At 39.2% G+C, this 288,358-nt stretch overlaps 1 protein-coding gene, 1 long non-coding RNA gene and 1 pseudogene across 17 annotated transcripts; 2 read left to right on the top strand and 1 right to left on the bottom strand.

The window, feature by feature from the left end:
* The first annotated feature begins 27,198 nt into the window (after positions 1–27,198).
* On the top strand, positions 27,199–27,697 carry LOC107127295 (large ribosomal subunit protein uL11-like; annotated as a pseudogene).
* Positions 27,698–54,271: 26,574 nt separating this feature from the next.
* Positions 54,272–250,813, bottom strand: MPPED2 (metallophosphoesterase domain containing 2). 16 transcript variants are annotated; one of them, XM_065528358.1, is made up of 8 exons: positions 250,472–250,813; positions 244,660–244,908; positions 230,774–230,796; positions 199,942–200,123; positions 158,896–159,121; positions 80,739–80,854; positions 77,469–77,582; positions 73,440–74,805 (listed from the first exon to the last, which is right to left on the bottom strand). In XM_065528358.1, exons 4-8 carry the CDS (start codon positions 200,027–200,029, stop codon positions 74,687–74,689), a joined length of 663 nt encoding a protein of 220 aa, XP_065384430.1. In that variant the 5' UTR covers positions 200,030–200,123; positions 230,774–230,796; positions 244,660–244,908; positions 250,472–250,813; the 3' UTR covers positions 73,440–74,686. The 16 variants fall into 16 exon arrangements, with proteins under 16 accessions (XP_073870110.1, XP_065384430.1, XP_073870114.1 ...); XM_074014013.1 differs by lacking the exon at positions 230,774–230,796 and adding an exon at positions 168,340–168,437; XM_074014014.1 differs by lacking the exons at positions 230,774–230,796; positions 250,472–250,813 and adding exons at positions 168,340–168,437; positions 248,888–249,196.
* On the top strand, positions 248,505–249,383 carry LOC141408466 (uncharacterized). The gene is made up of 2 exons (XR_012423358.1): positions 248,505–248,620; positions 249,015–249,383. It is a non-coding gene; the product is annotated as an uncharacterized lncRNA (long non-coding RNA).
* Positions 250,814–288,358: the final 37,545 nt, after the last annotated feature.

Raw genomic sequence — 288,358 nt, 5'->3', positions numbered from 1 at the left:
TGTTAAATAGTGTTGTGGGTGGTTGTGTTCAAGAAAAAACCAGAACAGCTCACTCTTTGAGAAGAGCTATGACTGCCGTGAAAAATCAGATCCCACTGGCCTCATATACCCCTTCCACCTCCAAAAGGTGATTACACGTTGAGTCACAATGTAGAAAACTGATGTCTTATCTGGACTGGATTTTGGTAGAGGTTTTCTACCTCCATGATGGTTTGCCCTGCTTATAGCTTAACATTCTTGTGCAAAATTCAGGACACTGCCTTAGTTTTTGCTGACATCTGGTATCTTCATGAAGAAAACTGCCCTCAGCTATTACTACTTTCCCTTAATCTGTTAACTTATAAATTTAACTGTGAACATGTAATTACATAATAGCCTGCTTAAGTGGATGTTTTTCAAAATCAAATGGTTTCTCTATCATTCTTAGGTCTTGCCCAGCAGCAGTCAACCATATTGGGTGTTAATTTTCAAGAACGTGAGTGAGGATACAGAAATATACACAGGCAATTCTGAGTCTCTCTTCACTTATTTTTATAAAGTAGAGGTACTTGAGAAGTAATGCTCTTATCTATTTTTTTAAAATCACGAAACACAACTGAACACTTAGTTCAAAAGGTAATAGACTTCAGCAAAGTGTATGTCCCAATGTGTATTTTTAATGGTATAGTTGTGAGGATTTACTAATCTGGTCAAGACAATTTAACTTTTAGAAAAATACAGGAAATTTATTAGATAAAGCAGATTATTAATTGTGATAGCAATAAAACACCTTCAAATACAAAGGGTATTTAAATTTGAAAGTATTACAGTTCTATGAAATGCCACAACTAAAATGTGATTTTTTCCTCCTTGAAACTACAAGGGAACGATTTCTTGGTTAAACATCCAATGATTAGAAACTGCATTTCATGTCATTACAAGCAAACAAACGTTTTATTTTTTAAAGAGTTGCTGGCCAGGCACAGTGGCTCACACCTGTAATCCCAGCACTTTGGGAGACCGAGGCGGGTGGATACGAGGTCAGGAGTTAGAGACCAGCCTGGCCAACATAGTGAAACCCCATCTCTACTAAAAATGCAAAAATTAGCTGGGCATGGTGGCGCACGCCTTGTAGCCCCAGCTACTCGGGAGGCTGGGGCATGAGAATAGCTTGAACCCGGGAGGTGGTGGTTGTGGTGAGCAGAGATCGCGCCACCACACTCCATCCTGGACACAGAGCGAGACTCCATCTTAAAAAAAAAAAAAAAGTTACCATAGTCTACCTATCCTGTGGTTTTGAAATAATACACTTACTAAAACTAATGTTTGCAAACATGGCTAAACTTAACAGATTGGCTAAATTTCCCTTTGTTAACAAGCAGTCAGTTACGCTGAAGAATTTGAAAAATGCAAATTGTTTTTTGTTATACTCTGGCACCCCAAATTTATTATTTGGGCTTGAAGGTAGTGTAATAGTTATATTGAAAATTAAATTGGTTATTTTGTCGCATAAAGTAACCAATAGTAGCAGTACTGGTACCATGTAAATGGAGACTACAAGATTCTGGATGAAATACAAATTGAATTTTGGCATTAAGAGAGGTATTCGGGATTGCTTAGTGAATTGTGGTATATTGAGGTTTTTTTAAAATGCCAGCAAACATGTAGCCATTTATGACTTAGTGAATGAGACTATGCAAAGAAAATTTCTGCATAAAATACGGGCCCTACAGTTTGGTGTATGAAAATAAATTAATTATTCCAAAATAGCTCATGACATCTCTAAATTGGATGATAGACTTTCCTATAGAAAATATTGAAAGGAAACATTTTCCGATTTTTTCAGTAAAAGTTTCCAACTCATCCCCAAAAGCTATTATTGAAAAAACATGCTTATTTTCTTCCTTGTATCTTTTTATGTCAAAGAACTACACATAGATTTTAGGGTCAGTGCTCAACTACAAATTCTTGGCAAACCAAGCCTCACACTGTGTGACATGCCAACAACCCATGTTGAGAGGCTCCTTACACCTCTTGATTGATGATGGATGGATGGATGGATGGATGGATGGATGGATGGATGGATCAATATATCAATTGACAGGCAGGCAGGCAGACAATTCAGTTGGTTCCCTTTCTCTGGAAAACTTTGACTAATACAGTAACCTAATTTATTTCTATTTCAACTTGCTTCTCAGGTCCTGGCTCTAAAAATCAAAGAAATTATAAACTGTTAGATGGTTTGCTGTGTCTGGCCTTAGATGAGTCAATGAAATATATAGTCAGTCATTTTTTACTCCTTTCTCTTGTTCATATTATCAAATTCATTTGGTCACTGCTTGGAAAATTCTTGAATCTGCTTTTAGTTTTTGTTTTTATTTTTGTTTCCACATCAGTTAAAGTTTGGTAGTGTTTTACATGCCCAGTATCACTTTCCCTTCTGGAATTAGCACTCTGCCGTTTGCCTTTGAGAAACCACCCTTGTACTCAGCCTGTGTGGTTCAGATACAGTTGGCCTTACTTTGTGGTTGTAGGGTGGGTTTATCACAAGTCCTGGCCTTTGAGAATGTAGCATCTCACTAGTCTTAATAAATGTTAGACATATGACTGGCCAGGTCAATCAAAGCCAATCAACTTCAGTCCTACTGAGACTAGAGAAAAAGTGATGCTTTTTTTCAATTAGGGTTGCTACGTTTACAGGTTTAAGACCGGGCCTACTGGTGGCTAACCTTGGCACTAAATGAGAATCTGCCTTAGAATGAAAACAACATAAATGGAAGTGGAAGCCAGAGACCAAGACAGATAGAATTTGGGTATCTCGATCCCAAATTATGTCTGAAGTCAAACCTGGACTTTTCAGTTAGTGAGTCAATCATTTTCTCTTTTTGCACACGATTGACCGTTAAGTAATACAAGGTAGTGACTAGATGGAAAGTTAGCTCTACTCATTTGAGGATAAAAGGTCAAGGGTAGAATGGCCTGTTTGAAACTCATGCCCTTGGGAACTTATATCTTTTTCTTTTTCTTTTTCTTTTTTTTTTTTGAGACAGAGTCTCACTCTGTCGCCCAGGCTGGAGTACAGTGGCACGATCTCGGCTCAGTGCAAGCTCCACCTCCCGGGTTCACACCATTCTCCTGCCTCAGCCTCCTGAGTAGGTGGGACTACAGGTGCCCGCCACCACGCCCAGCTAATTTTTTTTATTTTTTTATTTTTTAGTAGAAATGGGGTTTCACCGTATTAGCCAGGATGATCTTGATCTCCTGACCTTGTGATCCACCCACCTCAGCCTCCCAAAATGCTGAGATTACAGGAGTGAGCCACCGCACCCGGCCAGGAGCTTTTATATCTTTTAAGGAGAGCAAACAGCTGTGACTTACCCCCACATCTTCATTTCTGCCCTGCAGAATCTTCTCATACCATTCTCATGGACCTTAATCTCCTTTAGACAAACGTAGCATGGCCTATGGTAATTTACCATGAGGGTCTGACATTCTGTAATAACAATAAGGCATTTGTAATTAAGTTACCAATTTGGGGTATTTATATTTGTGTTACTTGCTTTTAAAGTGCTTAGCATGTTTGAAAATTGTACCTTGGACTTCCCACCCTCCAGAACCGTAAGAATTAAATTTCTGTTGTTTATAAGCTACGCAGAGAATACTTGAATAATTTTCTCTGTCATCCTATGTTTCTTAACTAGAACTCAATCCTAGGTCAAATGAATAGAAATTTTTAATAGCCGTATCTGAATTAAATAACTTGTCAGGCAGTTAAAGGCATATCATTGACTTAAATTGTGGTTTATAACACAGTGCTAGCAAAATGAAGTTTAAGTATCAACAGCTCCTGTTCTTCTTCCCTTTCACCCTTACAGGACCCTCAGTTCTGTGGTATGAAAGAGGGGAATGTGAAACTGGTTCCTGCCAAACAAAAGGGAACTCAGCACACACCTCAACATTTTCTATATGTCATTTCCAGAAACAATGATGCCCAAAAAAATCAAATGCATAATGACTTTCTGATACTTGACTATATTTTATAAAGCTAGATATTCTTAATCATTTGTGATACAGGGATATTTAAATGCTTTCATCTTTTTTGTATTTTAGTATACTGACATATTTTTAAACTTTTTTTCAGTTTTGAAATTACATAAAACAAAATGTAGAGTATATTTGGTTTGGATTTCGTAGGTTCACCTATTTCTGAGGTTCCTGCTTCAGAACATCTTTATGGTGATATCATTGACTTTCTTGAAAAAATATACAGTTCTAAAATTGGATAAATTTGGATAAATAATTTTTATCATTTCACAGATGAGGAAACTGAGGGCTAAAGAATTTAGATAACTTGCCTAAGGTCACATAGCTTATCAATGGAAGAAAAGGGAATCAAAATAGATTGTTTGATGCCAAAGTGCCAATGCTGGTGGATATTTTTCTATTCTTCTTTCACCATTCATCTTATGCATGTGAAATTCTTTCTGTTCAGGATTCATTGAAGCTATGTGATTCTGATGACTTAGGTATTATTGCAGTTTGGTTACTTAAGGTTTGTCCTGGAAGTAAAGATTTTGCCCACTTCCATCCCCACCACTCAGTCAGCTCCATAAACATGGGTGGAATATGTTGCTCAGCCAATTTTAACGTGTCTTTCTCTTCTCATTCTGAGAATTCACAGTGAAGAAGAAGGTGTACACTTAGTGACAACAACAGCTATTTATTGTGATTGGATACATAATCAAATTGTACTTTTGTTCTAACTTTTAAAAAGCCTTTGTATCAGTTCCACCATAAAGACACACCACATGCATGTGTATGTTCATTGCAGTGCTACTCACATTAGCAAAGACATGGAATAAATCTAGATGTCCATCAACAGTGTACTGGACAAAGAAGATGTGGGACATATACACCATGGAATACTCTGCAGCCATAAAAACAACAAAATCATGCCCTTTGCAGCAACATGGATACAGCTGGTGGCCATTATCCTAACTGAATTAACAGAGGAACAGAAAAGCAAATACCACATGTTCTAACTTATAAGTGGGAGCTAAACATTGAGTACACATGGACACAAAGAGGGGAACAATAGACACCAGAACCTACTTGGGGTGGAGGGTGGGAGAAGGATGAGGATCAAAAAACTACCTATCAGGTACTGTTATAGGTTAACTATCTGGGTGGCAAAAAATTTGTATACCAAACCCCAGCAACATACAATTTACCCATATAACAAACCTGCACATGTATCCTGTGAGCCTAAAATAAAAGTTGGAAAGAAAAAATTAAAAAAAAAAAAAAAAAAGGCTTTTGTATCCATCTTCAATGAATGATACCCGTGTGTCCAGAAGAGGGCGATATTTTACTACAAACTTCCAATGAAGTCCTCAACCACTTTGAAAACAGTATACATTTAGAAAATGAGTATCATAAGGTACAGTTGGAGGAGTGCCATTTGTTCAAGTGCTTTGGGGGTAAAATGTTTCTTCTAAATAATACGGGAAGAAGAGCAAAATTTCCTCCTTACCCACGTCATTCTTATATAGATTGTTCTTTCAATTGGAAATCAAATATTCTACTAAAATACAGTTAAAATGGAATATTCCAAAACTAGTCCATACTTCAATTATAAGTACTTATAATCCAGAGGAAAGAACATGGGTCCAGGTGTCAGGTGAACCTGAGTCTGAATGCTGTCTCCACTACTTGCTGGCTTTGGGACTTCAGACAAGTTACTTGTTTTCCAGAGGCCTCCATTCCCTTGCATATAAAATGTGGAGAGCAATACCTACATTACAGAGATGTATAAACATTAAATGTGTCAGGTTAAGAGCCCAATGCAGGCCAGGAGTGGTGGCTCACACCTGTAATTCCAGCACTTTGGGAGGCCAAGGAAGGTGGATCACCTGAGGTAAGGAATTTGAGACCAGCCTGGTCAACATGGCAAAACCCCGTCTCTACTAAAAATACAAAAATTAGCCAGGTGTGCTGGTGGGTGCCTGTAATCCCAGCTACTCGGGAGGCTGAGGCACAAGAAGCACTTGAACCGGGAAGCGGAGGTTGCAGTGAGTAGAGAGTCCGCCACTGCACTTCAGCCTGGGTGAGAGAACAAGACTGTCTCAAAAACAAACAAACAAACAAAAAAGAGCCCAAGGGAGAGACTCAATAAATGGCAATTTCTTATTCAATAGAAATAGAATTGCCAGATAAAATACAGGACATCCAGTTACATTCGAATTTTAGATAAGGAACAAAAATAATGTTTTAGTAATACTTGGAACACACCTATGGCTATTTCATGATATATACTTAAAGGTATTTGTTCACCTGAAATCCAGTATTAATTGTGTGTCCTGTGTTTTTATTTGCTAAATGTAACAATGTTAAACAGAAAACTCTTTGGCACAGAGGGGAAAACCAAAATAAAAATGGCTAGAGACTTTTAAAAACTTAGGATGTATTAGTAAAGGGCTTGACATTTCTAGTAGCTAGGAAAATTAATATATTCAATATTCTAAATTTTTGAATAAGCAGCCAATCTAAGCAAAGTTATTTAAAATTTTTCTTTAAGTAGAGCCTCAGTCATTTCCATTCCTTATTGCATTAAACACAGTGCTTTGTACATAATACACATTCAATAAATTTTGTTGAGTAAAATATTTTAAAATATGGAGAAAAATAAAGTCATACTTTAAGAAAAACAAAAGCATAAAGCAGGAGGTGAAACTGGCAGTGCAGTCTAATTTGTGTGTTTCTACTTTCTCCCCTTCCCCTTGCCCCAGTAAAAGAAGGTATGCCCCTCCTTTTTTTTTTTTTTTTTTTTGATGGAATTTCACTCTTGTTGCACAGGCTGGAGTGCAATGGCGCGATCTTGGCTCACTGCAGCCTCCATCTCCCAGGTTCGAGCGATTATCCTGCCTCAGTCTCTCAAGTAGCTGGGATTACTTTAGTAGAGATGGGGTTTCACCATGTTGGCCAGACTGGACTCGAACTCCTGACCTCAGGTGATCTTCAGGCCTTGGGCTCCCAAAATGCTGGGATTACAGGCTTGAGCCACCTCCTTTCTTTCTCAGTAAGAAAAATGAGTTTAACCAAGTAAGAATAAGGTTTGGGAATGAAAGAAGGGAAGAAGAAATAAAAGGAAGTGTTTTGCGGTTTTTAATTTCCTGATCAGTGGGTTGGAAGTGTGCCACAGAAGGAGGGCCACACCTTGGGGTCTCAGGAAGCGCAGTATCCATAGCTCAGGCCCCACCAGGTGACAACCTTAGGGGCTAAAGCAGGTGTTGTCCTGTGTGGCAGCCAGCAGTGAGCTCGCAGAACAACACAGCTGTCTCTACTCTGCTCATCCCTGCCTTCTGTGGGAAATCCTCACTAGGCTGAGCCCAGGACAGCACCAAGGGGAGGAAATAGCTGCAAGTCCTCTCACCTGGCTGGAGTTGCCTTTGGTCTGGACACTCATACCCCAGGTCCTTCTGGGTCAGCTCCCAACAAATGCAGTGTATCAGTTCCATTGACCTAGTCACGCCATGGAGGTCATTGTGACCGAACAACCAGAAAATGTAAATGATGACACTTCTTGTGGAAAAGAAATCACCTTTAAATGACAAACACACCTGCCATTGGTGTCAAAAGTAGCGATTTTGTACAATGATGTTCACATTTATAACAGCAGAATTTGGAAACTGCTTAATTTTTTAACATGAGAAAAACAATTGAATAACTAATGGTATATCATTATATATATTTTATATTATATTATGTATCAATATAATATAACCAAATACGTTTTTGGTGAATTTTTAAAGTAATGGGGCAACATTCATAGCAATGCTAATTATTTTTAAGGCAGATTATAAAATAAGATAAAGAGAACAATTCCAAATTTGTTAAAAAGCAGGAAGACACCCAAAGTGAGAGAGATTCTAAAATAATAATAGAAGTTATCTTTGACTTCATATGATTTTTCATTTTCTCCATCAAGTGTTCTGTAATTTTCAAATTTCCTATACTGAACATGATTACTCTTATAATCATGAAAATATATATAACATTATTAAAAGGTAGTGGAAGTTGTTCGTGCTAATGATTTGTATCTCTTTCTTCTCATATAGCAGATAAGCCATGACTTTTGTGGTCAAATGTTGCAGGACCTTGGATGAGTATCTTAACTCTTACCCTCACTTACTGCATCCTTAAAATGGGAATAATTTAGGGGTTGAGAGGAGCTTCACGCAGATGATGTGATGATTAAGCGAGGTGATATATGTAAAACTTTGTTTAGCCAGTGCTTCATACAGTTTAATTCAATAAACTGTAATTATAATTAAAGAGCAGAATATATGTGTGGTTACCTAATTCTAGTCCTCGCTTCCTCAAGATTTTTCCCCCATTCCTTCCCCTCTTCTTTGCTTCCTTGCTTCCTTCCTCCTTTGCTTTCTTCCTTTAGGTCAGAAATAATTGACATCGGCAATTTCATAAGATTTGACTTTGCTTCTTATTTCACCTCCCATCTCAAAATTTGGGGGCAAAGAAATGTAAAAGGAAGTGCTTTGCTGTTTTTTATTTCCTGTTCAGTGGGTTGGAAGTGTGCCACAGAAGGAGGGCCTCACCTTGGGGTCTAAGGAAGTGCAGTATCCACAGCTCAGGCCCCACCAGGTGACAATGATAGGTGCTAAGGCAGGTGCTACTGGGAAATGCATTTCAAAGGATAAAAAGACAAAGGAATTGAAACAGGAAAGCATGATACTCCAGACGTGGGAGGAAAGGATAGTCCACTTGTCTATCAGAGACAGAGGTTCTCTGATATCTGAGTACCAAGGAAGGATGGGCCCACACAGAGCCTTGGGTTCTGATGCATCACAGAGAAGCCCAAGGAATAGCCCAAGTACCCAGAAGACCTGGGCGGAAGTGGACTGGGTTGTCCAACTCAACCCTCCACCACTGAGACCTGGAGGGCAAGAGGAAAGAAAATGAATTTGAGCCACAGCATCAGGAATTTCTGTTAAATGCTTCATTTGAAACTCTTTAATAGTATTCTTGACAGACAGAAACTCTAGAGGGAAAGTAATCTCAGCACAATCCCTTCAGAATAAAACGGAAAATGAAGAGCCTCTGTGATGATCTATGCCAAGGCCACCTGAACACATTCTGGCCATGACTTAGTTTACCAAATGCACCTCATGCGGCCTGCTGCCCTGCCTGCTACCACAGCTCCTGCTCACATGGCCCAAAGAGCCAGCTACTATTTATCGTGTCTGCCAGGCCCCATCAAAGGAAACCCCGCCATAATTTTCTGAAAAACAGGGTTTAAAATGGCTCAAAATATAAACAAATGAACCATGAGGTGTTTTAAATCTAGAATGGGGTAAAACGTTGTTTTGTTTTTATACTAATAAGTATGTGCCAGGTACCAGGCTCAGTTGTAATCCTTAAACAGACTTATCAGCGAGGTGCAACAATTACTCCTACATTTTGCAGACAAATGGAAGCACCCCGGGGTAGTTTTGTTTTGTTTACTCCTTTGTCTTCAGTACCTGTGAAACTGGTTGACATTTAGTAGCTGCTCAGGAAGTATCTCTTGAATCAATGAATGAAGTTAAGTAATATAAATAAACCACACCCAGGTTTACGCATATATGCACGTACCCATATTTATGCAGGAATATGCAGGCCACGTCTAGGCTGGCCTAACTCCAAAGCTTGAGTTCTTAATCACTATCTCCAGTAACCTCTTTACCACTGACTATGTGAGTCTAGGAAGGAAGACAAGGCCTTGCTGGTGTGGGCACTTTCCTGAATGACACAGAGATAATATGTCCTTAAAAATAACTGGATGTGGAGTGCTTTCCCCAGGGTCAGTGTTTAGGCATCACTAATAATCCAGTTGTTTTCTGCATTAGGAATGTGTTTACATATCAGCTATGAAAGCTGAAGACTTCTTTATAATATGATTCTCCAGGCTTTCTGTTATACAGAATGATAAATTACAGGCTAGTACTCACCAAGTCTCTAGATACAGGCAAATGTATTTCTAGTATCACTTTAGCAATTGCTTGAGGGTTTTGAAAGTCTCTTGAAAACAGGCCGTTGAAGAAGTTTGCCCTAAGAAATTCTTAAGATTAGGGCTTGAGAAGTTAAATGCAATTTCTGTACCTTTTAGGGGCTATCTATTCGAAGGTGAACAGATTGAGCTTGCATTTCTCCGTGTGATTAACATCAAGCGCCCTGTGTTGGTTGAAAAGGTTCATTAGCAGGAAAAGAACTTAAAAGGCAGGATGGACAACTTCAATTTAGATAATTGTTGGATGTGATGGAGTGCTCTGCAAATGGGTCTGCACGGGGCTGGGGCAGAGAGGAGCACCATCCACTAAGCACTGTAAAGGGCTCTCAGAAGCCACAGGCAGCAAATGTTTGAGTGGAGGAAGCATGACATATGGGATCAGAGGCTCTGAGTTTCAGTCCCAGCTCCATCACTTACTAGCTAGGTGACTTGAGGCAAAATCACTGTCTCTTTGAGGTTAGTACATCATCTGTAAAAGTGACAAGCATCGTGCCTAACTTTCAGGTTGTTCTGGGGATCCAGGGAGATAGCTGAGGTGCCTTGCAAATGCTCTGTACAAGGGTTGGAATGATTGTCATCATCATCATGGCAATGGTTATTACCAAATGATGTTTAAGAGGTTTCAAACATGACCAAGTACATCAATCCTGGGTTATTTTAGGATCTGAAATTAACATAAGTTTGAATGCTTCTTTTAGAACAAGTATACAAAATTATAAATTGCTGCCTTGAAAGGAGCTTCATTGGCTTCCCAGTAAATACTCCTCTGCCTCCACAAAAAGAGGTATAATCATGGTCAATAGCATGGACTCAGGGAGGCACCCTACCCAGGATTCAATCCTAGGTTAGCTGTGTGACCTTTGGCAAGTTACCAAACCTCTCTGTGCTTCTGTTTTTCATTTGGAAAAAGGTTGTCATGAGGATTAAATAACTTAAAATATGTTATTTTTAAGGGCTGGCGCAGAGTAAGAAATATATGTGTTTATCATCACCATTTAAAAAAAATCTCCTTTCAAGGATCTTTTCATCTGGAAGAATGAAATATAACAAGTGCAACCACGACTTAAGACAGAATGTGGTGAGTGCTATAAAGAAGTACAAGCCATGAGTTCTGGGAATCAAAAAAAAAAGAAGTCACATTTACTTGGGGGGAACCAGGAAATGCTTTGCAAAGGATGAACAAAGAAGTTTTCAAAAAGCAGCTCAGTCTAGGTAGAAAAAAAAATAGCCCAAGCACAGGCTCAAAGGTGAGACTTGGTTTGGCATATCTGGGGACAACAAAAGTCTATATTTATGGACTTAGAAAGCAGGAGAGGAACCTGGAAAGGCAGATTGGGGCCATAGCGTGAAGGACCGTGGGTGCCTATTTAAGGAGTTGGCAGGCAGCGGAGAGAGGACATTTGGCTTTCGAGCAGGACAAAGTCAGGATTAGCACATGTGGGCTGGAGGAAAATTAGCCCGGCAGCATCAGCAGGAGGGACGGGTGGGTTCAGTGCCACCTACTCATCCTGGCAGAAGGGGACAAAGATGACTGGAGTTCCTCCACATTAACAACCCGAACAATTTGGAACATGCCGCCAACAACATTAGGCAGGGCAATCATTTCTCTGAAGTCTGAAGAAAGAACTGTCGCTTTGTAGCTTTTCCTTTTTTTCCCCTATTCATATTGGTGTCAGAGTTTAATTTCCCATTTCATCTCATCAATATAAAATGTGGGGAGGGTATGCCTCTGAGAATGGAGCTGTCACCCACCCATCCCAGTCCACTGCCTGGCACTGATGGGCTCTGAGCAAAGGGCTGACAAAGGCTTATCTGGCACGGCCTTATCTTTTCTCCCAATGAAAACTTCTTCCATCTTCTCTCATTTGGACTAACATTTTGCAAAACTTCTTTTGCTACCACATTTTGGAGTATATTTCTTTTGAGAAATGAACTGCTTTTGTGCAGGCACCTTGCATTTTAGCTTTCTCCCCAGACAGGTGCGGCTGCTGCGTACAGCACACTGCACAACCTAAACAACTGTATGTGGCATCCAGTGACCTAGTCAGGGCCTTATTGCAGAGGACAACATTTGGCATCTGCTCCAAGGCGTTCCTACTCCTCTGGGAAAGGCAGTTGCTATGTGTCCCCATGAGGATTCTGCCTCCTTGGTTCCAGTTGGTCCAGAAGTGGGTATCTGACTTCAGCCAAACCAATCAGCATCCTTCCCTGGAACATTCAAAACTAAAACAATAGAGAATCAGCACCTCCTGGTTGGTAGAAACAACAGGATTTGAATGGTGGGAGCACACATAAGCCAGGTTCCCAGCACAGGGAAGAAGAAAGTCTACATAACAGAAAAGGAAGCTCTGCCATGAGAAAAGTGAAGTTCTGGTTTGATTTGAGTTCCTTTTCCCTGAGGACGATCTCCCACCTTGTTCTACTCTAGGTTAAGTGTGATGCCCTTTTAGAAATTTCCTTCTTCTTTTGCCTAAACTATTTCAAGTTGGATTTCTATCCATTTTGAACAAAGAGACCTGACTCATATACTTATGCTCTCACCCCTTGCTCATCAATCAAAGTTTACTCAACCTGTCTCCTTTCTTTTCAGTGTTCCAAGGGGTGAAGAGAAAATTTTACTGCTTCTAACATAGAGAATAATGTATTAACCCTTAATAATCACAGTAAGCACTTATATATTGCTTTTCCATTTTCAAAATGATTTTTCAATCAGTATTTCAGTTGATCCAGATAAAGATGCAGAGGAAAGGAGAGCAGATAGTATCTTCCTCCATTTATGGAATAGAAAAGTTAGGTCCAGATAAATTAAGTGACTTGCCCAAGTTCATTATTTTTTGCCAGAGCCTGAATTTCAAACCCTTTCTCTTGCTTCCAAATCCTGTGTGCTTTTCCCAACACCTTCTTGCTTTAGGAAGTAACTCCAGGCTTAGACTTTTGGATATTGGTGAAGGCCAGTGAGGAAAATGATGTGGTCAAGGGGACCTTCAGAGGATCCTCAGAACGTTGGTGAAGCAGCTGTCTACTCTGCCTGCAAGGAAGGGGATACTCCTGTGGCTTATGTTCAATGGGACCAAGGAAATAACACAGGGCCAGAACTAGGATGAGGCAAGTGAAGTGCCAAGGGCAAATGATTCAAGGAGATGCTTATTTTCAGGGTCGTACTATGGCCTGCCCTGCCCCATAACGTCATTAAGGCCATAACTGCAAAATTCAGGCTCTAGAAGTGTGTGAGATTCTTCCTGAAATAAACACACATCTTCTAGGCTGATTTAGTCATACGAAGAATGTGGGATGGAAGAATCAGAAGACCAGAAACAGGCGCTGGTGGTCATCTTTACCACGCCTAGCATCTAGACACCATTGCCCAACCTCTTTGCTCAGTGCCTGCCTGTATGATGGATTCACTTGACTAACCATGCTCTCAAAAAACATATTTTTTCACTCACTCCGACACACAAATGTCCTTAAAAGTAGACTCTGAAGTAAAAGAAAATTACAATCACATTCTGTTGGAAACTTAGTGAAAGCAAAAGAAATGCTTTAAAAAAATCAATATTTTTGACCCTAAAGTAGATCCTAGAGATAATCTATTTCAACTTGGATTTCTGTCACTTCTGACCAAAGGGTCCCAATTACTATACCCATGCTCCTAGGCTGCTTTCATCAATCAAAACTTACTTGTCCTGTTTTCCTTCCTTTCAGTGTCTGAAGGTTTATCAGATCAGAAAATTGAAGCTGATAGAACTTAAGTGGCTTTCTCAAGGTCATCCAGCTGGTTAATGAAAGGTCCTGGGTTAGAATTCAGGTCTACTGAGGCACAGTGCTCATTCCACTACACTGTGAGTCCTACACTGAGTCCTGGACTGAAACAGTTATTTCCCAGCTTTAATACCAATCATTTCATGTATGTACAGTACTTAGAAATTTTCTGAGGGCTTTGCATTTATTATTTCATTTCTAACTCACAGACATTTTGTGAGTAAATTATACCTGTGAGCAAGATAAGAAAATTGAGGCACAGAAAGGTCATATGACTTATCTGAGGAAACATACTGAGGTAAAGACATAGCGGTTGTCATCCTCCACCACTGTTTATGTTTTTTCCTACCTATGTGACAAGCCAAACATATCTATAATTATTTGTTTAATATTTGTTCTCTTCTACCCTATATTAATTGTTTATTGCCATCTAATAAATTACCCCAAAACTGAGCAACTTGAAATAACAAGCACTTATTACCTCACAATTTCTGTGAGTCAGGAATCCAGCTGCCACTTAGCCGGGTGCCTCTGGCTGAAGGTCTCTCATGAGGTAATAGTTAGGTGTCAGCTGGGGCTGTGGGCTCATCTGAAGGCTCAACTGAAAGATGATTCACTTCTAAACTGTTGGCAAGATTCAGCTCCTCATGGGTTATTGGGCCAAAGACCTCAATTCTTAACTGGTGACTGGCCAGAGATCTCTCTGTTACCACAAGGCTTCTCCACAGGGCAGCTCACAACATGGTAGCTGGTCTCCCTCAGGGTGAACATGTGAGAAAGCAAAACATGGAAGCCCAAAGCAGAAGCCACAGTACTTTGTGTAACCTAATCTTGGAAGTGACATGCCATTACTTTTGTTGTGTTCTGTGTATTAGAAGCAAGTCAAAAGGTCTAGCCCACAACCAAAAGGGAAGAATTGACAAGTGTGATATCAGGAGACAGAAATCATTAGAGCCATTTTAGAGACTGCCTAACACATGCTCCAAATGAAAATTACACCTTCAAGATGCCCAGGGTAAAATAGAGGTAAGTTTATGATTTTTCTGTTTTTAAGGAAAAATATTTTTATATTAAGCATAAAGGATTATGCATCCAAAAATCATAGCTGGATGCTTTTTTGATATTTCGAAGCCATTGTGCAAGGTGGACACATATCCCAAAGGAATAGATCTGTGATTCTGCCATCCATCTCTCCCTCTCCTCAGAGCATGCTAATTTCATAGTTTGATTTTTTTTTTTCCATCTAAAGTGAAAGTCTTGCCTTCCAGACAACACCAGTGAATGACACTGCCTGCATGTCAGAAATTGCAACTGACATTTCAATTTTGCTTAATTTTTTTTCTTTCTTTGATAGTATTATGGTGAAAATTTACATTTGAATAAAAAGCAAATAGTGCATGTCAGAGTAAGCATCAGGGAATGTCAAATTGTTTTTTTCCAATTACAACTCTATTTCAAATAGGGTAATGCAATTAAAGGATAATTACTAGAAGCACAAAGCCAAGGTTACGATCAGAAATGGTTACCCTTTCACTTTAAGTCCTGTCTTGCTAAATAAAATATTCCTGAGGGGCAAGTTACTGTTTGAAAATAAAATATACTCAGCCAGGACCACCCAAACACTTGGCAATGTTGACCTAAACACCTATTTGTGCATAAATACAAGTGTTTAAAAGAGATGAAAGGACACTAAAGGTAAGTTGCATTTTCCTTGGCTTTATTACTCTGATTAATAATGTGATAAATTAGCTGTAGGATGCAATATTAATTAACAGTATATTAGTTGCATTTTATTGCCAATAACATAACAAGCTCTGAAATAGTACTCAGACTAAACTGCTGACACGGGCTTTTCTGTAAACTGAGCTGTAGTTTGATTTCTCATTTGTCCAAGTGAAGCATCAGCAACTGAGTAAAACCAATTACCTCAAAGCCCACCAAGCCCTCGGCAGCAACTTAGTGCATCTAAGCTTTGCCCAAATGTTATTACTTTCAAATTAGAGCCTGGTCTGAAATGGGCTGTCGAAGAATTTCTACTGCTGAAAATAATTCAATATGGCAGTCCAGTTGTGGAACACTTTTCAGGGCCAAATGGAAAGCAAGACTCCTTCCAATTTTGACACATTGCGAATCCATGGCTGTCCAATTCTGGAAGGCAAGCCTGACAGTACAGAAGTCAGATATGAAAAGGGAGGCATTTTCCTGCCTCCTTAAGTAAAAAGGTTGTAGGAAAATCTCCAGGTTGTAATGTTTATTTTTGAGATGAAGTCCTGGGATGGAGGTGGGGGACACTTTAGGAAAAAGGACACAAGGTCAAGGATGAAAACAAATAAGACACTTACCTAATGGGAGTTATCTCACTTCACTATGTAAAGAGAAACTACAGCACAAGAGTTCATCAAGTAAAGAGAGATGTTGTTGAGTGAACACTTGGTCAAAGGGATTAAAAGAAGTAGGGCAGAAGAAATACCTGTTCATATTTAATCATTTGTCTCCCCCATAGACCTTCACTTACTATACTCTTTCTTTCTTTCTCTCTTGCTCTCTTTCTCTCTCTCGCTCTCTCTCACACACACACGCACACACACACACACAGAGTCACTTTTGATCCCCTTATCTTGTTTAATATCTTTCATGGAACTTATTACTGTCCAAAATTAAATTTCAGACAGTTTATCCATTCATTTATTTCTCTGTTCCTGTATCCCCACCAAACTCTACACTCCATGAGGTCAGGAGGTGTGTCTGTGTGCTGCCGAATAGTGCCTGGCATGTAACAGGCACAAAATTAGTTTAATCAAAGAATGAACCCATTCACTGAACTTACATTTACCAAATGGCCAATGTCTAAGTGCAAAGGATTCAAAGGCGATGATAATCATAACTACCATTCACTGGAGCCCTCAATGAGCTAAAAGCTTTACATACAGTATTTTATTTGAATCCCTCAACAACCCTTTGAAGCATGTGTTTCTATTTTCTTTTTCTTTCTTTCTTTCTTTCTTTCTTTTCTTTCTTTTCTTTCTTTCTTTCTTTCTTTCTTTCTTCTTTCTTTCTTTCTTTCTTTCTTTCTTTTTTCTTTCTTTTTTTGCAAATGAGGACATAGAGGCTCACAGAGACTGACTTAATACCACCAAGCTAGAAAGAGGTGAAACTATAAGTTAAACCAGTTTGTCTGGCTCTGACTCCAGGCATTGTCATATTCAAAGATTAATAAGAGACAAACATCCTCCCTGAGAACCTGAAAGGCTCACGCTTTGGATTTGAAGCATCATTGTCTTCGAGGGTCCTCCTAATCTTTTGTGGTTGGAGAAAGAATCTGGCAATAAATCCTGGAGAACTGGAGATGGGACATTTGCCATCTTGGGGCCTTCAGGAATGTCCTTGTTCATGGCAGGATCCAGAATGCCATGCTACTTTGCCTTTGGTGAGGTCAGATTCTGCTGTAGAGGTTTGCCAGGGCAGCATATATTCTCATATCCTTGGTTCCAGGTCCATATATGAGCCCAGCAGCTGTCAGGGATCCTATTTACTTTTAATAAATCTAATGAATGAATGATAAATAAGTAATGATTCTTCTGCCTCAGAAAATCCAGCAAGGGCAGGACCCAGCCAGGTGCGTGGGAAGCTAAACTCTTTTCCAGCCTTCACAACCGAATTTTAAACAGCCAATACCAAACTCCAAAGTCAGTTCAGACTCACAAAGTTTCTGTGTATTTTAGGGGTCACAAAATTACCCCTCTCTCTGGTCTCTTGGGATAAAAGAAAGTTCCTCCGCCTATTCATTCCATGAATTTAAAAAAAAAAAAAAAAAGATTAAAAAAGGTCTCCTCGGTTACAATGCCATTCATATCCTCTGACCAGAAAGAGTTAGAGAAAAACTTCAGGATTGATCTGAGGGACACAGAGCCCAGGTTCCATTAAAGTGTATTAATGCCAAGGTCTGTGCAATTAGTGAAAAGTCAATTCCCATTACTAGTTAACACTATTGAATATCTGCTTTCTTTAATAAAAAGCCATGTCCAGTACAAAGAGAATAAATCAATAGGTTGGCTGCATTTAGATCTATTCTGCCTTCTTCTAAAATGCACAGAGAAACTCCCTGTCAGAGCTCCACTGTCTGTCTGCCAAGCTCAGTCTGTAAACTGGCAGCTGGCCCTGCCTTCTTTGCCTGGAATCTTTCATTAGCACTTTCTCGCTTTAGCTCTCATTTCTCTCATCAGGAAAATTAAGTTTTATCCCATGCCTAAAAATCTTCTCTTAGAGCTTAATCTCGATCTGCCTCTGAATTGTACTGGTTCAGAAAAACCAGCTGCAAAGCCACTGTGGCCATACATCTAAACCTCAGCCTTCACCAAGCATCAGTTCTTCCTCACGCCACGAGAGTAGGGTACACAAAATTTCTAACAAGGGGCCAAAGAATTCCAAGAGCCTGAAAGACTTTTCCCCTCCAGAGATACCCTTTGCATTCTTTTATATATGGTAATCTTCCTTGCTGCCAATTTTGGAAGTAGCTGGAATGTTCCAGATTCTTAATCGTGAAAAGCAAAAGAAGGATATACCTGTCCTGTGAAGTCTGCAAGCCCTCTCCATTCTGAACACCACATGTGGAAGGATGCATTCACCTCCTGTCCATGGAGGCTGCCTTTCTGTAGCTAAGCCCATCTATTTATCTTCTTTGGTGTGGGCCACTAAAATGAGAAAGCTGTTTAGACACTACCTTCATTATAATGCTGGGTTTATTAAAGACTACAAGGGTACTTTGAATCCCACTGTACATGTAAGTTACTCTTAAGTTGGAAAATTGTGTTTCTGTGAAAGCGCATTACTGTACCTTAAATTATTTCATTTACCAGAATGCTCAGTCTTTGATGGGAAAAGGAGGATTGATATAATTTTGCTTTAGTTCAGGTTTACTATGCAGAATTATTTGATATTCTTTTTTAATCCTTTGGTCCTTATTCCGTACCCTCTCTCCCTTCCCAGAGTGTGTGTTTGGTGGGGTGGGTAGGTTTGGTGGTGATATTGGTTTGGGTCATGGTTTCAGTAGATGAATAGATTTGGAATTGCATTCTTTTCAGGACTCAGCAAATCGGTGTGGATCATTCTGGGTTTTTTAATTGGTTCAAGTCTACTATTTCTCCACTTAAGCAGGTAGAAATATCTAATGAAACAAGTGCTGCTAGAACCACATCTGTTTATTCCTGTTGCTGGGATCCTTTCGTGCCACTTTCCATGGCCCCATTTCTGGTCCAGAGGCCTGGTCTGCCATTAGAGAGAATCACAAACCCGGCCCTACACTGTGAAGCCAATGAATGATCCCTAGTACTGTCATGGATGTTTCTTGAAGCCATTGGAGTCATCCACAGTGGTCAGAGAACTCAGGGAGGGAATCTCTTGCACTGCTTCCCAGAGCAGCTGTGGGGTGACAGTAACAGGCAAACAGGGAAAATGCACACCATCCTAATACAAAGGTGGAAAGTGTTCAGTTGTGAAGAGGCAGTTGTGTTTACACAAACAGCCAGTTTTTCCTCACCTTCAAAGTTACAGAGTTGGATAAGACAGGCTCACTAAGTGAAAAAGAAAAATTTAAGTCATCAGACAGGCTATCCACAAGTGCTCCAATGGCATGGATGGTTCTGCCAAAGGCACTAACTGATGAACAGGTGACTGGGTGAGGAGACCGCAGATCTTTGTTATCCCAAGCAGAAGAAGCCTCCCCACTTGACCAGAGGCAGTGATTGAATTCCCATTTGGGGATCCCACAAAGAAATGGACTGACATTGTCAAGCAATTAATCCAAGGTGAAGTACGATAAAAAAAAATTGGGAAATGAATATGTGCAGTCCCAAGCAATCTGGCCGTGTGACGTTGATGCAGGAAAATTGCCTTTGAAGAGGTTGGCAATTGTCTTTGGTCCTTTAGCAAATCCTTCAGATAACTCTGAAATGAATATAAGGAGCAGAATTGGATTAAACAATTTTATATTTTACTTTCACAAAGTATAAAAAAGGTTTAAAATTTTGAAATTCACAGAATCACCTCAAATGTTGCAAACCTTCTGAAGCACCGAGGAGCTAATCCGTCTTGTCTTTAAGACTGGTCTCAGGGATTTTTTCCACTCTGTAGGAGCTCCTGAGAACTGACTTTTGCAAAAGAGTCAATTTTCCAAGCCAGAGCTGGCAGAAGAGTTGCTCCGTAAAATGAGAACAGAATGGAATGCACTCTCACCTTTGAGTTCAAGTGCATGTTGAGATTTTTATCTGAAATGAATTCTGATTAATATCACCTTGGACTAAAGGAGAAAAACATTCAAGCATGTGTTTATACTTGTTGACATGAATAAAAGATACACCTTAAATCTGAGTCATAATACTGGAATAAAAGATGATTATGAAATGCATACCACTGATCTAGCCTCACCAAGAAAGTCAACGTTCAAATTCCCTAAGAGACAGAGAAATTTGTTTCAATAACTTGTCCAATCACTCTTTAGCCATAAGACCAAACTATGGCCCTTGCCCACACCACTTTGTTCTTTTGAGTTATTGTCTGTTTCTCACTCTAATTATTTACTTCCCAATCATATGTGAGGAGAAAAAGAAATGGACATACCTTCCAGCAATGCTTTAAAAGCTTCATTATTGGTACAGAGAGAGGACAGCAGATTGAATTCCATGTTCTGAGGAAAACATTGCATCCATGACGATGTCACACACATACGAGAGCATGAAGCACATCCAGGTAATCAGATGGTGACGCAGAGTCCTGCAATCAGCTCTCCTTATTGACCCTGAAGCCTTGCCTTCAGCCAAGTTAGACCTTTCAGTGGAAATAAGATGGAATTATTTCAAAATAAGATGGAAATAATTTGGAAGTTGGCTGGGTAAGCCCTGTTGACATGGAAAAGCAGGTTTTTCCCATTTTTCTACTCTCAACTCTATACCTCCTAGATAGACACTCTTACATTTCCCACTTCATTTTCCACAATTTCTTATCAAAGATGACTTTAAAGTGTACAAAACAATGATATCTAATGGCTTCCCCTCTCACTTAGAGTAAAAGCAAACTCTCTATAATCCCTCATCACCAGGCCACCAGCCAACCACTCACCCAATGTCATAATTCCTTCTCCAGCCTCCTCCAGGCACACTGGTTTACCTGTGAGTCCTTGAACATTCTGGGCACATTTCTGTTTCAGGGCCGTTGCACTTGTTCTTCTCTCCATCTGGACTGCCCTTGCTTCAGTGCCTACATGGCAAAATCAAGTCTTAATTGTCCGTCTTCAATAGAGACTTCCAGACCATCCTCTCTAAAATTTTAACCTCTCCCACCTGTCAAACAATTTCTGTCCTCTTTCCTAACATATCATATAATTCAGTTTTCCAATATCATTTATTGCCTATCTCTCCACTCGAATGTATGCTCCAATGGGACAGTATTTTATACACTGCTGTATCCTTCGTGCCTGGAACAATTCCTGCTATGTAGTAATGACCCAATAAATACTAACTGAATGAGTGCATACATAAATGAATGAGTATCAGTGATTCACCAAACCCACCTCTCCTTCATTCACACAAAAGCCAGGTCATTTCACAGGGCACTGGAAGGATTGCCACCATGATCTTAATTGCAAATAGTTACTAGCTGTTAGCAGACTCCAAGCATTGTATGAAACACCTTACATACACTATCTTATTTTATCTTCCCAACCAACTCCTGAGCTGAGTGTAATCATCCCCAGTTTACAATGAATAAATGATAAGCCAGAGAGATCAAGTAGCCTGCCCACATTGGCTTACTAGTATGTGATGGAGCCCAAATGAAAGTTAAAGTTTGTGTAACACATGAGGTCTTAACCAGGGATGATTTTGCCCCCAAGGGTATATGTGGCAATGTCTGGAGACATTTTTTGTTGTCATAACTGAGGGTTGCTACTGAATTCTAGTGGATAGATAGCAGGGATACTGCTAAACATTCCTAGAATACGTATGACAGCCTCCCATAACAAAGAATTATCCTGCCCAAAAGGTCAATCGTGCTGAGGTTGAAAAACTCTGGTCTAACTCCATAAACTGTTTTTAGTCACATTGCAGTTTTGCTCGATTAGCTGCTACTGGCAGTGCAAACGGCATCAACCCTTTTATAAAGCAATATGACAATATTTCTTGAGAGGGTTGCATGTTTTCATACCTTTTGACTCTGCAATCCAACTTCTGTAAATCTAGCCTAAGGAAATAATCTGAAATGTGGAAAATGCCCCCAAATATTTATCATGACATTATTTGTAATAGCAAAAAATTAGAAACCAGTTAATGTCTGGTAATAAAGGGATCATTAAGTAAATTCTGGAATATCCACTTGCTGGAACATTAAGCAGCCATTAAAATGATATTTATTAAGAGTTCATAATAACATGAGAAAATGCTTACATAGAAATGTTAAATTTTAAAAATTGTTTTCAAAAGTATGTAAGTAGTATGACCATTAAACAACTGACAAAAATTATGCATATAAAATAAGTGAAGCAGAAATACATTAAAATATTAATAGTATGGTAGCACTAAGGCTGGTTAATTTCTTTTATTTTTCAGTGCAGTACTTCCAAAACAATAATATCATAATAATGTCAAAATATAGCAACAATGTATTCATTTTATACTGGCGAAAATATCATTTAAGAGATTTTTTTTTTCCTCTTAAAAAAGAAAGGAAAAAGAAAAAGATGGGGCGTGGTGGAGTTCGAGGTTACAGTGCGCTATGATCACACCATTGCACTACAGCCTGGGCAACAGAGCAAAACCCCTGTCTCTGAAAAAAAGAATAATAAATACAGCAACTGTGGTGGTGGATTTGCCTCTTATATGGATTAATTAGCTGTTTATTTCATGTTTATTATTCCTCCTAAGTAACTGTCTTTGTTAGAGGAAGTGAGAAATGCTTAGTTATGTAGTAGTAGCTGGAACTAGCTCCATCTTTGCCAGTTTATAGCTATCAAAAACATGTTACTCACTCATCTTAAGTGTTTTCCTAATATTTGAAAAAGGTTTGATTCTGTTAGGGCAAAGAATCCTCACACTTATAACCAGGACTGCCATCAATGCAGTTGGGGTTTGGGACCCAGAGGGAAACGTGAAAGGTGGGTGCCATGGTCAACCTCCTTCACATGGGCGTCCAAAACAGGGAGCCACGAGTCTAGGACTAAGAGTGTGGGCTCTGGACTCCAACAGGCCTTGGAGCGAATCACAGGTACACCCCTACCACCGTGTCTTTGAGTGAGTTCTTAACCCCTTTGTATCCTCTTTGAACTCAAAGTCTGTGTTTAAAACCGCTGTGAAATGCTTTTAATGCTTGAAAGACTCCTTGCTCTTTGCACACTGTGACCTGGGACCGTTGACTTGCAGGAACCTGCCCCTACAACTAGCTTAGTCCTTGGTGTTCATCCTTCACCCACTTTCCAGATGTTTTTATCTCAACAAGAATTGAGGCTTAGCCCACAAAAGTTATGACACTAACTCTGAAAACGTCATCCGAGATGCCCTATCTTTGGACTTGGTTTTAATTTAAACCTGCCTTCACCCTCTGGACTAATAGAGATAAGGTTGACTTTCTGGTCAGCTGTGGACTGCAGCCTAGAATGAGGAAGGAACACAAAAAGCAGCCGCAGAGACAGCATCTTCACTCATTCAGACACTATTTGGGCAATGAAAGAACAGAGAACTCAGTTATTTAATTAACCCTCCGAGTCTCTGGAATGTAAACATTTTCTTTTGTAAAGCTCTGAGACCTCTCGTTTCCAACCGGCAGGGCTTTATTTCTGCCTCTCCTTCTGTTTTTCTGCTCTTGACCCTCCTGTAACACATTGTTGGATGACTTGTTTGCACAGAGGGACAGGATTATTTCCCACCCCCCTCCCAAATTCTTGAGGCGTTAGAAATTTTCTCCCTTATCAATTTTCCGCGGACTGACCCTCTATTCCCTAATGGTGCTGGATTGGCACACACCGCAGACATGGACTCTGAAACAAAAGGAAAAGCAAGAAGATAGAGATGCACACGGCCAGCCTCCCTGTCTATTCCCAGTGTGTCCCACTGACAATGCTGTGTGGAAGGGAAATTGTTCTATCAGCGACTGTGTTAGATTCGTGACCCCACCACAACCTTGAGTTGGCCTTTAGTTGTCGCTGATGGGAACTGAAGAACAGCGCCTGTCGACATGATTGCTACTCTCCAATGAATCAGAACATACAGGGCGAGGAGCAGCACATTAAAGTAGCAACAGAAATATATCACTGTACTTTTATATAGATGTATTGCTTTTGCCCAGGCATATAAATGATTGGGCCAGCCACTTATTTTTTTTTCAAGGACTATAAATTAAAAATAAGCTAAGGGTTTTAAAATTATGTTCTTTTTAAAAAACCAAGGTAGCTATTTTAAGGCAACAGTCAAATATTTAAAGATCATCTTATGTGGATATTTCAGCGACTGTCATTGGGAGGAAAATCAGCCCTTGCCACCTGCACTCCAGTTACTTAACACATGGGCACTGATTTATCATGGGTTGTCATTTGCTAATTGATCTTTTTTTTAAAAGTAAATGTTCCCCATGTTTACTTCTCTGCCTGCTTACTGAAGAAAGTATAGTTCACAAATTTAAGTTGTGATTTAAATAGACAGTAAATATATTTGCCAGCCTAGAACAAGATGCTGGAAGAGTCAAAGTGTTCAGAGAAAACTGAGAGCAGGGATCAATGATTCTTAAATTGGGAGGTGATAGGGCTCCATTGAGAATAGGCTGGAGCTGATGGAAACTTTCTCCAGGAGCACACACATGCATGCTTGCACTTCGCAGCAAAATTTTTCCTTTTGCTTCAAGGACTCAGAAACTCTCTGAAGCCCCTCCCTGGAGCCCCTGTTTTTGAGGTTATCTTGTAAAACTATAAATTTGGGACGCACTAGGATGCAGTGATCAGCTGTGATGTATGTCTTAAGTAACTGCCTACTAATAACAGGTCAAATATAGCTGCTTGCAAATGATTTGCTTTTGGAAGTATACACATCTGAGAATATTAAAAGATTTACCAATAACAGTGTCACTCTCACTTAGTCACCATAACCAATAAGACCTGTGTGGTCTAGCCCCTACCTACCTCCCTGATATTACCTCTCACCACTTTTCTCCTTACTCTACAAGCTTTAGTCACATGGCCTCCTTTCTGATTTTCAGCCCACTGAGTTATTTCCTGCCTTGGAGTATTTGCAGTGCTGGGCAATATTCTAGGCACAGACTGAACAAGACCACAAGATCTGTCTTTTGTGGATCTTATATTCTGCGGAGGGAAACAGGCAATAGATGATCAAATCCCTAAGTTTGATCATTTCAAGTGTTTTGAAGCAATTAAAATGGAGTGAGGAGGAGCTAGAGTGTGACTGATGCATGGCCAGGTAAGGCCTCTTTGGGAAGATTGTAGCTGAGATTTTAACTGAGATGGAGAAGTGCGAAATAGCTGCAAGTCAAAGGGAAATATTTGCGGGCAAATCCAGTAGCAAGTGCAGATACCCTGAGGCCAGAAAGAACTTGGTGAGTTGAAAGGTCAGCAAGTAGGTCATTTGACATCTGATATGCTCTCTCAGGGAGAAACTTAAATTATCCATGCTGCTGCCCAAATGATTGATATGCTGTGAGCAGTGATGGTGACTACAAATTGTTTTATTTCCCTGCAATAATTTTGACTTTTTGTCAAATACTTGATATGCAAATTGAAGTCATTTAAGACCTAATTAGAGATGGGGGCACCAGGAAGTCCAGAGAGGTTAGGTAGTTTACCCAGGGTCACACAGCTTATCATTAAATTAGTTTAGTGGACAGACCAAAGGAAAGCCCTGGCCTCTGCATTTGCAGGGTGGTATCCTTGCAACACTCTGCCTCCCTATTATTTTCATGTAATTTAACAAAGGTCATTGTGTCTTGAAAACTAGTCTGGTGTCTGGTTCCATATGCTGTTGTGGTCCAGAGACACACTATCATTACACAGTTTTCAGCTTTTATAAACGTTTATTAAATATCTAGCTCAGGATTCCTGATTTCTCCAGAGGTTCTTGAAGCCAGTGGTGAGCTAAATATCTCTCACCTCTAAAGAAAACTAAGCATCACTGTCTCCTCTGGGCTGAACACTGAGATCTGTGAGACTCTAATGAGTTCTGGGTCCTCACCTTCCTCTGGTGGGGCCTGTGGTTAGGACAGATAGACTCCCAGCTTTGGATGCCCATGTCAAGAAGGCTAACAATGGCCCCCTCATATCACCTTCCATGTGTCCCACTGGCTCCCAAACAACAAGTGAACTGACAACAGTCTTGATTTTGACTAAGTGGGGGAAGTATTTGATCTGATGGAACCAATGTTTCTAAAATATTAGAAAAAAAATTGGAGATGAGTGAGTGAAATATTTTCAGTAGCTATAAATTGGCAAAGACTGAGCTAATTCCAGCCACTACTACATAACTAATCAACACTGTACTAGAACTGAACACTGTTGTTAAAAAATTCCAAGAAAGAGTGTGGCCTGGATTGATATCAAAATACCCTTTTAGTTAAAAAGTTCAGAAAAATGAACTCAGCCACTTCTGCACTACCTCTGATAAAATCTAAGTTCACAGTCATCTCTTTTGACATCTGAAATCTATCTTCTCTCCAGCTAGTCTCGCTCTCTTTTCTTATACTGCTGGTGAGAATATAAATTAGTCATTCCTTCAGAAGCATGATTTGGCTAGTAGGTGTCAAGAAACTACAAACTGTATAGTCATTGACTAAACAATTATATTTTTGAGATTTGATCATAAGGAAACAGAGATACTTGTAAGATTTATATTGCAAGATTTATATGACAAGATAGTCACAGCAGCATCATATATGATAGTGAAATATTGCAAATTATCAAAAAGAGATTGGAATCTCCCAAAATGTGTTCTGCAGAAACAAATTTCATAACATGCCCTGGGGACACACACACACACACATACACACACACACACACACACACAAAGGATTGTATGATCAAATAAATTTAGGACATACGTACTATATCTATATTTTGAGAAATTACAAAGCATATTAGCAAGAATCTTCTCAGAATTCTTGCAAAGAAAGAAATCTATTATTTAACCTCATTTAACTCAGTGCTTCTCAAATTCCTTTGGTCACTGAACCCCTTTATTACATAATGCTTCTTAATATACTACAGAAAAGAGGCTCTGCAAAATATACTTCAAGAAATATTGAGTTAAATAAATTTACGTATCTGCTTTCAGCTTTTGTCTCGGAGGAGGCCAAGGTGCAGCTTTCTTCGGTTGTCCTGAATCCAGGTTCATCCGACACCAGCGGCCTCCACCATGCCACCGAAGTTCGACCCCAGCAAGATTAAAGTCGTATACCTGAGATACACCAGGGGTAAAGTTGGTGCCACATCTGGGCTGACCCCCAAGATTGGCCAACCCAGGTCTGTGTCCAAAAAAACTTGGTAATGACATTGCCAAGGCAATAGGTGACTGGAAGGGTCTGAGGATTACAGTGAAACTGACCATTCAGTACAGACAGACCCAGAATGAGGTGGCACCTTCTGCCACTGCCATGATCATAAAAGTCCTCAAGGAACCACCAAGAGATAGAAAAAAACAGAAAAACATTAAACACAGTGGAAATATCACTTTTGATGAGATTGTCAACATTGCTTGGCAGATGCGGCACTGATCTTTAGCCAGATAACTCTCTGGAACCATTAAAGAGATCTTGGGGACTGTTGAGTCTGTGGGCTGTGATATTGATGGCCACCACCCTCATGACGTCATAGATGATGTCAACAGTGGTGCGGTGGAATGCCAAGCTGGTTAAGAAGCACTCAAAAAAAATATTTCAATAAAGGATCATTTCACAATTAAAATAAATAAATAAATAAATAAATTTACATATCTGTATATGGAATGCTTTGCTGCTGCTTAAAACAATATTAAAGAATATTGATTCTATGGCATAAGTGCTGGTGATAGTAAGTGGGAAAAAAAGCAGGTTACATAAGAATGAATATTTTGTTAGCATAATTTTGGAAAAGAATGTATGTGTGTTATTATGCCAAAATAAGAACAGATTTGATCTTGTGGAGATGGAATTATTGATGTTTTTTAACAAAAAGTTTGTGCTGCTAAATTTACCCAATTGGCTATAATTAATAAACATTACTTTTATAAGGAAAAATGCTGTATATTTTTAACTTTTTATCTTAAAATAATTTTAGAGTTGCAGAAAGGGTACACAAAACAGTAGTTTTCATATGCCTTTTCCTCAGGTTCCCCTTGTATTAACATCTTGCAAAAACACAGTACAATAATTGAAAGCAAATAATTAGCATTTTATATGGTTTGACTGTGTCCCCAACTAAATCTCATATTGAATTGTAGTTCCCATAATCCACACATGCTGTGGGAGGGAGCCAGTGAGAAGTGATTGGATTGTGGGGGCAGTTTCCCCCATGCTGTTCTCATGATAGTAAGTGAGTTCCATTAAATCTGATGGTTTTATAAGTGTCTGGCATTTCTCTTGCTTGTACTTGTGCTTCCTGCTGCCTTGTTAAGAAGATCCCTTTCTTCCCCTTTGCCTTCCACCATGACTGTAAGTTTCCTGAGGCCTCCCCAGTCATGCTGAAGTGTGAGTTAATTAAACCTCTTTAATTAAATTGCCCAGTCTTGGGTATTTCCTTATAGCAATGTGAGAATGGACTAATACATTATTGATGGGATATTCATTTGAATTTCACCAGTTTTCCCACTAATGTCTTTTTTTCTGGTTCAGGATCCAGTCCAGTGTTCCACATTGTACGTAGTCATATCTCCTTAGTCTCCTACAATCTGTGGCAGTTTCTGTTTTTCCTTTTCTTTAATAGCCTAGACACTTTTGAAGAGCTCTGACTAGTTATTTGTAGAATGTGCCTCAATTTGAATTTGTCTGATATGTTCTCAGGTTACATTCATGCATTTTAAAATGTCACAGAACTCATGGTGTGTTCTTCTAGGTGCATCATATCTGGATTACATGATGTCAATATATTTTATTACTGGTCTTATTAACTTTGATCACTTAATAAATGTCCCATGGGAAGATATTTTGAAGCTATTCCTGTTTCTCATCACACTTTTTGTAACCTACTAATTTTGGTATCCATTAATAATTCTTGTCTACCAAAGTTATCACTGTTCTATTTGCCTAATGGTGATTTTCTGTTTTCATCATTCTTTCCACATTGATCGATTGGAAATCTACTGTAAGAAATATTTATTTATTCAAATATTTTATGGGTGTGAACTAATGATTGTTTATTTTATTCATGAGTTTTGATTTTTTTTTTCCTTAAACCATCCCAGATTTGGCCATCAAAACCCCTTCAAGTTCATTCCTGCTTCCTTGTAACATGTCCCCATCCTTTTTTTGAGCACTTCTTTCCTTTCTGGCACACAAGATATTACAAGCCATCTTGTACTTTCCCTTTCTCAACCCTGTAATCAAATATTTATCCAAGGAGTTCTGGTTCCTTTTATTGGAAAAACCAATATCTAGGCACTAAGTGTGCTCTTTGCTACTAGGGTATCATTGTTCTAGGCCTTCTCAGTGGATAGAGCTAGAAAATAGACAATGTGTACTCACACACATTCACACGGAAGCATCTTTGTTTTTATCTTTTTATATATTTTATCTCTTTATTTTATATCTATTTTTATGGATATTTTATACTATCTATTCATCTATCTTTTACCTATCTATCTGTCAGGGTTTTTCAGAGAAACAATCAATAGGAAATATGTATCTATATATAGAATCAGTAGCAAAGATATATCTATATATAGAATCAGTAGGAATTATATATCTATTATAGATATAAATAATATATAGATATAGATAATATATATAAATTTTATAATATATAATAAATCTATATATCTACATATATCTATCTAGATAGATATATTTAGATAGATATCTAGATAGATAGATATATGTTATATCATATAACATTTAACATATATCTATAATATATATCTATGTTATATAGTTATAACATATATCTATAGATAGTTATAACATATATCTAGATAGATATATGTTATATATAGGTATCTATATAGAGAGATATATAGGTAGCTATATCTATATAGATTTAGATCATTTAGATAATAGATATTTATATATATATAAGATATATAATTTAGATAATATATACAGAATCAGTAGGAATTGTATATCTATATATAGATATAAACAATATATAGATGTAGATAATATATACAAATTTTATAATATATATCTACATATATCTATCTATATTTTATAATATATATCTACATATACCTATATAATAAATCTATATAGATATATGTAGATATAGAGTTATTATATATTATAAAAATATAATATATAATAAATAATATAATATATAGATACCTATATATAATATATATCTATCTATATAGATACCTTATAGATACCTATATAGATAGATATATATTATATATAGGTATCTATATCTATATAGATTTAGATAATTGTGTGAACCAATTCCTTATAACAAATATGTATATATAATACAATAAAACTCTCTCTATATCTATACATATATAGAGAGATTTATTATATGGAATCGGCTCACACAATCATGGAGACTAAGAAGGTCTACAACCTGTTGTCTGTAGGAAAACCAGTGGTGTAGTTCTAATCTGAGTCCCAAAGCCTAACAGCCAGAAGAACCAATGATACAAGTCCAAGTGCAGGAGAAGACTGATGTCCTGGTCAGGCAAAGAGAGCTAATTCTCCCTTCTGCTACCATTTGGTCTATTCAAGCCTCCAAAAGATTGAATGAGGCCCACCTACATTGGGGAGTGCAATCTGTGTTACTTAGTGCACCAATTCAAATGTAATGTCATCCAGAAACATTTACAAATGTATAATAAATAAATTTTAATCAAGTATCTGGGCACCCTGTGGTCCTGTCAAGCTGACACACAAAATTAACCATTACTCTATGTATCTATCTATCTATCTATCTATCTATCTATCTATCTATCTATCTATCTGTCTAATCTGTCTACCTGGTCTATATAAACCATGATTTTATGCTGATTCCTCTAATTTCAATTAAACTGCAGTGTTCTTTCTAGCCCTCTCCATTGTCTTCCTTGTAACCCTTTCTCTGATAGTGAGGAACCTGGTATTCATTATCCACAATATATTTGCTTATTTGTTCAATCCTGGAGCACACATGAAGAGATTCAGGATTGCTAGCCTTTATCTCTGTGGGGAAAAAAAAAAAAAAAAAAAAAAAAAAAAAAAACACTTAATTTACCAATTTGAATACAATATTTGTGTAGAATTCATTTCATTTGTAGCCTTATAATATACAGTCAAAACATGGTTTGACAAAGTTACTTAGGTTAGTTCTTTTCTTCTCCTCTCCTTTGGCATAGTTGTATTATTAATTTGTCATATATTGGAATCACGTTTATTGTTTGTATTTCATTGGGAATCTCCTCACATCTTGGTTGATTTTAAATTTTTAAATTTGTTCTGGAGATATGCTAAATATACTAAGAGTCAGAGCTAGACACTAAAAATGATATACTCGGAGAAGAGTCATTTTCCATCATCCTTGCTACCCCATACCCAGTGCCCCATTCTTTTGACCCTGTTCCCATCGACCCTTTCAGTAACTATTGCCAGTAGTGTCTAGTTTATCCTTCCTGTATTTCTTTTTCACAACTTAGCAGATCCCAATATGTTTTCTGATATCTCTGTCTTTCTTTAAAAACATGAAGGTTAGCATGCTATAAATACACTTTATGCTTTGTTTTTTTAATGTAACAGGATATATAAAAATTACTCTGTTTTTTTACAGTTACATGGTACTCTACTGAGTGAATGAGCCATAGTTTATTCAACCAAACCACTCTCCTATCTGAGCATTTTTCTTCCTAATATTTTGCAATTACAACCAATGCTAAAATGAATAACCTTTCATTTATGTATTTACATATTACTGAACATATATTTTCAGTGTAGATTTCTAGAACTGGAATTCCTGGGTCAAAAGTAAGTGTGTATGTAGTTTTGTCAAGCATTGCCAAATTATCACCAAGAACGGTTGTGCCAGTTTGCATCCTCATCAGCAATGCAGGAGAATGCTTGTTTCTCTACAGTCTTGCCAACAGAATATGTTGTCTGCTTGTTAATTTTCACCGATCTAATAGGTGAGAAAAGGTATGTAAGTTAAGTATTGGTTTAATTTGCATTTATCTAATAATGATTGGTGGTCTGAACTTTTTTTGTATATCTAAGGGCCATTTTCTATATTTTTGTGTGAACGGTCTGTTCATGTCTTTTTTTTTTTTTCATTTTCTTAGCATATTTTTTGTCCTTTATCCCTCAATTTTCAAGAGTTCTTTATGTAATAAGTAGATCAATTTTTGTCTGTGTTATATGTCGCAAATATTTCATCCCTAGTTTTGGTTATCTTTTGGTCTTTTTAATATGGTGTTTTTTGTCCTGCAAACTTTTTCTTTATTTTTATGTGATCAAATTGACTAAACTTTTATTTTGCTTATAAATTTTATGCATATTTTTAAACATGTGCCTGTCCCATCCCTGAAAGTCTTAGGCATTACTGCAGCACAAAAGAGAGGAAGAGCTTACTTTAGGAGATTTTAAACCAGAGAGAGTAGGGAAGTGGAAAACCCGAGCACTCTGAAGTCAGGTGGATTCCATTCCCACCTAGTTTCAGTGTCTTCTTTTGAGCTGTGGGACCTCTGGAAAAGTATTTAACCTCCCGGAGCCTGGTTTTTCTCATCTGTAAAATGAGATAAAACCTACCTTGCACTGCTATGAGGATTTGAAATGCTTGTTTCAATACATGGCACTAAGGAGACATGTTATTATTATTATTATATTCATAATATATCAAATGCCAAGTGATAATTTAATGAAAACCTCGATAGGTGTCTGATTTTTTTTCTCAACATTATCTCATCAAGGCACCACCACTTCCATAAGAACAAAGAGTCTGAGAGATTTTCACCCATTCACCTGTATGTTCACCACAATTGTTCTTTTTGCCCTCTGAAATACTTTGTCTTTTGAAATACTATCGTGTCTCTGTTCTATAATGAATTCAGAGAAAAGTTATGAGGATAAAGGAGTTAACATCCATAAGGCACGCTGAGCTGGCAGATAAGAGCATCAAAATGATTTCCAGAAAGAATTCTAATTAACTCAATTTATTATCACCTTATCTTTTCCAAAGCCCCTTCTTGCCTCCAGCCTCAAGTTGAAAGTTTTGTGGTCATTCCCCAAAGGACACATACTCCTTCGAACCAGGAATCAGTTGGCACTGGTTATTGTCAGTACCCCAAAGGTACTCACTAGAATTCCTGTTGCCAAATGTGTTCTTCCCTTAACAGGCAATTCCTTTTTAGTTTCCCTATGAAACTAAACAGAAGCCCCTAGGGAAGTCTGATGTCACCTTTGATTTCAACACCATTCAAAGCAAACACAACCAAGACTATTTCCTTAATCTTTTGGCAGCTACTTCTTCTAAATTATCTGAACATGATGAAGTTCCCATCTACCAATAAGTTAATCAGGTGGGTGTGTGCCTTGATAGAGTACAGATGTCTTGCAGGACAGAAAGAATATCTAAGGGTCCATGGATCGGAATAGATTTTTTTTTTATAGTTAACTGATGTTTGTTTTTCTCATTGCTTTATCCCCAATGGAGTGATTTGGAAATAGTTGTTTTTCTACCTTTTGCAATTCCTCAGAGCTTCAGGGCACATGCAACGGATGGGGAGGAAAAAGACAGGAAGGGAAAAAGGAAAACAGCTAATTTGGATTGCAATTCTACTATAATCTATGCACTACACTAGCTACTTAGAGAATGTATTATTATTATTATTATTATTGTTATAGGCATAGTCTTCCTCTGTCACACAGGCTGGAGTGCAGTGGCATGATCATAGTTCAGGGTAATCTTAAACTCCTGGGCTCCAGTGATCCTCCCACCTCAGCCTCCCAATGAGCTGGGACTACAGGTACATGCACTACCATGCCTGGCTAATTTTTAAATTTTTTGTAGAGATGGGGATCTCTCTATTTCCCCAGGGTGGTCCCAAACTCCTGGCCTCAAGTGATCCTCCTGCCTTACCCTCCCAAAGTGTTGAGATTACAGGCCGGAACCCCAGAGATGTATTATTTTAGTGGCTCTCAGTCAAAGGGATGCCACCCCCAAATGGCATTTTGAAAATTTGTGGAACCACCTTTTTGTTGTCATAAAAATTGAACAGTACTGCTGCCATTTATGAGGTGGTATATTATATAATAAAAATAAATATTTTGATTTTTGTCCCCTGTTTCTGGCACATGGCTTCTAAAACTCTTAATCTCCCGAGTGATAATTATCTTTTGTATGCTCATGAGATGTTTCTTGGTGTGAAGGGCCAGGGCTAGATAGCTTCAGGATAGGATCTGGTCACCACAAAGACCAAGCCATGATGAGAGGGTTGGAACTTTCAGCTTACTCCCACCCCTCTGCACCAGCCCTCTCTAACCTCTGGAAAGAGAGAGAAGCTAAGAGATTTCAGTTCAGTCACCAATAGTCAGTGGTTTAATCAATCATGCCTCTGTTATAAAACCTCCAAGAAAGTCTCTAAACAACAGGGTTTGGAGAGCTTCCTGGTTGGTGGCCACATCAATGTGCCAGGAGGGAGGTGTGCCAGGCCAGAGAGGGCATGAAAGCTCTGCCCCTCCCTCTCTCCCACCGCAAACTTTGCCTTACACATCTCTTCCATTTAGCCGTTTCTGAATGTATCCTTTATAACAAACTTGTAATAGTAAGTATAGCACTTTCCTGACCTCTATGAGTTGTTACAGTGAATTTTGAAGGGTGGCAACCCCTATATTTGTAGTTGGTTGAATAGACATCTGGGTAGCTTGGGCACCCCATTTGCAGCTGGCATCTGAAGTGGGACTGTTTTGTGGGACTACGTCCTTAACCTGTGGTATCTGTACTAATCCCAGATAGTGTCAGAATTGAATTGAATTGTTGGACACTCAGTTGGTGTTGGAAAAAACTATACAAGTGGGAACCAAAAATGCATTATGTTCTATAACCTGCAATGGCTGAAACAGTTGTGCATGAGGAAGAATTATCCTTCATGCTACCTGAATTTCAAAGGGCCCATTGGAACAGCTATGAAGGTAAAAACTTGTTTGCGACTATCTAGGCCTAGAACTTGCATTCATTTTACTTACAAAGTATTTTTTGCCTAGTTTTTACATTCATGGTTTTTACATACATATAACTTTCCAGGAATGCAATATGATGTAAGCTGAAGGAAGACCGCACTTTATTTTGTGCTCTGTGACACTTGAGTATTAGTACTATATGCCCATACTGGTCTCCATTTGTACCTGTCATATATATGGTGAAAAATGTAGGTGCAAAATCACATCACTTAGTTATATTATCTAGTGTAGTTGTGCCTCAGCATTTAAAATTTATTTCGTTATAAATTTCTTTTATATCTTTATGTCATACATGGGCACTATATAGATTTTTTATTATGTGTGTATGTAGGTTCCATAATTTATGAATTTTCTCTCAAGATAGCAAAGGAGGTATTTGCAAAACAATTGCAATAGAATTATTATAGCATTTGTTCCAAAAGGGTTGAGACTCACTGCATTCTTTTATCAACTGAACACAATTTTGAGAAGATCTCTTATTAGCCCCATCTTGTAGGTGCAGGAACTCTAGCTCAAATGGTTAACTCTCTTGCCCAAAGCCACACAGCCAGTAAGTGGCAAAGCCAGGAGTCAAACTGTTTCTGTTTCCAAAGCGCTGAACTTGGTGAAAATAAGAGGATAAAAGACAGAGGGATGAATTAAGGCATAAGGAGAGAGGAAGAAAGGGGAGAAAGGGAAAAAAGAGGAACAGTATGAGAAAAAAGATACAAATCAATTTTTGTCTCAATTGTTAAACTCTACAGAGTATTTTAAATATATGTAAAAAGTTCTCATTAATAATGTTGTATGATGTCTGCTATGTACAGGGTATATTAAAAATGTTGAGGATACAAAAATAATTTTTTAAGAATATGACATAATCCTATCCCTGAGACATTTGAAGCTGAGTTGGGATGGTAAAATACATTCTTTTTAAAATAAATAAATGAATAAACAATATGACCCAAGATATATTAAGTGCAAAAGGAGAGAGGTAACATCATCTATTCATCTAAATGTATCTAGTTTCTAGATAGCCTTTCCCTTCTCATGCCATAGACAAGAAACAGGAAGCTAAATGGTTATATGCTCAATGGAAATGTTATGTGACTAGCACACACATTTTTCCCTCCTAAGTAATATTGATTCTTGAAACCATGGTTGATTCTGGCTTATAAGATACAATTTAACACCAGTTTTGCATTCCATAGTTAAAGCCTTGAGGATGCAAGGACTTTTACTGGAAGAAGATACAACAGCCCCAAAAGTGTGGATCAGTCAATTTGCCAGTAAATGCATATCATGCTTTCTGCCATGTCCAAATGTCGTGGCTATTACAGGGCACGTGACTGGTTCGCTTCCTGATCCTATGCAAAGCTATTGGTTTTATCACTCCTCACCAGCCCCCAGGACTTATTGTAAGGGGAACTGGAGTCTCTTTGTCCAAGTGGATTGTTTTTTGTTTCAGGGACTCACAGGCAGAGGCAGATTTCTGTGAAGTCAATGAAGCTTAAGATTAAGGACCTCTTATTTACACAGGTCCCTCCTAAGACCTAGGGAGAGGGCCAACAATAAGTTCACATGGTCACCCGTTTTAATAGCATTTCAAAAGTAAGATATTGTCACTACAACTGGTTAAGGCTATTGTCTCTTTCCACTTGGGTTCCCCCTCCCTCACATGCCCTTTTGTTTCAGAGGGCAATGGAGCAGCCATGGGTATTTTCAGCTCCAGCTAGGGAGAACTTGAGATGAAGATACATATAGTTTGAGTGTAGTTTGATTGTAGTAGGATATATTTTTGTGGTTTACATTCACTTCTGTACACAGTTAAGTAGGTTTAGCTGTCCTGGGGTAAAAATGTCTTCCAGGAATATTTCTTTCCTTGACTGTGCTGGCTCACCCATCGTCAACTGTGTCATGAAGATACAAGACCAGAAGCTGTGTGCGTTACCAGTGTCATATAGTACCTGACATCAGATGTTTATGACTAGTGTAGAGAAGCAAGGTGTGAAATGTTTAGAGCCAGAAGTTGGTCTATGGAAAATTCTTCCAAATCTTAGAGCTCAAATTTAAAAGAAACATGTAGAGGCTTGCCCGAATTTGACAACAATCCTAAAAATGTATTGATATTACCCATCACAACTGATGTAGCTAAAAAACCTTTTCTAACCTACCAAAAGTAAAAAAACAAATTCTGATGATAAAGACAAGATTGAATTATCTTTTTATTTTTGCTTTAGAAAATAATATTACAAAATGATTGTTAAATAAGAATTGATTCAAAAAATGTAGGAAATAAACATAATAAAGAGATTTGTTGGGCAATTAATAATATTATCATGTTATTTTTCTGACTTTTGTGACATCTGGATTATTGTTAGCTTTTTAAAATCTATACTTCATTATGTTTTTCGATTTAAAATAAAATTACTTTTGCACCTAACTTTGTAAGTACTTTTATATTAGTTTTCTTAAAGAGAACCTCAAATTGTATAAATGTCAGCTCTCATAAAACTTGAATTCATCCCTGTTCGTGAGGCCTGGGTTAGCTATTTTCAAAGTGCTGTTAGGCAAAGATGGTTAGATTTGTTTTATACAGTAGCAGAAGGCTAGAACTTTAATGATGGGAGTTACAGGAGGACAGATTTCAGGTCACTTTAAAAATATATTTTTATATTCAGAGGCTTCCGAAGATGCAGAGGGAAGCTATAAGAAGCGATGAGCTCCATGACAGTGGAGCTACTTAAGTAGAGACTGCACAGTCATTACACATGGCCATCGTCTCCTAGGCTCAAGCTTAGAAGACTGGGTGTTAATGAGCTTTCAGAGATACCACGCTGCAGAATCTCTGCTTCTACCTGTCTGTCGTACTCTCGTGCTCTTCCTTATGTCTCCAACTTTGTTCTCACAGTAGAATCTTGGGGAGGGTGCTGAGAGAGATGGGAATAATGAGAGCAGAAAACAAGAAACAACAATCTTTTTAGGAAGAGGAACTGAGGGCTCAGAAGTGAGATTAATAACATCGCATGTTCAGCAGTTGAGAGAGTATCCACAGCAGACAGCTTCCAGAAACACCTCTACAAGCTTCTCAAAGACCTAATCACGTCCTGAGGGAAAGGCTCAGCGACTCACTAACGGTGGAGGCAGTTGCTTTGACATTAACCTTTTCAAAGGGTCACTTCCACACCGTGAGCCCAACATGCCACCCAGAAAATGTAACTGAACATCAGTTTTGCTTTTCCTCTTGCTTAACTGTTTTAAATGTCCTTGAACTGCATTTTTCCACCAGGCTTAATTTTATGGATTGTGGATTACATTTACTGCTCAGCACTTCTTGCTCAACCCTGGACAATCCCAGACCTACTGAGTTGTTAACTCACATGGTCAGCATTAATGTCTGAGACTAGTTATAGCAAATGACTGTAGCATAGCGCGATTAACACCTGGCCTTACAGCGTCCCAATGAAATCAGCACTTTGGTTCTTCTTTCGCACCCAGAAAAAAACCCAGGAGGAATGCGAGAGTAATGACTTGGGTTAACTGTGCTTGTCTTCCAAAGAGTTCAAATTTCTATCCCAGTCTTACTACCTCCCTTGTCTTGGAAAATTGTATTTGAAAGCTGTAGAATGGCTAGTTTCCCCATCTTACAGGCATGTTGTAGAATTCCACAGAAAGATTGTAACTTCTTCAAAATCACACAGAAAGTCATTATGTTATCCTGCTTCTTGTTTTGTCTTGTTATGTTTTTTTTTTTTCACTAGCCCAAGTCACTTGGCTATAATAATTCCAAAAAGTGGTTGTAGAAAATACAAATGGTTTTTGAATCATAAGAATCATAAAGCTGAAAAGGACCCTAAGAGATATTTATTGTTTGCACCTTTATGTTTCGAACATCTTCTCAGATAAAGTTGACTACAACTTGCTGCATGTATGACCACCTTCAAGCCACCTTATCTACTAATGGAAATGAAAAACCCACTCATGTCAGATGAATGAATCCAAGAAAGTAGAGTATGGTGAGTACAGCTAGTGTCTGAAACTCACTAAAATCATTACTAAAATATTCCCAGTTTGGTATTAATAACTTTACCAACTTTTCTGTTTTTTTTTTTTTTTTTTTAATTTTTTCAACCCCATTTGGTATAGATTGTTGCACTGTGAAAGTCTGTCATGTGCTAGGATGCTCAGGTTAAGAATGTCGGCAGTTCTATTTAGGAGGAGGGGTAGCTGCAGCTGCTGAGGGTGGGGGGAAAATTGTGAATGTCCTCTCTTGATTCACTCAACCATCCCTCCCATTGCTCCCGTGAAGGGGAGGTTGACAAATTCCTGATATCAAAACCAGCTGTCAGAACAACATAGGGTAATAGCTGTCCTTGTCAAATGTACCAATTAATTCACCTGACTGTCAATGCTGGGATAATTGATAGACTCCACAATCTGGCTGAGGAATGAAAGTTGAAGGAATTACTAAGTCCATTTCACCTCTGAACAGGTCTTGCAGTAGAACTGGGGCTGTCAGAGTTGGACTATATCAATAAACCTTTACCAAAACTGAAGCTTGATTTTTAAAAGTATGTGTGTAGGCAAGGGGTGGGAGTTTCTTCAATCAAGTGTATCAGTTACTATGAGACCAGTTCCCAAGAATATTACCAGACAATGCTCAGAGGAAAGCACGGCAGATAAACATTCTACTTGTTTATTCTGAAGTTTGTCTGCAAGCAGACCAGAATCGACGCCTCATTGTTTGAGGATATTAGTTAAGACTGCAATAACCTGGAACTTCCTGTACTACTTACTCAGCTAAACGTGGAAAACAGAAGTTTAGATTATCAGGAGGCTAGGCAAATGATTTGGTAGGAAATATTCCTTATTCCTATATCAGGATAATCCAGAGACTATCATGAAAGAGTACTCATGGCTAAAGATCTTCATTAAGATATGCTGATATAATCTAAAATATCGTGAATTCCAGGATAAGGGTCACAATTAGACAGGGAGGAACAGGGCAGTTAAAATCCTGATTGGTTCCCCAGGAAAACAAAGGGTCATTTCTAAGGAAGTCAGGCTAAGACAAGAAGGAACAAGTAGGTACAACAGTATAGACAAGTAAGATGTCAAATATAAGGATCATAAAATCAATATCTATGAACAGGGTTGAACTCTGGTCTCTGCATTCTAACTTTGTTGCTTGTTTCTTTTACTGATTTATACTATTTGCTGAGCATAAAGGTAATAGTAATAAAAAATACAATTTATTGAGCACTTGCTGCGTCCAAGCACTTTGCTTCAATTCTATATACATTATCTCATTTAATCGTAACAACTTTATGAGGCAGCTATGACAGCATAAACATTTCTAATGTTCATAGACTTCTAGCCCAACAAAGAGACATCTGTAATAGCCACCTCAACTTTCCTTGTATTCCTCCCTTTCGAAGGAGAAGGATTCTTTCTTGCTGGGAGAGAGGCCAAACATTGAGATAATTAATAAGATGCTGATAGAAGAGAGGGGTAAAGAGTGGAAGAATGACATGGAGATGGTGGTGGAGGATGGGTTTAGTTTTTCATAGTATTTGAGGAGAGAGTCTTTGGAGCAGCTGCAGGGAGTAAATTAAGTGGATGGGAAAGTGCAAAGGTTGATTTAATATTGCTGTAAACCAAGTATTAAATCCTCTATAAAGTCTGCAGGATTCCAGCAAAGAACAGAATATCTTTTCAACAACTTTTGGGCTGTTGAAATCAGTGCTTATGATATGTGACGTTACTCTAAGGCAAAGCTACATGATCTCTGAGTTCATTCGAATTAGGTATAAATATTATCTATTTAAAGACAATGATATCCAAACCCAGAGAAATTATATAATTCACCTAAAGCTTTCAGTACATCTGTGGAACTATGATTTAGCAACAGGGAAAAAACTACCCATTTTTACATTCCTACCCAAGCCATTCTGGAACAATCTCATACTCCAGGATGTTCTTTGGTCAATTATACAAATATCCTTCAGAATCTCAACTCAGAATTGAACTGCTTTTCTCTCAGTAATAATACTTTCAAACATTGAGTGCTTACTACGTGACAAGCTGTGCCAAACCCTTGACTTGCATCTTCTCACTTAATCTTCACGTAATGCCCAGGTAGATATGATTACCTCCAATACACAGAAGAGAAAGCTGAGGCCACAGGAGATGAAGTAAATTCCCTAATGTTGCACAGCTAGCACAGAGCTGAATCAGAGCTTAAACCCAGCTCTGTTTATATATTTTCATTTTTATTTTTTATTGTACTTTAAGTTCTAGGGTACATGTGCACAACCTGCAGGTTTGTTACATATGTATACATGTGCCATGTTGGTGTGCTGCACCCATTAACTCGTCATTTACATTAGGTATATCTCCTAATGCTATCCTTCCCCCCTCCCCCATCCCCACAACAGGCCCAAGTGTGTGATGTTCCCCTTCCTGTGTCCAAGTGATCTCATTGTTCAGTTCCCACCTATGAGTGAGAACATGCAGTATTTGGTTTTCTGTTCTTGCGATGGTTTGCTGAGAATGACATGAACTCATCCTTTTTATGGCTGCATAGTATTCCATGGTGTATATGTGCCACTTTTTCTTAATCCAGTCTGTCACTGATGGACATTTGGGCTGATTCCAAGTCTTTGCTATTGTGAATAGTGCTGCAGTAAACATATGTGTGCATGTGTCTTTATAGCAGCATGATTTATAATCCTTTGGGTATATACCCAGTAATGGGATGGCTGGGTCAAATGGTATTTCTAGTTCTAGATCCTTGAGGAATCGCCACACTGTTTTCCACAATGGTTGAACTAGTTTACAGTCCCATCAACAGTGTAAAAGTGTTCCTATTTCTCCACATCCTCTCCAGCACCTGTTGTTTCCTGATTTTTTAATGATTGCCATTCTAACTGGTGTGAGATGGTATCTCATTGTGGTTTTGATTTGCATTTCTCTGATGGCAAGTGATAATGAGCATTTTTTCATGTGTCTGTTGTCTGTATGTCTTCTTTTGAGAAGTGTCTGTTCATATCCTTTGCACACTTTTTGATGGGGATGTTTGTTTTTTTCTTGTAAATTTGTTTGAGTTCTTTGTAGGTTCAGGATATTAGCCCTTTGTCAGATGAGTAGATTGCAAAAATTTTCTCCCATTCTGTAGGTTGCCTGTTCACTCTGATGGTAGTTGCTTTTGCTGTGCAGAAGCTCTTTAGTTTAATGAGATCCCATTTGTCAATTTTGGCTTTTGTTGCTGTTGCTTTTGGTGTTTTAGATGTGAAGTCCTTGCCCATGCCTATGTCCTGAATGGTATTACCTAGGTTTTCTTCTAGGGTTTTTATGGTTTTAGGTCTCACATTTAAGTCTCTAATCCATCTTGAATTAATTTTCATATAAGGAGTAAGGAAAGGATACAGTTTTAGCTTTCTACTTATGGCTAGCCAATTTTCCCAGCACCATTTATTAAATAGGGAATCCTTTCCCCATTTCTTGTTTTTGTCAGGTTTGTCAAAGATCAGATGGCTGTAGATGTGTGGTATGATTTCTGAGGGCTCTGTTCTATTCCATTGGTCTGCATCTCTGTTTTGGTACCAGTACCATGCTGTTTTGGTTACTGTAGCCTTGTAGTATAGTTGGAAGTCAGGTAGTGTGATGCCTCCAACTTTGTTCTTTTGGCTTAGGATTGTCTTGCCAATGCGTGCTCTTTTTTGGTTGCACATGAACTTTAAAGCAGTTTTTTTCCAATTATGTGAAGAAAGTCATTGGTAGCTTAATGGGGATGGCACTGAATCTATAAATTACCTTGGGCAGTATGGCCATTTTCACAATATTGATTCTTCCTATCCATGAGCATGCTATGTTCTTCCATTTGTTTGTGTCCTCTTTTATTTCACTGAGCAGTGGTCTGTAGTTCTCCTTGAAGAGGTCCTTTACATCCCTTGTAAGTTGGATTCCTAGATATTTTATTCTCTTTGAAGCTATTGTGAATGAGAGTTCATTCATGATTTGGTTCTCTGTTTGTCTGTTATTGGTGTATAAGAATGCTTGTGATTTTTGCACATTGATTTTGTATCCTGAGACTTTGCTGAAGTTGCTTATCAGCTTAAGGAGATTTTGGGCTGAGATGATGGGGTTTTTTAAATACACAATGATGTCATCTGCAAACAGGGACAATTTGACTTCTTTTCCTAACTGAATATACTTGATTTCTTTCTCTTGCCTGATTGCCCTAGCCAGAACTTCCAACACTAAGTTGAATAGGAGTGGTGAGAGAGGGCATCCCTGTCTTGTGCCAGTTTTCAAAGGGAATGCTTCCAGTTTTTGCCCATTCAGTATGATATTGGCTGTGGGTTTCTCATAAATAGCTGTTATTATTTTGAGATACGTTCCATCAATACCGAATTTATTGAGAGTTTCTAGCATGAAGGACTGTTGAATTTTGTCAAAGGCCTTTTCTGCATCTATTGTGATAATCATGTGGTTTTTGTCTTTGGTTCTGTTTATATGCTGGATTACATTTATTGATTTGCATATGTTGAACCAGCCTTGCATCCCAGGGATGAAGCCCACTTGATCATGGTGGATAAGCTTTTTGATGTGCTGCTGGATTCGGTTTGCCAGTATTTTATTGAGGATTTGTGCATCGATGTTCATCAGGGATATTGGTCTAAAATTCTCTTTTTTTGTTGTGTCTCTGCCAGACTTTGGTATCAGGATGATGTTGGCCTCATTAAATGAGTTAGGGAGGATTCCCTCTTTTTCTATTGATTGGAATAGTTTCAGAAGGAATGGTACCAGCTCCTCCTTGTACCTTTGGTAGAATTTGGCTGTGAATCCATCTGGTCCTGGACTTTTTTTGGTTGGTAGGCTATTAATTATTGCCTCAATTTCAGAGCCTGCTATTGGTCTATTCAGGGATTCAACTTCTTCCTGGTTTAGTCTTGGGAGAGTGTAAGTGTCCAGGAATTTATCCATTTCTTCTAGGTTTTCTAGTTTATTTGCATAGGGGTGTTTTTAGTGTTCTCTGATGGTAGTTTGTATATCTGTGGGGTCGTAGTGATATCCCCTTTATCATTTTTTATTGCGTCTATTTGATTCTTCCCTCTTTTCTTCTTTATTAGTCTTGCTAGCGGTCTATCAATTTTGTTGATCTTTTCAAAAAACCAGCTCCTGGATTCAATGATTTTTTTGGAGGGATTTTTGGTGTCTCTATCTTCTTCAGTTCTGCTCTGATCTTAGTTATTTCTTGCCTTCTGCTAACTTTTGAATGTGTTTGCTCTTGCTTCTCTAGTTCTTTTAATTGTGATGTTAGGGTGTCAATTTTAGATCTTTCCTGCTTTCTCTTGTGGGCATTTAGTGCTATAAATTTCCCTCTACACACTGCTTTAAATGTGTCCCAGAGAGTCTGGTATGTTGTATCTTTGTTCTCATTGGTTTCAAAGAACATCTTTATTTCTGCCTTCATTTCGTTATGTACCCAGTAGTCATTCAGGAGCAGGTTGTTCAGTTTCCATGTAGTTGAGCGGTTTTGATTTAGTTTCTTAGTCCTGAGTTCTAGTTTGATTGCACTGTGGTCTGAGAGACAGTTTGTTATAATTTCTGTTCTTGTACATTTGCTGAGGAGTGCTTTACTTCCAACTATGTGGTCAATTTTGGAATAAGTGGGATGTGGTGCTGAGAAGATTGTATATTCTGTTGATTTGGTGTGGAGAGTTCTGTAGATGTCTATTAGGTCCACTTGGTGCAGAGTTGAGTTCAATTCCTGGATATACTTGTTACCTTTCTGTCCCGTTGATCTGTCTAATGTTGACAGTGGGGTGTTAAAGTCTCCCATTATTATTGTGTGGGAGTCTAAGTCTCTTTGTAAGTCTCTAAGGACTTGCTTTATGAATCTGGGTGCTCCTGTATTGGGTGCCAATATATTTAGGATAGTTAGCTCTTCTTGATGAATTGATCCCTTTACTATTATGTAATGGCCTTCTTTGTCTCTTTTGATGTTTGTTTGTTTAAAGTCTGTTTTATCAGAGACTAGGATTGCAACCCAGCTCAGTTTAACTTCAACCCTCTGCCTCCCATTTATTCTTTAGGGTCAGTTTCTTTTGCTCCAAGCAAATGCAAATTGTTGGGAGGAAAACATCTTGAATTTTGTTCATAAGCACCGTAAGCATTCTTCTCACCTCTGCCTGTTTTTTGTTGTTGCTGTTGTTATTGTTGTTTTTTGTTTTTTCTGGTTGTTTGGGTTGTCTGTTGGTCTAAAATGGGCACACCATTTGAATAACCTGTGTACTCAGAGGAGAGAAACATAGAGCAAAAGAGAGAGCAGTGAATGCCAGGCAGGCTGGGGCGCAGGGGGTCCAGCGGTTGGATTAGCTTCCTCCCAGCCGCCTGATTGATAAGCTGGGATTTGTCTAGGCAGGCAGTCTTCAATTTGGATTTGTCAGGATCAGGAAGATTTGTTTTCTTCTGTAGTAATGTGAGGCTCAGGGTGAGTTCAGTGTAAGATTTATTCACCTTGACTATGATCTTTAAAATCATGACCATGTTTCTTAAGTCACCCATCTGAGAAAACACAAGCATAGATTTTTGTAACATTTTCCAAGGGAAATAGCTTCTCATGAAAAGATAACTTTTTTTTTCTTTTTATACTTCACCTTGAGTGAAGTTATTTATTTATTTAAATTCATTAATTTTTTCAGATACAAGATCTTATTCTCTCACCAAGACTGGAGTGCAGTGGCACAATAATAACTCATGGTAACCATCAACTATCATTATCAAGCAATGCTCTTGCCTCAGCCTCCCAAGTAGCTTGAACTAAAGGCATGTACCACCACTCCTGGCAATTTAAAAAAAAATTTTTTTTTGTAGAGAGGATCTCTCTCTGTGTTGCCCAGGCTGGTCTTGAACTCCTGGCCTCAAGCAATCCCCCTGCCTCAGCCTCCCAAAGCACTGGGATTACAGGTATGAGCCACTGTGCCTGGCCTGAAGTTATTTAATAATAATAGTTTTTAAAAGATACAAAGAAAAGAAGAAAGAGAAAAGGGAGATCCTATCCTGATTTTTGTCCCAAGGATCATGACTACGCTATTTCCTAATTAGATTGACGTTCTTGTATGAATGAAAAATAGATGTTTGGTATCCAATAAAGTCATCTTTCTCTTCTTCCCCAATACCTCAATTCAAGAGGTTTTCATTTCATTTCATTTCATTTTTACTTTGGCCAGCTGAAGCTGTCATGTTCGGGAGCTAAATGTGTTGTCCTGCGTGGGTATCACATCCATCAATTAATGTTTCTGCCTTCTGTGCTAAAGGAATTATCTCCAAGTTCATCTTGATGAATTTTTCTCTCTACCTCATTACCCAAGCTGGATACAGCAGACTTTTCATGTTTAATGGCTGCCATCTTACACACATTCTGATTCTTTTGAACACACACATGCCTATTTATGGAGGCCCATGAACATTCCATTGACTATTTTTTTTTTTTTGCATTAGAAACACTTAAATTACAATAGCAATACAAGTCCCTTATAAAATGAAATAAAACATTGTATGTGTTTTTTTAAGAGAGAGCCCTTGAAGAGATGTTCAATACATAATCAAGAGTGAAGTCATACTATATATATGTGTACTGTACTACATACTCCTGCAATTTGATTTTTTCACTTAATTTTTTTTTTGAATCGGTGTAATGGCAAAACCGCAGTTACTTTTGCACAAATGATACATAGTAAATCAGAACATGAGTAACTGACAGTTTTCTTTATAAATTTTACTACTTAATAAACCTTTACATCTTTAGAGTGCATTTAACTTTTAAACATATTTACATTTAATTTTCTAATTATTCCTCAGATGGACTTATGAGGTTTTATTAAACGACACCCTCAGTCACCAAGATTCTGAGGTAAATTTCTTATAAATTTGCATGTTTACTTGCTCAGTTTCTAACTATACCAATTGAATGTGGATTTTATGAGGGCAAAGGATTTTGTCTGTCTATGCCATGCCTATTTTTCCCAGTGTAGAGTTTGTTATCAATAAATATTTCTGTATAAATAAACAATAATTTATTCTATATAACTCTATTTTCTGTATAATCAACAGTTTAAGTTTTAAAAATCTAAATGAGTTTATTGTTGAGATATATAAAAGGCTTCCTTGCCTTTTAAAATAGAGCATATTGTCCATAATCTATTTCTTTGAGGTACAAGATTAATACTTGGTTGTGTATTTTACTACCATGATTTTAGGAACAAGACATTTCAGTTTCTTTGCCCTTGCCCTAACGGACCTAGACATTCATTTAATCCTATTTGAATCCTCCAGTTTTCTGCCTTAAAAAAAAGTGACAATTGATGACATCAATTTTATTTTAGCAAACATCTACATTGAGTGCCTATTACATGCTAGATATCATGCTGATTACAAAAAACAAAGACAGTCCCAATACACAGAGACATGTGATCTAATTTCCTTGATGTTAGTGCACAAGAATCTTTCTCACTTTAAATCTGCTTTTACTCTGTAATGTTATGTAGTAAGAACAGGAATCAATATCCAAGTTTATTAGCAACATGTGTAAAGTATGACAAAGAAGGTATGGAGAGAGGATTTTTCCTATTAGTACCATTAGGAAATTTTAAAATGTGGATCGAATAATATCTAGTTTGGTCTTTGAGGAGGATTTTTTTTAATTGCATTTGATTCTCAACCATGTTTACGATACCCAAGTTTTTTTATTTTTATTTTTATTTTTTTTTAGACAGACTTGTTCGGTTGCCAGACTGGAGTTCAGTGGCACGACCTCGGCTCACTGCAACCTCTGGTTCAAGCAATTCTCCTGCCTCAGTCTCCCTAGTAGCTGGGACTAAAGGTACACACCACCACGCCCAGCTAATTTTTGTATTTTTAGTAGAGACGGGTTTCACCATGTTGGCTAGGATGGTCTCGATCTCCTGACCTTGCGATCCACCCGCCTCAGCCTCCCAAAGTGCTGGGAGGCGTGAGCCACCGTGCCTGGCCAGGATACCCTAGTTCTTTTTAAAGGAAGTATCACTCTATGTCCATACGACAAAATGAAACTGGACTTGAAAGAATAAATCTCTTGTTCTAGTTTGCATGGCTAGTTAGAAGCAGAACCAAAACTAAATCTCACCTTTCTTGATTGCTAATTCCATATGCTTTCCACCAGACCACAAAATAACAAGAATTTGTCACAACATGACAAGCCATACCAGTGTGCCCCTTATGTGTCTGTGTATAATACTCCTAAAAGTTTTATAACATAGAGGATGACAGTCACTTATTTCCCTTTCTACTAAGCAAGTGCCCAAAGTGAATTTGTTAAAGTCAAATCCTTTAAAAGCAAAGAATTGAGACAAAGTTTTGTAACGTGTGTGTAAAGGACAGGAACTTAGGGAAAACAGCAACAGACATGGAAGCCAATTCAAAGGATAATCAGGTGTCATCTCTTGCTTTTCTCAAATTGTAAGCTTTTACAGATTCCCAAAGTACTAGTTTAGGTGAAGCAAACCCCCTAAGCAGGTAGGGAATGTAATCAATGTCAATATGGTTTTACTTCAATGTGAACTTGTCCTCAACACATGCTTTTTCTGGTCTTGTTTATGTTGCTTTCTAGGGGCTGGGTCTTTGTAGCTTCAGTTTCCTGTTGGCTTGGCTTTCCAAATTTTCATGATGGGTGGGAGGTGGCATTTGTGTTGTCTGCTGCTGTGAGGGATCTTCATGCAAGTGCACTGTTACTGAACACAGTCACCAGATGGGCTTTTCCAACATATCAATCCAATCATGTCATTTGCCACCCGCCCCAAAACCTTCCACTGTCTTCTTATTGTAATTATAATGAAAACTTAACTCTCATCAAGGCCTGCAAGGATGTTATGAGTTAGCACCTGCCTCATCTCCTATCTTTCTCCTTACCTCCTCTATTCTCTGGCCATACTGGCCTTTTTTCTACCTTCTTATACAAAAAGCTCTGTACCTGCTATTTTCTCTGCCTGAATACTTTTCTCCCAGGTCTTCATGTGACTGCCTCATCCACATCACTTAGACCTTTACTTACTGGGTTTCTTATCAGAAAGTTTCCCTGTAGTCACCCTCCTTAATGTCACTCACCCACTCCACCCTGCCCTGCCAGCTAACTTCTATCCCATTACGTGATTATTTTCTTCATAGGGTTTATCAAAATTTGAGGTTTTTTAAACTTATTTTCATTTTTTCTTCTTTCTTTGTCAATAGAAGATGAGTTGTAGAGGGGCAAGGACCCCTTCTTATTCATTGCTTCTGTTAGTTCATTTGCATTGCTATAAAGGAATATCTGAGACTGGGAAATTTATAATTAAAAGGGAAGCAGAGGATAAAAGTTTGGAAAATTCACAAACTGGTTGTGTGGTGGAGAAGGAAAGAACGTTTTCAGGAGAGAAATATGAGTGGGCTGTGGAGCACCCACTTGCTAGACAGATTAGCACGGCTGAAGGGGAGCCAAGTGCTAATAACCAAGACAATGGGAAAAAGGCCTTGAAGGCATTTCAGAGATTTTCAAGACCACCCCTCCCATCACAGGCCCAGAGGCTTAGGAGAAAAGAATGGTTTGGGGGGTGACACTCAGGACCCCACTACTCTGCACATCCTTGGGACACTGCTTCCTGCATCCTGGCAGCTCCAATTCCAGTCTTGGCTCAAGGTATAGATTAGGTTGCTGCTTCAGAGGGTATAAGCTGTAAGCCTTGGGAGCTTCCATCAGGTGTTAGGCTTCCAGAACTGTGATTTAAATAAACCTCTTTTCTTTATAAAATACCCAGTCTCAGGGATTCCTTTATGGCAGCAAAAACATACTAACACATTGCTGCTTTCCCAGCACCTAGCACAGTGTTGGGGTTCAGAATTTGGAACCCAAATAAATGAATGAACAGAACTCAGATCAGATGAACTTCAGTAACTCTTGTCACTGCTGGTCCTGCCCTTGAATTCATTCACAACAGTCAATTCATTCACAACAGTCTGATTATGCCAGATGCATAGTCCATGATTCTTGCCTTCACTCATATTAGTAGGATTATTATATAGGTCACACATAATAACAATAACAAAAGCAATAGTAGTAGTAGTAATAATAGCCAACACTTATTAAGCCCCTGCCAAATGTTGGGCACTGCACTTGCCTTATAAATGCCTAACTTTCACCACAGTCCTGCAAAGTAAGCAATACAATCCATGGCTTGCAGATCAGAAAACAAGGCCACATAACTGATAGTGATGGAAGCAGATCTGAACCCAGGAGCATCTAACTGCACAGAGTGCATGTATATAAGCACAGCTGGATTTCAAAGCCACTATTATCTCAATATTACAATTAATTACTCTGAACATCTAAGCCACACTCTCTCTTTAGTGAAAGACACACAGACACAGTAAAAAACAAACTTGTACAGAGACCTCTGCTGTCAACAGGCACACAACATCTCCATGGCTGAAATGTGAACTCTGAATAATTCTATGACTAAGTTTTCCTAAAATCCACAAGCAGATGCTGTGTACTTGTCAGAATCTTCGAAAATTCCATTTTCAGAATGTTTCATTTATTTGAAACATTTATTATGTTTCAGGGATATTCCCAGTCCCCCATATTCCTTTCAGCATGCTTATCAATATAAATTCCTACTCTGAACAGTTAGTCTTTCAGAGGCTGAAGATAAAGGAGGCTTTCAGGGAGGGATAGGAAAGGAGAGTGGCCTCAGTGCTGCTGACCACACGGGATTGGAGAGACACCGTCACATGCTCTGCTCCCATCAGAAAAGGAACTGAGCCATGGGAATCAGGGAGCATGTGGGGGTGGTCCCCAAAACACTCAAGGGTTAATGAATTTCATTTTGGGAGAAATATGTGGGAGCTTGGTAAGCATGCCAGCTTCTTTGAGGTTCTGTGGTGCATGATTCCATCTTCTTTTTTTGTTTATAGTGAACAGTCCCAGCAAAGCCCAGTTTGCAACAGAAATTCCCCCCCGCCCCCGCCAGGCCTCCACTCCACTGCATTCCACACTGTGACAGTGACAACCCTAATAGCAAGTAAATACCTAGACCTGGCCCTTTTAGAGTTCAAGAGTGGAGACCAGCAGGGGAGGGGCAGCCACATCGTGTCCTTGGCAGATGCCTGACGATGATGCTGGCTTTGTGGGAGGAAGGTGGGAGCTGGGGTGTGCCCAGCTGGAAGCCGCCCGTAATTTAACACTCGCAGATGGAGACTGAGGGTGATATGATACCCCCAGCTGTCTACCACTGCCGCCTTCAAGGCCCCCCTCGGCTGCCTGGGACTTGGGATGCTTTGGGAAGGGCCTGGTGCGGGTGGGGGCGGCCTAATAAAGCAGCTGGTCTATTAGAAGATAAGCTTTGTGGAGAATCACACAATCATCCTGAATCCCCCTAATCCCAAACTTTATTGCTCTAGATAATAAGCTTTGGTGGCGACGCTCCATTGAAATATGGAATTGTCTTCAGGCTGGAGGCACCTGCTGTGTCACTCAGCTCCAGGCCGGCAACTGCCACACACAATTCAGGGGCAGGTGCACAGTGCCCGCCTTGGCTCCCGGAGGGAAGGGGGACAGTTAAGGGGGCCAGACGCTCTCCCACAGAGGGCTCCAAACATTCTGTGCTGGGAAGGCCTGCCTTAGGCCTGAGAAATGTTCTCTCTGTGGTTTTGGCATGAAGCTGTTTTGATGACTTGGGAGAGAAGGAGCAGGAGGGACTGTTTGTTGGTAGGGGATGCCGAGGCTTAGAGAAGGGATCGGCTCTGTCTGCAGACCTGGGATCGGGGAGGTCATCAGTGACTGATCTGTCTTTCCTTTTCTCCTACAACACCTTATTGCAGTGGCCTCTTATGCACTGACTCCACCTCCCCAGTCTGTTTCCTCTTCCAGCACAGCCCTTCTCCACTGCCTTGCCTATTGTCCACCAGGTGAGCTTCCCTGTCCCCTTCTCCTCATGCCCTTCTTTGTCCTCACCAAGGAGGGGCATCTTCCTTCCTTCCTGTGTGTCTCTCTAGTTCTTGATTCATGCCAGGATTGTAACTCACACGATGCTAATTCATCAGATCATCAATCAATTGTGCCTATGGCAGTTTCCTCTAGACTAGGACATTTTTGAAGACAGAGAACATATTTTTGTCCTCAGTGCCTTGGAGATGCTCACAGGGTTTACCAAAGGGGAGAGATAGAAAGCAAGAGGGAGATAGAGAGATGAACACGACCTACATTACTCAGTTTTCTCTCTGACGGTGTCTTGATTACCTTCCCATTCTCATAAACAACCCCTCAGCACCTCTCTGGAGGATGGACTGTGCTAGATTAAGTTCAGAGCAATCTTGGCTTTTAACAAGGCACCTCCACCAAGCAGTTGCCTTGCAAAAGTGATTCATGAGTTTAGTGGCCTCTAGCAATGAAGGCTGACCTCTTCCTCCAACAGAGTCTTTTGACCGCTTAGACTAAATTCGGGAGCCTTGACTGAGGTTGGGTATATTCCCAGCTACACGAGATAGGATATGAGGTAGAACATAGTGTGTGTGGTCACCCACAGAACCAAACTAAGAGCTCCACTCAGGCAAAAGTGGCCAACCCTTATATTTGAAAATGATGCCCTGGGGATTGTCTATTCACTGAGGGTTAATGTGAAATAGGAATTCTTTGTGGTCCTCCTGCTAGACTGCTATGCCAGTTTTTGCTTCTATGTTTTCATAAAATATGTACCAGTGGTTATGATTCTGATAGGCAGAAATTCAGGGACTCCCTGCTTCCTTTCCTCAGGTGGGATTTAGGTTTAAAATAATTCTCGATTAACCAATGAAAAATTTAATAATCCTGAATGGCTTCATTGATATATCCTATCATACACTGTGCCACCACAATCCTCTGCTTCTCTAGAAAATATATTGTTACTTTTCTACAGCCACTCTGCCCAATTTGGTTGCCTTGACTCTGGATCAAGGAGTCTCTGAGAGGCTGAGGCAGGTGTTAGCCTTTTCAGAAACTGAAAAGGCTAGATAGGGGTAGATAGGGAGCCCTTAGTTTTTTGGAACCTCACAGCTAATGTTCTCCCTAAAGACCAGATAACATAACACAGCAATAATCTGGGGCATCAGAGTACAAGTTAATGGCCAAATACACAGAGTTCCCAAGCCCGTCAACACACAAAATACCCACAGCTACTGAATATCTTCATGGGCCCCAGATCACCTGCCTTTTAGGAAAAAGCCTCTTATACTATCTATTCAAGAATAACGGTCCACATTAAATATATTTAGTATATAAGTGTTGAAATGCAGGCATCTAATTGGCATTTATTACATTTCACAGACATTCAATTATTTATTAATTTGGATTCTCAGCTTTCTTTTAAAATATGCCAGAAATATGAATTTCTAACTTCCCACTTGAGTTCAAATAACACATTCAACAACATTTTTTGAGCACTGGCATGTAGAAGATAGTGATTGACTCCCCTCTAACAGTTTCTTTGTCTAATTTTGGGGTCTTTGCCAGAAGCCACAAAAATAGTAAGCCTCCTCTCTCTTGAAATGTCAAATGCGTTTTTATCTTTATTGACTGTTCTCACCGGTCTGTCTCTTTAAGGAAAAGTTACAATACTTTTTCTAGGCCTCAAATGTCGACAGCCTAATAGTCTGGGTGTCCACCTATGTTGGCCAAAGTATAAAAAGCCCTGAAACCATCCTTTGGTCCCTGGAGGAGTTTATGGTAATGGAGGCAGGACTCTGGAGAATATATCACTGCCATTGATTGCACTGTGGCAGGTGCTGAAGTATGTCAACCAAGAGTGCACCCTTACACTGCTCTGAACTTCAAAGAAAGACTGTTTCAGTTAGCCTCTGCTGTGTAACAAAGTACACAAAACCTAGTGGCTTAAAACAACAACTTATTGTTAATATCTTTTAGGATTCTCTGGTTTGACTCCAAAGTTGCTGTGCCAGTTTTGCCTGGCAGCTGCATTCAGCTGCAAGGTCAGCTGGGCCCAAAGGTTGAGATGGCTGCCGCTCTCACGTGTTTGGCAGTGGTGCTACCTGTTGGCTAAGGCGCCTCACTTCTCTTCCATGGGGCCTCTTATCTTCTAGTCAATGAGATCAGTTTCTTTGTAGGGTGGTCTCAGGGCAGCATTCAAAGAGGGTGGAAGTGAACTGATCAAAGCAAGTCACACCACCAGCCCAGATTCAAAGGCGTGGAGAAACAGACCGTAGCTCCGGACAGGAGAAGTGGCAAACTTACAGCGCACAGGGTCCTGGATCCTGGAATGGAAGAAATTTGCAATCATTAAACAATGTACCACAACCAGGCCACAGATGGATTGCAGATCCCAGAAGTGAGAGATGGAACTGTCTAGGGGCTTCAAATAAGCTAGGGAATTGATTCTGAACTGCAGGCCCAGTGGCTGTGGGCCCCACTCCCTTTATAAAGTAGCTTCCCTCTGGAGGGAAGCTCAGCAGCTTTTTTGCTGAATGGCCTAAAAGACAAAGGCTAACTGCTCTTTGGTGTGGTCATTTCAGCCTTTGTCTTGCATCGCTTATACACTCTGTACTTTGGAAGTGATTGTAGACCAGCCCTCAGGTTCCTCATTGAGGAAATTTGGGACAGGCACCTAACTTTATCAGTTGGCGGGGCAGGCAGGAGAAGCCATGATCTCTGAATGAAACAGTTGGTAGGACAGTCGGCTCTCAAATAAAAATGTCTGGGTTCAGATCCTGGCTCTACCACATATTGTCTGTGATATATGAATAAGAATTCTCTAAGCCTCAATTTTCTTTTCTGTAAAATGGAATGATTGTATATGTTTCTAAATGTTTAATCGTATGTGTATATGTGTGGATTCAATAAGATCATGTAATTTTGCTTCAGTGTCTGGCATTTATTAGGTCTTAACTATTAGTTTTCATTATTTTCCAATCAACATAGAAGTCAAACTGGAAAGTGTTGTTTGAAATGAATTTCATAATATATATTTATAGAATCTAAAATCAATAAAAAATTAAAAAATTCAACCTCCCCAGTTACCTTCACATCTAAAACCCCAACATTAGGCTTTAAATTAATGTGATTCAGGAAGTCACATGAAAAGGGTCTGCGTTTTCTAGTCACATCAACCTGGACGCTAATCCTGGCTCTGCCAGTTACTAAGTGTGTAACCCAGAGCAAATTATCTCTCTAAGCCTCAGTTTCCTCATCTGCAATGGAACATATAATAGTAGTACATATAACTACTTTGAAGAAGTGGATGTGAGAATTAAGGTAATTATGTAAAGCACCTGGTGTGCGGTAGGTATTCAAACTATACTATTTCTCTTCCTTCCACTTTGAATTTCTAACTTCCCACTTGAGTTCAAATAACACATTCAACAACATTTTTTGAGCACTGGCATGTAGAAGATAGTGATTGACTCCCCTCTAATGGTTTCTTTGTTTGATTTTGGGGTCTTTGCCAGAAGCCACAAAAAGAATAAGCCTCCTCTCTCTTGAAATGTCAAATGCGGTTTTGTCCTTATTGACTGTTCTCACAGGTCTGTCTCTTTAAGGAAAAGGCCCTGAACAGGCTGCTCACCCCATTAATACTAAAGGCTGTGAGTTTTTCAGTTCCACTGAACTCTGTGTGACCTTCGCAGACAATAATTACTTTAACATAGGGTTAGGCAACAGCAACAAACTTGTCTAAAAATAAGCCAGGGCTTAAAATACAACTTAACCTGGGAGATTTAAGTAGGTAAAGAAGATGGCTTCTCTCCGGAATTGCTTCTTGATTAATCACCCCATCTGAGGTCATTGGAAAAATGACAGTTTTCAAACAGGGCTTTAAATGTCTCCTGCTCTACTTTTCTACCCTGGCAGGAAGCCAGTCCCTGCAAGCCACTGGTTCTTAAAGGGGACGGGTTCCCTTGGATTTCCCTGAGCTGGAGCTCAGGAGCGTGAGATAGTAATGGACAGACAGATGGGAGGGAGTGTTAATGCTCCCCATTTAAGGTTCGTTCACCTCCAAGGTAGACTCAAAGAGCAGTCACTGAGCCAGGAGGAAGGAAGCAGCAATATCTGAGCAAGAAGTGCCTATTTTAAACTGTGCTCAGGGTTTAAGGCAGTGTGTCCACTAGCTTCTTTCCAAATACTTTATCCCATATCTTGCCTTCTATGCTTGGGTCCTGGCATTTTGTCAAGTTGGTTGTAGTCTTCCCTCTGTTCCTCTTGCTGGCTTCTTCCCATCCTAGGGTTCTTCTCAACCACCACTTCCCTGAACATTCACTCCTTGTATTTGGGAACCTTCAATTTGTGCCCAATCTGGAGATCACCTCCCATCGACAGTTGTTTCTCTTTCTCCAATTAACTATGAGTCATGTGGGTCAGAGTCTTGCCTCTCCACCACACCTGCTGGGCACTCAGGACATCATTGGAAGCCCACAGCCAGTGTCCTACCTCTGTGTCCTTCCTAATAGAACCTTCCTATCTCTGCTCTCACTATATCCTGGACACAATCCTAAAGACCAAAGTCTTTAGGTGACTTTGGCTTTATCATCCAGGCCTAAAGCATGCCTCCAACTCAGGATTTTCAGACCAGAGTTCATCTTGGCCTTGGGTAAGAGATTTTTCCATAGAAAAGTCCCTTCCCTTCATCTCAAACCAAATCAGCTCTGTCCAGGGATGGTTTGGCATAACCTCCTGCAATTTCCTATCCTGCTTACCGGAGTATGTATACCATCTAAGGTAGTATATAGTTATTATTTATTGTAATGTAACCTCCGAGGAGTTTTTGTTATGTTTAGAACTTCATCCTCTGTGCCTAAAACAATGTGGACACATAGGTAGTGCTCAATAAACATTTGTCCAATAAATAATAAATGAATAAATTATATTTAAAGAGTCCCAGAGTTCTGGGGTGTTATGCCTTGTTTATCATAAGTTAGAATGGCTTCTTGGTGGGATCGTTTTTTAAAATATGTTTAATTTTATCCTGTTTTTAAAGTTAACATACAGTTAATTTGACTTGTTTTTGGTGTGCAGTTCTGAGTTTTAACACAGTATAGATTTGTGTAACCACTACTACAATCGGGATACAAAACAATTTTATCAGCCCCCAAAACTCCCCTGTGTTGTTCCTTTGAAGTCATGCTTTGCCCCCATCCTAACCCCTAGCAACCACTAATCAGTATAATTTTGTTTTCTTGAGAATATCGTACAAGTGGAACATACCTTTTGAGACTGTCTTCTTTCACTCAGCATAATGTCTTTGCAATTCATCCAGGCTGTTGTGTGTACTAATAGTTTACTCCTTTTTATTACCAAGTAGTATTCCACTTTATGGATGTGTAACAGTTTGCTTATCCCTTCACCTGCTGAAGGATATTTGGGTTGTTTCAGTTTTTGGTGATTATAAGTAGAGATACTATAAGCATTTGTATGCAGGTTTTTGAGTGAACATGAGTCATCATCTCTCTAGGGTAAATATTCAGAAGTGAGATTGCTAGATCACCTGTAAATGTATCTTTAAATTCATGAGAAACTGCTAAGCTGTGTTCCAGGAGGCTGTACCATTTTTCATTTCTATAAGTAATGCATGGGGATTCCAGTTGCTCTGCATCCTTGATATTATCAGGCTTTTTTTAAATGGCCATTTTAATAGGGATGTAATGTTATCTTGTTGTGGTTTTAATTTGCATTTTCTTAATAGCTAATAAGGTCGAAAATCTTTTCTTATGCTTATTTGCCATCCATAAATCCTCTTTGGTAATGTATTTATTGGTAATGTATTTATTCAACTTTTTACCCATTTTTAATTTGGTTGAATTTTAAGACTTCTTTATATATTCTAGCTACAAGATCTTTGTTCGATATGTAATGCGCAAATATTTTCTCCCACTCTGTAACTTGTATTTTTATTTTTCAAAAAGCATATTTGACAGAGCAAGTTTTAAATTCCAATGAAGTTCAACTTACAATTTTTTTCTATCATGTATTATTGGTGTCATATATAAGAACTCTACATCATTCCAAGTTATGAATATTTTCTCCTGTTTTCTAGATTCATGCTTTACATTTAGATAGATAATCCCTTTTGAGACAACTTACTTTTTTCTACATGTGTAGTTAAATTGTTCAACGCCGTTTCTTTAAAAGACGAGACTTGCTTTGAATTGTCTTTGCACCTTTTTCAAAAATCAATTCGTCATACTTGTGTGGCTCTATTTCTGGAATTTCTATTCTACTCCACTGTAGTATGTGTCTATCCTTTCAACAGTACCATAGTATCTTGATTAATGTGTATTTATCATAATTGTTCAAGTAGCATGAAGCCTCCAACTTTGTTTCTGAATCATTTTCTAACCACTATCATCCTGTGCTACAAAAGTAGGAGAATGTGAAGAGAAAAAAAATGAGCTTTTGTTGAGTACTGTCTATGTGATAGCTAATGGACCACGGGGATTTACAGTATCATTTAGATTTTAAAACAATGTATTCCAGGTCAGTACTATTTTCTCATTTTTGAAGACAAGAGAATTGAACCCCAGAGAATAACATACCCAAGCCTACTTAGTTAATATAAGCCAGAGTTAGGGCTCAATCCTAGGTCAGGTCAGGCTGACCCTCAAGTTCACACCCTTCCTACTGCACAATGGTTCATGTCAACTCTTCTGGATTCTGGAGGTATGGAAGAGACCTAAGAATACCTTGGATGCTCTGCGTGGATTCAATTTTTCAAAAATCATTTATATTAGAAAGAAGCCTCTTATGAGTTCCCAAAGGATATTTTGTTCCCATGGTTGAGATGCAAACATATTCCTATTTATACAGTCTGAACAGCCTGCTTAGTTTGGCCTCTTAAAAAAAACAGTGGTGAGTTAATAATCTAAGAGTAGATTGTCACACTGGCTACAGGAAGATAAATAATCAAGGATTATAAGTCTTTAATTTAATATAACTTATTCTCATTAATTAAATGCCAATTACCTGCTTGTCTTTCCTGGGAACTGGCCTTTGCAATCAATCTTTTCAGAAACGTTGTACATACACGTTCATGGAGGTATTAATATCACTCTCAAGATTTACAAGCACTGGACTCTTTGGCTTAAACCATCCTCAAACACTCTACACTGTAACCGCAGATAATCGTCATAAATTTCCTGATCTTTGACCTAAACGGTTCTTAAATTTCCATTCCCTAACGGGCTTGAGGAGATCGTATTTATCATACGGAGATGCTTGCTTTTAAGGATCAACACATTCCAGCAAGGCTCTGGATTTCAGATCTCTGATCCATCCTCCTACCTTGCGCTTTTGCTTCTCACAACAGATGAGAATCCTTGGGGACTAAGAAAGGAACACTGTCCTCTGATTCCCCTGTGCAGGGACATAAAGCAAAATCATTCATTCATGGACAATGTAACCTTGCAAAATATCTGGAGCAACTTGACCCCTCAGAAGCCTTTTGAATGCCCCACCTGCACTGATTTAAGCATTCAACGGCAGCAAATATCCACTGCTAAAAATATTCCCACTCCAGCCTTTACCAGCTGCCTGTATATACCTGCAGTTTTTCGTAAATTTCTTATCCTCTAGACTGCTTATTCCTTATGCTTAGACATAACAATACCTTTTATGGTTGCTATACATTTAAGTCTTGAAAGTTGTTAATAGTTTGTGTTGCAGAACTGGTCTGGAATATGTGCCTTCTAATTCCGTATTTCAGCTCAACGAAACAAGGAGACAGGGAAGGAAACCAAATTTAATGAAGGAAAACCCAGGTTTACTTGCAAGCTCAGAGACACACCTTCCTACATATGATCAGCTTCCACTCTTTCTTTCCTATAATTTCAATTTAGGTGCCTGAATAGAATTATCTCCATTTCAACCATGAGTTTGAATGCTCTTTTTTCAGTTCATTTTAAAAACTTAAAATAGTAATGCACACACATGCAAAGTGTAGAAAAATAGAAAGGGAAAGTAAAATTCTTCTATTTCTTGTCCCAATCCTGGGGCAACTACTTTAGCAGCAATTAAAATTTACACGGTATGTTTATGCCTCAATTTCTGGATATATCAAATTAGGTAGTAACTAGTGATTCCCTGCAAAGAAAAACAAGACCACTAATATGCTCAATTTTCTATCTCTCTTCTTTATTCCTATATGTCACCCCTAATTTTTGTTACATATATTGTTATTCTCACATTTTAAAGGCTTATATTCTGTTCTATAATTCAAGTTTTAGTGCTTTGTATGTAAATTGTAATATTAAAAACCAACAATATTGTGAGTTGTGATTAAGAAAATATTTACTATAAAATAATGTGATTAAATTAAGAAAAGTATAGAAGTTAAACTCTTAAAAGAGAAATTTCTAAGTTTCTCAAATGGATTCTCTTCCATTTCTACCTTCTTTTCCATTTTCTGAGTCATACTTATCAGACATGATTTCTTGTATGCTAGTTTGCTCTTCACTTTGGATCTTGTTATAAGTTTCCTGGAGCATCTCCTCTAGTAACTTTCATATGGAGTACACAGGTGGTAAGCATACTGTAGTTCTTACATATTCAATAATGTATTTATTTTGCTCTTACATTTGGTTGATATTCTTTGACTTCATAATCATTAGGACTCAATTACCTAATTTTGATGACAAAAACTATAATATTGTCTTAACTGTTTCACTGACTGCAGTAAGTTCATGGGATTGTTGTGAGATTCAAGGAAGATAAGTCATAAAACAATCACTGACATTCATAAAAGATCTATATAAATGCTTGATAGTGGTAGTAGCTCACATATCAGGTACCTTGCTAAGCTCTTTACATTCGTTTTCTCTCTGATTTCTTTCAACAATCCTATAATATCAGTACACTTCTCACTCCCATTTTAATGATGAGGAAACAGAGGCTCAAAGAGATTAATTAGTTGATCAACAAACACCTCACTAACTAGTGGGCAGTAGAGTCTTGTCCTGCTGTTTGATCCAAATCCCATGTTAAAAATATGATACTAAAAATGAAAGCACCACCACCATTATCATCAACTCATGTTCATTTTTTCAACCATGTACCCCGTGAACTGACTTAACCATGTAATTAAAAAATCAGTCTATTATGGGTCTTTAATGTAGACCAAACATCTTGCAAGATCTCTTGGATGGAGATTTGTTACTAAGTCATTATCCTTGCAGATAAACATGGTACTAATGATTCCTATCAGTACCTCAAGGGCTATGAATTATCACAGCTTTTTTTTTCTTCCATAGCAGAGTTAGATTTGCCTCAATTCACTCATTTTCTTTCAACCAATCTCCACAGTCATGCTAATGAATTATTAAGTGATAGGGCCGAAATTGTTTGGGACTGTGGATAAGAATAATGAATAATGTTTATGTGATTAACCCTCAAAACTTGTCCTCATTAACACACCACTCTCACCCAAACTCTACCTACCCCACTCATTCCCATAAAGGGGTAGCTTTAGGTCTTACATGACTGGGGCTACAGTTAATTAGATTGGGGTGAACACATGATCTGGGGGTACCATTCATTCACTAGAAGAAAGCTGATCAGATGATTTTTTTACTAAGCTGATCAGATGGTCAGATGACTTTTTACTAAGAATCAGATAGAAAGTCCATTAACAACTACTGAGATTACATGAGGCTGTAAAGGTGCCTGAAGATTCTTGGTTCTTTCCCTCCCTGGGCTTCTTGTTTCTTGAAATTTATTATGTCCGTATCCTATAACAAACCTCTCTTTTATTGATCAAATTGGAGTAACTTTTAGTTCCTTGCAATCAAACATCACCCAGCCAAGAGAAAGCTTTTAAAATTTCCTTAATATAAGAAAAAAATCCTTTGGAAACACAAATATGCCAAGGTCCATCCACTAAGGAGCATAAAATAGTATGTATCGGACTTGAAAGAGTTAACTTGCCAACCAAAGACTAAAGACTTGACTTCCTTCTCTTCAGTTGGGCCCAGGTTAATTCTGGTTGATTATAACGGTTATAAATGGTTTTATATTTGAGAGGCATGGGACACACGTGATGAATGTGAGGACGACCATATGTCTTATAAAGAGCTAATTGTGAAAGATGCTCCACCAGTGACACACACAAGTCTGATATAGTCTGGTGGCCAGCTCTTCTACAACAATTTCATTAAACCAATCACCCTTACACAAAAACATAATGTGACAAAACAGATATTGTCCTCTTTGACCTTGGCAGGATATGGAAACATTAAAAAAAGATCCGATACTTTTTTTTAATAAACAACATTGTGAAGACCTAATCACTTGGCATACTAAATTCAAGCACAGGACTTATAAGCCAACCATTTTCTCATTAACACTGCTGTTAATTTTTCATGCTGCATCCAATTTTCTCCATGTCTCAGACAAACCACTTACTCTAATTTATTAGCCTAAGAATTGCCGAATTACAAAGGTAAGAAAACAAATATATGTTTTTCTTTTCCTCCAGAATTAAGACTCCCATCACAGAGAAATGGAATTCTTGATTCGAGAAATCATTTCTTCTAATCCTTTAAATTGGTATTTTATCAATTCTCTGCCCTCTGGAATGTTGGCAGGCATCACACAGAGTAGAACGTAATGCACTGTTTTGTGTCTTTGGAAAAATCATTTTGCATTTATCTTCAGAATTATTTTATCCTTTCATGAACAGATTAACATATTTACTTGTGTGTAAATGGACAATGGGTGAAGATTAGAGAGGTTTCATTTGCAGTGAAGACCTCACTCGTGTAGAGTCTCAGTAGATAAATTCATAGAAATATGTTGAATTACCAGCTAAAGTTTATAAACTGTGGATACAAATTTATGGTTAATAAACTCTAACCTTTAAGATGTTGCTTTAAACAGAATAGATAAAAAATACTGGGAGAAAAAATTTGTATTACAAGGATATGTACATATTTAAACCTTTTAACATGCTTGTATCCATATATACTTTTTTTTTTAGTACCAGCCTGACAACAAAGACAGACCTAAACCTTAACACTGTATTAGAGAAACATTCAAAGTCTTAAGTTTGTAGTAATATCTTTCACTGTAATAAGAGATAAGTATTTGTGGAGGGTTTATTTATTTATTTTTAATTTTTTTTAGATGCAAGAAAGATTTTATGGCAGTCGAAAGATCAGGGTTATACAGCATATTATTTTTTAATTTCTTAGCGATAGGATCTTGCTCTGTCATCCAGGCTAGAGTAGAGTGGCACAATCACAATTCACCGTAATCTCAAGCTCCTGCATCAGCCTCCTGATCAGCCTCCTGAGTAGCTAGGACTACAGGTGCAAGCCACCACAGCCAGCTAATAAAAAAAAAAAAAAAAAAATATATATATATATATATATATATATATATATTTAGAGATGGCGGTTTTGCTATGTTGCCCAGGCTGGTCTTGAACTCCTGGCCTCAAGCAATCCTCCCACTCCTGCCTCCCAAAGCTTTGGGATTACAAATGTGAACCACTGCACCTGGTGCTATGGAGAGTATTTTAAGTGCCTTAATGGAATGAAAAGGAAAATACCCTAAAACTGTAGGAAAGTCTGGGAAGTGTCCAAAGCTTTAGGATGATCAAGGTCCTAGTCCTTCTTCATATTTGGGTGTCCATTCCAATATTACTTTGCAGATGTCAATGTTAATATTAGCCAGACATGTCCTAAATCTTTCAAGACTAGAGCATGCAACTCATTAACCTGTCATGAGACATCATCCAAAGAGTGAAAAGTTTAAAAGGACTGGAACTTTAATTCCCAAAATTCAACATTACCCAGACTTCTCTGGCTTATAGACATGTACTCCAAACTACACCATTCAAGATCAATTACTCACCATTTATTTATTTTTCCAATAAAATATATTTATCATCATTCTTTTTTTTTTTTTTTTTTTCCCGAGATAGCATCTTGCTCCGTCACCCAGCCAGGAGTGCAATGGCACAATCATGGATCACTGCAGCCTTGACCTACCAGGTTCAAGCAATCTTCTTGCTTCAGCCTCCTGAGTAGCTGGGACCACAGGTGCACGCCACGACTCTCAGCTAATCTTTCTGATTTTTAGTAGAGACAAGGTCTTGCCAGGTTGCCCAGGCTGGTGATCCTGAGCTCAAGTGATCTTCCTGCCTCAGCTTCCCACCATGCTGGGATTACAGGTGTGAGCCACTGTGCCCGGCTAAACATTCTTAAATGAATTTACTGATACCTTTTTTCCTGTTTATACATATCATGGCCCCCAAAAACTGTTATAAAAACAGTGTGGTTTTGAAAAATCAGTAGAGAAGGTCGTGACTGTGTATTATAGGAGAGCAGGTGGAGAAAACAGAACAGCACCACTGATTTTTATTCCCATCTCTTGGAAAGAAACAGGCTCATTTGCCCTGGTGCTATGGTTAAGGCTAGTAGTTAAGGCTTTGGTTGGATTCTCTCTTTGGCCTACCTCTGGACTGAATCTTATGCTAAGTAAAGTGCCCTGCACAGGAGGGCCTTATGATACCATTTACCTGTTGCATGGCTGTGAAGGTACAGATGTCCAGTGCTGACCTCAATGTAACTTCCTTTAAGTGCAAGTCAATGGACACTAAAAGCACCTGAAATGATATGTACGGGGTGTGCCATCGCACTTCTAAGCCTCATCCCTAGAATAGGGCTAAAACTGAGTATTTTTACCTTTCTGTGGGTAGCAAAAGCATTTTCTTACAAACTAAAGGAACTATATCCATAGATTCAACTGAAAGAAGGTCAACTGTAATTTTTCAAAATTTTCTGGTGAAAGGGAACTACAATTTTTTTTTTTTTTTTTTTCCTGAGACAGAGTCTCGCTCTGTCGCTCAGGCTGGAGTGCAGTGGCGCGATCTCGGCTCACTGCCAGCTCCGCCTCCCGGGTTCACACCATTCTCCTGCCTCAGCCTCTTGAGTAGCTGGGACTACAGGTGCCTGCCAACATATCCAGCTAATTTTTTTTTTAAAGTAGAGACAGGGTTCCGCTGTGTTAGCCAGGATGGTCTCGATCTCCTGACCTCGTGATCCACCGCCCTAGGCCTCCCAAAGTGCTGGGATTACAGGTGTGAGCCACCACTCCTGGCCTATGTAAGATTTTTAAAAGGGCTAATGTTGTACACCTCCTTTCAGAATTGCCTCTAGGTCAGCACAATAATTAATTGGGGGTTATGAAAGGAGAATGTCTCTACTGAATTGCTTTTAACATTGGTCCAAAGTGGTGGTGATGAAGGGGTTTTTAAAATAGCTTTGAGAATGCTGAGCTTTAAAAACAGTAGGTGATGTCCTCAGCATCCCAGCCAAGCTATTCACTGCAAATACTACGAACAACCGCAGCGCTACTGGCATGGATGTAAATATTCATATCAATAAATGGGATACTGCTGAATCCACAAGTATAGCCAGAATAACCTGCATATTGTCACTTCACTGGAGATACATGATTTATTTCTTGAGAAAAGTCTTCTTCGAGAGTAACATCCTCACAAAACTCTCTTATGTGCCATTGTGTTGGAAAAGCCCATCACAGACAGATTGTGATGAGGAGTCCGCCCCTCCTGGTCCCCCATTAAAGCCAGCAGACCTCGTATTAATAAAACAACGAGGCTACTCACCTGTCCTGACATCGGAGAAGACCAATCTATTAATTTATAATCTTGAGAAAGATAGTGATCAAAAGATGTACAGAAGTCTTGCATATTGACCTGGGAAATCTAAAGGTTCATTCAGTTTTGGGTCAGGACAAGTTTCTCCTTCCTATTCCTATTCTCCCACCCCCATCTTAGGTTTTTATTAAGTAAACTTCTTTGAGTAATCTCTGAACTCAAATACGGGGTTATACTTGGATGCTGTACTCATGGATATCTCACTTCTTTGGGAAAATGACCTATTAAATAAAAATGTGAGAAGTACAATGCCAATTTACCATAGTTTCTGAATCTCAGAACACAGATTCCATTCATAAGAAGTGAAATCAACATATTGCTTCCACTGCAGCTTACAATTAGCTCTGGATTTTTAATTTTGGTTATTCAGTCCATTAGAAAACAAGGTAGGAGGTTATTATCCTTTGTACACCTTATTTCAATTTTGCTGGGACTCAGAAATATAGCAGTCACAGGAAAGAATTAACATATGAGACATAGCATCATTGAGGTAGATACACAAAGACATTCACCAAAAATACTTTAATGCAGAAACAATGTGTGATGAGTACTGTTATTTTTCTTGTTCCTACAGAATTGACTTCAACAAATTTTCTCAGGTGAAACCTTCCAAATTACATTTTTCAGCTGTTTGAAGCAAGAACTAAGAAGGTAAATATAGTATTTCAAACCTCATCAAAATTTATTAATGCTACAGAGAGGAATACTGTGTTTAATGTCCAAGGATCTCTATGCCATTTGATGCTTCAAACCTTTTATCTTCATTATCACCATTGTTTTTTTTTTGTTTTTTTTGTTGTTGTTGTTGAGACGAAGTCTCACGCTGTTGCCCAGGCTGGAGTGCAGTGGCGCAATCTCGGCTCACTGCAAGCTCCGCCTCCCGGGTTCCCGCCATTCTCCTGCCTCAGCCTCCTGAGTAGCTGGGACTACAGGCGCCCGCCACCGCGCCCGGCTAATTTTTTGTATTTTTAGTAGAGACGGGGTTTCACTGTGGTCTCGATCTCCTGACCTTGTGATCCGCCCGCCTCGGCCTCCCAAAGTGCTGGGATTACAGGCTTGAGCCACCGCGCCCGGCCATCACCATTGTTTAATGAGACAAAAGCTACGTGGAGTGGCCCCTTCTGTTAATTGAGACAGTAGTAGATCCTACTTAAAGATGCCATGCTTTGGCTTCTCTCAAGGAATCTTTAGCAGGTAAGAATTATCTTGATGTTCCTATTTATTTTCCATTTCTGATCCACTACTATGCAAAACTCAGAGGAAGAAGGGGTTATATGTCTTCAGCATGGGGAGATGGAGTTCAAGGAAGTGAGATGAATTGAAAAAGGAAAAGAAAATGCACTCAGATATGTAACACCCTTTCTCTTCCTGTTATGAGTTCCAGAGAGCTCATGAGGGACTCTCATTGCTTGTTCAAATGCCCACTCATAGCCAAAGGCCAAAGCCCTGGTTTTCATTTCCCATCATCCAACCCTAGTAGCCATACCCAGAAGAATACAAGGTCTTGCATCCAGGAGTTATATACCACCATGGAGACCTGGCCTAGCTTCCCAGGAAACATTGGTCAGGAAGATACCATTGTAGCCCAGACCAAAGTCACACTTCAATACAAGTTGAGAGATGTATAAAGAAATAAGCTATCAGGGCAGTATTTCTCCAGAGAGCTATTTTGGATTCCACATAAGCGTAACTGGTGGCCTTGGATAAATCATTCCTCTCATTTATGTGCTGAATGGGAGAAAACAAGTCAACAACTGATGCATGCAAAAGCATTTGGAGGTGATGGATAGAGACATTATGGTGCATTTCGTCAACGGCATGCCATTAGAGAAAACCATTTCATAGAGTAAATTAAAAAACAAACCAGCTACGTGACAAACTTGGAATTGCCACTGGCCATGCTGGGTTTTCTCCTTCAAGAATGAAGCTACATGGGACTGACACTGACATTAGCGTGCAGACACCCTTTCCTAGGCTGTCTGTGCTTGTCTGAGTTTTATGCCCCACCTCACACGTCCCCATACCTATGGCCACTCATGTAACTGGAGAAACCTGTGTATTCCAGACCTCAACTTTCTTTTATTGTTGTCTTAACTTTTATATTTTTCATTACCATTTACCTTCATGTGTCAATATCTTGTTTTCTTCACCTAGTTATAAAGACTCTTTCATGGTAAATACTGGGTCTTACAAATGAAGCTTACCAGCACAGCACCTGGCTTATGGTGTTCAGTAAATATTTGTTGATTTCATCTGTGATTGATTTTGCCTATCTTTCTCGCATACCCGGCTGTTATTTGCCAAATAGTGATTAATTCATTAAGAGGGAGTTTCTCTGGACCTACATGCTGGGAATGCGGATAGAAGGCATCGTCTCTGACCTTGGGGTCTCTATGCAGACAAGCAACAATCAGAACATGGCACAGCTGGACGTATGTGTGGGAGGTTATGGCAGCACCAAAGGGGGGTGTTCTGGGTCAAGGTAGGTTGGAGGATCCAGAAAAGGCTTCCAGAAAATAGGAGTCCCTTTCAGGATTATGCAGTTGCTACCTAAACATGACAGTCCATTTGTGCAAAAGCATTTGGTGAGCCCATGCAAACAGGGAGCATTTGAGTTCCAAGTCATTTGTGATTTCAGGATCTCCAACTGAAAAGCTCAACCTATTCCCAAAGTCATCAACTAAGGTCAGGACAGAAATGGGCTATGAAATCACAGGCCCTTTCCCTGTGGCAAGCAGGCGCTGAGAGTGTTCAGATGTACCTCATGGTAACTGTGGCTTCATAAAAATCTAAGCTGATTGATGGGAGGAGGCTCTCTGTGTTCATGTGTTTAGTCTATCCGTGCTTTTAGTTCCACTGTGGCTGTGCTTCCTAATGGAAATGCATTTCTCTCTCTCACCATTACCCAGATATAGATGCTGTCAGATATGAAAGAGCCTTTTTAGCTCAAGATTTTTGTCTTGTAAGGCATCCTTAATTCAGGAAGGAAATGAGGAGGAGTTGACAAAAACCCACCACAAATATTTTGTCAGATAGTTCAGAGACAGAGAAAGTTAAAGAACTCATTTTCTGTATAGTTTCTTACACAGTCCAGTTCAAGGCATTAGCTTTCTCTCATGAAGGGCTGTGGTCATCAGAAAATAATATAAACTTTTGTTTTTGCCCTCTGCTCCTGCCTTTTTTTCTTTTTCTTTAGGAAATTACAATTGACAGAATAAAAATCCTCTACCCAGGGTCCTGTCGATATTACCATATCAATTCTGACAAATCCACTGCAAAATGGGAATGACTCCTTTTCTACAAGTGTGGAATCTGAGGCTGAGAGAAGTAAAAGAGCACATCCAAGGCTACCCAGCATGTCTGATTCCAAAGCTGGGTGCTCTTACCAACACCCAACAGCTTCCAGACCTGACACACACATGTATGTCGAAACGCATGTCAAAGAGCCATCATGTTCTGAGGTAGAAAAGGTAGAAATTGAGCACCCATCTCTCTTGTAGAAGGAGGAATTGGAAGCCTATCGGAATTGTTGTGGGTGGACGGGTTGAAGAAAAGGAAAATGAATCCTCATGGGAACATTAATGGGAAACCTCAGATTCTGAGGTTTCTTTCAAATAATCTTGTTCTCTCTTCATAGATTGGCAGCTTGTCCTGTGCTACAAAATCACACTATGTCAGGCCAAAACTGATCTCTCCATCTTTGATTATTTCTGAATGTCAAGCTGAAAAATCAGTTCATGCTCAAAATGGAATGTCCAAATGCCAAAGTGGAGCATTATCTTTGAATTGCTCTGTGACCATGGTGATGCCAATGACCCTCTCTGAACCTCTCCTATCTCCAGAGGCTGACTTTATAGGGGCACCAGGGAAGACTGGAGCTTCTCAGGGAGTTTTCTGAATCAGTGTTTTTCTCTCCCATGGAAGAGCAAAGTAGGAGGAGGAAGGTAGAGGGGACATTTAGAAAAGGAAGGGAAAAGTAGCTCTAAACTTCTGGAAGAGTGATGCTAGAAGGCCAACACAACCTGCCATTTAATGCAAGATAGGAGAAAACAAAACAAACAAACAAACAAACAAAGTTTTGTGCTAAGAATCTGACATCCAGAAGTGGTCCTGGAGCCTTCTGTGAAACAACACATTAAGACTGTCCCATCCTGGAACCTTCCCCACAGGCAACTGATCCTACCCCATACCTAGCAGTGTTTCCAAATGCTCAGCTCATGGCCAAATCCTCAAAACAAAGGAGATCTTAATTCACTTTTGTTTAATAATTACACAAAAAGCATCTTAAAACTTTCAGGAAAGTGGGAATAGGGTATGAAAAGAGACTAGGAAGCAAAATAGTATCTGGATGTTGACTCTGCCAAAGCTGCACATCCTTGCTGGATGAGCATGGGGAATGGGGCATTATTCTGAGACACAGCAAGTGTTTTATCTGCAATTGACAAATCCCAAATCCTCCCAGCTTCCGTTTCTCCCTACTTAAGACCTAGGTCACGGTATTTATTTACTTAAATGATGGAGATGAAGGCAGGCTTAAGGCTGGCCACCTGTCAGAATAACAGTGACCTGTTTCTAAAGGGATTTCAGCAACCTCCCAACATAAGACAAAAGGGGATTGTGTGAAAAACAGATAGAAAAGAATTCACTAATTGCAGTAAAAGGGGATGGTGAGGTGGAGTGGAAAGATTGCAAGGGCAGAGAGATGCTGTGAGAAATAAGCAGATCTGTGGGTGCCCTTCCAAGAAACTTGAAAGAGGAGAAACCCCCTCCTCTTGGGAGATTAGAAGTGATTTTGCAAAGAACGATAGCCAAACTGGGAAGTCAGGCTCCCTTATCTGTCTCTCACTAATGTCCTTGGGCTTCTTCCCATCCTTACGAAGAGAGGCTTGTTACAGTTCCTAAGCAATGCAAACAAACTTTCTCAGAAACAATACCACTGCTGCTTTGTAGGTTGGAGAGTCAACAGACAGAACCCTACCTGGAGGCCAGGAACGGTGGCTCAGGCCAGTAATCCCAGAAATTTGGGAGGCCGAGGCAGGCGGGTCACCAGAGCTCAGGAGCTGGAGACTGGCCTGGGCAACATGGGGAAACCCTGACTCTACAAAAAATACAAAATTAGCTGGGCGCGGTGGCACAGGCCTGTAGTCCCAGCTACTCAGGAGGCTGAGGTAGGAGAATTGCTTGAACCTGGGAGGCGGAGGTTGCAGTGAGCTGGGATTGCACCACTGCACTCCAGCCTGGGCAACAGAGTGAGACGCTGTCAAAAAAAAAAAAAAAAAAAGTACAGAATCCTGCCTGAGGAATCTAAAGACAAAGCATGGGTGACCTTATTTAACAAACACATGTGCAACACTTACTAGATATCAGACAGTCATCTCCAACTATGAATTCATATGGCAGTTAGAACAACTTTCTCCTCCTCATCACCCCCATTTTACAGAGAAAGTGAGTACCCAGGCGAAGAAATAAGCACGAGTCCGAGGTGGGGCCAGTATGTGGGCAGGGATGCTGTCCCAAGGGTCTGTGCCTTTATCCACCGTGCTGTGCTGGGCCTCGGCGGAGAGGATGTGGTGCCATTGCGGTTGTCATAGAGCCACATTGCAGGGTGTTTCAGGGAGCTACTACTTGAGGGATAGGATATATCCCCAGGCTTGTGCCAGTCTCTCTCTCACTCTCTCTCTCCTTTTTCTTTCTTTTTTTTAAGACAGAGTTTTGCTCGTCGCCCAGGCTGGAGTGCAATGGCACTCTCTCGGCGCTCACTGCAACCTCCACCTCCCGGGTTCAAGTGATTCTCCTACCTCAGCCTCATGAGTAGCTGGGATGACAGGCACATGCCACCACACCCAGCTAATTTTTGTATTTTTAGTAGAGTCAGGGTTTCACCATGTTGGCCAGGATGGTCTCAATCTCTTGACCTTGTGATCCACCCACCTCGGCTTCCCAAGTGCTGGGATTACAGGTGTGAGCCACCGTGCCCAGCCACCAGTCTTGTATCAGCTCTCAGAGGGCATCAACTTATCCAGTCCAGACGCAGAATGATTAAAAGGGCATGGGCTACGTACAGATCTGCTTTTGAACCTTCCATTTTTCCTAGGGAAAGTTATTTAATTTTGGTACATCTTACTTTCCTATCTGTAAAGTGGGGCTTATGTGACCTTACCCAGGATTCTGTGAAGATTAGAAACAAAATACACAACCTGCTCAACAGAGTGCCTGGTGATGGAAGGATAGGAAGTGCCCAATTTATAAGAGCTGTTTTGAATATTTCCTTGTTGTAAGGCCCAGCGTAGAAAGCTCTGGGCATCTGGACAGTGATTACGAATGCTTCAGAGGCAATTCGTGCATATGAAATGGTGGACTGGCTGAAGAAAGCTTTATCCACAAACGAGTCTGCCTTCTAGATTTAGTACACTGGGTAGCTTCCTGCCTCCACAAAATGGAAAGCAATTTTAGTAAGTGCTTAGCTCAATTAGTTTGTGTCCAGACGAACTCTCAAGGGCTGTGCATACACACTTGTCATCATGATTACCCACCTATGTCTGGGAGGCTTGTTTTTCCAGAAGCCACAGGCCTGAGTCTCACTAACCAGATGAAATTGCCGTTCAGTAGCTTACCTCTCACTCCAACCCCCTAGGATGTGGCTTTACGTGAACACCCTCTTCTACTGATGTAGAAGGTCAAGGAAGGGTGGTCCATTTGTCATAGTACCTCTTTTGGTCCATGTTAGCTGTGACGGTCATGAGCTCCCTCTAGGAAGCCCATGGGAAGCTCAAGCATCTGCTCTGCAAGCTTGACCCAAATGTCCACCACAGCCTATGGTGACATCCAAGATACTTAATAACTATTAATAACTACAACAGACCAAGATGGTTACATGTGAATCTGAGCGGGAATTCTGGCCTAGAACATTCTCTCAAATTCTGCTGGTACCGAAATCAAGAATTCCTTTCAGAAATTGCACCAAAGGATCCACAATGGGTAGAAAGGAAGAAACATATATCCAGAATATAATCCAACGAGCCCTGACACATAAGACTTTGGGGGTGCACTGCAGATCCAAGATTATGCTGTTTTGCTTCAGTGGTTCTTCCGTGTGATGTTTTTTATTTTATCTGTTTTTCGCCACCCTTCTGCCTATCCCCTCTTGGTTGCCACAGCATTTTGTGGGTGGGCATCACTAAAAACACCAGTAAGAAGGAGATGGTGACTGCTCTTGGGGAAGATGAGAATGTGTAGTGATTACTGTGTCATAGACTGTTTCCCTAAACTCACTATCACAAACTTGCCCAAAATACATCCACAGCCTTAACTGCAGTCTCTCTGTTCCTGTAGAAATTACAACAGCCAAAGATGAAATCTAAGGCAAGAGAGATGACAGCATGATGGAAGGAAAGAGTGCACTGAGTGCCTTATCGATCTATCTGCCAGCCTGTGAATGGTGGGTAATAAAAATTTATTGAAAATTAGGGGAAAAAATCACTTACTCTAATTCTTCTGAAAGGCATTACTGATGCTACATATGAATAAATCCCTCCTTCCTCAGGACGAAACTACCATCCTCCACCAGCCAACCCTCCAAACAGCACGAATTTAAAAATCTTGCAATTTTATTTGCATATAAAGGCCGCTAGATATAGAATATCACAATAAATTTAAAGAAACAACTGCTTTCCTAAATTTCATTAACAAGGTAACGTAAAATAGAATAAAGCTCAACAGCATTTACAATGGGAAAACAGAAATGACTATTAGCGACAATATTTTGTGCTAGCGAAGATTGCATCGACACACAGTGCAAAATGGGAGAGGGGAGAGGAAGTAAGAAGACAATTCGGGGTATTTAAATAGAAAGGACAACTAAGCCTTATTTTAGTTAGCTTCCATTGCATCCATTTAAGTCTATACACGCCTGTAACTGTACCTAGATTTAACTCAAGCTCTTTAAGACCTTGAGTTCTGAGAAAATATGTCAGTTCCTTCCGACTTCTGATGTGCTGCTATACAGCATCCCTTTGCAGTTGTACTGTCCTTGGCAATATTAAACTCCTAACGTAGTCATAATACACAAAAAATACTTATATATATAAACCCATATTGAAAAGGAGTCTGCATGTTCATTTTTTTAACCGTATGAGATACCTGCTCTTGACAGATTCCATTTCTGTATTTTTAAAGCTAAAATAATTTAAAAGAAACAAACAAACAAGAGACCTTGTATAACCACAATAGGAATCTCACTAGCTAAACCATCCTTTAAATGACAGCCATTTTCTTCTCAATGCAGCTTTCTTTATAGTGAGTGTGAAAAGACATCTTTTCCATGCCTGCTTCTGTTGAGAAGATTGCTATAAATCGGGACCACATCTGCAAAAAAGAAGCATTACCAAGAAAACAACAACAACAAAACATCGAAAATTAAAATATTTCAAACAATACTCTTAAACAGTTGTGCAAATCTCTGTTGGTTTTTAAAACACTGCCTACCTGTTTCTTATTTTTTTCTTTCAGCTTAAAGCATATTAAAATAAGACTTTTATCACTTTTTAAAAGAAAGCTTGGCTGTCCTTTGGCGAACACTAACAATTTACAATGGCATGGCCTTTGAGAAAACAGAAGTCATTTTACAAATTCACAATGTTCCTCTGATTTCAAATGGATGCCCCATTTAAAATAAAATAAAATAAAGAAGAAGCACAACCTCTAGCATCATTTGTGTTCCAACAATTTACAAAAAGAACTCACAGGGTTTGGAAATAAGTAAGAGAATGTAAGTTTATAATTAGAAAAATGGCAGTTTATAGACCTTCCCTCACATTCCAATAGGGCATTTAGAGCTTCAGGAACCCTGTGGGTTTGGAAGGTCAAATATAATTGGAGGGTTGGTCGGTTGAAAGCTGACTGTACACGTCGAGGCATTGATGTATGTTGTGTAACCGTCGGTCATGATGCCATAACCTGTGGGGAGAGAGTGTCACATTTACTGTAATATATACAAATGAGAGTGACGGAATGTAGGGCTGTCAGGCAAGGAAAACAAAAAAATTTTGTCAGTGGGCAGTGAGATGAAATTCAGTTGAGCCTCCTCAGATATAATGACTTTCAGAAGCTACTGCCCAATTTTACTCTATTTTCTTTAAACGGGAGAATCTTCTTCAACTAAGAGCTATTATTTTTTTCTTTATTTCCATGCTAAACTTGTTGAAGAAGGGCTGTGATTTCTTTACCAGGGAGAATAAAGAAAAACTTTTTTTCCTCCTTTTAAAATAGGATTTTCATTTCAAAGCCTTGTGTTAATGGTTGAGTTCTAGGGAATAAAATGAGTGATAGAAGGATTACTCCTCAGGGACAAACACAGCCAAATTCCAAGTGTGATATGGGGTAGGTGAGGGGGAAAGGATACTGCATTGAGAGTTAAGAAATGTAGACACTTAATTTAATTATTTATGAAATAATCTCTTAACTGCCTTTACGAAAGTTAACCATACATGATTTTTGAATTGTGTGGCCTTAATACAATTCCATTTCATTCAAAAGTGTCCACTAATCGCATGCCCAAGTGATGTGTAGAAACATCACCCTAGGTCACTGTTTCCTAAGCCTACCTGGATACTAGATCAAGCAAAAACACTTCCCATATGCAATATAAACCTTTTGTGATTTATTGGGAGAAAGCTGTTTCCCTAGGTGTTTGGTATATATGTTCCCTTGATAATTTTTACTATGTTAAAATGGTTAGCATGTTTGCAAGTTTGCACATTTCCCTTAATACCTTATATTTGCCTTATAGCCTCTTCAACTAAGATTGTAATTCTATGTGGGTATCAGGCTCTTGTGGCGCATAAAAATATAGCTGTGAAAAAAATAAAATTACCAAGATATATAGAAGTAACTGAAAAGGCTTTTTTCCACATTTGCTAAAATTTCTCCAAGTAAGCCTGTGGAGAACTTAATGAGGGTCAATGGAAAAATCCCTTAAGAAAAGAAAAGAGGCATTTAAAATCTGCGCTGTTTAGTTCTGGGGTCATAAAGTCTTGTTATCTCTCTCCATCAAGAGGTTGGTATTTGCCCTCTTCCTGCCCTCTTCAGCTGTCTTAAGTGAATAAAAGTGAGACAAGTTTATTTGAATATGATCTCCTCCCTTTTAGGCAAGTTTATTATTTTGGGGCTTTGGTGGAATTCCCCAATTGTCTGGCTAGTTTAAAGGTAATTAATGATTTTTTTTAAGGATAAAATGCAAACTCAGAGGCATGCTGCAGGAATTCAGATCTGTTTTCAGAATAACAGTCCCCCAGAAATGCTGCTTAGTTTACATATGAGGCCCCACCTCCCTAGTCTCCCCTTCAGGCACTCCCCCATCACTGGTGTTCCCTCCATCATACCTTAGGGCAGTATCCTCCTTTACAGGGAGCACAGCTCAAAGCCAGGGCAGGCTGACATCCACTCTCTGGGAGCTGCACCCTGCTTTCCACCCACTTGGCTGCACTTGGAGCAAGCTGAATTTTCTCTGCACTTGGAGCAAGCTGAATTTTCTCTGGCCTCAGTAGGATGATTTTCAATATGCTCTTTATTACCCACCTAACCAGGAAGCCACTGGATTTGTGGGCTTTGAAAAAGCCAACTTTGCTTTTTGCTTCCTCAGGCACACAGCCTTAAACACCTCAACTTGACTGCAGATTCATAAATAACTCCAGAGAGCTGCCATAAGCAGGAGCTGGAGAGAATATAGCGGCTGCCCACGTAAACACGGCCATTGCACACAAGCGTGTGGAACTCGGAAAGTCGGCTAGGGACAGAAACCCTTAGGCTTGCTGAAAGAAGGCTTTGTGTCTGTCCCAAAGCCCAGTTACCCATGATTTGAAAAAGGTGGGTTGGAGAAAACCCAGATCCCTTGAAGGTTCCTGTGAGGCTTTTGGTTCTGTGAACCTGACTCAGCTTACCTTGAAAGGCAGAAAAATGGCAACTGGACCAGTTCCCATTTAAGACAGATTTAATTATTCTGCTTAACCTCAGCCTGAGCTAATAGCTCTGTTGACTTCTGAGAAGTCTGAAATAGTTTTCTGAGGTTAGTAAGGAAAAGTCTACCTGCAAATGTGAAGGTTCCCGCCACTTCTGTTACATACCTTTCACTGCATGTCCCAAGCTATTTTTCAGAGAATGCCTTGTCTTCCTGGGTCTTTGTGTTAATTCCGTATGAAACACAGTATTTATAGGTAGGAGGGGACTATACAGGCTTAAAATATCTTCTAATATCCAGACCTTTTCTTCTAACTCTCTTAAGGAGAAAATGACTCCTTGTGTACCTCAGAGTTGCTCTAAAGCAGTGGTTATCAAACATTCCTCATTAAAGCCCTGAGATTCCAGAAGCTGCCAGGGGGAATGCTGGGTTTGCAGTAAAGTAGACCAGACGTGCTTCCTACTTTCCACTCTGCTTACAAGAGAGAAGGTCCACATAAAATATTTATCAGCTTTATATGCAGATATTTCTCATAAGACTTCATCTTATAAGAGGGTCCCGCTGCTAAAAAGTTTGAAAACAACTACTCCAGTTATTCCTAGTTGTAGACTGAGATCATGGATAGAGACATAACATGTTTTGAATTCTTTTCCGCTGTTCTTACCTTCATGGATTCCACCAAACACATGGAGCTTGGGCCGGACTCGCCTCTGAACCGTGTTTAACAGCTCCACACAGCCCACTCTTTGAAGCTCCTTTGGAACCCAGTCTCGAAAACCTAAGGGCAAAATGCAATCAATACACTTAATTTTCTTTCTTCAGGTAAGGTTTCATTTAGACTTTCAGGAAGCCATAACTCACAGAAGGTTTATTACATTATCTGTAATCCTAGCCCCTCCATTAAAGCTCACAATGGCTTTTAAGAAACTTTTCACTCGTCACTTTGTCTTCTTTAGATTCTTGAAATTTTTTTTTTGGTTTCCATTTTTTTTTTCTTCCTGTTAATTAACATTTTTTTTTTTCTGTGAGAGATTTGATTTATTCAGCCATGGGTTTCAAATCTTCTTCATGAGCTCAATGACATTTATTCCCGGCAGTCCCATAATATCTCTTTCTCCGTCAATTCAGTTACTTTCTCTTTTTTATTATAGCTTTCTTATAGCAGTTTACTTCTAAGATGATTCAAAGAAGAAGGTCTGGGAGGGGCTGCCTGTAAACGGATCACAAGATACCCAGCTCTCTTTAGATACACTAAGTCTTACCTCTTGTGGTTCCCGATGACCAAAGCTTTGGAAAGCCAGGTTGTCGCTGTGGTCCTGTCCTCTCCAGCGACAGGCAAAAATGTGACCTCACAGTGGCATCCAGCAAGCTGGGGCTAATTGACTACTTTTAAAGTAAAAGCCACTTAGTTCTACACTTAATGCAGAAAATCCATAAAAACTGACATCAATTATAGCAAAAGGCAGCTATCTGGATGATTATGGCCTGGAATGGAATCCATACGCCTCAGCAGGATAGGGCATAAAGAAGGCAGGTAGGATGAAAGGCTAAATTGTAATCTCTGGAAATCCATTCCACAGCGCCATTAGGTTATTTCTATTATTTAGAAATAACTGGGGAGTAAGGAACAGCTTTCTGCTTTGTCGGGCCAAACTGCACACATGAACGTTCAGTGTCTCTGTAAAGACACATTTGCGGGGGTTTAAGGAGTGACCAGAGAGTCTGAGAATAGATGGAAGTGAGGTCGCTAGCAAAAATTTATTCAGCATTTTCAAAACTTTTTAAATGGTGGGGCAGAATCCTTAAGCTACATTGACTGGCATATTACCTCATGCATGTGTTTTTCAAACATCTGAGAAAACATCTTACTCATACCGTAATAGTGAAGTCCCACAGCAGTGTGGTGCCCCTCACCAGTAGGAAGACATTCAAAGCCAATCTTTCCACTCCCCTCTCCAATGTCACGTTTCCACAAGAATCCCGATAGCTGTATCAACTAAGGTTCAATAATACCTTATGAAAACTTTGCCTGACCTTTTATTTGGGAACTCCTTGATGTAGCTGTCACTATTCTCTACTCACAGCCACTCTCTCATTGACTCCACCTCTACCATAAAGAGAGGGATGCTAGCTTCCCTATTAAGAGTTCCTGGGATGTCTGAAATCCTTGGAGTCTACAGTTCAGACTTACTCCTATTGCCATTTGCTTTTATACCAAAATCAATGACTTGATAAGTTTGTTCTGTTCAAAGTTATATTTCAAATAATACCCCAGTCATGTAAATGTTTCTCTGCTGAAGATGGCCAAGTCCCTTGAAATAAACAACCAAAGGGAAATCATGCCTGCACCCAATTAGGCTGCTCAGACAAAAAGATGAAGGTAGCTGAAAAGATAACTCTGTAGGGTGCTCTCACTGGGTAACTCATGCTGATCAGAATATTTACCTAGCAATTTAATGATGTAGCTACTCTAACGGTTGTAAAATAGGGAACTTAATTAATTATGACTTGATAAAGGTTGTTGACAAGTGTAATATTTTAAAACATGGGTTAGAGTGGTCTGGGGATGATGAAAAAGCATGGGAATGGTGATTCTGAAGTGTTAAAAAAGTGAGGAACTGCTGATCCTGTGCAAATCTGTACAATTCCCATGTATGCAAGAGAGCTGGCTCTTCTTCTCTTACTTCCCCCATTACTAAAATGTGCCACTATGGCCTCCGCTGTGGTGCTCACTTCCACTGTTTCTTTGTGAAGCATGGGCCACTTCCTTTGCGAGAGAAGGAGAGAAGCACCAAGTGCCTTGGAGGAGAAAATATCTGCAAAGGTTAAACCTGCATTAGGAAATGAAGGTTAGTTTTTTTCTTTTTCTTTTTAGGGATGACAGAGGAGGGGAGTAACATGGATAAAAACCCCAAACCACATGAAAATTTGTGGAAATTATTTATATTTGTAGAAAGTGTTTTTCCCCTCTCTCCAAACCAACATGATTAAGAAACTCTTTAAGCACTGTACGCTGAAAAATGTGTCAAAAGGGTAGATTTCATGTGATATGTGTGTATGTGTGTGTGTTTAGCCACAATTTTAAAAAGAAAGAAAAAATTGAACACTCTTCTATTAGAAGTGGAACACCTGAATTTCTTGAGCACACCTTAGTTGTTTAGAAAGGGTCCTGGAGCAATGAGTAGTGAGTAGATGTGGAATCAGGGTGGTAGTCCTTGTTGAAGAATGTTCTGTAGCTAAACCAACAGATAACAAGTTCGAGAAAAATTAGAAGATAATAAGTCAAATGATCATTCTCTGACCCGTAATGTGGCTCACTAGTGGGTAGGCTTTGAAGCACACAGACAATATAAATCTGGATGCGGGCTCCATGTGCCTGTAGGATAAGTATCCTTAAGTAACTTTCAGCGTAAGTTCTTACTGAAATACCTCAGCTTAAAAAAAAAGGATTCTTTTCTAAAATTATCAGCTCAAATGTTAAACTTTAAAGGTCTCCCAGGTTCCAGCATTATATGGAAAAGGAAAATGAGCTCCTTTGAACAAAAATTTCCATCATTTCATTGCCATTCAAAAGCCCTGTGATTGGGAGGTCTGTATCTTCCTTCCTTTCTCCACCCCACCCCCTTACTCCAAAGTGAATACAGTTCTTAAAATAAATTATCAAGCTCAAAAGACTGTGGTGCACCATACTCATTTGATTTTTCCCTGACTTGACTAAATCAAAAAATTTAATTTCAAGAACACCTGTAAGCCCAGCAGAACTGCTGAGTTTAATTATCATACTGAGTTTCTTTAAAGACATTGACTTTTCTTTTCGTATTCACTTTTTTTTTTTTTTTTTTGGAGGAAAATGATTATGTCCCTGAAGCATTATTCATTATGCCTGGAAAAAAAAGGCATCTGGATGACAAAGGACAACCTTTGCTTCACTTACCTAGAGGAGGTCCATGTGTCATGAGTATGTCAATGCCCTCAGGGATGAGGTTCCACTTGTCCAGCAGAGACTGACCTCTGGGTAGGTTAAAGCCCCATCCATTAAACCACGGGGTCCTTTGGGGGAGATAATGCACATGGTATCAGGCCAGCAGAGCCACGGCTCCGCTCTGCAATATTTCTCTCTCGCACATTCCCCCACGGTTTGCATTGCTCTCTTTTCTCTTTTTGATGGTTGGCCCTGGCAGCAGGATGCTTTTTTGTTGACTGCTTCAAAACCAATCCATTTGAAAGCAAGCGTGGAGCCTACGAATTGTTGCACTAGAAAGGGGCACAGGAGCCTTTACAGTGGAGACTTTCCCAGCAGGCCTCTATCAAAATCTTGACAATGCTTTGTCTTCCCCCAAATCTCAGTGCTTCCTAAGATACCCAGCCCTGATCCAAAGCATTTCCACCCTTCCTGTAGTGCCTCACAGCTAAGAAATTCTGCAGTACTCCTTCTCCCTCGCAATCACTGTGGAACTACTTTTTCAGAAAGATTCTCACTAAGTCCTTGGAGAAAAGGATGAGGGCTCTGATACAGACACCTCTGTCCATTAAGATGGTTTGCATACCCTGGAGTGAGATTTCCAAAAAAAATGGGGGCTCTGAAAAGTGAGAAGGAACACAGTAAACAGAAAGTAAATGTAGAACTTTTCTCCTGCCACCAAAAGGAAGATTTGGGGACATCCCTGGTCACTCTGGAATCTACTCTCCTGACAATGGCGTGAGCTTTTTCCAATCCCAGGAACTTCTGCTTCAGGAATGAGTTTTTGAGATTGATGTTCCAATGTAGAAGGAAATGAGTCTTTGTCCATCCACTGAGCATTTCTGATTGGTGCTGACAATGTCTCTACCATTTAAAATACAGGTAATACGAGACTGATCAATTTCTCTCTGCAAACACTACAGGCTAAATCACATTAGAACTAAGTAGTTCCCAGTGTCATCCTATTCCAAAACGTCTAGATCTTATCAGTGTTCTTTAAAACTGTTCTATTTTGTTCTGTGGGTAAATTCTAATTTGCTAAGGCATACATGTAACAAACAAGTTGGTCAATTTTCTGGCCAAGCCCAACTTACCCTTTCAGCTTAAGCCGCCCCTTCCATGCCAAATGAAAGAGGAAAACCTGTGTATAAGGTGACCCTAACCTTGTCAGTCACAGCTAATCAAACGGAGTGCACCCTTATTTAAAGCCAGTCACTGGCCAGACTAATCAGATTCTTTCAAGAATTTGAACTTAGAAACACTGACACAGCATTCATTTGGTGGTGGACACATATAGTCAAGACCAGAGGGAGAAGAATGGTCATCGAAAGCCATACAAAAATCTGTGGTACATGTGCAAACCTCAGTTCATGCTGATATGGTGGAGAAAGTTCCAGAGAGGAGACTGTGTAGCCCTAGCCAGAAAAGGAGAAACCAGGAAAGTATCAGACTTGCTTCCTAACCACTTTCCAAGTCCTTAAGAACATGCCCAGGGTGCTTGTTCATAACAGAAATAAGAATATGAGAAGAAGAAGAATTATTATAGCTATTGTTTTATTTAATGCTTTTTCTGTGTCAAGGTACCACTCTAAGCACTTTATTTGTATTAACTCATTTAAGCCTCGCAGCAAACTCACAAGGTGGGCACTATTATCATCTCTATTTTACAATGAGGAAACTGAGGCACAGAGAGGTTAGGTAAACACAATTAACAACTTGGATATAAACCCAGGCAGTCTGGTTCCAAAACCAATGTTTACCACCATGCAATTCCTCTTCTTATATACTATCTGAATTAATTTTCTCCTTGCTCTGGGTGAGACTCTTTTGTACTCTTTCAAGTTTGGGTATCTTGTTGCTTGAAGCCTAATGAGCTCTGAACTGGAATAATGTATCAATTTCATGGTTCTGAAATCCAGTAATAACATGGTGGAGTGGACACCTATTGCTTTTGCCTGTTCAGATCTTTCCTCCGTCTTTTGGTGACAACATCTGAGTTCGTTTGGAGAACCACTCCCTTTCCCACTCAGTACATGTGCTTCTGGTAAAATTGATTCCATCGCTGCTCTAGACTGAGTCTCAGGGATGTACATATGACCCAAGTTGTGTCAATGAGAGTCACCCTCAGGCTTTGGCTGGTGCTATCTAAGAAGAGGTCATGGTTTTTTCTCTTTGGGATCCTGAGTCTTAAGACTTATATGAGCCTAGAATTGCCAGGGAGCTATTTTATCTGTCCTATAGATAGCCCTTGCTTGAGAAACCACCACAAGAAACCCCAGACAAAAAAAGAGAGGGCTCTAATGATGTTGTTGAACATGTGGATCCAGCTTTACCCAAAGCCAACTGAACTTTTCCTTCTACAAGCCAATAAAATCTTGTTCTTTTTATTAACTTTAGTTAGATCCAGTTTCTTGAAACTTAAGAAGTCCTAATACATACAATTATTGTATGTACTTGGGGTAAGCAATAATGTCTCCTCCACTCCAAGATGTCCACATCCTAATACCTGGAACCTGTGAATATTACTGTACATGGCAAAGGGAAATTAAGGTCACTGATGGAATTCAGCCGACCTGAAAATAGTAAGATTATCCTGGATTATCTAGGTCAGCCCAATGTAACCCCAAGGGTCCCTAAAAGTGGAAAAGGGAGGTGGAAAAGAAGATCAGAGTGATGCAATGTGAAAAGGACTCAACCTGCTATTGATGGCTTTGAACACAGAAGAAGGAGACTAGGAGACAAGGAATGTGGGCAACTTGTAGAAGCTGGAAAAGTTAAGAAAAACCCAGATCTTCCTATAGACCCTCCAAAAAATGCAGCCCTGCTGACACCTGGATTTTAGTCCAGTGAGACCCATGTCAGACTTCTGACCAATGTATTTGTAAGATAAAATACGTGTTGTTAGAAGCCACTAAAGTTGCTATGACTTGATAGAGCAGAAATAGAGGGTTGATACAGTACCTACAACATCTGAGCTGGCTATAAAATGCAGGCACTGGGAGTGGCCCTGGGCCTCAGCTGACATATGGCACATGGTCAGTCAACACAGCCCCGCCCCAGCCGCACTGCCTTGCTCAGTTAGATGCAGTGCTTTTAGAGAGGAGAAGGTAGTGCTCTCTTTCCTACCTCAATTTACTTGGGAGGCATCTGGCATTGGAAGCCTGGGGATAATGCCAGGTAGACCCTTTTAGAGTTCAACAAATCGGTCTTTCTCTCTTGTCCTTTAAGATTCTTCACCTTCAGGTTCTTAAACATTTTTATTAGTGTCTAAAATAGAGCTTTTCTCATTCGGGATGCCCATCCTTTCCCTTCATTTTACAGTGACCCTCTTCTAAGGTTTGTCTTAAAAGTAAAAACAAAACAAAAAGGCAACTTCGAAATCCAATGAAAACTCAGTGAACATTTTGGACAAAGAGAGGCAGAGAAAAACAAGCAAAAGCATCTGTTTTGCTAGATTTTGAAAACAAGTTTCTGGGCCTATGGTTCTCATCTGGACATCTGATAAAGAAGGATTTTAACAAGTCTCAAACACACTCAGGTAGTTGGTACAACGAGGGGATCTGATTTTGCTGTCAGCAAGGACAGTCAACCTTTGATCCCACGGGACACCCAGGGGCTTCCAGAGGCAAAGGAACAGGGCTTAAATTTTTCAGTCTTTCCGGTTTTCCCTTGCAGAATTTTCTCTTAAAACCCCAAAGCCATATTCCCCCAGGAAATCCTCAGTTTTATAAGTGCTCTGTAAAAGATAAGACAAACCTATAGCCTATATTTACAGAGACCCCAAATTTCATTTGGTTAATGTTAAGCTGTGACAAAATCCAGAAGTTTCCAAGTTAAGGGTGAACTTTAACAATGTCTGTCTTTTATTTCAACTCAGATCCTTAGGTGTATGAGAAGAAGAACAGTTATATTCCGAGAAAAAAGAAAAAAAAAGAAAAAAAAAACATTTATCATGGCCTTGATGTGCTTTTACATAGAGCTTTTACATAAGTTATTGGATTTAGTTCTTCACAGCAATTTTTAAGGTAGGTATTATCAACTCTATTTTTAGTTAAAAACTTGAACATCAGGGATATCAAGTAACTTGTCCATATTCCCAGGACCAGTAAGTAGTAGAGCCAAGATCTGAACCTGGATCTGCTGGCTCCAAAGCTTGAGTTCTTCCCTTGCACAATGCTGACCAAAACCTACTAGCCAAATTTCAGTTTTTGCTCTCACATAGGTAAAGTAAAAATAAGGCTGTTTCATACAGTATCTTAGTCTGTGTACTGTACAACTCCAAGAGGTGCCATGGAATTGTGCAACTGCGGTGGCCTTTGGTAAAACATAGTATGATATGGCTGTTCTGGGGGCTATCCAGTCCTCTAAATCCTCTAGGTAAGGTGTTTCCACAAGACAGTGGCAGGCAGTGGGAAAACCAGGCCACTGATGGATTCCAGAATTATCTCAGCGTGGCATAACAAATGGGGCATACAGAAGTGGGGAGATGTGTGTGCTAATTCTCATGCTATTAATTCACTGGCTCACCTGAACCTTAGGTTAGCAAAAGCTCCTCACTGGTTCAGTTTCCTCACCTGAGAAATGAATGAGTGAATGGACTCAATTACTGGATTTCAAGATTGCTTTTAGGTTGTAGAAATCTTATGCAGAAATGCAATGCACAAAGCGGGCAAATGCAAAGGTGGGGACTGCGAAGAAGAAACTTGGAGCCTGCTCACTCACTCAGCTCCCTCCTCCTTTCCAACCTGCACCTCTGAGCACAGCTGGCCAAACCTGCCACTTGATGATCTTTCCATGATCTAAAAATCCTAATATTTTATAGTCCTGTGCAGATTATCCATGTTCTGAGTAATTGCAGTGAATTGCTCTCAGTGAATGACCTAAACTGCTTGTGAGGGACCAAGTCTAGTGTGAGAGAAATATCTATACAGAGCAGAACACTGAATGTGTCAGTGCCAATGAATAATGCTTTATCCAGTTGAGTTTCAACCTGAAACATGAAACCCCAGCAGTGAGCCCATCAGGGGTTCACTGGAAAATACGTGCACAGCCAACCTCCAGAGCCCCACAATGGGTTTTGTTGTGTAGCAATAGGGGGCGAGGGGGGAAAGGAGGAGGGGAGAATCCAAGGGAACAATGTCTATTGCTTCAGCCAAAGGACTTAATAATTAGCTGTGACTAACAAATACCACATGGGAACCAACTTGTAAGAAAATGTCCCACAAAGCACCCTATTGCCAGTGGGCCAATTTGAGCCTGCAACCTCTTCCCTTCTAGGGAGAGATTCGAAAACTAGAAGGAAGGGGAGCAACTCCATCTGCCTGAAGCCACTGGACCAAAGACTCAGATGGATGGAAGCTGGGGATGCTTTCAAGGCACCCTCCCCCTTGCTCTTGAAATTGCAAGCACTTCGCCTCCCTGGGCTGAAATTCCAGGGGCAGGGGCTAAGGGAGTTAACATAGGCAGAACTTACTCCAAACAATGTCAATACAAAACAGGTTTTCTTTATGGAAGCAAGTTGGGACAAAATCGCTGCAAAGGTCATCTGTGTTTGCAGTACACAGTACGGTGGTGCAGGCAGAAAGGAGCTGCCAAGCCATAAATCCAGGGAGGCTTGGACAGGTGAATAGCTATTTACTCCCCCAGAAACTTCAGTGGGGGCTGGGTGCGTCCTAGGAAAGCAGGATTTGGAAACAGGACGTTGGTGCCTGTTATCCTCAGGTGGGCTACTCAGCGTCACAGCCCTGGTGTTACAAATCAACGTCCACAAATTTTCAATGCACAGACAGGTCCTGAGCTGGCTGCATCACAAAGACTTGGGTTCTTATTATTATGGTCTCCTGGGCACCTTCTGCAGGGATTACAGCTTGGAAGCCTTGGGGCAGCTCTACTCGGATTTGGCACAGAAGCTGTGAAGGGGAAAGTGCAAAGATCACATAGCACCCAGACTTCAGGAGCTGGCAGGCTGGCTGTGCCACTTAGCGTAACGAGGACCTGCAGGCTCTTAAAAAGTTAGCCATTCTTATTCTGAAGGCAGTGGTTAAGAGCATGGATTATGGAGTCAAACAGACCCACGTTCAAGTTCCAGACTGGCCAATTATTGGCTTCTCTGGACTTCAGTTTTTACAAATAAAAACAGAATGTTTGCCTATGTGGATAAAATGAGTGAACTTTTGTAAAATTTTTGGCACAGAGGGTTAATGTACCGCCTTTAATTTACATATGATATATATTAACACGCATGTATGTGTGTGTACATATATACAGACACACACAAAATTGCTCACATTATTTTTTTCTTCCTAGAATTTCCCAAGCAATGGCTCATCAAATCATAGACCCTCCTGCTCCAGACTTTTGAAAAGTCCCCAATGAATAGGCAAGCATTACTGGATGGCTAGACAGAGCCTGATTTCCTCTGGCTGATTACTTATTAAAAGGCACTTCCTCAGTTCACTTTTGAGTGGAAGTTTTTCAGAAAGCCATTCGCTCACTCGCTCGTTCCCTCACTGGCTCAGTCTTGCATAGACAATCCTGTGGAATGCAAGAGCACAGGGCAAAACGGTTAGTCAAGGCTGCTTAGCCAGCTAGTACAGGTGGTTAGATTTTGACAAGATCTTAAATTGGGGAAGTTCAGACAAGGGGTTACTTTGGGTCCTTGGAATATTTATAATAGGGGGCGCAGAGAGGTTCACCGAAGGAATTGACAAGCTACTAATTAATGCCATCACTGCTGCCTGGCACCTCTATTAAGCAAAACTCAGAAACGGAGAGCCAATTTTCACATACACTTTCTTTTCTAAATGGTAGTAGCCCTTCTGAATTGCAACCTTCTTCACGCCTGGCACTCCCAGCCGCCATCGGCCCCTCTCCGACTGCACATCACACCAGGTCCAAGAGAAGCTAATTTAACCACCGCTGGTTAAAATCATACTGCACTTCACAGCGCCTTTCACATGCCATGAAGCTGTCATGATAATTCTTGATCTCTAGCTCACCTGACAGCTCAGCCCTCCCTTGACTGCAAAGCTTCCCCGTCAGTTAGAAATAGCAGTTTCCCTGGCACCAGATGTGTCATCCTGAATATCCAGATGAAAGGCAGACACCTGGCCCCGGCTCCCTCCCCTCCCTGCCTCATTTTCCCTTCTTAGCTCTGGATTTTGTTTGGGAAGGCAAGTACCACCCCGCCCCCAACTCCCAAGTGCCTCCTCTGGGCAGCCTGGAAATTCCTCTTCTGCACAATGCAAAAGATGTCTTGCATTAGCCCACAGAGCAACTTCACACCTTGTGCAGCAAAGAGACATACACACACACCAATTGACATCGCTAGGAGAGGGAAGGAAAACTTAACATCAGGGCAAGATTTCCACCCTGTGCAGCTGCTTGGGAAGCCTGGCGAGCCCAAACCACCGGCCCAGCTGCCTCCAAAGGGCAGTGCTGGCTTCTCTTTCACCAGCTGTCTGGTCCCATCTCTTCACTACGACTTTGTAGCTTGGTCTTTCGTTATGAGGTCCTTGGGATGAAAAGAGATATTGTTTTGATAAAAGGCAGGCCTGAGTGAATAATGTGGTCTGTGTGTCATGGACAGGAAAGGAACAAATTGTGCCTGAGGTGGTCACCTGAGCCCCATGAGCTACTCGTGGGGGCTTCTTAAACCCAGGCAGCACACGCGGACATCTTTACAAACACACCCGCTGGGTCCCTTTTTTGGAACTAATAAAGAACAAGTGTCAGAATTAAGCCTCTGTTACCGATTTTCCTTTCCCCTGCTGGAAAGGAGGTCGTGTAAGCAGAGTTTGCTGTAGAAACCAAGAAACAAAAGACATCATGACCAGTTTTTGAACTTGGTGTGCTCTGAATTATTAAAAATAATCCTAGAGTGTCTGCCCAGCCCTCTCAAGCATACCTGCCTTTAATCTTGTAAACAAGTTCATAGCAGGAAGGGGAATATTTTCAATCTGTTTCCTTCTACGCGGCTGTAAGAAACGCGACACCCATCCATCATGCAAAGAGAGCCTGACAGGGCAGAAGAAAGATCATGGCAGGACTTCTGTCTTGGTGGACAGGTGAGGCAGATTTTGGACATGACTTGGTGCTTACATAAGTGGCTCTTTGTTTTGCTGCTGCAGAAATCAAAGGACAGCATACCAGGGTGCCCTCAGTTAAAACAAGGGCTGGTCCTGTTCAGCCCTGGGACCCTGACAAGAGGAAAGGTTGTGAACTTAGCAGCCCCCAGTGGGACCTGCACTGATGTCCAATCCTCGGCAGGGAGAATTCCTCAAAGAGGAATCTCACAGCTCCCATTATCCAGGTTTGAAAGAAAAAGGGAGGCTTAACAGATGGAGAGAAGTAGATGTAAAGAAAAGGGATATTTGTCTTCTCTTTTCCTTTTTTCGTGGCAGTCTTTTTATTGTGGTAAAATATACATAACACGAGAGTTACCATTTTAACCACTTTTAAGCATATAATTCAGTAGCAATAAGTATTTGGTTGGTGCAAAAGTAATTGCTGTTTTTGCCATTACTTTCAATTACTTTCACTACCACTATCCATCTCCAAATTCTTTTCATCATCCTAAATAGAAGGTCTGTACCCATTTAACACTAACTCCTCCATTCCTTCTTCCCCAGCCCCTAGTAACCACTATTATCCTTTGTCTCTATGAATTTAACGATTCTAGGTACTTCACGTAAGTGGAATCGGACAGTAATAGTCCTTTTGTGTCTGGCTTATTTCACCTTGCATAATGTTGTCAAGGTTCTTCCATATTGTAGCATGTGTTAGAAATGCATTCCTTTTTATGGCTGAATGATATGCCATTGTATGGGTATGCAGAATTCATTTTTTTCATTGAAGAAGGTTTCTGAATGCCCAGTATGTGCCAGGCACTAAGCTTAACCAAAGGGAGACCTGGATAAAAAGTCCCAGTCCCTTTCTTTGTGAAGTGCACAGTTACTGGATTGTAAGCCCAGTGGGGATTGGCTCAGTAAGGTGCCTCCCAGGGTATACACTCCTTCAACAGACATCACCTGGATGCCTATAATGAGCCAGGTTCTGGCATGGTAGGTGCTGAGAAAATGAAATTGAATACAGTTTGCAGAACAAATCCACAGCCAGCCAGTTCATGGGTAGCACTGCCCTAGACAGAAGTCTTTAAACTTTGGCCTTCTTTTTTAAACAACCTAATTTCAGAGGAGCTTGGGGAACATCAGAATGATGTGAAAATTAATCCAGCAGTTCTAAATGCAGACAGGCCCTGAGGCCAGGAGGTGACCTGGGGCATCTGTGACAGGACTGGCGTGAGCGGGAGGGAGGTCCTTCCATTTCCTCCTATACATTCCCTAATAAGGCTCTGCAGCTGCAACTAGGACTACAACACACAAAAACCCACATCCTACTAGAGACTGAGCCTGCAAGGGTGGCGTGTGTCACATGCCTGGCTGGCTCCAGAGCACAGGATGAACAGGACAGGGGAGGAGGTGGGAAGACCGCCAAGTACTCAGGAAATTCACAGATAATACCTGTGCCTCCCCTGCCCCATCCCACCCTTTAGGCATGTCAAGGCAACTAGGCAGGTAGATTGTTTTTCTAACTTAGGTTCCCCAACAAAATAAGAAAAAGAGGAAAGGTAGGTTCAGGAGTAGCTGAATTTTGTCTTGTTACATAGTGAACTCTCAAGAATTGATGTTAATAAACAAGTAGGAACTGATGAAATCTCTGCCCACCAATACAGGAGAATTCCCAATTTTATTATGTTTGGTTTCATTTAGAATGTGTTTGTGTGTGTGTTGTTACACATTCATGTTGCTAATACTGGTTTCTTTTGTATGCTATTTAATATTCTAGGATATCATCAAGGGGATACAACTGGAGAGCATTTTCCTGGTAAGAAAGCCTGCTACCTGAAAAATAGACCCAAAGGGGACATTGGTAAGTGGACAATAAAATACCATACAGCCATTAAACGTAAGGTCGACTGGAAACTCAATGAGTCTGGCTCACTACTGTGTCCCCATCACCTGGCACAGAGAAGATGCATATTCGTCAGCTGAATTGAGTTAAGAATGAATGTTCATGAAGAGTTTGTAAGATCATGAGAAAATGTGTATTCCCTGACAGTCAGTGGAAAAGCAAAGTATTACCTTTCATGTATCACTATGAATTCAAGCATGTAAAAATCGCTTTGAAGAAAAAGAAACAGACGGACATGCCTAATGGTTAGGTGAAGGAAGAGGGGAAGGATTATGGGTGATGTGAATTTTTTCCCCTTTCTGTTTCTTTTTTTAAAAATTTTTCTATAATGACTATATATCATTTGGGGAAAAAATTTATTCAGTGTAAAACTCTCCAGATGACTAAATGCAAGTGGAGCACGGATGGAAGAATTCGGAGAACTCAACATCTACTTCGACTCGATTTTTTCTAAGGTGGTTCCTTCCCTAGCTACATCCCTTTAATGCCCTGGAGTATTAAGGGGGTAGGGAAATCAGTGGGTTTGGGGACTTTTGCTCAGGAAGCTGACATACAGCCTGCCTTCTTTCTCTCTACCGCCCGTTTGCATATGTGGCAATAAAAAAGCATCTTCAGCAACAGAAGTCATAAATTCATCCATGGCATGAATATAAGCCACATTATTGAGCACCTGCTTAGTGCCAGACATCACTCTGTTGCTGGTATATATCTCTCATCTGATTGAGAAATTTCAGTTTAAATGTACACATTATATATCTGTATGCCACTTTGCTACTTACAAATAATTCTCACATTTATCAGTTCACCAAGAGGTGAGCAAAGTATTAATTTTAGGAAAAACAGTCTACATAAATAGGATTTTGGGGGCCGGGCATAGGGGCTCATGACTGTTGTCCCAGCTACTTGAGAGGCTGAGGAGGGAGGATCCCTTGAGACCAGGAGTTTGAAGATGTGTGAGCTCTGATCACACCACTGCACTCCAGCCTTGGCTGTCTCTAAAAGTAAAAGATAAATAGAAGTTATAGTGACTTGTCTAAGGTCATCCAAGCTAGGTTGGCATGAACCAGAACTTTGTAGTGCAATGATTAAGTTAAGAGGGTTAGAAGTTAGGTCTGGATTCAAATTCCAACTGCTTTCTACTTAGCAACATGACCTTGGATAAGCTCATCTGTTTGATCTCAGTTTTCCCATCTATAAAATGGACATAAGAGTAACAACCATACATGTGTGTTGTGCAGATTAAATGTGATAATATATGTGATACATTTAGCAGACAGATTAAGAATTAAATGGTGATTGTTATAATCATCATTATGAATGTTAGTATCATTATAGATATTGATATCACCAACCCTTTGGTTTTTATTCCCTAACTTATCTTCTCCACACTTCATATCACCTCCAAGTTTACCTTTTCTCTACTTTTCAGTTGTAGGATGTGGCTACCAAAGAATTGAGTAGATCTGTCACAAAGCAATGGAAGATGGCATTTGATACGGGTGGGCCAACTGCGAATAAAAAGAAGACGTTGACTTGGGAGATAGAAAAGAGAAGTTCTAGTGATGACTTTTCTAATTTACTTGCTATGTAGCCTTGAAGAGGTACCCTCTCTGAATTCCTGTCTCCTTACCTGTGGAATGAAGACAAAAATTCCTAAGGCTCTAGCAAGACTGTCAAACAAAGGCCTGTATGTGTGAGTTGCAAACAAAAAGAAAGCACCTTCTGATAAGTGTCTTCTAATTCCCATGTCATTTCTTGTCCCTGTGGCCTGTTTGTGCCGTTTGAAAGCTCGGGGGAATTGGAATAAGTGACAAGGAGGTCAGATGTAAGTTAAAGTGTTAGCCCCCATTTATCTACCATTTTGGCTCTAAACGACTAGTTTCAGTCCAGACCGATTTAGTAAAGTGAGAAAACTGTGACTGCAAACTGGCAGTACACACAATCAGAGGAATGAGTAAAAAGCTTAGGCTGCCCTTCAATTCAGAGGTTAAAGCAAGCACACAGACCCGGTGTCTCCCTCACTGTGTGCCAGCCAACCATATATTATTAATTGGGCTCAACAAACATTATTGAGCACCTTCTACTGCAAAACTCTGGCAGGGCGCTCTGGGGAGATCTAAATGCAATGCGAGGCAATGCCCCACTCTTCACCAACCTGCCATCTGGTTGGGATAACAAGATCGTCACAGGCAAAACTGTTCTCCCCTATCTCGGCCCATTAAAATTTCACTGAGCCCTCAAGGCTCAGCTCATAATTAGATTTTCCCCAAGAAGCTTTCCCCAATCCCCTCAGCCCTTTGTTTAATCCTCATTTCTGGAATTTGTCATGCTCTGCATTATTACTTGCTTGTGTGTGTCTTTTTTTCAAAATTATTTCCCACCTCATTCCAACAAGCATTTGAATCCACGTCGTGTTATGGGTATGTCTATATTCTCCCAACGGGTTGCAAACCAAGTCCTATTTATCTTGGTGTCCCCCAAGATCTAGCACAGTGCCTGACACAAAATAGAGGTCAAGAAAATATTCATAACAATGAAAAAGTCAAGATAGCTTAAAATAAGTGCCCAAGGGAATGAGCCAGATAATATGTGTGACTGGAGGAGGTTAGGAAAGGGCAAGGCAGATAAAGGTTCAGCTTTTAAAAAGCAAAGGTCATTTAAAAATACTGGATTAGACATATCACAGGCCTGTGCTGTCCAATATGATAGCTGTATTATGTGGCTACTGAGCACCTGAGATGTAGCTAGTGTGAATGGAGATGTGCAGATGTGCTGTGAGTGTGAAACACACATCATATTTTGGATGCTTCATAAAAAAAATGTGAAAATACTTTAATAGTTTTTATACCGAATACATGTTTAAATGATTGATTTTTGATAATTGTGTTAAATAAAATATATCATTAAACCAAATTTCATTTTATGTTTTTACTTTTTAATGTGGCTACCAAAAAATGTAAAATTACATATGTAGTTCACATTATATTCATATAGGAAAATGCTGTCACAGGCCATATATAATGCTTATACTATGATTCAGTAATCCCTGTCTAGAAATTACATCCTAATGAAATAATCCAAAATTAAGTAAAAACACCATGCACAGAGTTGTTCACCACAGTGTAATTTATAACAGCAAAATACTGGGAACAATTCTTTCTAAATTCTGCAGAAAAAAGAATGGTTAAAAAAAATTGCCATGGTTGGAATATCCAGTAAAATACATATTATGCAAATGTTAATTCTGAAGACTAAGTGGCAACACAGAAAATCCTTAAGACTTCACATTGCCTGAGAGAAACCAGCACACAGCACACACTGCACACCATGTTAGAGTCTATGTACAGTCTGCATCTGGACATGCTCTTCCATTCACCCATTGTACACGTGCGGAACTATGACTTCCCACCAGGTTCTGTATTCAGGAAAAATCAAAATTAGAGATGAAAGAGGATGAGGAGGCAGCCAGGTAAACACACAATTGTGTCTAAAATATACGCAGTATATATATGCAAGGTGAGATGAGCACACCTGTTTTCCGAAGCTAAGAAATGGCTGCGAAAAATGTGAAGAAAAACAGGAAAGCCATTCTTTTTGTCATGGATGATATGGATTTTTTTGGGGGGATTCCTAAGCTTTCTTGGATTATTACGATAAAAAGGCAGACTAGAGATCAACCTCTGTCTCTACATTGAGCCCCTGACACAGAGCGTGTGCGTATTCTCTGTTGGTTCACTGTTGGCTCTGCGAGGAGCCAGGTAGCACTTAACAGTGCAGCCCTGAAGTCAGACCTGTGTCTCAACCAGCTTTAACGCCTCCAGAGGTTTGAACTTGGGTAAGCTGCTGCACCTCTCTGAATCTGTTTCCCAATTTGTAAGACGGAGATAATAATATTATCTATGGCAATGATACATTGTTGGGAACACTAAATGAAATAATCCACATGAAACTCCTAGCAGAGTGTGTGGCACACAACAACCCCTAAATAAATGTTGGCTTTATTGTTATTGTAAAGATTAGGAAACAGCATGATACATAATTGATCAGAATGATAAAACAGATGGTGGAAACTGCCTGCTTCCTACACTACATTCTAATTGTACTGGGTCATTACTTTCAGTTTCTAGAATCTTCTATAGCCATTGAATTTACTCAACCAAGGTTTCTTCTTTGTTTTTCCAAGGTTTCTTCTTTGTTTGTTGTTGTTGTTGTTGTTGTTGTTAATGCCTTGAAGGATGATGAAATTATAAATGTTCTATATAATGTGATATTGAAATAACCTGATAATTATTTAGGTCCTGTGTTGCTTACTCAGTGGCATAACTCATAAGAGAAAGACTGCACCTTCATTTCAAATTCCACTTTTTTTCAGCTGGGCATGGTGGCTCACGCCTGTAATTCCAGCACTTTGGGAGGCCAAGGTGGTTGGATCACCTGAGGTCATGAGTTCAAGACCAGCCTGGCCAATATGAGGAAACCCCATCTCTACTAAAAATACAAAAAAATGTGTGGTGACAGGGACTTGTAATCCTGGTTACATGGGAGGCTGAGGTGTGAGAGAGAATTGCTTGAACCCAGGAGGCAGAGATTTCAAGGAGCCAAGATCGCACCACTGCACTCCAGGCTGGGCGATAGAGCAAGATTCTGTCCCAAAAAAACAAAAAACAAAACAAAACAAAAAACTATTTTTTTTCCCAAGGGTGTTACTCATTAAGCTCCAATCTACTCAGTTAGAATATTAAGCACAATTTATCAATCTCCAGGTAACCTCTCATTAGTCAAAACTAAAACCAGATCAATTGCTTTGTTGTGTCTTAAAGAGATGCTGATGAATTCAAGGAATCTTGAAAACAGAAACATTGAATTTTTCCGTACTCAGTCTTGCTCTTTTCTCTTATTACTAAGCAACTTTGCATGAAAACAGACTCTGTTTTATAAATAGAACATTGTGCAAGGTTTTCTAGAGGTGTCTGCTAAAAATAAAGCGGGTTATAGTTTACTTCTTTATAGCTTTCAAAACAAAACAGCCTGAGCTTGACTAAATTTGTTATATTTCATTTTTGAAAGGTATCTTTATGTGAGCCAGGTCTGATTTCTTGAAATGAAATTCCCCAGAAGTTAGATTTCCTATATTTATACAAGGCATGCCTGTGCAAAGTAATGACACTAGTGTTTTCTTTCTTTTTTTTTTTTTTTAACCATATGTCCCAGAATGAATACAACTTAGCGATGCTATACTTCCACCCTATAAAATACACAATTCTTTTTTGAAAATTGTTTACTTCGAAGAGTAAAATAAACATTTTGATGTATATATTTCTAGGTTATCTGCTCACAAATCAACAGCATTACTTTGAAGTTAAACTACAGGTCCCCAACTTGTAAACTATATTCTAAACTATTTCTAGGTTGCCTGGTTGGAACTAAAGTGTCATGGTATGGAAACAATGCTAGGTTCCCAGGCAAGTCCCCAGGAGCCAAACTAATTGATATGATAACATACAATGTAAGAACAATGTGAACATGGAAAAGAGCCTCTAATCTTCACCTCTTGATACTAGGGACATGTTTCTCCTTGCACTGTTCTGATGGGGGTCCCCAGTCTCCAGTTCAGTGATGACTCTAGAAGCTGGGTACAGGGACTATGAGTTGGAGAGAGGTGAACTAAGGTTTCCTGGTGTAACTTTCCAGGGCAGTATTTCTCATACTACGTCCAATTAAATCTGATTTGCTGAGATTGTTACAGATCAGAAAGTGTTCTATGGTTAAATAAGTTTGAGAAATGTTCTTGCATTTTTCCTCCAATTTTAAGGCATAAAGTGAACATTACTATAGTAAAGATTCTGAGAAACCCTGCAGAAAAGAAGTCTGTTTGATGTAATGGATCATGTTCCAAACATATTGGACCCCCTATAAATTCTGTTTCACTTTTTAAAAATAATGGCTATTCATAAGAGCTAATATTTACATAGAGCTTGACAGTAGCATGTACTACATGAAACATTTCATGTACATGAACTCAATACACACAGCATCTCTTTGAGGTCAATGCTGTGATTAACCTTATTTTACAGATGAGGAAACTAAGGCCAAAAGAGGTTAAAGATTTCCAAAGTCACAGGGAGACCTGTACTTAACTACCATGCCAGAATAAACCCTGGAAGCCAATCTCCTTGAAGGTCACTTTAGGAAACATTATCCAAAGGGCAGGTCCACCCCTGTCAATGCTCTTTTCTTACATTGGTCCCTTGCTGTCATGTCTCAAGCCCATGGTTATTCTGAAGCTGGAGTGGGAAATTTTCAACGGGATAAAAGTTTCTCTCTTTTGCAACAGAGAGAGAGAGAGAGAGAAAATTCATTCACATTTTAGAGGAAATCTAGGCTTACTCTATCCTACTATATTGGTTTCCTATGGCTGCTGTAACAAAACAACCCACATGTATTATCTTATAGTTCTGAAAGCCAGGAGTCCAAAATTAGTCTCACTGTACTAAAACCAAGGTATTGGCAACGCTGGTTTCTTTTGGAGGCTCTGAGGGAGAATCTAATTCCTTGCATTTTACAGCTTCTAGAGGCTTTCTGCATTCCTTGGCTCCCGGCCCTAAATTACTCTGACTTCTGCTTCTGTGGCCACAACTCCTCGCACTCTGACCCTCCAGCCTCCCAGTTGTGGGGACCCATGTGATTACACTGAGCCCTCTCCGCTAATCCAAGATAATCTTCCCATCTCATGGCCCTTAATTTAATCACATCTGCAAAATCCTCTCTTCCATGTAAGGTAACATTCACATATTTCTGGGATTAGGATGTGGGCATCTTTAGGGAGGGCGTCATTATGCTGCCTACCATATTGGCATGGCACTATTGATGAGCTGAAGAGGAGGTGGGCAGGGATCCAGAATTGGCAGGGGAAGGAGGAAGAGACAAGATCATGGGGCATATCCCTTCCTCACTTGCCCCTCTTAACATCATCAGCTCATCCACCATAGCCCCTGAACAGCAGAGGTGAGATAAAAAGAGGAGTGCAGGGCTGTAATTCTCAAACAATGGTGTGTTAACATCTGGATCCATAGATCATCCTGGAGCAATAATTTTCATTTAAGATAATGAGAATTTTCAACTTTAAATCATAATTTTCATATTAATACAAGCTTGTGCATTTCTAGTTCTGCATCAAAACATTTAAAAGCTCTTCCTAGTTGCCAGAGTACATGGAGATAACAGTCTATCTCCAATAGTAATAGTGATATATAAATAAATTGATACCTATGAAATGCTTAGATCAACCTGGCCCATAAGAAGCTCTCAGTAAGTGATACCTTTCTGTTTTGTTGCTATTCCACCATCACTGAAACAATTATACAGTTATCTGCTGGGTGCTTTCAATACATTAGCTTCACAAGAACTCTGGAAGATATACACTGTTAATTTTTTTTTTTTCCAGTTTTACAGATGATCAAATGAGGAAAGGTACAGAGTGTTTAATCACTCGATTAGGGTCGTGCATCTGACTGACAAAATTGAGATCCAAACTCAGATCTTGTTGCCTTTGGAACCTCCAGTTTCAACATTTCTTCTTCTTCAAATTTGCTACCCAGGTTTCTCTGGGGCCGGGACAATGTGTCAGAATCATGAGTTAACCCAGAATTAGCATAGTTTGCGAGTGCGTTCCTAAGAGGCCCTTGTTTGTATGCTTTCTGAGTTATTAGTTCTGCAAAGAACACATTTCTTCTTACTTCCTTCTTTTGCCATTGTTTTAGAAGGCGAGGGACCAGAATTCTCTTCTCTGGAAAGTGGGTGATTACTGCATGGTATCCCACTCTCCCCAGTCCTCTACTCTTTATCCGGTGACACACCATCTCTTATGTGAAAGCCAGTCAAACACCTCTTCTCAAAGCCTTTTAACAAGCATGCTATCAAAAGTGGCACTGTCTGCCTTTTTCAACAAATGGAAATTTCCAGAAGTCAGGTTTTTGCTGGTCTCCCTAAAACAGAAAACTTTGAACCAGTGGCAGTGACGCTCGATCACGATGGCTATACATTTGGAAGCATATCTAACATACACACAAAATCTATGCCGCTTCTGAGGACTCTGGCTAAGCATACTGCAGTGAGAAGGAGAGAAAACCGTATTTCAAAATCTCGCAAAGTTGAAGAGCAGGAAGTTTTGTGAGTCCAAGAGCAATGACAGACACTGAACCAACAAAGCCTGGCCACCCATCATTCACATCCCTTCCCTGGACTGGAATCTCTCCCAATTTTGTGAGCTGGCAGGAACTGTGGACTGGAATTTCCAGCTCTGCCTCTACCAACCACTGTTAACTCTGCCCTGCAAACCCCAACCCCATGTCAATCTGTGTGCAATGAAATCAGTAAGTGGCAGAGCTGGGATTTGGTCTCAGGTCAGCCTGTCTATAAACCTCATGTTTTTTCCCCCTAACAAGACACAGGGCAAAGGAGGTGAGGAAAACATGCTCAGCATAGCACAGGAGAGACGCCAAGATCAGGAACCAAGAGACCTGAGTTTGCAACCTCAGTTGTGTCACCTGAAGTAAGCTACTAAACTCCTTTATGCGGCGTTCCTTCCTCTGACTATTAGTGTTAAAGTTTAGCATTTTTTTTTTTTTTAACTAACTGAGAATGTAATCTGCCAACCCGAAATAAGAGAGCTTAGAATTTGAATTACTTAATTTTCTTTAGAGTCTGTAAATTCTCTAAATTGTAAACCCCCAGAGGGGAGGCATTTTTGCCTTTGTTGTATCTCCAATAGTCCCTGTCACTTATTGGGTACTTGATAAATATTTATGGAATGTAAGAACCAATTCTGGAAAAGTAGCATCCTGTAATACAATGTTTTTCAAACTTTAGAGAGCATCAGTCACCTGAAGCCACTCCAAGGTTCTGTGGCTCTAGGATGGAGCTGAAGAACCTGCATTCTAACAAGGTCCCAAAAGATGCAGATGCTGCAGTCTTGGGACCAGAGTTTAAGAAGCACTGTTGTCAGGGTTAAGAGCCAGAGTCTAAGGCAACTCTCCTGAATTCAAATCCTGGCTGTTAGCTTCATTTACCTCTCTAGGCATCAACTTCCTCATCTGTAAAAATGCAGATAACAAAAGCACCTACCGCACAAGGTCTATGAAGAAAAAGACTTTGAACAACCTGGAATTTAATAAGTATTTTGTTTGCTATTATTATTACTGTGGGAGTTTTCTCTCCTGCTTTGATGTTTTAGCCTGTGCTGTGTTTATATTTGTTCTTCAAACAACAAAATGCGTATGTATAATTCAAAAATCCTGGACACTGCTGGGGCTCACATTTTTCCCATTAAGTCCTAGATGGATTTAGGTCTAGCTGAGTAATGGAGGAGATTTCATATTCAATAAAGCAATATACTCTTAGACTTTGAAAGTGAGCACCTATATTTTCCAAATCAGGGAACTTCTAGGTTCCAGAGATAAATAGAGACATCATCTCCTGCCTAAAGAATGTGACATGATGGCCATTCTCTGGTTGGTGAATGCCATGATGGCTGTCACCTCTCTGAAACTGCCTGGGCTGGCTGTGGGAGGGGAAGAGAGCTTCCTCTATTTAAGCGAAGGAAATTAGCAGTGAAACAAATTAAAACAACAATCAGATTTAAGTGTCCTCTATCAGGAAATTAACTTTAATGAATATTGTCATCACCAGGCCTACCTCAGCATCACTGGGCGCAAGCATTGGGATGCAATAAAAAACTGTGACCTAAACACTAAGTTACCTATCCACAACTCAGAATGAATTTTCTTTCTATTCCCTTATGTTTGTTTTAATACATCCCATTCCCTGTTCATTTAGGTTTTTCTATGATTCTATTAAACTGCTTACACACCTTTGCAAATATGTAAAATTACAATACCTGAAATAGAAGCTAAAAAAGGGACTGGGAGACAGATTTCCTTGTGTTGTCATTGACTCCTAAGTGAGACCTGAAAGCTTCTATTTTCCCCATCCAATTTCAACCCTAGAATGGCAAAGAAGACTCGGAAGGGGCTGCACTCTGTTTCTAAGTAAGTCCTTTCCTTTTAGGAGAATAAAAAGCTGGCTTGTCACCTAGGCATGACTCTGTGAGCTGGGGCTCTTCTGGATCCACACTTATCTGAATACTAGCCTAAATCTAGTTGCCAGCCTTCCTCTACCCAGCTGACTTTTGCACAGCCTTCCGTCTTCATTTAAAACACCTCTAGACTCTGTGCTTTGAAATTTAGTCCTACGGTTCAGCTATCATCTTGACTTATTATCCCTGGAAAATCAAGAGCAGTAAAATGGAGGCAGATAGAAGAAATCTGACCTCACCGAAGAATCCTCTGACTTGTTAACAAAATGTGCTTCCAGGGCCAAGGAGCAGGAATCTTGGGGGAAACAAAGCTGATGGGGCCTGAACAACCTAACCCAGTCCAACTGATAGCAGCCCAGGATGAGTAACAGCATAGACTCTGGAGCCAGACAATTGGGTTTGAGTCTTAATTCCACCACTTAATAGTTGGGTGAACTCTGGCATATCTTCCTGGGTCTCAGTTTCCTAATCTGTGTAATGGATATAATAGTAGCTCTTCCACTTCAAGGGATTATAATAAAGCTCAGTTAAAATATGCAAACCACTTAGAATGGTGCCTGACACACAATAAGCACTAGGTGTTTGTTCAATGAACAAAGCATATTGAGCCCTACTATGTGTCAGAGATGACCAAGAAATGACTCTTATTCTCAAGGAGTTCAGATCCAGTAAAGGAGACAGACTTGAGAAGAAGTGTGGTGAGTGAGCATGGACTGCTATACTCACTTATAACAGCTTCCATTTATTATTTCATTTATCCTGTTAGGTACTTTCACATTTGTCCTCTAGTTAATCCCTACAGGAGTCCTGCAACTGACTTATCGCAGTCTCAAATTACCTATGAAGAATAGGAATAAGAAAGTTTAAGTTAAATTACTGACCTAACGGTCAAACCAAAGTGGCTGAACTAGGTTTTGGATGCAAAGCTGTCCAACTTCAACGTTCACACTCTTTCCCTTGACAAGATAATGGGGTGAGACACTTGGGAAACTATGTGCCATGTGCTGATGCATCCCAATTAAAAAAAAAGGCTGGGTCAGGGGGCAGAAGACCTGTTATTATTTTTCAAATCCGTACATAACTGTATAACTTTAGAGAAATTACCCAACTCTTCTGAGCTTCAGCTTCTTTAGGTGAAAGACATTACTATTCTCGATCATATCTGCACTACCTGCCAGAATTATTTTGAGATCAATGAAGGTAACAAGGGCAGCCCTGAAAAGCAATTAAAGTGCTAGAGAAGAGTAGGATGCCCTAACTCCAAACCTCAGAGCACACCAGACTTAAGTGAATGATCTGCCACCCTGTCTCTTCTTTGGCTGTCATCATGAAATCATGTCTTAACGAGACTATAAGCTCCTAGCAGGCAGGGATACCATCTTCCCTTAGCATTTGGCTCAGGGTTAGACTCAGAGAAGGAACACGCTAAATAGTTGTTAAAGCATAAGACTCCAGCCAAGGAGAAATGTCTAAGTAGAACAAGACAAAATGCTTACAAGAAACTCATGTAAGGGTGTGGAATTTGGTGGAAGAAGACAGATAGGACTAAAACAAATGAATTGGGAAAGGAATGGAGTCTAGTTATGAAGTTTCCTGGGTTCGGATAAACTCAGATTAGGCCTTTGTACTTCCAAATTCAGAAAAGAACAAAACCTTCAAACCTCTAAAGGTTTGCCAATCACTAATTATATGGCAATTATTCTATTTTAGGCATTTGCTAATGAGATCTGGGAAGTGTCTTAATTACCCAAAATTATGAAAATAATTTCAAACTTGACTCTAGGGCTAGTTTTACTCCACTTAGGAAGTAAAACCTAAGTGGATGTACACAGGGTTATTTTTTATTAAGAAATAGTCTACATTTGCTGCAACTGCAGGCTCAGATGTTTCCTATTACACACTCAGGTCTACAGCATCCTGGCACCTTAATGTCTGAAGGTTCGGGCACATTTGCAGTGTCACTATTATGTTCAATAGGCTGCTAGTGGATTTTGGTAATTTCCAGAAAAAGGCAATTTCTTTGATTTATGATGCCCTAGAAATCCCAGTCATTGCTGAGTGAGGAGAAGGTGAAGCACAGTACAGAAGTGGTAGTGGAGACAAGAGGGCATAGTAAGTATACTACATAATACATGCTGCTTCTCATGAATTGCCTCCTATAGCCCAAGTAAAAGAGAACTTCCTCAGATAACACTACATCGTATCTATATTTATTTACCTTTGTAATTTGTAACCTGTTTTTTGATGTCATGAGAGAAGGGAGTTCAGTATGGTAGCTAAGAGCACAATCCTTAGACCTACTTATTAACTATATTGCCTTAAGCAAGTTACTTAACAGTTCTGTGCCTCAGTTTTCTCTGGTATAAATCTAGGCATTCTGTCAATCCTACAGGCTGAATTAGCAGTAATGTAGGTAAAGACCTTGACATACGTTAGAACAGCAAGCTATAGCCCGTGGGCCAAATCTCTCTTGTTGTTTTTATAAATAAAGTTTTACTGGGGCTGGGCATGGTGGCTCACACGTGTAATCCCAGCACTTTGGGAGACTGAGGCAGGTGGATTACCTGAGGTCAGGAGTTCAAGACCAGCCTGGCCAACATGGTAAAACCCCGTCTCTACTAAAAATACAAAAATTAGCCAGGTGTGATGGCAGATGCCTATAATCCCAGCTACTCAGGAGACTGAGGCAGGAGAATCGCTTGAACCCGGGAGACGGAGGTTGCAGTGAGCTGAGATCACACCACTGCACTCCAGCCTGGGTGACAAAGCGGCGTCTCCAAAAAAATATAAAAAATAAAAAATAAATAAAAGTTTTATAGCTGGGACACGGCTATATCTATTCATTTATATATCGTCTACAACTGCTTCCACACCACAATGGCAGAGGTGAGTAGCCATGACAGAGACCATATGGGCCGTAAAGTCTAAGATATTTATTACACCTTCTAGTCCTTTACAGAAAACGTTTGCTGACCCCTGTTCTGGACTCTGGAGCACTGAATGAGTGATGGTTTTTAGGGCAGCTGTAGGGCAGGTAATAGCCATTTTACAGAGAAAAAAGAAGCTCAATGAGGTTAACCTCTTTACTCAAGGTAGCAAAACTGGTAGTGCCAGGCCACGAATAGGCTCTGATCATCTGACTCCAAGTCCAGTGTTTCTTTCCACTGCAGTCTACTGCTGACATGTTCATTTCACTCAATAAACAATCGGAGCTGCCACTAAATCAGTGGCTGAGGCCTCTCCTTTGACTTCTGCATGAGGCATACCTGCTTGTAAGTCCTATCAGCTCAGAGTCACCACAATGATGCATGCAGAGGACGCTAAGAAATACCATTACTACCATGTTTCCCAAAGTGTGTTCTGTGGAATGGTAATACGTCTTGGCTTAAAAACAGGGTGCCTTGCTCAAACATTTATGTGAAAAGTTGAGTTAAAGAGGTGTCTTTACTGCAGGACTTCTCAGAGCCTTTAGTACATTAACAAACTCGTGCATCTCCAAGAGGAGAGAGTGAGCAGCAAATCCCAAACCGACCCATTTCCTGGGTTACCAAGCGAACTAGTGGTCTTCAGAACACTCTTTCGGAAATACTGCTTTTTGGTCTCAGAAATCATATTTTCCCACATCTAGGAAGGGACTATAACTCCCCCTACACAGATGGCATATTTTTTAATTAATTAAAAGAAATTAAAACCAAGGAAATGCCCTTTTAATTACAGCTGAAGCATGTACTGACCAAATAGTTCCCAGGAGTTATTGCTGGAAACACATGCTTTCCAAAACTGCTGAGAAAAGGTTTAAGTAGCAGTTTGTTCTCCTCCTAATCTTCCCAGACTGTCATAATTCTGGGTTGACCATAAGACAATCAAGATCATCTGTTCTATGTGGAAAATCAGAAACGGAACAAGTGAGAGGTCATATTTTTAAACAACGTCCTCCACAATCCCCTTCCATGAAACCAATCACTTAGAAACATCTGTAATGTATGAAATACTAACAATTGACAATAATCTTGTGGTAATGACTTAATTATGGCTCCAAAAGATGCCCCTTTATTCCAGGAGCCTGGCAACAGATCTGTGATTCTGTGGTTTAGGCTCATATTTCTCTCCCACTGTGTCCTTTAATTCAATCCCAACTCTGAAAGTAGGAAACATTTCTAAAGCTTTGGCCTCAGCTTTTCCAGCACCACAGCCTTCATTCTCTTGCCCCTTTCTTTTTGCATAGGTTTCATCATTCCTGATGCCCAGTGGGAACAAGTGCTGAGGTTTCATCACAGTTGTCACAGCCCATTCCCCAGGCTAGGTTAGGCTGCTTCTTATTCCTGATTTATCCCTCTGAAACTCTTATTCACAACCCATGAAACTGCTCCTTCACAGGAGTGTAAGTTCTATGGGGCAGAACCCTGTCTTGTTTACCATTGTGTTCTTACAGCCTAATTCAGTGCCTGGCATGCAGAGGATGTGAAATAAAAAGTTCAGTTCGTTGATCTCTGGCTCACAGAAAAACTGGCTCAGAGATGGCCAGAAGGGAGCATTTTGTATCCTTTCAAGACACATCACTTAAGATAAAATGCAAAAATTATTGGAAAGAAGGTGGGAGGAATGTGAAGAACAACAGAGAAGATGTCCCAAAGATGGCAGTTTAAGAAGAAAATTCTGAAACTCCGGAAGGAGAAGAAGATAGAAGAGTGGTCTCCAGACTGAAATACTCAGGGAGTCTTTTAGAGAACAGAGAAATAGAGCCCAGCTAATTAGATCTACATGTGAGTATTTCATCAAATAAAATCTGAATGTTTGGAGACATGTCTCTGATAGGAAAGAGTCTACAGAAAGCAATAGGGGAAGCTTTGCTGAGTGCCCACTGTGTGAAAAAGTATGTCAGGACAGCCGGGAAAAGGGGAGAGACAAGACTCCTTTCCAGATCCAACAATATCAAGGTCTGGTCAGGGAACCAAATGTGAAAATATTTTAAAATAAAGTGATGTATTGTCATTCACTTATTATTTCACTCATTCAGCCACATAACAAAAGTTACTGAGCATTCATTGTGTATACCTATCGAACACTGGTTAGGGTGACACAGAGGCTAGAGTGACCAACTCCACCTGGGAGAGTCCCAGAAAATATCACATTATAGGTAACATTTCAACTGAGTATCAGTTGGGGCTCTTTAAAAAAAAAAAGTTATCACCATTAAGCCAGGCACGGTGACTCACACCTATAATCCAATACTTTGGGAGGCTGAAGCAGGAGGAGGATAGCTTGAGCTCAGGAGTTGGAGGCCAGGCTGGGGAACATAAAGAGATCCTGTTTCTACACAAATTGTTTTAAAAAATTAACTGGGTATGGTGGCTTGAGCCTGTAGCCCTAGCTACTCCTGCTTGAGCCAGGAGTTAAGGCAGAGTGAGCTATGATCACACCACTGCACTCCAGCCTGGTGGACAGAGCAAAATACTGTCCCAAGGAAAGAAAAAAAAAGTTACTGTCATTAAGCCTTCATCCTTATCTTTTTTGAATCAAGTCACATAAGACATTCTTCAGACACAATATAAATTTATACTTTCTCTGCTCATAGATACACAAACTCCTGAAACCAATCCCTCTCCAAACCTGCTTCCCCATCCACTCTGCTGGGAACCTAGTGGGAAACACTACTTAAAAAAAAAATAAACAAAGCATTTATGATGGGAAGATTGTAAACATAATAGCAGTTAACACTAAGTGAGAGCTTACTGCTTGCTCCATGTCAGGCAATGGACAGAATGCTTTAAGTGCCAGAGCTTATTATTATTACTTAAGTATCAGTATCTTCTGTTTTCAGTGGAGGCACCCGGGGTTTAGTAAAGTTAGATAACTTATCCAAGGTCATCCAGCACAGGTGGGAGTCAAGCTCTGGTCTGTCTGACTTCAGGGTCAGGCTTTTGTCTCACTGTCTTCCTTATATATCACTTTCTCATTGTAGGAGGGGAGGGAGGGAAAGAGAGAAGACTGGGCAGGGATTGCAGGTGGGAGGGTGGGGAGTGAAAGCAGACAAATGATAGACTAATCCAAAAGGTGTCATGGTAATTGGAAAGTATCCAGATTGCAGTAATAAGGACCTGGGTTCAAATCATGGCTCTGTAGAATGAACTGAGGGAATAAGAAACACTTTGTAGGCAGGTGGAGATAATAAGTACTCGTCTCCTCCCCCACTGTCTTCTATTCCAAGAAGTTGACCAGTAACTAGCGTGATGGATTTTTCTGCCTACTTGAAGACAGTATGAATTACTGACAGTTCTCACCATAAGAAGGACGGCATAACTAAACTGCAAACTCATCTTAAGCAGGGATGAACCTACCTTATGCTTCTCCCTAGCAATCCAAGGCTTGGAACAGTACATTGCCCTCAATCCACATTTGATAAATGGATGAATGCAAATTGTTAAGGGACACAAGACCTTCTGGAAAAATCACTAGTTTCAAAGCAAAATAAATGTCTTTTTTGTGTTATTGCTATCTCACAAGAGTTAAAGCAAAAGAATTATTTTAAAAGAAAATTGACTAAAGCTTATTGTAATGAGTTCAAAAACAAGTCGATAAGCAAATGGTTATTCACTGGAAAAGCAAAAAAGAAACCAAATGGATAGAATCCTTGTGTTAAGTGAAAAGTTTGCTCTTAAGGCACAGAAAGGTAGAACAAACGATACTGAGAGACAGAACTGACTCAGCATGATCTGCATTCCACCTGCATGATAACTAATGAAAATGAAGCCATGTGCTCAGGGCAGGGCTGTCACTTTCAATTGCTCCAAATTGTTTTGCTTGTCTCACAAAATGCTTCAAACATATCAAATGCACTTGCCTTCCTGAAGAAGGAGTCCATAACAGGACTGGAAATTAACAGTGGTTTCTAAATTACTCTCAAACACACAGAACGTCTTTTTTTTTTTTTTTTTTTTTTTTAAGAAAGAACACATTTTTCCAAAATGACCTAATTCCATGATGGCTAAATCCATTTAAAACAAACATTCCAAATACACTCACCTCAGAGTTGAAACAAGAAATAAAATGTACATTTACTGTGATTTCAAATAATGTTACAAGACTTAAAAAGAGGAAATAAATTAACTAATTAAAAATACATTTATTATAATCTTGCTCCCTTCTACGTTATTTTTTTGTTCTTTATCTGCACATTTTGGGCTGTGTTGGTTTCTGGGAATTTTCCTCACTTGTTTAATTTCTTCTAGCTAAAAAATATTTGCAGTAAAACATTAAACAATTTTAGATGTACTGACAGTAGCATTATTATCTTAACTTCCCATCACCATGTGTAACATGGAACCAGCCCCTGCACTACCTTAATTAAATAGATTTCAGCATATTCTCCGACTTATTTCTCAGGGATTTCTGGGAGTCAATGATCATCCACATTGGGATAAAAGAAGAGGACACATGGCAATTTCTTAACAGCAAATACATTAATTTCTTTTCCTCTTTGGGAATTGTGAAATTAAGTTTGGGAGAGATGAACAGTCCCTTTAAAGCTTCCGTCGTGTCTTTCACTCTTTTCCTCTGACAACACCTAGTCTAGGTATGCGGTCATTACCTGAATGACCTGTGACAAAGAAAAAAAAATAAAGTGAGCAAAATCCAGGCCGGCTTCAGGACAATGTCCACTAGAAGACTCCCTGCCAGAGGAAGGGCTCTGGGTATGTAAGACTGGCAGAGCTGGAATGTTGTTCAACCCTCTCTTATAAATGGAAAACAAGGCTCAAAGTGCTAACATGATTTGTTGAAGACCTTCAACTAATACAAAGGAGCTAAATCCCATGCCTGCTGGCTCCCAGATCAAACATCTTTCCATTCTATTGTTTGAAAGGTATTCAAGGGATTTGTGTTCTAGTCCAGTTGTCACTAATTAACCTTTTTTTATTATAGTAAAATACACACAACAAATAATTTATCATTTTAACCATTTTTAATGTAGTTAGTGCATTAAGTATACTCACATTATTGTGCAACTGTCACTATCATCCATCTTCAAAATTTGTTCATCTTCCCAAACTGAAATTCTACCCATTAAATAAGCCCTTTCACCCCTCAGCCCCTGGCAACTACCATTCTACTTTCCGTCTTTATGCATTTGACCACTCTAAGTACCTCACACAAATGGAATAATACAATATATGTCCTTTTGTGTCTGGCTTACTTCACTTAGCATAATGTCTTCAAGTCTCATCCATGTAGCAGTGTGTATTAGGATTTCCTTCTGTTTTAAGGCTGATTAATATTCCATTTTAGGTATATATGTTTTGTTTATTCCTTCACCTGTCAGAGGACGCTTGAGGTGCTTCCACCTTTTGGCTATTGGGAATAATGGTGCTATGAACATGGGTATACAAATATCTGTTCAAGTTCATGCAGTCTTTAAGCAACTGCCGTCTTCCCTAGTGTCACTATTATTATCTCTAAAGTGGTGACAGTGGTATGTGTACCTTCTTGAGGGTCCTATTTCTAATACCATCATTTCTCCATGGATCACCCAGTATTTCACTCAGCTGGTTGCAGATAGCTGCAAACTCAGCCCAAATTTAGACCAATGCAAAATGAATAGCTTTGCAGGCAAAATCAAAGGCCGTGAGTTCCTTCCAGGCTCTGGGAATTCTGAGTGCGGTTAGAGGAGACTGGCAAGTCCCCTCTCCTACTCTCTCTTTCTAGTGTTTCACCCACTGATAATTTCTCCTGTAAAGACTCATCATTCAGCTCAGCCTGCCTATCACTTATTGAGCACCTAGCAAGTACCAAGCTCTGCTAAGTATTCACTGGCTTGATCTTGGCATCATTGAAATTATTTTTCTTTGGAGGAAAACACTGTAATAGAATGGCATGTTTCTAAAAGTGCTTGATGTTAGTAGGCATGCTTTAAAATAATAAATTAACCCACTGCAAAGGGAAAATACACAATACAAGTAAGCAGAAGACACAGACAGCCTTCCATCTCTGGGCATCTTTGTCCATGTCTGTTCGCCTGCTGCAGTCTCTATGCTCTGCCAGGCTGTTTCATTCTTCTTTGCAGGCAGGATTTTATATACCTACAGAGCCTGCTCAGTAAAGCAATTAGAGAGCTCCCTGTATATTTCAATCTGGTTAATGGCTTCCCAAGCCATTCCCTCACTAAAGAAGTACATAACAGCAAAGGCAGCCAACGAGCACCCCTCGGATTCCACACTCTCTTAATGGAAAGCAAGCAGCCTAATTTGTTTGCCAAGACTGTCGGAGCCCCCGGACGCCAAGTCCCAGTCTAAAATGACTTTTTATGTCCAAGTTACCAATTTCTCTGAAAACAACAACTTATAATGGAAATGTGGACATTTAACTCAAGTGCTCTTTTGTAATGGTTTGTATTAGCGTTCTGAGAGGCAAAGCAACCACAAAGTTAACGTATTGTGTTTTCTAGCAGGGAAGGAAGGATGGAGGGAAAGAAAAGCTGTGGAAAACAAAAGGTCATTTTATTTGATAATGTTAAAAGAACATTAGATTTGCACTGTATGAACTGGGTTGCATAAATAAGAGGTCATTCAGGTAGACAGGCGGCTGTTTGCCAGGTGGGTTCTCCCCTGCCCTGCAGTGCCTGACATTCAAGTCCTATCTGTATGTGACAGATTCCACTGGACCAAAAGCCATCCTAGGCTGCTGCTGCTGCACGCCATGGAATTTCATACAAGTTTGTAACTTCCGACAGTCTAATTTGATAAAAATCCCAAACCTACAGTAGCCCATTATATGGGCAAACTATTCATTTTATATTCACCTCCTTGTCGTGTCAGTGCGGAGGTCATCTAAAGAGGAGGCCTAATTAATCAATCTGTCAGAGGCAATGAGGAGGAGCATGTTAATAGGACTTTTATTTCACCCGGGAAAGCAGTGGCCTGACAGGCACCGGAAAATATGGCTTTGGTGTTGCTGTTTATTAGCAATGCTGAGACCAGTTGTAATAGGAGCCAAGCAGTGTGTGGGTGATAAAGTGTGGGGTGTCAAGAAGCGGCAGCAACCAGAAATTAGACTGACAAGAGCCAGCACTCGCTGGATATTGATAGCTGATAAATAGGAAGCCGGGTGCAAAGGGGCATACAAAAGAGAGTGGCACAGCAAACAAGGCTTTGCGCAGTTAAACAGGGGCAAGTAAGAAAGACCAAGTGTGGATTTTGTACTTTGCTGATAGCTAGAGGGGTCTGCTTCACAATGAATCTTTACTTCAATCAACCAATATTTCCTGAGAGGTTTTGTGAGTACCTGCCCTAGGTGCTGGAGATACAAGGATGCACAAGATGCCACCCCTACCATCCAGTGCTGCATGTATGATCTTAAGGAGCAGGTCCCCTTAAGAATGTGAAGGAAGGGCCAGGCGCAGTGGCTCACACCTGTAATCTCAGCACTTTGGGAGGTGGAGGTGGGCGAATCACCTGAGGTCAGGAGTTCAAGACCAGCCTGATCAACATGGAGAAACCCCATCTGTACTAAAAATGCAAAATTAGCTGGGGTGGTGGCGCAGGCCTGTAATTCCAGCTACTCGGGAGGTTGAGGCAGGAGAATCGCCTGAACCCAGGAGGTGGAGGTTGTGGTGAGCCGAGATCGCGCCATTGCACTCCAGCCTGGGCAACAAGAGCGAAACTCCATCTCAGAAGAAAAAAAAAAAAAAAAAGGAATGTGAAGAAAGCTACAGACCCTCAAAAGAGAAAATTCATATTTACACCAAGGACACACAAATTGCATATAATTTCAGGGAGTTTACAAAACTGAAGTCCACTCTGAGATGTTTTCAGAGACAAGCCGTGGCTTAAGACGAGGGAAATCACTGGCTGTTGTCACCATTTACTATACAGGGGGTATTTTTTTCAGACGTGAATGAGCATCATTTCTTGGGGGAGAATGAGTCACATCACAAGGGCATGATTTTCCTAAGAGAGGAAACAGTTTCCAAAGGAAGACTTAACGGACATCTTGATGTCACTCACATCGAGACCCATGCATGTCATGCTTTCAACAGCAACATCCCTGTTGTTGGGAGGGAGCCATGATGTTCGGCGAAGTCAACCAGCCAAGAAATCAACAGCTCCCTGGATTGAGCTGGGCGCTCAGACTTGAGCCTGCAGCAGGAGCACCTGAGGATTTCCACAAACACACCCTTGCCAGGGCCCCACCTAGGAGACTCACTATCCATGGGCTGAAGCCCAGGCTTCTGATTGTTACTCGGGTTCAATAGATTATCCTGCTACACACTAAAGTGTTATGGCTTTATCACATCTATCCTTACAACTGCCATTCAGGAGGTTACTGCTATGAGTCTATTTTGACCTACAAGGAAATGGGCTTTTTAGGATAACTTTCTTCAACAAGGATGAAAGGCAAAGGATTAACATTTTTATCTTTAGAAGGCCTTTCTTGATGACTCAGAGAAGCACTCCCCACTTTTTTTTTTTTTTTTTTTGAGAGTCTCACTCTGTCGCCCAGGCTAGAGTGCAATGGCACAATCTCGGCTCACTGCAACCTCCGCCTCCCGGGTTCAAGCGATTCTCCTGCCTCAGCCTCCTGAGTAGCTGGGATTAAAAGGCATGCACCACCACACCTGGCTAATTTTGTATTTTTAGTAGAGATGGGGTTTCTCCATATTGGTCAGGCTGGTCTCAAACTCGCAATCTCAGGTGATCCGCCTGCCTTGGCCTCCCAAAGTGAGCCACTGTGCCCGGCCACTCTCCTCTATTTTTAACCATGTGCTCTTTGTGGCCTTCATAGCACTTACCACAATTCATAACTGCGTTATTTTGTTTTAGTCATCTGTTTACTTGCCTGTTTTTTAGTCTTTTCTACTAGATTTTAAGTTTGCCACAGCAGGGACTGTGTCTACTTTATTCCTTAATCTATATCCGCTGTCAAACACAGTGCCTGGAACATGGTAGTTGCTCAGTAAACATTAATGGAATGAATGAATGCCGCTATGTATAGCTAAAAATTACATTAATCAGAATATCATAAATCTTAAAGTTCTGCTGTGTTTGCATATTGAAGGAGTCCAGAATATGCCACCCCCAACTATGCCGCTTTGTCATAAGGAGTATTTTGAGTTGAAGGCAATGGAGAATCAACAGACAGGACAGGTGCAATGGCTCACACCTGGAATCCCAGCCCTTTTCGAGGCTGAGGCAGAAAAATTGCTTGAGCCCAGGAGTTGAAGACCAGCTGAGGCAACATGGCAAAACCCTATCTCTACACAAAAATTAACTGGGTGTGGTGGTGTGCGCCTGGGTCCCAGCTACCTGGAAGGCTGATGTGGGAGGACTACCTGAGCCCGGGAAGTAGAGGCTGCAGTGAGCTATGATCATGTCACTGCACTCCAGCCTGGGCAACAGAGGAAAACCTTGTCTCAAAAAAAAGAGAGAGAGAATCAGCATATACAGGAAAAGTTCTCTGCTCTCCCCTTTTCTGCCTAAAAACAGGGCATAAACTTCCCTTTGTGATGGTGGTATAAATTTCCCCTCCTCCCGAACCAAGATAAAGAGAGATACCCTATCATGAGAGGTAAGGAGCCAGCACCAAGGTAAGTCTGCTTAAACAGACCTTACTAAAATTGTCCTTCTCTTCCATTAGTTTCCCCCAAAATTTCCAAGTCATGTTCCCACAATTCATCTGCCCTAGATGCCCAAACTCCCCTTCCTCTGTCTAGTCATATCTTCACAATTCACTGCCATTTGTTCAATGGTATAAGCCCCCCAAAACCACTTTTTTGGGTTTTCAATTTCCTGTGGAGCCCCTGTGCATGTAAAATTAAAAATATCAACTACATCTGTATGCTTCTTCTCCTACTAACCTCTCTGGTGTCATCTGAATTCACAGGCCCCAGCCACGAAAAATAAGAGGGTAGACGAGAGGGGTTTTTCTTCCTTCTTTATTCCCCTACAATAAGAACTCATTACTTTATTCCAAAATATTAATTGAGCATCTGCTACTGCCAGGCCCTGTCAGACCTGAAGATGCAGTGGTTAATCAAAGAGCCTAAGCCCTGCCCTCATGGGGTTCCAACAGTCCCACTCCTTGTCTGAACCAGAATGATAAAGACAACAACTAAAGCAAAATGAGTAAACATAGACATTGTGTATAAGTTATTCTTTTATTTCAGGTGTGACACAGAGTAATTTGTATATATTATCTCATTGATTATCACAACTCTCTTATAAATCAGATGCAGTTATTGGTCTCATTTTACAGATGAAGATCTCAACTTGGAGAAGTAAAGTAAGCCACTGATAACGAGAATTAAGCAAATGGGAGAACAGGGATTTTTGACAATAGCTGGTTCTGGTTCCAAAACCTGCATTCATAGGATAAGCAATACGGCCACTCCTAGGTGCTTCTAAACACTCAATAAACAAATTCACAGAAAAATCACAGCTGCGTATGTGAGCTTCCCAGGGGCCTGCTCAGCACCCAAGTTTTATATTTAAGAGTTTAACAGCATATGTTTTAGTGGAGTTTTCCAGTTTGCACAGCATTTCCACATTAAATGACACATTTTACCCTCAGAGAAACTCGGTATAGGGTACAGATAGAATACTAGCCCCCTTTTTCAGGAGAAGTAATAAGCTCAGAGGAGGTCTGGCTCAGGGCCACACAGCCGGTAAACGGTAAAAATACCGAACCTGGTCTCGTAGGCTCTCTGGCTGCCCAGTATTATTTAATTTTTGCATTTAAAGGATTCATAAACTATCCCAGTGGATCCATGAAAAATAATCTGTGAGCACCATTGTATCATAAGACATGAGAGCAACAGCTTGGTGTGGTGACAAGAGCCACATGGCTTCCTCATGCTGGCATCACCCCTAACTAGCTGTAGGGGTCTGAGCAAGACAGTTCCCCTCTCCGGGACTAGTATTCTTTCTCTGTAAAGATGGGGATGGGGACTTTGACTACATGATCTATATGTTGTCTTCCAGCTTGGAAACTCAGTGTGAAGCTGCATCTCACCCCCTTATTTTTTTTCTCCTTTTAGGCTTCCCTTCTTCACCTTTTAGCTGCTTTGGTTACATTCAGGGGTTAGACATGACAAAACTTAGGCCCCTCTTGTCTAAGGACCTTGGCTGTCAGGCCTTAGAAATGCAATTCCCACTGCTAACCTGGCCCCCCCCCGAAGTTTGAAGTGAGAGCTCAGACTGAGGGATGTGGTCTTTGCCAGCGGGCAACATTTGTTATGATGGATAATGGAGATTCCAAATGCCCAGCGTCCTCTTATTTATCATTTAAACCTGGCTGATTCAAAGATTTTGCTAATAAGGAATCTTTAGGGCCAGAAGTACAATCTACTTGGATTCTCAGGAACCCGACCACTACCACCCTCACTCTCGCTCCATGGGAGACGTTCTTTTAATGTTAAAAGAAGCCTGTGTTACAAATGTCCACTTAACTTTTACCATTTCCTTGTGTATTTCAACAACATTAGAGACATGAGAGAAACTTTTGAACGAATACAATTGTTTTATGCTGTGGGACTCATTATTATGCAATTTGAGGGGTGGGAGGGGACATTTTCAGGTGCCTGTGAATGCCTGCCGATTAATTTCACTGACTGACAGGCTGCGGTGGGAAGTCAGTTGGAGATCTGGAGACAGCAGACCTATGCCCTAGTTCCAGCTCAGTGCAATTGTAGGCAAGTCATTTAACCTTGATTTCTTACATTGGGAATGGAATCACACCAATTAATTCTGCCTCAAAGGAATGTGGGAAGTAGGAGGGAGCCGTAAAATGATTCCCATTTCCTGTCTCTTCTCATTTTGCCCTTTTTGTTCACTTATAGCTGCCCAAAGCCACTTCAACTTCACTTCTGGTCACTATGGAAAGAAAGCAGAAAGCAGATCGCAGATTATTTCTCTTCTCTACTTAAACATCTTCAAGGGCTTCTCACTGCCTAAGACTGAACTCCAAATTCTTGAGCTCCAAACAGAGTCCTCCCTGCACCCAGCGCTCCGGCTGCACTGACCCCTATGTGTCTTTTCCCCTTTCACCTCAGTCACCTTGATCTTGTTTCCTGTTCAGAAGGCCTTCCCTCTAGCACTGCCAAGGGGCCACAGTTGAGTCATCCTTCAAGATCTGGCTTAAACAGGATCGTGTCTGTGGGCCCTGCCCAGGCCCATCCTGTGGCACCCATACCTTCTCCGTTCCCACAGCACTCCGACTTTCCTTCAGGCAGTTCCTGCAGTTTTGTAATTCATGATGTTTCTGTGCTCCCTCTGCCTCACTACATCAGTATTTCTCCTGAGGTTTTTTGCATCAATATCACTGCAGTGCTTGTCAGAAATGAAGATTTTGGGGTCCAACTAAGTCACACCTGTAGGGGTAACGTATGTACTGTACACGCTAAAGCTTGAGAATGACTGTACTGGTTCATGAGCTCTGGAGTGGCAGGAATTATGCCTGATTCACTGTTGTGCATCCAGATCTGTATCCTTTTCTTGAAGAAGCTGTCTTTGGTTGTCTCGAGAAGGACATTCCATCTAGCAGTGTGGGGATACACAAACCGCTATTAGGATGAAAGAGCTAAGAGAGCATCACTGAGTTTCTTTGCCAACATTATTCTGTGTGGTTCTGCAAAAAGGATGGTGGAAACTTACAGCAAAAGAGGGATCTGGAGGAAAAAAAAGAGCCTTGCAGGGGGCAGCTTAAAATGGAGACATTGTAGAAAGGGCCCTTCTGGCTAAAGCGGATGCCTAGCACATACTGCACCTTGTCCAAATGTGACTTCCTGATGAAGGTAGCAGGCATTTGCTGCAAGGATGCACAATGAGTTATGTGCAGTGAGCACTGAAGGGAAATACAACCCTTGAACTTTTTTCCCCCTACTGAGAACATTAAATAAATATAAAAGGCTAATCTCTCGGCAGCTAAAATTAAGCCTTTGGTGATCACCAAAATGGAAGCAATATATTCCCTAAGACCTTGTGAGTTTGGGGTTCAAGCTTAAAGGGATACACTGTTATATCAAACTGAAGACTCCGTCAAAGAAGACTCCACACCTCCAAAGTGTTCCAGGTTCAGAAAGATACTAAGGAAACTGCAGATGTGGATGGACTGCCTCTAGACCATCTATTGGCTCTCAAGATATCCTTCAATTTAGTCTTTTTCAACACTGATCTCTTTGAATTGAGGCTTCGCAGGAGCCCTAGCAAAATGAAGATGGAGACCACTTTATTTTATTTCTGAGACAATCAAATTTCTCTCCAATAGGGCAATTTCAAGACTGCCTATTTTTGTAAATAGTGTACTGCAATCCCAATGGTAATGTCAAGCCCTATGTACCTACTTCTGGCTGCATATGGAGACATTCTCTCTGAATTCGTTTCCTTAGACATTTGAGAAATAACTGATTTTTCCTTCCCATGGGGAAAATTGAATGCACCAGAATTTCTGGTCATTTTCTACAGTTTGTTCTGTGATTTCAAAATGGTAGATCTCATTGAACACTGATAAGATCAAGCAAAGAAGCCTGGCTCTTCTGCTCTGTGCTTCCCCACTTGGCTTGAAAGGGCAAATGCCCTCCTGCTATGTCTAACTTGATTACTCTCTTCAAAGGCTGGCCAGGAATCTCAGACTCAGTCTCTCTGAGGCTGGCTTTACCCTCCCTGAGGAGGGGACCGGGACCACATTTGAATGGCATTTGCATGCAGCAGCAGGCATTAACAAGGAGGCTTTGGGGGCTCTAGGTGTTGCTGTGACATACAAAGGAGTTCTGAGGAGTGTCATTTCTTTCCCAAAGAAGTCATCCCCGATCTTGTCATCTCCTGGCCACACACCTTTGTCTCATGCATTTCTCTGAGCAAACAACAACTTCCTCAAAAGATTCATTTAAAAGGTGGAGGCTTCTTTTTACCTTGGCAAGGAGACTATTGTTGCTTGAAAACAAAAGGAATCTGCACCTTAATCCTGATGACATTGCTATAGGAACCTTATTTACAGTATGTCAAAATCCCGTTCTGTTCTTACAGCCTCATTAAATCTAAGCCTCATTTAACTAGTAGGACATTTTTACAATGGGTTTACTGGCGTACTGTGATAAATGGCTGTCTAACATCCTTCAACAATAGCCGGGCTACAGCCATAACCACGATGTGTATAAACACTACATCAGTTTAACAATACACAGTGCTGAATAGCAGGAAGTGAAGGCAAACATTTTCCCTGAGCGTTTTTTGTATGTGTGTGTGGGGAGGGGGAGGGCTGGGGGGGTGGGGGGAATAAAAGAAAAAAATCACCAGAGGAAAAAAAATTACAAATTTTTTTTTACAAGTTTAATGTTTCTGCTGAGGATAATAAAGATGGCCTTTGAAAGTCATGACCTAGTTTAAAAAAAAAGTTGCCTGAAATTTGATAATTTGATCCCTGAAACATAAAAAGCGTTTGCAATAGAATGAAAATGACCCTGTTCTCTCTCCTTTTTAAAAAATCCTGTATCTGAAAAATGAATAGAATGGTGTGTGAATATATGCAGCTCAACCTTCTAGAGCTGAAATCCTGCTTGCTTATTCAAGAATATGGGTTAGGTTGCTGGGCAAATCAAAACAACTAGTGCTGGGCCAGATTCTGAAGACCAAAGCACTTAAAAAAAATCAGAGAGCCTATAAGCTCTTCATTTTTTTCTCTGTGATGGAGAATCTAGCGATCACATTCCTATTCAAGACTGTTAGGGCCTCTTCCAGGTATTTGTCGGTGCCAAAAGGGTGAAGAAGCACAAGGTTTCCTAAATTAGAGGAGAAACTTAAATGTACGCAACACATTTAGATCCTGCCTGGATTTTCACTAGCCTCTGATTTAATTTCACACCAAATGCTACAGCATAACTGGACAGAGCAAAGCCTCTAGTATTTACACTGGAGGCTAAGGTCTGACATTCTGTCTAAATGAAATTTCCCAGTTGTCCCAAGAAGTTTTTACCCTGTTTCCACGCTAGCAGTTTGAAATGTCACTACATATTGCTGCAATGACAGGTGAGCAAAAACCAAACCTGCCTTGGCTGGTGCTCAGAGCAAACAAGACTGGGAGCCAGCCTAGCGTTTTCTGCCCCGTCCCTGCTCGGGCACTGGCCCGTGCTCTGTCCCACCAACCAACATTGCCAAGGGGGCCTACAAGCTCTGCCAGTGACCCTGTCAAAAGGCCAGTTAGCAGGGACTACAAGCAATTATCATGGAAAAGAGAAGACACTAGATCTCTCTTTCTCGTTGTGCTTTAAGAAAAAAGGCTGCCTTCTGGAGTAAATGTTGGCAATAGTTCTATTTTTATTATTAAAATATACATTTGAAGCATAAAACGTGTTTTCCATTCATACATTAAAAAGAAAAAGCTAAGTATATATCCTTATGTTACTCCAATGCATGCCCTTTGTTTTTTAATGCCAAAAGGCAGCTTCTACAACTTATGCCTTACTCCCCATATGGGATAGGACGCAACCAGAATTCATGTCTGTGTGCTTCATCAACAGTGTAAATCAATTAAGCATCCCTATTCTCCCACTGGAAGGTGTCCCTTTCCAGATCAGCTTGGCTTAACTTGATGAGGTATGGGAGCTCCCCACTCACAAAGGTAAAGAGCCCTCACCTGGGCAGTCCTACCATGCTCAGAACTGCCTCTGGGTACATGCAGCACTCATTAACCTGACAGGCATTCTGCTCTGCAAGATTGACATAGTGACGCTTTGACCAAGAGGCTTCATGACTCAGTTTCCCCACTCTAACACAGACAAGACACTGTCCTGGGTAATGTTTCATCACAGCTTGCATTCAAAACCTCTATGTCTTGCCTTTCAAGTGGAGCATACTTTCTAAGAATTTCACTTCTCTGCAGACATGTCTTTATCTGTCCTTTATAAATATCGTTTCTCGATGGAAAAGCTGCACTATATAAATAATGGAAGAAACCTACACCCATTCCTTTAGTTTTGCTGGTCATTCTCAAAAACAAGGAGTGAATGAAGAATCTGGGAGCATTCAGCTGCAGAAGAGATGATTAAGGAAAATGCCAAGTTCCCTTTGACTATTTGAGGAGCTGTCTGATATGTGAACAAAGACATTAGATGGATGTGGGTTCAAAGAAAGGGGGTTTGAGAAGGACACATATCCTTACCTGATGAATGGTTCAGTTGAGGGGAATAAACACATGGCAATGAGCGGAAGAGGGACTGGTACCCAACCAACAAAAATCAATCTTGACTATATATGGGGTAACAGGTGTTGGGGTCACATTCCATACATCACTTGGGCAGTAAAGCAGAGTTGAAACATTCATTCATTCTCATTTTCTTTCTCTCTTTCTCTGTGTTTCTCCCCAATCCTGTGTGTGCACGCACGTGTGTGTGTGTAGTACAGGACTGTTGTAAGAAATCCATGTACTTGATGGTTAGATAATCTTTAAGCAATATTGAAATCCTGAGATTCTATAATCCTAAGAATCAAATAGAGGAATAAAAAGAAGTGGCCTAGCACTCACTTTCTGTTTTTTATCCCACTTTTTTTCTCATGGGCACAGAATATTCTGGACCTTTCCAATGCCTTAAACAGTGCCATAATGGTTTCATATATAAGACCCTTTATACTAGCACTGTCTTTCCAGGAAGGTTAGGCTCTTAAAGCACTCCGTGGGCACTAATTATTCATGCAATCACACAGCTAGCAATAAGAACAAAAACGGTTTGGAATGGCAAATACTTCACAATAGCAACTAATTCACACCTGGAAAAAAGTGATCTATATTCCTGTTAAAAATTAATACTTCATCAAGAGGAGTAAGCTATAGACAGAAAATTCCATTCCTAGTGGGGGTCAACCTTCTTCTCACTCTTTCTTTGATAAATTTTCTTCTCTGTCCTTTAATGGAAGGCATTTCACTTATATGACTTCCGTTGGTCTGGGGGAAAAAACTCATCAGCATTTATGGAGTACAGCAACATGCTTTGAGAATGCATATCCAGCAATGTTCCCTGGACATGTTCTAAAGGAGCTCTGAGAACAAGAAAAAGTGGTGACAAAACAAGGGAGAGGTTTCCTGCCCTGGTCTGTGACAGGTTCCAATAATGAAGGGGCTGGATCCTTACTGATGTCATAAGCCCATACTATAAAAGCTCAAAAAGAGTTTCGCATTTATAGATGAGTCTGGCATTTTGACTTCCTAATTTTCCAAAAAAACCAGTTCTTTCTTTTTAAATTGCTGAAAGTTGGTATCATGAGAAGTTTAAAATTACCCCCTTGTATTTTCAAGTCGTTGATGTGTGTCCCAAGTTTGCAAAGTTTCAAACTCCAATAATACCAACAAGTAAAGAAAGATCCATGAGCTCGTATTTACTTGGTGCCCACTAAATTCCAGGAATCGTTACATGTAAGATTGTATTTAATCCACAAACTAGTTATTTCACAACCTTTATGTTGATAAGGCTCAGAGAGGTAAGGTAACCTGCCTAGGATGCCACAGTTAATACATTCCCAAACCAGGATTATAACATAGTTCGAAGTGCAAAGGTCATGCCCTTTCCAGTACACTGCAAAAACGTTCGCGATATATGCTGTTTGGGTATTCTAGAGTTAGTAACAAGAGTCATCTGGGGTTTACCTGTGACCAGCCAAACTCGTATGTGAGTCTCCCCAGAATCTCTGTCCCCAGATACAATTTGATGACACATATGAACCAATCCTAATGCATTAAATTCCTAATGTCCAAATGTTGAGAGCAACCTCTGCTGCTGCTGTACCAAATACTTACCAGGCAGGGCTGGAATGCAAGAAATGGAGCCCCACATATGATAGACAATTCATGCCACAGTGCAAGGAGCTCTACTGTGAGAGCTGAAGCCCCAGGCTCGCATGTGGGCTCTTTCAAAGCAGCATCTCCAATTTGTTCCTCAGCTTATTTTCTCTTGTGCCTAATGAGAGATTAAGATGAAATGATCTCAAAGGGCCTTTCCAGTTCTATGCATGGAGAAAATGTTTTGAGGGTGGAAGAGAAAAAGTTAGAAAATAAAGAAGGGAATCATAAGATGCTAGAAATGGAAAGAAACACTGAGATCAATAGTACAACATTCCCATTTAAGTGCAAAGAAAGTGAAAGTCAATAGGAAAAGATGACATCCTAAATTATGGAACTAGTAAGTGAACTATGTATATAATTGGAGTCCCCCTAAGTTTCACACCAACCCTCCTTCTATAACACAGAGCAGAATGCACTTGAAATCCAACAGATCATTAAGGGAAAATATTTTAGAAATCAGCAAAAAGATCTCAATTATCCATATCCCAACCAACTCAGAACCTGAATTAACTGGCTATTTTAATTTAGTTTGCCTACCATTTTGGAGGAAAGAAACAGAAAGATGTCCTCATCAGAAGTCAAATTACATGGAGCAATTCTAGGAATAAATACGCCACCAATCTAAACACCTACAGCTTCAAAGTCAATTGTTCTCACACATTAGTGGGCATAAAAATCACCCTGGGTGCTAAAGTGCCAATTTCCTGCTCTACCACCAAAGGTTCTCATTCATGTCTAAGAAGGGCTCAGGCACTGGGTTAACAAGCACTGAGGTCAAAGCTAAGACTTGTATTCAGGAACCATATGTTCTAAAGCTGGATGAGTGAGAACAATAAAATTATGTTAACTACGGACATCTAGAGACTAGACTGACTTAATTTTTTTTTAGGACCATTTTGCACAGTTCTTAAGGTAAAGGAGTTTTTGTTCAATCCTCAGAAATATAAATTTACCCAAACACCCCACCTACCAAAGATGCCTGTTTATCTGTATTGTGCTACTTTGTGTGCACAATGTTAGCACATTCATAAAGAAACCCATTTCCTAAAGTGGGACTTTTCTGCAACCATGGAATATCTGGTTTGAAATACACAACATCACTATGACAACTCTAATTTTATAATAAGAAAACCCACAAACATCCCAGCCTAGAAAATAAAACCTAAACTATGGCTTTTGAAATACTGAGTCTCTTGAGGTTTTTCTGCAACTGCAAATGTTCAAGACTTCACAAGATGAAAGCCATGGTTAGCGCCTTGAGGTCACATGATAAGGGGAGGCCTTGACAACATCATAAAATATTCAGTATAGCAGTTTTCAAATCCACAAAGCTTCACGTAGAAGCACGCGCTCTCTCTCTCTCTGGTATCATATTATTCCAAGAAGTAGAACGAGTTAACAGTTACCTGAAATCAGAACTAATGTCCTCTTGCTCCCTCCTCTTGGCCCAAACCTGCCATATGTGTGGTTAGGTTGGGTAACATATACCAGTATCAAACATTTCTTTCTCTCTGGAAATCCTGAACATGTGTATTGTAGTTAATTAGCTTTGCTCAAAGGTGGCAACTGTTTTCAGAAAGCCAAACTGACACTCTTTTTTCCCAAAAATGAAAGGAAATGGCTTGAACTATCTGGAGGCAAACAGCAGCAAGGAAGCTTTATTTGAGAGTCAGCCTGGCGTCTGCTTCTCTTTGTAGACCACATGGCCACTGTGCGAATGAGAAAGCACTGGGGGCTTGGCCGTTACAAAGGCACACGGGGCATTTTGTACTTGGCACACACGAGATCAGGTGCACCCTAAAATGAAGCAGCAACGGACAGATGGGAGTTTCACACCCTGCTTATAGCGTTTTCTGCTTAAATCCAGAGGACCCTGTATCCTTTGTGACTGCTGGCTTTTCTTTTGCATTATGCCACAGTTTTTGCTTTTTTCTTCTTGTCTTCTTTTGATACATTTCTGCTTCCCTTGGCAACAATATAAGTCCAGAGTCCAACTTTCCCCCTCGCCCCCAAAATGGAGAAAAACCTTTACTGACAAGAATCAGGCTGAGTGTGGTAGCTCATGCCTGTAACCCCAGTACTTTGGAAGGCTGAGGCAGGAGGATCACTTGAGGCCAGGAGTTTCAAAACCAGCCTGGGCAACTGAGTGAGATTCCTGTCTCTACAAACGTATTTTTAAAAAATTAGCCAGGCATGGTGGTGCACCTATAGCCCCAGCTACTCTGGAGGCTGAGGAGGAAGGACGGCTTGATCACAGGAGTTCCAGGCTGCAGTGAACTATGATAGTGCCACTGTACTCCAGCCTGGGCAACAGAGCAAGAGCTTGTCTCTAAAACATAAAGACATTAAATAAATAAATACATACATACATACATACATATTTAAAAAATTTTTAATGTTAAATTAAAAAAAGAATCAGATGAATACTGGTTTTATATTGTTGAGAGTAGGGTGTGGTGGGAATTATGTCTGCTAAAAAGTAGCTTACAGATTGCTGGTGGGAATGTAAAATAGGGCAGTCACTGTGTACAGTGGTATGACAAACCCTAAAAATACTAAGCACAGAATTACCATGGAACCCAGCAATTCCGCTTCTAAGTATATACCCAAAGGAAGTGAAGGCAGGAATCTGAACAGGTATTTGTACAAGCACAATCATGGCAGCATTATTCACAATAGTCAATAGGTGGAAGCGACCCTGGTGTCCACTGATAGATGAATGGATAAACAAAATGTGGTATATAAACACAGGGGAGTGTCACTCAGCTTTAAAAAGGAAGGAAATTCTGACACATGGATGGATCTTGAGGGCATTTAGGCTAAGTGAAATAAGCCAGACACAAAAGGGTAAAGATTGAATGATTTCCCTTTATATGAGGCACCTAAAGTAGTCAAGTTCGTATAGACAGAAGGAGAATGGTGGTTTCTAGGGGCTCGGGTGAAGGAGGAATGGGAGTTATCGTTTGATGGATACCGAGTTTAAGTTTGAAATAATGAAAAAAGCTCTGGAGATGGATGGTGGTGATGGTTGCACAGCAATGTGAATGTACTTCATGCCACTGAACTGTACACTTAAAACATAGTTAAAAATGGTAAATTTTATGTTATGTATATTTTACCAATAAAAAAATGAAAAGAATCTATTAGGAAAACGGTGACGCTGCACCAGAGATGCCACAGAACTGGCCTCGGTGAGTACTGCATTTGTGCCACAGCGAAGTTGAGAGCCAGCAAGTCTACCCTTGTTGGAGTGGAAAGCACTCTGTAGCTGCTGTGACTCACACTACAATGTCTGCACTAAGAATAGGAGTCCCAAAGACTGTCAGGCCTGTTGCAGGATAAAAAGATGGAGACTTGCCTGAACTTACAGTCCAAAATTCAGCACCCTGAGGCAGGCATACGATAAAAAAGGCCATGAAAAAATAGAGATGTTCCCTGGAAGTTGACTATGGAGGCTAAATATTATTTATGAAGAGTAAATGTTCTTCTGGCCCTCACATATTTAAGCGAAAATCATCCTGACAATTTCATCTCTAGAATTTTTTGCCTAATCTTATTTCAGATTCTGAAGGGAAGCAGCATCTATTTCTTATCACAAATGAAAACTTTGCTACGTTTCAGGAGATTATCCTGTGTAAACATTGAGACAGAAATGCTGGGCACTCACTCTCTTGCATAAATTCATTTGATCAACTTATCAATTGTAAGTCAGCAAGTTTTCATGGCTCCTTCAAGTGTTGTCAGACTTAGAGGCTTGGGATATGGGTTCTGGAGGGAGACCAAGGGAAATACTGCAGCTATCAATACAATAATCTGCACTAAAATACTTGGAAAGCTTTGCCCTAGTTTTGGGCACAGTTCTGAGAAAATAAAACTGAAAGTTCATATTGAACACCTGTTCTTCATTACCTCCTGCTTTCCAGGGTAAAGATGTCCCCATTACCAGGGAGTAATCAAAGATAGAAGCATTCCTTTAACCTAACAATACACTGAAAACAGCAAAAAGCAAACAAAATGGAAAGTCTACAAGCACTAAGCCCCAGTATGAACTCGTTTGTGTGATTCTATGACACAGCTGGAAAGAGAGAAAAATCACCCCCAACTTATACACCCAACTTGGGCGGGAAGGAATAATAGACTTCAATATATGCTTTGTGTTAAAAAATCACTGCATAATTGTAAAATAATATGAAGACACCAAGAGTCTTTTAAAAGTATGTTCAAAAATACTCTTAAAAAGGAAAGGGACAATTAGTCTCTTTAAAATTTTTAAGTATTATTTTAAACAATGACTTCCTTTATTTAAGGAAAAAAATGCTGTTTCTATTTCTGGCCAGCAATCTATTTTCCTGGACTGGATCTCAAGAGAAGTTTACTAATGTCCAAGTACTCGCAAACAAGAAGTCTAATAACGTTCCATTCCCATCCCGTCTAACTTCCATATAACCGATTAAATAAAAAGCCACTGTAGTATTTTTAATTGATGGAAAATGAAGTAAATAGATGTATTTATTACCCACATGGCAAAAAGTATGGAAAAGGGCACAGTCCCTATCATCTGGTATTTATTTGATGAATGGAAAGTTTAACAAGATGTTTTAAAAGGCACATATGAAGAGATTTTAAATCTGGAAAGAAAAGGGTCATACAGAAGGGGAACAGTTGGGGAAAAGAGTATTAACTATTGGAGGGAGAAAAGTTGACTTTCCTAAAGAACCTGTGGTTTTCATAAAAGGAAACATAAGAGTCAGCAATAGTTCAGTGACTTTGGAATTGAATCTGTCCATTTTTATTCAATTGGTAAACTTACAACAGGGATACAAGAGGTTAGAAATCTCTATCACCTTTTCTTTGTATAGATTTATGTCACTATGAAAGTTTTCTCTGCCATCCACTCAGGGCAATTCTGAAATATCAATTACAATGTAATCCTGGTAACAACTGAAGAAAATAAACACCAAATGATTGTAATTGTGTAAAGAAAGTGAGCTTCAAAGACCAGCTGTTCATTTCCTACCCCCAGTAAACAGTTCGTAGTGGACATTTGTTGGTTTCCCATACTCATTCCTCCATTTCCTCTACCCAACAGCCCCAACTTCCATTTGGGGATCCACAGTGAAGTGGCTGCACTTCAGGCCCAGCAAAGTGGCGCTTGTGACCCAGGTAAGGCCATTCAAGCATTCCACCCCTTTAGCCCTGGAGGTTGGTGCAGGCATGAGCATAGGAGCCAAATCAGCCAGCAGGCTCAGTCTCTGGATTTTGCTCTTTCCTCCTGGCTTAGCTCTGCAAAGTGGCCAGCAGCCATTTTGAAAGCCTGAGGAGACAGCATGCCTGAGGATGGAGCCAACCTGTGAGAAACGGAGCTCCGAAGTGTAAAAGAAGAAACAGCATCCGGGTTACATGTTAAGGCCACATTAAAACCTCTAAAGCCATATCTACCTTTGAAGTTTTAAAATATGGAGACAAAAGATTCCATTTGTACAAGACAGTTTGGGTTGAGTTTTGTTAACACAGAATTGCTTGGAACATAAAAACCCTAACTGATATGGGATTATGTCTAAACTGTTTCTCTCTCTCTCTCTCTCTATATATATATATAGTGTGTGTGTGTGTGTATATATATATAAATGAAGTAACACATAATTTGAACCCTACAATAGTGAATTTCAGAAAATACAAGTCAAGGAAGAGCTAGGTTGAAATTTACCCATGCAATACCTAAAAAAAACTTCAAAGGAACCTTTAAACTATTTGACTAAAAACTGGTTTATAGCAAGTGTTCAATAAAAATTTGATTAGTTATATCGACATATATCTATAATACCTTAATAACGACGTAAACATTATCCTAACAAGTAAGTGATATGGTAAATACATCAGCCTATTTAAGTTGATATTTTATCAGAGGCAGAGGTTATCAGACTTGGATCTCATGGACTAGTAAAATTTCAAGGAATGTTTAGGTACTAATAAGTAGTTAATTTCTATTCTACCATGAAAGGATACTCTCTCTCTCTCTCACACACACACACACACACACACACACACTACTTGACTATCATCTACATTTCAATTACAAAAAAAATTAAGCCTAAAAAGTAGGATGGACATAATTTCAGAATAAGGGATCATCCTTCCCAAGAAAGAGAAATTGATAACACTACATTGAAAACACAACCTACTTACACACATCATCCTTTCTTTCTCACTTTTCCATGGTAATGTCAAAAAGTTTACCTTTAGTTTCTTGTTGTACTTGATTTTAATAAGCCACTTTGAAACTCAGGCTTCACTACTTCAAACTGGCTGTTTTCCAATCATCTGGATAAACAGTTGGCATTTCATGTGTCTGTTTTGTGCCATGGGGCAGAAACCTGCTAAGTTATTTTGCTTATCAGAAGAATCTCTGATCAACTTCAGAGGCGAACCTGGGAATATTCAAAGCTATGACTTGTTGTTTATCTCCAATCAATTCACTTTTATGGTTTATAATTTTATAAAATTATAATTTCATAATTCGAGTTAGTTTCTATTGTGATAATGCAGGGATTTAGATGAGTAACTAACTCCTCTTCAAGGAACTTATCAGATTGGGGAGGCATTGCTAACACAAATAAGACACCATGGATATCTATCACAGGCTTACCGTTCAATCCAACTCAGTTAAGAGATAGGTTTTGGTAGTAAGCAAACAGTCCAATTTCTACTACTCACTAGGTATATACTTTTAGGCATGTAATCTCTAGGTCTTAGCAATGTGGTCTGAAAATGAGCGTTAGTATACTTTCTTCACAAGGTATGTTGTGAAGTTTTGAAATTTTCAGCAGTATCTGGTATATGGTAGGTTCTCAAACAGGAGAAGTGATGCTAAGCAATTTAAAATGATCTCAAATGGTTCGCGTTGGAACTGCATTTGGAGTTCATGTAGATATGGTAAGCTGGTGAGGCTGTAATATAAAACAATTGGAAATAGTGACGGGAACTACTACACACTGGAAAGTAAGTGTTCCACAAGAAGACCTTTAAACTTGTTTGGTTTTTTTGTGTGTTTTTTTCTTTGGAGATAGGGTCTCACTCTGTCTCCCAGGCTGGAATGCTGTGGCACGATGTCAGCTCACTGCAACATCTGCCTCCCAACTCAGCCTCCTGAATAGCTGGGATTACAGGCCCGCAACATCATGCCTGGCTAAATTTTGTTTTCATTTTTGGTAGAGAGGGGCTTTCACCATGTTGCGTAGGCTAGTCTTGAACTCCTGGGCTCAAACAATTCCACTTACCTGGGCCTCCCAAAGTGCTGGGACTACAGGTGTGAGCCACCATGCCCAGCCCAGCCTTTTCTTCTTTGTTTAAATAAAATACTGCACATGGAAAACAACATATTTAACTTCCAAACGTAGCCCTAATTTGTGACCTTTGGCAGGTAGAATCTGAAGTAGCAGCAAAAACAGTACAGCTGACCCTTGAACAACACAGGTTTGAACTGTGTGGGTCCACTTACACACGGAATTTTTTCAACCACACACAGACTGAGAATACATTTGCAGGATGTGAAACTCATGAATATGGAGGGCAGACTTTTTGTATATATTTGCTGATTTGAGTATATGTAGGGGTCCTGCAACCAATCCCCCATATATACTGAGAGATGACTGTATAAGGTTTCAGTGTCTTTGAAAGTTACACCCAAGCTTATAGTAATTACAAGGCCTTCCCCAAAGCAGCCTATCATTAAAATATCATCCTCTTTTACTCCTTTGCACAGCACTTCTCAGTGTCTGATATTCTTTTACTTTTCTTTTCAGTCGGCCTGTTCCTTGCTAGAATGTAACTCCATGAGTGTACACTCTTTGCTCTTAAGCCTGTAAAAGGAGGTGCTCTTAAGCTTGCAAAAGAAGAACAGATCTATAACTATTGAATGACAAAAATGAAAGGTATTATTATTTGTTCCTGTGGATTTCTACATAGAATCTAAGCTTCTGAGCTATAAATTTTAGTCTCTGAAACTTAATAGACTTACCTTCCCCCTTTGAATCAGGATTCAGCTAGGAGAGCAAGGTATGATAGAGTCAGGTAATTCAATCTAGGAATTAATATTAACATGGAACATTACTTTTCAAAAGTGTTAGAAGAGGAATGTGGATTTAGCAACTGAAGGATGTTGCTCCCTGCCATGGGGCTGGAGTGATGAAGGGAAGAGGTGCTGCTCAGCTGGAGGCCAGGAACACCCCGACATCCGGGCCAATGGTGGGCTATCCAGCTGGGTCCATTGAGGAAAGGGCTCTTCAGGGATGGCTGGACCCTAGATGGCAGAGGCCAATCTGCCCTGTGATGCAGAGGGAAGCAGGGCAATGGAGAATGTGCCTGAATGCAAAGAGCCAAGGATCAGGGTAGCCATTGAGTTTTAAAACATCAATACTGAAGGGGCAGTGATGCAAATGAACCTAAGGTTAGACCAGAAACTGGGCTGATCCTCTGTTATTTTCTCCCAGTTCGAATGCTTTTGCAAATTCAACTGAAACAGGGCTTTCTGGCCCCAAATACCTACTGCATTTTTGGATAAAATGCATTTGGAAGATATAACTGTTAAGGCCTATACAACCATAACATTCAGATGCTATAATTCCATGCCAATTCTGGTAACAACGGGAAACCATGCTTAATACATATGCCTATTTGAACACACTTCTGAGCCTCTGAATTGAATATGTGTATGTATGTATGTATGTATCATATTATAACATACCCTTTATGCATATCCAAAAATTTCAAATTTTTCCTTCACATGACAGAATTGTTGATAGAGATACTAATCTGTGTTTGATTTTCTCTCCCTTATTCTAAGAAGACCTTGTGCCCCTTTGTCTCAGGGGTGTTTGTATGTGATGGTTTAAACAGAAGTTGCAAAAACACCCCACCCTCACCCTTCCTGGCTTTTGCTGTCACTGAGGGCACAAGGCTAGATCAACACATATGGGAGGAGAGCCAGGTGTGTGCCTTTGGGGACAGGGTTGAGGGTAAAGGGCTTCCAGACACAGTCAAGATTAAGCAGGAGGGGGACTCCTCTAGAATGAAAAGGGAGGGACTGTCTGGAGTAGTGAGGACTCAGCTGGACTTCCCGGCAAGCCGTCAGGCTGGGTGGGGAGTGACAAGCCCTCAGCTGAAGCAGCTGTGTGATGTCCTAAATCATGCCATCACTCCCAGCTTGGAAAGAGATCCCCAAGCCCAAGTCAGTGAAAACAGAGACATTGCCTGATTTCAAGGGCCCACGTTATACTAACAGAGGACGCATCAGCAGTGGCCAGTGTGGACCATGGTGCAGAGGGCTCCCACCAAATGGCCTGGATCTCCCCCAGGCCCTGGGCTGGGAGCCAAGGTCGAGCGAACCCCCATCACAAGTGTGATCTAATTCTTTCCCACGCCAAGGGAAGAGGCTCAGATTTAGATTTACTTCCACTCTAAAAACAAACAAACAAACAAATACATTGACGTGAAATTTCTTGCATCTGCATATCATAGTAGAATAACATTCACACCTGCTACACATATTTAAATGTTTAAAAACTCGAGTTGCTGGTGTAGAGTTATTGCTCACGCCTTGGGCTTTCATCAAGAGATGCAGCTGTGGAACTGTTGGGGGTAGGAGGGGGTTGGTTTTATTCAGAATCCTTAGCTCCAAGATGCGTTTACTGATGCTATGGCAGAACCAAGGCAAAACAACATGGAGGCTCCTTGGAGATCACTTGGAATGGACCAACAACCACATTCTACAGCTCTCCTCAGAGGCCCCCGATGCAAGTAAAAGATGCCATGTATTACAACAGTGTATCCCAAGCTTCAGTCCTCATGTACTAGAGTCATGATTCATTAGCTACATCTGTGTAGCACCTGTACTAATATTTACTAAATATTTCTCTACATATGGTATCACTTTTATTACTTAAATAAATTTATCCTTATCCTAAACAAGAATATCCATGAAATCACAAGTGTGGCATACTACACACTCACACACACTCTCTCTCTCTTTTCAATATGCATGCAATAAATACATAATTACTAAGGAACAAATGTGCACCTGTGCACCATCTAAGATTGTGTCACACTTCACCATGTGGCATAGCCTACCACTGCATGCATTGCTGTAAGATCTATAGTTGTTCTGGATACTCTAATCTCATTTTCTCTTCCCTTCAATCTCAGTTTACAAACTTTGATAACTTTTTGATGATGGTTAGTCTGAATATAAAATGGCACTAAGGGAGAATGAAAGAGAGGCAGAGGGGAAAAAGAGGGTAGAAGGAGGAGAAGAGGTAAAATAATTAGGAGAGAGCCAGAAAGAAGAAAGGAGAGAGAAAAGAAAGAAAAGATGCCCAGGCAAGACATACAAATAAAAATATTAATCATATAGGAACCTCCATATTGTGTCTGTGTGTGTGCAACACAATCACACCGGGAAGTCTGTTCACCAAAACCATGGCTACCTCATGAAGGGGAGGTATTATCTTCAAGGATTACACAACACTGGTCCCAAGCATAAACCTGAAAATAGGAGGCATTTATGCTCTGATCCTCCAGATTCTTCCAGGGACTCTTGTAATTCACTCTACCACTGGATCTTTGCCTTTCACACCATGCAGACTTAACAGCAAGCTGCATAGCCAGCCCTCCCTACACCTTCCCCACTTACCTTCCTTATCAGTTCAGGAAGAAATTTCTGCAAAACTCTTCCCCTGGTCACTGATATCTCTGGGAACCAAATCCATTAAGATATTTTTGATCCTTACTCATGCTATTTTGAATGTCTGGTGCACAGGAAGGAACCGATAAAAATAGAATTACAATGCCCTTACCGCCAAAGTAGCAAAGGAGCTGATTAAGATTGATGTCTGAATAAATATACAATAGCAGGCCCTACATTTAATAGCCTTTGATGGAAGTGGAAAAGAAATGTAGTTTTCACTGACTTTATGTGCCTGCATTTCTGTTTCCTTACTGTCTACTTTTTTCTTAAAATATGGCCTATCTTTTTCTAATATCAAAAATATTGAATAGTAATGACAACAATAATACAAAATAATGGCTAATATTCATTGAGCACTTACTAGATGACAGACATGGTTCTAGAAAGTTTACATGTATTAACTCATCTAGTTCCCATAGCAGCAAACAACCTAATAAGGATGCATGCATACTGTTATTCCTTTTTAAATGAAAAAACTCAGAATCGGAGACGTAGCACCAGCATAGTAGAAAAAGCCAAGTTCAGTCCTACTTCTCCAATTAAGCATATTCTCCTATTAAGTACATTACTATATAACATCTCTTGTACCTGGCCTCCTCTTCTGTAGTTAGAGGTACCCAAGGAGCAGGTTGAGAACTAAATAGAGAGGTGTGTAAAGCCCTTTAGAGAGTGCCTCCCACAGAAGTAAGCCCTCAAATGCAAGGTGTTATTATCATTATCATTATCATTTTCACCATCATTATCATTATCATGATCACTCCTTTCATATCCTCCATTGATTAGCAGGCAAATGGCTTCCTTCTCTATACCTATTAATTTGATAATACAAAACCAGTAAATTTCCCTAAAGGAGCATGGTCTGATTCTTAAGAATCCTTCAAGGAAAGGACTTAGGGCTCATTATCACTGTGTCATGGAAGGTACCAAGAGAACTCCATGGAGAGTAGCTTCAGCCCAGCTAGAATCATATCATTTGACCAGCAATATCTAATTCATTATTTGCTGCAACTTCAACTTGTGAGTGCTTGTACAAGTGCTTGGTGACTGAAGTTTTTATCTGTCCATTTTAATCATTTTATCCGCTTCGATTTTAGCATGTTCTTTTATGAAAATTTATTACTCATTTTCATTTTTAAGGTATACATAGGATGGTCCATCATGAAGTGGACAGCTGGATGGTCAGCTCATGATTCTAATATAAGAGGTTTTAGAAAACCTCCCTTCACTTATCCCCTACCCTACTGACCCAGTATGGTCGGTCAAGCAAACAAGCCCCCATAATAAGCTGCAAGCACCACTTAAAAGTTGATTGAAGTATGTATACATTATAGTTAGATGGGAGGGATTTTTTTTAATGTGTCCAGAATAGACAAATATATAGAGACAAAAAGTAGATGAGTAGTCGTCTGGAGACAGGGGGTAGAGGGCAGAGAAATGGCCATCAGTAGAATTAGAGAAATGAACTACTCATAGTTATGAGGTTTCTTTTTATGTGATGAAAACATCCTAAAATTGACCGTGGTGATGACTGCCTAACTCTGAACATACCAAGAACCACCAAATTATACACTTTAAATGGGTGATCTGTATGATACATGAATTACATCTCAAAACTTTTTATAGAAGTCGACTGCCAACACCTTCATATCACTTAGTCTTATCTAAATCATCTGTGCCCTGAGCTACTTTTATCTACATCCCCCGAATCTCCCACTCTTCCCAGCTAAGGGCCTGGTGGCTTATTTCTACTTTCAGACTCACGTTGCTACATTCGTTAATCTAACCCGTAGTACCAAGTTCTAGTTTCAATGGCCGCTTTTCTCCTTGCTTCTTCCCCATCTCTTCTGCCTCTAGCCATCTGCATAGACCAATTTTTAACCTCTAAGATTCTCTCCATGAATATGCCTCCACAGATAATGGAAGAAAGAAGCTTGCAGGATGTGCCACGTAGAAGGTGCCCATAGGGCTCCTTGGAAAAAGACTCAATTAGTGGTTCATTATCAGATTACTAGAGAATCATTTAATATTAGCCAGCAAGCCAGAAATCTAATCTTAACTTCTCCCTTGCCCTCAGCCCATTAGTTCTAAATCTTTCGATTCTATCTTCTCCGCTTCTCTTGGGTCTTTCTTTCCTGACCATCTCACATGATGATGCTTCAAAGTAAGATCCTAAACATCTTGTTCCTGGACAATTATAACATTCCTGGTCTCACTTCCTTCCCATTCCCTTCATCTTAGTCCACACTGCTGCTAGAGTTCTTTCCAAAAGATAAATATAGCCAAATAATTGTCCTACTTAAAACCTATCCATGGTTCACCAAAACCACAGGATACAATCCAAGCTCTCTCACCCAGCACATGAGGCCTTTACGGCCTTCTCATCCTACCACACATGTCCTGCAATCTTACTTGCTTCTACTCATTGGGCATGCTGCCCTTTCTGCCTTAAATATCCTCTTTCGGATTATTCTTAGTCTTCCTGAAGCTTGTCCTTACCCAAGCTGAATTGGGTGCTCATTGTGTCTGTCTCCCAAGTCATCTTACAAAATTGCTGTAGCACTTGTGACAATCTATTAAATGATCTACTTCTCTCTCTCTTTTACTAAGAGGCTTATAAAGGTTTTCTAGGGTCAGTATTTTAATTTGTTCATTCCCATATTCCCAGCACCTAGGACTGTGCCTGACATTAAAGTGAGCAGGCGTTTGATAAATGATAGCTAAGTTAACGAACAAATGAAACTCAAGACATAGGAATAAGTTTCTACCATTGATGCAGGGGTGTGCATGTATCCTAATTTGCTATCTTTTTCTCTTGGAACCATAACCCATGGGTTTTTGAAGGATAACTAATCAATTTAATGCCCAGACTCAGAATAATCTCATAAACCACGTGCAACTAAATGCCAAAAAACATTTTTCAAGGTTAATAAAGTCAAAGTGTGATTCTTGTCAATCCCAGCTACAGTGCACGCCATTTGTGCACAACATTTGGTTATGTCTACAGAATATGTCTCTCAAATTCAGCATAAGGCTAGGCGCAGTGGCTCCTGCCTGCAATCCCAGCACTTTGAGGGGCTAAGGCGGGAGGACAGTTTGAGCCTAGCAATTTGAGACCAGCATAGGCAACATAAGACCCCATCTCTACAAAAAACTAAAAAACTAGCCAGGGTTGTGGTGCATGCCTGGGGTCTGAGGTGGGAGGATTGCTTGAACCCGGAAGGTCGAGGCTGCAGTGAGCCATGGTGGTGCCACAGCGCTCCAGCCTAGGCAACAGAACAAGGATCTGTCTCGAATAATAATAATAATAATAAAGCATAAAAATCAAGGGAGAAGAGGACCTTAGTTGCAGCTTAGGATACTGTGACTCAATAGAGATTGTCAACCTGATGCTCACAGAGAGGCTTCACACTTTTGCTCCAAGTACCTTCACAACCCAAGTGTCCATCAACAAATAAATGGATAAACAACATGTGGTATATACATACAATGGAATATTATTCAGCCTTACAAAGAAAGGAAATTCTAACACATGTTACAACACAGATGAACTTTGAAGGCATCATGCTAAGTGAAATCAGCTGTTCACCAAAGGACAAATGTTGTGTAATTCCACTTATGTGAGTTACCTAGAGTAGTCATATTCATTGAGACACAAAATAGAATGGTGGTTACTCGGGGCTGGGTAAGAAGGAAATGGGAGCTAGAGAACTGAGTTTTAGTTGGAGAAGCTGGAAAAGTTCTGGAGATAGTGTGACAGTTGCACAACAATGTTCACATACTTTATGCCACTTAAAATGGTTAAAATGGCAAATTCTACAATATACACATTTTACCACTATAAAACATTTTGTAGAATAGAATTCAAAATATCAAAGTGCATATTATGTACAATGGATAAACATCCTCTATGAAATTTTTATTTCGGTTCCAATAGTTATATATACTTATTTTCGGTATAAAACAGATTTCTTACTGTGAGTTGTGGTTAAAAAAAAGTTTAAAAGCCACTGTTCCAACAAAATATCTTTAGTAGCTACATGGTATTCTATCATATGGATACACTGCAATTTGTAAACTGTTTCCTTGGTTTTGGACATTTTTTGGCTGATTCTCTCTGTGGTGAACACTTTAAATACAAGTCTTGGCATGTATCTCTATTTTACCTCTCGTTACACATTCACTTTCTCAGCTTGTTTCCGTAATCATTTCTGTACTTCACAATCAAACTCTCTAATAGTTTCAGTTTTGTCTTTTTATCTGGTTTGCATTAGTAACCATGAACATAAACTCCATCCTGCCAAAGGTCCTACCTAGCTTCTGGAAATGCCTCTGTCTGCCTCATGTATCCAGTCCATGATTTAAGGCTCTCAACAGAAAACTTCAATGTCAAGAGGTATTAGCAAAGTATTTCCTCTGTTGCCACTGCCACTGTGATGGGCAGCCTCTAAGATGATGGGTAGCCTCTAAGATGTTCCCAGTGATCTCCCTGTCTGGTATTCATGCCCATATGTAATTGTTGCCCCCTTGGGTATGGATATGGGCTCGATCTAGTGACTTGCTTCTAATAAAAAAAAAAGTTCAGCCAAAAGTGATGGAGTATTACTTCTGAGATTAGATTACCAAAAGACCTTGCTTTCCATCTTCCTGCCTCTTTCTGCTCCTTCTGATTCAAGCCAGTTACCATATTGTGAGCTGCCCTGTGGAGAGGTCTGTATGGCAAGGAATAGAGAAAGAGCACTGGCCAATAGTCAACAGAAAACCCAGAAAACCGTGAGAAACTGAGCCCTTCAGTCCAACAACCTGCGAGCAACTGATTCCTATCAACAGCCACCTGAGTAATGTTGGAAGTGAATTCCACCCAAGTCAAGTCTTGAAACGAGACCACTATTCTGGACGACATATTCATTACTGTTTTGTGAGAAAGACTGAGCTAGAGGACCCAGCTTTAGCTGCGCCTTGGTTCCTGACCCATAGAAGCTGTAAGATAATAAATGTTTGTTATTTAAGCAGCTGCACTTTGTGTTGATTTTTTTACATAGCTATAGCTAACCAATATAGCCACACTGAGATTGCTGGGCTTAATGGGAGTTTAAGAAGGCATTAACCATTCCAGGATTTTCAATTCATCATCACCACCACCACTATTGAGAGTGTTCTAACCACGAACAGATGGCCATGGTCCTAGGAAAAAGAGGTTGGAAGACAAATAGGACCAGGAACTCAAAAATGTTACCACCAGTGAGATTCCTCATAGTGACATCACTCACCTCATGTGTTTATCTTTGAGAGAGAGGACAACTGTTATTTTTGCCTGTGGAACATTTAAACCACCTTATTCTGGTAATAGCACACCAATTTTCCCTTGAAAACTCACTCCTATTCCACTGTTAATTTGTGTGGTACAGATGGGGTCCACTCATACCCTGCCCAGCTTGGGAAGGAGCACATGACTATACCTTGCCCATCAGCGCATTCCATCCTCCTTCCCACACTGATTGGTCCAAAGAAAAACATGCAAATCAAGCTAAAACAATGAGAGTCTCATGACTGAATGGAAAGCTCAAACTGCCAGCAGCCACCACAAGAGGAGTCTGTCTACAGATGAAGCCAACACTTAAGGACCCAGCCAATAATACGAAATAAGAAGTGAATTCCAACAGTAACATTGGTATCTGGATCAAGTCATGCTTGATGTTGGTTATCCCTGAGGACTTCTAAATTATGTAAGCCAGTAATTTCCCACTTTTTGAGTCATTTTGAGTTGATGTCTTGTTACTTGCAGCCAAAAGAGTTTTAACTAATATGCCCCTCTTGCTTTGCTGCTCCAAGATTTCAAGCAAAACAAAACAAAAAACTGCATAATTTGACAGATTAGCGAATGTTGCTGATACAAATTGAAGTTTTCCCTTATTACTGAAAGCGATAATAGCCTTGAATGTAAGTTATGGTGAGCATGGTTCTAGAAAGGTTATTATTTGATATCTAAGATGGATAGATATGAAATCTACAATTGGATTATTTTGTTTAAGAAGACCTGGGTATATTTTCATCTTTTTTCTCTCCGATGACAGAAGTGACTGACATAAATATATCTATCTTCCTTCATTCTTCAAATATTGGTTAAATCATGTCAAATAAATGTTTAATGAAATAAGCCCCAGAAGATGACATTCAGCCGAATATCCTTCTCAAAACAATTTTATTGGGATAAAATTTATGTACAATAAGCTGTATCTATTCAGATTGTACAACTTTATAAAATGTTGCAGATATATACGTACTATAATGAAGACACAAGGCCATAATTAATATACCAATCATTTTTATCACCCCCAGTATATTCCTCATACCCTTTGCAGTCTGTGTCCTTCCCTCTGTCCCCAGTCCAAACAATCATTGATCTTTCTGTCACTTTAAATTAGTTTGTGTTCTCTAAAATTGTATACAAATGGAATCAGAGTAAACGTACTCTTTTGTGTCTGGTGTCTTTCATTCAATATAATGATCTTCAAAATCATTCATGTTATCCCATGTTTTAGTATAGTTCATCCCTTTTATTTGCTGAGTAGTATTCCAATGTACAGGTTGTTTCCTGGTGTTGGTTATTGTGAATAAAGCTGTTAAGAATATTTGTGTACAAGTCTTTATGTGGACATATATTTTTATTTGTCTTGAGTAAATATCTAGGAGCAGAATGGCTAGGTTGTACAGTAGAAATGGGTTGACTTTTTAAGAAACTGCCAAAAACTTTTCCAAAGAAGGTGTTCCATTTTACATTCATATCTACCTCTATTTGTGGATCCATATATTTGTCATTCTTGGTATTGTTAGCTTTTTAAATTTTAGCCATTGTATTGTGTGTGCAGTGGTATCTTGCTATGGTTTTAATTTGCATTTCAGCCATGACTAATGATTTTTTAATATCTTTTCATATACTTATTGGCCATTTGCATATATCCCTTTATGAAGAGTCAGTTCAAACTTTTGACCATTTTTATTGGGGTGTTTTTGTCTTTTTATTAGTGGGTTGTAAGACTCCTTTATGTATTCTGGATACAGATTTATGTAATATCCAGATTTACAGGTTGAAAATATGTTCCCCTAGACTATGTTCCCCAATACTGTGGACTGCATTTTGATTTTTGTAATGATGTCTTTTAAAGACTGAAAATTTTAAAATTTTGGTAAAACTCCTATTTGTCATTATTTTCATCAATGGTTTATGTTGTTTATGTTTTTTGTGTCCCAATCTAAGAAATTTTGCCCATTCCAAGGTTGCAATGATTAAGCTTTCTTCTAGAAGTTTTATAGGTTTCATTTTTTAAATAAATTTTAAGTGTAAGATCTATTTTGAAATTATTTTTGTACATGGTATGAAGTAAGGGTCATGGTTTTCCATACTGATATTTACCTGTCCAGGTACCATTTATCGAAGACTACTGTTTCCTCATTAAATGGCCTTGAAACTGTGCCAAATTCATTTGGCTGTATATGTATGGGTCTGTTTCTGGACTTACTTTTCTTTGACATTGATCTATGTGTCCACCATTGATCTATGTGTCCACCTATTACTTTGTTTTGAATAATAAAAGCTTCATAGTAAGCCTGAAATCAGATAATACGGTCTATCAACTTTTATTTTTTTAAACTTATTTTAACTATTCTAAATCTTTTTTATTTTCAAAAAATATTACAATCAGCTTGTTTATTTCCAAAACCCAGAAGCCTGCTGAGATTTTTACCCAATCAGTAGATTGAGCTGAATCTACAGATCAAGTTAGGGAGAAATGAGCAGTTAGCAAACATAATATATCTTCATTTATTTAGGTCTTCTGTAATTTTTTCAGCAATGTTGTTTGGTTTTTCAGTGAAGAGATTCTACATATATTTTGTTATATTTGCTCCTAAATATTTTAAGGTTTTGGTACTACTGTAATTAACATTTTAAAAAATTCATTTTAAATTTTATGCTGCAATTATGAAAACATACAATTCGTTTTTGTGTACTAATCCTGTATCCCATAACCTCATTCTTATTCACTTATTACTTCTAGCAGCTGTTTTGTAAATTCCTTAGAATTTTCTACATTGACAACCCTGTCATCTGCAAAAATGGACAATTTTACTTCTTTGTCTCCAATCTTCACTCCTTTTATTTCTTTTTTGTGTGTTTATTACACTGTGGAGGACCTTCATAACAATGGTAAACAGGAGTGTCAATCCAAGAATCCTTATATTGTTTCTATCTTAGTGTGAAAGCATTCAATATTTACCATCAGTTGTGATGTTAACTGTAGGACCGTAGTCTTTTATCAAATTGATGAAGCTTTCTACTCCTGGTGGCTGAAAGTTTTCATTATGAATAATATTGAGTCTTTTGGGATGCTTTTTCTGCATCTATTAAAACGGTCACATAGTTTTTCTCTTTTATCCTGTTAATAGGGTGAATTAGATAGATTTTTTTTACACCCATCTTGTATTCCTGGTATAAACCCACAATGATCATAATCTATTAACCTTTCTACATGTTGTTGGATTTGATTTGCTAATCTTCTGGAAAGTATTTTAGTTTCTGCTCATGAGGCATGTTATTCTATAATTTTTTTGGTAATATATTTTTGTTAGTTTTGGTATTAATGTCATGCTGGCCATAAAACGGGTTGGGAAGCATTTCATCTTCAAATTTCGGAAAGATTTTCTGTAAGATTTCATTACTTCTTCTTTGAATGTTTAAATGTTGATATCTATGGTGGGCAGTAGCTCGGATCTCAGTTCAGACACTTTCAATCTGCCCCTACGTGCATGGCTCAGGGGCCAGAGACTTTGTAGAATTTACACAAAGAATTTGGTGTTTCTCTTATTTGTCTCTCTCTTTTTTTCCCCTAGGATTCTCCCTCACTCTCTGGTGGCTCTGGTTACTCTGAGCTTTTTCAAATGGATTCCCCTGCCAAAAAGACTACGGGCTGTCTGTCAGAATTTTAGCCCTATCATGACACTGTTATACTCAACTGTGCCTACCCTCCAGGTAAACCCACAGAAATGAAAAACTTTATTGGAGTTGCTTCCTCTAAGTTTCAACTCCCCTCCAAAAGCCTACTTGCTTCTGTGCACTCTCCAAAGCCCTTGGGTAGTTATTCTATTTGTTATTTATAGTTATTTGCGGGAGGCTTAATCTGTTAGGAGCTTATTCCTCCATAACTAAAGTAGAAACCCATAGTATCTTTTGTATAAAGTTCAAAATCAATAACTATATATTGTTTAGACATGTGTATTATAAGAAGCATCTAAATAAGCAAAGGAATGAAAAAAACAAAATTCAGATTAATGTATACCTGGAGAAAGAAGGCAGGAGATAAGAGACAGGAAAGCACATAGATAAACACAAATTATTGTCAATGTTCTAGTTCTCAGGCTCTCTGTAGGTTAATGGATGTTCACTACATTACTCATAAACGGAAAAAAAAACTAATGATAATAAAAGCTAGGCATAGACCAATAATGGCAATGCATCATAAACAAAGGATTTTGATTAATTTACTTCTATCCATCTAAAAACAAATGCTGTCAGAATCCCCATCTTGTTCCTGGACTCCTGAAAAGGCTCTAAACCGACAAGATTCTGAGATGCTGTAGTCACAGGGTCTATGAAATGGCTAAGGATTTATGAGATTCATTTATAGGTAAAATTTATGGACCACTCAAATTTAGGCATGTCTTAAAACACGTGGTTAATAACAACAAAACACCTTAAATAACGTTGTCGTTTTGAACGGAAGAAGGAGGAGGAAAACCATGCCTGTGTGTAGTGTTGTGGGGTTTTTATTGTTGTTCACAATATGAGCAGGCTGGTTGACAGAGAAAAAAGTTCTTGATGCTTTAGATGAAAGGAACAACAAGAAAAGAGATTGAACTCAAGAATATTGAAGCAGTCTCAAAGCAGGAGAAAACTTCAGCTTGCATGCCTAAAAGCTTATCCACATGTCAAGGGCCGTGGGACATTTTCCCAGAGGGGCCTGGACAAGAAGCCTCCCTGGTCTTATTATCCTAAACTAGGCTGAATGGAACACCAGGGAATATGCCGGAGGGAGGGAGATCACACTGGCCAAAAGGGTGGAAAAAGTGATGCAATCAGAGAGCTCTTTCCCATCTCTAATTTTATGACTCTAAAAAGGAAAGAGAATTCAAACCACTTCAAAATAAGATCACTGGAGAACTGACGTAGATGACTGGATCTGTTGAAAAATAAGTTTATAAAGATGCATTTTTCTGGTTGATAATTACATATAATGCCAAAAGATATCTCCACTTAGCTACTGCTTCATATCAAATAGAGTACAATTTTAAACTAAAGCAGGATAATTTCTCTGGCAATTGAGAAGAGTAGGGGGAGAATCTACAAACAATAACGCTGAAAAGTAAGGCTTCCCTCCCCAACAACTGAAAGCTTCACAAATCATGCTTGTTGTTTCATTGCTCAGGATGTTTAAAATAGTGTAAGCAGAAAAGTCTCTTCCACCTGCTTGCTACGAGGTTTGATTTTGAGGATAGTGTACTCCGAAAGACGTACTTCTAAAGAAAAACAATACCATTTGATTTTCTTTCCATTTTTAAAATCTGTTATCATCAATAATAAATTTTATGTATTCTTCCCAAGTCAAAGACAGAAATACCTTATTAGTGACTGTCTGTTGCTTACACTGAAACAGCCATAAAAACATATTTTAAAAGCTATGCCTTCTAAAAGTGCCTTTTTTAGAAAAAAAAAAAAGAGAGAGACTGAGAAATTTGCTAATTGCTCTCAAATTCAAATCTCCAATCAGCTGAACACAATTGTAAGTAAATAGGGCTTCTTTGGGGGAAGGTAATCCTAATTATGTGGCAAGCTACAAGGACACCCAAGTTTATGTCAGTAGCAGATTCTGATAAGATATGCACCAAAGGAATCATGTCTGGACTGTTTCAACTGGGAGGGTGTTGGTGTAATGTTGGTATTTAGCTGTGATCTAGAGATCAGCAAAGGTCAGGCTGGACAAAACAGCGCCTAATGAAGCTTCTAGTGTTTGGGGTGAAAGAGCCACAAAGCCTTTCAAATTAGCAGCTGAATCCTGACACTCATTAGTGATTATATATGCAAGGGCTGCATCTTCGGCCCCAACCAGTAAAACAGCCTAGACGCTCTGCATACACACAAAAGAAATAAAGTACGTACAAACATAAAGAACTAAAACCTTTTAAATGCCTTTCCCTTCACATTCTGACATTTTCTTTTCTTTCTTGCTTTCTTGTCTTTTTTTTTTTTTAATATTAATGACAGGACTGCAGTGTGCTTACCTTCCAATTTCATGTTAAAATAATTACCATCGCCGTGACTAAAATGAGACTTTCAGTTTTTTATTTTAATCAAGGAAGGTCTAGTCAGAAATTGCTCTGCTAAGTTCTGTACAAGACATAATACACTCTTGTTAACTAACAAAGCCAATAAATCAAGCTGAAGCACTTATTAAACTATCTCACAGGACTAAATTTATCACTGATGACAAATTTAATTTGGAGTTCTGAAAGTTTGTTCCTTGCATATACTTCAACAGATTTTTTGGAGGGGGCAGCTATTTCACAAGTAATGAATGCTAAATTTACTTGAAATTTTTAGAGATGTAAAAGACAACTCCCAATAAAAAACTGTGTTCTTCCTAGAGTGTCGCTATCACTAGAAAAAAGTTATGCATTAAAATTCTTTTCCAGTGAGGCTATCCTTTGCACATTAGAGTTAGAAGAATTTTTTAAATGGTGATAATGAGCATTTTACAAAGCAATTTATAACCATCACTCAGCCCACACTCTATCTCCACAGGTAGGTCAGTTTTTGTCCCTTGTTAATGAAGATAAGAAAATTGAGATACAGAGTTTTCCCTACATAACAGGTAGAATAATTTTAATCTGCGGCAAGGTCGTTTGGCATAAGGGAGGGTGGAAAGAAAAAAGTGAGGAAACGCACAAAATTATATTGGATCTTCTTACAGTAGCTAATACTGTAGCTAAAAGGATGATATTCCCACTTTAAGAATCAAAAGAATTACAATTCAAATCCACATAAAATTTTATTAATAGGCGACCCTTCCTTGACACCATGCTTCTAGACTATAATATAAATAATGCCTTATTTTCTGTTCCAGTCAACTGCACCGTGCAGTTTATTATACACCACAGCCCGGTTACACAAGTTATATTTTCTATAAACTTTTCCTCCTCCTAAAACATCGCTCTACGATTCCACATTAGCATTTTCCTATTGTCTTTTCAAACAGTATTTTCTTTCTTGACAGTGCAATCAGCGTATAAAAACCAAATTTCACCACCTGGTCCCGTTTAAAGCAAACGGAGCAGCCTGAACCACAGCCTGACAAGGAGAACGCATTAAGCTCTTGAACAAAAGCATCCAAGTCGACCTGTTTTGCAGACTGATTAATAGAAACAAGCTCCAAGGACTAATCACAAGTCGAGCCCTGTTTTGCAGATTAATAGAACAAAGACACACGAGAGGAGGGGAGCTTACAGCACTAGAATACAAATAAGCAAAGGTAGGCACCAGGCTTTCCTTGACTGAAGTCACGTCCTGTAAAGCCAGACCCAGGAACCCAAGTATTAGGGTGTCACATTCAGGGATGGATCAAAACACAGCACCAAAAAGGTCTGGGTTTTATCATTCAGCCCAGCACTGGAGAGCCATCTAGGTTCTACTATCTTAGGAGACTCTGATTTAAAAAAGAAAACACATTTTTTCACCTGAATAAATGCATGGTTCTGGTGCTTTGGGGGTTTCCTTGCACGTCAGCCAGGCAAACCACAGTACTTATTGAGGACAGACCCTTCCACCTTCCCATCTTTGAATGGGGTAATCTGTGAAATATGTACATATGTGCCAACCCACACACACACATGGATCATATACGTGATGACGGCATCAAGTTTGAAGGACAGGGTTAATTTCCAATTACTCACAGACACACGTTTTACGGCTACAGAATGTGGCCTTTCTTCCTGACTGTAAAAATAAAACTTACCCACTGTAAGAACGTACTAAATCCCAGGAAAAGTAGAATGAGAGAAAGAAAAAAAGAACATTCGTAAGAGAAAATCGCTGTATACTTGTGGTGCATTATCTCTGTTTTTGTTTTCTAACTATATTTGTATGTTTTTATAATGCAATGGTCCATCTGTACATTCTTGGTGAGGATATGGCTTCTAAAATGCTTCCTGCTAAGTGTAAGAAGAAAAACATACCATTGCTTTCCGATGACTGATGCTAATTCTTCAAGGGACAAAACCAGTCAAGGTGAATGTAAGAATGCTTTTACTGGAATTGTGAAATCTTCATCCATGTGAGTATGTGGTTAACTGAGGAAAGTTTGCACAGCTTGGGAAACATAATTTTTAAGAATCGAGATGTCTACTTTTTGCACGATTTCTATTTTTGATGATTTTCTACATTTAACTATTTCCCTTCAATTGTTTTTTCTACTCTTACTTATAGAAACTCAGATAAAAAGCTTTTTTGGTCTCGTTCAGATTATTTGATGCAATATTTTCAGAGTGAGACAAAGAGAATGGATTTTCTCTGGCATATTTTTATTCTACTTAACCAATAATCCACCGATTCTGTTTATTGCAACAATCAACAAAGCAAAAATGCATTCATAATTATATATCAAGAGTTACAGAGTCTCAGAAAAAGTCTCAGAACTGACTTTAGAGCACTGTTAAGCCTGTGGTTTACAGGCTAGCCAAACTTCAAAATTTCCTATGAACTATTCCTTCTATTTCTCTCAGACTTTTCAGAGCAGAGTTCAAACTCTATAGAAGGTAATTCCTACAGCAAATAACCTTAAATACCAATACTCTCCTTAAAAACCAACATCTTCTGATTTTCCCTTTAATAGTAATGCTGAACGGCACATACAGTGTGAATGTAGCAAGGCACTCAATACCCTCAAAATTCGCTCGTCTTTCATGGACCTGCCTCTGAAGTTGCTGTGCAAGCCGGCAACCACACAGAATTTGCCTCCGGTAAGAATTATTTAAAAGCATAAAGGTCAGACCCAGCATCGCAGACACACATTTGGGTTTTCCATTTTTCTACTTATTCTACTGCCCAACAGGTAAGTACTTCTTTCAGAACTTATCTTTCTAAGGGAAAGGGCTGAATGTGGATAAGAAAAGGAACTAGTCTTGGCTATATCTTCTGAAAAACAGGAAGCATTAAGTAATGTTTAGTAACAGAAGCAGTAGCATCAGCATAGCCTAAAATCCTCATTCTCAAATGCTTCCTAAATATTATTTAAAATATATATTTAAATGCAAAACCCACAAGTGAACCCTATGAATTTTTAAAACAAACTTGTCTTCCATAATTTTTCCCCTTAAATCATAACACCAAAGGAAAAGAAGAAAAGTGGGAGGGAGCGACTTCTGCCAACAGCCTATTCCAACTAGTTAGTTTTGCCATCAGTAATTTCTGATTAGGTTTTAGTCTAGCATCTTTTATTTTGTTCTTCAAAGATCAAAGCAAGAAAGGTTTTTCTATTGATGACTGACTCAAAATAATAAGAGGCCTCAATTATGGGTAGTGATTTAAGAGCTGGACTTTTAAATCATTAAGACAATAAAACACTTTTTTTTTCCCTGAGTGTCTGTCTTTGACGATCCTCTTTCTAGAACCGTGATACTCCAAAGCTACTTCCCATGGCTCACGAAGCCTTGTGTGGCATGGAAAGTCAGTATATCCTATTAGGTTTAGCTTTGAGACTGATATATCCCAGAAATTCAGTACATATGGTAGCTTGAAATGTAGAGAGAAAAACAATAATCACAGCTTATTAAACCAGGCAGCCATCAGCGGCACGTAGTTCTATATGCAATCATTTTGTACATAATGTATAAAAGAAGTGCATAACCAAGTTTAGGAAATAATGAAAAATCAGTATGTTGACTCTGCTCTTTTTCTTCCCTTTACAAATATAGCATTGGTTTTAGTCTTCAATGTTGACTTACTGTTGATTCATATGAAATTTTAGCACCATTTTTTATTTAATGTGATCCATCCTGTAAACCCACCACACCAAGACATTGGGCCTGAAAATATCTAAATTAATCATTAAATATCACTGGCACCTTCAGATGCTGTCTTGGGAAATTTTATCCTAGGAAGACTATTAATTAAGCTAGGTCTTAACCACTTCCTCTAGTATGCCCTTCTATACCAGGTACTTCTCATTGCCTTTTTATTTCTTTTCTTGCTACAAATTTTATACTTAGACATTATTAGTGATAGTAACTGTATTTACACTTTAACCAAGCTGATCTTTTATATTTGAGCAAAATAGTCTTCCCATATCCTCTCCTGAATTAATGCAGATTTGTAGCTCACCTTTGCAGCTCTTTGCAGAATGCATATACATGTTGCTAACCCAGAGACCTCAAAGTTTGACACTCACTTGGTGTTGGAGCAGCCCTCACGGAACAGTCCACATGTAATTTATAGTCACCATCCAAGATTACCTTTATTCTTCCTGGGTGGAAACATACTGCCAACATTACTCATACACTGAAAATGATCCTCCATGTAAGTGACCTTCAAAATGCCCATATGTCTTCATTTAACAGACATCTATCCACTCTTCCATGCCTTTTGAACAAATGCAGTTGAATATGGGGTTCCTTTCCTAAGTTGTTTCTACTTATCCAGATCATAAGCAACCTGCCATGCAAAGAAACTGTGCAATATCCACTTTAAAACATTTTCTCTCTTTCTTTATTCCCCTGCCCCCACCAACACACAAACAAGGGTAAGCATTTTCCTAGACTAAGTTTACTATTTATCTCATTTCTACTCTTTTTGCTTCTTCTCTTCTACCATGGTAATACCACCATAGAAACTAAACAAACAAAACAAAACCGAAAAATAATAGCCATTACAAAACTAACAAGTGTTACCTTTCGGGGAAAAAAAAATTAATTGAGCATTTACTGAGTGCCAAGAACTTAACATACATGATCTTATTTTAATCCCATGAAAAATATACAGAAGTAGTGAAGAACATAAAGGGTTTGGAGCCAAACAGATTTGGGACTGATTTACAGTTCATTGCAAAATAAGTGTCCTTGGGTCAATTATTTAATTTCTCTAACCTTTAATTTTCTCATCTGCCAAATGAGGGTAATATTATCTTCTTTATAGGGTTGTTTTGAGGCTTAAAAACAATTTTACAACTGGAACCTGTATGTGAATGATGCTCAATAAATAGTAGTTATTATTATTACTTATATATGCATTTGACAGATGAAATTGTGGTTCAGAGAGATTGCATAACATGTATAACCAGGTAAATAACAAGTGTAAATGTTACACATGTAACACGTAACATGTGTAACAAGGTAAATAAGTTCTAAATGATCAAAGTGAGACCCAAGCTTGTTGGGAACAGTGTTTCTAAGGCCAAAGCCTGCGAAGCTCTGTACCACTGCCTCCCTCCTTCTGTGGGCAGAACAGAGTTGTAGATGTTTGAGCTATGCCCGATATGGGGAGCACATGTCTTCCTCCTGGGGAAGCCCTGCCAGAAGTTTTGTAGCCTAAGGAACTGCTCGTTTAAGGGAAGAGAGAATTAGCAATAATTTTTTTGGAGAACAGTTTCAACAAAGCCTTCGCCATCAGAGGGGATGTCCCTAGGCCCATGGTGGGTCTACAAACCCGACCAAGTCTCCCATGGGCTTATAGATGAACCCTTGAGAGGGTGGGTGACATCATGCCTTGACGTTGCTCTCACAAAGCAGCCTAGAAGGCAGGGGGCTTCTCCTGTATGAAGCACAGAACACAACATGGCTTTGATTATTAAGGCTGTATTGTGAAACAACTTTGGCAGCGTGCAGGCTCATCAGAAGGGGCGGAAGGATGTCCTGCGGCTCTGCAGATGTGGTGCTGGCAGAAGAGGAGCACCCGGTGGAAGAAGCAACCTCATCTGTCCAAAGATATGTGTGCTCCAAAACCCCTCTCACCTTCATCAGAGATTAGGGGAAGGATGAAAGGATTCAGTGGGGTTACCTAGACTAACTTGTGAATACATCTGAGCCACAGAGGAGAAATGCATCACAGAAGACAGAAGCAGCTAAGGCTGAAAACAAATAAATACAGGTTAAGACTCTCAGTGGGACCCTAGTGGGCTCACTGTCTGGCAAGACCTGGAGAAGTTCACCCTACCCTTACAGTTTAGAGGACAAAATAAGTAATCCATGTTTGTCAAGTAGCCTGAAAAAAAATGGTACAGAATCTACATGACCCTAAGAACCCAATCACTGAGAATTCAGCCACTAAGAAAAGGGAATACTGCATATTTGACAATTGGTTTTAATGTCCATAGGATGTTCTGAGGGCCCACCTGGTCTAGCTTCTGACCAATCTCAAACTTGATGCCAATTACTTTGACTGCAGCCTTGAAGTGACGGTCTCTATAACTAAGAGTAACTTCTAAAGCTGTGCACAGTATGGGAATAAGGTATCTGAGCTGAAGAAATGATACCAAAGAGCCTAAAATTACCGATGGAGGCTTTCTTTGAAAACTCTCACTGCCTTACTATGAGGTTTAACGTGAGGTTTGTCCTACTCCCATTTCTCACTTTTATTAAACCACGCTCACCTGGAGAGATGCTAGATTTCTGAGTGTTCAGGAAAAATCTAGGTATATGTACCTTGTTACACATGTTATTAAAGCCCATGGACATCATTTAGGGCTTTGCTTGGTTCCTTTTTGCTCTGTCATCTCTAGTCTTCCATTTTGTATGACTGTGCCTGACTTTGTATTGGAAATACTTTCTTTCCTTTTGTCACTGGGTGTCTACTCTGTGTAAATCCTCAGTTCACCAGTCAGAGACCTATCTCTACTACCACCACCCTGATTCATTCATTCATTCATTCATTCATTCATTCATTCAGAAGACAGGGACTGAGCATCTACTATGTGCCAGGCACTGAGCTTGCGTAGGGTATGCATAGAGGACAAAGTAGAGGTCCCTGCTCTGATGGAGCTTGTAATCACTTGATACTCTCTTTCTATCCACCAGCAGTAACTCTGGATTAAAAGGAGCCTATTAGTGTAGCAGGAGAAAATGAAAGAACACCCAGCAGCCAGTCAGCCATATCCCAAAGTGGAGGTCCAGGTCTTCTGTGGAGCACAGTGTGGGCCCATGGCAGGTCTGACTGCAGCAGAAGTACATTGCCAGCAATTCCCTCTTGGTGCATATGCCCAGGGCTGCTCTCTCTCCACTGCATGGTTCTTCAGAGGGAAAAACTCACATGCAACCTATACTTGCCTCCTGATATGTGTTGTGGAGGAAGTTGGCTCTGTGGTGCAGGAACAGCAGGAGCTGACTCATGCCTTATAACACATTAAGACACAAATTTATGTGTGTGAGAGACAGGGTGTCACTCTGTCACCCAGGCTGAGTGCAGGAGTGTGCTCATGGCTTATTGCAACATCGACCTCCCAGACTCAGCAATCCTCCTGCCTCAGCCTCTCAAGTAGCTGGGAATACAAGCACACACCACCACACCTGGCTAATTTTTTTAATTTTGTAGAGATGAGGCCTCACTATGTTGCCCAGTCTGGTCTCAAAGTCCTAAGCTCAAGTGATCCTCCCACCTCAACCTCCCAAAGTGTTGGGATTACAGGCACAAGCCACTGTACCTGGCCAATATATTTTTTTAGAATCCTAGTCTCTGGGTCACTTGTTTTTGGTCTTCCCTAGTGATCCTATTTTCCCCTAGAAGCACACCTCACCACTTAATCCTGAGAGCCCCTGAAGGGTGCTGGCCTGGATTTCTGTACACCTTTTTTGCAACTAGATGAAAACGGCCAGGTCTTCTAAGATGAAAAGCAGCTACTTCCTGAGTTGCTCAGGCCAAGGAGTAGACAGACATCTAGGATATCCTGGTTTAGTCTAGCAAACTCCACAAAGGAAGCCTGGATTCTAGTCCTATTTTGTCCTCAAATTAAGTCTGTAGCTTTGGGCAAGTCACTTTCTCTATCAAAAACTCTCTTTGTTGGTCTCTGTCAAAAGGAGGCAATAATGAACAGCAGCTGACACATAAACACTTGTAAATGCTGGCTATTGTTAATTATTATTAGTAATACATGCCCTGGTTAAAGAATTGTTGTCAGCCCCGAATGAGATAATACATACGAAAGTTCTCTGAGTGAAATATACCATCCAAATGTAAATTTATTATTGTTGTTTGCCGAGTTGCTCTCTCAGAATGTGCAGGCAAAAATATAAATTATGCCAACGGTTGCTATGAAGCATAATTGAATGCAGACAAATACTTCTTTAGCACCTCCACATTCTTCCATACAACCACCACCAACACATCAGATAAAGGCACCCAGCAGGCTTTGAAGGCTGAGTTGGACAGAGCTGGCAGAAAGGGGCGAGTGAGATCCCACATGACCAGCTCTGCATAAACTGGCTTTGGAAATGGTATTTACTGATTTGGTCATCAATGGGGAGGTAGGAAGCAAAGTGATCGGTTTTGCTTTCTCCTAAACAGGGCAGTTGTTAAACCAGAAGTGAATCTGATCCCAGCTTTAAGAGCAGTCAGCTGCATTCTGAAACAGGCAAAAATGTAAACAGAGCCCTGTAACTCTAGACTAGGGCAGAACAGCCATAGGTTTCATAATGGGAGAGTCTATGGGCCCTGTGCCAAGAAAAATGAAATGTTACCCTGGGCCTTTAAACAGAATCATGTAAGAGCAGAGTGCATATTTGTTTAACACACACACACACACAAGACCTTTTTCTCTGCCAATACCTTTCTGAACCCTCCTGAATAAAAGCTGAAATCCCTGAAAACATGGTACAGAACCAATATTGTTTGCATAGTCTCATTCTTTAGTGCCAAAGGATTTTTCTCCTGAACAGGGAGCTGTTTCTTTCTTTTCTTTTTTCTTCTTCTTCTACTTTTTTTTTTTTTTTTTTTTGCCCAAGTTAATTACAAAGTATGACTGAGAAAATAAAATAAATGAGCCCATTCCACCCATCCCTGTATCTGAATTCTATCATGTGAGTTGCCAATTGGTTTTCTAATCCTCTCATTCAATATCTGCTGTTAATTTGTTTGCTATTTCAAGAACTTGAAGACTGTCAGCAAAATACATGATGCATTACAAAACTTATAATTGGAAATAAAAACATCTGACACTTTTCTGACAGAGTAAACATAAAGTACTACTATTGCACTGATCAGAACAAGGGAAATGTGAGCAACCTTGTAGCTATTTGTGTGCAAACACAATTAGAAATGCTGCAGAGAGTGAAATCAACACTCAACTCCCACTTTGAAAAATGCTGAGAAAATTACATCTAAATGAATGAATGAATTCAACATGGTTATGATAGGAAATGAGGGGAAGAGAGGAAGGGAAAACAAATCTTGCTCACACTTCCTTTGAAAAAGCGACTCAACGGACTTTCTCTTCCTATTTCAGCCATTTTAGAATTGCACTGCCTAGGCCTGATCTAATTTTCCTGCTGGAGAAGTTAAGGCACTTCCTCCACAGTCACTAAATCTGACAAATTACACCTGGGTCCACTCTAACGTGAAAAAATGTGCTCTTTGTTGCTGACCCCTTGGTCAGCCTAGAGATCAAATTCCTGGACATCGGAAAGCCCCACTCATATTCATTAAAAGCCACGGGAGACCAGCTCTGTATTTCTGTTCAAGAGAAGAACAAGGTGCGGGCTTTCGCTGAACAATACAACTGCTCTGCTTCAGTCGGCACAATATACACCTTTCACTTTCTGCAGCTTGGCTGCTGATGAATTAGTATGTGGATTTTTTTTTTTTTTTCCCTGCACAGCATCTTAATATCAAAACTAAGTCCCACGAGTGAGTTTACCCCAAACTGCTTGTGTTAAAAAGCTGGCTACAGAGTCAGTAATCAAAAATACAAAAATGATTTCAAAATTCTACCTTCCCTCTACTCTGGCCAGACATGCCATTAGTTACCACGGTGGCTAATATTTGACAGATTAGAATTTTGTCCCCTTTCTAACCACACTCAGCGTTTGGGAAAGATGTTACAGTGCTGAGAGTGAGTCACAAAGACAAAATTGGGCACCACTGGTGGCAGAGAATCAATTTTAGGTATGCAAGCAATCCACAAGCTCTCCCATAGTATGAAGTAAGTATGAGGCTGACCCACCTGCCTGACAACACAAAACCTTCTTCTCCTGCACTCCGAAAAAGAATGAGAAAATAACGACAATAGCAGAAGTGAAGCAAATCTGTGGCTGAACTGTTAAAAAGATGCCTGATGCCTTTATTCCAGATTCTTGGAAGAATGAGATGGTGAAGGAATATATACAGATGCCATAAAACCTGCCTTAAGGCCTCCTGAGGTAAGGGTGCCCCCAGATAATCCATCGACTCTTGCCCTCCCATCTGAGGGAGCCTCTTTCCTTTCAGATCTGGCATCCCACTTACAACATCTTCAGTTTAGGCCACTGAATTTTCCCAGACCCATCAAACCACATTCAAAGCCTCTTCCTTGGGGATCTAGTAAGCACTACAGAACATTACGGTTGCAGACATATATGAATGCTCTGGTGTGTTGTAAGTTATTTTCTACGTACCAGTTCCTGTTAAACTGTAAATTAGAAAACACTACTTTAATTCTCTCTAGTCTTGAGGTAGCTTTCAGCTGTGTTGCAAGTTATGAACGTGTAACGAATACAGACTAATATTCTTTTTCTGTAGCTAGACCAGGTCACAACCCATATTTTCTAAATACACGAATTACAGCTATTTTCCTAGGCTGATGGCAATTACTTTTGAGAAACCTGTGAATCCTTAATATCAGGGTTCTTATTTTGATTTCTAGTTTTGAAACCACTAGTGCTATCAGCAATGCAGAACTTAATATTTCCTCCAAAAAAGTCACTGTAAAAACAGGGAAATCAGACCATCAATTTACATTATTTTCGATTGAAATATCTGCTGGGTTACTAAGCAGGGACTCACCTATGTGTAAATCCCAGAGATGGAAAAAATTTAATTTCTGAAGGGAGAAAAGTGGGTAAGAACCTATGGTATAAGTTCTCCCAAACACTGCTTTGAGGCAAATTCTTTTTTTTGTTGTTGTTGTTGTTGAGACGGAGTCTCGCTTTGTCCCCCATGCTGGAGTGCAGTGGCCCAATCTCGGCTCACTGCAAGCTCCACCTCCCGGGTTCATGCCATTCTCCTGCCTTAGCCTCCCAAGTAGCTGGGACTACAGGCGCCCGTTACCACGCCCGGCTAATTTTTTGTATTTTTAGCAAAGACGGAGTTACACCGTGTTAGCCAGGATAGTCTCGATCTCCTGACCTTCTGATCTGCCCGCCTCGGCCTCCCAAAGTGCTGGGATTATAGGTGTGAACTCCCAGGCTGGAGTGCAGTGGCGCGATCTCGGCTCACTGCAAGCTCTGCCTCCTGGGTTCACGCCTGCCTCAGCCTCCCGAGTAGCTGGGACTACAGACGCCCGCCACCATGCCTGACTAATTTTTTCTATTTTTTCAGTAGAGATGGGGTTTCACCATGTTAGCCAGGATGGTCTAGATCTCCTGAATTCGTGATCCGCCCACCTCGGCCTCCCAAAGTGCCTGGGATTACAGGCGTGAGCCACCGGGCAAATTCTTAATAGTAAAAGATGTTAAAAATTGTACAAGACATTGAAGTAATTCAAGCATGCTCGCAAATATGTATTTTTTTGAAAATTCTTACTTTGATGACCATTTAAGTGGGTGGCATATGAGAGAAATTAGAGAAGACCTCATTCCTCATGTTTTACAACTAAATGAAAAAGTTAAGTGACTTGCCTAGTGTCACCCAATGAGCAGGGTTGACTAAATAATAGGGCTAAAACTTATCCAATCTCACTCCTTATGAAGGCTGACAGAGGTATAGTTTGGAAACACTAACACACCACTATTAGTAGTAATAGCTAACACTTATCAACTGCTTACTCCATGCTAAAAAGTCTTCTGTGTGCTGTGGATGCATTAATTCTATCTTCATAACAACCATGAAACCATAATGTTTTACCCCATTTTAAAGAAGGAACAGAGGCAGGCAGATGTTAAGAAACTCACCAAAGTCCCACTGAATAAGTGATAGAGATGGCAAATACTCTCCTCCCTAGCACAGAAATGCTAATGCAGACATTTCTAAATCAATGTTCAGATTATCAGTAGTTCTGGGAATGTTAATTTTGACGAAATATCTTCACAGTGAGATCCAAACTACTGAGGCCTCCCAAAAACAGATGATGAAACTGAAATATCCTTTTTGTCAGCCTCTGTATTCTTGGTCAAAATACAAAGTATCAACAATTCCAATGGATGGGGCAAAAACCATTTAAAGATCTCCCTTATTGTAAAGAGATGCTCAATAGGAAATGGTTGAAGCTTTGTGGAAATCTCAACAGACATTAAGTCTAATGACAACTTTAGGAGAACATTTCAGAAGACTGATTAGTGCTTATTTTCTTGACTTTTCTACCCTTGCCAGTATTAAAATTAAAACATTTTAAACGATATCAATCCAGTTCAGATATAAACTTTGTCTGCAGTTTGCACCACCACCAAAAACAGATCATGCCCTGTCACATCACATATCTGAATTAGTCAGTTTGTTCAATTTCTTGAGATGCTGCAAGATCTGCCTGAGGACCAAAATCATTCCCTCATTCATCACAGCTATAATCTGGTTTAGCTGAACCCTGTCCTAAATAGATTTGAATCAGCTCAGATAATGGAGGAAGTTTGTTGCTGTCATCATTTCAGCAACTATCAATCCAGGGACCTCTGAACATCCTGCTTGCTCAGGAATAGCCTTAAATGTCCTGTACCTTTTAAGGATTTTTCAAAAGTAATCTTAAATTATTTTTAAACAATGATCTTAACTTGCATGTAGAGCATCTCTGCCAATCAGAGGTCATTCCTCAACTACTTCACTGACATTAAGAACTGGGCTGTGAAGCTGGAAATGCTCTCTCTCCTGCCCTTTACCCAGAAATGCTAATATCAATATCCTACACGACCCCAGATTACAGTTTGACAGCACTGGTTTCTGCTGTTTATTCTCTTGCCCTTTACCACGTTCTCACACATTAAAAAAATAAATTGACGTACCTTACTAAAGCTAGGTATAAACTGGATCTGCAGATTATAACCACCAATTACCACATCCCCAACCCCGCCATCCCTCAGTCATGCTGTATACCCTGGAATCAGACTCGCCAGGTTCAAATCATACCTCTTATTATCTGTGGCGATTCTTGAGCAATTACTTAACTTTTCTGCATCTGGATTTTCTTATCTGCCAAATGAGAATCAGAATAGTGCCCATCTCCTAAAGGTATTTTGAGGATTAAATGAGACAACACATATACAAAAAACGTAGGACAATGCCTGGCATATAGGAAGTACTTAATTAAGAGTTCAAAATCATTGTCAGGGTTGATTTTAAACAGAGATGTACTTCCTGTACCCATTCATCAGTCCTTCTGGATACCAACTCGTATAGCTAGAAAAAAAATTATAGAAAATATCTCAACCTTTTAACTTACAGAGGACAAGCCAAACTGTCAAGTAAAGTGGCCAATCTGAATTCAGTCTGCTTGTCTGTTTCCAGTCCTATCCACAACTCCTAGTGAAGGACTGGGGTACTTTCTGTATTGAGTGAGTAAAGGTGAGTTCTTCTGCTCTATATACACACACACAGGTTAGTTTTGCTCTACATACATCCTCAAAAAAAAAAAAAAAAGTCCTAGAACCTGAATGGTTGACAATCATTTAGTCTAACATTCTCACTTTAAAGATTTAAAAAAACAAAACAACAAAAAAAAAACTTGCTCTAGGGCCTAAATGACTTGCCTAAGTTGACATAAATACTTAGTGGGAGAGCCTAAGGCCAGAAAAATTATAATTGATATCCTAAGCAAACTATCCGATATTCTCTAAAGTCCACTGCAAACTTTACCTATTTTATCCTCAACATAACCCTCTAAAATAGATATCATCTTCACCATCTTAGAGATATGAAAACTGAGGCTCAGACACTGTGAGGTAACTCCTTTAAAACCTGACAACTGTCAACTGATAGAGTCAAGATTGACATGCTTCTTGTCTGGCTTCCAAGGATATGTACCTGTTTCAAGTTTTCCAGAGCTTAGTTCTGAGAATTCTAGCGCCATTTCTCAACCAGTAACTTTCAAACCACCTGTGCATCAGTCTTGCCCACGGAACTTTAAAAAATAGAAACTGCTGCTGAGCTTCATCTCAGGAAGGACAATCAGAGTCTCTGTAGGTAGGGCTTCAAAATCTATATTTCTACAGAGACGGTAATTCTGACGTGTAGAGAGATTTGAGAAACCCTAATCTAAGCAGGATATTTTATGACGGCTTCCAGTACAAAATGAGAGGGAAATGAGTTACCTAAAGCTGATGGAATGTTCAGAGTAGCTGAGTCTGTGTGAAGGGTAGCATGGCGACCTCCTCTCAAATCCTTTTGTGTCACACAGACATACACCCAGCCCCAGTAGCATAAACATATACAGCCAGCCCTCCATAATCAGCGGTTCTACATCCAGGGACTTAACCAACCAAGGATAGAAAATATTAGAAAAAGGGCCGGGAGCGGTGGCTTATGCCTGTAATCCCAGCACTTTGGGAGGCCGAGGCGAGCCAATCACCTGAGGTCAGGAGTTCAAGACCAGGTTGGCCAACATGGTGAAACCCTGTCTCTACTAAAAATATAAAAAATAGCCGGGTGCAGTGGCGTGTGCCTGTAATCCCAGCTACTTCGGAGGCTGAGGCAGGAGAATCACTTGAACCCGGGAGGCAGAGGTTGCAGTGAGCTGAAATCACACCACTGCATTCCAGCCTCACTGACAGAGAGATACTCCATCTCGAAAAAAAGAAAGAAAATATTGGAAAAAGGATTACATCTATGCTAGATATTTTTTCTGTCATTGTTCCTTAAACCATGAAGTATTAACAATGATTTATATCATATTTACATTGTATTAGGTAATATAAGCAATCTAGAGACGATTTAAAGTATACACGAGGATGTGCATAGGTTACATGCAAATACTATACCATTTTATATAAAAGACTTGAGCATACTGGAATTTTGTTATCAGCGGGAGGTCCTGGGCCAATTCCCAATGGATACTGAGGGAGGGATGACTGTATATATCTAGGAAAGCCTTAACTCCCATTGATCTTACCTAAAGAGATCTCTATCACAATGAAAACAAGTGTTGCATTTTGTAGCAGTACAGAATGTATTTTGTTGGAAATACAGCAATAAGGTTTCCTTCCATCCTAATCATTTTCATTTAAAGCATCTAAGTCTGAGCCATGATTTTTCGGTACTGAGCTAAAAAGCAATGTGGAAAACTGTTTGAATCATCACTTACCAAGGTGCACCGTATATCCTGAATCCCTTCACTGTTACCTCCGAATCTTGTAAGTAAATACTGTTTGTCAGGAGGGACTGAACATTGTCAAAGTCCTCTGGTTTCAATTTGGACACAGAGGGGAAACGGTAGTAGTCCTGTTTAACAAGGTCTGCCATGAATTCCTTATCAAATGTCAGTTCATGATTCCCAGCAATCACTATTTTATATTCATATGGCAGGTTTCCTGAAATAAGAAAAAAGAGCACCAATTAGCACGTTCATTTCCCATCAAAAGTACAACAGGCGAGACTATGTGATTAGCAGACAGCTCACCCAAATGAAATAGCGCACACATTCCTTTACATTTCCATGTGAACTGGAATTTATGATTAGTCCTTTATGCTAACAAAAATGACAATAACAGGAGATAGGAAGCTGCTAAGTAGCTAAAACGTTGCTAAAAAGACATTAAATTTTCTAGTTCCATTTCCCTCTTCTGTATGCTACGTATTCATTGTGATGAGTCCACAGGGTAGTGAATCCATACTTTATATTTATCCAGTAAAAAGCACATTAATCACGATCCTTAAGAGAAGGTCTGGACCTAGTTTGGTTCTCAAAACATAATCTAACCAACTATTCTTAACAACTCAGATAACGACTAGGTTTTTAGTATATCCTTCAGACAAAAGACATGGCATCGTCAAACATTCCATAACTGACATACAAGAAAGGAACCACATAGTACAATTTCATATTTCAATTCTAATTTTAAGTTTACCTTTTGGGTTGTGAATAAAAAGAACATTAGGAAGGGCCCCCTGATTAGAAGGCTAACTTTCCTCCCATTGGGATGGGAGAAGAAACTGTAAAGCTTAACCCACTTTTAATATTTATGGTATGGAAATGTGAGTTCTCGGTGTGTGCTTTTTATGCAAAAGTTTCCCGATCAAAATGAGATAATTCTGGGAAGAAGAATGAAAGCTATAAAGGAAAACCCAAACACCAGACTTCTGCATAGATTTATAATGTTTGAATAAAGTACGGGTCATACATATTAATAACTCACCGTGATGCTATAAGAACCAAAATCCAAAGGGAGAGAGTGCCGGGCAGCTGTCCCCACCTGAAATTAATGTTCTTTTCTTTACGCTGTCACTACCCATCCCTCAAGCCTCACTGTTCATCTCCTGCTTATTTTATTTTGGAGGAAAAAAAGAGTGGGACAATGGCACCTATAATTCCAGCTTTCTGAGACCTATGGATCTGATGCAAAATTAATGTTTCCTGCTATTCCAGGAAGAATTAAAGTTACCACTAGCAGGAAATTGGATACACTTGTAAGAACTGGTCCTTACCAGCAAGCCAGAGTCTCAATGATTTCATTAAGGAAGCTTAGTGGGGAAGAGAATTTTGTGGGGCAGGTGATGGGAGCAAGTTCTGTCGTCAGTCCACTTGGATTTCAGCAATTCAAACTGTAAAGATTACATTGTGAAGTCCACACAGTCTCAGCAGCACATCACAAACGTATTTGCTAATATTGAAGCAGTTTTCAAGACTGTCAGATCATGTTTTGTAAAATTACTGCCTTTTCTTTAGCTATTAATTGTTAGATTTCTGACAATAATAAAATTGCTTATATAGCTTGGGCAATAATGGGGAGGCTTGAGAGAGATGAAAGCAGTCTGATAGAAAACAACACTGCAGAGAGAAGAAACCAGAAACGCTGAGGCCAAGCAGCAATGGATATCTTTGACTACTAGCCCACAGTGCTGTATGTCATGTCTTTGGCCTCAGTTATTTGCAAGGTTATGATGAAGAATTCAGAAAAGAATAGGAAGCCTCCCTCAAATGCACATTTTGGTAATTAAGAGTATGATGTACATAGCATGTTGCTTGGATAGAATGGTGGTATTTTGCACAATTCCTGAACTTCAAGTGCAGATGAAAGATGTGTTAATAGGGCCACAAATTCCCAGTACTGCACATGCTGGACATTTTTGAGAGGCCCTACAACTCTAATACCATGGCTCTGTGACCCTATGAGCCTAATACTGCTCCCCACCCCAAATCACCTGTGCTCCCAAAGCTGGAACAGGCTAAGTTGTTTTCCCAGATAGCAATCTCTTCCAAGGAAGGTCCTTACTGTGTGATTCTTGGAGCAAAAGATTTTACCTGTACAAATCACACTGTAGTTGCCCAGTTCCCCTTTAATCATTCACATAGATGGACTCACTGTAAACCCTTTAATTATGTGCCGCCGCTCCTGAGGAAGCCTGGGTTTCTCAATTTATCCTCGTTTTAGGGCTTGGGTTCAGGGACAGCATGGGTGAGACTAGCCACTATGGCAAAGGAAGTATATTTTCCCCCTTCAGACTGGGTTTTTCTTTCTTTCTTTTTTTTTTTCCTTTTTAAGTAAAGCTGCTGCAAAGTAAATCTTTCTCAGGAAGACAAGTATCTTTGGTGTCTTTTAAATCAAATTTTGGAGACTCAGTATAAAAAGGTAGCCACCAAAATGAAGAGCCACAGAAAAGGTGATGATATTTACACATCACCAACAAACTCATCTCTTTCTGAGAATCCAATAGTAGCTTCCAACTTCCATCCTCTGTTACCGATGTTATGAGATTGTCTGACATATTTTCTTTTTTGCTGAACTGACCTTTCATCTATAATCTGCCAACCTTTATGTTTTATATGAAAAGTGTAAACAGGGCAGCTGACAAATCTCCTGTTACTTGATGGCATTTTCGTGGGTTTTCTTTTTTTTTTTTTTCCAGACTAGATTAATTTGGAAGGCTCTGCAGTCCAGCTTCAAACTTCTTGGTATTCAAATAGCAACACTTTAAAATTGTCAGGCAAAGAGGTGCCTGCCTTTTTCCATTTTATTCACATCATGCCAGCTAAGCTGACCTGCTTGTACACAAAAAAAAAAAACAAGGCCATATATATACTCTAACATTAAAAAAAAAAAAAAATTCTTGCTCTGAATGACCCAAAGAACTCTACCGGCCGGGCATGGTGGCTCACACCTGTAATCCCAGCACTTTGGGGGGTCGAGACAGGCAGATCACCTGAGGTCAGGAGTTTGAAATCAGCCTGGTCAACGTGGTGAAACCCCATCTCTACTAAAAATATAAAAATTAGCTGGGCGTGGTAGCAGAAGAATTGCTTGAACCCTGGAGGTAGAGGCTGCTATGAGTCGAGATTGCGCCATTGCACTCCAGCCTGGGTGACAAGAGCAAAACTCATCTCAGAAAAACAAACAAAGAAACAAAAAAAAAGAACCCTACCAACCAACCAGTTTCATCGTTCCTAAGGCATGGTATATGTTCTACTAATGGTACACAAGATTATTTTAGATGAAATGGAAAAGAACCTTTGACAAAATGTCAAACAGTTTTGTATTTTAAAACGACTTTTAAGAATGCATTGTTTGGACGAATACAATATAAAAGTGTAAGTAATGATATATAGCTTCCTTTTTTCTATCTTTATATGTAAAATAAGAGGTAATTTCAAGAAAATTACTGAGCAAATAGGGGTAACTTACAGGTACAACAAAGTGACTATGGTAGCAAGCTAATTAATGAAATGTGGAAAACTTGCTCATCAGCTCAGGTTAGAGCTACAGAATGTAAGTGAGACCATAAACTCATAAAGGCAGTTATTTGAGTTTTATCTATTCTGTGTCACATAAGTAGATACTCAGTGGTGTCACATAAGTAGATACTCATGAACTGAAAGTCAACTGGGTCCTCACCGTTACTTGACAGTTCTAAGTGCCCCACGCTCTAGCCACTACCTCCCCAAAGCAGCCATCACAAAATGTGTCCAGGTTCCTCTCTAGCTCCCAGGCTCCAACCGAGCCCCTTTCAAGACATGCAAAATATCCTCTAACCACATGTGTAAAGAAGGAGGAAGTTTCTCTTCACTTCTGCCTTTTCACTTTCCCATCACTCCATCTGTTTGCACCTTCTCATATTTCTAACAGAGGTTGAGCATCCTTTATCTGAAATGCTTGAGACCAGAAGCACTTAGGATTTTGGATTTTTTCAGATTTTGGAATATTTGTGTCATACTGATTGAACATCCCAAATCCAAAAATCCAAAATCTGAAATGCTCCGGTGAACATTTTCACTGAGTGTCATGTCTGTGCTCAAAAGGTTTCAGATTTTGGAACACTTCGGATTTTAGATTCTCATAGTAGGGATGTTCAATTTGCAAACTGGCCCCTTAATCAGATTCCTCCCACTCCCACAAGCACCTTCCTTTTCCAGGCATCTCCTCTCTTTGATATTTTGGGTCTCTCTCTATTTATACATTGAATCCTCATTAGTGAGTTTATATTTACCCACTCCAAGAAAACAAAAACAAACAATCCTTGACACATACACACACACATACATGCCTCAAACATGATCTTAAACATTCTTTGACCTTTTTGCTTCTTTGAGATGCTTCCTCATTTCACTTCTAAACTTCTAAAAAGAGGATTCCATAAGCTTGCTGCTGGTAGGACCAATTCAGCCCTCAGATGTGTTATGGCTAGCCCTCGACTGAGGTTTTGTTTGTTTTGTTTTTTATTTTGTTTTGTTTTTGTACATAACTAACATCTAGAACTCGGAAAATATCACCCAAAAGTTTCTGCACTTCCAGCTTCTTGTGGAAAATCAAAAGATCAGGCAAAACTGATCTCCAGTCTGCCAACAGACCTCCTCACTCTGATTTCTTCTCATACAGCCCACTTACCACATTTGTTTTGCCTGATGGGCCACTATATTAATAGATTTAACAATGTATAGCCAAATGGTTACTCAAAAGTTACTCAATGCAATCTGGCTTCTGCTTCTACTCTCCTTCCAAAAGCTTCCTTGGAATGTGACTAATAACTTCCTAATGGCCAAAGCCAAGGCTTTTTCTGAATTCTGACCTCTGTTGAGCACACTACAGTGGTGTGATCTGTTCCCTGGATTACTGCTGTGGCACTCTCCAAGTTATCCTCCTCCCTCTCTGATATTTCTTCTCCTCTCTCTTCTTCTTCCTCAGCTTCCTTTGCATCCTATCTCATCTGCATACTTATTCCATGACACTCTCCTTCTTCATCTTTACTTCTAAGGGCAGTATTTAATAGTTGCTTACTGTGCTTCTCCCATTTCTATTCCTAATGATTCGATTTTAAAACTATTACAATTTAAACTATGGAGGCAACATGGGGATAAGAATGGGGACTCTGTAGTCTCTGCCATATGTTAGCTGTATGACCTTGGAGATTCCTTATGTTCTCTAAAGTGCACTAGCAAAATGGGGATAATAACACCTACCTCATGAGTTTTGGCAAAGATAAAATGAAATATAGCCTCAAAAGCACATGCATGGTGCAGAGTAAACCGTCAGTGCATGTTCACTATTACTACTCCTTTTTTGAGTTTTGCTTTTGCACGTGACTTGTCTCCCCATAGACTTGAAGACACGGATCATGGCTTGTTGTTCCTTATTGACCCAAAGTACCTAGTCCCAGATCTTCAAAATGGCAGACACACAACTCAGATTTGCTGAGTAAGTGAAGGAACGTTATGAACCTCCACAAGATTTCCTGGGAACTTCCATAGAATTCCAGGAACTTGGGTTGTCATCTTAGGCTATGGCAAGGTTTAAGCCAGTGTTACATTTTCTTCCAACTTTAAGCCCACATGAAGTGTCCTGTTCCTTCTCCCCAACATCCAGTCTTCCAGTCTAGCCGCCTAATCTCCACTCTTTTTAAACTACAGTTTTCTCAAATATAAATAGGGTAAAAATAAAATACTGATTCTAAAGTTTGGTGAGGATTAAACAAGATCCTGCATATAAAGAACCTGCACAGTTTCTGACACTTTATATTCATTCAATAGACATTAGCTGTGTTGTTATGTTATTGTCATGCCCATCTTTCCCAATCCCCATTAATTAATCACTGGTTTATCCACAAATTGAACCACTCCCTGATACCAGGCACAACATCACTACTCTCAAAGCAAAGCATCTGAAGATGAAAAAGAACATTTTGATTTTTCTCATGGCAGAAACTGGCATGTTCCAACATGTCTTTCAAACTAACGAAAGTGTTATTAGGGCCAATAAGCATTTGGATCTAAAAGTGAAGGTCAGTGGCCCTATGAGGCCTCCAACCTGCACACAGTGCAAACACAGCATCTCTTTTGAGATAATCCTAACCTCGCACAATGTATTCCCTTAACACACAACTTCTTGCCTCCTTCTCTTATCCAGATATCTCTCTCTTCCAGTATTTCTCAAATACCAAAAAATGTGCCCAGAGTGGCCTCTCATTCATGAATGATTAGTATAACCTGTGATAGCTTCCAGACTGTTTCTCTCAAAGAGGGACTACTCATGCAGAATATCCAAAACTTCTTCTTAGAATCAGGTGGGGGTATTCCTCTATGAGCATGTAGCAAGGAATAGATTAAAAATTTAAGATCTCCAGCTATGCACATGTCTGATGAACTCTATAACAATGTTAAACACATAGCAACTTATGTCAAAGTCAGCATAACTCCCTTATAAAACTCTGGACATTTAACATGGCACTTATAATGGCTTCGATGAATCACAGCACGTGTCCTCCAAGACAATCTGGTGGTTTGAAGTTGTGCTCCGTGAAGCCTCCCCAGGGATGGAGAAGGGCAGAGGGGAACGACTTTCTCTGAGGTCCACCAGAGCAGCTATGCTTTCCTTGATTTTACCATCTGGGGAAAGATGTCATCATTCAAAGAAAGTTAACCCTGGCTTAAAAAAATTAAGAGGAAACCACTGATTCATGCACTTCCATTTTATGGATGAAGAAACTGAGTGCCAGAGAGGTGCTGCCACTTACTAAGCACAGTCACAGGCCACAAGTAGGGCCAGAATCTAGCTCTTTGGCTCCCAGACCAGTAGTTTTCAGATGACCCCAAATATGTGACAACTTGATAAAGTTTGACTTAAGGCCTGGTACATAAATCCTCCTCATACCATTCTCCATCTACAGTAATCTTTTATCTAATATTAGGCACTTACAGCCCTTTTTGTTTGTACCCATGAAACAGAACTCTCCATTCTAGATGCTTCCCTGGCTATATCATAGAATTCTCCTGTATGGGACATGAGGCAGTGTCAGCCTCACACTACGACAATTAAAACACATCCTCGCTCGATTAAAACATTCCCCGAATGCTACTGCAGCTGGTGGTGTAATTTCTTACCTACAGGCTCCCAGGAGAATGTGGGAGCCTACCAAATGAAGAGAAGGCCAACTTTATGTGAGGTCCCAGAATCTAAAACTTGTTGGCTACAATTATTAGGATTAGGATGAGACTTTGATAGGAGAATGGAGGTCTGAGGTAATAAATTCAAACACCTACATGGATTAGGGAGGTAAACAATGTGAATTGAGCTGAACTAGGTGGAAGATAATGGAGAACAATGAGGACTGGGGGCACATGTGCATCAGCATTTTAAAATAAACATATATAAGCACTGCTCTAGCCAAACATGATTTCCTCGCTTGCCCCTCTCCCTCAATACAAGTTAATGTTCCTCAAAAATAAGTATCATACAACTGCATTCAGGTTTTCTGCTATAAATCCTTATAGAATGAATACCTCTAGAAAACTCAAGTTTAGGTCAAACCAAAATCCAAGGTCAATTCCAGAACATTCATTTTTCCCAGGAATCTGCCTGTGATATGGTTTGGCAGTGTCCCCATCCAAATCTCATCATGAATTGTAGTTCCCATAATCCCCACATGTTGTGGGAAGGATCTGGTGGGAGGTAATTGAATCATGGGGGTGGTTATCCTCATGCTGTTCTCATGATAGTAAATTCTCACGAGATCTGATGGTTTTATAAGGGGTTTTAACTCCTTTTGCTCAGCACTTCTGCTTGCTGCCACCATGTGAAGAAGGACGTGTTGGCTTCCCCTTCTGCCATGATTGTAAGTTTCCTAAGGCATACCCAGCTTTGCTGAACTATGAGTCAATTAAACCTCTCTCCTTTATAAATTACCCAGTCTCAGGTGTATCTTTAGTAACAGCATGAGAACAGGCTAATACAGCCTGCCAACTGTTAGAAGAGAACTCTTGACCCATACTCTTCATTCCTCATGAACAGGGAATATGGAAAACAGGGGCAACCACAATGGTTCATCAGGTCATGGTTAACACCAAATATCCTTTCTCCACACCCTTCTTTTTTAAATCAGAGATCTGGTCGGCAAGGCTAATTGATCACTATCTACTATTTACTCCTGCTGAAACCAAGAGAAAAACCCCAGCATTCAGCAGTAGTTATTTGTGAAAGAGAGCCTCCAAAAGCAAACATGGCTTATTGTTTTCCTGTATAAAAAAAAAACCTAGATCCATAAAGCTGACATATTTTAAGACTGCCAATCCCTATGCCCTCTCCCCTCTATTCTTCCAAATTATAGGTTTTTAAAATATATAAGGAAACCAAAACCAAAAATGTCTGTGGCATAACACTCACAGTCAGTAAAGCTCATTCTATAGCAGGAAGAAAAACAACAGAGGTGACAGGACAGAAGAGGAACTTGCTATGGCTCCCAGGTGCCCAGGAAAATCCAATTCATAAGGCACAGCCTTCAGGCTCACTTTCCCTTGGCAATGTGCTAGGAAAAAAAAAAAAGCTAAGTTGTTGGGATCTAAAAGAATCAAACAAATATATAGTCAGATCTGTTATCACAGGACTGTTTCTAAACATGAGATACATAACAATTTGAACACATTTCTGAAATCTGCCTGCAATGGGGCAGTGTCAGGGGCCTGTTTTAAAACACTGTTCCCTAATGCCAGTGATATAAAGTGACTTCGTTATACCCAAGGCAACAGAAGGAGGAAATTTTTCCTATTTAAAAGTATGATTATATGTTTAATATTGTAACTCCAGCAGGAACAGGGAAAATGTTAAAACTCTTGAAGCCTCTCTATTTCACTGAGGAATGAACAAGAATAACCTGGGCTTGAAAACTGGCCAAGCAGAAAATTCTGCAGGAGGATGAAAGGAAAAAATTCATACCAACTGCTAGGAGCATGGAAGAACTATGAGGCTCAGGATGGGCTAAGGAGACATTTCATCTAAATTCCTTCCTTGGCAATTACTGGGGGCTGATAGTAGAGAAGGCTCGAGGCCAGCCTGGAGGTGGAGAGGGGGTTCTATGAGCTATGAGGAGGCAGAGCCAACTTTTTGCTGTTGTACCCCCGGCACCTAGAAGAATGCTTGGCACGTAGTTGGTACCCACTGCATACTCCAGAAATCCCCCTTGGCTCCACAGTTTGCACTCACTTGCCTCAGCTTCAAAAACACCGGAAACATTCAGTCAGGGCAAGCTCTGTCTCTGACCTCAGTCTATCCCCCGTCAGGCTCCATTCATTTTCACAAGTCCTGACAGCTCTAACATTAATACTCACACTTGCTGATGGAGCCACACAGCAGGTTCAGACTGCTACCTTCTCCTCTGAAACTCATGCATTAGGGTTTCTTCCATGCTTGCAATGGGAAACCAGGTCTAAGAAATATTAAACACAGAAAACTATATTACAATAATGTCAGGGCTGAGCCAGAAACCCAGGAGAAGGCAGGGGATGCGGAGTGAAAGCCCTGGGGTCCACCGCAGGAATTAGGACCAGTGTAAGACACCACGGCAGAAATGCTCCCTCCTCCGCTTCAGCCTCCTCCATGAAGAGAATCCCAAGGCACCAAGAGATGTGATAAACCTTAGTCCACACAAAGAAGACAGAAGTCCACTCCCCTTCCCTTACAGTAGTCACTACTGCACCTCACCGATGGCAGGGAACAACTGAGAAGTGCAAACGATGGGGAAGCAGGCCATTAATAGCCACACTTTTTAGACCATGAAAACAGCCCAGAGATTTTATTGCTGCTCAGCAACTCCTTGTTTGTAAGCATTCTTGCCTCAACCATGGCCTTATTCCAACACAATTTTTGTGACCTAAACACACACATCTACACACTCGCATATACTCATTCACACTTACATATATGTTTAAGATAACCGCAAGGTAGTATAAATGAATGACAATATTCTCCTTGCTTCCCAACCGAGTATCTCTAAGTTGCCACCCAAATCAACATGGCATGCTCTAAATGGGAATCCCTAGTGGTAACTGTCCACCTAAATGCAACTCCAATTGTATTCCAGTATTGCCATCTGGCTGGACAACAAGAATCGTAAGGTAGACCCTTCCACTGTTTATTTTATCCAAACTTTCCTTTACAAATGAGGGCCTTGGCTTGTTAAAAAAGATTTATACAACAAATCGATCTGAACAATCAGACTAGCTTCTAAAGACCCTTCAATCTGCTTCCTCAAGCATTAGAAAACTGCATCCAAATCAAGCTTCCACCGGATAGTCACAAGAAAAATTGGTAAAGACATTGTCAGGTTTCATCTGGATCAGCTGTGCGCATGTTTATACAACCTGAACTTGTAGGAATATATGAATACATGGCATGAAGGAAAGAGCATGGACTTTGGAGTCAGACAGATTTGGGATCAAGTTCGTGATTCTGTCACTTATTACCTGTTAAACTCAAACTCCAGACACACTATTTAAGCTTCACATTACTCATCAGGAAAAAAAAAAAAGAATTGTACAATCTACCTTATGAAGTGGGTATGGGGAATAAGTGAGAGCAGGAAAGGACCAAATACAATACCTGCCACATAAAGGATGATAATTATTATTGTTATTATTACTAATAATTCTTGAAATGCAGTCTCACTCTGTCACCCAGGCTGGAGTGCAGTGGCACGATTTCAGTTCACTGTAACCTCCGCCTCCAGGGTTCAAGCAATTCTCGGGACTCAGCCCCCCAAGTAGCTGGGACTACACATGTCCACCACCACCCCCAGCTAATTTTTTATATTTTTAGTAGAGACAGGGTTTCGCAATGTTGGCCAGGCTGGTCTCAAACTCCTGACCTCAGCTGATCCCCTCAGCCCGCCTCAGCCTCCCAAAGTGCTGGGATTACAGGCGTGAGCGTGAGCCATCGTGGCTGGCCTATAATTGTTATTTTTATTCTGTCTTCTGTTTTGCAGTGTAACTTAGGTCAGAGTAAGAAGCCCATCTCCTACTTCCTACCTCTTTAGAAGAGTATTTAATAAATATCTTTAATAAACTAGTATTGTTGACTGACAAAGTCTCTGATGAGATGAAGAATGATATGTTTATTTTTTCCCCACAAAGCCTTTAAAAAGCAACTGAGAAAAAGGTGTTCCTTCCAGCAATAATTACAAAATAAGTGGCAATTATTCTACTGAATAATTAGAGGAACAAATGCAAATCCTGTGTGTTTGCATTTTAAACCATTAAGTATGGTGATGATCAAATTAAATAAAAATAACATAAGGCATAAAGGCCGTATCTTTTAAAAGAAATAACAATTTTAGAGGCTTTTTAAATTCCTCCCCTCCTTAAGCCTGCAAATAAGAATTTTAAAAATCTTCTTGTAATAACTACTATTTTTTTTGCATGCTGAAATAACATTTGGGCAGATGATGCAGGATTTCGGTATGCAGGAATTCTGCGGGGCAGGGCTGCAGAAGCCAGAATGGAGGGTTGACAGTGAAAATAAAATCTCTGCGTTAACAGCGCCACTGGGGCTAGATGAAAATGGTCTTCCAGAACTTGATTAAAACTAAATTGAAAAAGAACATATTTGGCTAATATTACATTAGACTAAAATATAGAAATGAACCCTAATACTCTCAAAATCTAATAAGAAAAAGCCATCTCAATTTCCAAACTTTCAAAGCATCTTCTTTAAATGCATCACAGATCAATTTACATGGTACTTTTGTCAATAAGCAAAACCAAATCACGGGTTCCAATTGGCTTATATTGGAAAGTGTAAGAGCAAATGCCAGAAAATGCAATTACTGCAAACAAACTCCATTTTCTTCCCTCTGAAGGGAATTTCAGGGAATATTTTATTGCCATCAAATAATATTTCTGAAGGCATCAATACACAGTTCTATTCTCCTTTCTGAGTCCCCACTCACTGTATAATCTAATCCACTCTACAAAATATCCTGAAATTTAGAGAAGTGCCTACGAAAGGGGATATTACCTTGCACACACAACCTATGTCAATTTTAATAATATTCACTCTGGACAGGAAGCTGCATAGAGCAAAATTTAGGATCCAATAAAATTGATTCTTCCCATTTTATAACTCAAAATTTCAATGAAGCATTTCAAGTATAAAATTTACAAAGAAACCCCTCAGAGAAGGTTATTTTGATCAATAGTGACAGTGACAAGATAGAGGGAATGGAAACCATATTCATTTCCTCTTCCATTGTGCTTTCTCCACCCCTCAATGGGCAACATTTACTACTATAAGAGAGCTCCCCTGAATCAGAGCTACTAAGACTTCCTGGGGGGTGTGAAATCATGAAGCCTCCTTTGGATAAGGTTTTTGGTTCCACTGGAACACCAGTTCCAATAGTCTCCGATATTTCTTTGGCAATGCTTTTGTGGCTTTATCCCACAAGCCTCCCACTGGTATGAAGAAGTAAAAAGTATGTAGTATAATTCCTCAGGAAGAAAGGATTTCTGGAAATTCCATCATGGCCCTTGGTGCCCAAGGTTCCAAGAAGCAGAGTTGGAGGTCTATTTTACTTTCTACATTTTCATTCCTTACTCATGGGTTTTCTAATTTCTAGAGATCTAGGCCGCAGCATCTTAAAATTTGTCAAAAGATACATTTACACTGTCTTTCTAAATCCGCATTTTCTCCTAATTAGTATAATTAAGGCATAAGGTGTTCCATAAAGTTTTTCCTTAAATAATTTGAATTAAGTATTTTAAGGAATTCAGGTAATCAGAACACAGTTGGAGAGCATACGCTGCTGAACACTGTTCCAAAGCAAGACAGCAAAAATAAATAAATAAATAAATGAATAAACAAATAAATAAATAGGTGTTTGGCATGACAGTAAAATGAAAAAAAAAAAGTGTTTGCTCTATGAGGGTCTTTGTTCCTAGACATGTGAAGTCAGGTAAATGCATACCACGTTCGCCTTAAATTGCTCATTAAAAAACATGTAAATTTCTCTCCCTCTTCACACATATGCATACACTCTGTTAAGGAGCAGATAATCCCCTACTTTTTGGTTTGCTTCTGTTATGGGCTGAATTGTGTTCCCCCAAAATGCATATTTTGAAGCTTTCATCCCCAGTATCTCAGAAATTGACCATGTTTGGAGATGGTCCTTTAAAGAGGTGATTAAGTTAAAATGAGGCCATTAGGGTAAGCCCTAATCCAGTATTACTGGTGTCCTTATTCAAGACACTTGGACACACAGACACCAGGATGCGCATGCATGGCTGAAAGGCCACGTGAGGATATAAGGAGAACACAGACATCTACAAGCTCTGTAAGAGAGGCCCAAGGTGAGACCAAACCTGCCAGTACCTTGATCTAGCCTCCAGAACTGTGAGAAAATAAATGTCTGCTCTTTAAACCATGTAGTCTGTGGTTCCGTGTTTGACAACCCTAGCAAAGTAATACCCTTCCTAGAAGGGTGCCTTGGCTTAATCCTTCCTACACTAAAGCTAGGTGATCTCATCAAAATACAAATCTGATCATATACACTCCCTCACTTAGCAAGGGTTTACTCACCCAACTTAGCATCTTCCCAGATTCTCTATTATTGCCCACAGACAAAGGGCCAAATGCTCCATGGTATGGTGTGTAGAACTCTCTGTGATCTGGTCCTGCCAGCCACTTCCCCACTTGTATCCAGAGCTCTGAGCTTGCCAAGTGCTTGCAGTTCACACAATGAGGATTTGTCTAATGAGTTATCTTTCTCCCACTTGACTATGGCCCTCAGGATGGTTCGAACCAAATTCATCTTTGTATTCCAAGAAAGTTTCAATCATTATTTATCAAATAGATGAATGAATGAAGAAATAATTCTATATTGCCTGAGAATCATGTGGATATGACTAGCGAGGGTCTCAATTTTGGATGCAAAATGACCTTTAAGTGTTATAAATCCTATTTTTATTTTATTCAAGGATGACACCCATTATATACATCACAAAGTATACTGTTAATTTTCTATTAATAAACTAAGTCTGATTTTCAAAACCTGTTATACAGTGGCTTTTTTTACTGGGAAAGGCAAAAGGGGGCAAAGAAATTGGTCCGCCTGTAGTAAGGGCTCCATTTTGTTGAAGGAGTGAACAAATAAATGGATGAATAAATGAATAAATGAACTATATACATCACACAAATAATGTTACAATTTCAAAGAGAAGCGAATTATTGCTGCATGGTTGACACTATGCACTTAAAGATTTTTCCAGCCTTTGTTCCCGGTAGCTCAGAGGAGTAATCAATAGATGGAGTTAATGGAATAGCCATTCATTATTTGAGGAAGCTGCCTGTATTTCTTCATGGTATCCCTTCATCTGAAAGTTTTCACCCGTCGGCCTCTCAGGAAAATCACTGCTGTTTTGACAGCTGGCTTTGCAGAGGCCACTCTTTATAAATGAGCCTACTGCCCAGGCCCGAACAGGACACGTGTGTGCATCTTCTCAGGCCCCCAAGCCACTGGGTCAGATGAAAGAATCCATGCTAATTTATGTGCAAGGCTAGTTCTATCCTTTTGCTTCCAACAGAAAATCAAGGGACAGCAGGGGGCTCCTGACCTTTTATCCTCTAATTCCAGGCTTACCGAAATTCCAACCTAGCAGGGTCCTCAGAGATTTGAATCATTCCTTCCATGGAATGGGAAACTAAGACCTAGCAAGGCTAAAAGGATTCCTCCAAGGTCACCCGATGACTTAGTTGCAATATAGAACTTCTGATTTTGCAGACCAATCCTCTCCTTCTCCACCATATCACATAATCACCGGGTCAGAGATTCAAAGGATTCACTTTGCAAATCAGAATATTTAGGTTCAGAGAAGCTAAGAAGCTTTTCTAAAGATTGTGCCTACAATCATGAATCCTGGGTCCTAACATTCATCTGCCACTACCAGCAAGAATCACGCAGTAACACCCAGGCATATAGTCACTCATTTCTTCTTATTTCATAGACACAGAGGGCTAATCAAATTTCATTGTTAGGATGTTCTTTTATTTTTAACCTGTACTATCATGGTTTAAGGCCTTTTTTTTTTTTTTTTCATTTGACTCATGGAAGGCATCTATTTAGCCATCTTAACCATGAACTTAAATTGGGGAGTAATTTAAGATGATAGAAATTATCTCTCTGGGTCTAGCTATTGTTCTTCCAAGTTTTTCTTCTGTCTCTGACACTATCCCTGAGGTACCTTTAATGAAACTCAATGGTAAAGTTCTTCCATGATACGAACATCACAACTTTTACTTTTATTTTCATCAGTAGCTAAGGGGCTACATTTGCTTATCCTCAGCCAATACAGCACCTCTTTTTCATATCAATACTACCAATGTGGTTTCTCAAGGTTGAGAGCAAAAGATTTTCCAGATTGGTATCTTTTTATAATATGTAGGCTCATCTCTAGCCTAGTATTTCATTTCTACATGTCTCTAAAATGCCAGCTTTCATTTTTCACTAAGATTATTTTCCTCAGAGTGGAAGCTAAGGCCCAGATCACTGACTCTTAAATGGTGAAAATGAAGGGTGACTTTCTTTGAAAAAGGCTACTTTTATTTATTTTTTAAAATTGAATTACTTTCAAGTGTTTTGACCAGAAACTGGAGATTAGATACACTTGTTTAAAAAGAAGGTATTTTTGCAGGGTTTAACTTAATTCTCCAAAACTGAGAACTCCAATCTCTTCTACTCAAACCCATCCAAAGCTTGTAAAGTTGATCCCTTACTAGGAAAGTGTGGCCAGATTTCAGTTCTTCAGGTTAAACTGTTTTTACTTTGTAACTCTGTCATGTGGCATTTCACTTTCAACCCCACATTCTCAGATTCACCCACTTAGGGTTTAACTCTCTCTTCCTTCATTTTTCTTTACATTTTGGCTCATTTCAAGGGTTTTGCGAAGTCGGGTCTCAGTCTAATTTTCTAATCCAGTAGCACTGGATAAAAGAAATCCCATTAGATTCCATTAAATCCCACTAAGCTTCTGACTCTCTCAAAAGTCAGGATGAGGTTTGATAATGAAATAGGGCCCCAGAATGCCATGAAATGATCACAGTCTTTCTACGACCTCCAAGAAATATTCCCCGGGGTCTTAGGATGTGACTGGCAGTATGATGGGGCTCGCTGGGAATATAATAATGCAGCAAACAGAACAAGGTCTCTGGCCTTATGGAACTTATATTCATGTGGGAGTAACAGATAATAAAGAAGTAAATAACCTGCTAACATAACTCAGATTATAACTGCAAGGAAGATAATTAGCAGGTCCTATAAAAGATAGTAACAGAGAAAATTACCAAGATACGGCAATCCAGGAAGGTGTCTTTGAGGGGGATCAGTCAATATTTTGTCTGCCTAGCCCTTTATCAATGAACAGTAAAGAGAGCTAAGAAATAAACTTCCTTGATCATGTACAGCACAATGTAAGATGGCAGGAAATACATGCATGCACACCACATGTGCACGTGCACACACACCCCTCCCCAGAGGTGTTAAGAACAGTATATCAAGCACATAGTTCCTTGTAAATCTCAGTTTTCATTAGAACACTCAGTGCAATTGACTATAATTGATTAGCTGACAATTAACTGGATAATATTTTTTAAAAATCTACCCTTGTAAGGAAAATTTTTTCTAAAATATTCAATTTTCTACCTTCGGAAGGCAAGCTACTAATGGTCTAATGTTGAAGCAACTTTGAGGAGATTAAAATGCAATCCAATAGCAAGATTGGGCTAAATGTGTGTATACTCTGAACATCAATTCCTGTTGTTGCCCTTGTGGTTACTGTCTGGGCGTGGTTTGGAATAGTTCAACAAAGCTAACATATTTGTTTATTTTCTTAGACTCTACTTTTGTCTCCTTAAAAATTCTCATTATTATAGGGAATTGGACTCTGGGGAGTTGAGGTATGCCACAACACAATGACTTCACTGAGGAGACACCAAATAGGCAGTAGTAACAGTGTCCTGTGAGGACTCTGTTGTCATTAGGCTCCCAGAAGTCCTGAGGGGGAAGATGTCCTCATGACTAGGGCCATGCGCCTTGGTTCCAGGGTCCCCTTCCATGGTCATTCTACTTGGCCACCATTGACTTTCCATATGTTGTTCATGTGACCTCAGACATTCAGTGCCCTTGATGGGATTTTTCTCTCACCTCTGCCAAGATGGCCTGGATAATGACATTAGGAAGCCATGGCACCCTGTGTCTTGGCCCAGAAACGGATCATTTCTCTTTGCGTACTGGGGCAAGTGGGGTGAAGGAAAAATTTTGTTTAAAGAAAAGTTTATGAAGAAGTTTGAATTTACAAAAAAAAACACCAAACAAACAAAACCTGAAATTAGGTCTGCTGTTGTTGTTGGGGGAAGGAGGGAGGGATAAAGTTTTACCCCACACCACCATATTTCTAGCCTCTCAGGGCCCTTGGAAAAATCACTGCCCTACAACCTGTATTGTACAAACCCTTTAATGATTATAAGGCCTAAGATAGTCACTTTAGGCCAGTAGTTCTCAAACCCGTTTGATCTTCCAAATTATGTACAAGTTAAAAAGTAAATCATGGCCAGGCGCAGTGGCTCATGCCTATAATCCCTGCACTTTGGAAGGTGGAGGCGGGCTGATCACCCAAGGTCAGGAGGTCAAGACCAGCCTGGTCAATATGGTGAAAACCTGTCTCTACTAAAAATACAAAAAATTAGCAAAGTGTGGTGGTGCACGCCTGTGATCCCAGCTACTCGGGAGGCTAAGGTGGGAGAATGGCTCTAACCCTGGAGGCAGAGTTATGCTGAGCCAAGATCACGCCACTGCATTCTTCTGCACTCTAGTTTGGGACAACAGGGTGAGACTCTGTCTCAAAAGGAAAAAAAAAAAAAGAAAGTAAATCAATTTCCAGGCTTTATCCTGAAAGATTCTGTTCTCCAGGTCTGAGTGGGCCATGACCTTAAAAAAACACATTCTTCCATTTTTTTCTTTGCATCTCTAATGAGAGATAAGATCTCAGTGACCAGCATTATTCGAGCAAGGAGGGAAAATGGGGGCCTCCTGCCCTACTTTTATTCTAGTCCAGAGACAGAAGGAGTCCTCAGTCCACCCATGGTTAAGCCTAGTTCCTCTATAGACGGAAATGAGCTCAAAACCATTAAAATAATACAGATGACTGTTTTTCTTTCTCTTTTTTGGTCAGGCCTTGTCTTCTGTGCACATCTCTCTTTCAAGAGGTCTAGCCAGGGATTCTTGCTACACTCTACCAGTGGGCTCAGATATCAACCAAGTGTCTTTCCAACTCTTGGTGGCCAATTGATGGTGACAGATAATTAGCTTGAATTATTAAAAGTATAGTTCCAACACTATCTTCAGAATCTCAATATGCCAAATATGTGATCTTCAGGAACTAAAATATTCAACTCTAGATGGATAAGACAGAAGGTTAAACTGCTCCAAACAGCCATGAAACATGACAGGTGATGATAGGTTAAGCCTCTCAGAACTTTGGAATCTGACCACATAATAGGAACCTGTCATCTTCTCTTCTGAGATGATTTCTATGGGAAAGGGACACAGGTGGCTAGAAGTCTCTCCTACACATGGATCCTGGTATAACATGGACAAAAGAGGAAACGGAAGAAGGAAAGAAAAGAGAAGAAGGAATAGAAGAAAAGGAAACAAGAAAAGTAAAGATTTCAGGATGAAAGTAGAAAACAAGATGACAGCCATGATATTTTAAAATGTTACCCAAGCCTATCTCAGTCACTGGCCAAGGCTCACTACAGTGCTGTCCCCTGCCATGCCCAAGGGACTCCATTCTAGGAAGACCATAGGCTACTTTCCTCAAGGTGCCATGCAAAGGTACTTCGTTACAAGACTCATTAAGCAGATGCTATTGATGGCACGCTCAAATCCTCACCCCACCTTTCCTCAACAGCACAGCCTCCAGTTTTATTCATGTTTATTCAATCTTTCCCTGGGAAGCCGAGTGCTCCAGAAAGGAAAACTTATTCATAGACCCAGACGAGCTTATCTTGATTAGTTAGGACCTGTATTTCCCTTGCCAATGACTGGTTTAACGAGGTGCGGTCACCCAATCCTGGACAGCGAAACATGAATTAAAGTCAGTGGATGGGCTTCAAGGAAATGGTCATCACCTACATACAAAGAGACATACTGGAAGAAATGACCTTGTTTTTCCAGTGAACACTGTCATTACTTCATGCTACACCTGGAACTTCGGCAGCAGTCACTCTCAAACCTTTGGGACAAGGCCACCATGTGAGAGGAATACTGAAAGAACCTGAATTCCTGGTATCATCACTGAGCCCCTGAATTACCAGATGCTGAAAATTGCTTTGTGCCTGGATATTTTTTTTTTTTAATGAGAGACTAAATTCCTTGTTGCTTACAGCATTTTGTTTCTTACAGTCAAAAGCCTCCTAACTGTTCTATGTTTACATGTTCATAAATTCAAAAAGTAAGTGTTTCAACCAAACAAAGCTCTTTGTATACCTTCTGCTTCTTACAACAGCCTGGTAAGAGATTATAATTTGATTTGCTGCCTCTGGCAAGGATACTTAGTGTCCCTGTAAATGAAATCAAATGATGATGACAATTATGAGATTTGGAACCAACACATCCAATATTTACCTCTGTCAGGCACCATCCTAAAAAACTTTAGGTCTGGCGCAGTGACTTAGGCCTGTAATCCCAAGACTTTAGGAGGCCGTGGTGGGCAGATCACCTGAGGTTAGGAGTTCAAGACCAGCCTGGCCAATATGGTGAAACTCATCTCTACTAAAAATGCAAAAATTAGCTAGACATGGTGGCACACGCCTATAACCCCAGCTACTCAGGGGGCTGAGGCAGGAGAATCCTTTGAATTTGGGAGGCAGGGGTTGCAGTGATCCGAGATTGCACCACTCCACTCCAGCCTGGGCAAAAGAGTGGGACTCTGTCTCAAAACAAACAAACAAAAAACCTTTATACGTTTTACAGTAACCTTATGAGGCAAAATCTATTATCCTCTTTTACAGATGAGCTAAATGAAGTCTACAAAAGTCATCACGAAAAGAGAGTGGAAAAGAATGGCCTGGTTTAGGATAATAGGAGTATACAGAATATATCCCTAATCCTGGCAATCCATTTTATCCATAAGCAAGAAGGTGGTAGTGCACTGGCTGCCTGAGAACCAGGGAAGAGCTCATTAAAGCTCCAATTATGAGGACTTATCAGTAGAGAATTTGATTTAATAAGTCTGAACTAGATTCCAGGAATCTGACTGCTTAACCACCTGCCTGAGAGATTCTGATGGGCAGTCAGACTTAGGAGATAGGAACTAGGGGCTAGAGAAAACTGAGGTGCCCAAGATTTGGGGGATATAACAGGATAAATTGAATTGAATTGTCTCTCCTGATCTCTGAATTCCTTTCCAAGTAGGTATGCAAAAGGCTTCAAAAGCTAACCACCATCAGAGTGGTTGTACAACCTTAATTCTTGCTATAGATTCAGCATCATAAACCAAAGTTAATTTGCTTCCTAAATCCTATAGGACCCCAAAAGTTGTATGTGTTTTCTTGTCTTCTTGACAACCTTACTAATGCACTGCCCCCAATTTGCCTCATAGACAGCTAAGAACCTCTTGGAACAGACACAGAATAGCCTTTAATGTGAAGAAAACTTTAAAATCCCATCAAGCCAAAATCAGTCATTTCAAGAACTTTGTATTGGAGATATTCCAAAGTCTAGACAGACTCTAAAGAGTTAAAATAAAGCAGGCATACACTTCCATCACAGCAATTTTCTGCCTACCACAGTCATAGAGCATGAATATGAACAAAGATGAATGACACTATAGCAGGCACAGCAAATGCATGGTATGAGTAACCACACTCCTACCCTATAGCATGAGAGACACTGCTGATAAATCATAACATCTTTCCCACTGAGTTTGGATATAGCATGAGGATCCTTCCTAACAAAGTGCTTCAGGGAGCCACTTTAGATTGATCAGAGTTGGCAAATGTGATGAACTCTCTCTGCCACACCTGTGCTGAAACCCCTTCAAAACAGGAATAAAAATTAAGCTCGCTCTCTTCTAGAAGGAAAAAACAGTGTGCATTCATTTTTCCAGACACTCTTCTGAGGCATCCGAGTATCATTATTATTATGTCTATAGGTCTTCATTTCTTGTTCTTAAAGGGTACTGTTTGCTGAATTTAATTTAATATTTTCTACTACTTTGGCTAAAGGACGTAGCATTTCCCTAACATGAATATTAAACTCAGAAGAACCCATGAAGCACTGGAGCCAAAACAGTTAATTAGCAAGTCACCAAGGCTGGTAGCAAGAAGCAGGAGGCACGGCTTAGGAAGCTGCCCATTTTTCTTGCAATAAAGAAAATAAAGACAGTAATTCTAAGAACATTTATTAACCCCCCAGTATGGGTAATTGCCATCAGATGTGGGTCTGTCAGTCTTGCATTAACATAAGCTACTTCATCTTGATTTTCAATGGCACTGTAATGCCCATGATACTGTAGATAAGTGCTAACGCTGGAATTTTGAGAACCAAGCCCTGTGTCCAGCAAATGCTTTTAAAAGAATTTCACTCTCAATGGTTGCTTGCCCAGAAGAAATTCATTTTGTGTTTTAAAAAAAAAAAAGAAAGAAAGAAAGAAAGAAAACAAGGAGGCATTCAATTGAGCAAGTATTTTCTTAACTCATTTTAAGATAAACTCTTACATTCCCCAACAATTTCTCCAATGGATGCAAATGTGGAAAGAGACTGTATGGGTGGCTGTATGCTCCATTCTGTATTGGTATACGAAATAAAATAATGGAATGGTGATAAAACAACAACAAAAAAAGAAAAGGCTTTATAATAGTCAGGACACGCCAACCAATTTTAAATTGAATTACACAGCCTGCTAATCTTTATGATGGGATGGAATTTATTTCAACATTAAGCATTATACTAAAATTTGCAGCAATTCTCCCTCCCGACTTCTTAAGCTGCTACCCCCACATACTCCCCACACGTCTCCCCAGTGGGAAAGCTTCCCTTCAACCCCAAAAGCAGTATTCCTGCTGACTAGGAAGGCAGGGCACAGCTCTGTGCAAGATTTCATTTTTATAGCTATTGTTAGTTGGTGTATATCTATATTCCGTGCCAGGGCATACACAAACACTTTTATGAACACTAGGCATATTTTCCTAATAATCACAAGCACAAAATTTTTAACAAGGTAGATTCAAGCCTATGTACACGGTAAAAGAGATTTTTTAAACCAACAATATCGAGAAGCTTTGCTATATTTTACAAATGAATGGACAGAACACTGTACACTATATATTTGATGAAGCAATCACACTTCAGAAATTCTGGACTATCCACGTCAAGAAGACATAATAACCCAGCTAAAGTATAGGCCTATGTGTCTGGGACGTGTCCTTCCTCATCTTGCGTGTTTCTCTCTCTCTAGGCAATGGAACAGGGTACTAATGAGAAAGGAAAGAGCTTGTCCTGTAAGCACGAACACCCTCATACTTCAACCCATCTGGCCCTGATGAAAAGAACTACAAACGGACAAAGAAACAAGTGCCATGCCAAGCTTCTTGATCTTTCCTCCTCCTGTCATGGGAGAAGGAGTCTCCATAGTTACCTTACTAAAATCACGTATAAACTATTTCTAACAAATAAAACCCTTCTTAAAATTTAAGTTTCTCCCTGATACCTTATACTATGGATTCTTACTCTGCGATGCATTTTGGTTTACTTATAATAAAAATGAGGAACTCACCCACCATGTACACTGACTTGTGAACAACAAATTCATGCTATCACTGAACTATATCCATGATATTTTTAAAAAAACAATTCCCAGGCAGGCAAAGAGATCATACATTAGATCTGAGAACCACTAAAAGAGTTTATGGTAAATTATGAGCCACAGAACAGCTACCAAGAACCATACAGTCTCTGCTTAGGATCTTTCTATCTTTTCTAGATATTCTAGACACTCTTTTAACGGACAGTTTCCAGTCTCTCTGAGACACATACTGTCTGCTGCCCAACATGCACTTACTAACAGCAGCCAGAGGCTGTCTATAGTAGACACCTGTGCTGTTCTGCTCCACGCATGGCTGTCCTAGAGCCACCTGTGTTTATCTCCAAACCAGTTTATCCAGCTGTATTTTTTAATGTAATCATCTCATGTAATTATAAATGACTTTAAAAATCATAGCATTCTAGAAGGATTCTGCACTCAGATTGTTCCACAAGCATCTTTATGTTCACCAATAAATATGCCAAAATGAAGATGTGATAAATTTTTAATAAAGATGAGAAATTAAATGTGTGATTTACCCAAGAAAGACAGTGCTGACCTGTAATTACTGTGTCCATACTTAAAGGGAAGGCTTCAGTTCTACCCCAGAACACTGACCAAAGCATGCACATCTTATGCTTCACATTAACATAAAACTATTTAGCCATATGATTATCATTTGTATGGGTTCCTACACTAGCTGACTTTTTTGATGAACTGAACACGTTTCGTTCCTTCTCAGGTTGGATAAGAAGGCTTTAACTGGACTAGGAGCTGCGTATGCACAAGACTGTGAAGACGGAAGTCTTTCCTGCCTTCCCACCACCCTTAACTCTTCCATGGCCTTTTCAAAGGACAAAACCTCCAGGCGCATTACAAAAGACATACATTTTGGTTTTGCATTTTTGGTTTCTATCTGTTTTTATAGATGAATGATTAGTTTACTCACTTTCATAGTATTAAATGTGTATGTTTAAAGATTCATTTTGGAATTCATATATAAAATCACATTCAGGGCCAGGCACGGTGGCTCACACCTTTAATTCTAGCACTTTGAAAGGCCAGGGTGGGAGGATCATTTGAGGCCAGGAGTTCGAGGCCAGCCTAAGAAACACAGGGAGATCCCCATCTCTACAAAAAACTTAAAATATTAGCCAGGCATGGTGGTGTACAATTATGGTCCCAGCTACTTGGGAGAACTGCTTGAGCCCAAGAGGCAGAGGTTACAGTAAGTGGTGATCATACCACTGCACTCCAGCCTGAGCAACAGAGCAAGATTCCATCTGAAAAGCAAACAAACAAAATATACACGTACAAACACAAAAAAGTATGTGTGTGTGGGTGTGTATATATGAATACGTACGTGTGTATATATATATACACATATATATGTGTGGGTGATTAGTAATAGCCTATAAAACACACACATATAATAGTACTGATGGTGGTGGTAGTGGTAGTAATAGTAACAGTAGTACTGGAGCTACTAGTAGGAATGCTAGAATACACATATATATGAGTGTAAAATCATAAAAACGACTTTAAGGATATACATGTATGTGTGTATATGTATGTATATATACATACACATACATATACACACATACACATACACACACATACATACACATTTCAGGCTCTGTAGTTACACTGCTTCCTAAATCCAGGATTTCTATGAATAATGGATTCACAAAATGAATAATATACAATGAAAATACCAAAATATCTGTTAGGTTTCGTAAATTCCTAAATTACAGCTAACTATTCTAGTATTCCTACTAGTAGCCCCAGTACTATTATTACTATTACTACCATTACCGTCACAATCACCACCATTACCATCACCATTACCATTACCATCACAATCACCACCACTAATAACATTCTTATATGCTCTTGGTTGATTAACAATTCCAAATTGAGGTAACAAAGGGAAGAACTACACAGGACTTGGTGGGCACTGAGTCTCAAACGACTAGGGGATATGATTAATTTAGAGTCAGCAAGTTAATTTAGAGTCAGAAGAACTTCCTAACATTGTTCTCAACATTTTACTGCAAATCAAGTCTCAGAGGTTGTGTATTTTATAGTGACATGTCTGCCCTCACAGGGGCAAGTACAGTCTCTTCAAAACCAAAAGGAGTTTTACCTCCTATTTCCAAACAAAGAAGGATAAGAGATTCATAAAAATGGCAGTGAGAAGGGAGACAACACAGTTTAATTGTACACGTTTACCCTGAAATTAGAAAAAAGGAATGCTGCTTCTTTCCTGATCTTAAAATTTGAACACTTAAAAAAATGTTAAAAATGTAAAAAAAGTTTACTTCAATTTCATAATGTACATAAAACTTGCTGCAGTAACATCTATGATAGATCAATAATGCATGTTATAGTTAGCTGTTTAATTATTCATTTTGGGTGTACTATAAATATGGCATCAACACAAATTCCAGATGTGAAAAAAGCTGGGAAATTCAGGCAACGTAACCAAAATTAAAAGTCATTTTCTCCCTATATAAATGCTAAAATAAGGCAACCAAAAAGAATGTTCATTTGGGGGACAAATCAAGACAGAAGACTTCTTTTTGTTTGCCTTTTTTTTTTCACTTTTTATTACCTATCTTTGGTTAATGTTTTGTGCTAGCATTTATTTTTATTTGTCACCTATGACTTTTTGATACTGTCTCATATGTCATTTTCATATACAGTATCTGGAAATAAGGGGAGCATTTAGAGCATCTGATTTGAGCATTTGTATAAAACATACACTATTTCTTAAAAGAACTATAAATTTCCTTTGTCAAAATGTCACTTTTTATGTTAAAAAATAGGGGAGATTTTTATAATGTTCCAGAAAATAATTATGTTGGAAGAAATGACTTTTCATTTTGGTTACAAAGGTTGTTCACTGTACAAGAAGAGTAGCAGCCAAGGGAGTAAGTGGGAGCTATCTGCCATTCACTGAGTATGTCCCCACCAGGCCCAGGGGACACCTCTTTACACTTTGTACAAAAGCACCTTACAGAGAAGCAGCAGCCCCAACCAGAAATAACATATTGGAAAAATACTGAAAAATTTTAAAATGAAAATGCACAACTACCCCCACTTCCTTCCCCAAGTGGTGGTGATGGTGGTGGTAGTGGTAGTAATAGTAATAATAGTACGGGGGTTACTGGTAGGAATGCTAGAATAGTTAGCTGTAATTTATGAATTTTGGGGAAGATTTAGGAAACCTAACTGATATTTTAGTATTTTCATGGTATATTCTTCATTTTGTGAATCCATTATCCATAGAAATCCTGGATTTAGGAGTAAAACAGAAAGGAAAGAAAAAAAAAAAAACAAGAATAAACAAAGCCAAAACCAAATGTAGGGATGTAACCATAAGTCTGGAACTGAATCACCCCCACCAGCCCCATTCAGGCTAAATTATGAAAGCTTGCTCATCAAATGCCTTTGTAAGGGCCATTCGATTCACAACTCTAGAACGCGCCTTCAAGTTTCCACAAGGACTAACAGCCAGGCCAGAAACACACAGAGTATCTCAGCGTCCAAGTGTCCAGTACCACAAGCCAGGTTATCAAGGCTCTTTGGATTTCATTATTTAGCACTTTCTGGTCAGCAGTCTAGCAGCATTCCATTAAACAAACCTAGTTTATTTGACATTTGTTACAAATTTCATTAATTGTTAAAGTTAATTAGGACACCAGGCAGTATCTTCTGAAGCCAAAATATATATTAGGTAACTTTCTAATGTAAAATATCTTCTGATCTTTGCCAGTAAAATGTAAAAACTAGAAATGAAACAAATATAACTTCAATCGATTCCACATGGCTACTAGTCTCTAGGATCCTGGAGTCCCACCCTTCTTGTATGCCACAGAAGAATGCAAGATGTGGGACATAGATACTGCCCCTTGGAGCTCTGTGACCCAGAGCATGGTAACCTCTCTGAGTTGCAGCATCTGGAGCTGCACATCAAGAATAACTTCCTTGTATGTTCGCTAGGAGGACTGAATGAGATAAATGTATTTGTAAAACATACACCTAGCGTGGTGTCTTATCACTTAATATACAGTAATTCTCATGATTATTAGAAATGTAGGTCCAAATCCTAACTTCACAGGACCGTTTCCATTAAGAAAAATCTTCATTCCTTAAGGCAACAAAGTAAGAAACAGTGTTTTGATTTTTAAAACTGACTGCAATGCATGATTCTGTATAGAAGCCTGGAATAGAAAAAAAAATGTCATAAATGGCATGATTAAGATAACCAGAAAATTTTGAAAAAAGTCTATAGATTACAAAATAGAGTTGTATTAATTTATATTTCTTGATTTTGATAACTGTAATGAGCTCATGTGAATGAATATCCATGTTCTTAGGAAAGATACATTGAAATATTTAGGGTAAAGGGGCAAGATGTCTATGACTTAAATTCAAACGCTTCAGGAAAACATACATACACATGCACACCACCCCCCCCACTGCAAACACACACACACCTGGAAAGAGAATAATAAAGCAAATGTAGCAAAATATTAACAATTGGCGCAATCTGTGTGAAGGGTGTATGAGTGTTCATTGTATTATTCTTGTAACTTTCCTGAAACTTGAAGAAATATTAATTTAAAAAGAATTAATCAATGGAGGCCGCCCATCTGTGTGAGAAGTGCTGTCTACACATTTAACAGGCCTGATGCGAGGCCCTTCTGGGACTTAACCTTGGACTCCACTCCACTTTCACCTCTCTAGGCTAGTGGCCTGCCCTGCGTGTGGGAATGGCTGCACTGAATTACGTGGACAGTGCTGTAATTATGTCGTCTTCCCTTTCATCTTCCTTGCAGGACTCCAAGTGAGAATATGTGGAGTGAGCTGATGATTTGCCACATATCTCTGATGAGTACTATATTATTTGCATCATAATATTTTCATTTCCTCCCCCTGCACATAATGCCACATTGACAGCAAGGTCAGTTAAGTTACTATAAGGGATTTTTAATGAAAACAATTATAAATTTAAAATAACTGTGTTTAAAGCATTTAACAGTCACTAGGGTCAAGTGATTACAGCAGTTACAAGCCCCATGGGACATGTTCACACCAAAACAAAGTGAATAAATTACCTCAGCTGGCGCATGTAATCACTAAGTGACCACAGGGGTCAGGCAGAGTAGAACCCTGAAGACTTTCACGCAAAACCAATAATGAAAATTTATCAGTCAAAGGTGGGGGCGGGGGGCGAACGTCAAGAATTAGTGAGTCCAGTGATAGACTGGAAGCAGAACTGACTCTCCATACAGCTTGAAGGGCCAGGAAAATGGTATTCAAAAACCCAGCAGACAGATGGAATCAAGATTCCTGGAAACAATATACAGGCAGGCTGTGGGGAGGTGGGGAATTAAGATGAAAGGGATCTATGGAGTACTGGGAACTTCAAAGCCAAACCAAATGCCATGTTGGTATAAGGATGACTATCCTTATCCAGAAACCTGTTGCAGGGACTGGAAGCACATTGGGAGGCCTCCCACCTAGGGCAATGAGGGATAGGACAGGTTGTTAACACCAAAATGATCATGTCTAACATTTACAAGACATTTGACATCTTCCAATGAGGCGCCTTCAATTTCATCCTCACGACTCTGTGACAACTCCCCCTTGTTGTAGAAAAGAGGCGGCTGAAGCGCAGGGAAGCAACACATCTTGCTCACAGAAGCACAACTGCAAAGTGAGGAAAGCCAAACATTTATTGCAGGTTGTTATTTGCTACAGATTCCACTGAGCACATCCTCTCAAGTGGCTCATATCAAAAGAAGAAACCAAAAGCTCTAAAAGTACCGTGTGCTAACGGTCTGAACATACTGTGCAGGGGAGGAAGGTATGACGACCCACTGGGAAAGCGAGGGCCACTTTCACAATAGAGATTACAATCTCTGAATTGGGCCTTAAGGAATGAACAGAAGTTCACAGAGAAATGGAACAAGATTGGCAGCAGACAGTGGGATCAACATTCATTATTCAGCAAAAATGAGTTCAGTATTTACTACACACAAGGCACTGTGCTTGTGATCTCATCAACAGCAAGGAGCAAGACAGACACGTGTCCTATTCTACGATGCATGCTTTCACTCATTCATTCACTTAATACACATTTTTTGAGCAGCTCTTGTGTCAGGCACTGTTGTAGGTAGAGGATGCAATGGTAAACAAAACAATTCCAGACCCTCGCAGAGCTAGCATTCAGTGCAGGAAAACTAACAATAAAGAAGGATATGCAGAAAGAGGTAAAATAAGAAGGCTTCACCAAACAGGTGGCATCTGAGCAGAAACTGATAGAATGAGGAGATGGTTAAGTACAAAGGTTCGAGGTGGGAACAAACTTGGACCAGAAGGTCGCTGTGGTCAAGAAGAGAGAACAAGGGGCTGGGTACAGTGGCTCACGCCGGTAATCCCAGCACTTTGGGAAGCTGAGGCGGGTGGATCACCTGAGGTCAGGAGTTCATGACCAGCCTGGCCAACGTAGAGACGAAACCCCGTCTCTACTAAAAATACAAAAATTAGCTCAGCGTGATGACCGGCGCCTGTAATCCCAGCTACTCAGTGGGAGGCTAAGGCAGGAAAATCGCTTGAGTCAGGGAGGCAGAGGTTGCAGTGAGCTGAGATCGTGCCATTGCACTTCAGCCTGGGCGACAAGAGTGAGACTCTGTCTCAAAAAAGGGGAAAAAAAGAGAGAGAGAGAACAAGGGAGAAAATAGTAACACACAAGTCCAAAGAGTGAGGGAGAGGCCAGAAAGAAGTGTGGTGGGAAATTAAGGTGGACAGATAGGTTGGATCAGTTCATGAAGAGCTCTGAATGCCACAGTAGACTCTATTCCATCTGTTCACTGTTCCTAAAATGCATTCCACAAAATATCAGTGCAATGGGAGGGCCCATAAGAAAGAGATACCAAGTCTTCATCAGTAAAAATGATGATAACAGCATCAACAAGCCTCAGAGTGTTGTGAGGATTAAATGAGTTAATGCAGGTACAGGGTCAGGCAATAGTGGGTGATCAACGAGTGTTAGTTATTAGTATTGGGGGATTCCAGGAGAGATGAATGGCAGGTTGGGGTTTGGCAGTCTTTTTAGGCACCATAGAGGTCAGAAAGACACTCAGGAAGTAAAACGAATGAATTGTAGTCATAGTTCCAGGAGGTTTAGGTACCTGGATTAATGGTACTGTAAGTCAAAAGGGGAATTTAAAAGAACAAGCAATATTTGGAGGAGATATATTTCACTTTGAGGTATTATTGGTTTTGAGGTGTCTGTGTACCTTCTACCATATATGTCAAAATATCTGGTCTCCTGTTAGATGCAAGGATTTGGAAAGAGAGGGAGAGATTAAGATAAAACCAGCACTCCATTCTAACAATAAAATCTCAGATAATTAGAATAATCTCCTAGGTTTTGATAGGCAGACTTAGCCTATGATGAGAAATGGCATCATATCTGAAGGAAAGACAAAGCCCCCAGTCCTAGGCCTCCCAATGGCAAATCTGTGGAAAATTGGGTGAGATCTTTGAACTCACTGAGTTCTAGTTGCCTCATTTACAAAATGGGAAAATAAAAAATGACAATCAGAGGCTGGATGCTAAATGCAGTGACTTCGCTTCCGCATTCTCAGTGTCTCCCACAAAGCAATACCTGGTCCTCACGAGACACTTAGAATATACACAAGTAATCTTCTGAGGATGAAGTCTCTTCATGTGCTGGGACAAAAGGGTCCCGCTCTAGGATTTAGGGGGCTTCAGTGTTTCCTCTTGGACCAGATAGTTTGGAAAAGTTGAGGACTTTTTTGTTTTCAAAGAGCCGCTGTTTTATTTTGTTTAACAGTGATACAATTTTCATACAGTAAAATTCCTAAAACGTCACCCTTCTCAGGAAAGTGTTTTCCTGGCTTTTCTGCTAAGGTGATGAAGTAATAATTATGCATACCTTACCTATGTTTTGTTTTGTTTTTTTTCTTTAGGAGATGGAGAGATTTCAGGAAAGGAGAAAGTAGGAAGCTTAAGAATTAAAGGCTGGAACACAGAGTCAAGTCAGTGACTTCAGCTCTCATGGTGGCTCCAATGTGACCCAGCCTGTCCTTCCACCTTTCTGGATCTCCACCCATCCATCAGTAAGACAGAGATAACACTATCTGCCCATATCAACTCCCCTGAAACAATATAAGCATTAATGATCTAATATACTCAAAAGGTACTTTGAGTCCTTTGGAGGAAAGATGTCATATAAATTAAAGGCATAATAATTAATGTAATTTAAGAAAATGGCTGCCCATAACACAGAGGATTGGGTTCACATGGATCACAAAAGACCTAGTCATCTTGTTCCCAGGTCACTAATGATCCTTTCTAATGGAACAAAATCCAATCTTACTTATTTGAGCATATTCAACCATGCTGTGTTTTGGTTCATTATTTTCCCCAAGTACTTTACTTAATTCTGTTATCAAAATTGAACTACACTTTAAAGTTAATTTCATCCTTATTGGAAAGATGCACTTTCATATAAATTAGACCAAGAAGTAATTCATATAGGAAAAAAAAATATTCAATGTAAAGAAAGACATACAGATAGTAAGCATGAATCAACTGTTACTTGTAGTAAGCAAATACTCTTATCCTGTACTACCACAGACAAAACAAGCTGTGTTACAGCTACCTGACAGAACATACAGGCAACTCATAGACACCTACTGAAATCCTAGAATTACACACCATGACAAGCACAACAATGATGATGAAAAAGAGGAAAGAAAAAAAAACAGAAAAACAGACCCTAAGTGGATTTCTTGAACTAGAAAGAGAAGCTTTCAATAAATCATAACTCTAGGATGGTTGCTAGGAAAACCAAATTATGAATCAAAAACTTAAAAGTACAGCATATTAGGTACTGTTTTTGTGAACAAGCTAAAGATTAACAAACTACTTGAGTATTAAACTCTCAACAGTAAGAATCAGAGATCCTGACTCTAGGGAACCCTCTGGCATATTCTCCTTTGTAAATCATGAGAAGAGTTATTTTATCTGCCCTTCCCAAAGCCTCCTACCCGCAGGAGGTTCCAGTGAGCTGAGGTCGTGCCACTGCACTCCAGCCTGGGCTACAGAGCAAGACTAAATCTCAAAAAAAAAAAAAAAAAAAAAAAAAAAAAAGCCTCCTACCTTTACCTCCTTATTAGATATGACTATTAGGTAATCATAAACTTGCATGACCATAAACATTCCAGTGAGGCTGCTCTGCTCAACTCCTTTCTGATGTGATTCTTTGGGAAGTGCCGGGTACTTTACTAGAGAAAAGTTGCCAGGTATCAATCTCTATTTTCTATTTAAAGTGGCATCTCCTACCTTGCCCAGTTCACCAGCTCCAGTTCCTAATATTTTTTGTTGTTTCAAAAAATCAGAAACCTTAAATGTGTGAACCATGACTGGAAAGTATTATGTAGAAGAGGTTTTTTTAAAAAATTAAAAACTGTCCTTGGTAACCTGGCAAATAAAGCCTGGTGCTGGAGATTGTAAGACAGGAGCGGGTGGGCAGGGGTGGTTTCTGGAAGGAGGGGTGGCGATGCTGGAGGGGAGAGAGAGTGGGTCAGAATAAAGAGGGGAACGGAGGGGAGAGGACACGAAATGGGGGAGAAAGGGAAAGGAGAGGCCCTGTCCCCGTGCTTGTGTGGTTCAGATGTTAATCAGAGTCTAAGGAGAGGTCGGGGGTACCTGGAAGGGGACAGCATCAGGTTTCTGGTGGCCAAGTAGGGCCACTGTGTCACCGTTTTCTCTGTTGCACAAGCAGAGTGGGCCACAGGCCAGCAGGTCACTATGATGCAAGAGACTTCAAGGCCACTTTCTCCGAGTTCTCCCCTCCCCATGTCTCTCCGATTTCTGCCCTCCCCAGGAGTAACAGAACCTCAACAACAGAGCATGAAAGAGCTATCACTGCACAGCATGCTCGGAAAATGTCATAGCAGCAAATAATATTTCCTGACTATTCACTATTTGTATACATTGGGTGTCCTTTATCTTATTCAACTTCACAACAATCCTTAGAGGTTGGATACACTAAGCATTAATAAGTCTCCTTTTACAAATGAATACATTGAAGATCACAGAATTAATAATGGCAAAATCAGGATTTAAACACAGGCAGGCTCAATCCAATACTCATGCTTTCAACCTGATACCACACTGCCTTTTTATACACAATACACACACACACACACACACGCATGCACATCTACTACACCACAGGATACACACCAACCATTAACAGTAGTAACATGTGAACTGTATAGGATATATTGGCAATTTTAATTTTTTTCTGTATCATTATTTACATTTTGTTTTTTGAGACAGAGTCTCGCTCTGTTGCCCAGGCTGGAGTGCAGTGGCACAATCTTGGCTCACTGCAACCTCTGCCTCCCGGGTTCAAGTGATTCTCCTACCTCATAGGCACACACCACCACACCTGGCTAATTTTTGTATTTTTTTAGTAGAGACAGGGTTTTGCCATGTTGCCCAGACTGGTCTCGAACTCCTGACCTCAAGTGATCCACCCTCTTTGGCTCCCAAAGTGCTGGGATTACAGGCGTGAGCCACCGTGCCTGGCCTCATTATTTACATGTTTCTACAATGAACATGTGAGCTTTCATAATTAGAAAATCATTTATAGTCTTTCCTTTATTTATTTATTTATAATTGAGACAGGGTCTCACTATGCTGCGCAGGTTGGTCTCCAACTCCTGAGCTCAAGTGATTCTTAGGCTTCAACCTCAAAGTAGCTCAAACTACAGGTGTGTGCCACAGCATCCAGCTATCATCATCTTTTAAAACACTTTAAAGGGTGACGATTTGCTGCCACTGAGGCTACTCAAAAATATGTGACATGGACTCTCAAATACTACTGAGAGTATCATGGAGAAATTGCAATCTTTATAAAGAGAAATTTGACAATACATACTTTTTTAAAAATACACATCATCTGAAGAAACAATTCTACTTCTAGGAATGTATCCTGTGAGTATAATTAAGGATGTTTGCAAAGAGAGAGCAAGAAGGATGTTCATCACTCCAGTGCAAGTAGAATAATAAAAGAATGGAAATACCTTATGTATCTAGCAATAGAGATCTAGCTAAATAAATTAGAGTGCATCACTACAACAGAATGCTATGCTGACACAGAGCATGATGTGTTCTTCATTTTTTTAAGTTACAAGGTTACACGCATAGTTTCATCAATTTTAAAAGTCCTTAACAAAGACCCTTAATGGGTGAAGATTTCCTGCTATTGAGGCTATTAAACATAGAAACAGAAAGTAGAAAAATTTTTGAAATGCTATACACCAAATAGCAAGTAATTACTTTGGAAATAGGATTATGGAGGAATGTATATTTTATACTTTACACACAGCAAATATTTGGATTTGTATAATGTTATGTGTATCTTACAATGAAAGTATTCTTGGGAAAAAGTATTTTAGCCACATTCAGTGATGTGAAAAGTGGTTCATGATATATTGTTAAGATGAAAAACAGACTATAAAACAATACTACTGTAAGACTTACATTTTGGTAAAAGATACTTGTGTGTATGTGTGTGTATCTATAGAAGACTTTCCATATGAATACACACTAATGTTAACAGTAGTTACGTCTATTCATAGGTAATTTTGTTTTCTTCTTTTCACTTATCTCTAAGTTAAAAGGAATGCACATGTATAACATGTATTACAAGAATAAAATAAATAGCTTAGGCGGTGAAGGTTTCTCCTAAACACCAGCTCCAAAACTTTGGGCCAATAGCAGGATCACTAGAAAGGGAATATAGTTTTCTGAGAGGGGCAAAAATTGATTTGTGTATCTGCAATCTGGGATGTTGGTTACAGTCACACTCTGTTACAGCCATGTCTAACAAAATGCTCTTACAAATATGAATGACCCTCTTCTTGAGATTTTCCTTGAAGCATTTTTGTTCTCCCTTTTAGGGCTGGAGAAACTGAAGCTCAGAACTATTAAATGACAATCCAGACCAAAGAAAGGTCATAATTAAAAGTTCATGGCAATGATGCTGTGTTAAAAGGAATTTTTGACTGACCGGATTGTTATATATAAACTTTTGACTGAAAGAATAGACCACCCAAAAACCCTGTCTTTCTAATTATAAAGTGGAAAACCAAACAGCAACAATATACCCTTCTTATTTCTGCACAATATATAGGAATCACCAACAACAGCCAATGGGATAGTATAAGTTATTTGAGAATAAAAGTAAAAGGAAGGGGAGGGAAGGATTAGGCACTATACATACAGTGTGACATAATTCTAAAGTTTGGCCAAAGGTGCAGGCAGGAAAAAACATCTTGTACCTTTATGTTCATCCACTCACTCAATGATTCAACAAACATCTGGGTACACCAACAACGTTCCAGGCCCTATATTCAGAACCAGGCGTACCAAGAGCACTCATTATGCACACTGCTGTCTGGTGGGGCAGAGAAACAAGTAAACAATGGCATAGCCATGGGAAGGGATGCACAGATGGGTGACTGATGTGTTAAGGAAAGTAGCTTATTATGAAAGATAACCTGTAATAAAAGATGAGTTCTCCTAGAGACGGTCGTTCCAGGAAGTGAGAACAGCGTTTGCAAAGGGAAAGAGGTGTGAAGGGACATGCTGCATTTGAAGAATGGGAAGAAACTGAGTATGGGCATAAGGGAAAATCAGAAATAAGAAGGTGGACGTGCAATCAGACGATGAGATCTTCTAATGACCATTTGTGTAGCATCCATGAGCATAACTGCAATATTCAAATATTCAAGAAGGCTACCAAAAGCATTCTGAAGATGAAAGCACAACAGGGACGAAATCGAGTGAACAGTAAGTAATCTCAAAGAAGCACAAGTGGGAGGAACACAGGGCCAACATGCGGGAAGGTCACACATGGTAAGAGGCCTTGCAAAATGTACCTTTAGGGAATGTGGTATTAGAAGCCACTGATGTTCAAGGCAATAAAAATAATCACATTTTAACTGACAGGTACTTTATCTAGTTCACAAGTTTATGTTTAAGCCAAGTCTGGGATTGGTATGCATTTTTGCCAAGATAAGAAGGAAAATGTTATTAACTGTTGGGTGGCAGGGTCCCAGTTCAACTCACCAAAGCCTATTCATGGCTTACCTAGAACACATCTGAGCTAAAATGTTAATGAGACAATAGGAGCTGACTATCACTTTAAAAAGTATTTCTTTAAGAAAGATTCACCTGTACCTCTTTCCATACACTCTGGCAATAAATCTTTGGCAATAAGAAGCCACCTGCCCCTCTGACCCTGGACTGGATCCCCTGAAGACAGCACTATGGGCAGCAGCCAGGGGGAGAGAGGCACAGGTTGTCTGAGCGAATGGGGAACTGGAATGTCTGATTAGCCAGACTGGGGAGAGATGGAAAACAGGGGCTCTGTCACTCCCTCCAGCTGTCAGATATAGGGATTCTAAGCTTCATTCCCCAATCCATGGCAGAGATTTGGGAGGAAAGGGGTCAATGGGGTTGTAGCTGCAGTTTTTAGACTATCCTGATCATTTCAAGTGTTCATAAGTGGGAAATACTTGCCCAAAAAGATGATATTTCCAGGCTACCATCAGTAGCTACTCATTTCCAGGACTGGTCAATGAAATGCTAATGTCATAACATAATTTAGACTGTTCTTTGGAGCTTACGTGACTGGCTGCATCTGTAGAATTCTTTACAGGTATTTGCTTTGTTGTAATTCACTGCCACTGGAATTGTCTACACCAAATGGTGAGAATACTTCCCCACCTCACAATGCTCTTCCATCAGCCAGCTTACACAGAGAGGCTGTGCCACAAAACAGCTTTCGCAGGAAGTAAACCACCTTAGACCCTGTACGTATGTACATGTAAATACTCGTGTTAAAAGGAGGCAGTTGTTTGAAGAACCATGGTTTTACCCAGGATATGGTTCCTCCAACAGATTTCAAGCCCCACTCTGGGAATAGAGCTGATAAGGAAATACACTTGGGACTTGGAGTCTGATGGACTAAGTTCAAATCCTGAAGTCACCGCTGAACTGTTAAGTTCACCAAGGCTCAGTTTCCTCACGAGTTAAAAGGAAGCTAATAATACCTACTACTTCACAAGTTATTGTGGGGGTTGTATGAAATGACACATGTAATGCAGGGGTACAGCATCTGGACCTTACCTCCCACAGACAATACATGTTAATACATGTTAGTTCACCCACCCCACCCTGCCCCATCCAAATTCTAGCCCAACTTGGCTATCAATTATCTGAGAAACCATGGACAATTCATTCAATCTCTCCAGTCTCAGTTTCCACTTCTATCAGATTAGGAAGTGGGACTCCATGGCCTACAAGGTCTCTTCCTGTCCTAACATTCTGTCTGGTTAGTGTCACTGTTATAAGGGAGGCTCGTTTTTATACATTTTGGTGTTCCCTCTTTACACTCTGGATCTCTCTTTAAATGCCCAGGGCCAGCTCCTTTTAACTTCTGCTTTTGGGATTCTATGACACTAGCTCTGTTGGTTTCCTCTACTCTACTAGTTGAAAGTTGTATATAGGCCAGGGGTTGTTCTAAGAACAGCATGAGCTTTTTCACAGAGCACATCCTCACAAGCACCGTAAGGTGTATTATCATTATGATGCCCATTTTAGAAATGAGCAAATCAAGGCTCGAGAGTTTATGCAACTTATCAAAGGCAGTGAATTCAAAACTGGCTGGGTCTTCCTAGTTGCTCATAATCATTACATGTTATACTCCCGTTCCATCCTGTAATGATATCTGGTTTGAGTTCAATGTTCTTATGACCTAAGATGAAGCTGTGCTCGATTATCTGATAAATTACCCATATTAATAACTTTACCTGTTACACCTGCTAGGTGACATACGTACAGATTAACCAGGGACCATAATCTCTGAACCAACAGAGAACTCATGATGGGAATCCCAGGCCTTGCAGCTGCTAGGTCAAGGGTGAGATTTAAGATGGGCAGAGCTTAAACACATCTTTCAAATATGTGCAATATTAGCACATAGTCAAACAGCTACTCAACTTCCACAGGAAGCTGCCGGAAGCTACAGCACTTCCTAGTGCAAGCTTCAAATCTGCATGCTTCTAGATGCCACAAGCCCTGTCATAATACCACAGAATGACAAAGGAAAAGGGCTCACACTTGGGATCAGACAGCCCCAATTCTACTAGCTGAGTGAACCTGGGTGGATGCTCAGCCACTATGAGCTTCTTACATACTAAATGACCTTGGGTAAAATGGGGATAATATTAGCAACTTCAGAAGGATGTTACAGGTATAGAGGGAGTGCCTGGCCTGTAGTAGAAACAAATTAGCTCAGACACAGAATAAAGGAGCTTGGGGGACAGTCAGATTGTTTTCAATAATCAGGGTAGTCTACACTAGAGTCGAAAGGTAGAAATCAGAGATTCACTGGACTCTAAATGCCTACCAAATCTGTGAGACCCATGCCCCACTGACAGTTGGATGCCCTATTATGGCAAAAGCCCTAAAGCTCTAGATTGATCTGACCTCTGACTCCACTCTGCCAGGCCACCTGGCAGCTGCTGCTAGAAGTACCCTTTCAGAAAGGGTCCTGATTGAGCCAAGTGGTAGAGTGTTATCACACACCATCTCTTACCCTCTGAGCACCATGAGGTTGCCTGGGTAACAGTGAGCTATTCTTGGCCTTCTCTATGGGATCCCAACTCCTCTAACTATATCCCAGGGCTCCCTTCCGTCGTCTCACATTCTGCATCCCATGCTGAAACCTCTTCCTCCTGCCTCACCAGATCATAGGGGAAATGAGAAGAGAAGGAACTGACCATGCAGCTGTGCCTTGGCATTTTATTTCCTTATCATTGTATTTCCTTAGTTACGGCACATTTCCATTAATGGAGTACTTTCCCTTATAAAATCTCCCAGTGTTTACTTCTAATCTACTAAATAATTCCTCTGGCCTCTTCTTGTTTTTACCCTTTAAATATATGTTGATGGTTCATTCGGCACATTCCCCATTCAGTTATTAATGGCCCACAAAAACTTACTAGCAGCAATCATTTACTGATTAATCTACACAACAATCCAGAAAGACAGGTAGTATTAATCCTTCGTCCTGCAGAGGGAAACCAAGGGGAAAAGGGAGGTTAACTCAGTTGCCCAAGGTCAGTGGCTAAACAAGATTATAACCCGCCCTAACCTGTCCTCCATTTCTATAAACACTTCGCACAGTGCTGTTGTCTTCCTTTAAAAATCAACATTGTCAACGCAGCTTGATAATTTCTGTGTTGAAATTCCATTGACACAGACTAGTTTAAAATTGTCAAAATTTACCCAACAAGAATTTTTAACTGCTAATAGTTCATGGATAAAAGTTGCTAAAATAAAGAGATTATTGTAGAGGAAAAAAAAAACAGAAGCGAAGATCTGGATTTAGAACCAACTCTGCCACTATGAAACTGAAAAAATCTCTACATCTTTGTGTCATCTGTAAAAACGAGATTATGCTACATAATATTTAAAACATCTTACCATTTTAAATAACATGATTAAGTACCTACTAAAACAACACAAAATATAAATGCTCCAACATCCAATGCTGCCAAGACCATGGTAAAACTGGTATCTATACATTCGTTCACTGCTAGTGAAACACACAGCTACAGTGCCCTTGGAAAGCAAGAGGCCGACATGCAGCAAAACCATAAAGAATTTCGTATCCTTTGACTTAGCAACTTAAGTATAGTATTTTTCCCTAAGAAATAAATCAACAGGAACAAAACAACATACACAAACAAAAATGCACATTTCAGTGCTAGCTACCAGAGGAAAAATTGATATCAGTTTAAATGGTCATTTTTAGAGAGATGTCTTATTAAAGAAAAGCATAGCCAACCATACGAATGCCATGCTGCTATTAAAAAGAATAAGTATGAAAACTATGCAAAAACATTTTAAGTCTTACCAATAAATACTATTAAATGAAAACAGCCAAAAGTCAAAGAGCAGACATGTACTCAGATGTCAACCATATAAAACGTGAATAGATGAGCAAAGTCACATGAAAAATCAAAATAATTATGTTATTAGTTAAGTTTATTGCTTATAATTCTAAAATATCATCTTTCCGTTAACACATACATCTTATCATTTAATCAAAAATTTAAAAAATTTTCCAACCCTGCTTTAGTTTGATGGAAAACAAAATTGTAAAGTTTTTGCCTAAATCTCCCAAGTTATTTTTGTTGGCTGACATATTATCGACGATGCTATGCTCCCAGAGTGATGTCTGCTCTTTACTACCTAATTCTTTTGTCTTTAGAGATTCTAAAATCTCAGAACATTTGCACTTCTTTCCCTCCGCTAAGAGGAACCAGGATCCAACATTTTGCAGTAATTCTGACCTGTGGGTGCCTCCATAATACCCAGAATATTGCTATTATCCTTTTTACAGGACACAGGGCAATTTCATATCTTAAGTTTTTACTTTACAGTAATACATCTCATGTTTTCAGGGGTCTTTTCACTTAGGAAATCTGCTCCCAAGCAGCACTGTGCTATAGGAACTTCGTGTCATATAAGGACTTTTATATCCCCCTTCATTTCTTAGAAATGTTCTCTTACTAGTAGGTCATTTGTATATCTTTGCTTATAATATCAGGGAAAGATTGCAGAGCCAATGAATTAAAAATATGATTCTAGGTCTCCTGTGTGCCAATGAATGCCCTCATTAAAGCAGAATGAGTGAGATGAGATCGGTTTCAAAGCTTTCCATCCCTTTGCCCCAGAGCCGCCAAGGCCAGGCACTGAAAGGATGCACAGTAAAATTAAATATCTAAAAATTCATCTTTAATTAACAGAATTGGATTAAAGCTAGACACCACCGCATATCATACCAGAAATGGCTGAGCTGGCTTCCAAGTGCTCTAATTCAATTAGGACGCAGTGAGTGACACTCGGACGGGAAAGGTTAATTGGGGCCGCCAGAACGCAATCATTCCTTACCTAACCAGTCATTAAACTTCTTAACCTCTGAGGGCAGTCCCAGCTCGGTGAAATCGCCTGTGTGGAGAAGGATGTCCCCATAAGGCATCTGGATACCATCTGTTCTGGAGTGTGTGTCTGAGATGCAGACAAACCGCGTGTGGCCCGCTGGTTTTGGAGTGTCATATGGGATGGGGTCGACCCTAAAGTAGACATAACAGATCCCATAACAGTTAAACATATTAGAACCCTTGAAATTGTCATCGCACATACATATTTATTATTATTCATGAATGCACCCAGACAAACTGATGCAAAGGCAGAAGGGCCCATTGTAATTAAGGACACTTCTGGGTGTAAAGGCGACAGCATCACCCATCTACAAACCCACTGGGCAAATTCAAAAAGACTTACTTACCTGGTAGGAAAATTAAAAGGAAAGAATATCTTACGTATAGATTTGAAATAACCCAGGAAACCGATAGAGTGATTAATGGTGAAGTTTAGGGATATTGAACCTCAACTGGGAAAGCAAAATTATGCAATTTCTCTCTCATCATGCTCCAATTGATCCCACTACTCATTAGGAAACGGATAACTAATTTATTCCTTCTTAAACATGCATAACTTAAGCAATGAACTAATTTACGGAGAGCAGTCTGCACATGCTCTGCCAACTGAGATGTGGAGAGATAGCACTTATATTTAATTTCCTTTCCACAACCTTTCAACACCTGTATCTTCTCGTTTTTGCTATGCACAAATCAAACTGTAGGGAGGGAAGGTGATGCCAAAATAACAGGGCTTTAAAAAATTTAAAAAAAAAAACAAAAAAACAAAAAAAAAACCCAGACACTGGATGTTAAAAGAACTTTGTCAAACTCGTTTTTACTGCGATGAATTATCTGCAGTCCCAGTTACACCTGAGGTTACTAGGAATGCTCAGCTGTCTTGGGCAAAGATTCTACTCAGTACAAATACTAAGCCTTTTAATGAGATGTATGTATCTACATATGCATTAATATATGTATAGTTTTAGAGACCTAAGCACTGTGAAATTACACCAGGGCATAAGAATCAGAAGGCAAAATGATCAACCCAAAGCAAAGAAAATGAAACAGAACATTCTCATTTAATTGAGTGTAACAAAGTGTACTAAATAAACTTGGTAAAGGAATGCAAATCTGACTCTTCAAGCATACAGTTTTAATTATTTAAGGGGTTTGTCGCAGAGTTAAGGATGCTTTAACCATATTAACTCTACACTGACAGCTTCCTTTAATTTCTCTGTAGGAATGTACACTTACTTTTGGATTATGGGTGAAAAGAAGCAGTTATAAATGCAAAGAGAAGGTCACAAGAGAAGCAAATATGCAGTGCAGAGATTCAAGTGTGAAACATTAAATAAGGAACAATATTTCATATGCCAGCCCCAACCCTTGATAGTTAACATGCAGCAGAGAACACACTGAAAGCTCCACACAAGACTCCCTAAACATATTGCCTCTACAGGCTTTGCTTAATTTGTTTTCTCTTTTCCTTTATTTATTTATTTTTTTAAAGAAACAATCTGTTTTAACAATGACAATTTCAGTGAGGGAAATAGAACAGACCAGCGTGCAACCTAGATAGTCTCACATTTCTTCAATGACTAAACTTTTTATTTCCTCTTATCTTTGTCAGAGAAGAAAGAAAGTAAGAGGAGCAAGAAGAAGGAAGGGCAGAAAGGAGGAGAGGAGGCAGGAAGGAACTGTGAACTGATTATCACAGTGGGGCTAATTGGAAGCCCAAAAAGAAAGTTTAACTTCTGCAAAAAATTAATGGATTTTTCCTGTTAGAAAGGTTAGAAATTAATATGCTATTACCACATAGAAAATTCACGAATCCACTGTGATCTCATTAGTAACCTGGAAACCCTTCTCATTATAGCTGATGTTGCTTTTTTAGATGTAAAAATGTTTGATGTCTTCCTTTCCATCACTGAGACTTAGTTACACTCAGCCTCGGTGCTTACAATCTTGGCAACATTTCCTGTCTTCCAAAAGTAGTTTTCCCAGAGAACGAATGACTGTTCCCTGCTGGGGCTGACTGTGTCACTCTCTAAAAGTGGTAAGTAATATTCTTATCCCAATAGTTAAATGCTCACTAGAATGGGACTGTTTGCATTTATACTTAATGCACCAACATTTGAATGAAAATTTAATAAATCAGTCACTGTATCCCTAAATATATGAATAAATGTAATATCTACCTACTCTAGTGTTTGTTTTCTAGCTTTCATCATAATACTAACATATAGACACAGACCCATTTCTTCTTTTCTGTAATTCAGCTAAGCTACAGACCCAGCTACTGCATCAAAATCCTCTGGGAGGCCATCTCAGCTTATCAGAGAGACATCATTGTCATTATTTTGAATTAGACTGAAAGTAGCACAGATGTAAACCTCCTGTTGTAAATAGGTCCCTGTTCTACGAATCTACCCACTTTAGAGTAGCCAATCATCACATGGTACATAATTGGTTCCCCATCTTGCCTCCATACTGGGCAATAAATTTTCTGACATTATGGGGAACACTAGGCAATTTCTGAATCGCTTCAACTTCTTTCTCCACCTCCCACCTCCTTCAGAGAAACATTTAAACATCAAAGGCCAAGGAACAGTAGAGTAGAGGGGACAGTAAAAAGGGGAAAAGTGTTTCTTCTCAGCTTTGAGCTGAAACAGTGTTTCTTCTCAGTTTTGAGTCCAAAGTAGACAGCAAGGTAAGCAAAGAAGGCTCGCACATCTACACCACCACCATGATGCCATCAAAGAGAAACAATTTGCAGACATTAGGGAGAATGCACAGAAGACTGATTCAAGGCAGGGATGGGGGAAGTGAGACGTATAAAGATGCAGACTTTATATAGCTATCCTGACCCAGAGGCACTGAGAATCTTTGTTATCCATAGGACCAAGTACAAAGTAAGAGATGGTTTCAGGAGACAAGGCAGTGCAACACGCCAAAGCCACTCTGCTAGGTGGTACGACAAATATCACCTGGAGCTCATAGGAAGAAGACACGTCCACCCACAGGCATTCAGAGTTGAAAATAAGACCTCTAGCAGAGTGGGCAAATTCCAGTGGAGATAATTAAAACTGAGACCACCCTCAGGAAGCTACTCCTCCCAAATTGGGGATTTGATAACACCTCAAAAAGTTAAGACAGCCAAACATTTTCACTATAAAAGTACATCTGAGGGAGACCCTGACTGCTATTGGAAGATCCTATCTGTTCACGTTGTGTGAAGGCCCTCACACTTTATTTTCATCCTTAGTTTACAACTTTACCACTTAGTGTTTATGCTGCTGAGTTCTCAAATGACCTAATATTTCCCCTAAGGCATCATGTCAAATATCCTAGCAAGCGAGTATCTTACCAAGGCAATCTAAACCCCAGAGCCAGATTCAAATATTAGAGTGATATTTGCACATATGTTTGAGTACACCTGGGGGACAACAAGGTGACATGGGAAGATGAGTAAAAAACACAGCAGCATAAATCCCAGAGCAGGACAAAATCTTATGGGGCATGTGGTTCAATGTTTTACATGACGCCTGAATCTCCTCTATCCCTTCCCTCTAGATGACATAATGTTTTGTGTTTGTTTTGTTGGTTGTCTGTTTGTTGTTTGTTTGTTTTGAGACAGGATCTCGCTGTATCACCTAGGCTGGAGTGCAGTGGTGCAATCATAGCCTACTGCAGCCTCCACCTCCCAGGCTCAAGCCATCCTCCCACTACAGTTTCCAGAGTAGCTGCGATTATGGGCATAGGCAACCACACCCAGCTTATTTTTCTTGTTATTGATAGTAGTACAGATGAGGTCTTGTTATATTTCCTGGGCTAGTCTTGAACTCCTGGGTTCAAGTAATCTTCCCACCTCAGCCTCCCAAAGTGCGGAGATTACAGGCACGAGCCACCCCACCTGGCCTCAATTTTCATTCTGAGGTTTCCAGAGAAGGAGAGCTCCGTCCTCCCCCTGTGCAATCCAACCTAGTTTTTGATAGCTTTACTTGTTAGAAAGTTTCTGTTTCAGATTCTATACCTCTGAGAAAGCTGAGCATGGTCCAAAGACCTTGGCCTGGAACCTGAAGACTGAGTAACAATTTTAGCTCAGTCATTGGCTTTGGGCAACTTCCTTGATTTCTTTAAGCTTCACTTTTTTCATCTGTAAAATGGGAATAATAATGCCTAATTTTCTATGTTGCTATGAGGATACAAACTATCAAGTACAGCATTTGACACACAACAAATGCTCCAAAAATAGAGTAGCAGAATAGTGTAAGGGTGAAAGACGTTTGGCTGCAGAGCTAGACTGCCTGGCTCTGAAATCCACTCCACAACTTATTAACATACAACACCAAGCAAATGGCTCAACCCTTGTGCCTTGATTCCCTCATCAGTAAAACGGATATAAATATAGTACATATCTCCTAAGACTGTTACGAGAATAAAAAACGATAATGTACTCAAAGCATTTAGAATGTGTCTGACATGAAGTAGATACCCAATAAATGTTAGTTTTTTTTTTTTTTTTACTAGTAACTAATAGTATTTTTACTGCTATTAGTAGTAGTATCATTTAACTTCCCCGATCCCTATCTCTTTTTCTGTTGTAGGGAGATAATAACATCTACCACTCAGGGACTTTGTGAGAATTAAAAGAAATCACATACACAACATCCAGCATATACTGGGAGTAGAATCTATGGTCTTTAACATATTTGTTTCCTGCCTGTCCCTCCTTCTTAATCCTAGTTCTGCACTCTGAAATAACAAGAAAATAAGAACCCAATCCCTTTTCCACTGGACAGTTCTTCAACTATTTGCAAACAATCTATTATAATCCCCTGAAATCATCTCCACTCTAGTTGAGTAGCTACAGTTTCTTCCATTTTTCCTGATGTCTAATGTCCTCAGAATTTAGGTGATTTCCTCCCAGATACAATTTCATTGGGGAGAATCCCTCCCTTTGTAGTGTCAGAATTCATGGTCTGTGTGAATTCATGGACCAATGAGCTGTTCATCAAAGACAGATGCTAGTCCAGGCCATGGGGAGGTGGCAGTGCTGAACAAACTGGCAGATTTTTCTAGAGGAGGCCTGAGCTATCATCTTAAACCATTTTCCAATTAACTCTCCAAGTTTTGTGCCAAGCCTCAAATCTTGTTCTTGAAGCTTGATCATCAAATGCTTACATATCTCACTGCATATTCAAACAAATAAACCATTCTTGTTTGTTCAGTCTTGACGTATTAGGGTTTTTTTACACACAAAAAAAGTATGATAATATTATGGTTTCCATTCTGATTCCTCTTCCGGGCATATTTGTTATTTTTTTCCAATAACAAATGAATACAGTATTGCAAACCTCATTGGTAGATCTTCAGAAAAGCTGTCATGTGGTTTGCTGTGAGATGGATTTCTTCTTTAGATCATGTGTGCAGTATAACCTGTGTGTATACAATCAACCTATAATTCAGTGAGAGAATAGAACTGTGTCCTTACAAAGCATTTTAAAGGGATTTAAACAGGTTTCGTAACCCCCATTCCACTTTAAAACCCTGATGCTGTGCTTATTGATTCCACTGACTTCTTTTTTTTTTTTTTTTCGAGATGGAGTCTTGCTCTATTGCCCAAACTCAAGTACAGTGGCATAATCTCACCTCACTGCAACCTCCGCCTCCCGGGTTCAAGCAAGTCTCCTGCCTCAGCCTCTCAAGTAACTAGGACTACAGGCATGTGCCACCACACCTGGCTAATTTTGGTATTTTTATAGAGACAAAGTTTCACCCATGTTGGCCAGGGTGGTCTCAAACTCCTGACCTCAGGGGATCCACCTGCCTTGGCCTCCCAAAGTGTTAGGATTACAGGCGTGAGCCACAGTGCCCAGCCCACTGACTTTATCTCTAAAATGTTTCCAATGTGATATCAAGGCTTTCCTTTTTACCCAGAAAATTTAGATAGCATGAATGCTAAACTTATATTTGTGACGTTCTATCATCCGACCTGGACATACTATTTGATAAAGACAGGTAAAACCTGCCAGTACAACAATGAACAAATAAATAACAGGTTTAAGTTACCAGAATTACAGAATTTTTACATTTAAAGGACCTTAGAGATGATCTGATCCTGTGTTCCACTTCTTTGAGGATCATCTTCATGGTCTTTGCCTTATTCACTTGTACTAGTCCTTAATTTTTGTTAAGTGCCTAATAATTTTTACACAAATATTTTTTAGTTTTGCCCTGAAAAACAGCATTTTTGAAGACATCAATCAGATACGATGGTTTTACTTTTCTACTACACATTAAAATAAACACAAGCCAGGTGTGGTAGCTCACGTCTGTAATCCCAGCAGTTTGGGAGGCTGACATGGGTGGATTGCTTGAGCTCAGGAGTTCGAGGTCAGCCTGGGCAACATGGAGAGACCCCATCTCTACCAAAAATACAAAAAAAAAAAAAAAATTAGCCAGGCATGGTGGTACATGCCTGTAGTTCCAGCTACTTGGTAAGAGGATTGCTTGAGCCCAGGAGGTCAAGGCTGCACGAGCTGAGATTGTGCCACTGCACTCCAGCCTGGGTAACAGAGCAAGACCACCTTAAAAAATAAAAATAAAAATAAAATAAAATAAACATATAAGTATTCAATTTTTGTTTAAGGTGCGTCTTCTCTAAAATGTCTTGTTTATTAATACTAATGATACATAGTCCATGCTTTGATAAACACTGATCTGGTTTAAATTGACTCATTTTACCATTAAGAATCTGAGCCATAAGCAGAACTCAGATTTTCTAACTTTCAATTCGCTTATCTTTCCACCCACTTAATTTTGCAAGCTACAATATACCTGCACTTGGAGAATAAAAATAATTTTAAAAATGACAAACTACTGGCAAATCAATCACCTAACTCTGGCAAATGTTAATATCTAGAGAGACTGTCCAAAATTATTGGAACTAGTTGTCAAAAATATCCAAGTTTCAGTGCTCTCTATCCAGTATCCAGTCATGGATAATTTACATGGAAGTGAAGTAACGAATTCTCCTAAACTAAATAAGTCTCCTAAGTTTACCAAAACAAAACAAACAAACAAACAAAAGTCTCCTAAATGAAAAAAAAAAAAAAAGGATATTACAGGGAGTGAACAATACAGAAGTCTGATTTTTAAAATACTGATAAAGATATAAAGGTTCCTCATTCTCAAGGATCTCACGTCACATGTACATATGGATTTTGCTTCCACATGCAGGTCTCTTCAGAAGGACTACTTCAGTTGACTGATGAGTCTCATTAGAAAGAGCCCTGGCTGTGGAATCCAGGGGCTTTTGTGCTCTTACTACGTATATCATCAATAAACTGTGTGACCCTGGGCAAGTCACTTCCCCTCTTCTAGCCTCTGTCCCTCGAGTGTGAAAAGAGGGGCAAGACCAAATGACCCCAAAGTTCCATGATTAGCCACACAGTTTACACACCACTACTTACTGATGAAAGACCAGAAACAATTCAGGTTCTGAAGTCACTTCAAGCATGTTCTTTCTCTTTGCAATTTTATTTTATGCTTTCCCAGACAATGCAAAGATAAATGTCATCCAGATCTATCCACATATAATCAGAATTAGCAAGACTTCACATAAAGAGAAGTGAAATTGCAATTTATGACTATAGACTGAGCTTCTAGGTGTATCTATTCCAAAAGAGAACAAAGAAGCCAGAATTCCAGTTATAACAACAAAACAAAAATGACAGGATATGTGATTGAACTAAGGCATTCCATAAACGGCACTGTTCTTATTTTTTGTTTTTTGTTTTTTTAACTATGAGCTGGTAAAATTATCTTAGTTTAGCCGTCATGTCCCAGAACAGTAATGGTGCTGAAACACAGTAAGCAGAACAGAACCAGATGTATAAATATATTCACATTTGTACCACAGGCACTGCTTTCCTTTAACTGCTGAACTGCTGTATCAACACTGTTCTATCACCAACTAATTATAGCTAACAAAGCCCACTGCACGGAGTGTGTCTCCTCTATTTTTTCCTCTTACAAAAGTACAGTGCCGACATTCAATGAATGTTAAGTGGTAACAATTTAATTCTTTGAGCACTGCATGCAATATGAATTCATGGTCCTTCTCCTAGTGCCATCTGAGGTGTTTTTATGTCCATCAGGCTAACTACTGTGTCAGCCACTGAAACCTCTCAGATGACATATCGCTGGGTCATAAATATCCCACTGGAGATGTATTGTCCAGGGTTAAACGTTTCCTTCCCTTCTAACATGGCAATCACGTTAATCAGCTTAAAATTCTGGGTAATGGCCTTGCATTTGAGAAAAAAAGGCATGTGATACTGTACTGAGTGCCCATTATTCCACACAGTATGTTGATCTGGCAGTAGATCAATAACTATGTCTTAAGCACCTACCTGTGTACCAGGTACTCTGGTAAGTATAAGGAAGACAAAGAAGCAATAAAGATGATTCCCTCAAGGATTCTGCCAATTTACTGTTCAACAAATGCTTATGAACATGCCTGGCAAGTGCTCTGTCATCTAGTCATTTCACAAGCATTTATTGAGCACCTTTTATGGGCCACAAACTGTACTAGTTTGCTGGAGAGACAGCTACCAGCAAGTCTGAGATGGTCCATGTGATATATAAATAGGTGATTTATGAAATAATGTGCTAAGTGTTATAATTAAGAATGTTTGAGGTGCTATGGAGTAAAGGAAAAAATATCCAGCACTGCCTATGGGCTAGGAAGAAGGACAGGTAACACTGCAGTGGGCACAGAACACAAGATAGTATGTCGATTTCAAATGCATGAGACAAAGGATTGGTACTATTAGGAGCTCAGAAAAAAAGAGGCATGAGAGTGGCCTGAAGCTGGGACCTCAGGTGGAATTAAAATAAGCACAAGACTTGGAAACTCAGGAAGAAGGGCATCTAGAGAACTACTAAGAGTGGTGTGAAAGCACTTAGCATGTTCAGGGACTTGTGAATAAACAAGCATGGCAGAAGCAAAGTCACTATGACAGTGAGCAGCAGAAGACTTGAAAGGCCGACAGGATTAGGGTCTGAACCTCAGGGAACCAGACTATGGGGATTGAACCTGGAGGGCATGGAAAACATCTTTCTCCCTCTACCCAGTAAGAGGAACAGAGGGCCACAGGGAAAGCTGAATTTTAGGAAAAGTGGGGTTGCTCCCTACAGGATGGGAGGTGGGGGGATTCTTGAGTAAAGGTTGGTTTGTAATTTATTGCTAAGAATCTAGGCATATTGTGATAAAACCAAATCCATTTGAGAAGAAAATACAAAGGAGAGAATGTGAAGGAAAGGCAAGAGAAAATTGTTGGTTATTGTAAACAGAAACCATCATGATAATCACATAAATGTCTACTGTAAGGAAGAACTGGGGAAGTAGTCAAAAATGAACTACAACATCCTACACCGAGTCTCCCGTAGCTCTATCTTATAGCCAGCTATACCACTGATCAGGACACTAACATCATTTTTTGGCTGAATAGAGTAATAGTGATGATGATGATGATGATGATGATGATGAGTAATGGCAGCAGTTTTCATTTAGAAGGCAGGCACTGTGCAGGGCACTTTACATGGATCATTTTCATTTGGCCCTTATGGCGACAGGCTCTTCTTCCCATTTGACACACAAAGACTGTGAGACTCAGATTAATCAATTATGGCAAAGGTACAGGAATAGGAGGTGACTCTGCCCCAGTGTGACTGCTCAATGTCTGCTTTACTCCAGCTTCTGCAGTCTCTTCTTACACAAAACAGCACACAGAGATCTAAGAGCAGATTCTGTTCTAAAATGGGACACATAGTTTTAGGCATGACTGTTTTTTTTTTTTTTTTTAAGACAGATTCTCGCTCTTGTCACCCAGGCTAGAGTGCAGTGGCACGATCTCGGCTCACTGCAACCTCCACCTCCCAGGTTCAAGCTATTCTTTTGCCTCAGCCTCCCGAGTAGCTGGGATTACAGGCGTCTGCCACCACGCCATGTTGGCCAGGCTGGTCTTGAACTCCTGACCTCTAGTGATCTGCCTGCCTTGGCCTCCCAAAGTGCTGGGATTACAGGCATGAGTCACCGGGCCTGGTCACAACTGATTCTTAAAAAGTAAGTTTATCAATTCAACCCAAAGTTCGGAAAAAACAATAGTGACATGCTTAAAACTATTATTTTAAAATCATAGTTGTAAAGTCAATCATTACAACATCATGAACAAAATGTGGATTATTTCCAAACACCGCCCAGCCTCAAACATGTCTTCACCTAGCTCACTCCAGGAGAAAGAACATTAAGAGCCATCAAACACAGGAACTTGTTTTTTTAAAGCTGTAGGGAAGAGAGTTGGGAGTGGCGTTTACCAGGAGCATTAACTGACCCTAACTGACTCTACAAGATTTCTTTTGTATTAAAATTCAGCCCAAAATGAGAACAAATTCTGTCTTTCCTTCCTTTCCAACTCATCAAAGCCCAGTTTCCCAAAGCTTAAGGTCCCACAAGTAGTTGTTAATGGGCTTCATTGTTTAGTTAATTGTGCTTATCGGAAGTGCAGGTAACTTCATATTTGCATGGCTAATGGACCTTCTTTAAAGTGTGTGGCCATTTTAGTTGGCTTTTAATTATCTGTATTGTTTTTTGCCAATTTTGAGTTGAATTGACAACTTACTTTCTAAGAATCATCAATGCCTAAGATAAAAAGACCATTTTTTACTACATAGGGGACATCATTTACATGAGTTTGAAGACAAATGCTTATTTGTAAGACAACATGATGTCAACAGTCAACCCCGTTTCAAAATTAATCCAGTACAATAATTATTAGACTTCATATTTGTTTCTCTGGAGGTGGTTTTGTAACAATAAAGAACTATTTTACCCTACCTCTTTATCCCTTGCAGAAATGGTTGGTTCATTTTTTAGCCACAAAAATCACATAGTTCCCTCTCAACCAAATGAAAAACTACTTTCTTCCCTCTCTGGAAATGCATACTTACTACCTTGGCAGAGTATTTCATAGTTTTCTCATGATTTTCACAGGGTTGGTGTTTGGGTGAAGGAAAAGGGACAAGATGGAGGAAGGTGAACAAGATGGAGCAGTCCCTGTTGTTTCCGGGTTCTTCTTCACAGATTTTCCCGCGCCCGGGGAAGAACCAAATCAACTGAGCATGCGCAGAATGACGTCAAGCCGAGGACACCAAAATTCAAGAAGCCACTCCTACACACATGCCCCGAACTCCTCCCCTTCCAGCTCCCAGGCATAAAAGTCCGCCCCTGGCCGGAGCCGGGGTGACTTCTTCGGCCCCAGCATTTGTGGACCAGAGAACATCACCCCAGAGCGCCGGCGCGACTTCCCTGGCCCCCCACACCTGAGGACCAGAGAACTTCGCCTGAGAGTGTGTGCATATTTGCAATAAAAAACTGCCACTTTCTTACGTACTTTGGCCTCATGTTTAATTACTTAGCTCTCCTAAATTAAGTTACATTAAATTAAATTAAATCAAAACAGTTGGCATATCCAAGTTGTAGACGTGATGGGCTGACTTGCCCAAGATTGCCCAGTTATTATGTGGTTGAGAGGGGAATCAAATCTAGGTCTGACTGCAATTCCATTGTTAAGTAATTTCAAACACTAACCAAGAGAACTACCATCTACTGTGTTGTGCTACAACTGGAGTGACATGTCTAGAACTCTTTCAACAGGAAAAAGTTTGTTCACTCCTGATTTAGTCACTCAACAAACATTTAGTAAGCAACAACTACAGGTAGAACTCTGATAGCGGCTTTATTACTACAAACAATCAACCCTAATATGTAGCAGTATTTACTATGTGCCAGGGGATTTTTCTAAATTATTACCTTTAATCTTCTCAAAATTTCTGTGTGATGTTTGTGTATGGGTATGTGTTGTGATTTTCTGAATTCTCAAAACTTCACTTAAGGTCAAACATTAAGCTTGGAAGTTAGAATTTGGATTCTGGCCTATCTAAACCATGAGCCTATGTTCTTTGTATTGTATAACTTTGTAACTTACAGATAACGAAAAGCAATGCAAATAATTTTTGTCTACAGATGCAAATAAATTATGTCCAGTGGAGGTTCAATCGACTTCCCCTCCACTTTTGATCCATTTGCAATTAATTTCAGCATTTTTTAAATTCCATGTAAATTAATGGTTCTACAAATTTGTTACAACTTTCTTGGTTCCCTCATTCATTAACAACTTAAGTAAATTTTCTGACAAGCATTTGTATATCTGTATATAAGTCAATTTTTTAAAAATTACTCTTTTGCAGAGGTTACCAAGATGCCATTTTTACTATCTTGAACCTCACATTTTTATTTGGGAGGGCATACATACCAAACTATAATCAATGTGACCACAAATTATATATACCTATGTACAAACTGGGGAGGAAGAGTGAGAAAGAATAAAGGGATTAAGAGGTCACTTCAACAAACAGTGAGGTCACTTACAGAATTCACAAGACCTGGCTTTGGAACATGGCTCTCCCACTGCCTATGTGTGAGACTCTGGACAAGTTACTAAACCTCTCAAAGCCTCATTTACCTCATCTATAAATTAGGGATAATAATAGTATTTGCCTCATAAGATTGACTATCAACACAAAAATTAAGTAACTATCTTTTTTTTTCTTAAGTGACGGGGTCTCTCTCTCTCCCAGCCTGGAGTGTAAAGGTGTGATCCTAGCTCACCGCAGCCTTGAACTCCTGGGTTCCAGGGATTCTCCCACCTCAGTCTCCCAAGTAGCTGGGACGACAGGCATGTGCCACTACACCCGGCTTATTTTTATTTTCTTATTTTTTGTACAGACAGGGACTTGCTATGTTGCCCAGGCTGGTCTCCAATTCTTGGCCTCAAGTGGTTCTCCCACCTTAGTCTCTCAAAGCACTGGGATTACAGGTGTTAGTCACCATGCCCAGCTTAAGTAACTATTGCTTGTAAAGGGCCCAGTGCATATCAAATGTTCAGTAAGTGTTAGCCATCATTATTGAGATTCTTCTATGAGAAATATTGATGAAAGAAATTAGTTCTATTTAAAAATGGGTAGATCTTCACAAAAGAAGGTGCATTTTACCTGGGACTTGAAAGGTTAGGTCACCAAGCAAAGAACTGGAGTAATGTCATTTGACATAAAAGAAACATAAATTAAAGAAAGAGTCATGAAAGGGTCAACAAAGGTGAGTCATAGTGCCAAATTTACAAAGAAGGTAATTCCCAGGGGGACACTGCATTTGTCAGGTGACCTGAATTTTTCTAAATTTGTTAAAGCTTGTACCTCTCTACTTCACAGTTGTATAAAGATTACTAAAGCCAAATAGGAATACATTATCCAGGTACCAATTTACATAAAAACCTAGACACCAAATTATCATGACTACAGTTGTGACCACTCGCCAAGTCAAATACCCTTCAGGAATAAGTGGTTATTTTATTCTAAACTTTATAAGCAACAAAAAAATATGGGTTCAAAGTGCAAACCACATTTTAGACAGATCGAACTTTATACAACATACTTTAACAGCTTGCATTCAATGTGCACACATATGCATCCCTCTACACACATGAAAATAACACACAAAGCCAATTACCTCCTTGCTCTTATCCTGGACATAACTGCTTTCTTTCTGTACCTGGTTATATGTCATTTCTACATTTCATTGGTCTTGTTATGGTTCACATTAAAATTTCCCCTGCTCTATTTCCAGTCAATTGCTTTCTTGGATACTTTGGACAGGAGAATAAACTTCAGAGAATTCTCAGTTCTGTGTCAACATTTGCTAAAAGTTTACTCAAAACTCTTAATGCACCATGTTTGCATAATCCCATCTGTTTGCTCCTTTTTATTCCCTCATACACTCAAGTGAATGCTAAACCGTAAAAGGCCCACTATCTATACATACGAGTTCTACAAAGTTGCCTACTGTAGAGACTTGCAAGTCTCCTATAACTCAGGAACATCAACTGTCTCTGTTAGAGCAATGATGGATAAGATAGAAAAGATTTAACTTTGAATTTTGGGCAGGAAGATTACTTCCTCAAAAAGCCTTCTCCTAAAAACAAAAACAAAAACCTTACAGGTACTCCCTGTGCCGTACTGTTAGAGCTCATCCCAGCTCTAGCCTCTGGAGGTTCTGCCCTGTGATTGTTTCAAGCTCTCTTCCTTATGAAGAGGTACACACGTGACTGCCGCCATCGATAAAGGATGAAGTGAGTGTACTTAGCTAAAGGGCACTGCAATAATTTTTCTCTTCCATGTGAGAAAGTTAATCTTGAAAATTCTCTGGCTCACTGCCTGTTTTTAAATCATCTTTTGGGGAGGGGTGGCCAAGGGGGCATGTTAAGTTCAAATCAGCCCCTCTTCCCACTCCCATATCAATTGCTTTTTAAAAATAATAATAAGATAGTAGCACCTATCAAGCCTTCAGATTTGTTTTCAAGACAGTGCTAATGACTCAGTATTTTAACGGGCAATGCCCCCCCAGTGTCCATTGTAGGGAAGCAGTCCTGGGTGATAGACTAAATTTGATTAGCGCTGGGGCTGTGGCTGTTCCGTGGAGGCAACGTGATTCCTGTAGGAATCTAGGGTGAATGGTGGCCTGAGAAATAGTCAGTGAAAAGATTTATAATCCCCAACAACAAACCAGCTCCTAGTTCCAAAGAAATCATCGTGTCTTTTCCACCCCTGCTGTAGCATGTTATCTATATTAGGAAACACATTGAGTATCTTGAACCCATTTCAATGAGTGCAGCGGGACTAGAATATAATTTTTCTTTGTTTGCCCTGACTCTTAAATGTTTGCTTCCAGAGCCAAGGCCCTTCAGTACTCCCATTATGGCCCTGCAGAGGGGATGTGAGAATAGTCAGGAATTTTGATGGGAGTTTACCAAAGCAAAACTTCGCAGACCACTGGTGGCAATTTAGGAAGCAGATAATTTTTATAAGCACTTGGCCTGAATGGTATGGACAAGTTCACACACACCTTTGATGTTTCCACGGCTTGCACCGCTGAAGAAATGAGCTATTTCCATTCTCCTCTCACTCCAGAGTGAAAGAGTAAAACCTGAGCCAGGCCTGTCTGGGACACTTTACTAACCAGAAAGCATAGCCTGGGGAAAAAATGCAATAAGATCTCCCGCCAGGTCCAGTTCAGACCCCTTCGTGACGAGAGGCCAAACATCAGGAAAATTTGGGAGCAGTAATGCTAGGTTTCTGAGTTAAAGTGTTTTCTCACAAGTGATTGAGTATAATTCACTCAACTTGCTCTATGCAAACCGGACTTGTGTGAGAAAGTTCCAGTTAGGACTTAAACCCAAAGAAAGTTAACCACTTTGCCCCTCTGACCTGCCTGCTATTCCCCTCCATCTTTATCATGTATATTGGTAGAATCCTTCATACTTTTTCAAAAAGTTGACTCATATGTAATTTCCATTCATTCTCATCTTATCGGTAAAAAGGACACTGTTATGATTCCCATTGGGGTCTAAGAACCAGAAGGGTTGAGTGACTAGTTCATGGCCAATGTTAGCAGCAGAACTGGATCCACACTCTATACTTCCTAACTCTCAGTAGTAAAAATAATCACTACCATCAATGAACACTATTCCCGCGCTTAGGCACTGTGCCGAGCACTTTATGAACATTACCTCGATTCCTTGTGAGAACCCTATAAGGTAGGTATCATTAATCCCAGATGAGAAATACTGGACTTAAGAGGTTACATAATTTCCCCATGATGAGACATGCTACAAATCATGAGGGCTCTGTTATAAGGGGAACATAATTCCTCAGCTTACCCACTATTATAGTGCCTCCCAGTCCAATGCCTTTGTCTACGCAAACTCAATGCTAAATTGAAAAATTACAAGTTTTCTCTTGATTTCAAATACATTCCTTTTAAAATATCTAATAAATTTATGAAATTCTAGTTTGGTCCACTTTGATATTGTCAAAAGGCAAACACTCTGAAAACTGAAAAGTGCTGTCTTTTGTCAGGTGTTTTTACTGATCCAAGTATTATTCGCTTCTATCTCTTATTTCGTTTAAAAGAAAAACAGATGGTCTAACATCAATTCCCGCATGAAATTTTCTAGACTCTCCAGCAAACTTTATGAGCATAGTAAGTTCTAGAAACAAACAGCATGGATTTAAATCCCAAATACACAAACGGACAACCTCTGGAATATGGGCAAGTTGCTCAACCTCATACTTCAGTTTTCTCACGTCTGCGTTAGGGGTAAAAATACTTCACAAGGATATTATAAAGAAGAAGTAATGAGAATGCACTGAGCATTGTATAAATGACCAATAATTACTGGAATTGTTTTCTTGTTATTTCTGCCTCTGCAAAATGTCTCAGGATTGCCCTAATTTCACTAGGTTGAAAAAACCTGAAAACTCTCCTTGATGAAGTGTTCCAAATGCAGGTTTCTCATAAACAGATAATAAAGCATCCTACACCCTAACTGGGGAATAAAATGTCATTTTATACTTCATAAGTCAACTCCATCTCTTAAAATTATTATTCAACCGGTATTACTAAAACTGCCATCTTCTATAGCACCTTAGTACTCCTATCAGATAGGTGTTCTTGAACACAATGTCCTGTGTTAATCTGGTCAAACAGGAGCCATCTGCAAAGCCAGAATGGCAAGGCACAAACAAATTTCCCCAATCCACAAAGGAGAGTTTCCCCAAAATATAAGAAGTTATATTTTTATTGTGAAAATGCTTTTTTTTTACCCTAGTTATATAATATATGCTTACTAAAGTTAGGGATAATTAACTTTAGTAAAATTAAGAATATGTATATAAAAAGCAAAGAAAGATGAACCCATAATTCTGCCTCCCAGAGATAGCTACTAGTAACATTTTGGTATCTTTCCATTTCATCTTTCTGCTATGCATTTTAAAAATATAATTGGAATCATTCTGCATGCAAAATGTTACATTCTGGGTTTTCTTTCTTTCTGTTTTTTTTTTTCTCTCCGCTTAGACCATTATAACGTCAGCATTTTCCATGTTACTGCAGACTTTTTATAAACGTTTTCACTGGCTATGGGATATTTCATAGGTTAGTTTTGTCACAATTTTCTTAACCATTTCCCTTTGCTATATCCCCCGAAGGCTTTTAAGCTGTCAAGCCCAGACAAGATTTGTAGACACACAGCCCTAAGGATGGGGCCTGCCTGTGGTCATGAACCAGGTCATTTTGGGAACTAGCTACATCACTTTTCACCATAGGTAAGAATCACCGTGAGTCCTCCTCTTCAAATGCCAACAGACCCTGAGTCCAGTGATGTGTAAACCCCAAATGCCAGTAGTTCTGGTCAACAATTACAGCAACTCCTCTAAGATAAATAAAATAATGTTCTCGACAGGCCTGGCCACCCACAGTGAGCACACGGAAGAGCACAAACACCTCCCACCCACCTCTGCAGCCTGTGTTCCAACACAAACCAAGGGTGCAGACGTGAATTCCGTCTTTTCTCCTCTTGCCCTACTCAGTTTATTTCCAAAAATCACTGTTCCATCACCACTTAACACCATTTGCCATGAATTGCACCATAAAACATACTTTTTAAATAATAGATCGTGTTCATTATATTTTCTTTTTTAACAAAGAAGGCAGAAAGGCAAGGATTAGGTAGATAAAACAATGTAGAACTTGCAATAGTCATAGAATGTAACACTGAAATCAGAAATCACAATTACCAAGGCTCTTTTAACACCCACATGCACATGCATGACCTTCATCTTAAAATCCAAGATTCAAAGCTAAGTCTTTGAATTTAAAAATGGTTGTGTGGTCTTACAAAACAACTTCTAAGTTGCATTTGCATTTCAAACAAACAAACAACAAACACAAATTTTTGTTTTAAGCAGTTAAAGTTTAAGCAAAGAGAAAACAGCATTTTTGCACTTCTAGGCACAGTAGCTAGAATTTAGAAAATCTTCATCATTCCTGTTAAAACAAGATTGAGAAACAGGAAAGAAACTGTTTCAAGTTGAAAGTAAGGATGGCTTAATGGAAAACAATGGACTTTGTCAGGATAAGAGCTAGGCCTGAATTCTAATTCAAGGCACATGCAGGAGGGATAAGTAGCCACTTCAAAGGGTTCTTTGAATGTTAAATATGGTACCTACAATGCCAAGTACCATCTCTGGCACAGAGCAAGTATTAAAGTGTAAGGACTGCAGAATTATTGTCAACACAAAGAAAAGCCTATACCGCAAGAAGGAGGAAGCTGTCAGGGAGTCATATTGCACTGATAATTTATGAGTGTAAATAATCATAAGCATAAGGTCAAGGACCTAGAGATTAAGAAACTAGGACTATTGCTTCTTTTTGTTAACTTCATGAAGCAAACCAAGAACTGAGAAGAAAAAGTACACTCTTCCTAGGCTTCTTGGTTTGTCTTGAGGCAGCCTGCCCAACGTAGAGTCCTCGGGTACTTTGTGAATTTCTCAACTGCAGAGACTGGTTCTCCGCCCTCATGTCAGTCCCCTACACAGAACCATGGCAACTTTATGCCCATCACTCAACTCAGTCCAAGGTCAGGCTCCTAAACCTACCCAGACTATAGATGGCACTCAGAAAAATCCTAATCCAGGCTTCACACAGCTCAGGGACAAGTCATTCTGCTTGTCTGCCGCTGCTGTGTTTCACTTCAATTCTAGTAAATGGGCTTCTGCCTCTTTCCTATTGTTAAGCTTTGCTGTCCTACCACAACTCCAGGGACTGCAGTATGTCCTTGTTCCTTGAAGGGTGTCTCCCGTTTTAAAATTTCTGCTCTGAAACTCCAAAATATCTATTACATGTTTGTCACCTGCTCCACATTTTAGAGGCTGTTTTGTTTTGAGGTAGAGTCTCACTCTGTCACCCAGGGTAGAGTGTAGTGGCACGATCTTGGCTGCAACCTCCACCTGTCAGGTTCAAGAGATTCTCTTGCCTCAGCCTCCTGAGTAGCTGGGATTACAGGGGCCTGCCACCATGCCCAACTAATTTTTGCATTTTTAGTAGAGATGGGCTTTCACCATGTTGGTCGGGTGGGTCTTGAACTCCTGACCTCAAATGATCCGCCTACCTTGGCCTCCCAAAGTGCTGGGATTGCAGGCCTGAGTCACCATGTCCAGCCTGCACCACATTCTCTTTGTGTTAGAAGATCTCCATGTGTGTCTGTCCTTAGGCCTGACATCAGTTCTCTAAGTACATTGCTCATTGTGATTTCTTGTCCTCTCCAAACCCACAATTAACACCAGTCCCAAATGCAGATAGTCTCCCAGATTCCACAGCAGTACTGGTCTAGACTATTCTGCCTTCTCCACCATTTCCCAGATGCCATGGTAAATGACAGCAGAATTACCATCATCTACTTATCTCACCCCACAGGACAAACTATTCTCACTCAACTACAAATTATTTGCCTAATGTTGGACTTTTCTTCTTCCTCCTCATGGAAACTATTTTAGTCCATGTCCTCTGAACTGGTCACTCAGCCAGGACTCAGTCCACTTGACAGTCCAGGCACCCCAAACACCACCTCAACACTGTGACTCTCTTGCTATAGTGATATCAAGATACCCCGATTCACAGATTTGTAGCACCAGAAAGCAGTTTTAGAAACTTACTTTATATCTTACAGATAAGAAAATGAGACCCAGATATTAATATCAAAGGGTGAATCAGTGGCAAGGCTGAAACTAGGAATTTCCAGATCTAGAGTACTTCAGGCTACTCTTCACATGGTTCTTAGATGAGTGATACGGTTTGGCTGTGTCCCCAGCCAAATCTCATCTTGAATCGTAGCTCCCATAATCCCAACGTGTGATGGGATGGACCCAGTGGGAGGTAATTAAATCATGGGGGCGGGTTTTTCCCGCGCCCTTCTCATGATAGTGAATAAGTCTCACGAGATCTGATGGTTTTATAAAGGGCAAACCCCCTGCACATGCTCTTTCCTGTCACCATGTAAGACATGACTTTGCTCCTTCTTCACCTTCTGCCATGACTGTGAGACCTTCCCAGCCATGTGGAACTGTGAGTCCATTAAACCTCTTTCGCTTGATAAATTACTCAGTCTCAGGTATTTCTTCATAGCAGTATGAAAATGGACCAATACAATGAGTATATCTATGAACCAATGAAAAAAACAAATCCTTTGCACATTCCCCTGAAATCTCAAATTCTTCATTTCAGTCCAGTCTCCACATCTTTTTTTAATACTCCCATACTGACATGTTCTTTTAGGAAATCTCTTTCTTCCATAGGCCAAAGATGCCTCAAGGTAGAGAAAATGTTTTCATTCTTAAATTTTTCCACTCAGTTTTAGATGTTCAGCTGAAAAAGTTAATAGCCTTGAGTGTTCCTTCTGTAATTCCACGACTTACGAGAGTGAGGTTTCCATTTGCCACTCTCTCCTGCATTATCATCAATCCCTGCAGCCTTTCAGTGGAAAGTCCAGGAACTAGTAATACAAAGAATTCTAAGTAACTTCAGCCTAAAAGCTTAGAATGCTTGAAATGTAAGGATCCTTGGAGGCCATCTGCTCTAACCAGTATTAGTCTTATTTTACAGAGTAGGGAATGGAGGCCTACACCATTTGACTCTTAACCCAATATGCTCTTCTCTATGCCATTCCCCAACCTCCAAATAATGAATTCCTCTATATTTGTTTCTGAGTGAAGATGTCATCCTAGGTCATGCTTCTGTACCAGACCTCAATCGGTAGAACTACCCAAAAATATGTTTGTGGGTTTGGATTGCATTTACCTCATGCTTCTTCATGAATGACTTCAGTTCCACATGGTTTTATCATGAACATTGTTTGAAAAGAAAAGAAAATAGTCAAATCCACAAGTCTGTCACTGCCCCCTTGACAGATTAGCATGGCCTATAGATTCAGGCAAAGTTGTGTGTCACTGACAAGCTGTAAAACCCAGGTCACCCTTGGCAGCCTCTTTTAGCCTTGGTTTTCTTATCTGCAAAATGGGAACAACACCACTCACTTCCTAGGGTTATGATATAATGTATTATGACAAATAACACTTGGCTTAGTACACAATAAGCATTCAATAAATGGTAGCCATATTATTTATTATTGTTACTATTATTATCATTTCTGTGGATTTTGCCTTGTCTGCCTTGGCTCTTTTTGACTGGTCTCTTTGTTCTGACTTAAGCCGTTTCACCCTATAGTCCAGAAAATGTAAGAAGAGAGACAAAGGATTCCCCAAAAGCAGTATTGAACCAAGTTAGGGCAATAAGATGAGGAAAAGATCATCAGAATAAAAAAAATCAAAATCATAAGGGGGTTAGTTTTACACTCCAGGTTATCACAAATTTTGTATCAAGACTGATACATCGAGCATTACATTGAGCCATTTTCCCCCATAATGCATTTATGAGACTATCATTTCAATTTGTTAAATAGTCCTAGATTTAGGTAGTTTGTGTGCCTGGCACATAGCAGGAATTCAATGAGTGAATGAATAAAAGAATGACTGTGTCAAATAAGCAAATATATATATATATGCATATAAAATATATATTGTATAGATATATATCTCAAAACTCTGAAACAGCTGTATTTGCTAGGTCATTTACAATGTTAAAGTAAGTTTTAGAATATTTCTATCTTAACTGGAGATATGAATTAAAACATTTTGTTGGAGAAAATGTGTAATTTCATATAATACAAAATATAATCATTCAAATATACTTTTGGAAATTTATAGATATTTTCATGTATTCATGACGCTGATAGCTCGAAAGCAGCTATTATGTCAAGGCAAATTATTAGCTCTCACAACTGTGTAATAAACAGAGCTATAATTCATGTTTATTTACAAATATTCTTTCTAGTTATTATGAGATTTAGCACATGTCCATCTATTACGATTATTAGTTTCCTTTTGTTTTCTTTTAAGTAAAGGCTACTTGCTAAATAACCAATCAATAAACATCTCTAATCAGCTATCTTGGTGCCGTTAACAACGGAATGTGCAATTATTTCAGTCTCCCATATTCCCATTTATATAGAATGATCTGGATCAACTGCTGGGTCAACCTTCCGACAGTCAGTCCAGTATATCTGAAGAGAAGTGAAAAGTTGCTATAGTAATATGTATATGAGAGCTCTTCATGGCAATGACCATGAGGGATCCAATCAAAGAAACATTTAGCCTGGTAAGTCTGAAGAGCCTCACGGTCAGAGGGAGAAAGTCAAATGTGAGACCTCACTAATGAATTTTATTCCTTGGGCATGTTGAACTGGAACCATAAGGGCCTTGCTAGGAAGATATAAATAAATACGAGTAAAGATAATGTCTGTGGCTGGAAAATATGAAGAACTCTTTCTTTATGTGCCCATGACCTGGCTCCAAGGACAGTCCTCAAAGTGGTTTCATAATTGTTTTCAGCAATATTGGTATTGCAGGAATTGGTCAACCAATAGAATATGCACACACACATACACTTATATATTTTGTATGCATTTTATTATTATTATTTTACCTATTCTGGTAAATTTATCAAAAATAAAAGAAAAGTCTGGCTGAGTAGTTTATAGTCACACTTCAAACCTAATAGTCGTTCTTAAGCTGAAATTCTGGGATCATCCTGTATATCTTTCTCTTTCCTCAAAAGCTGTAAGTTCAGCTATTCCCAGGTAAGAACTGCCTTGCTTATATGTACTTTGTAAAACTTTTTCCCCTTTTTCTTTCTCTTTTTTTTTTTTTTGTTTCCTTGTTGTTGTTGTTGTTTTTGAGATGAGGTCTTGCTCTGTCACCCAGGCTACAGTGCAGTGGACTGATCACAGCTCACTGCAGCCCTTACCTCCCAGACTCAAGCAATCCTCTTACCTCAGCCTCTCAAGTAGCTAGAACTACAAGCACATGCCACCACACCCAGCTATTTTTTTTTTTTTTTGATAGAGACAGGGTCTTGCTATGTTGCCCAGGGTAGTCTCAAACGCCTTGGCCTCGCAAAGTGCTGGGATTATAGGCAGGAGTCACCTTGCCCAGCCCTTCCTTCCTTTCTTCCTTCTTCCTTTTCTCCCTCCCTCTTTCCTTCTTTCTTCTTCTTCTTCTTCTTTTTTTTTTTTCCTGATTTGAGAATACACTAAAATTTGAAGAGAAAAATTGAAAGCAGAAAAATGCTTTGAGCCACAACCAGTTCTTTTCAAACAGTCCGCAAACCTGGTCCTCCTCATTTGGACAATTACAGCCAAAAGAAGGATCTAGTTTCAAAGTGCAGCTGCTCATTTGAAGTGGGATAAGCATGGTTAATTTTTTCAATGAGAAAATGGTGATGAATGGAATAGAAAATAAAGATATCTTTAAAGCTAGACCAAAAAAAAAAGTTGTTTTAACTCCAGAAGGTCATCAATTTGGAAATATTATCCAGAGAATTTTTCAAATCACAGAGAAGAGCTTCCAGGAAATCTTAAATGACTACTAATGAAAAGTATTCCTTAGAGTCCAGTTGAAATAAAAGTCACAATAGTCACATATGTAACTCGATGCCCTGAAACACCCAGCTGCAGCAGAATCTATAGGAGCCCAATGGGATCCCAATGTTCAAAATTATCTTCTTTGTAAACCACACAGCAATAGTAACAAAGGTCTTCACAATTTTTATTAATAAAAATTTATTGTAAATTGCAATCATATTTAAATTCTTATGATTTCATAATATTATTTTGCAAACTAAAACAAACAAAATGATCTTTAAAACCATAGCTAATTGTGATCACACGAGTATTTTGCTTTGTGGAAATTTATTGCATGAACATGCTTAATTTGTATACATTTTAGCTTGTATGATGTGTCAATTGAAAGCTTACTAATTAAAAAGAAACTATACTCAATCTTTTCCTTCCATATGAAATGTTTTTCCCAGATACATTCTTTTAAATAATATGCAAACACAAAATTGCAAATCTCCTTCAAAGTCTTATAGAAAAAATTGTAAGCTATGTTTGAAAGTTATTTTTAAAACATTTTATTTCTTAAATGTAATTTCAAAAATACATTATTTTTATTCCATGTGAGGCATGTTAAATTTAATACCTCTCCAAATAACCAAAGAGCATTTTGTATCAAGCACCTACACTGTGTTGGTATATCATTATGACTGGCACGCCTTTTCTTTTTGAAAATAGTCTTCATATGTAAGCAAAGGGCATAATGAGCACTATAGCTGCCTGTTGCCTTGTGGAGTTTTATCAATAATGTAGTCAACAAACAGATGTTTTGTGGGTAACCACACTGTGTTATAGGTTATCTAAGACCTCATACCTTTGCTTTGACTTCCACCAGCATTCATGAATTAAGAAAACCTCAGGGTAGAGGGGAGGTGGTATGTGAAATAGAGCATTCTTATTTGTCACCAAAATTACTGACTTTTGAAGTCAGTAATTATTTTTTATTGTGTTTAACTATTTATTTTCAAGAAAATAAGTGGGAGAATCTTACAATGACTTCTGAGTCCTCTGTCTTAGGGATACCTCTTAAAGGGCCAATTAAGATATGTATTGCATAGTAGTTACTAAAAAAGATGACTAACAAGTTTAAAAAAAAATATGTTAACCATTTTCTGTGGCCAACTGCCTGAAAAGCTTCAGATTGCTTTGTATTTCCAACCAACACTGACTGGCATTTACTCTTAGTAAGCAGAAGTTGTCACAAACGACAGAAAGTGATTAGCAATCACTTGCTACACGACATGAGATAGTCTTAAAACTCCCATTTACCCCCTACTGAACCAATATCTTAGCTCATTCTAGAGGACATGAATGAGTATTTCTCTAGCAACTAACATAAGTGAAAATACAAGCCCTAGCTCTGTAGAATGCACAAATTTGGTCACAAAGGAAAATGAAAGCAAGCACCCTAATACTAACTCAAGACACTTTACTTAGAGGAAAAACAGCCTGCATCCCATAACATTTTATGATACCAAATGAGATGCAGGCAATGTAATTTCACTTATGTGATTCACTTACAGGCGATGCAAATGCAATCTTGCTGATTACATTGAAAACAAAGGACTGAATCTGCTTATTTATAGAGCAGGCCCATAGTCATGCAAAAATCATGCTACCCCCCACCTGGTGCGGAAGAAAAAGAAAACAATCAGGCTGATGACCTTTACATCTCCACAGAAAGAAAAATGATGTTAACATGAACCCTGGGTTGACCCAATAGGCTTAACAATGTGGCTTCTTGGTGCCCCGAATAGAAAACAAGGTCAACTGTGTGAGTAATCGTTAGCTGAGGTGTTCAACCCACATGCAAACATGTCCAATGTTTTATTTGTTTTTTAAATAGCCAAAAGAAGTGTTCTGTAAGCATTTTCATCTATGTTTAATTTTAAACCTTCATGTGGGTGTGCGCGCGCGCACACACACACACACTTATTTCAATATGGACAGCAGAGATGTATAATTTCTACAGTGAAATAAATACTGCTACAGCCAGTATATTCACCAGTTGGACTCTTCACAATGCGTATTTTATGAACTTCTCTGCCTGCTAAGTTGGGGTCTTGAGCATTCCAGAGCCACTGTTTTTAATCATCACCAAAAACTAGAGCTTTTATTAGATAATTTCCCCATTATGAAGTTCAATAGTTCAACTGAATGTGAAGTTCAAAGTCTCAACTGAATGTGAGTTTACTGCCAAATGCCGTCTCTGAACTTCCCAGAAAAGCAACAGAGCTGGAAGAATTCTAGCATGTCCTGTGATGCTGTTTTTAAAGGTCTAACAGGTAATACTGGCTCAATTCCGGCAAATAAACCAATGCCCAGTCACCAGCCACTGCACCAACATCCTAGGAGTCTGCCTGCAGCCTTACTGATAGCTAGATCTGTAGCAACCTAGGCAAAGAGGGTTATTGCCAAAGCCAACTTTGGCCCAGCTGCAGTCCAACATGAAGTTTAATGTGATACCTCACACACCTGCCACCCGACATTTTCCAAAAGGAAAATTGCCTGTGGCTAAAAGTGCTCCTTGTGGAGTAACCTGTGACCACAGGGTTTCTCCACCCTAATGAAGAAGATGCACTTCAGTAGCCTACCAAGTGATGCCAACACCAATGACAGAGAACAGAAGCAATTTTCTGTGCAATAACACCACTTCCTTTTGGTCAGAGACATCATTTACAAATAGTAACCTCTGTGGATTTCTCAAAAATGGTGCCTTTGAAGTTACCCTTGATCTTTGATACTCGGCCATAGTCAGGTCTGAAAACCACACTCAAATTGAGCTTTGTAAAATATACTGGGTTGAAGCATCCCACCTTTCATCTTCATGTCTCCAAATGGAAAGACCTAAAAGCATATAGGTTTGCTCATTTCAACACACAGCAAGCAGTGGGCCAGAAAACATCTAACTTGTTTGAAATGTAAGCCATTATCCAAGCCACAGCATATGGCCACACACTTCTCAACTCCCACAACCAAGCAAAAATGCAATTGCTGTCCAAGTGCGCACAGGCTCCGAATAGGAAACGGCAGTGGTTTCTGAAGCCCATAAGGCCAGAAGATGCTGCCAGACTTGAGAAGAACCAAAGGACAAAAGAGTGGTAGAAACAGGAGGGCATATTCTGAAATGAAAGTAAAGTGTGATCCTCCAGGGCAGAAAATAGCTGCTCCTGTTTATTTTAAGCTGCTTTCCATCACAGGGTGCCTCCTACGGGAAGCCTACCTTCTTTCACGTTTGGGAGAATAGTCAAACCTGATGCATGCCTACAGGGAAAAACTAGGAAATAACATTGTAAAGCATTTCAGTAGAACTAGGGTAGATGCCCAAAAAGTCTTATTTTAGACATGTTCTTGAATTCTTCCTTGCTTCTCTTACTCAGTTAGCATTTATTGTCTGCCCCAAACTGTAAGTTCCTTAGGCACCAAAGCTTATTAAGGGTCATAAAGAGTCACATTCTGTACTAGAAACCAGCAGTCCTGCTTGACCTTGAGCACGTCACTCAACCTCTCTGGGCTGCCAGTAGGCTATACGTAAAATTCTCTACTTCCATTTCCTTCACAGTGAGTACAGCACAAAAGTACTTTAAGAACCTTGATATTCTATTAACAATAATGCACACGTGATTATTTTATTAAATATTATTTATTTCAGATGAATTTGATTGTCTCTCTAAACAGGCAAGACACGCTAGCAGACAAAGATTGGGGGTTTATCATTCTATATTATCCCGACTGCTAAACCCAATAAAACATTCCTTCATTAATTTGTTCATCAATAATTATTTATGTGTCAGGCACTGTACTATGCATTGGGGTTAAAACGAGAAGCAAAACCAGGATCCCTGTATCCCATGCTACTTCCAATAAATACTTATTGATTCATATACTGTAACATTTTCAGTGACACCCAGCTTCCCCCAGACATCCCACTCTCCTTGCTCATTTCCTCCCTCCCTATCCTATAGATCAGCAGTCCCCAACCTTTTTGGCACCAGGGACAGGTGTGGTGAAAGACAATTTTTCCATGGATGGGGGTATGAGGAGGTAGATTTCAGTATGAAACTGGTCCACCTCAGATCATCAGGCATTAGATTTTCGTAAGGAGTAAGCAACCTAGATCCCTCACACACACAATTCATAATACGGTTTGGGCTCCTATGAGAATCCAATGACACAGCTGATCTGACAGGAGGCGGAGCTCAGGCAGTAATGCTGATGCAGCTCACCTCTACAGAATACCCAAGGTAGCCTCAATCACTTAGTGCCAAAATATGAGAGCTCCCAACAAACCATTCTTAAGGTATTGATGAGTAAGTGACAAGAGATGGTAGGGGCAATTTCAGCAAACTATAAGGAGAGACACCGAAGCAAGCATGGTAGGCCATTAACTAGTGCTTGGGTGAGCATGTTAGTAGCAGGGGCAACTCTAAAGAGGGTGGGGAGATTTTGAATTCAGACAGAATTCAGACAGAAAAATGGGTAGAGAAATCCCCACATACATTTACTGTGAGGACAAAATGACAGGACAAATACATATTGAAGACTGTTTATTATTTTGTCAAAGATGAATTTGTTACTGAACTCATGGACAAGGCAGAGGATTCGAGATCAGCCAGCATCAATCCTGCCCTTGTAGGGCTTCCAGTCTAGAAAGGGCAATATTGCTGTGTGTGGGTATCCCCTTATAGGAACGAATGTAAATTTCAAAATGGAGGTAACTAGTGCTGGGAAATTGATGGATTTAAGTCATTGACACTATGTAAGGCTGATCTTTTGCTCTTTCTCCCACATGCCTCTTTGTTCTGGGAACAGGTCTTGAGAAACAACTGGGAAAAGGAAATTGACAAACCCTTTCTTCTACTCTGGCTAGAGGAAAGCTAACTCTCTCTTGCTACTATGTCTTAACCTTTTCTCAAGATCTCATGTTTATCTCCCTGAGTCACCTGGGCTGGCAAGATACACATCTACTAAGCATTTTGTATTTTTAGTGGCTTCTTCTAATTGACCCCAAGGTAATCATTCCCTGACTTTGTCTGCCCTCAGCTTTCATGTATATCTATCCATTCAAGCACACATATGCTTATAAATTCAGGCTCTGGGTGTTCTGTACCTAGTCATGCCCAGTTGCACTGGAAGGTCTTTTACCTCTGATAATGATGATAACACCAAAATGAAACACTTCTATAGAACTTACTACGTCCCCAGAAAATTTGGTAGGTACTATACTTAAAGCAGTTGATTTAACCTTTGCAACAGTCCTTTGAGAAAGGTACTACTTGCTTCCCTCATTTATGGATGAGAACACAGAGAGGTCACATTTATTGATGAGAACACAGAGAGGTCAAGTAACTCGCTCAAAGTCACACAGATAGTAAGAGTGAGACCAAGATCCAAACTTTGGCAGTCTGCTTCTAGAATCCATGTTCTTAAACACTATATTGCTTCCCTGTCTCCTCAGGCAATAAAGCTCAGCAATATATTTCCAGACCCTCAGGCATTTATTTCAAAACTATTTATTGAAGCCTTATATGTTAAACTCGACTACATGTTCTTAATTTACTGAGCATTCATACTTATTTTAAAAATCTAGCCAAGAGACCAAAATGAGGGAGAGAGTACTTGAAACAAATGCACTCAATTCTGTGTGCATGGAATGCGTTCATGCCCCCCAATCTGACTCCATGTGTGAGCAAACAAGATACATAAATCTGAGTAGTGTGGCTGTTCATGTAAACAATTCAGAACCTTATCATTTCTCTCTGAACTGACTCCAATTCATCAAAAATGTAGGAGCGGGTTATATATGACACCCTCCATTAACTGAAACACACCAATAAATTTCCAAAATGTAGGACTCAGCACCAAAAAGAAAAAAATGGGTAGAGAAATCCCCACATACATTGTGGAACTCCGTGCAGCCTGTGTCTCCCCTGTGCAGTCTTGAATCATGCATAATGCAACACCGCAACTGCTAACAGCAGGCGCGCACCAGATAATTTACACTTGTTTTTATGGACACGAGGAACTGATCTTTGAAGCTGTCCCTAATGAGATTCCGCTTGGCCCTAACAGCATCCTGAGAGAGTGTTCCGGTTTTCTACTTGGCATCCGGTGCATATTTATAATGCAGAATACAGACTCATTTAAATTGCGCATGTGGATTTTGGTGTCTTCCCTATTTTAAAGAAAGATTTTCATATACTAAGGAGCACTGACTCCTCAATTACTAAACCATACTTTACCTAAACAATGTCACTGCCAGCCCCACAGGTACTTATCAAAGAGGTAGGTCCATCAAAGCGCCTTTACCTGCAGGGCAAAAAGCTCCTCCAGCTCCAACCCTGCACTCAAGTCCAGAGACTCAATTAGGTCTTCAGCCAAAAGGCATCTCCAGAAAGTCTAATTATACAACACCTTCCTTAGTAGACACAGCCACAGGGAAAGTTAGAGAGAAAACCTGAAGTCAGTCATCTAAATTAAAAACTTCCTGCCCCAAAAGTGCTTGCAATACAGACTTCTCTTTCTTAGTATCTCCCCTCTTTTAACTTCTAGGCCATGTAAAATTTTCCTAAGCCTGGCACTTTACAGCAGGATCTTTTCCTGATCATTTGCTTTTCAAGGGGTTTGCAGTTTAGTCACCCATAATTAGAACTCCATTGCATACTTACTTTGAATTTCCTTTGTTTTACCTTCAAGTCAATGTTTTTAAGAAAGGTTTTCTATCACTGTCATACCAATACTGTTATGACAGTGTTGTCTGTATTTAACCCAAATCACAGATTTTTGTCCAAAAAGTTGTTATGTAAAAATGTTCAGTGTTTACTATTTAAAAAAATGTAAAGTCATTAAACATCAGAGTATAGAATAAAAATTGGTTCGCCTTATTCAAAATGCATGATTCCCATGATGACAGATGACCCGTTTTCAGGTCTTCATTTCAAGTAAACTCCACATATTAGGAGCAGTTGTCGGGTTCCAGGTAAGTGGGCTGAAATATATCTTAATTAATTTCACGCTTCTGACTGATAATTGTTGACTCCAAATATGATCAATAAGTGAGCATTTTATAAGGAGTTAAAACAATATACTTTTCAATGCCTCCATTTTTAAATTAAAGAACAATATAGAAAACCCAAATCTCTAGGGTCAAATTGAAAGTGGAAGCTTTGATATTTTTTCCTGTGTTAGAATTGAGAGTTTACTATTGTCAAAGCAAAAGTCAACTGAAGGCAGAGATGACAGCATTAATGTATGAGTATCAGAAATACTCACTCTGAGCTTCATCCAGCTCCATCCTGAAAAAAACACGGAAGACTTACATAAGTTACCCTTTTTAAAGCCAAGTACATCCTCAAGTCTACATACCTGCTCCCAAAATGAATGAGTGATTGCAAGGCAGCACTCACTTCCTGGGGAAGCACATGTTAATCCCTCGAATCCTTGCAAACTCAGCTTTCATTCATTCATTCATTCATTCAACAGGTGTTTATATAGTCTCCAGAACATGCCTAGCATTGTGATAGGTGTTGTGAATACAGACAGCAAAAAATAAATAAAAAGAAAAAGATAAGGTCACTGCCCTCATAGAGCTTATATCCTAGTGGAAGACAGACATTTCACAAACAATTCAAGAATATATTTATGATAAGTACAGCCAAAGGACAGTACCACTCACAGGTTTGGGAGTATGTATAAGGGGGACACCTAATCCACAGAGAAGACAGGGGCTCCCTAAAAATGTGACAAAGTGAGAGAGAGAAAATAGTGTTTAGGGAAGAAGACCGTCCACATTCTTTTGTGACTCAAAGTTTACGGCCACGGATCAGCCTGTTGCTCTCTGGCACCTCTCAGCATCTCTCTACTTGAAAAAACAAAAAATACAAGAGGTGTGCCTAGAAAGCTGGACTTATAATGCATCTTTCCTTCGATGTCAGCACTAAATCCAAACGGTTTTGAAGACCTTGGGAAAAATTCGGTGGACAGATCACCAAAGTTGGCACTAACTCTTGCCAAAAGTCTGGCTGGCACCAATGCACAGACTAAATTGGCCATAAAAACCTCACTGTAGTCTTGTTCCTCTCAAAGGAAATCATTTTGTGATCAACAATGAGGCTTACCCAGAGGCCAGTCTTAGGGGGAGGCCTAGAATTTTGAGCTTAACTCAATTGCACGGTTTAGGGCAAGAGTTTCATGTTTCAGATGTGCAGTCAAGTAATCTGATCCCATCAGAGTTTTAATGGCTCCTAAAAAATTCAAAGTGTTAAATTCTTTTTCCCAGCCTCCCCGAGAGCAATCAGAGGGTGCTTTTTTCCAGCTCCCAATCTCCTCCCTCCAGTTTCTTATTCTCATACTCGAACAGTTACTAAGTCACTAATTTAATACATTTACTACTCATGTCTTAATCCCAAAGTCTGATTATAATCTGTGTTCTAAAGTAGTGCCCAAGCACTTATCCTGTCCCCTTTGAAAAACACTGACAGAGAAGACATACAAGGATAATGGAAGTGGAATATTTAGAAACGGTGCTTTATTTCAGGGCCGACACTATTATCATGAACCCCTATAAACCTGAGAACATTTTCGCCCAAGCAAATTCCACAACTCCAGTAAAAGACACATCACTGAGAGTTACACTGTCCCAGGCAGCAGGCAGGGAGCTAAGTGTTTATTAAGTCTCTGCCCCTGGCTATCAGGTTAACAGAGACTCCATCCCTCCCTCCCTGTGTCTCCCCTGGGAGACAGCAAAACCGTAAAACTTCTTGACAAGAATAAAACAGACACACCAAACTTAAAGGCACGAAAAATGTTATAGTGATGAGGGACTATATGTCACTATTAAAACTGCAGAAGCTCATGTTAATGTTTTAGAGGCAATAATGATACATGATATTGTTAACAATAATAGCCACCATACATGGAGCATTTAGACACTGCACTGAGTGCTGTACTGGGCACTAAGCATTATCTTCTGTAACCCTCACCATTACTTTTTGAAGCACATATGATTATGATCCCTGCTATAAAGATCAGACACTAGTAGTAGTTCTGGGTATACCTTTTTTTTCTTTTTGGAACTTCTCAAATGACTTCATTTTTAAATACTTTAATTGTGCCCAGATTTCTGCTTAGCAACAGTCACTCTATTCTCAAATGCTTCCCTCTAAAATACAAACCTTCATTCTTTCCCTCTCTCTCTCTTTCATGTTCTTTCGTTTACCGCTTTATGAAGATATTAAGCTCAACCATGATTCCTGTAGCCTGTGGTACAGCACCCTGCAAAACAGTGCTATCTGTTTACAACATGGCACGACCCTCCCTGCAGAGTGTGAGACCAGGACTAAAATCCACTAATGACTAGAAAGCTCATTTTAATTCTATACTTGACAAAATAAACACCTCATAAAGACAGGCAGGCAGAAGCTACTTCTCACTCTGGACTGCTTTGTTTTAATCATCTTTAAAAAGGAAGAAGTGGCTGAAGGGAACAGGCCCTAGCACACAAAAAACACAATTATGGCATAAAGAGAGTGAGATAAAAAGCAAAACCCCTTATTTAAAGTTAAATTATTTCTTCCCTCCAATGGGGAGTACCTGTCACTAATGGTCTGTATTAGACCATTGCTGAATTGCAAAGGTTCTTTCAGTGCAAATCCTGGCTGCATTAGTGGGATCTCACTGAGCCCGTCTGAAAAACCAGGGCACTTGATTTCCCTAAAACCAGCTCCCAAAAGGGCTCATTTTTTTTGTTGTTGTTCTCTTTTGTCCACAGAAAATGAAGCTCCACTTACATGTTGGAGGAAATATTTCAAAACATTCCCTTTTTTCTCAAAGTGCAGAATTTATGGTAACAGATAATTAACAACAAATGACAAACAATCTGAGCGGTAAAGGTCCCAGTTTGGTTGCCAAGATGATGGGATCAAATTCCAAGATAAACAGTGGAGCGTGCCGACAGCCATTAACATCGTGGTGGGGTGGAGATGGAGAGATGCAAAACAGGGGAGCTATCCGCCACCACCAAGGGACACAACATGGAGCAAACAGACTCCCATGGGATTATTATTTCCCTTCCGAATTCTCAGGAGGGTCAGTTGCAAGAGGGGCTAGAACAGGACTCACACACTACTGTACAAAACAGAATATCCAAGCCTTTACATGTATTTTACATGAAGAAAGCATTAGACTCTTTGAACTGCATTATGGAAGAATTAAGAATTAATATCCTTTAGGAGTCAACACCTCCTAGCCTGTTGGTTCTTCCCAAAGACTCACCCCTCCCCATTCTTTTCTCTAAGTTTATTGAGTCAAGATAGGTTTCAGTGCTACCAGCTGTGCCCAAAATGTAGGAGTGAAGAACAAAGTGAAAACAAGTTAACCTGTAAAAGTCAGAATTTGAGCACAACATATGGTAAGTCTCCTAGATACTAACAGATGGCAAACCTTGGGAAATCACAACTTCAGATATTCTTACATTTCTTGAAAGCCAGTTCAGAGTTCACTATTTGTCAAATGATTTTTTTAAAAATATTGAAATACAAGCCTTAAAAGTTTTGAATTACCCCAAAAATCGTTGCTTCTCAGAGATCAACATAGGTCTGAGCGTATCAAAAATTCAAAGTATCAAAGTATCAAAAATTGCTATCCTGATCCTTTCATATGCTAGATTCATTGGTATATTGAGTCAGCATATGTACCCTAGAAAGCCAAGGTGCAATTTTGTCTCAACAGAGGAACTTTGTTGACTGAAGTCCAGGGATGCTGACCCGCTCCCAGTGCTAAAGTCAAGCCCAAGGGCGGGACATCATAACTGCCAAGGAGGAGTTATGATCTCACAAATATATCTGCTACATATTCCCTCCTACTTTCTCCCTCTCTCCTTCACAAATACCCCAATTTCTCCTCTTCTTTCCTCTATAAAGTTCATCTTCCCATTATATTCCCTGCCTACCTGCCTTGGGCTGTTCGAGATGCTATAACAAAATAACAAAATAGCATAGACTGGGTAGCTTATAAACGACACGCATTTATCTCTCACAATTCTGGAGACTGGAAAGTCCATGATCAAGGCAGATTCAATGTCTGCTGATGGCCCAATTCCCAGTTCATAGGCAGGCATCTTTTCACCGTAACCTCATATGAAAGAAGAACAAGGGGTTACTCTGGGGCCTCTTTTATAAGGGCTCCATCCTCATGAGAAAATCACCTCTGCAAGGCCGCACCTCCTAATACCATCACCTTTGGAGTTAGGATTTTAACATATGCATTCTGGAGGGGCACAAATATTCAAACCATAGCACTATCCAAGCAGAACCAGTACATAAAAGTCGTATCATTCTTAAACATAGAATGTATTAAATAAAAGGTGCTTAGAGCAATAGGTACAATTTTATGATTAAAAAATCGAGTACAGTTTGATAGGCTTCGGTGGTTATCTTTCAAATCTCCAGACAAAGCAAAATAAAATAAACTGGAGAAAAATTTTCCAGAACTGACTCAGGACTTAAACAGAGCTAGTAAAATGCCTATGTCATAGAAGAAGGCTAACTCTTTCAGGAAATTAGGGAAACATGCTGAGCTTGCTTAGCTGGTGGGAGACTTAACTTTTTTCTTGATTTCAGTTTAAAGTCTTTGTTCAAAACATATTTTAAGCTAAGTGTACAAATATGTACAAGGTTTGAAACTTGGTCTTTGGCCCAAATACCTAAAGCCAAATACCACAAGTAAGCCACTTTTCTTAGCCAATCAGTATAAATGCCAAAAAAGCCCATAGCAAGACAGGAAAGGATATTTTTCCAATCCAAGAATTATCAAATCTTTGAGCTGGAAGGTTTCAGAGACAGTCTGTACAAAGAAATGTGAGTTTCAGTAGAGTCCATGTTTTGATGTAGAGTCCTGCAGTCTTTTAAGGAAGCCACTACCAACAGAGGAACTTCGGTAATGGTCTAATTCTCACTTAGAATTTTAAAGATCAATACTATCAAATGTGAAAAAGTTATCTGTTCCCTCTATTCCATGGTGATGTTGGCTTTCTTTATCTTTTTGGGTTTTTTTTTAAACTAGTTTCAACAGCTCTGAGGCTTAATAAAAACTTGCACAAAAATGTAAATCAACTAGAGAAGCTTATATTCTTGATTTGTGGTAAAGAAGAAAAAAATATTAAAAATCTGCAAAAATGCATTTTCTTATTTGCATATATTTTGTCCCTTCCACAGGGGAAGAAATTGAATAAAACCAATCTTCAAAGCAAAATAGAACAAAAATATGCAGACCCAAATACTGCAAGAGCCAATAAATCCAACAGTTTCCTCTTTGCAGAGTTAGTGTTTCCACACAGACAAAGCCTCTAAGTGTACTTTTTACATTAAAAAACAAAAAAGAAAAAAAAAAGAAGACTAACACGGTGGTCTGCAAAAGTCTGGCAGTTTTGTACATACTGATATTGAAATAATAGTCTAACCGTGCTAGGATAGCTACTTAAACATCTAGTTTCCAGTATACTGTGAAAGTCCAAAAGGGAAAAAGACATGGGAAGGAAAGAGCTAAGGAAATACTGAAAAAGAAGAAAAATAAACTGATGAATAGATCTTCCAAGACTCAGTAAGCTTCTCCTTTTTGGAAACAGTTCAGAATTATCTAGAGTTTGCCATACAGGATGCAGTAGATTCAGCAGCATTAGCTTTGTTTCTACATCTTAAAAGCTCATCTTCATAAGCTTTAAAATCTCAGAATTAAAATCATGTATGTCACAAATACAAACTACCTATTTCATTATGGCCTGTTTAGTTTGTCTTGCCACTTGAATAATTTTTACCAAAATATCCCCATGAAAGAAGTTTAAAGAACAAAAATTGTATTTAGAGCAGGAGTTAGATAGATTCAGTCTGTAAGGAGAGGTGATCTGAATGGCTCCCGGTTGCAGGATATGTCTATGAGTTGATTATGACTATGCTTTCTCTATGAGTCGTTCTTTATCCCTACAAATGTAGGTAACTTTCCAAACCCAAAATCCAGGTATAACATAGAAGACAGGATTTGTTTTATTTCACCAAAATTCTTTACTCTTCCAGAAAGTCAAGTAGCCAACAACCAAATAAACAAAAAACACTGTCCAATTATGCAACATACAGCTAGGGTTCTAGGAACAAATTCCTATGGACAAAAAACAAATCTAATTTTAGATTGCTTCTTTAATGCTCGAGTGCAAACAAAGAATTGTACAGAATAGGAAAAAAGTCAGCTCTAAAATGAAGTCCAACTGTCACGGACCACAAGACGGGTGCCCTCAGGGAGTGTATAGGAAAAAGAATTTATTTTTAAAAATAAATGAGAAAAGAAAACAAAAATACCCAGTGTTTATATATAAAGTGCAAACTAAAAGGGCCATTCAGCATTTCTACAATGAATTTCAGATTGAGAACATTTTACAAATTATGGCCACCATGCTAATGTGCAGGACAGTGATGAATCTGTAATGAAAATAAGAAAGTGGCTTACCAAGAAAGAAGTGTATGTTTCAAATTTTTTTTAAATAGCAAATGCAGCCCAACTCTGTAACAAAATTAATTTCTACCTTGTTAGTAAGTGCCATTTTACAGAGTTCCAGACATTCATTCATTCATCCACTGACACAACTTTTCCTCTGTGTGAGCGTTAGGGGTCATTTCTCTTCTCTCACCACCATATCCCAATGATGTCTCTATTATATTCTTTCCCTACAGAATATCCCTAATGGTGTGGGATTTGTGTTCTTAATTTTACATGGACAAATGTAAAGGTAAGGAATGGGAGAAACCTCAGACTGTTAAAATGGGAAGAGATGATGCTAAGGCCATCAAGTCTATTGACTGGTAAGGAACTTGAAATTGAAAGAGGCCCTACTTGCTAAAGATCACAGAGCTGATTAGTGACCACGACAGGACTGGAATGCAGAGTCCCTGAAATGCTGTCAAGAAGTCTACTACTGTATACTCTTTTAGCTTCCCCAGATGGATTTGAAAATACAGTCATGAGCTGCATAATGACATTTTGGTCAATGACAGACCACATATATGAAGGTGGTACCATAAGATTATAATGGAGTTGAAAATTTTCTATCACCTAATGACACTAGCTGTCATAATGTCATTGTGGTGTAACTTATTACTGATGTGTTTATGGTGATGGTGGTGTAAACAAACCTGCTCTGCCAATATAAAGTATAGCACATACAATTATGTATAGTACATAATATTTGACAATGAAATAAATGACTCTGTCACTGGTTTGCTTATTTGCTGTACTATACTTTTAATTGTTATTTTAGAGTGTACTCCTTCTACTTATTAAAAAAAAAAAAAAAGTTAACTCTAAAACCCTAGCTGCCTCAGGCAGATCCTTCAGGAGATATTCCAGAAGAAGGCATTGCCATCACAGGAGATAACAGCTCCATGCCTGTTACTGCTCCTGAAGACCTTCCAGCGGGACAAGATGTGCAGGTAGAAGGCAGTAATATGAATGATCCTGACCCTGTGTAGGCCTAAGCTAATGTGTGCTCATGTCTTTGTTTTATACACACACACACATACACACACACACCACACACACACTTTTTATTTCAATAGCTTTTGGGATACAAGTAGTTTTTGGTTACATGGATAAATTGTATAGTGATGAAATCTGAGATTTTAGTGCACCCATCACTCGAGTAGTGTATATTGTATCCAATATGTAGTTTTTAAATCCTTCATTCCCTTCCCACCATGTCTTTTCAACAAAAAGCTTAAAAAGCAAAAAATAAAAATAAAAAAAAATTAGTATAAAAACATCTTATCGAATAAGAATATAAAGAAAGAAAATATTTTTGTACAGCTGTACAATGTATTTGTGTTTTAATCTGGTATATAAAAGAGTCAAAACGTTTTAAAAAATTAAAAAGTGTATAAAGTAAAAAAGCCACAGTAAGCTAAGTTTCTTACTTTATTGTTGAAGAGACAAAAATATTGTTTATAAATTTAGTGTAGAGTGTTTGTAAAGCCTAAAATAGTGTTTAGTAATGTCCTAGGCCTTCACATTTACTCACCACTGACTCACTGACTCACCCAGAGCAAGTTCCAGTCCTATATGCCCCATTCACGTAAGTGCCCTATAAAGGTAGACCATTTTTAATCTTTTATAATCTACCTTTCTTATACCTTTTATATGTTTAGATATATTTAGATACACAATAGTTATTATTGTGTTACAATGGCCTACAGTATTCAGTACAGTAAGATGCTGTACAGGTTTGGAGACTAGGAGCAATAGGCTATACCATATAGCCTAGGTGTATGGTAGGTTATACCATCTAGGTGTGTGTAAATATACTCTATGATGTTTGCACAAAGACGAAATCGCCTAGAAGATGCATTTCTCAGAATGTATCCCTGTCATTAAGTGACACCATACTTCTTTAAAAATTTCCAATCAGTTATAAGACAATGAAGCAGGCAACACTATTCTCATCTTCCCACACTTGAGAAAGTTGAGTTATACTGAACCAATGAACAGCCTTTGGCCTATTCCTTGATTGCAATATAAAATAGAAGAAGGTGCTACCCAAGAAAGTGAGGACAAAATAAAATAGAAGATTCGCATCAGATCAAGACTTTAAAGCAAATGTTACAGGCAAAGCATAAGGACTTGGAGACAAATTACATTTTTTATCAATCTTCAAAAAAAGTTTTTATCATAAAAGTGTTAAATACTTGTTATAAGAACAATTCAAATTATATAAAAGTACAAGAAATAAAAAGTAAAAGGTCCTTATCCAACACTCCTTCCTGCAAATTCAGTTCCAAATGTATTCCCTAAATAATCACCAGTAATGTTATTTATCCTTCCACACACTTTTATATAGTTATTTAGCCAAATGACACCGTTTCTATAACACTCTTCTGTAACACTGTTTTTGTACGCAAGCATATCTAATACAGAACTAAAACAAACAGTTACTTCCTACCACATTCTTGAACTGAATAAGAATGAAATCTCAGATCAGACAAAATCTTATAATACTTCGGCATGAAATAATCACCCAGATACCCTAAAAGCTACAGATTTTTTTTTTTAATAGCGATGGCCAAGCAACACTGACAGATACTACACAATACAATAATAAAACAATTTGGACTTGTCAGGTTTCATATAGCCAAGTAGTTTAGAAAGGAAAATGTTAACAACTTAACTCATGCTCATCAGCTGGTAGACAATACCATAAATATTATCATAGAATCTATTTATCAAGTGGTATCTTTTGGGCACTGTATGTCATTATGTATCATTTCATTTAATGCTCACAACCATATTAAAGGATCATTAAACCTATTTTACAGATGAGAAGACAGGTTCAGCAATTTTTCCATCGTCACCCAGCCATGCCAGTAACTGGCAGGATCAGCATTTGTATACAGATCGCTGATTTCAGACCACATTCTCAGCTACCATATATATGTTGTCCTCATTCCCCAGCCCAAACTGTGCCTTTTGCACTCAATTCTGGTTAATTACAGTTAGCGCTTGATGTTTCTGTTTTAACCACAGATAGAGGTGGGAAGTCTAAGAAACTGACTCGGGTACAGAGAACCTAGGTCCAGCTTATGTGGAGGAAGGCCACTGTGATTCCACAGAGAGCAACCAGTCAGCACTCAGCTCACAAGATTCCATCTCCCCTTGGGATTGCCACTCCTGTGGAGTAACTGGAGGTGGATGAGACACTCCTAGGCTGTTTATAATCTTGACAGGCACTAAACCAGGACACTTGCCAACCTTTACAAACCAAAATCCCACCCAGAAAAGTTTCCATGACTCTTTGCTGATCATGGCTCCATGAGGAAGAAAGGACAAGATTTAGCAATGACTTTATTTACTCATTTATATACACTCCACTGCTTTTCAAAATGAACTGGCAGTTTAAAATTAAAAACCCAGAATCAATGAAACAATTATTAATGATAACCGCTAACATTTACTGAGCATAGTCTATGTATGTATAAGCATTAACATGTAATACTGTTTCATTCTTTTATGCTCCACAGCCTTTTGAGATAGACATTACTTTTATGGTCCAGATCTTACAGACAGAAAAATAAAACATAAGGAAGTTATAGTATTTCTCCACAGTTGGTTACACAGCTAGTCAGTGGTGCAAGCAAATTTTAAACCCGATAATCTGTTTCCACAGGTGATGTTGACCACTATGCTACCCTGCCTCCATAGAACAAGGGTAAAAGAACAAGCGCAGAGTAAGATTCGAGGGGTGTTAACAACAGAAGGTGCAAACAAGGAAAGTGGCTAAAACTGAAAACTTGATTTGAGCTCCCTAGTCGTCAATCCTTAAAGAAAAAGATGAAGAATTAACTTCAGTAGGGTATCCTATTGTCCCGGTTTTCACCGGGCTGAGGCGTTCCAATAACACAGGGATTTCAATGCTAAAACTGAGATGGCCGAATCCCTTACTAATAAAGTTTTGTAACATTTGATTAGGCCTCAGATCATGAAACACATACAAAATCTTTATGGTGTTTTCAGACCTATACTGGCTCCTTCAGCACCTCCTCTCACCATCATTAAAAATACTAAATAATTTTTCTTAACATTCTGCTTGGGAAAGATGAAGGGGTTGTGGAAAAATGAAGCCCTGTTAATTGCTGGGTTTCAATCATGACATCTATTAGTATGTTCAAGAGTCTGGGTAAGCAAGGCACACAAATTCTAGGTTAAATTTTGCTCTGCCAACTCCAGCTGTGCTTTAATTTTCTTTCCCAAGGTCATACAGGATTGCTTTCTTTAAAAAACAAAAACAAAAAAAAACTTCCCTACATAACAAGCAGAGATTCAAGCCAGTCATTCTTAGAGAGCTTGGTGGTAATCTTGTCAGAACTCAGAGATGAAAACTAAACCAATGCTTCTTAAAGCTGTTTGAAACATCAACTCTGAAATCAGCGATGAGCTTCATGAAAATGGGGACTGGGTCTTATTTATTTTTGTTTCCTTAATAGCATCGTCTTGCAAATAAACATTGTCTTAACTGCAATCTTAATCTTAGCAAGTCAGAGCTAAAAAGATCCTTAACCATCATTTAGTGCAAATGTTTACATATGAGTAAACTGAGACTTGGAAAAGAAAATTCGTTAGTCACAAAGCTGAGCTGAGACTAATTGAATTAAATGGGAAGTGAGCTCTTCCCAATTAAGGTGAAAAAAACCCCAACTACCACCACAAGACTGTAGGAAAGAAAATAAGACATCATTAAAGGGATAGGATTTTTAACTATAATCCAGGTGATCTGTCAGGGGTCTTCAGAAATCTCAAGTGCAAGTGAAAAAAGGAAGCAAATAATTTAACAATCCGTGTAAAATAAATGAGCAACTATGCAAGTGGGAAAGACAAAATATCTTTACCTTGGGGAGAGGAGCAAAGTTCTGCCATGATATGTTGAAATTTTCAGAAAACCTGAATACATTTTAGACTAAATATTTTATAGATATTTTCTAGCCAACTAAAGTTTCTAATTAGATTAAGGCCAATTGTTTTTCTTAATATAACAGAAATATGACATGATTGCATCCAACCAAGATCCCTGACCACCTACGACAGGCCAGTCACTGTGCGAGGCCATCAAGCCTACAAAACAATGGCATGTTCTCAAGCAAGAAAGAGTGAAGCCAAGGAAAAGGTAAGCCAGCCTCCAGACAATACACACCATCATAAAAACATTCCAAATGTCAAGAACTGACAGAAAAATTCCAATGAAAATCTCCAAGCATCAATCCAATCACTCTATCCAATGCATAATCAAATCAATGGATCAATCGACCAGTGACTTTGAGCATCTGTCACCTGCTCAGAAAAACAAGCCTTTCTTTAAGAAATAAAAAATTAAGAGAATAAGACACAGACAGGCAGATAGATACAGATAGGCAGACAGGCAGGTAGGTAGACAGATAGACAGATAAAGAAAAATAATGGAGGTGGTATAAAGTGTTGCCAAGTAACTTGGGCAGGCATGATCATTTTGGATTGGAATGGCTTAAGTGGAGGAGCCTAATCTGGCTTTGAGGCATTTGATGAGCAGAGTATAACTGTGTTACAGCTGTGAGAAACAGTGATGGCAGTGGCACCTAGATGGAAGGGACTAAGGTGTGTCCAGATGACAGGGAGCCAAACTGTGTGGTTGAAGCAGAGGGTTCAAATGGGAAACCCTCATTGGCGATAAAAGTGAAAAGGCACACTGGAACTAGCCTGTGAAGAATCCTCTATTCCAAGATCGGGAGTCTGGTGAAAGCACTACACAGCTGTCTAAGTTGCCCCATTTTCAAGCTATTTTTTTCAAAAGAGGTATAATTTGATCCTTCAAATTTGTTATGGCTAGATATAAGCAGATCAACTTTAAAGTTACGTGATTTTTAAAATATCTATGTGCATTCACAGGTTGCAAGTGGAATCTTAAGGCCAAGAACAAGTGAGCAGATGTCTGCAGACTTGAGAACTAAGCTGGCGTTCCCCAGCAGTCATTTTCCAAGGAATCTGGGCAAAACACACTTTCTTTTGCCTGAATGGAAATAGCATCTGCAAAGTTCCTTGTAGTTATTTAATACAAAACATAACTCCAGCAAAACAGAGCTGAAGCTATTCTAAAGTATAGCTTACACAAATATTGTAGCGTATTTGAAGAAAAAGAAATAACTAGAAACAGTAGAATAAAAAGAATATTTGAATTGAACATATATTTACTGTTCAGAAAAGCCATTTTAACAAAGAAAAACTTTATTCATCTTAAACATTTTCCTTAAAATCATGTTAGCGATCCTTCATAATCATTAATATATACTCATTTAAAGAAAGTTTAAAGTTCTTACAAATAGTTTAGCAGTAACCACTTACAATGATTGTCTTTTCCTTTTTTTTTTTTTTTTGTCACTCAAGCATGTTGCTTTAGAACGGCTGCTTTGCAGAAATCTCATCATAGGTAACTGAGTCGCTCTCCAGAATATACTTGCAAAGCAACATCCTAGTATTTACACTAATATCCAGGCAGTCAAGGAAAAGACCCTTTTGTTTGGTTAGCGTTTCTAGATTCCAGGGGGGCAGGTGTGTGTTTGGGGTGTCCTACTATTTTTTTAAATGCTCACATAAAACAATTACTAAAAAAGAAGCCTGTGACTTGGACATGCCCCAAGTTCAATTCTTACAGGAGTGGTAAAAACAGTCAACAGAGTCCTAACCTCCTTTCTATCTTGACTATACAATAGTTTTCAAAGAGGTTTAGTCCTACTATGAAAGACTCATGTTAGACATTGGAAGGGTCTCATAGAGAATGAGCACCAGGCCTTGAATAAACAAGAGAGATGGTGACCTTTTGCTCCCTTCTGCTGAAAGCCCAGCACATCCTGTAGCAGAGGACCAGAAAAAAGCTGATGTGCAACCAGGTGCTGCGAAATCCTTGCCTCTGGGTTTCTGCCACACTTTGTTCCTTAAACAGTTTAAACCTCAACATGACTTAAATAGTATTAGGGAGTGAGAGAAAAGTACAGTTCCTGGAACTAACTGTTCCACTGTCCCTTAGTCCTTTGTTCCCCATATTGTTTGAGTCCTACAGCATGCAGCACACGTTTCACTAGCAACAGGCAAGACAATGGATCTAGCAGTAGCTGGACAATTAGTCCCAATTAGGCCTATTTCCCAGCTGAATGTAAAGGGGTAGTGGGGTGAGGTGTGGGAAAAAAAAAAACAACTACAGAAATTTTAAAGAAATATTTCAGAATGGAGGCAAGCAATACAATGTAAAGCAAATTTAACTAGGGGTCAGGAGTCTCAGGCAAATTCGCTGTGTGGCATTGCAAATACTTTAACCTCTCTGTTATTTTCTGTTCTTATCTATAAATATGGGCAACCAACCACCAGCCCTCAGAGGCTCTGAAAATCTAACGTCAAATTGTGGTTGAAAGTGCTCCGAAAATTCGAAATGTTACACAGATGTATGGGATTCCTCCTGAGCTGTATTTGAAACCACAGATACCCATCTGATTTGTAAATCATTTACCTGTTAGTCTCCCTAGCAGAAGTTAAGAGTGAATGCTTTTCTTTTTTTTCTTTCTCTTTTCCTGATTGCTAATATTGTTAAGTTCATGAGTGATACTTACATATGTACATGTGGAGGCTGGAATCTGCTCTGGTTGATGTTGTAGTGCGTGAATGCCTGGGTGGGGTTTGAGCTGTACTCATCCACCGTTATGGTAACTTTGCCTTGAGAAGGAATCCCATGTGCCATCCTTCCTCCCTATAGGCATGAGCAATTCACAACTTTACAGAGCAAAAGATGGAAGCAGGCATGGTGCGTTTCAGCCAACCTCTGAATCCAAGGGTCTACTCATCAATACCGCTGTGCATTTCTGAAAGAAAAAAAAAAGTATATAAAATGAGAACAAAGAGAAAAAGGGTGTTCTAAGAGAAATAAATTTAACATCTAGATGTGAAACTAGTTCAGGGAAAATCTGAATATGTGTTTTTGGCTCGTGGATACAACTGTTCCCATCTCTCTTCCCTTCATGCACTTCAAAGCGGATAGTACACTCTATACATCATTGCTGGGTGCTAGCAAATCATCTCAATGGAGTTTAAACTAAGATTTCCTCTTTAATTATAATTATGGCACTTAACGTGAATTACGGAAGGGGCATATCCACAGTTGCCATGGCATCTGGCTATACATGGTTTGTGCTCAAAGTGAAGAATCTTCCAAACCTTCCCTGCTAATTGGAACGTTTGGTCTTTACAAAGTTGGTGTCATATAATCATTTGAAAGCTCCATGTTTAAAACAGCTATATAACTCAATGACAGATAAGAATTTAAAATGTTGTACTTATAACAAATACATGTGTATAACTATAACATGCTCATAATACCCACACAATACACATATTTTTTCTTTCACAAGCAGCTCCCAAAATACATAGGTAGGCAATGCTTGGCATTCCTCTCTGGCCCAGAACCTTGTGGTAAGGCAAATCCTTCTTGTTAAATGTAATGTCATTTCTTTCAACACTCCAGTCACTCAGGGGAAAGCCAAACACCTCCAGGTCTGGACCACCACTTTGAATGCATTCATTACCTCCCTTCTTCAAGCCCCGATGGAGCGGTAAAGAAGGGCGGCCATTATATCTGCCACCTCATTCTTGGTGCAACATAATTCTCAGTAGTTGGTTTCGTTTTTTAAAAATTTCCATTAGTTCTGATTTTTTCAAAAATGTCAATATATTATTTGCTGCACTGGGTTGAGAAATGAAGATGTCTATTTTTATGGTAGGTGTGCAAAGGCGGAGGGAAGCAAATTCTCATGTCCAGGTTGTTGCAACTGATCAGTGCGGTAGAGAAGAATCCGTAGTACGCTCCTTGGGTAACCCTTAGGTAACCCATGCTCTTACTTTAAGTGCTCCACATCAGAATAGGTTTGCCGTGTGCACCATTAAGCTCTGAGAATCTTATCTGCTATTTCAAATAAAAATATTTAGAATAATAAGATTAGATTTAAAATTGGCATGAAACACCTTAAATATCCAGCAAAAGGCAGATGGCCTGCCATAGGCCATTTATTTTATTATTTTACAACCCGGGGCTTGTGTAGTCCTCCATATGCTAGCTGGGCTAAGAAATTCCAGAGTGTTCTACTCAAATCATTGCCTTCTTCATATTAGCAAAGCAAGCTAAATAACACCCACCCTGCCTGCCTTCCTAATGTCAAGTGCACTGCCAAGAGATGAATCCCCATGCTCTGGCATTTTAAACAAAGTGTCACTTTGGGTTCTCTTTCTTTTTCCTGACTTCATGGGAGGTATGAGTCTTTTAAGCACCAGATGACAGACAACCAGGCCAGTAGGATTAACTAAATTAAAATCTTTCCCTGCTCCTCTGATGTAAGATATCTATAAGAACTGCTTACAAATCATAATGTAGCAGTTTTCATACCAAGTTTGCAGCTGTTTCCTTAATTTCCCCCACAATTATATTTTACTGTTATTTTGCATAACAGTAAAACACAACACCTGCTTCAAATTGCAGTCCTGTTCTAAGTACTGTAATTCTCTTTTGAGACACAAAGTACCGAGACACTACTGAAGCGCAAAACTGCATAATTGCGTGGCGCTGAAAAGTAAATACAAATGAAAACATCTTCCTGTTATAGAAATGACTGTCATTAAAAAGAATGTTAGCCATCAAAGCACAGAGGGGGAAAAATACACATTTTCAGACTGTGAGAACTTAGTGTTTGCATAAATTAGAGAGTGGTGTAAAAATTACTTGACAATTCTTATGTTCCTTCTTCCATCAATGTCTATTGTGTGAAATACTGAACATTAAGAAGCAAAGGAAATCAAATTCATGTCTAGACCACTGTGACCTCTGAGTAACAATCTCTGCACCCAATACTAGAAAGATTTTAAATGTTTCTGGAGTAAACACACTAAACCAAGCAAATGTGGCCTAGAAATAAAATATACATAACTAATATTTAAACATCTAAGCAATGACTTGTAGCAGTTAGCATGATACCCACCCAAGTTCTACTATTTGAAGCTAAGAAGAGACAGAACTTGGCAGCTGATCAATTTGCACTTCTACATGGTCCGCTTGATCCTAAAGTCATCCTTCTCTATCAGTGAACATCTATGCCTCTTTGCACCTTTGCCCCAGGAAGACAAATAGAACATCTTTTCATCAGCAAGCACAGGCCCCTGTAACTCTGAAAGGCTAAATGGGTGGCTGGCATCTCATTTGAATTCATCTTTGCCATGTTCCCTTTCAAATGTTTTATCGAAACAGTGCACCTGCAGCGTCTATCTTCTTTAATCTGGAGTCCTTTGAAGAAAATGTCAGACTGAGGCAGAGAGCTTCAAAACTTTCACAGCACCTTTACAGACAAGTCAAGAAAAGGCTTATTTTTAAAAATGCTATGTTCACCCCCACCCGTATCTCAAAATGAACATATCCTAAGAATTTTAAACATAAACACCTGGAAAAGACTTTTTTTTTTTTTTTTGTAACTCTGAGACAAGAGACAATGGACAAAACCACTTCCTATAACCTGAGAAATGTGGAGAGAGTTTGAAACAAGACAGAATGATACACTGCTTACAACTATCAAGAAGATGTGCATTTAGGCAGTAAAACCTTCCAAATGATCAGATTTTGGTGCATCTCGCCCTCTTCACACTTACTTTAACTTTTCACACACAATATTTAAAGACAGCGCTAACCTTTTCGTAAATTTTCATTTTGTACTTCAACACATTTGCTCCACAAAACAAAGGAACCCAGGACGAAATATCAAGAAGCCAAAAGAAAAATCTAAAAGGGACTGACACTGCCAAGCATTCATGCTGGTGCTAGTTTGATTTTTCTCTTTAAAAAGAAAATCATGTGAGTACATTTTGCATTTCCTAGACAGCAATCGCTTCTGTCCTTTAAGCTGTACAACTAGCAATATTCTTTTCCAGGAATCTAGTTGGAAAACCTTTTAAAGTCGCCTGGCAATAAAGGGATTAAAAGCTGAGGAATTAAATAACTGTCTCCACCTCCTAGACACCAGAAGTCCAATTTACCAAAACTTTCAAAGCAACAACTCATGACCTCTCTACCCCTGCACTGCCCAGCACAGCCTATGAGAAAAGAGCCCGCGGTTTTCTCGTTTCAACAGGAATGCTCATTTTAATCACTTGCCCCAAAATCTCCCGACCGAGCCTGGCGGGACTTTGGAACTTGCCTGCTCCAAATCCGCCAAATTTCGCTCTCTCCTCCCTCTGCCGCGCCGATCCAGTGCGTTCTTAACTCACGCCCCTACTCTTTTATGCCCACTTCCAGTTACTCATCCCTGTATCTGGGAGCGATGCCCACACGCCTTCCCGGCGGGCTTCTCCGCCAGGGTTTTTTTGGGGGATGCTGACATAAAGTTCCACGTGCTTCTGTCCACCGAGCGCCCTCCCTCCCACCGCACTTACACCTGAACTTGTCTCCAGCACTGCGGACACCCGGGTGACACATTCTTTCGGAGAGGGAGGGCAAGACTTTTCTACGGAGCCTCTGGCAACTCGTGGAGTCTATATAAGGTGGGGCGGTGGGGGGCGCGGAATTCTCTACTTTGGATTGGTTTGTTTGTTTTAAATCTAGGGTGGTGGGCAGTTGCGCGGAGCGGGGTGGGGGGGGAGGCTTTATCAGCACACACACACACACACACACACACACACACACATACACACACACACACACACACACACACACACACACACACACACACTCGCCCTGCCCTTCTAGGCTCACGGCTGGCTCTTCCCGGCTACAACTTCCCCTTCCTTCCTGGAGCACCAGCGCCTTACTCGCTCAGTCCCCCGTTGCCACCTCCGTTGCCTCCGCGGCCGCCGCTCCTGCTGGCACTGCTGGCGCTAGCGCTCGCGGCCCCGGGCTCCGCTGGACGCCTATCTTTTTTCTCTCCCTCTTCCCTAGCTCTGGGTTGATTGATGACCACCGGCGGCCAATGGCTCTGACACCACGCCATCCTCGGTCGGGCATCACAGCCCCACGTCCCCGACGTCAGCCTCCCGGGCGCGTTGGCATCCCCGAACCCACAGCGCGGAGCCCGAGCCCGGGGCCGCCGCCTCCTCCCTGCTCTGCGCCTGGGCGCTGCCAGGTTCCTTCCCCGGAACGGCTGAGAAAGGAAGGGAGGGAGCCAGAGAGCGTTGGAAGGGGGTGTGGAGGCCATGGGATCTCCCCCTCTTTTGAAATCTTTTTTCACTTAAACTTTTGCTTGTTCCCCCCCCCCCCGACCTGTTTGTGTTTGTTTGCAACATCTCAAATCAATTATACATTTTTCACGACTCGCATTTGCACTTAATTTGGGGTGTGTGTGTGAGAGGGGGGTAGTGATGTACTATTATAAATCAACTCCACTGGGGCATCCTTAATTTATTTTCTTGCTGACGGATTCCAACCCGCTCCTGAGCCTCTAGAAAAATGCCCCCTTCACCTCCTAGGCCGCAAAACCCCGTAATTCAAAGGCTTTACAAAGATAACCTTGTTACACGTAAATAGCAAGGAAACTCTTGCCTCTGTAGAGAAGAAATCCGGCGGCAACGGTTACTTTTCCTGGCTACTCGTCCCCCGTCGCCTAGCCCCGACCCCAGCTCGAGTCGCCGGGTCGCTCCGCAGGCTGCGAGCGCGGAGACCCAGGCAGCGGCGGAGAGTGAGGTTGGGGCGCGGGGACTGGGTGAGAAAGAGCCCCAAGCGAGAGCGGCGCGCGCGGGCGGCCCCAGGGGCGGCCGCGGGGTGCAGCCCGAGCACAAAGCTGCGCGGCGCCTTCCCCTAGTCACTGCACCTGGCCTCGGGCCGCCGCGGGAGACCAAGGATCGGGCCAACACAATGCACCCGGGCCTAGGCCGGGGCGGCTCGAACACATCACCCCGGGACTTTCTAGTAAACAGCTCGCTGAGCCCTCGTCCCCACCCCCATCTCCGTCGCCCGGCTTTCGCCGCAGCTTCTCGCCGATACCCCCTCCTTTCCTCCTCAGAAATCCCGGCGGAGGAGGGGGCAAAGAGGTGGGGACCCCCAGAGGTCGGGGGGCTGATGGCTGGAGGGGGTGGGGGAGAAGAGAAGAGGCGCAGGATGGGGAGTGGGAGGGAAGACAGCTCCTAAAAAAGAATTTGCTTTCGCTCAGGGGTTGAAAATCAGCCCTCCCCGGGCGCCGAATTGCCCGGGAGGCGCCCGCTCGTGCGGATGTCAGGGGCACCGGGGCAGCCCGGGTCCGCAGCCTCCGATCCCCTCGCACGCGCCTCTGACAAGGCACCTCTCACCCGGGCTCCGCTTTGTGTGTGCATTTTTTTCCCTTCCTCTCGCGCTCGGCACCAGGCTCCCGGCCGCCTCCTCCCCCTCCCCCGCCCTCCGCCTCCCTTCCCGGGGCGGATTACCTTTCCCGGGCTGCGCTCCGGGTCCCGGGGATGCCTTCAGCGCCCGGCGAGCAGGCAATCCATAGCTGAGCGGCCCGAGCTGGCTGGAGGAGCGCTGGGGGCGCGCGGGGGCGGCGAGGGGCGCGGGCGGGCCAGAACCTTCGACCCCGGAGGTCCCGCCGCAGGCTGGGGCTGGGGGCCAGGGGGCGCGGCGCTAGAGGGAGGCGGGGGGAGAAAGGACCCGAGCAGCCTCGATCTGGGGAGAGAGCGAGCGAGGGGGCGAGGAGAGGGAGCGAGGGCGCGGCGAGCCGGAGGGAGCGCGAGCGGTGCAGTGACAGGGACTGCCACTGGGGTCAAAGGAGCACAGCTCCAGGAAGCAGGGCGGCTGAGGCGCCGCTCCGTGCGCGCTCCCCGGCGGGACCCCGCGCCCCTGCACGCCTCTCCTGCAGTCCCTGCCCACTCGGACCCCCACCGGTGCCCCGAAGCCCCAGGGTTTCGAGAGGAGGAGGGAGCCGAGGGCGAGGCCCGGCAGCCTGCTGGTGCTCCCGGGTCAAGCAGGCGGCAGGAAGCTGAGCTGCAAGTTCATCATCATGAGTGTGATCTGCGTAAAAAATGATAGGGGAAGGAAGGCAGGCTACGGTGCCCCAGGAAAATAAGGGATCTTTCTCCCAAATGGTGTTCTTCTGCAAAGAGAACACCCAGCTCCCCCCACCCACCGACCTGCCAGGCTCTGTCAGGAGTCCTGGCACCGTTCCAGGACGCAGGGCTCACCGTGGGGGTAAGGGGAGCGGCTGGGACACTTCACTCAGACCTAGGAAGGCGACCTTAGGTTCCCTCCCATCTGCTGATCTGAGGCTTTCCTGGGGGAGAGCTGTGCTCCTTTTCCCCCAAGCCTTTCAACACGCCAGACACACACACACACACTCACACACTCACCTCTTTCTCTCTGCAATGTTGCTGAGAAAGAAAAGGCCAACCCAGCTGATCATTTTTTTCACCTCCAAGAATTAAGGCAGGTTCAGGACAGGAAGGTGAGGAGAGGCAAAGACTCTAATTGTTTCCATTTTCGTCTTTTGGATCAAATTTTCCCCAAAAGATAAGCACGTCAAAAGCCTTTTAAAAATCAAAGTTAGTCCAGTTTTGTCTGCTACTTTGGAAAATGGAAGAAAAGGTTTTCGGAATTGTATACAAACACCACAAGGAAAGGAAATACCGCTGAAATGCTGGAAGACAGAAAACAAGGGAGAGAGGGCTTTCAGAAAACTTGGTTGGCAGGGTTGTCTGTGAAAGATGAGGTGGCCCTGTGATGTTATGCCATTGTCATTGCTGAAAGATTGGGACAGCAACCAGATCTAATTCCTTTCTAGGAGTCAGACTGAAAGAGCTGAGCATTCTCCGAAGGGAAATCCAATGTATATGTGTGAGAGAGAGAAGTGTGCAAAGTATACTATGTGACAATCGACTAGACATCCTAGCTGAAATTATATCCCCTAAAAATAAAAAGGAGCCATTGCAACCTGGTCTGTGGCCTCTGTGCTGAGACTAATTGGTTTCCAGGGTCTGGGGAGGAAGGGAGAGAGGCTTGTAGGAGCCCCTATAAAAAAAAGATCAAACGGAATTCACTTGAAAATATTTCCTTTACAATGGGCTTTCCTGGCACTTGAATTTTAAGTAACCCATCTCTTATGCCTAGGATGAAATGAAAAGGGAAATGGTCTTACTAATGTATTTATTTTATTGTACAGCATGCCCAGAGTGTCAGTACTTGTCAAACGTGCCCGGGTGGAAAGGACAGTGTCTTTCCTTGCCCAGCACAAATCAGAACAAGTGACATTGATATTAAAGGATGCCAAAGATGGGGGTATAGGGGCACCCTTACATTTTGTTTTCTTTTGTTTTCTAGTCCATCAGCGAACACTGACTAGAATCACGTTTTTGAAGGAATGCTTGGTTTTGTTTCCCTTACTCTGTGGCTTGAGTAGTACATTCCTCATATCTTAACAGTTTGAATTTTTAGACTGATTTGGGCTGATTTAATCAGTTCAAAAAAGAAAAAAAAAAAAGCATCACCAGCCAAATAATTTCTGTGGTTTCCTTCTTTAAAAAAAAAAATTGCAGTCAAACAAAGCAGACAAACTAGTTTGAACATGATTCTGAATCTAAATATGTGCAACCAGACAGTAAATAATAATGCTTTCTACTTTAGTGGTACATTTTACAGGATACTTAATGCCATAAAAAATCAAGTGGGTTATCCTTTACAAAGTTGATGAAAATTTGTATACCATTTTACTGAGTGGGGAAAACTGAGGTAAAAAGACTTAAAATTGTAGTTTGTAGTGCTGGAAGAAGTCAACTTGCTGATAGATCAATTATCCAATGATGACCAAGGTATATTTGGATTATGAAATTTTATTTTCATTAGGCTACTAACAAGCGGGAGATATGAAATTGAGTTTAAATAATAAATCAGGAACAAAAAGACACTCACTTTTCAAATAATTATCTTTACGTGGATTTGAACATACCGCATTTTGTTAAATCATATTGTCCACAAATACAGCTACCTACACTAAAAGCTTAATTTAAAATTATTGGATGTGAACCATGTCTATCCCACTTCCCATATAAACTTTGAAATGTTACCTTATATCAAATTCTAAATCCTATAAGCTGCAGCTTTTTTTTTTCCTAAGATAAGTGAGTCTATAAGTTCCATTTTGTTGTTGTTGTTAAATTCAGCTTTTACTGTGTATAATGGAAAAGAAAAGAAGGACAAAAATCAAATACTAAGTTTATGATTGGCTTCAAGGAAATATTACAATTTTTTTCTTTTCATAGAACTCAAAGCTGGACCCTTTCCCCAGTGATTTCATTGAAGGAACTGGTGAATATGCTTCCTGATAGCCCACTGCAATACCTTTTAAATTATCTTTTCAGAATGCATTTAGGAAAGAAAATGAGAAAGAGGAGCGTGGGAGAACTTTGGGTGAAAGCTTGCAAAGAAAATGATGCTTCCCTTGAAAGCTCAATACTTTATTTGGAGTTAGCTTTCATCTTCCCTATGAGAACAGGTTTTCCTGTACTTCAGAGATGTGTATGGCTTAAAACTTGGTTCAATACTGTGGTTCTTCTTCTAAAAAACAATCCATTGAAATTACTGCATTTTGTTGGATAATTTCATTGAAATGATATATACCAGTCTAACTGTAGGAACAAACAGCAACTATTTTATTTCTTTTTTTCTTTAAGTTGTAAGCATTTCTATCATTTTACAGCAAAGGCTAAGATGTGTATTATCAGAAATCAGAGCCTCTTAATAGAATTACCACTATGATGTAGTTAGAAAATAAAACTGAACCAACAAACTATTTTTTTTTTCTGAATTCTCGCAGTTCTTATGTTTTTTTGACTTGTTTCATTCAAATGTTTTATTATGACTCCTCCAAGTTGAATAACAATGTCCTATATTTCTTTGGGTTCTTTGTGTTGGGAATAGTTGTTAAATGACTGTATTTGTCAATAAATGAGAAAGTAAAGAAGAGAACACATCAGTGAATGAGGCAAATACACAACGAAGAAAAATCCCCACCAGATCTGCAGGAGAGGAAGTGATGTCATGAGGCAATGTTGTAGGATAAAAGCTAAGGACTTCCCAAGGAGTTAAAATAGCACATTTTAAAGGTCTTACTAATGTCTTTAGAAATATGAAATAATCCTAAGACTGTTTTAAAAATTAATTTTCTTGTAGAGAGACAAGATTGTTATGTATCATGGCCATTTAAAGGCAGCCCTCTTTTTAAATACAGCAGGATGCCACAATAAAAAGAATTCTGAGTAAAACTTGTTCCCTAAAATGTACAGAAATGTATCAAGCCATTCTGAAAAGAAACTTATATGATTAATCTAATTCCTTAATTGATCCTTTTTGAAGTCCATGATTTTTTTTTTTAAGTGTGATACTTTGTATTTAAAATTTTCTTTGGTTAACCAGTAAGAATATTTATGGGTTAAAAAAAATAGAATCAGGAAACACTAGAACTGATAAAATTTCATTTCATAAAATAAATGTTATGCTCATTATCATCTTAGAAAGGCTAAATTTAATTCAGCTTTGCCTGCAGCTTAAGTAGCAAGCATTGGGGAAGAATCTTAAAATTTAGCAAAACACTCACGAATACTTAACATACTTACTAGCCAACATCTAGCATGTATCAAGAAATCAGATGAAAGCTATTTATGCAATAATTAATTTTAAAAGTCTGAACATGATACTGAACCTGGATTCGTGTGTTCTCAGCATTAGTAACCATTCTAACAGACATCCATGATCTCTGTGTTGACCTAAAAGGAATAGGCTATGGCACAAAATATAATTTAAAGAGTTTACTTGAGCCAAAGTATGAGGACAACTGCCTGGAAGATTCACACCCAGGTAACATTGGACATGAGCTTCCTTTGGTCTTTGTTGCAAGCAAATTTTTAAAGCCAAATATGGGGGACAGGGAGTAGGCTGACACAAAGTTCTCTGTAAAGAATTCTCATTGGTTTATAGAAAAACGTTGATTGGTGGTTGGCTAGACATTGTTAAGCTATAGGGTGTGAGTTATAGTTTCTGGTGCAGCATTATTAGTTAATTTATAGCTAGTAGGGACAATAACAAGCTATTTCAAGAGATGAATACATATCTCAAAAGGTGGGGGTTAGGATGGACTTGCTGTCTCATTTTAATGACTTTGTAGGCCTGATAATTTAAAAGGACTCACATTCCTCAGATAAAAGTTCTTTTCTCATTTTAAATCAATTAATGCTTGCTGAGTCTTCCCCCATGTCACGGTCCCAATTTTGGGAAAGTGGTAGAATTTAGTTGTACCTGGGATAGGCTTGTCATGGTGGAAAAGAGCTTTCTCATTGAAGTAAACTCAAAATAATCTCTCTTGAAAGATGAGCAGTATAGAAATCCCATAAAAACCTGGTAAAGAAAAGGTTTGTGAGCATTTCCAAGTTTAATAATTCAATTTGGTAATCTTGCATAAGATATCTGTATTTCAAGAAAGCAATATATAATGTAACGTTCTTTCTCAGCAAAAATAAATGAATGAATGGATACAATTTTTTTACAACTGAGTTTGAGAGACCAGCAGAATGTAAAACCTTTTTCTCACTGTATTATTAATGTAATGGCTTGATTACAGTATTCAACAAATATTTTTAAGCTCTGCTCTGTGTGGGGCATAGTTCTTAAACCATGCTGATGGTCTAATGATGTAAAAAAAGCAGGGTTCTTTCCACATTATGAAGTGTACCATCTCAGGGGGATGGGGGCACAGTGACTTAAAGCATCACATAAATGAATATGCAAATTATGGCTGTGTAAAGGAGAGGCCCCTTGTGCAAAGAAAACAAAACAGGGAAACCTTTTCTCCTCTGGGGTTGAGCGAAGACCTCCCTACTGGAGGAAAGGAACATAAATAGGTCACAGGAAAAAGAGAAGCCAGTGTGGCCAGGTACTGAGAGTGAAGATTTGCATGGTGCAAGAAGTGTCTGGGATTCATCTGGATGTGTGGGTAGAGGCCAGAACCACAAGGCCATGCTAAAGATATTTGAAGGTCACAGTAAGGCCCTGTTTAAAACGTTTGATTTTATCCTGAGGGCAATGGGAAGCTGTTTTAAAAATTTAACTGGAAAGGTAACATGATGAGATTAGTGTTTTGAAAAGATCACTCACCCCATTTTGTAAAACGTATTTTAGGGAACTAGACTGAACACAGGGAGGCCACTTGGGAGCTATTGCTGTCACTGGGTTGGAGTTGATGGTAGCCTTAGCCAGGACAGTTTTGGAGTAGAAGATGAGACCTAGAGAGAAATGAATAGAAGAGTTTTGAATACATTTTACATAAGAGAAACAAAGATTACTAGAATCTGGAACTACTGGCTAACAGCACTCTGGTAACCCAGTCAGAGAGGTTGAGAGCCATACTCACCTAATGACTTTCTTAAACATCTAATTCCACACACACTCCAGCCTCCCTATGTCTCTAAGCCATCTTCATCCTATCCTTTACACACCTCTTGGGATTCTGTGTTTCACGAAGAATTACAGCATTAAATACAACACTGGCATAAAATGTCACTCATCTAACTTTGTTGAAACTGACAGATCCTAAAACTCACTTTATCCTCCTTTCAATGCCCCACACCTATTTTTGGCCCACAGACAAACTTGTTCTTATTTCACATGAGATAAAATTGCAAGAGGCAAATGTATTTGTGTTTTTCCTTAAAGTTTTTGAATGCTACATCAATTCCATATCTGTCCTCATCAGAACCAGTTTAATATAATTTAATTATTTAATATTCCATGCACTATTCTAGGAGATCCTTAACAAGTGGTCACTTTTTTATTGAGATCTTCAAAGAAACAGATACACTTTCGAGGGAACACGAGAAACCAACTACAAATGAGAATATTATTCTCTTGGTTCAGGTATTGTTGCATGTGGAACCTATCAGCCTTGAAAAGCACATGGTAAGGATGAAACTCCAGTGGCTGTTTCCTTATGGATACAAGCTAAGTTACTATGACCCTGCTCAGCAACTCAGACTGCCAAGGAAAGATGTAATAGTAATATGTTTAGAAATGTTAAGACTAATAGATGACAACTGTATTTTCTAACTTTATTCCTTTCTTGACATTTCTGCATTTTGAAAGTTCTATCAATTTCTTCTGTTCTCATTATTCCCCATAGTGACCAACTGTAAACAAAGTAAAATCTCCACACAAGAGAACAGTTCAATAGCCAAGATCTAGGGCACAGTTTTACTAGATGCATAAAATAAAAGGAAGGTTTACTGGAGGGCAGTTTAAAAAAAAAAAAATCACAGTGCTACATCCAAATCCCTATTTCATGCTTTAGTACAAACGGAACTTTAAAAAGATTTTTTTTTTTCTTTTCAAAAGCACTCTATTGATTGTTTTATGGAAAAACTGGAAAATACAGACAAGCAAAATATAAAAAATAAAAATTAACCATAATTCTATCATTCAGAAATATCCACTTTTAACATTTTGTAATATAGTTTTTCAGTCAAATGTATTTCACAAAAATGGAACAATAGTGGAATGTCAAGAGCAGAGAAGGGTTTGAACCCTATCTCTGCCTCATAGTACCTGTGTGAACTTCGATAAGTTACTTAAGCCCTCTATGTCTTGGTTTCCTCATTTGTAAAAGAGAAATATTAAAATTATCTACTTCATGGAGTTGTTACGAGAATTAAGTTAATATTTTTAAAGTACTTAGAATAATGCCTGATACATATCAATTATTATACAGTGTTATAATCCACTTAAAAATTTTACTACACATTGTAAATAAATACAGAAGTAATTAAGAAGTAAAAGTTGCCCCTTTCTTCGTCATATCCCATCACCTCGATAGCCTGTTCTTTCAACTGAATAAAACACCCAATATCTTTCCATGTTGTTACACATTTTTTAATGATTCCTTATGATTCCATCTTTTTATGAATCTAACTTTCATTTAAAAAGTGCTACGCATGTTATAAGTTCAGAATAACCCAACGATCCATATTGTAATTTCAGGATATTGCACACATATAATAATCATAGGGATTACTTCAAGAGATTCAGTAATTCTAAAGCATATTAAGAAAACCCTTCTGATATTCATATTTTGGAGCTTGATTGAGTTAAGGAAAGACTAAAAGCTTTTCATTTAGTTTCCTGTGAGTTTGGCACTGATTGTATTAGTTCCCTTTCTTTAAGGCATGAACAGTGTTCTAAAAAACAAATTGAAGATAATATGCTTTGCCAGCTATGGACAGTTTTTATTTATGCTGTTTAAAGTCATAAGCAAAACAAGTTGGAAGTTCGTTGAAAAATGGTGACTGATATTTAAACTTTATCAACAATTATTGATATAAACTTACTTGCATGCTTCAGAATTATCTGGAGTTTACTATGGACCCTAATCTGTGGCATTTGTCTGACAACGGGAGCTCCAAGACGTGACAGAAAGAACACAGGAAAGTTGTAGAATTTAAGAGAGAAGGGATTTTAGAATTCTTTCGAACTTGGCAGTTCTTTGGCAAATTGTATGGCTGCTGCTTTTCCATTAGCTGGGATATGAACTGTATGGAAGTATATACGGCCACTGTTCAGCTTATCCGTAACATTTGCACATCAAAACTAAATAGTTTGCCATAATCCTAACACTTCACCATAGACCCAGGCTAATCCAGTTAAACAAATATGGTGTGTTTGGTTGTTAAGGGGTTGGCCTGGTAGGTTATAAACTTTTCATTTTAGAGAAGGCTATAGTAAGAGAAAAATGTATTCTACAGCAGCTATTATCTGGTATCTGAATTCACTTGTTGGCAGACTGGTCCTTGCATGTCTTTGAGGCATATGGAAATTGATGATGAAAGTGTCTAGTGTAACTAGAAATATAATTTGATGAAAACTGAAGCAGTGAACTGTGAGAAACTGTTAAACCAGTGTCATCAAACAGTGCTTCAAAAATAATGAAACAGGAATACTAGTCCTTTACGAGTAATATTGGGTAAATGAGAAAAGCACATGGCGTGCACAAAAAGTTTAAATATATGAGGTAATGCTTTTTAATTACTATTATTATAAAGACCACTCAAAAATTCTACACCCAGACTCTTTTCCATTTATCTCTAAGGAGACAATGACATCACGTCTTCTCTAAATTATTCAGACTCAGGGGATGGAATTGGCCCATTCAATAGGGAATGCCATGTTTGGTATTGGCACAGTACTTAAAGCTTCTCTCCACGTTATCCCCAAACTGAAAAGCACATTTGATGGGAGCCAAATGAGTTAAAAAATTTTTCCTCTAGACTTTAAGCACTCAGAAGCACATGAGAACAAAAATAGAACTGCACCATAAGGTATAATCATAAAACGTCATAGAAGGAAAAACTTAAGAAGTAAAAAACACTCCAGTCATCTGAAGGCTAGCAGTTCGTGAAGTCATTAAAAGTCATTCCATACAGGCTGAGTTTGAGGAAAAGTCAGAGGTTGCTTTGTTCTTGACTCTGAGTGAAATCAAAACCTACCCAGACTCTATACAAAGGCAACGGCGGCCTGCCTTTCTCTTGCTGGGTATATGCTACTAAACACACGTAAATGACTAGTGTTCAGAAAAGTCTGTGATTCTGTTCATATTAATCCATGTCGCAGGCTGGCAAAATGCCCAAGCACAATCAAAGAAGGGGGTAGAAGCCTGCCTTTTCAAACAGGCTAGAAAATTTGTACCAAAAGATCACAGGGCAACAGAGACAGCTGGAAAAATTGGAGCTGGGGCTCTGATTTTTGTGCCAGTGTTACACCTAATGCAAAGGGAATGCAGATGATAGATTGAGAGTTATGTATGTTGTTTAGTTCACCAGCCCTGTGCTTACACAGAGGCGAAAATGTAACATTTTTTTTAAGTAATATCATAGTAAACATAACATTTAAAACAACCTTACTGTAGCTAAGAATTAACACATCAGAATCTAGCAACAAGTTGCTAATAAAACAAGATAAACACATGCAAAGAATAAAGAGTGAAAGGATAGCTCTAAAATTAGTCAATATAAAGATGTTTCACTAATGTCCTTTAATAATCATTTCTATGGAAAAGTAGTCCCTGCAAGTGTTTTAACACACATAGAATTTTCTGCAGGATAGCTTAAGGTGCTTAGGCCACAAGGGGTTTTCAAATCAAAGGTTTTGGGACATTTGTGATTCTAAAAAGAACATTGATGATTTTTCTTGCCTTTTAGTAGTGATTTTATTCATAATGTATAATAAAAAACAAGGTATTGGGTGTAATTCTCTGTATTATTTCTCTGTTTGAATGGACCTTTTCATTCAAGGCGTTATTTAATATAATTTTGTTCAGATGAAGTGTGTCACCCACAACTGAAATACTGTGTATAAAATGGAGATAATTGAAAGTTTTATTGAGATGCTGTTGAAAGTCTCTGGGGTCCATGCTGATTCAGGCTGTGTTTGCAGGCTTCAACACTCTGTGGCCTTTGACAGGCATGAAGAAAAGCAAGACCAAAACAGTTCTCACAACACAGCCGGTGGTCACAAAGAACAGCCCATGGAGATGTCTGTCACTGAAAAGAGTGGTCTCTGGAAAAGAACCAAAAGTAAAAGAGGTGGAAATGGAGTTAGAAAAAGAGAGATTGAAAGTAGATGAAATATAATATTTGAACACTTAAAGGTAAAAATAAAATCCTGAAAAACACCAGTGACTAGAATCATAGGCATATATTTTCTTTTTCTCTTTTACCTCCAACAATGTTATCAATAAAAAGAGCTTGGAAGTACAGGTGGTCAATCAAATAATTAGGTTTTAAAAAATCTTCTAGAACATTCTGGCATCTGAGGAAAATTGACTTGTAAGTTCCCAGAAGGAGGAATGGAATGTTCCTAGAAACAGTAAACTTAGTCCCTCACTCCATTATTTATTTTATTTATTTATTTTCATCTTTAATAAAGCAATATCACATTCTACATATTATTCAATTTGTTATTTTTTCTAAACTGTATTGTTGATATGCATGTGCTTTTATGTCAAAATTATTTTCTTTTTAGGAGAAAACAATCTTTTGAGGATCTTTAGGAGGATCTTTTGATGACTGAGTGATAATATTTTTGAAATATACATTTATTTGAAAATACACACATGTCCTGAAGCTTTTTTTTTTTAAAGATTAAAGGACTATAAACACACACAAACATATATGTACACACAGATAAACCCATGCGCCCCTAATATTAAATTATTCAAACTAGCCTGGTTAAGATAAAATCGTAAGATAATATATAGCTGGGCTTCTATTCTACCATTCTCTCACCACTTTTTTTCTGGTTTTCCAAATAAACAGCAGGCCCTAAGGGCTCTTTGAAGTCACTAGAGTGTTTAGTTTAGCAATCACTGGTTCATGTAGCTTATCTTTTCCTGGTATTTCTATGTGATTTAATAGTTCCAGCCTGGCCCAGGGAATGAAAACTTCTGGGTCTGTTTCTGGAAGCAATGCACTCCCCATTGCCATCTGTGATAAACCAAATAACCTTTCTCTGCCTCAGCTCTTTTCTTATAATCATGCCTATTTTGCAGCAATGGAGTGAAACTTGACAAAGCAGTTGCAGTCGTTCACCAGTGAAGCAAAGTCTTCTTCCTAGTCACGCAGGTATGTCTAGTAATTAATTAATTAATGAATAAGTACCAACCTCTCAATGGTGGTGTTAATTAAATATCCAACATTAAAGTGGCATTTAATTGTCAAGGGTTTAATAAAACAGATCCTCATTCTATTAGATTGGGATTCTTTAGTTATAAGTAGTAGAATCTGACCCTGGCTAAGATCAGCAACAGAAAGTTTACTGAAAATTACCAGGATTACATCAATCAGAAGATTTGATGTGGTGGGTGAAATTTTCCAAAGATGATCATACTAGTATATATCCCATCCCACATGTTCTTCTTACAGTGTGATATTGTCTGTACTCCATTGAGAGGTGGGTGGGTTTATGTTCTTTGCCCTTGAACTTGAATGGACTGCTACAGTACTTCAATCAAAAGAGTGGTGCAGAAATGACTCGATATAACATCAGAGGCTGGGCCATTTAAAAAAATGATAGAGTTTCTGTGTTGATCTCTCTTGGGGCATGGATCTTTGGATCCCTGAGCTGCCATTTAAGAAGTCCAGTCACCCTCTAGCAATCATGCTGTATAAGCCATTTAAAATTATGAGAGTTGCTCATAGGGTCCCATCTGTTCTGGTCTTCAGCTGTTCGAGTCTTCCCTGATCAGGTGTCAGACAGTTGAGCAAGCCTTCAAGCCCCTGCCTCTGAGCCACCGTATGCAAAAATGAGTAGAAGAGAAACAAGCTGCCCCTGCTGAGCTGTCCCTGCTAAAACCCTGCCCCAGAGTACAGTCTTGAGCAAGACAGATTTTTTTATTGTTATTGTTTGAAACCAGTAAGTTGGGGGTGGTTTGTTACACAGCCATAGTAATTGGAACACTTGGGTAGGAAGCAGGAATAAAAGAAGAAAGAGTGAGAAAGCTGGGAACCAAGAACTAGAGAAATATCTCATAGCATTTGTAGTGGTGTTGTGCTACTGCCACCAGGATGACTCAACTCCAAATGTCTCTTCAATCTTTGTTATCACTTGCTTAAGAGTCGAAGTCCTGGACAGCATATCCACGCACCAATCTGAGACTGTAAATCTAACTCCTACCTGTATCTGAGTGATGCAGGAAAGATTTGGTAGAAAGGGCCCCCAGCAGCTGCAGTGACTCCCCAGAAGGAAGGCATGATTTTCTAGCACCTGGAATTATCACCCCCACTAAGACAATAACATGGAGGGAAAGAAATTCTCAGAAAAGAAATTGGAGTGTTTTTCAGAAGGGCAGATGGAAGTCAGAAAGTTAAAAAAAAAAACAGTCAGGGTCCACTCAGAACACATTTTATTCTACTTAAATAAGCAATTTTCTATAGTAGTAGTTTCCTTGAATACAAATGAATTGCAAGTAAAATGTACCATCTTGTCTGCTAATAGTCTTCAAGATAAAGTGATTCACTGGAGTTAGAAGATATTAGGCTGCTCTATTTCTTTTTCTTTTTTAAAAAAAATGATCTTTAATAATTTAGTATTTAGCACCCAGTCTATAAAATATTCACAAACATAAGACAAGAGTCTGCAGATTATCAAAATACTTAACAGCTGCCTTAAACCTCTTCTGGAACAAAACTGAGGAATAAATAAATAATAAATTAATAAAATACTGAAAAATTTCTCTGGGTCATTGTTTCTCAAACTCTAGTCCTTTTTCATTAGATTTAACCTGTTATCAAATGCTGTGGCCCAACACACACATATAGAATTGCCTCAATCATTTTCAATCAAATAAGCTGCTCAACTTCTTGAAAATGCTAATAAGACTCACTGATTGCTGAACTGCATTGGAGGTTTACAGTATTTGGTTGAATTGAAAGGCCATTGATCAGTGGCCTCATAGATAGAAAATGCAAATAATAATTTTTCTTTATTGTCTTTGTTCATTCAAGTTTGAATTTGCCTTAACATGCTAATCTATATTTAACAGGAGACATTGTTCCTTTTTAAATGATAGTATAAGTAGCAGTGACAAAATGATTCTTCATCATTGAGATTTCTCTATGATATTAAACAAGAGAAATAAAGAGTTTTAAAAACCAGGATGCCTTTTTATTTGTAGAATAAACAGCTTTAGAAGACTTATGATTTTCGTAAGTATTTCAATCAGACTACACACATTTAGATCAATATGTGCTGAAACAGTACGCTCTTGTTAAGAAAGTTTATTATTGCACATGCATAGGATAGACTTGGGAATAGAACAAAATAGGAAGTATTCATGCCAATATGGGAAGTCTTATATAGTTTCAGACTTTGCTGGTGAAATTATAAGCTATATATCTTTTAATTATATATATCTTTTTGTACATTTTATAATTATATCTCTTATATGATTTATATATCATATTATATATCCTTATATCATATATATATATGAATTTGGGAATTCCACATTCTGTTTTGAGGTTTTTCTTCTTCTTTTTCTGCTACCTCTGCTTTTTTTTTTTTTTACAGTTTGATTTCGCTAATGAAATCTGATGAAATCAGGAAAGTGTCTTGAGTGTGCAAAAACAGCATAAGAGTGAAAAGCCCAATATCGTTGGACAGTCTCTTACTGTTGTTCTTTCAGTATTTTGTAAAAGCAAGATTTCTCAACTTCAGCACTATTGAAAATACTTTGTTGTAGGAATTGGCCTGTGCATTGTAGAATATTTGACCTCTAGCCACTAGATGCTAGTAGCACTCCCCAGTCTTTTTATTAAATTGGGGTCATAGATATAAAATATAAAATTTTCCATTTAATAATTTTTAGTATACAGTTCACTCAGTTCAGTAGCATTAAATGCATTCAAATTGTTGTGCAATCATCACCACCAGCTATCTGTAGAACATTTTTATTTTTCCAAACTGAAACTACTCCATACATGTTTAAACAATAACTTCTCATTTCCTCCTACTTGCAGCCCCTGGTAACTACCATCCTACTTTCTGTTACTATGAATTTGACTACTCTAGGTACCTCATGTAAGTGAAATCATACAATATTCGTCCTTTTGTGACTGGTTTATTTCACCGAGCATAATGTTTTCAAGGTTTACTCATGTTGTAGCATGTGTCAGAACTTCTTTTTTATAACTGAATAATATTCCTTTGTATGTATATCCCACATTTTGTTTATCCATTCATCTGACAATGGACACTTGAGTTCTTCCACCTTTTGGTTATTGTGAAAAATATGGCTATGAACATGGGTATACAAATATCTGCTTGAATTCCTACCATCAAGTCCCTTGGGTATTTACCTAGAAATGAAATTGCTGGATGATACAGTAATTCTCTGTTTTCTCCTTTGAGGCACGTAACCCCAGTCTTGACAACAAAGAATATCTTCAGATACTGCCAAATGTACCCTTGGGGTCAAAATGGCTCCAAATTAAGAACAAGTTGTCTAAAGTAACAAACTTTTTTGAAAAATGGTGTTACCACAGAGCTGAATCCCGGATTTTTGGTTTAGAAGAGACATGAGTTGAGTGAATCATCTCCGCCTGCTCTCTGAGGCTTGTATTTGACCACCAAAAGTGTTTGGGAAGTCAGACACCCATAGGGCCACCTCAATCTTGTCCCATCAATTCTTCATTCCTTGATCTCTTTTAGTCTACTGGTTCACTCTTATCATGCTACAAGTGTTTGTGCCTCTGTATCTTCTACCTTCTAGTCACCAACAGACATCTTAACATGCTAATCTATAAAACTTCAACTCTCAATAACGAATTCTTCAATCAATTAACACCTGAAACTGCTTTATATATAGTCACCTAGATTTAATCACACACTTTCTTTTATCTTTTTGCTTGATCTAGTCATGGCAGGACAAGTTTAGGAGTCATGACTCCTAGATTTGAGTCCTGGTTCTACCATGTGTTAGCTGTGAAAACTTACATGATTACTTAAACTCTCCGGCTGTCTGATAGAACTTTCTGTGATGATGTTCTATGCTTTATAATTTGAGCTGAACTGTACAGTAGCTGCTGTTGAGCACCTGGAATTGGCCTGTGTAACTCAGAGACTGAATTTTAAATTGCATTTAAATTAAATTAAGTTGAAATGTTAATAGCCACATGTGGTGATATGGTTTGACTGTGCTACCACCCAAATCTCATCTTGAATTGTAGTTCCCATAATCCCCATATGTTGTGGGAGGGACCTTGAGGGAGGTGATTAGATTGTGGAGATGGTTCCCCCATGCTGTTCTCATGGTAGTGAGCAAGTTCTTGTGAGATTTGATGGTTTTATAAGGGGCTTTTCCTCCCTTCACTTGGCACTTCTCCTTCCTGCCATCATGTGAAGAAGGACATGTTTGCTTCCCCTTCCACCATGATTGTAAGTTTCCTGAGGCCTCCCTCGCCTTGCAGGACTGAGTCAATTAAACCTCTTTCCTTTATAAATTACCCAATCTCCAGAAGTTCTTTATAGCAGTGTGAGAACAGACCAATACATGTGGCTAATGGTTACTTTTTGGATAGTGCATATCTAAGAATCAGTTTTCTCATCTATAAAATAATGACAATGATAATATTTGCCTCCGGGAATAGTTTGAGAAAAAAAATGAGATAATGTATGTAAAGTACTTAGTTTATTACTTGGAACAGCAAAAGAACCTGGTAAATATCAGGCATATATTTAACTAGCTTTATAGGCAACTTACTTCACCACTCTGAAACTCACTTGTTGCTTTTGTTTTTTAATCTAATGCTATGTAAGATCCTCTGAGTAATGCTGTATCTAATGATTTAGGTCTGCCATAAGACATGTGTAGGATGCATAATAAGGGTTCCAGCCGGGTGCGGTGGCTCACGCCTGTAATCCCAGCACTTTGGGAGGCCGAGGCGGGCGGATCACGAGGTCAGGTGATCAGGAGATCGAGACCATCCTGGCTAACATGGTGAAACTCCGTCTCTACTAAAAATACAAAAAAAAAAAATTAGCCGGGCGTGGCGGGCGCCTGTAGTCCCAGCTACTCGGGAGGCTGAGGCAGGAGAATGGCGTGAACCCAGGAGGCGGAGCTTGCAGTGAGCTGAGGTGGTGCCACTGCACTCCAGCCTGGGCTACACAGCAAGACTCTGTCTCAAAAAAAAAAAAAAAAAAAAAGGGTTCCATATGGAGGATCATAGGACAGCTTTTGCTTGGGGGATGGATTTTTTAAATCTTATTTGACTTCAATTTCAAAGCTCTTGGAGTTACGAAAGTTTAAATGTCTAAGACAATAAAAGAAAATACGGGGTGACCAGGAGAAATGACAGGGTGACCTAAAGAAACTTTGAGTAAACTAAAAATATTACTCTATACCAAAAGCTTTCTAATTTGGATCTCAAAGCAAGCATGAAGGTTTGTTGAGTTGACTTTGTTGTGTGCTAAAGTTTCTGATATTCTAGTCTCACTGTATCCAATAGCCTTCCTCTTTCCCTTAAGAAAAATAAGAGTTGCCATGAACTGAGTGCCTATGATATGCATAATACTCTCCCGGTTATTACTGCTTATTCTACAATTTTGCAAAGAAGGTATTGTTATCCCTATTGTGAAAGTTGGGAAACTGAACCTTGGGAAAATTAAATGAGTTTTCCAAGGTCACATGACTAAAAGTAGAACCCTGCCTTACCTGGCTCTAAAGTTTGCCATCTGTCTACTACAGCACATTGCACCTCTTTAGGTGAGTATATTGAAACTATAATAGCTGCCCAATCATTAGATTATCCAATTAGTTTATAAGTTTGGCTTCATCTGAATCCATATAATTAATTTTTCTGAGTTCTTTCCAAAGATGTTGTCAAGTATTATGAGTGTGTTTATTTGTATGTTTGGGGAAGTTCTGCTGTAAAGGATAGAAAACAAATTACTAAGATATAGCTATCACTTTTATAGCTAACATTTATTGGCAATTAATCAAAACTAGGATCTAAGTGCTTCATCTGGAATATCACTTTTAGTCCTTTTAACCCAATCTCATGCATGCCATTTTTACTTTAATTTTATTGACAAGTAAACTGGGTCACAGAGGACAAACAATTCATCTCAGATTACCCAACTGCAACCAAGATTTGGATCCAGTTACTGTGTCACCAGCATCCAAGCTCAAAACTACTACACCATGTTACCTGCTGGTAGTGCTAACATGAGACTTGAGCACTGGTCAGTACTTGTGTGTGTGTATTGGGCATACAGATTTCTTTAGCAGCATCCTTATCATAACCTGTCATACTCTTTTTGTTGCCTCCTTTGTAATATTCCTGCTATTACATTCCTTTCTTCTAGTTGACTTTCTGTTCCAGTCTCTTCTATCTTCTGCCAATTTTACTACTGGGATACTTAGGTAACATTAGAAAGTGTAGAGTTTTTTTTTTTTTTGTCAAAAAAAGAAAAAAGAAACTCTTTACTGACCAGAGTAATGAACTTTCAGAGCACCTGGCATAAAAAATGATTTTGTGAATTAAATAAGTAAACAAGTCCAAATAAAATTACTTCTTTATTTTGCCACTATAGTTTGAAATGGTAAAGGGCAACTATGTTGTACTGAAGCTCCAATATTTTACATTCTGTTAAGAGAGTCTAGCTCCAAAAGAAAATCTATGTAATTTTTTGCTTTTGGAAAAACTGCAATTCTCAGGACTATAATATTTAAGGGTATTAATGAGAAATATCCAAGGGAAACACTAATCATTTGAGGGGAAAATACATTTTCTATGTCAAGCAAAAAATATCCCAATGTTGTAAGTGAGCCAAATTATGAGAATTATTCAGAGACCTTTTTTTTTTTATAGCACTTACCAGAGCAGTTAGGATAATCTATGCCCTATTGCATCATAAGGTACGTTCAGGATTTGGCATTTAAGTATGATACATGCTGAATTGAAAATATGCACTTGTTAAAAAAAGAGAGTAAGAGGATTCAATGCATGGTTTTTCACCTGTCAGGGGTTATCGGAAGCTGTAATTCAGGAAAAAATGAAGGAAAAGATATAGGTTGCCCAATAGATTAACACTACTTATTGAACTTTCAACCACCTTCAGCTGGGTTTTCATTTGACAGGCAAAGAAGTGATATACTTTGACGACGACAATCATGGGATCCACCATAAAGGTATTTGAACAGTTCCAGAATGTGTACAGGTCACCAAGATATGCCAAAAAAAAAAAAAAAAAAAATTCCCAAAGGGCTAACCTTAATTAATAGTTTCTATTCTTTCAATACTGCCAGCCTAGAAATAATAGAACAAAATAATGAATTGGATGCTACATGCTGAATGACATCATTTTTAAGTTTGTATGAGAATTTACATTTATCTTAACAAACCATTTTGGGGACATGCTCTGAGGTTCTTTAAACTATAAGTCTCTATGTTTCTGTAAACTATTAGGAGCTTTCATGAGGGAGGAAATTATATACAATAGGCAATATGAATGATATTTTTATCTGATGTCAACATTCAAAGAAATCGGTTGATCCTAATAGAGTCAATCATGAAATAATCAATATTTGACTGTTTTTGGTCTACAAAATGTTGATTTCATGTGGTTCAATCTAATATTTTAAGGTGTGAGTAAGCCACAAAACAAAAATGTTATTTTTGGACTTCTAACAGTAACTGGGATTGCATTGGAATTTGTTCAAGCTTAAAGAAGCTAGGATGATTGGAACATTTTTACTTCAAGATTGTATTTCAAAGTGATGGACTGAAAAATAAATAGAATTTAAAGTGTACTCTGACATTCTTACTATATCAAATTTGTTTAACACAGCAGACACTTTCAAAATTATCAGAAACCCAAACAAATCATAAATAGATAATGCAAAACATCTAATGATTGTATTTTCTGTGTCAATCTAAATACTACTAAGCTAAAGAGGAGCACAGGTGGCTTTTCCTTTTTAGAAACTCTACAGTCATACAAAGGATCCTTGCCTGTGTAATAACAGGGAAATGAACACAGGAAGGAAAAAGTCACTGACATTAGGTAATGTTTAAAATTCTGATCCCTTGATTTGGACATATGGGATTCACTTTATCATTTAACCCATATAGAGACATTTCCAAGAGTGAAAATAAAATGACTCATTAAAATGAAAACTACAAAAACAAAGGTCAGCTAGTTCCCAGAAATTATAATTAGTAAATAAACAAATTATTCTCTCCCCATTTTTATTTTGAAATATTTTAAAACTACAGAAATGTTGTAAAACAATACAATGATTATTCACATACCCCTCACCTAGATTCACCAAAGTACTAACCAATTGTTAGCATTTTGTTATCTCTCTGTATCTTCCTCTCTCTCTCTCTCTCTCAGTTGTTCTATTCTGACATTCATAAACAAGCAAAGATATATTTTAAGGATTTTTCAATACTCTTCAAGTCAGGTGTGAATCTCTCCCTGTCCACCAGGTTAACCAACATGTCAAAGATTCATGGAAAGATTCTGTCATTGGAAAGTACCCAGTTATCTCAGGAACTTACTCCTAATCTAGTCCATTCCGTACCACAGAGTTCTGAAGTTCATTCTTTCAAGAAAGAGGAAGCAGCCATGGTAATTTTATCATTCACCCACAGGGCATGTAGGTGACAGTGATATATTCACTTGGTACCCTCAGTAACAAAACAAACTCCAACAAATCAATTTAAAGGGGGAAGGGATTACATTATCTTCCTCCTATCAAGGCAGGGTCTAAGTTTCACAGCAAAACCCTTTAGGGAATTTGTGTGTTCTTCTCACCTTATCTTGTGCCTCTTCTGGAATAACCTGCTAATTGATTTCCTTGCCTCCCGTTTACCTCTGCACTCTCTAACTTATCTTGCACACAGCTGCCAGCGCAACCTTTAGTAGGAAATCCTACTTCGATCCTGTCATTCTCCTGACCAGAAATGTTCACCAATATCCTATGTCAAACAGGATACATTTCCGACTTCTTAGTCTAGGACTGATATTCAGCTGATATGACTTAGTATGGTTATACCAGTTGTTACAGTATTGAAATACTTCCATACCACTTGATAAAGGAAATACTTAACTTACTGACTCTATAAATGACCTACGGATCTAACCCAGCATCAGCTACGACAAAGAGTAATGGGGCTTGGGAATGGTGCTGACGTGAAGGTGGCTGGTCAATGGTGATTGCTTAATAGACAAAGGTAATGGAGGTGATGCCAGTGGTGGTGGCCTGAGCAGATCCTGACAGCTCCAAGTCAAGACACCATCTTTGTTTTAGGTCTTGCCTTCAGACCATATATCCAGTCTCTTAAAAATAAGTAAATAAAGCTGGGTGTGATGGCTCATGCCTGTAATCCTAGCACTTTGGGAGGCTGAGGTGGGAGGATCAGTTGAGGCCAGGAGTTCGAGACTAGCTTGGCCAACATGGTGAAACCTCATCTCTAGTAAAAATACAAAAATTAGCTGGGCATGATGGTGTGCACCTGTAGCCCCAGCTATTTGGGAGACTGAGGCAGGAGAATCGCTTGAACCCAGCAGGCAGAGGTTGCAGTGAGCCGAGATTGTGCCACTGCACTCTAGCCTGGGCAACAGAGTGAAACTCTGTACCAAGAAAAAAATAAAGTAAATAAATGAGAAATCTGCCCATTTCTCACCAATAACACTGGTATACTCTAGTCCAGGCCACCATCAACTCAGCCTTCACATCAGGAGGTCCTCTTCCTCCACTGGCCAGCCAGGGTAATCGTAATGCTTAAATCAATACACACCAGGGCACTGTTGAAAGCAGCAGCTTGTTGAGCACAGTAGATGAATATCAACACTCGCAATCATGGTCTACAATACCATATGGGCCCTGCCTCCTCTCTGCATTCATCATCTTCTACTCTTCCCTTACTCTAGTCACACCGGCTTCATTTCCATTCCTCAGTTATGCCAAACTTGCAGCCCTCTTGGGACCTTTAACATTTGGTTTCCCCTCTGCTTGGAATAAACATCATAAAGTTTGCTTCATGGTTGCCTCCTTCTCATAAGTCAGGTCTCCATTCAAAGTCAGTTCTTCATAGAGGCCTTTCCTGACCAGCCTAGACAGCCCTTATCTCCCCAGTCTCTGTCTACCTCATTACCTTATTTTCTTTGTTATATCAGAGGCTTATTTTCTATCGTCCTCCACTGGATTCTAAATTTCTAGGAGACAGGGTTATCCGTTTTGTTCATTGCTTTATCCAAACACAAAGAACAGTGCCCGGCCTAACATGTTTGTTGATTGACTGTCTGATTGACAAAAACACTGAGCACGGTGCCTGGCACTTCGTAATTAGGTAGCTGTTAGCTATTTTATTGTCACAGTATTCTATGTAGTTATATATCTGTTAGCCTCTCCTAATCTTTTGGCTTCACCTCTCTTACATTTATATCCCAGCCCCAGCACAGTGCTTGGCACTAAACTGATTTTGTGGAATCTAAATTTTTATTATAATAAATTATAATCAATCTGTTATAGACCTTGGACAGAAACTTCTTGGAGTAGCTTTATTCTTTTCTTTTTCTTGGTTTTGACTTTGGGAGTAGAAAGAATCAGATTCCTTATAAAATTTGTTATAAATTTCTCAAGTTACGCATGTTGTCTATAAAGCAAATGTTGTGAACTGGCAGCCCAGAGGTTCAATGTATTGCTGGATGTTATTTGTTTTGCTGAGTGGTGGATCAAAGTTTTTTGAGGATACATTTAAAAATCAAAAGAGTTCCAGCTTTTCATAGAGAAAAAGAAATCATATTTCAGGTTTTTATTTTAAAGGAAGATCTGGACACAACAAACTCAATTTCGTGCAACAATTGGCTAGAGCTGAGAAACAGTTGCTCACTTCAACCTGGGCATGAGCCCCTGGGGCTGCCCTAGTTACCACCTATCCTTTCTCATTCATTTGTCATCTGGCTTGATCCCAGGAATACCTTGAGTTTGTGATTACTATTGTAAAGAAAGTTTCCAAAAGGGGCATTGTTTTTTGTTTTGTTTTTTTTTCTTTTTTACACCTTGCTATGTGGAATTAGAATTTTCCCAGCTTTTCTGATCCAGTGTCCTGGTTTCATTTGATAGGATAGGAGTTAAGAAAATGTGGAAAAGGGCACTAACTTAGGTATGAGGGGGAAGAGAGCAGTTAGGAAAGGAGCAAATTCAGGTTTTATGGGACGAGAAGCTGATATAACTTTTGGGATCCTCTTTTTTTTTTTTTTTTTTTTTTTTTAAAAAAAAAAAGGCCAATGTGGTGGCTCACACCTGTAATCCCAGCACTTTGGGAGGCCGAGGCAGGTGGATCATGAGGTCAGGAGTTCGAGACCAGCCTGGCAAAGATGGTAAAACACCATCTCTATTAAAAATACAAAAAATAAAAAATACAAAAATTAGCTGGGCACAGTGGCAGGTGCCTGTAATCCCAGCTACTCGGGAGGCTGAGGCAGGAGAAGCGCTTGAACGCGGGAGGTGGAAGTTGCAGTGAGCCGAGATCACACCACTGCACTCTAGCCTGGGTGATAGAGCAAGACTTTGTCTAAAAAAAAAAAAAAAAAAAAAGGGGGGGGGAAAAGAACATATAATTGTACATTTATATAAAAAAAAATTGCTAGGATCTTTCCCAGGGCCTTAGAAGAGACTGGAGCAAGAGAGGTGCCCTGAGGTTTATGAATTATTAGCTCTATTGTAAGTCCACCCCCAACTAGAGTGAGAAAGGAGGTGGAAAGCTTTATAAGCAATCATTTAGACAGTAACATCTGTGCTGTCTGCAACGTCCAACATGAAACTGAAGAACCGAGGTAGTTCAATAAAGTTGATAGAGACTGAAGCACATAGGCTTTGTGCCAAAGCATATGTTTATTTTTTTCTTCATTAGCTACTTTATTCTGGATGTAATCCTCTTCTTGGATCTAAGGATTCTTAAATCCTCTGCAGTCTGTTTCCCAGGCTCCTATGTCAGATGCCTTTGGCCAATGGGAGCCACTGGCGGGAGATGCGAGGGTGGGAGAGTTTTTATCCAGACCTCTCTGTCTGGGTGGCATCTTCAAAAGCAGCTGCATCTCCTCCTGTCTCTAGGTCTTACTGGATAAACCCTTTATGGATCTAACTTCCAATAGGAAACTTTAGCCCCTGGGCTTTTTTCATGGGCCCCTTCCCTTTATCTCTCCAGCAAAGTGGTAGTAGACATTTCTGGTTGTTGCTAATCTCTGGGTTACCTCACTATTTCCCCTTTGACTTTTCTGCTCCTCTGTCAGCAGAGGAGCAAAATGTATTCAATTCTCTGCATTAAAATTCTCTTGTTTTAAATACTCAGAGTGGATTCTTTTTTTTTTTTTTGTTCTATTGGAATCTGATGCATTGATTGATGTTGGGACAATTTGTCTAGCTTTATTCACACATTGTACTGCTGCTTAATACTATGATCTTATGATTCTTATTGAAAACTGTCATTTTTAATATAAAGTCTTCATGCTTTTGCCACTATGTTCTTGACTTCATGAAGTTGACTTTGTTTGTTGGCTTGTTTGATTATTTAAAAATATCTTTGAATTACCCAGACTATGAATTACCCAACAAACTTGGGTTGTATGAGAGTGATTTTCTTGCACAGATATGCAGAGAGCAACCCTTATGAACGAAATATTGAAGTACTAAAGTACGTCTCAAACACTGTTCTTATAAAGTATGTGAACTTGGTATGGATCTAATATAAAAACATATATTAGATGATGACATAAGTAGTGCTTGATTGTATGAACTTCTTTTTATTATGGAAAATTTCAAACATACACAAAGTAAATAGAATTGCATAATGAATCCCTAGGTTACCATCACCCAGCTTCAACGATTATCAATACTCTGTTATTCTTACTTCACCTATACCTCCATCCAATCCCTGCTCCCCCACTGAAATATTATAATTTCTATAGTTTTTTATAGTAAAATTTTACACATGAAAATATACAAATATATATACATATATATGTGTGTGTATATGTGTGTGTGTGTGTGTGTGTGTGTGTGACCTCTGGCCTCAAGAGATCCTCCCGCCTCAGGCTCCCAAAGTGCTGGAATCTGCCACACGCAGCCTAAAATAAACAAATCTTACTTGTACAAGTTTGACTAATGGATGTCCCTGGGTAACCATATCTTTATCATAATATAGAATTTTCAATCTCCTAAGTAGGTGGTCTCCTGTAACCCCCCAGCAACTCCTATGCTATCCCTGAAGGAACCACATTTCTGATATTTTTTAACCCTTGTATTAGTTTTGCCTCTTTTATAATATATGCAAACATAAAAATATACAACATGTAAGTGAAATCAGAAGTATGTACACTTCTGTGTCTGGCTTTATTTGGTCAGCATATCTGTGATACTCATTCACGTTGTGTATATTAACAATTCACTCCTGTTGGAATTGCATTGTATGGATATATTGAGATTTCTCCAATTTGCGGGTTTGGTAAGTTTCCTGGTTTTGTGTCTTTTGAATAAATTTTTAATGAATATTCTTATACATGCTTTTTTGGTGATCTGTTTTTCATGTCTCTTGGATAAGTAGGAGTAGAATTATTGGGTCAAGGGTAGATACTTAACCTCATACTAAACTACTAAAACTTTTTTATAGGTGAATTGCCTTTTACTTTCCCATCATCAATATATGAGAGTTTCAGTCATGTCACAATGTTGCAAATATTTGGTATTGTTACGCTCTTTATATTTTGCCATTCTAGTGAGTGTGGGGTGGCACCTCATTGTAATTTTAATTTGCATATTTCTGAGAAGTAATGGTATTGCATACCGTTTTCATTTGCTTCACTCTTTAATTAGTCTTTTCAAGTGTTTTGCCCAATTTTTAAATTGAGTTGTCTTTTATTATTGAGTGGCTGTAGAAATTAGATATTCAGAATATGTATCTCATAAATGTATTCTTGATATCTGTGGCTTGCCTGTATTTTATTTTATTTTATTTTATTTTATTTTATTTTATTATTTTGAAGCAGGTCTCACTCTTTCATCCAGGCTGGAGTGCAGTGGCACAATCATTACTCAGCTCACTGCAGCCTTGACCTCCCAGGCTTGGGTGACTCTCCAACCTCAGCCTCTTGAGTAACTGGGACTACAAGTGCATTCCACCATACCTCCCAGCTAGGTTTTTTTTTTTATTTTTTTTTTTTCTGTATTTTTTGTAGAAACAGGGTTTCACCATATTGCCCAGGCTGGTCCTGAACTCCTGGGCTCAAGTGATTGGTCCGCATCAGCCTCCCAAAGTGCTGGGATTACAAGAGTGAGCCACCACACCCCAACCTGTTTATTTTAAAGAATGGAATTTGAATAGCAAAAACTTTTAATTTTGATGTAGTTTAATTTATTCATATTTTCTTTTACAGATATTGCTTTATGTATCCTGTCTAATAAATATTTGTCTACTACCAAGCTGCAAAGAGAACCTCTTATATTTTCTTCCCAAAGCTTTGTAGTTTTACTTTTAGATTTTTATCTACAACCCAGCTCAAATTAATTTTCATGTATGGTGTGAGATAATGATTGTGGTTTATTCTTTTCCATATGTACACCAGTTACTCCAGAACAATTTACTGAAAGGTTTATCTTTCTTCGTAGAACTGCTTTGGAGCTTTTGTCAAAAAATAACTGATTGCATAAGTGTAGGCTTATTGCTGGACTCTCCACTCTGTTCCATTATCTATTTGTCTGTCCTTAGCCAATATGACAAGACTACAGTCTTTATTATGAAAAGTTTAATGTAATATTTAGTATAGGTCCTTAAGTTATATTCTTTTTTTCAAAATTATTTTGACTATTCTTAATCTTTTGCATTTTCAAATACATTTTAGTATCAGTTTATGAATTTCTATAAAAATGCCTGCAGTGATTATAAAAGAGACTGTGTTGAAGTTATATATTATGTGGGGGGGAATTTGCATCTTAATACTATTGATTCTACAAATCCATAAACATAGTATATCTCTCCATTTATTTAGTACTTCTTTAATATCTTGGTTTTCACTGTAGAAGTTTTTGAATCTTTATTAAATTAATTCTTAATTTATATGTTTTATGCCATGTTTTAAAAATTCTTTTTCAAATATTTGTTGTGAATAGATATTCATTTGTTTTAAAAAACTGACTTCAAATCTAAGACCTTCCTAAACTCACTTATTAGTTCTATTAATTTATTTTTATGGAAACAATTATGTCATCTGCCTATAGAGGCAACTTTATTCTTCCTTTCCTTTATTTATTCCTACACTACTATGTTAAATAAAAGAGTGAAAGCAGGCTTTCTTTTTTATTTTTTTTTTTAATTTTAGGGGAGAAAGCATTCCGTATGTCATTAGCTGTGACTTTTTCATAGATGTCTTATATCAGATTGAGGAAGTTTTCTTCTTTTTATTTTTATTTTTAGAGATGAGGTCTCTCTCTATTGCTCAGACTGAAGTGCAGTGGTGTGATCATAGCTCACTGAGCCTCAAACTCCTGGCCTCAAGCAATATTCTCATCTCAGCCTTCCAAGTCATTGGGACAACAGATGGGAGCCACCTCTCCCAGCATTTTTGTTCCTTAGTTTGCTGAGAGTTTTTATCAGTAATAAGTGAGAAATTTTGTCAAATGTTTTTTGTACATATATTCAAATGATCATATGTTTTTCCTTTGTTCAGTTGTATGTAGGATTGTATTTATTAATTCTCAAATGTTAACCAACCTTGCATTCCTGGGATAAACTCTACTTGGCCTGATGCATTACCTTTCCACATTTTTAAAAATGTCCTCGTATATTGTTATGGTTTTTTTTTCATATATTTTCAGGAGACACTTTGATCTACAATTTTTCTTCTTTCTTTACTCTTTTTCTTTCCTTCTTTCTTTTGTTTCCTCTTTCTTCATTTCTCTCTCTCACTTTCTTTCTATTGGGATACCAGAATTACTATTGCTTCCTGGAATAAATTTAGAGATGTTTCTTCTTTCTCTATTTTCTGAAATAGTTTGTGTAAGATAAGCATTATTTCTTTCTTAAATATTTGATAGTATTTACCAATGAAAATGTTGGGACTGGAGTGTTTTTGTTTGTTTATTTTTGTGTGTACTTGAGGAAGATTTTGATAACAGATTATTTTCTTTGATAGGAATACGAGTGTCCAAATATCCCATTTTATCATGTTCACTTCTAAGTTGTGTGTTTTCAAGTAGTCAATTTTATTAAAGATGTCAAATGTATTAATATAACGTTGTTAATAGTATGCCCTTATTTTCATTTTGATGTCTGAATGGTCTATAGTGGAATCTTTTTTATTATTGATATTGGTATTTGGTGTTTTGTCATGATCAATCTTTCTAGGTTTAAATTTTTTTCTTAATACTTTCAAGGAACTAAATTGTTAACTTTATTGATTTTATTCATTGTTTTCAATGTTATTGATTTCTTCTCTTTACATTTCCTTTTTTCTACTTCATTTAGATTAAGTTTTCTTTTCTTTTTTTCTAACTTCTTAAGATTGAAAATATAGATCAATACTGAAGCTTGTCTTTTTTCTACTATGAACACTTAAAGCTGTAAGTTTCCCTATAAACATTGCTTTAATTGCATCTCGTCGTTTCTGAGGTGCTAAATTTTATTGTCATTCAGTTAGAAATATTTTTAAAATTTCCTTTTGGTTTCTTTCTTTTTTGACGAAGAAGTATGTTACTTTTTTGTTGAGAAGTATGTTATTTAATTTCCAAGTATGTGAGACTCTCCAAATATCTTATTGTTACTTAATTCCACTATGGTTAGAAAATATACTCTATAAACTCTACACTTAATCTTTTGAAATTCACGCATTTATTAAAATATTATTTGATTTTATATTTTTTGACTTATAAAAATCAGTATGTATTCAAGGTATACAACTTGATGAGTTTGGGGATAAGTGTACATTCATGAAACCATTACCACCATGAAAGTCATACACATATTCATCACCTCCCGAAGTTTCCTCTCATGCCTTTTATTACTATTATTTTTGTGGATGTGGTAAGAACACAACATCTCTTTATTTGTCTTAACAAATTTAAAGTATATGATACAGTATTGTTAGCTATAGACACTATGCTGCATAGTCAATTTTTTTTGTTTTTTTTGTTTGTTTGTTTGTTTGTTTGTTTTTTGAGATGGAGCCTTGCTCTGTCACCCGGGCTTGAGTGCGGTGACACAATCTCAGCTCACTGCAACCTCTGCCTCGCCTCCCAGGCTCAAGTGATTCTCCTGCCTCAGCATCCCAAGTAGCTGGGATTACAGGCGCCCGCCACCATGACTGGCTAATATTTTTGTATTTTTAGTAGTTACAGGGTTTCACTATGTTGGCCAGGCTCGTCTTGAACTCCTGACCTTATGATCCGCCCGCCTCAGCCTCCCAAAGTGCTGGTATTACAGGCATGAGCCACCTCACCTGGCCGTTGCACAGTAAACTTTTAGAACTTATCTTGCACAACTGAAACTTTATCCTTTGACCATCACCTCCCTGTTTTCCCCTCCCCCTTTCCCCTAGCAAATACTATTCTACTCTCTGTTTCTATGAGTGTGATTATTTTAGGTCCCATATTTTAGGTCCTATATATAAATGAGATCATATAGTATTTTTCTTTCTGTATCTGGTTTATTTCCCTTAGAATAATTTCATCCAGGTTCATGCATATCACAAAAGGCAGAATTTCTTTCTTTTTTAATGCTGAATAATATTCCATTGTATATACATATGCCACATTTTGTTTATTCTTTCATCTTTGTACATTTAGGTAGTTTCCATATCTCAGCTATTGTGAATAATGCTGCAATGAGCATAGGACTACAGATATCTCTTTGAGATTTTGATTTAAATTATTTTGGGTGAATATCTAGAAGTAGGATTACTGAACCAAATGGTAGCTCTATTTTTAATTTTCTGAGGACTCTCAATACTGTTTTCTATAATGGTTGCCCCAATTTACATTTCCATTAACGGTGTACCAGAGTTCCGTTTTCTCCATATTCTTGCCAACACTTACTATCCCTTTTTTAAAATAATAATAACTAATAGACATAAGAAGATAGCTCATTGTGATTTTAATTTGCATTTCCCTGATGGTTAGTGATGTTGAGCACATTTTCATGTATCTGTTGGCCATTTGTATGTCTTCTTTAGAGAAACATCTGTTCAGGTCCTTTGCCCATTTTTAAGTCAGGTTATATTGTTTTACTGCTATTGAGTTGTATGATTTCCTTATGTGGTTTAGAGGTTAATCCTTTATCAGAGATATAGTTTGCAAATATTTTTCCCATTCCATGGGTTGTCTTTTCACTTATTGATTGTTTCTTTTGTTGTGCAAAAGCCTTTTTAGTTTAATGTAATCCCACATGTTTATTTTTGCTTTTATTGTCTAGGCTTTCAGTGTCATATCCAAACATTCATTGTCAAGGCCGATGTCAAGGATTTTTTTTTAGGAGTTTTACAGCTTCAAGTCTTATGTTTAACTCTTTAATTTTGAGTTGATTTTTTGTGTATCATATATAATAAAGGTCCAGTTTCATTCTTTTGCATGTAGATACCATTTGACCAACACCATTTATTGAATGAGCTACTCTTTATTTTGTATTCTTGGCACTGCTGTTGAAGATTACTGAATATGCTAGATTCTAGATTCTGTTGTATTATTGTAAAGAGTGAATTTTGTCTTAGTAGAAAGTTAATATGGTTGGATTCAATACCTAAATTATGTTTACCCCTGTGGTCAGCAGCAGTGGGAATCTATGCTCATTTATTTAAGCTTCTACTAAATTATCCTCCTACTTCTATGTTTTTCTTGTTTTAATATAAGAGGACAAGAAACGTGCTCAGAAAACTCTCTGTATTGAGCTTGCCTCCTTCAGTGTTTGAGTTAATGAATGGAGAGACTATGATATATACAGTCCTGAATTCAAATGCTGAAGACTAATTCATTCATATTTTATTGAATAAATATTTCTTAAACCCGCTTTGTGTCAATTACTCTGCAAAGTTCTAGGAATACAAAAATGAAGAAGATTTTCAAGGACCTTATAGTCTAGTGAGTGGGACAACCAATACATAGGTTAATATAAAGGAATATAATAAGTATTTTAATGGAGACATAGAGTGAATTTGTAAGAGCATACAGGACAGGTATCTAACCCAGCCTGATAGTATTAAAACAGAAATTTTTGTTTGTTTGTTTTCTTTTCTTTTTAACATAGGGTCTTGCTCTGTCACCCAGGCTGGAGTGCATAGTGCCATCATAACTTACTGCAACCTCAAACTCCTGGGCTCAACTGATCCTCCTACATCAGCCTCTTGAGTAACAGGGACTAGTATGTACTGTACTCCCATGGCCAGATTTTCTTTTAATGTATTGTAAAGCAAGGTTTATGCTGCCCAGGCTGGTCTCAAACTCCTGAGCTCAAGCAATCTGCTTGTCTCAGCCTCCCAAAGAGTTGGAATTACAGGCATGAGCCACCTCACCCAGCCTAGAAAGTGTATTATAAGGAGGTACACCCTAAGTAAAAACATGAAAATATTTAGAGACTACAAGAATGAATAAAAAACTCCATACATTTCTAGCATTTTTGTAAGATATTTTATTTCATTTCAACCCAACTAAAATTTACTAAATATTTACTGTGTGTCTCACATTGTTGTAAACACTAAGGAAGAAAAAATTCTTATGAAGCAGCTCACAATACACCCAAGAAAAAGGAAGGAAAAATAGACACTCTTTTCACACACAAAAAGATCGTCATTAGCCATCATCATGACTTTTTGAAATATTTTTTTCCTAATTTTAGGTAAGAAAATGGAATCTCAGAAAAATTAAATAACATAGATAAGGTTATAGAGATAATAACTGAAAGAATAAAGACTGAAAACCGAATCCATCTACTCCAAAATTCATGCTATTTCTACCAATTTTATAAGAAAATATTAAGAAAACTTCTAACTTTATCAATTTCTATTTCACTTTTAGAAAATAAAAATCAATATGTTACAAGTATATAGTTTTAAAAATCAAATAATTCTGATAGTTATAATTTTAAAATCTCAGAAGAAAAGCAAAATTCTCAACCACAGAGAAACATGTAAAATGGAGAATTATATTCCAAAGCACAATGATTTATGTAAGTATTTATCTAGTATTAATATAGTATAATGCTTGGAAAATGATAAAACATACTGGGTAGACATAAAATTCTGTGTAATATCTAATTTAAGCTACATGTAATGTGCCTTTAACTTTGTGTTTTCAGAGTTTGCCCTGAGATTTTGCTAGTTTATAATGTGCCATTATAAAGAGGTAAAAAAATAGCAGAATGAAGCCATATGGTTCTATATCAGATATCTTTACAAAATGAACGATTAGCAATATTTCAAATAATTCTTGAACACACATCTACAATTTCAAGGAATTAACACAAGCAAACTAGTACTCATTCATTTTCACGTCAAGAAATATTCAGGGTATATGATTTGAAATGATAGAACCTCACTCTTGGGTTTACTAGATGAAATACGCAGGATATTACAAGTGTCATTCTATATAGTAGCTGAGTACTGTGACATCGAAACTAAGTGTGGACCATCTGCCACACTCAGAATACCAGCAAATCATCCCCTGTTATGGCTCAGGAGAAAAAATAATACTTTTCTGATCATAATGGGGACATAATTAAGTCCTTGGTTAAAAACAAAACAAAATAAATGTATTTCAATAAAAGAATAGCAAGAGAAATAATGACATGGAAAAAGTTAAAAATGACCAAATATTCCAAAGTGCATTGCACACTACTTTGTACACTACCAGTGTTCTAGCACACATAACAATATTGGCACTTCCTAACAAATGCTTGTGTTTCAGAAATTTGTTTCTAGGGCAATTGTGTATAATCATAAACAACTCTCTAATTTAAGCAAGTGCTAAATGGTGTTTGAGTTCTAAGTTTAGGCCAGAGAAACTCATTCAATAGTGAATAACTTGATTGTAACATAATGATACTATACAACATAAGCACTATTGAGAACATTCAAGAAAACACATTCTATTTTCTTCCTTGAAACTCTAGAAATGTATTTTCCTTCATTGAGGAAGTAGCTTTAATAGTCCACTGGGGTAGGGAGAAAGGCAGAACAGGTTTCAAATTGGGAGAACAGAGGAAATTGCAGAAGGTAAGACTCTGGTAGGGGCAGTAGAAGTTGAAACACTGAATGTGACTAGAATTTATTGGGTAGAGTTTCTGGAAAAGCACTTTAAAGAGGGCTGAGCTTTGAGAAACATGCTCTTTGCTCTTTGCTTATCCTGCCCTGAGTGCAGATGTGATGGCTGGAGCTAGAGTGGATGTCTTATAGTCATGAGAGGACTTTAAGTGTAGAAGTCATGCACTAAGGATGGGAAATAAGAAAGGATACACTTGGAAAATTGGTAAAAGTAGGAACTGTTTTTCAGCTTGACACTGCCTGTGTTTAAACTTCATTTACATGAGACAAAATAAACATGCATCTTGTTTAGGTCACTCATATTTTGGATATTTATTCCTAGCAACCAAATACTAGTCCTAAGTGATGCAAGGGACATAATGAAAATTTATTGAGAACATTCTCTTTGCCAGGCAAAGTGAATCTGTTCTGAGGATAACAGATGAAAGACATTACTCTTACTTTTAGAGTGCTTAGTCTATAGCGAGTAAACCAATGACTATAATAATGTGTGATGAGTGTTTGTGTGTTAGAAGAGCACTTAGGAGGAACACTCAATCTCACTTGTGGCATTCTTTTAGTTAAAAAAAAATCTTGTGTTATTTGGTCATGATCCTGATTTAGCTAAAGAATTTTATTATATTACAGCTGCAAAATACTTGTAGGACTAGATTCTTACTTTTCATTTCTCCTTCCCCAGTTTTTTTCATTTCAGTGAATGGCACCCACTCACCCAATTTAGATTTTCATTTTGCCTTTGATGATTTGTCTAGCTGTGAAGCAGTTTCATATATCCTCTTGGAATTAGTTGAGGTTTTTGCATCTGTAAATTGATATCTATCAGCAGTTTTGAAAAATTCTTAGCTATTTTCTCTTCAAATGTGGCTTCTGCTTCTTATCTCTTTCCTGTACCATGAGGCTCCATCAAATGTGTATTAAACCTCTCCCTGTCTGCTCTGTGCTCAATTCTGAATTTTCTATCCTTTTGTCTTTCCCTGCTTAATTATTGATATTTTCTTCTACTTCACTGATTATCCCTTCAACTACATCAACCATCCATTGACTTCTTCATTTTGTTGTTTTATTTTTCAATTATTGAATTTCAATTTGGTTTCTTTCCCCATCTGTCTTGTCACTTTTTAAGAGTTTCTGAGTCTCTGTTCGAAATTATTAGGATTGAAGTTTATCTCCTTGAATATAGTTGATTTACATTTTGTGATTGAAAATTCCAAGATTTGAAGTATTGATTGGTTTATTTTTATTCGTTTTACATCTGCTAGTCATGTCTTCTCATATATCTAATTAGGTTTGGTTTTATTCTTGGCTTGATCAAATATTTGTAGAAAAGTTTGTAGAGAATATTATCTTTCTCTAGAAAGGATTTTTGTCTCAGGTACCTGTGCATTAGTAATTAATGATTATCCTAATCCAATTGCCGTGCCTGAAATTTGTCTAGGTTACCCAGATGACTGGAAGCTGGGTGCCATCTGTGCAAGTGCTGTTTTGCCTTCAGTTCACCTATCCTTCATGATATATCCCATCAGGGTGCAAGGCCAAGGTAGAGATGGCTCAGCAGAGTTCTCACTCTTGCCAAACTTTGGACTGACTTATATTTCCTATACTTCTTAAGGATGTTAAAAGTACAACGCAACCTCTGGGCCTTCTCTCCTGGATGGGCAAATACAGGGCAAAACCCCTAAAATATTTGGCTCATGTCTCTAAATTTTCATCCCTTTTTGGATGTTAGTCTATTGATTTCTCACGTATTTGTTAGCTCTTGTATTACCTTTAAAATATTTTGAAAAAATGACTCTGCCTTCCTTAGTAGTTGTTACGGTCTGAATGTGCTCCCTGTGAAGTCATAAGCTGAAACTTGATGGTGAAAGTGAAAGTGATGGTATTAGGAGGTAGAGCCTTTAGAAGGTGATTAAGTCATGAGAGCAGGGCCCTCCTGGATGGGATTATGGTCCTTATGGAAAGAGCTTTGGGGAATAGGTTTTCTCTTTTCTGCCATATGAGGACACTGTTCATCCTCTTTTGCCCTTTCTGTCTTTTCTGCCATGTAAGGACACATCTATGAAGAATGGGCCTTCACCAGATACCCAAGCTGCCAGCACCTTGACCTTGGACTTCCCAACCTACAGATCAGGCAGAAAATAAATTTCTGCTGTTTGTAAATTACCCAGCCCGTGATATTTTATTATAGCAGCACAAACCAACAAAGTTAGTAATTTTCATCAGTGCTTTGAATAATCTGCCATTATCAAAACTAGAAGTCCAGTTCCATCAGTATTTCTACATACTGCATCTTGAGTGAATCTACTTCTCTCTATTTCAATACCAACAACTTTGAAAAATGCCATCATTTCTACCTAGACCTCTGTGATGTTCACTTAATTTAATTTCCCTGTATCCTTTGTTACTTCCTTCATTCCACAGTTTCTCAATCTTTGCATTATGGATATTTTGGGCAGAATAATTCTTTTTGCGGATGGAGGCAGGAGATCTGTCCTGCACATTATAGCATATTTAGCAGCAACCTTGGCCTCTACCCACTAGATGTGAGTAACGCCCTCCCCCTTCCCTTTGCAGTTTTAAGAGCCAAAACCATCTCCTAGAGGGAGACATTGCTAAACGTCTCCTGGGGAACAAAATCACCCTCCTTTGAGAACCACTGTTCTCATCCATGCTTTACACAGACAAAAGTAAACTTAAAATATATAAGTTGTAAGTCCTCATTATTGAAAGTCCTTTAATGGCTCTAAGAAAATAATTTCAATGCTTTATAAAGCCCTGCAAGGGATTACATAAGAGGGTTTCTGTTTATATTCCTAATCACATCTCTTACCAATTTTCTCTTCAGGCTTTGTTTTGCAGCCACATTGACTTTTCTTTCTCTCAAATCTTTTGACACCTGTAGGACCTTTGCATATGTGGTCCTTTTGCTTTTGCCCTTCATCTGTGTTCTCATCCTATAGATCTCAGTTTAATTGTTGTGTCCTCAAAGCAGGCATTTTGTTGAATGAAAGAATGGGTGAATAAAGCAATTTCAGTTCTCAGATTAGATACTACCTTAGAAGAGGCACCTTATTCAAGACCTTCTTAATGAAACAAACCAAATCAAAATAAGACAAAACCAAAATCAATCAACCTCCATTATCCTCTGTATCACAGCAACCTATGATTTTCTATTAATTTGCTGAGTCCCAGAAGACAGAGGTCCAAATAACACCCACTGACCAGTCATCAGGACTTTTCGGCTATCTTTCTTCCCTAATACTATCCCTCAGATGGTTCTATGAACTTATGGCCAAACTAATTGTTTCTAAGAAAATTAGAAAGAAAACCAAGTTCCTCTCTTTTTTTTCTTTTATATTTTCCTTTACCCTTTCTCCATATTTCCACAAACTGCAATTTTAAAGCACACATTGAAATTATACAGACAACGTTTCTCAACGAAAATTTTGTTAAATGTGCTTTAGTTCATTCTTTAAAAATAAAAAATATTAATTTGACTTCAAATTTATTTATTTTTTCCTTTACAGGTTTGGAAGGATGTTAAGTGATGGAATTTCTATTTAGCCTACTATTTTAAGTTTCAGCATAGTGATGCTTCTGTCTTAAGGTAGAAGTTAGTTTAATTCTTCAAATCTCAGTGGAAAGAATTCTGGTGAACTCTATTCCAATCACCAGACATTCACATTAACTAACTTTCTGATGGAGGAGAAACAGTCTGTAAATGCTGAATATGGAAGGCAGGCACTAATGCCCATTCACAGTGCTTTTTCCATCACTCTTGCTATAAGTTAAGATGGTAACATATAGAATATTAATTTCAATAAAAGAGTTTGAAATGATAAGACTGTAGTAGAAAATATGTTGAAACCATATACTGTCTTTTCATATGTATAGTTTATCTTCATTATTTATATCAGACTATGAGAAACAGATGCAAGATGTCTGTTGTTTTCTCTAGGGAGAAATAAGTAATACTAATGAAATACAGATTATGCTTAAACAGATAATCAAGAAATTAAAATTTATGGCACTGAACAACTCTTGGCATGGAAACGATCTACTTGAAGCTTCTGAAGAACATGTGTACCTGAGAAGAAATATTAGATGTACTGAGAAGGGAAAAAGAGTACTTGAACTGCATGCTTCTGAAATGTTAAGATAAGGCCTTTGGAAAATCCTGAAATGCAAATGAGTCTAAACCCTATTTTCTCAATCCGAGTAATATATGTGGCATTAATCAGGACGTAACTAGAGGAACATCTGGGAAATTATGATTCATTTATGAAAGAGTAAGTCAGGCTCTACGTAGGAAAGGGCAAATGACAAACAAGTATTGTACCTAATTTTTCAGCATAAGAAACAAAAATTAAAACTGATAGGTGAGTAGGATGTGGTGTAATAGGGAAACTGCAAAAAAAGAGCTCCAGCTTCCAATATTTTCTCCAGCTGTGTGATCTTGGACGAGTCATTTACTTTTATCTTACTTTCATTATTTTATTTTTTCAAATGAAAAAAAAAATTGTTTAGAGAAGTTTTAAGTTCACAACAAAATTAAGCAGGAAGTACAGAGAGTTCCTATTAATATATACTCTCTGTCCTTGCACATGCACAGACACCACCGGTTATCAACATCCCCACTAGCGTGGTACATTTGCTCTAACTGATAAACCTGCATTGACATTTCATAATCACCTGAAGCCCATAGCTTATATTAGGGTTAATTCTTGATGTTGTACATTCCATAGGTTTTGACAAAGGTATAGTGACATATCTTCATCACTGTAGTGTGCAGAATTGTTTCTTAATCACTGTAGTATACAGAATAATTTCATGGCCACCAAAATTCTCCATGTTCTATCTGTCCACCTGTCTTACCTTCTTCTGAAGTCTGCTCTGCATAAAATTAATATGAAATTAATATGTAGCTACCCCACCTTTCTCTTAATTAGCATTAGCAAGCTACATACTTTTGATCAATATATGTCTTTATATTTAAAGTGGGTTTCTTGTTGACAACATATAATTGGGTCTTCTTTTTTAGTTCACTCTTACGATCTCTGTCTTTAATTGGTATACAGACTGTTGACTTTTAAAGTGATTATTGATACAGTTAGATTAACATTTACCATATTTGTTTCTGGTTTCTACTTGTTGCCATTGCTTTTTGTTTCTATTTTTTTCCTTCCATATTTTTCCTCCCTTTTATGGTTTTAATTATTTTTTATGATTTCATTTTCTGTCCTTCCTTAGCATGTTAGTTACACTTCTTCTTCTTTTTCTTTTTCAGTGGTTGCCCTAGAATTTGTAATATATGTTTACAATTAATCCAAATTCATTTTCAAACACTGCTTCACGGATGGTGTAAGTACCTTAGAATGACAAAACATTCCTAATTGCTCCCTCCCGTCCCTTCTACCATTGCTTTCATTCATTTCACTTATACATAAATACACACACACACACACACACACAGAGGCACACATAAT

This window comes from Macaca fascicularis, chromosome 14 (assembly GCF_037993035.2).
Source record: "Macaca fascicularis isolate 582-1 chromosome 14, T2T-MFA8v1.1".
Lineage (NCBI taxonomy): Eukaryota > Metazoa > Chordata > Mammalia > Primates > Cercopithecidae > Macaca > Macaca fascicularis.
This window is presented reverse-complemented; position numbering and strand designations above follow the sequence as displayed.

Bases quoted from the DNA above. Each gene is read 5' to 3' on its own strand.
- MPPED2 (XM_005578325.4), bottom strand. From the start codon at position 244,787: ATGGCACATGGGATTCCTTCTCAAGGCAAAGTTACCATAACGGTGGAT. The intron at 77,583-80,738 runs GTAAGTGAAGCA...TTTTGCCCTTAG, and splicing joins GACACATGGACCTCCTCTAG to GTTTTCGAGACTGGGTTCCA. The intron at 74,806-77,468 runs GTAAGAACAGCG...CTCTCCCCACAG, and splicing joins GTTTGGTGGAATCCATGAAG to GTTATGGCATCATGACCGAC.